Below are 231952 nucleotides of genomic sequence, written 5' to 3' on the forward strand. Positions count from 1 at the left end.
GGATTCAACCCCCCCTATAAAAAGCCTGCCTCTCAGGTCTGAGTACGCAGAAATGTGAGAAGGGGATGGACTACAAATTGCTGGTTTGCAAGAGTCTGCCTCCTGTGCGGCTTGCAGCAATCCTGCACTGAGAGCAGCACCTTCTCCATCAGCACATCTGAGCAATACAGGCCAGCTGCAGTGAAGCAGGACTTGCGCAGGCATTCTTGAACAGTCCTCGTACCTTAGTGGACACCCAGTGGGTACCACAGTCTCAGGAGGAGCCTCTCAGGAGACAGTGAATCCCAAGTAGGAACAAAAGCAAGTGAAGAAAAGAAAAAAAACAATGCCACAAATTCAAGCTTGTAATCCACTACAAGTCATCAGCAAAGTGTATTTAACACGTCAGGCAAGCTCTGCTTCGAACCACACACTATGAGGCTTCGACTGAAAGAGCGAGCATCCTAGTCCTCTGGGGAGCCCCCGGCCAAGCAGAACCAAATGCAGGCTATGCCTTGTCAAGTAGAGCAACAAATGAGACCTCACTGAAGGTTAAGCAGAAACATGCCTTATTCTGAGGAACTTGGCTTAGCTCCAATCTATTGCCTTTGTTAAATGATTTATAGGAACACGAGAGAGATACCGTCTTCTCAGTTTTCTCGCCAGGACAGGATAGTTCCCTGCAGCAAACTTGAGATTACAGAGGTAAAATAATGCAAGCCAGGACTGAATGCTTGTTCTAACACTATTCCAGGGAGGATCTCACGCAAATGTGTGTACCTTATCCTACGCTTAAATAAAGTGTAACAAGGTGTTTTTTTTTCCTTTCCCTCGGAACAAATAAATAAAGAAATAAAAAGGAATGTGGAATCATACAGCAGGCTGTGATTGGGCCAAAGGGAGAACACGGCAGCTTGGAGAGACTTTGAGAAGATAAACTAACCTTTGACAAGGCATTCAGCTAAACGGCAAAATTCACTCCCAAAAGTCCTCCCATCCCAGCAGAGTTGTGGGCCATGCTTTGCACTGTGGATACAACCCAAAAGCCAGCATGGCAAAGGAGAGGAAACTGGCTGATGAGAGGAAAGCACGGTGCGACACGTGCTGCAATCCATAGGCACGGGTGAGAAGGGAAATGCTGTGGTTTACACTATTGTGCGGGAGACTGTGAACCACCATGGGGTGGATAAAGCAACAAGATCCCCGTTCCAGAGTTCTTGTCCCACGTTGAAGCAGATGCATGGAGAAGGGCAGAATGCTATCTGGAAAGTAAAGGGGATCTCTCTTGAGTTTAGGATGGATTTCAGTGCACAAGACAGTGTGCCACCAGTAACTGTAATGTTTGTGTAAACAAAAAAGAATGGATTTGGAAGGCGGGCTGAGGTTTCAGAGAGGCGTTTGTCCCCATTGCAGAAACAGGCAATCCGGCGGGTTGAACAGTCAGACTAGAAAAGGTCACCTTTGTAACAAAAGGAGGGGCAGATGTTGCAAGGTGCACTTACAACTGATTCTGTCTGAACTCATAAGGTGTAGCAAAGTCAGCTTGTCGCTGTTTGGAGGGGATATGGGAGCGTTCACTTGAAACTAGAACAGAGCTGGAAGCGCCCAGCTGCCTGCAGCAAACACTGCTCGAGGTGGTTCCTTTGTGAGCAGAGGCTGTCTAAGGCTGTACCTCCAAACGTCTCAGAGTGGGTTTAGAAACAAGCAAAATAAATAAGCAAATAAATAAATAAATAAATAAGCAGGCGGAGCAACTGGAGAATAGTAGATAAAACCCTTAATTTACACACAGATGCTCCTAAAAGCCAAACACGACGCGTTTTTCTGTGCTGTGTGCACCTAAAGCATTTTGCAAGTACTGTTAGCAAAGCAAAGGATGGGGCTAAGAAGGTCCGTTCTCCTTAAGCTGTTGCTGGGGCTGTGTCCAGTACGCAAGAACTGCAAATCAATCCAGATATGAAATCATTGCATTATTTAATGCTGTGTGCAATCTGCTACTTAAGCCAGTCTTGGTCATCGAGAAACGAAAACCAGCAAATTAAGTGCCAGCCTCTGAATAGAGATGGGGGAAAATAGGGAAAGAGTACCATAGCCTTCAACCTGTCAAGGATTCCAGAACGCATATGGAAAACTGTCCGTTTTTGTACACGGTGAGCTGACCTTAACTGGTAGTGATCATAAAATGCTTGTTTCCATCACCAAAGATGAGGGAGGTCTCTCAGCTGGAAGTCTCCTTATTTTGTTTAGGCTACCAGAGGAATATGCTCACTGAAATGCATCGAACACTGAGTACATACTGCTGAGCACCCGATTAGGACAGTGGAGTGAAAAACAGTTGGAGGACTCAGGGCAGTTGTCAGTGGAGAAAGCACAATCATAATGGGAGACATGAATTACCCCGATAGACTGGGTGGGTGCCATGTCAAAGAATGATGCAAAGACTGTATTTTTAGCCTTGAATGGTTCTTAGAACGACCTCTCAGAGGCACCAAGTAGAGAATGAACTCTTGAGTTAGTCATGGGCAGTGCATGGGAGGCAGTTAGAAATGTAAGAGCGAACAGTAACTCTGTCATAGCAAATACAATGTGCTCAAATTCATCACTGCCGGGAGGAAAAGCGAGAACAAAAGTACTACGCAGTGCGATGCAACTGGAATAAAGGAGATGGGTGCATTCTCCCTCAGAAGGCAGCAAGTAGAAAATTTGGGAAATAATTACAGAAGGATTTTAAAGTAGCTGATGAAAGGACAAAATGCTTGTGAGTGACACCGAGACCCTGTGTTTAAAGCTTCAAATATGCCATCAGTCAAAATATGCTAACGAAGAATTATCTCCAAATATGGCACAGATGCACAGCTGATGAAGAAGGCATTCTGAAGTAAAAAAGACATCCTTCCACAAGTGTAAGTTGTGGCCAAAGATTAAGCAGAGAAAATCCCAAATTCTGGCAAGTTAAATAAAAAACCCGCCACACATTTAGGCCAGCCAAAATCGTTTTCGAACTGCAGCTTGCTAAAAACAAGATGATTGCTAATAGAAACATGTTTTATGCAGCAGGAGGAAGGCTACAGGGAACAGGGGGCCCAACAGCAAATTCTGAGGGACGGACAGCCAAGAGAGGCAACTCCTCCAGAGCCTACAATTAGGAATTAGCTGCTAGCCAAAGCAGTACAAGAGAGAGTGAGCAAAGACAAAACCGAGCCCTGCTTCAGCAACCTTGCTCCTGCACGGAGATGTTTAGAGATGTTGATAGAGATGGGGATTAAGGGAGCAGCTGTCCATAGCAGCAAGAGATGCTGGCTGCTGTTACCCCTTCCCCCAGTTGCTACTGGCTCTCCAGAGATCCTGTCCCGCTCTGACCTACTCCTTTGATCCAGGCCATTAATAGCACTGCCTTCTTTAGAGTCTGACTCCAGCAGCACCTGAAGGACACTGACTTATTCATTGTCCCCTGGTGGCAGCTACAGTTCACAGCCAGACCCATCCTGCAGGTCCCTTTAGTCACATGAGATAGTCGGCAGCACCGTGCTCACTTGTGAAAATGGACCAAAGTGGTCTGGCTGCCCCATAGCCAGGCTTCAAAGCCTAAGGAGCTCAAGCACAGCCTGAGCTAGTTCCTCATGCATTTACTGTGCATTGTCCCAATGGTTATGATCCTATCTATCATACACTTAACTCGTATTTTTAACCAGCCAAGGGCGTTCACCCTACTAAACTCAACCAGAGGCATTAGAAATGCACACTCCATGTCCCAGTGCAGGGCTGTGTCCTGAGGTTCCACAGGCAGACCTCATCTGGTCCACGCATCTTCAGTGCACAGCACCACGTGTGCTGCATGCACCTCAGGAGACCTGAGATGGGCTGCAGGCGTCACGCTTGTCAGGGTGTCTGACTCACACTGCCAAGCACACACCCTCTCAAGCTGCATGGCCTGAGCTGCTACCCTTGCTTTTTTAAGCCTGTGCAACCTTGTCATAGCAAACAAGTGCCATGTAGGAATCCCTTTGCCCCCAGGTGCTTGGCAGGGCTCCTTTCTTCAGGACAAGCCCCAGCTGTCTCCAGGTAACAGCACGAGTGCATTTTTCGCCGCTTCTCCACATGCTTCCCGTCTCTAAAAATAAGCTGTTTAAAGATGCAGTTCCCAGTGCTCACCTGGGAACGCAGCCTGTCCCCAAGTACCGATAAGATCACGATTTCACAACCTCTCAGCTCACCTCCTGAGCGAGCCTTCCAGCCACACTCAGTTCACCCACGTGGCATTTTCCCATGGGCTCGTGGCTTCCCCAGCATTACGCCGGGAGGTGCTAAGCCCGTTTGGCCCAGCAGCCTATGGCTCCGTTGTCACCTAAGCAGCATCTTCTCAGGTTAAACTAGAGACACCATAGCATGGTTGTGTCCTGAGAAAGGGCAGCAGAAGGGCCCTGGCTGGCTGTTCTGGGGCCGGCTGCACACCAGGCACGGCCACGAGCATACGCTGTGCTGTCTCTAAGGCTACAAGAATACAGAGCAGAAATTGTGCAATTATAGGAGCCTTTAATTTCCCAGTGAATGCCAGGCAATAAACAGCAGCAGAATGGCAGGGCTCAGGTATCCAACAAAAGAGAAGGCGAATTTCCTTATCGATTTACCACAAAGTGAAACATAACGTTATTTCAGCTGTGGTTTTAGCAAGCAGTAATGTTGCCCTGGGAGCCCTGCAGAGAGGAGTGGGCATCCAGCAACACACAGAGCGTGCTGGGGAGGGGAACCAGCCATGGTCAGAGCCCAGCAATGGGTTTTACCATCACTCAGTGGGGACACAGGGAGCAAAACTCAGCAAAATATCAATGAGGGAGGACATTTGCTGGAAACTGAAGAAATGGAAACACTGCAGGATGAATGCAAAACAGCAGCGTGGTTCTCCTGTGAAAAAGGAATGGCGTGATGCTCAGATGCATCAGACAAGTTATTTTTAGCAGAGACAGAAACATCACCGTCACTGCGTGAGGCTTTAGGAGACTTCTTCCAGAATATCCTTGCAGCTCTGCATCCAGAAAGGATGAGCTCCACTGCACACAAAGGCTGTGAGCTGCATGGATACTGAGACAGACCAGCCCCAGCTGACTGGCACACAGACCGTGCTGCAGCTCCTGGCTGGCCAGGTGTCCTGAAGGAGGTGCTGCTTCAGCCCCAGGCCTCCAGGCTTCTGCTGGTCTAGGTGAAGATAAAGAAATAATCATTTCCTTCTTAACTAGCTTCTAAGAGTGCTGAGGTATTCCTTCCTTCTTCTGAAGCACTAGAGACCAGTGCTGGACCTCATGCCTCAGTGCTCCCAGCATTACCCTCCCAAAGGTCTGCTCACGTAAGGCTTAGCACAAAAAAAACCAAACCAAACCAAACCAAAACAAAAACACAGCAGTTACATTTTCTGTGAGTTTTCCTTTTTTCTTCTTTTTTTTTTATACTTCTCCAAATTTGGGACTATTTCCTACATCCTATGCCATTTTTCTCACAAATTCCTTGCTGCCACCAGACAGTAGATCTGATGGCCACTTGCTTCCTGGGACATTACAGCTGCAGACTTTTCTATAGGAGGACTCAGGAAGCATTAGCAATACCTGGTTACTGGCTGGAGCAGACATTCAATTTAGAGGCACCTACAACACATCCATTGCATCCTTACACACAATTGCTTATGGGATGGCCCTGGAAGAATATCCCAATGTGAGCAAAAGGACACGAGGTGTCTGCAAAGCAGCTGTAGGAGGGAGCATGGAAATGAACCTCTCAGCTGCACAGATTTAAAGCACACACAACTCCTGGCTGTCCACCAGGGCCAGGGGGAGATTTGGGGCGAGTGGTGTAGGACAGCAGAGATGCTGGAGCCTTAGAACAGGATGAGCATCCCTCCCAGTTCTCGAGGGGACCTCTGAGCTTGGAGGAGTGGAGTCGGCCTGAACCCCAAGGGCTGGGATCCTAGAGGAGGAAACCATTGCAGACCATGAGGGGCTCTGCACAGTGTGGTTGGTGTCTGTTTTCAGGCTGAGCATCACAAGTCAGGTCCTATCAAGCTTGCCCACCCCCATGGTGATGTGGGTACTTGGTCCTGGGCAACACCCCTCTCCCCCCCCCAGGGCCCCAGATAACCTTGTCTGAGGAGCCTTTGCCACCAGCTGGGCGACAGGGAAAACACCTTTCTGCAGCTCTCACAGCCTCCACAACAGACTTTAAATCAATAACCCCAGAACACAAGGCCAGGTTACTGCGAACGGAAACCATTAAACTGCAACACAGGAGGATAAGGCCAGCCTCCAGCACTTGAAAGATTTATAGGGCGCAACAGCAGGGTGTTAATTCTTTTGGCAACACAAACGCTTTCACACCCACTGCTTTCCCTCAGCCACAGGAGCAAGGAGAGGGGACCACATGCAGCCCAGAGATGTTCATGCACGGTGATGCTGTGCTCATGGGGCTTCCTGAATGCCTGGCAACCATGGGGGCCAATTCCCCCTTGGCCACTAGCACATAAGGCTCTGCTACACACATCTAGTTGTGTCCACAGAGCACCTCACTCAGCAGGGTGCAAAGGCCCAACCAAGGGCTCTGTAGAGCTGCATTCCCGTTGACACCCCATTGCATGCAGCCACCTCCTCAATTTCTTCCCTGGACAAAGTCCGGGGCCAGGCAGGGTGGGAGACCACGTCAGAGCCTCACCTCACATACCTGGGGTACCAGGAGGACGCCTGCCCAGAGCTCAGGCAGGGCTCATGCCACCCAGGATGCAGACAGAAGCAAGGCTTTGCCTCTCCAAAATCACTGCACTTCCCAGAGGCCCATGCACACAGTGGTGGATCTTGTGATCTTGTGCTCTGCCCATCAGCCCCATCCCCTGTAGGGTGCAGGTGGCTGCAGCCTCTCTTCAGTCGCAGCCTCTACTTCAAGGGACAAGGTGTCAAACCCCTCTTCTGGTGAACAGGAGCACAACCAAGCAGCAGTCTAGAAGGGGACACACTACCACCCTTGCACACGTGGTCCCCTGTGCTGCTGCCACAGTGGAGGGCTGCAGCCCCCATATCCCATTGGAGCAGCTGTGGATGGGGATCTTGTGCTGCCCCTGCGTGGCCACCACGGGAGGTGCACGTGGCCCCAAAACCTACAGATAGCCAGAGACCGAGACAGAACTTGTTCACCCCATTAGGCCATTTAGGGGCTAACACAGGGACTGGAGTGCCTCGGCCCCCATCCTGCCCCACTTCCCAGACATCCCAAACCCAAGGAGTGCACGGTGTTAAAAGGTATCTGTACCCTTCCCTGTCCCAGGGCCAGACCCAAGGAGCCTCCTGCCCACCTTGAGCACTCAACGGGACACACCAAGGAGGAGACAAGGCAGAGCTGGGTTTGGGCATCCACATTTATTACATGGCTCGGCAAGCCCGAGGCTGCCACTCACCTAGGCCCTTCCAATTGATGGGAAACTGCCCGTCCTCCTTAAATACTGGTTATAAAACAAATTTTTTTCCTTTTTCTTTTTCTTAAAAACCTCATCTTTCTCTCCACACTTTTTTTGTCTTTTGTATTTGAGTATAAAAGCAGGGGCGGGCGCTCCGCCGTGCTTGCTGCTACCTCCGCAGGCTGCGCTGTGCCTGCCGCAGCAGCGTGTCGAAGTCCAGCGAGTCGAACTTGCTCTTCACAGGGGCTGGATCAAAATCCTCTCGGTTGGAGTCTGAAAGATATGGGGAGAGCCTGCCCTGAGCCACATCTAAAATCGGTGCTGGGCTGGGAGAGAATGAAGGGGGGGGGGGAAGGGGCTGGCGGGGGATCCAACCACCCACCGAATGCACGTGGGAAGGAAGGGATCCAGGGTGCAACTCACCCAGGTCAGCATAGTTCCTCCTGCAGAACTGCCGGCGGCCACCAAAGCACAGATCAAAGGGCTGCTCATCCGGACGTCGCAGCTTGTGCCCACTCTCAATGGCAGCAAAGGCCTCCTCAGCATAGCGATAGGTGACAAAGCCGTAGTTGTCCCTGGAAGCAAGAAGGAGATGAGCATGGGCACAGTCACACCATCCTCTTGAGGAGCTGGGAAAGACCAAGGAGAGCTCTTACCCCTCGGAGCGGAAGTGCAGGGTGCACTCCTCGATGTCCCCAAACACTGAGAAGCGGTGCCGCAGCTCCGACCGTGTCATCCTGCTGGGGATCTTGCCAATGAACACAACTCGCCGCTCCTCCTGCGGGCAGGGGCACCCTTCTGTGAGACGATGACCTAAGGAGCCCCAAATCCAGCTTCCCAGCCCCACAACACATCCAGCGTTCATAGAATCATCAATGCTGGAAAAGACCTCTAAGACCATCTAGTACAATCGTTGACCCACCACCACCGTAGCCACTAAACTACATCCCTAAGTCCACTCACTATTGCACGTTCCTTCTGGAGGATCCTCTGCCTTTGGTAGTGGTCCTGTGCATCGTAACTGTATCTGTAGAGCAGAAAACAAACTTGTGAGCTGTAGGGTCGAGGAAGGTGTTGGAAGAGAGTTATCTCAGGAGCAAGACACGAGGGAGACACCTAAGGAGTAGGTGTTCTGTGAAAGGGACCATACTCACCTTCTCCTTCTGTTACTCCTCCTGCAGGGAGAGGGCGAACGGGAGCGGGACTGCCTGCGGGACGGGGACCGGGAGGAGTAGGAGGATGAGGAGGAGGAAGAGGAGGACCTGTCTCGGGACCTGCCACATGACCCGCAGCTGGAGCGGGAAGACGAGCTGTGAGAACATCTCGAGCGGTACCTGGAGGGAAAAAGAGAAAACTCAGCACCTGTGTCCAGCACCACGAGGCTCTGGGGATGCAAAAGAGCTCCATTCTGCCAAAACACCCAGCACGGCACATGGACAGGACATATCAGTATCCTCAGGGTGAGCCTGGCTATGGAAACATCTGCCCATGTTTGCCATGGGGAACAAAGGCACTATAAAGGTGCTGCTCCAAACCCCACAGCCTAAATGGAGTAGGATCTCATCACACAACCTCTGAAGAGCAAGACATGGGTATATGGGAACCATTCAGCATGGCTGCAGCCAGGTAAGGATCCAGAGAATGTGGAGCTGCTGCACTGAACTCTACATGGCACACAATGCTAACGGAGCCACTGCACCTGCATAGCACCCAGCAGCCGCCCTGGTCAAGAGCTGAGTGCCTCCAACCATACACACCATGGGCCATGGCATTCACCCCATATGGGCTTCACTGCCCACAGCCCCTGGCCTCCAAGCAAAGGTGCAGCACCCCAAACCCTCCAGGGCCAAGCTGCGCAGCCTCCAGTCAGCAGCAAGGCGCACACACTGCCCACAGCTGGCCCCTGGCATTGACAAACCCAAGACCCAAGCCCAGGGACTGGCACATAGCTTTTGGGGGACAGCAGGTCAGGCTGACATCACCCATGGGGACACTGCACAGTACAGTGTTCAGGAAAAGGGGACAGAGGGAGTCCCAGCCCAGCTGGGTTGAGTGGCAGAGACACATTCTTGCAACACGCAGATGCACAAAGGCTCCAAAGAAAGTTACCCCGCAGATGCCTTGATAAGGAGCGGGGGGAAGCAGCAGAACAACAAACCCAGATGGGTTGCTCCCCTGCTCACCCCCAGCAGCTCCCCGCTGTGCCTGCAGCTTTTCTCAATCCTACATTTAGGGCTGTACCAGTACAAACACCTGCATTCATCCCAGAGAAAGCACCCAAAAGCCAAGGCATAACCAAGGGCTCACATGTGTGCTAGCACATGGTGGGGCTCCAGGAGGGGCAAGGAGGCCTTGTCCAGAGGGGGACTCAGCCAGACCTCTAACTGCTTAGCTGCTCACCCCTTCAGAGGGACCACAGGGAAACACCTTTGCAAAATATCAGCCACCAGGCAACACCCAAAGAGCAAGCCGACCCCACTCTGCCACTTACCCTCGCCACCGCTTGGGCGGTGGGGACAGTGACCGCGACCGGGACCGGGAGGATGAGGATGATGACGAAGACTCGCTGGCTCCATCCGAGCTGGAACTGAAGGAGCGGCTGGCCCGGCTGCGGCCGGCCCTCCAGCTGCCCGCAGAGGGGCTGGGCGAGTCCTGCGGTCTCCGGTAGCAGCGCAGGGACTTCTTGGCAGCGACACGGCCAGGCTGGGTGCTAGGGGTCCACACCTCCTGGTCCCGGCAGGGAGACGCAGCCGGGGAGAGGAGCACTGAGGTGGCGGGGCTGTCACCCCCGGTGACGGCCTTGCTGGGGACGCTAGTCCGATAATCCAGGGGGGTTGGGCAGGCAGCCCCTGGGGACTCCTGGCTGGGACCCACTGAAGTGGCGGGGGCCGGCTTGGGCTGGTCCAGCGTCCGTTTGGTTAAGGAGGAGATGGGCTTGATGGTGATGTCCCGGTGGTGTTTGACATTCCAGCGGGAGCCGCTCTCAGTGGCGGGGTGCTGTGTGCCAGCAATGCTGCTGTTCTCCAGGCGTGTTGTGCGTGGGATGCAGTAGTCATGGTCGCCTGAGCAGACGTGGCTGGGGGCTGCGCTGCCAGGTGCTGGGCTCCTCCCCTGGAGCTTGCTCTGGGGCAGGGGTTTAGCTTTTGTGAGCTTGGTGGTCCTCTGACTCCCTTCCTGAGGTGCCGACGCAGGTGACTTGGTCTTGGCCAGCAGTGAGACAGTGGGCAGCGGCTTCCAGAGCTGGTGGGGAGGGGTCGCCGGGGGGGTGAGCCCTGCAAGAGTAGCACAGAGATGTTAGGACGGGGATCCTGATGAAGAAAAGAGGGGAACACCCTCATTGCAATCCACCTGGCTGGAGACCTCACCCAAGCTCCCAGCTCCCCTCAAGCCCTGGGTTCCCCTCCAGGCAGCTCCCAGCCCCACAAAAGCCCTTGATAAGGCTCCAGGTGCTCCCCTCCCTGCTCCTGGGCGTCACCTGCCACGTTGGCCAGCTCCGAGGCCTGTAGGCTGTCCGGGGGCTTCCTCTCTGGCTGGGGCTCCGACCTGAGAAGGGGAAAGGAGCTCTGTAAGAAGCAGCTGCCTCCAAATTCTGCTCTCAGGGACACTTGCACCCACCCAAGCTGCCTTAATAGGGGGCACGCGATATCCAAGAGCTGCAAAGACAGACCTTGCAGATCCCAGTCCTACATCGGTCTGTCAGGATTGAACAGCCCAGGGCTGCCCCAGGGCTCCATGCTGAGGCACACGGAGAACCCTGTACTCACCCAGCACTCCTCACTGGCCGCCTTTCCTCAGGGGGCTGCACAGGAGCCTCCTCCTTCTTGGCTGAAAAGAGAATGGGTGGGTGAGAGCAGAGCTGGAAGGCAGCAGACAGACTGTGAACATGAGGAAGAGGTTTCAAGGCATCCCCGCCCTCCGTAGAGATTTTGCCTTTTCTTCCCCCACTTTTTCTTCCCACCATCATCTCCTCAGCTGCCCCAGAGATGTCAAAACAACTGACTCAAGACAGAAAGGAAACAAAGGCAGAGAAGCCCCTAGGCAAGGCAACCACACAAGGTACTATCATTTTAGGAGCGCATGCAGCACAAGGACATGGAAGACCCCACAGGGGACAACGTGCTGCATCCTCACCTTCAGATTTCTCAAACTGCTCCAGCAGGCTGGACAAGTCAGCAGCTTCGATCCCTGGACCAGGAGAGAGCACAGGTCAGTTTTGCCTCCACCCTCCTCCCCTGGGGACACTTCAAGCTACAGCAGCTTCAGTGCCTCCCACAGCAGGGCCGGGAGCGCCCAGTTCTGCAGTCCAGTTTAGGCACCAGTAAGCCCAGGGTGTAGGCAATGAGGATTTACAAGACTGCCAAACACACTGGCCAAGCCCACAGACACAGCTTTGCCACCCACCCCACTGCAGATTAGCAGCTGGAAGCAGCCCCTGCAGCCCCCCACTCACCAATCTCACTGATGAAGGCCTGCACAATGTCCTGGTTGCTGTCACTGGGCTGTGCAGGGCTGATGAGTGGTTGGTGCCTCCAGGGCCGTGCAGCAGGCGGCTTGCTGCTCTCCCGGCATGGTTTTGGTGGTGGTGCTAGAGCCTGGGTGATGGGCTTGTGGCTGGGTGGCTCCAGTGGGGTCTTGGCTGGCCCCACAGGCTCCTCTGTAAGGCAGGTGCCAGGGGACCCCCCAGCAGGGACAGCAGCAGCTGACACCTCTGCAGGAATGACAGCCGGGGCAGCCTTTGAGAGCTGGATGGGTGCTGCAGGTGGGGGCTCCTCCAAGGGTTGGGTGGGAGCAGCCTCAGTTGGAGCTGGGGCTGCAGGAGGGACCACGCTGGGCTGGGCAGCAGCACCTGATGGAGTTGCTAGTGGCTGGGTGGGGGGCAGAGCCGAGGGTCCCTTGGGGATGGAATTCTCCCCCACCAAACGTGCCTGCCTCCTAACATTTGATACCCTGCTGACCCCTGGTCTGGCCTGGCTGCCTGCAGTCCCCATCTCACTGCCTGGAGATGGCTGCACAGGGATAGCTGGCGGCTCTGAGGCGGGGGGAGACTGCCCATGCAAGAGGGCCATGCTGGGGCAGCCACTAGCTGGGACTGAAGAGACTGCTGCACCCTGCAGTGCAGGATCACCGTATGCCATAGGAGGCACTGGAGGTGGTGGAATGGGGATGCCTGGCCAGTAGGATGGGGGGGCCCAGCCCACGGGGCCATAGGGGCCACCGGGGATGAAAGGTGGTGGGGGGGGCAGGGTCGGTGGGGGCCAAGCCATGGGTGGGGGTGGGAGGCTGGGCACCATGTGGAAAGCGCTGGGGGGCCCAGCGCCAGGTGGTGGGGGCAGAGCATGGCAGCCCAGGGGCTGCGGACCAAAGCAGGGCCAGGAAGGCACAGGTGGATACACGGCATAAGCACCAGTAGTGGCTGGTGGTGGCATCCCAGGGGGAGCTGTCCCAGCAGCTGGGGGCACAGTAGGTGCAACAAAAGGTACTGGTGTCACTGGAGGTGGTGGGGCTGAGGCAGGTGCTGGAGCTGGCACTGGAACCGGAGCTGCAGGTGCTTTGCTGGCAGGAGGCGGCCCAGCAGGGGAACTGACTGATTTCTCCAGGCTCTTCTGAGCCCTAGCTGCTTCGCTGGGTGGGCGTGCAGGTGCCACCAGGCAGGGAATGTCTGCCAGCTCAGTGGGAGGCTCAGGGACGCTGGGCCACTTGCTGACTGCTTGCTTCTTGCCCTCCTTCCCACTGCCCATGCTGGACTGGCGGTGCTGCATGCGCATGCGATACTCCCTCAGGCTCAGGGCCTTGGGTTTGGCCTCCTTGGGCAGGGTCTCACTTGGCTCTGCTGTGGGCACACTCTGGGTGGGCTCCATGCCTACATCCTGCTTCGGCATCCCAACAACTGGCTGTTCAGCCCCTTTGTCCTCCTGCTCCACCGGGCTGGGTTGCTTCCCTGCTAGTGGCTCCTCCGTGGTTTTCTCCACAGGCACTGCAGTCTCACCCTTCTCCAGCACTGTGTCTGTCATTTCTGGCTCCAACTCTTTTGGCAGCTCTGGGGGCTCCTTCGTGGGCAGGGAGGCCCCTGCTGTGCCCCGGGGGCGGCCACGTGGCTGTGGTGCCCGATCAGCATGCAGCTCCATCTGCCCCTCCTTCCGTGCTTGCTCCAGTTGCCGAGCCAGGAAGTCAGAGACCTGCAGCGAGGGCCGTGCTGCCCGCCGTGACCTGCCTGAGCGCAGCCGGTGTGCCATGCAGTCTCTGCCAGGTCGGCCCTCCTCACTTGGACCTTCCTCCACTTTCTTTTTCCGACTCTTCCTTGCTCTCTCACGGCCACGTCCCTTCTCACAGATCTCACGCTTGCTGCTCACTGCAGTCTCCACAGGGGTCTTGCTGTCCAGTGCTGCACATGAGGGTTCCTGCCCAGGTGGTTTCTCCTCCTCCTCCATTCCAGTTTCAGGTGCTGGATCTCCTGGCAACTCCTCTCCGTGCACTGGGATTGACTCTGCATTGCTCTCTGTGCCCAGTAGCTGGGGCTCCAAGTCAGGGAAGCCAGGGGCCAGGGGCTGCAGCACCACGGGGATCTCCATGTTCTCACCTTCCCTGGGTACGATCTCCAGCACAACAGGACCGCTCAGTAACTCCTTGGCCATGGGCTCACTCTCGGGGTCCACGCACACAGTGAAGGTGGGCAGGCAGTAGGGATGCATGGACTTTACCAGCTCGCTCAGCGACACATCGCCTGTGTTGATGACACAGGGGTCTTCATGCTCCTCTGCCACCACCTCGGGCACATTCGTGGAGAACTCTGCAGCCTCCATGCTGCTGTCCAGCTCTGGGCTGGAGGCAGCCTCCTCATCTTCCTCCTCCCCGTCACTACGCTGCAGGGGGAGCTGCTCATGGGCACGGGGCCGCCCCTGCTTCCTCTCCACCCGCGGGGTGCTGCAGGTTTGCTTCTTTGGTGGTGGTGGGTCCTCCAGGCCGTGAGCAATGCGGTCCCAGGCCAAGTCCATGTCGGTCTGGAAAGGGGAAACCAGAGCTCACGTCAGCTCCCACCACTTAGTGACGCTCTCTCCCAGCTGCACTGGGGGCATCGCCACCCCAGAACCACTCCTCCAGCTCTCCCTGCTCACCTTCCCAGCTTCAGTTACGCTGCCACCGCTGCTGAGGGACCAGAGACCCTTGGGCTGCTCCAAGGCAGGGCTCTTGCACTCAAGAACTGGCCGGGATAGGCTGAGAAACTTCTGGAACTGGTGGAAAGATGGATAGAGGATGATGCATGGAAGGTACAGAGCTCCCAACAATGTTGTCACCTCACCCCAGGCTGGTTGTGCAGATTGGCACGGAGCTCCTGAGCCTCCTGTGAATCCCCCACCCTGCCAAACATCACACCTGAAGGCTCAGAAAGGCATTTGATGTTGAAGAAGAGGCCCCACCACTCACCGAGGGGTTCTCCCGCTCCCGAAGCGAGGTCAGCAGCTCTGTGTCCACAATGGTGTCGAAGGGGGACAGGGTCTCATCATCTGTGCTGTCCAGCATCTCCGTGATGGCAGTGAGCAGGGACAGCTCATTCTGTGCATCCAGGCAGGCCTTGCCCTGCAGGAAGAGCAGGTGGTAGCTCAGAGGGCACTAAGGCACAGCTATGGGGCAGCAGGGCCCCTGAGTGGCCCAAGGCCACCACCATGCACAAGGACCCACCTCGCTTAGGGAGAGGTCCTCAATGATGGAGATGACAGAGGAGTCAAGGTAGTTCTGCATTGTCCCCAGGATCTCCTCAGCCTCCGGAATGGTTTCTGCATCCAGCGACAAGTTCAGGTCATCATCCTCAAAGGAGAAACACTACAGGAAGTGGGGTAAAATTGATCAGCACTCCACAAACCATCATCACACACCTTCAAATGAGCAAGAAGGTCAGAGGGCACCACAGAGACTGTAATCCCTCACTTTCTGGGAAAGTTCACCCCACCCCAATGCACAAAGCCCCGCAAGGTGCTGTGCCACCAATCCTGGACCCCTTTCTGCCATCACAAGCACTGGACTGGAAGCTCTCACCCAGCAGTTTTGGGACTGGTGAAGAACAGTAAATGAAGCCCAACACATTCCATATTTGTCTGATAGCACTCTGCTTGTGCTCAGTGGGCAGGGGAGATGCACACTTCCCTCCTGCGCCCACAGACCATCACATGCTCCTTTGGTTTTGGCTGTCGGCGCTTCAGATAAGCCCAAAACATTACAAAATGTGCAGGGCTCAGCAACAGGGATGCATCCAGCTGTCACTGCCAGGGCTGGAACCATCACTGCTCTGAGCACACAGTGCTCATGATCCAGCATCAAAAATGCTCCTCACTGCTCATCCCCAGCCCCCTGGGTCCTCTGTTCTTCCCAGACCCCTGGCACATTGCAGTAAGGCTGCACCACGGCCCTCAGCAGCAGCAGAGGCACAGCATTGGTGTGTTGCCGGCACGAGACAGTGTTTGGGTTCCTGCTTGCAGATGGGCTTTGGCAGAGATAATGCAGCTGGGGACAATAAATGCCCCAAGGACAGAGACCTGGGAGAGCTGGCAGCAGCCTTCCTCCCCCAAAACACAGCCAAACCCCAGCCACACACGTACAGGTCAGCATTACGCAGCCCACTGGTGACATTCCTAGGGTCCTTTCTACTGCATGAAGAGAAATCAAACCCTCCCACTCCCAGGGCCCTTTCCAGCCCATGAGAAGGCCATGTCCCAGCGCTCCCCAACTCCTTTGACTCAGTGCCTCGCCAGGAGTCCCACAGCCCTGAGTCACCCGTGTTCCCCGGGGACTCTCTTTGATCCACCTGGGGCCGGGCACCTCCTCCTACCCTCGCGTCGGGGCGGGGGCACAAACCCGCCCGGCCTGCTCCCAGCAGAGCCCCTGCTGTGTCCCATGGTTGGTTTTAAAGTCACGGGGACGCTAAAAGCATGGGTACGGGCCCTGAGCACACTGCGCCTGGGCACGCATCGGGTACCATCAGTGGGGAAAGCATAGGACGCCCGCAGCCCCAAACGGAGGGCCAAGTGCACAGTAGGGCTCTCCCACGTACCAAAGTCACAGGCACCACGGGCACGTGCCCACGAGCTGCTCGCCCCGCAGAGCTGTGCAGGGACACGCGTGCCCCGGCTGCGCCTCGGGCAGGGCGGGGAGCTCCGGCGGAGGGCACGGCCCCTTCCAGCGACTGTCAGGGAGCGCCGCGCACAGAGGCAGCGCCGTCCCAAACGGGCATTACGGTGCGAAGGGCGGGGGTACGAGAGCGCGACGAGGGATCTCGATAAGAGTCCGCATCGCAGGCACAGCCGAGGGACAGGAGACAGTGACGCGAGGGGCGGTCTGCGGCACCGCACCGAGCTGGGAAGGGCAGGGACGCGCAGCCCCCCAATGCCCGACCCCCCCGGGTGATCCCCACACACCCGCCGGCCCCGTCCTCCCGTCCCCTCGCTGTTTCCCCAGGCCGCTGACACCGCGCAGAGCCCGCGCCGACGGCAGCACCCGCCCGCTGCCCGCACGCCGCCGGCACCGGGAGCCGCGGGGACCCTCCGGACGACCCTCCCTACAGCCCCCGCCCCGGAGCAGCCCCTGCGGGACGGCCACAGCCCCGCGCCGCGGGCCCGCAACCGGCACACGTGGTGCTGCAGCCGCGGGAGCCGCCCCGGCCTCCACGTGTCACGGCGCGGCCGCTGCCGCCGCCGCCCGCCGCCTACCTGCAGGGGGCTGCCGGCGCGCAGGGGTGGCTGGCGAGAGGCGCCGCCGCCTGCCGGTCCCCGCGAGGCGGCTCCGGTCGAAGCGCCGCAGACCCCGGCCCCGACCCCGGCGGCGGGGAGCACCGCTCCGCCCCGCAGCGCCGCCATCTTGGCGCCTCCGCTCCCAACGCGGCCACTGCCGGGCGCGACACGTGACCGCCGGCAGCCCCGCACTACAGCTTCCGGCAGCCACCGCGCCGAGCCGTCCCGCCCCGCGCAGGGCACGCCGGGAGCGCACCCCTTCGCCGCCGGCACTGCGCCGCGCCGAGGGGAACGACTGGCGGGTGGCGGCTGTAGCGACGCGAGGCGGCCATCTTGAGTACTGAGGAGCGCCGCGACTTCGCCGCCATCTTTGTAGAGGGCGAGGGCTGAGGGAGCGGCCCCACCCGTGGCGCGCGGGGGGCGGGGCGGCACGGGCGTCACTGGCGGGAAGCGCCCAATAGAGGCGGGGCGGCAGCGCGTTTTCCCGCGGTGCCGGCTCTGCTGCCCACGTGGGCGCGGGGAACCGGGCCGGGGCTGGGCGGGAGTCGCTCCTTCTCGGAGCGGGGCCTGGCCTCACCGTGTCCGAGTGTCCCACGTTATACCCCCGCTATCATACTGCTCGACACCGGCTTGTGCCGGGCGCTGCTACGGAAGGCGCCTCCCGTGGCCCCTCTCTGCCCTACGGTGCAAAGATGTTCACGGAAGAGTGCCGTGCCCCGCTGAGAGTGGGGTCCGTGAAGTGCCTCCGGTGTCACATCCACCCCAAAGACCTGCGGGAGCTCTGCTCTGTGCCCTGTCCCCAGCTGTAAGCCTGCCCGGCGCAGGGGAGGTGGCTGCAGAACAACGCACGATGTTATGTGGCTGCGGACGGCATGCAGCTGGTATAGGGAATGCACACAGGTGTCAGACTGGGGCGTTCGGCTCTGTCCTGGTGCCTCAAGTTAAATAAGGCCAAAGTCCCTCTGAATGCTGTCACTTCCTGAGGCTCTCCTTCAACTCCAGGGGTGGAGTGGTGGACTGAGTAATGGGAGCCAACGCACAGCACGGATGTGCTCCGGGGAGCTGTGCCGCGGGATCCCCAGTGGCTGTCGTGAAGGATAACATCCTGGACTCTCCATCTGCCCCATGGGGGGAGAGACCTGTCCGGGCTGCATTTCATCGTGGGATCACAGGACCGAGATGCTTTACTCATCCCCGTGCGCCTGGCCCCTCGGTGGGGCCTGGTCTGACACAGAGCCTCCTTCCTTCCCCCTGCCACAAGGACCTTTGTCTGCGGCTACTCTCCCCGCGTCACCCCCGCCCGGTGCTGGAGTTTGACGCTCCCCCAGCACCGAGCAGGCCGGTGGCGAGGGAGCAGCTCCCCTCCTCCAACTCCTCCTGCAGGCCTACAGCACCTCCCAAGCCTCTCACGTCCTACAGAAATGCAGGCACAGCCAGTCAGGTTGCTCAGCTCTGCTCTGAGGCCGCGGCCCTGCGTGGGAGCCCTCCTCTCCCACAGTGACCTCAGCCCCCATCCTGGCACGCGCCAGGGCCCCGCAGGGCCGATCCCGCACAGCACACGTGTCGGACCGCAGCTCCACACACGCGGTCCCCCCGCACCACGGCCTCCCTCCCCCGCTACGGCCCAGCGTGTGGGAGCTTTCCCGGGGCTTAACGGGAGCAGCCCGCAAAGGGGGATCAGAGCCACGTGACGCCGAAACTCAGCGGAGAGGAACGTGGATCCCAGCAGGTGGGCGGGCACCGGCTCTTCCAGCAGGGACGGGGGCTCAGATCCCGCGGGCAGCGCGGTGCCGGGCAGCATCAGGAAAGACGGCAGGGCAGGGAGGGGCCTTTCGTCTCCGCCGCGCCCCGCGGATGGTGTCGTGCAGGGCCGGGCGCCGCGGGCGGGAGCAGCCCCTGCGGTTACGCACGGGGCGCCGCGACCCCGACATGGCGACACCCTCTGGGGCCGACTGAGGGAGGAAAGGGGCGCGCGATCCCGTGCGTGCGCGAGCACGGTGGCGGGAAGGGGCGCGCACGCACGCACGCACGCGCGCCTCCGCGGAGGAGGAGGAGGAGGAGGAGGTGGGGGAGATCCCCGCGCATGCGCCACCGCGCGCCCTCCCGCCCGCTCGCCGCCGCCGGCGCAGCCGCCCCCGCTCCCGCTCCGCCGCCGCGGCCCCCGCCCCGTCCGCACCCCCTCCGGTCCCTGGCGCGCCCGCCCCCGGCCGCGGCCCTGCCCGGGGCTGCGCGGGGCCGCACACCTCTCACCGCGCCGGAGCCCGCGGCGCGCCGTCCATGCGAGACTCCCGCGGCCCGGGCAGCGCGCAGCGACCCCCGGCCGGGCCAGGCATGTGAAGATGTCAGTGGGCTGTGCATGCCCTGGTGAGTGCGGGCGGGGCCGGGGGCTGCGCGGGGCTGGGCGGCTGCGGTGGGTTCGGCCGTGGGGGCTGCGAGGTGTGGGGCCTGGGGTCGCGGCCCCGTGGAACGACGCCGGCGCGGAGTCCGTGTGCCGTGGGCTCTGTGGTCGCGGCCCCGTGGAACGGCGCCGGGTCTGGGAACTCTGTGATGCGGGGCGGGTGTGGGGCTGAGCTCTGCTTTGGGGTGAGACCTCACGGCGCGGGGACAGGCTGTGGGGCCGGGTTCCGCGGCACGGACGCTGAGGTCTGTTTACGGGGTCGGCTTCCCGCAGCGGCGGTGCCGGGACCCCCTGGGTTAGGGGCCGGCCGCGGGGCTGGGGGCCCTACGGCTCGCATGCTGCGGTCTGCCGGAAGGTTTGAGACCTCGCATCTGGCCGCGGGGCCGGGATCCCTGTGGTGCGGATGCTGAGGACTGCGTACGGGGCTGGGACCCCGCAGCTTTGGGGTCGGGATCCCGCAGCACGAGGGCCGGCCGCGGGACCCCCGAGACGCGGAGCTGGCGCCCTGCGGGCGGGGCGCTGCGGAGTGCGGGCCGGGCACGCGGGTGGCACGGCGAGGGCTGACCCCGCGGTGGGTAGCGGGCCAGATCCGTGGGGCGCCCCCCGTGGGCGAGGGGAATTCCCGCTCCGTGCGCCCCGAGCGAGGGGTGGGACCTGGGGGCCTGAGAAGGGGGTGTGCCGAGGCGGTGAGGTCTGAGCGTGCTGCGGGGACGCTCGGCGGGCAGCGGGCCGGGGGGGGCTGCGGGCCGGGGGACGCCTGTGCGGGAACCGAGCGTGGTGACGGCCCCGGAGCCTGGCGCCGGGTCCCCGGGAGGACGTTGACGGGGAACGGAGAGTGTTGGCAGTGCGGGGAGGAACACGCGCGACGGAGACGCTCATTCTTTGGCTGATGGCCCTGCTGTGAGCACGGTGCCGCCCGGGTTGGCAGAGCCCCGTCCCCTCGGCCGGACCCTGCGTCCCGCGGAGCGCCTCTCTGTTTCGGAGGCCGCCGGGCGGAAGATGTGAGCGCGGCCCTCGCGCGTCCCCCCCGGTGCGTCCCCGCATCCCCCCCGCGCCGGGGGAGGACAGAAGGGGCGCCCCGCTCCCCCTCCCCGCCGCTGCCTTCCCTCCCCGCCGTGCTTCCATGCAGGCGGGCGGCCCCTTCCCCCACCGCCTCCTCCATCTCCCACTGGAAGCTGCCAGAGCGCTGCTTCCTCAAGCAGAAAGTCACGTGAACCTCCTCCCAGCCAGGCCAAACAGTTAAAGCACCGACCGGCCCCGCAGGCACCGCGCACCCGGGGGGCTCGGCCCGCCTCCCCCGGGTCCCCTCGCTCCCACCGGGGCCGGGCCGCGGGGTAAACGCCGGGCCCCTCGGCGTGGGGCCACGGCGCTGGCGCGTCCCCTGGGAGCTGGCCCCGTGCCACCGGGAATGTCACCGCCATGTTGGTGGGCGACGGGGGGCCTGCAGCATCCCCGGGGGTGGCCTGGTTGTCACCGTGCCCTCTGCGTTTGCGTGGTGTGGATGCCGTGTGTGCGTGCACGCGTGTCCCCATCCCCTCCCTGCCCGCCCGAGGCTGGTGGCACATCCAGAGAGCTCCCTGCCGCCCCCTCCCCCCTCCCCTCCCTGGACTGTTTATCGGAATATAGAAAAAAAAACAAGCTCTGCCGCTGGCCTGCTGCCAACCAGAAACATTTAATGAGCCGCTCTGCCCAGGCTGCTCTTCGGGGCTGCGTTAACTTGGAGGAGTTTCCTGCCTAGGAGATGCTCATGGCAGGGGTTTTGCTCCCGAAGCATCCCTCGGCTGTGCCCCTTCAAACTGCAGGGCTGGGGGCTGCCCGTGTCTGCGGGGCATCGTGCTCCCGTGCTTCGACCCAGACCTGAAGATGGAGGCTGGGGCCTCTGAAGGTGCCCTGAGGATGGTGCCGGGCCGAGGTGTGCCTCAGAGCCGCGGCCTTGCAGGCGGTGCCAGGCTGTAAACACACTGCATTTTGGGCTGGCAGAGTGCAGTGCCTGAGCCTGGCACCGTGCTGCCATGCTGGGCCCACGCTCAGCCCACCGTGCCCTCTTGGCACCTGGAGCTCAGTGCAGTGGGCTTTTGAAAAACAAGCAACAGCAACAAATAATGAGAAGAAATGATGGTGATGTTGTCTGCCATAGTAACGGTGCTGGTGCCGTGGGGCCCCCGGGGAAGGGAGCGAGGAGTGAGGCCTGCTCCCTCCTCCCACACGGCCCTGCTGTGCCCCATGCAGGGCTCCCAGCTCCGTTCCCTGCAGGCCTGGCTGCAGCCTCTCGCAGTGGGGAAGCAGCTTGCCCAAGGTCAGCGGGCAGCGGGTTTGCCGAGCTGGGAACAGAGCCCTGGGCTGGCAGTAGAGCCCTGAGCCATGCTGCCCATTGCTGTGCCGGCTTGCACGGAGCCCTGCGGGGGTTTCCCTCCTGACCCACGTTTCTTTGAGCCCTGGGCTGCGAGGCTTGGCAGGCCTGGAGGGGTGTGTCTGGTGCAGCATGTCCTGGGGTGGATTATGGGGATGGGGAGGACAGCAGTGTCCCTGTCTGATGGTTCCTCCCTCCTACCAAGCTGAGCCATGCTGCGAGCCTCCTGTGACAGATGCTTGGGGAAGGGATGGCAGAGTGCAGGCTGAGCGCTGACAGCCAGAGCCCATGTGCTGCAGCTCCAGTGTGGGAACCACAGCACCCCCAGGGCACCCAAGGTGATGGGAGTCCTGCTGCCCCTGGCCCCTCACCCTAATTCCTGCATAATTCCTCAGGTCTCATCCTGCACGAGGCTGAGCCCTTCTGCCCTGCAGCAAAGGCTCCAGATGCTTTGAAATCTGGACCGCAAATGCGACCTGTCCCTCCTGCTGTCCTTTGAAAGCCCCCAGGGCTCTGCTCCCAGCTCCATGAGCCATGTCACTGCCTGCAAATACTGCTGAGCAAGGGAAGAAACTACCCTTGGTGGGACCCCATAGCCAAGGCCATCAGTGCAGCCCCTGTGTTCTGGCGCTGCGTGCCAAGTGGTAATAACTGCAAGGGAGAGGCGTGCCGCCGCTGCGCTCCCTGCCCTGCCACAAGCTGATAGAGCTGTGGGGCAGTGTCTGTGTGTGTTTTGTTTTCACCTTGCTGGTGGTACTGTGATGGGAGATGCCAACTACCCCATCCACCTGATGGATGCTGTGTGCGCCGTGCCACCCTCTTGGTGCTGGAGAGAGCAGGGGGAGTTAGCAGCTGCCCCATGCTCACCTCAGGATCTGCTTATTAGGATGGTAAATTGGGGCCTAGGGCTCTCTGCAGACATGTGGCACGGCTCCTCTGCACCCGTGTGAGCTCACCCTGCTGCCAGCTCTGGTTTGTTGGGGAAAGCTGTGATGGGTTAACCAGCCGGCCTGGTGCTGGGTGCCTGTCGGCTGCGCTCCGAGTTTATTCCAGAAATGGTATTGTCTGCACCTCCTGTGCCAGCACAGAGCTGCTCTGAAAGCCGATATGTTGGGGGCTGCCCTAGGGGGGTGAGGGGGTGCTGACAGCAGGATGGGCCCCCGGGGCAGTGCCTGGCTCCCGAGCATGTGAGGTGCTGCAGTGCTGGGCCTGAGTGCCCCGCACAGGGCAGGAGCACTGAGCTGTGGCAGAATGGCAGTGGAACCAGCATCCCCTGCCTGTCCCCTGCACCTCCAGCTCACTTTCCTGTCTCAACTTCATGCCACCTTCTTGCCTTTGCTGTGGGATTCCCTTAGCCACATCCGTGTTGCTTGCACATGAGGATGCATGCATGTGCACAGTGCTGGGGGCCTCCTTTGCACGTGGTTTGGGCACATCCTTTTGCTCTCTCTCTCTGAAACTGCAATATCTTGCTGCTGGAGTGAGGAGCAGGGAGTAGTGGTGGGTATTGGGAGCTGTGCTGGGTGCCCCCTGGCCGGCCCCTGGGGAGGCAGGCTGGGGCCAGGCGGCTGTTATCAGGCAGCTTGCAGGGCTGAGCTGTGGTTTCCTGCTGTTGCTGGAGGGGGAGGGTGTTGTGGAACTGGTGGGGTGGTGAGCCTGCTGCTGACCCCACCTGGAGCAGGGAGGGTGGCTGGTACCCCCCAGACCTGGGATGGGGCTCTGGAATGGTTAAAGGTACTGCTGATGGTTTTTTAGGGGAGGGAACAGCGTGCTCACTGTGATGTGGGAATATGATTGTGCACATGGGCTATGCACACCTAACCATGCAGGCATGGACACCACTGTGTGCCAGGACACCTGCTGTGGGCACAAGTACCTACAGGAGCACTGTGCCCCATCCCACCATGCCAGCAGGCACCAGAGACAACATCCCACAGGAGCCCTCGCATCTGGTTTTCTGCTGCCATTTGTCCCCATCCCTCCTAAGCAGGTTGCTTCCAGGACAAACACAAACGTTAGACCAGTGCGTAATCTCCCATGCCACAGATGCCAGCCCCTGCTCTGCTCTAGCCCCACCCTGCTTGTGGGGTAGAGATAATACTTTGCTCCACTGTGGGTCCCGGGGGTCTCTGGTGCAGGAGCCCCATGTGCAGTGGGTGAGCAGGGGCCTCTGCTTTCTGCAGCAGCCGCCAGCCCTGGGCCCCTCCTCGGCGCCGCGGGGCTTGCGCTGGGAGCAGAGCCAGGTTTCTGCAGTGAAGTCCAGGTGGAGCCGTGCGGAGATGCCGGCTGCTTGGGGGACAGCAGGGTGTAAGCCCCCTTCCCGGAGCCCAGTGCTCAATCCCCCAGCTCAGGACCCCATGGCACACATCCTCCTCTGGGGAGATGCCCGCTAGCATTGCGCGCAGCCCAGGGGCTCCTGCAGAGTGCTGCTGGAGCCTGCCCCAGCTCCTGCCTCCCCGCCGGCGGGAGCAGCTCACAGCACGCCGCTCCGCCAGGCATGGGGCAAGCCTGGGCGCACAGGCTGGCATGCACTGACTGGTCCGTGGCACAGCCCTGGGGCAGCCGTGTGCAGGAGCATAGTAGCTTGAGTACCCAGGGAATGGTAGCATGGACACCGTGGGGCTGAGCCACTGCCGGAGCCGTCTGTTGGGTATTTGGGGTGAAACGGTGCCAAGGAGAGCTGTGCCTGCACAAAGGCACGGCAGGAGGAGGGGGATGTGTCCTCCTGCTTCTGTGCCAAGTGCCCTGGAGAGCACAGTGTGCAGCAGCACCGTGTGTGCGGCAGCGCTGTGCATGCCGTTGGTTTGCACGCTGCAGGAGGCTTGGAGCGGCAGCAAGCTGCCCTGTGCCGTGCCTGGAATGGGGCTGGCTGGTGCCTGACCCAGAGCTGCAGGGAGTGGGAGCTGCCATCCCCATCCAGCGGTGGCCGTGTCCCTGTTTGGCCTAGCTGGCAGAGCAGAGGCAGCTGTTAACAGGAAGGACACACATGTTAGCAACAAAAACACAGCAGCGAGAGGAAGCAGAAGCGATGCATTATTGATAGAGCTATTTGATGCTGCTATATTCGGAGAGCTGCTTTGGAGAGCTCAGCAGTGCTGCACAGGGGGTGAGGGGAAGGGGTGGGCTTTGCTGGTAGAGTTACCTGCTGGTAACACACCACGTGCATCTATGGTACTGTGAGATACCCATCAATCCTGGGGGGTTTTCAGCATCCTCCCCACTGATGACCCCCATCCGTATGGATGGGGGTGTGGAGGGACCCAGCCCCCTTGCTTATCTTTGAAGAATGTGGGTTTGGAAGGTGGCTGATTTCATCTTTTCAGCAGTTCATATGGATGAGGAGCGGCTCCTTTGGCAAGGATTTCCACTGCCCCTTGGCACTGCTGTGTGCCCCCATCTCAGCTTATCCACTCCATCACCGTTCTGCACAAGATCCAACCCGGCCAGGCTGTGGGGACCAGCCCCAGGCCAGGAAACTGGCTGTAAAACGAACCATTCTTGTAACATGAGAGAATCCACCTGGAGCGTCTGGAGTCATAAACCCTGTGGAGCTGGCAGGCTCTCCCCGGGCTGCTGCCAGAGGGGCCAGGGCTGGCTGCTGTGGGTGGCCACAAAAGCCCACGAGGGTGCAAGCCCAGCATTAGGGCAAGGCTGAGCTCCTGGCCATGTCCTTTGCTGTGGGCAAGGTGTGCTGCAGGGATGGAGATGGCTTTCCATCACCTGGGTTGTTTTGCAGGATGTGATCACGTATCCAGGTCTTTCCCTCCGCTCCTTCCATGATGCTCAGAGTCTGAGCCTGTAGCTCCCTGCCTTGCCCTGCTCACCAGCTCCGCCTGTGCGTCTCGCTATCTGGGCTTTCCTCGTGCGTCTTGGTGTCTGGAAATGGTTTTGTTTTGGAAGGGTTAATCCTGGGAGCCCCCAGGATCTGCCGCCTGCCCAGCATGACTCATTGCTGAGCTCCCAGCCTCCCCCAGGCTCTCCAGGGGAGCGGTGATGGAGCCAAGCTTTCTCCAGAGAAGAAGAGGGGCCCACCTACCCCAGGCACCCCCATGATCCAGCCGAGAGAATTCCCCCCTGGAGAGGCAGGGACAAGAGCAGATTTCCACATGAAGGGGGTAAGATTTATGGTGGGGAGCACCCCTGTGTGTCCTCACTGTGCTATTCCCATCAACCGCTTGCTCTGCGGGTGGGAGCACATTGCAGGGAAGGGGCTCCCCCGCCATCGCCGCCACACGCACTGCGCTCCCCAGCTGCATCCCAGCCCTTCTGCTCTCCATCCAGCATCTCTTTAATTATTAACTCGGCTATAACCATAAACAGCTGGGGCTGCTGCAGCCACGTGGACCGGGCCAGCGCTGTCGTCAGAGCCGAGCAGGGACACGTGAACGGTCCCGGTGGGCTGCTCTGTCCCAGTACTGCTTGGGGGGTGTTGGCTGTGGGGCCGTGCACCCATGGGTGCTGCTCTCTGATCCTTACAGACACAGCTGCAGTGGGGGCAGAGTGCCCTTCATGTGGGGTTTTGCTCTGGTAGCTGTGCATGCATCGTGCATCCCTGAGGCCTGGGCCTACGTCACCCTGCAGCTTCAGGGCAGGGAAGGGCTGTAGGAGGGCGTGCTTGCCCAAGGTGTGTGTGCAGACGTGTCCAGGCTGTGCCAGCGTGTGTGCATGTGTGTGCTGGTCCGTGAGCACGTGTGCAAGTGTGCATGGGGCGAGCTGCATGGATGTGTGTGCCTGCTGCGGGCCTGGTGCTGAGCTGGCTGCATGGGGGCCTGAAACTGAGGGAAAAGGGAAAGTAGTTCAAGCAAGAGAAATCCAGAAAAACTTCAAAGAAAAAAAACAATCAAAGCAAACTAGAGAAAAGTATACTTTTATTGCAGCTTTCCCAGGGAAAGAAATACTTTCCAGCTGGTGTCAAGCTCAACGCTGGGCTGTGCTCAGAGCCCCAGGAACTGTGCTGGGATTGGGACTGACAGGTCCCTGTGCTGTGGGATGCCTGCCCTGCTCTGCGTTGCTCTGCTGGGGGGGACTGGAGCAGCAAACAGCAAAATGCGTGTTTGATGCCAGCGGTTGCTCCTCCTGGCACGGAGGTGATGAGATGGCAGTCAAAGGCGTTGTTGCATGGTGGCCTTCAAGCAGAAAGCAAGCCCATGCCTTGCTCTGTGTAGGCAGTGCTCTCAGGTGCAGGGTTTGGGCATTTGTGAAGAGCCAGGGGTTGGACTCGGAGGTCCTGGTGTGCCTTCCGACGTGAGGTGTTCTGTGATTCTGTGCTATGCGAGTTGTAAAGCATTTTGATGTGTGTTGAATGGATGCTCCTCCCTGTGCAGGAGTATGGGTGGCTGTATATAGGTGTACATGTAGAGATATGGGGATGTACAGCTGTGTGTACGTGCAGGATGCACAGACAAGTGTGTGTAGGTGTGTATATGGATATGGGCGTACAGATGATTGCATAGATAAGCATCTGTGCAGTGTATATTGGTGCATACAGATGTGTCTATATAGGTGTGTGCAGCATTGTGTGGAAGTGTAGGTGTATATTTGGCTGTTAAGGTGTGCTATGTGCACAGGGGGGTGGCTGGAGGCAGGTGTAGGAGTACAGAGGGGTGCATGCAGGTGTGTATATAGGGACACGTGTAGGTGTACAGGGGTGTATAGATCGGTGTAGCTACACAAAGGAGCACGGAGAGGTGTATACGTAGGAACGGCTGTGGGGGCCCATAGGGCTGCGTGGAGGTTTGTAGGTGTAGGTGCACACAGATACGCGTGCACAGAGGGCTGTATAGAGAGGTGTGTGTGTCGCTACGTAGATAGGTGCAGCTGCACGGAGGGCCGTACGGAGGCACTCGGGAGGTTCCGGCAGCCCGGCGCGGGGCTGCACGGCACCGAACTTTTCCCCTCGGTGCCGGCGGGCCCGTCCCGTCCCGTCCAGCCCCGCGGCCCTTTTGTGCGGGCGGCGCGGTGCCCCGGGCGGGCGGACAGACGGACGGACGGACGGACGGCCGGCAGCGGGCGCGCCGCCGCCGCAGCCATTGTGGGTCGGCGCGGCGCAGACAAAGGAAGCGCCCCGCGCCCCGCCCCGCCCCGCCCCGCCGCCGCCCCCATGGCGGCCCGCCGCCCCGCCGCCCGCCCCAGCGCCGTCGCCAACGCCGCGCTCCGACCCCCGCCCCAGCGCCGCCGCCGCCCGCCGTGAGTCGCTCGGTTCGGCCCGGCTCGGTTCGGCCCGGCCTGCCGCCACCGGGAAGTTTCCCGTCCCCCTTTCACCCCCCTTCCCTTCCTCCCCCTTCTCTGTCTCTCTCTCTCTCTCGGTTCGGCCCCGGTGGCGGAAGGGAGGGCCGGGTCCCGCCCGCAAAGTTGTGAGCGGAGGCGCCGGCCCCGCTCGGCCCGGCCCGGCCCCCTTACCGCCGGTCTGCCCGGCTCTGCCTTCCCCCTACAGCTCCCTTTCCTATCGCCCCTATCTCCTCCTCTTCGCTCCCCCTCTCACCCCCCAGCCCCCCGCCGTGCCCCGCAGCTCCCTTTGTTCTCCCCCCGGCTCCAGCCCTCGGCCGTGCCCCCCGACGGCTGCCCCGCGCCCTCCCGGTGTCCCCGCACCCGCTGTCACCTCCTGCTGCAACTTCATCCCCTCCTGTGGCTCCGGGGGTCTGACAGAAGGGAGCGAAGCACGGGAGGGGTGCAAAGCATTGGGGCCGTGCATCTCCCTGCAAGAGCTCGGGGGTGCGGGGGGTGCAGGCGTGTGAGTGGCTGATAGACAAAGCCCTTGGGGCTGGGGGATGCTTTTGGGGAGTGGGCAACAGCGCTCCCTGCCTGGCTGCTCATTGTGGGCTTGTGTCTGGGGGGTTCCTCTATGGCCCCAACCACCCTGTGACAGGCTGCCCTGACCTCAGCCACGCGCTGACCTCCAGCGGTCCTGGAGATGATGAGATAAGCACTCCTAGTACTGCACTGGGCTGCACACCCTGAGCTCCCAGCCCCACATTGACTTATCAGAGCCTGGGTACAAACTGCAGGGCGGTGAGTCCAGCAGAGACAAACCCTTGGTGCTGCCTCAGGGCTGGGCTGCACGGCCAGGATGTGGCACTGATGGTTGTTCCCGTTCTTGGGGTTTCAGAATGGGCATCTGGCAGTACTGGCAGGGCACCTGCTGCAAGTGCAGAATCCTCTGGTGCTGATTGCCAGGGTGACTTGCTGTGTTCCCCAGGGCTTTGTCCCAGTGGTTTTGTAGCAGCTCCTCCAAAGCTGCCGGGGTGTCAGCTCCCACTGTTTGCTGTGAATCGTGGTGAATTCGGGCAGGTCTTCGTTCCCTAAAGGCTCGGGCTTTGGAGCGTTGTCCTTGTGGTTGTTGCTAATAGAGGAAGGAGTTTGGTCTTTGCCCTCATGATGCCGTACAAATCCCCAAATCCTAGCACCCTGGCTGCAGCTCTCCCCTGGTGCTCTGTCCCAGCTTTTCTTGCAGACCCTTCTGCCCAGCACTGCCTGCTCCGTGCCAGGCAGACACCCTGGCGGGGCTCTGAGCACCCTGGCACAAGCTCCAAGGGGTCCGGCCACGGAGCAGCAGCAGCACTCATTAGGAAAGCTGCTGTCCTCCAGTGACCCAGAGCACAGGGGCTGTGCGTGCTGATGGCACTGCAAGCTCACACACGTGGGTTGTGACACCGGTGGCAGCAAGGTGTGCTGTTGTTTGAGGCAGACCGGTATTGCAGCTGGGGATGCCAGGGTGAGAAGGCTTGCCTTGGGCTGCGCAGCACAGGTAGAGGTGGTTCTACAGTGCTTCATTTCTGGTTTGGGAGCTCTGCAGCACCAGGCAGATGTGTGTGGCCAAACCCACTGCTCCTTGGCTTTGGCCCTTCGTGCTGGAGCTCAGACTGTGCTGGGTATGTTGGCTCTTAGGGGACTTGGGCTCCTCTGTCCCCACCGTGCTTTGCACTGATGCAGTTGGCAGATCCAAGAGCAGGCAGCAGCCCCGGGAGGCATCACCTGGCCCTGGGTGCTGGGCACACCTGGGCGCTGCTGCCCATAACAAACTGCCCCACACTGCCCCTGGCCCCGAAGCTGTGTGCTGAGGACGGTGAGCCGCCCAGCATCAGGCCAGAGAGATCCCGAGCGCTGCAGTTATCCCGAGCCCTGACCCTGGTGACAGCACATGCGAAGCTGTGCAAGTGCAGCAACCAAAAGCTTTTTCTCTGAGGTCATGGTGTGGGCTGTTTCTGTTTGCTTTAACCTGAGACCTGGGCTGGTGGCACTGTGCAAACTGCTGTGATGCGGGTAAGCCCCTATGGACTGGGGGGGGAGAGGGGGGGTGAGGGCACGTGGTCCAACCCTGTTTTGCAGCCCATTCCCTGGAGACTACGCGTCCCAGCGTGCAGCGCTCGTTGCTCCTCACCATGGCCAGCAGCGAGCGGAGCAGAGCGGTGCATCCCGGGATGCCGGATCTCCATGCGCCACGTGGGGCTGACAGCCATCCTTGGCTGCGGGGCTGCACCAGCTTTTCCCTGCCCTCCCTTCCCAGGGCTGGCAGGCAGCAGGGATGTTGGTGGGCCGTCACTTCTGCTCCCTTCCCTACCCATCTCCTGTAGTGCCGTTCCATCAGGCTGCAGCTCACATCACTTCTGTGGCCAGGTGCCATCCTCGTGAGTTGCAGTCCCGCAGATGCAAAGCAGTGCTGTGTGTGACAGTGGGCACTGGGCTGCCAGTGGTGCTGGGATGCGTGTCCCTCCACTGGGGCCAAGGAGCGTGGTGACATCCATGCGGAGATGTCGCTGTGCATCACGTGGGGAGGCTGTCCAGGGTGTTGTGCCTGCAGCTGGTTGCGCTCCATCCTGTCCGGATGAGAGAAAGGAGGATGAAGGCAGCCTCACTGGGGCACGCTGATGCCTGGCTCCCAGGACGCATCAATATGACATCTGACTGGGGAGCCCCAGGTGGGAACTGTGGCTGTCCCCGTGTCCTACCCCAAGCAGAGGGGGGGGAGGGTCCCACCACCCTGTGAGATCATTCTGTGCACACAGAGGGAATTCATTGTCAGCTCAAATCCATGCAGGGCTGAGGGACACAGAGCCTTCAGGGGTGTAAAAACAAAGCATTGGAAGATGAGCGGTGCCGTTCAGGTTTGATTTTCCTTTCTCCTGAGGATGTGGTGACCGATGCACTCTCTGTGGGGTGAATTGATGCATCTCAAACACCTTGGGAAAGTTTCTTGTGCATCAACTATGCTTCGACTCTGTGTTATTTAATGGCAGTGAGGAAAGCGCTGCATTTCCAGCTCAGCCTCAGCTGAATTCTGATTTCCATAGAGCACAACTTGACCAGGATGAAAGCAAGAATTCCCCAGCACCGGTGCTGACCTTGGTGGCAAAACTTGTGTCTGTGCCATAGAGGCGGGCAGCCCTGCCCTGCTCCCCCTGCTGCAGTGGGAGGGGGTGAGGAGCAGTGCGCTCCTGCGTGATGAGGTGCACTGTCTCCTCCAGACGTGCCGTGTGACGGGTGTCCCCTTGTGGGGCGTCCCATACCGGTCCAAAGCTGGCTGTCTCAACTCCCAGCGCTGGGGGCAATGCTTTCTTTCATCCTTATGTTGTTCTCCTTTCTTGTGCCCGCTCCATCCCATGGCAGTGGATCTCCCCACAGGCAGCAGTGCACCCCGCGCCCACTTTGCTGCAGCACCGCTGGGGATCCCCCATAGCGGTGAGGCCAGCTGAGCCGGTAGAGCCAGTGCTGCCTGGCAGCCCGCCCGGCTGCGGGGAGCGGCTGCTCCCACCGCGTGTCTCGGCATCGCCTGGCCCTGCGTGCCGCGTCCTGTCAGCTGTGGGTGTGCCGGGCTGCTGCGGGGAGCCTGGGGGATGGCAGCGTGGGAGCCCCCTGCCGCCCCCGGGTTACTTTATGGGGCGAGAGGGGCGGCAGGGAGCGGTGGGACCGGTTTGCAGCATCGCCTTCCATCTCGAACCTGGTGACCGCTGGCCTGCCTGAGTGGCAGATGGTGGCTGCCTGGGGACCCGCCGGCCGGGTGATTATTCACCCGTCTCCATGGCGATAGAAAGGTCAGCGAAAAGATCCTGTGTGATTCTCGGGTCAGGTCGGTGGGATTAGGAGCTGCGCGGAAGGGCTGGGGGTGGGGGGGTAGGGCACAACCGCTCCCTGGCACGCCAGCTGCACTGCCCCCAGGGCACCGAGATCTGTCTGAGAACTGACAAACTGTGTGCACCAGTGGGTCTGACCGGCATCGGGGATGGGACTGTGCTGTTGGGGGCTTGGCTGCTCCAGTACAGGTCAGGGCACCCCAGCAGTGCTGGTCCCTCATCCCTCCATCTCCTCTTCTTCCTGGCAGCAGGGATGAGGTGCCTCTGTACTGCTGCTGTTGGTGCCTGTGACTGACCTGTGTTCTCCCTCTCTCTGCAGGCTGTTCCTCTAAGTCATTCAAGCTGTACTCGCCAAAGGAGCCCCCGAACGGCAACGCCTTCCCCCCATTCCATCCGGGCACCATGCTGGATCGAGATGTGGGGTGAGCTGGGGGCTGGGGAGGGATCGGTGAGGCTTGGGGTTTTCTGGTCTCTTGGATCCCTAGAGCTGTATTGAGACTGCAGCACATCTTGTGCTAACTCAATTAGCACAAGGCAAGAGATGGGATGGTATTGATGGGTGGAGAAAGGGTTACATTTGGGATCAAGGGAGCCCCAGTTCTCCAGCATTGTGGGACCAAGCCCATTGCCAGATCAATCTTCTGGGTACAGTTCCAGCCCCTGCCACATTCCCTGTTCCTGGCACCAGCCCTGGGGGGAGCAGGATGGGCCCCTGGGGCTGGGAAGCAGCTCAGTTCTGGGGTGCAGGTTACCCTGTGGGGCTGTCAGACACCAGCATCCTGACTGCTTGCTGCTGGTAGAAGGGAAGGGGGGATGGAGACTGTGGAGCCCAGGGATAAGGATCTTGGCCATTGCTGACCCCGCTGTGTTGCTTCTCTCCCACAGACCTACTCCCATGTACCCACCTACGTACCTGGAGCCTGGCATTGGGTAAGTGTGAGGGGCTGGCAGGGAAGGAGCAGAGAGCCTGCCCCAGTCTGGTTTGGGGTCAGTGCCTGGGGAGGATGAGTATGGCACATTGGTGGCCTGCGGAGGCCGTATGTCCCCATACCTTCGTCCCCATCCCTATGCCCCACGCTGCAGCTGCTCCCTGTTCTGACCACGTGTTCTCTGCTCCCTGGCAGGAGGCACACGCCGTATGGCAATCAGACTGACTACAGGATATTTGAGCTCAACAAGCGGCTGCAGAACTGGACAGAGGTGGGGAGCTGGGGGCCAAGCTGGGAAGCGAGTGGGAGGGGTGGCTGATGACAGGGGGGGAACCTCTTCTCCGGGTGCTTGTCTGAATGCAGTCCTCCAAGGGCTGAGCGTAGGGCTGCCTGTCTTTTGTCCCCTAACCCAGCATCTCTGCTGTCCCCAGGAATGTGACAATCTGTGGTGGGATGCCTTCACCACAGAGTTCTTTGAGGACGATGCCATGCTAACAATCACTTTCTGCTTGGAGGATGGACCAAAGAGATACAGTAAGTGGCAGCAGAGTGGTGGGGCTAGGGCTAGCCCCTGGGGTTCCCAGAGCTTGTGCTCGAGTACTCCTTCCCAGAGGCATTGCTTTACGATGGGGCTGCATGGGTAGGCATGAGCGAGGGATTGGAGCCCAGTTGCCTGCAGCCATGGGGACCTTATTCACATGCACACCTGGATCAGTCGTTTTTACTGATGTTATTTTCTTCCTTTTCCCACTCCAGCAATTGGCCGGACTCTGATACCCCGTTACTTCCGCAGCATCTTTGAAGGAGGGGCCACAGAGCTCTACTACGTGCTCAAGCACCCCAAGGAGTCCTTCCACAACAACTTTGTCTCTCTGGACTGCGACCAGTGCACCATGGTCACCCAGCATGGCAAGCCCATGTTCACCCAGGTACCTCCAGCCCCCACGTGTCTCAGTCTGACAGATGCTCACAGTAGCAGTGGTGACATGAAGTGAGGGATGGGCACTGATTTTCGTGGCTGTGTGCTGAGCAGATGGAGCTGTGCTGATGGAGCACTGTAAAGATAGCCTGCCTTTGCAGCATCCCTTGGGCACAGGTTCCCTGTCTGTGAAGGCTCCTGGGTTTGCTTTGTGCTGAGACCCATGCCAGGCAGTCCCAAGCTAAGGGATGGGTGTCCTGGTGTGCAGGAGCAATGGGTTCTCAGGGTTCTGGGCTGGGGGAGCAGGGTGGCAGTGCGTGCCTGACTCTGTGTCCTGCCCAGGTGTGCGTGGAGGGGCGGCTCTACCTGGAGTTCATGTTTGATGACATGATGAGGATAAAGACGTGGCATTTCAGCATCCGCCAGCATCGAGAGCTCATCCCCCGCAGCATCCTTGCCATGCATGTGAGTACCGCTCCTCAAAGTGTGGGGCAGGGCTGCTGATCTCCTCCCCCTGCCGCACAGATGGGGCTCCCCCACGCCCCGTTAATTACAGGATGGGGCACAGGGGACAATCCCCAGCTGAGCGCTGTCCCTCTCGCCCGTAGGCACAGGACCCCCAGATGCTGGACCAGTTATCCAAGAACATCACCCGCTGTGGGCTCTCAAACTCCACACTCAACTACCTCCGAGTACGTGTGCCAGGAGCAGAGCGGGCTGTGCGTCGGGGGTCTGGAAGAGGGGGGAGGATAATGCACAACAGTGGGGCAGCAAGTGTGTGGAGCCCTTGGGCTCTGCACGAGGCTTGGGTCACCGCGACACGGCAGAGGGGCTCTTGGCTTTGACAACGTCTAACCTCGTGCCCGTCTGCTCCCCCAGCTCTGTGTAATCCTAGAACCAATGCAGGAGCTCATGTCACGGCACAAGACCTACAGCCTCAGTCCCCGGGACTGCCTCAAGACCTGCCTGTTCCAGAAGTGGCAGCGGATGGTCGCGCCGCCCGGTGAGTGCCGCTGCCTGCTGGGCTGCGTGGTGCGGGTGGGAGGAGGTGGTGCTGGCAGAAGGGTTGGGGGGCACTCAGCTGTGGCTGACTGACTGCTTCTTCCTCCCGGCCCAGCGGAGCCGGCACGGCAGCAGCCCAGCAAGCGCCGGAAAAGGAAGATGTCAGGGGGCAGCACGATGAGCTCCGGCGGTGGAAACACCAACAACAGCAACAGCAAGAAGAAGAGCCCCGCCAGCACCTTCGCTCTGTCCAGTCAGGTACCTGTAAGCATCCCGTTTCCATTCTCTTTTCCTTCCCCGGGATGGAGGGGTGGGCTCCCAGCTCCAGGAAGTGGCTAAGGGACATCCCCAGGGCTGCTTGTCCGAGGCCCCGGCCCTCTCCTGGTGACGGGGAAAAGCAGGGGGCAGCCCCAGGTCTCCCTTCCCTCCCCCTGTTCTGTCTCAGCCCTTGCAGAGTGTGAGTAGCAGCCCAGGGACAGAGGCGAGGAGGCAACCCTGAAGCTGAGGAAGGGGCTGCGGTGCCGGGAGGGGGGGGTTTGGCGGCCGGGGCTCCCCCCACCTCGATTATGTTTCGGGACCGTCTCCCCTTTCAGGATGTGATGGTGGTAGGCGAGCCCACGCTGATGGGGGGGGAGTTCGGGGATGAGGACGAGCGGCTCATCACTCGGCTGGAGAACACGCAGTTTGACGCCGCCAACGGCATCGACGACGAGGACAGCTTCAACAACTCGCCCGCGCTGGGGGCCAACAGCCCCTGGAACAGCAAACCGCCCTCCAGCCAGGAGAGCAAGTCAGAGAACCCCACGTCGCAGGCGTCGCAGTAACGGCCCCGCGCCCCCCCCCGCGGACTCAGTCCCAACCGATCTACCTGTACATTTGCAACGGAGAGTGACTGGGAAGCGGCGAGGTACTGGGGCGGATCGGCGCCGCGCCACGGCGGGACCCACGGCCGGGGGCAGCGCCTGCCGCCGCCTCCCCGCTCCCCCCGCGCCCGCTGCCCCCAGACCCAGGGCAGGGGCGGATGTCGGGGCCGTAGCTTCGTTATTCCCCCTTCTCCCTCTTCCTCCTCCCTGCTTCTTCATCCCTGGAGAGCCTCTCGTGTCCCCTCCCGCCGTGCCCAGCCCCTGCCTGCTGAACGGGGCGCAGCGGGGCTGCAGAGCCCTGCGGTGAGGTCCAGCCTTCCTCCTCCTCTCCCCTCCTGGGTCTGACGGCGGTGTTTGCTGTGTGCGTGCGCCTCCAGCCCAGCCTGGGGCTGGTGGGGCTGGCTGAGGACAAAGCCCCGGCTGCTGTGGTGTTGGGGGTCGGTCACCGGGCGTTCCCCACTCTCCTGCCCCCTCCTTGGCCCCCATCCCCTCTCTCCCCCCCACCCCCCCAGCAGGGCCCTGCTGGGGACTGTGTACATAGAAAGCGCCCAGCAGGGAGGGAGCTGAGGGGGGTGGGGGGTCCAAGGCCAGCAGCCCCCACGTCTCCACCCGGAGTCCCTCGGTGACCTCCGGCTCCCAGTACCTCCTACTTTTGTCTGTTTTGTTTTTTTTTTTTGTTTTGTTTTTTTAATAATATTATTAAAATTGTAAGTTTAAAAAAAAAATATGGGACAAACCCCCTCTTGCCCCTCTCCCCCCCCCTTCCCTGGCCAGTGCCCCCCTCCCTGCCCTGAGCGCTCTCACCCTGTCCTGACTTTTGTACAGGCTTCTTCTCTTGGGAGTCTCGTTTTATATCCAGTTCGGAGAGCTTCAAACCAAGGAGAGACTTTGCAGACTTCCTTTCTAATCCCTCCAGGGGGTGGGGGGCAGCCCCCCACCTCCCTCCTCCATGTAAATCTTGTGTGCTGTTGTCCCTGCTCCTTCCCTCCCCCCCCCCGGTTCGTGTACCTCGTGCTTGTACATTTCCGCGCTGTAGACAGTGTGTACGATACTGTTCTTTCAATGTGTTATCACTAGAGCAGGTGCCTCCATTGATGTTAGGGGAAACAATGAGAATAATAATAATTTTTTTGGGATTTTTTTTCTTTTTTGGTTTAAAAAAAAAAAAAAAAGGAAAAAAAATATTTTCCTTCCAAGGCTTCTTCCAAGGTGAAGATTGAAGGCGAGGGGGAGGGTGTGTGTGTGTGTTTACTGCCCCCCCCCCGCATCCTCAGTAGGGTACTGTGGGGTGAGCTGGGGGTCTGGCTGCATGTGTGCCCCCCTGGTATGTCCCCAGCTTGGGGGTGCAGCAGGTGCTGCCCTACAGGGTGGATGGGGCTATGCTGGGTGCAAGAGTGTGTGTGTGTGTGAGTGGGGAGAGTGAGTGTGCAAGGGAATGTTTTGGGGGGGTCTGCACTCTGCTCTCTCTGCCAGCACCCTCCCAGCACCGTGCTGGGGGGAGCAACAGCCTGTGAGCCCCACAGGGCTGGGTGGGAGCCGTCAGGGGTTGCCCCGTGAGCACAGAGGTTCTGGGTGCAGCCCACGTCTCACCCAGGTTGGGGGTGGCTGTGATGGGGGGGGACCCCGTGTCCCCCCAGCCCTCCTGAGGGACTGGGAGACGGTGCCTGAGACCCTTGGCTCAGCCCTGACCTGATTCCAAGTCCCAGCACCCAGTGGGGTGTCCCATGCTGACCTCCACTTCCTGGGGGCTGAGGTCTCAGTCCTGCAGATCTCTGCCCCCAAGCATGGGACCCCAGAGGAGGCTCCCACGGCACCGGGGGGTTTTCTGCTTTGCAGTAAGGTACGATGGGTGCTGGGGTTCCCACAGAGTGGTGATGTGCCCCCTCGCTGCCCACCCTCTCCCCGGGCACACTGAAATGCCTTTTTCTTTTTTTTTCTTTTGCCCCCCCCCTTCCTCCCCCGTCCTCCATAGTTTGTGCCATTTATGAGTCATGTATGGTACCAATAAAATGACTTTTCGGTTTGAGGCTGTCCTGAGCGCTTATTTCTGAGCCCAGGGCCTGGGGGTGCCGGTGCTGGTGCTAAGGTGCATCCCCAAACCCTCCAGGTTTCGGCTCCTGGGCAGCTGCAGTGGGGGGTGCTTCAGCCATTCCCCCCCCCAGCCAGGAGCACCAGAAAGCAGCTTAGGGCTGTTCCTGCACAGGGTGTCCGCAGCAGGAAGAGGCTGAGCTGCGAGTGCCTCCACACCCTGGGGTAAAGGTAAAGCAGCCGGAAAAAAATCCGCCTCAAAACCTCGGAGGAGTCCCGTGACAGCCCTACGCTGCACGAGCCAAGTTTATGCAGTTTTTCCCTGTTTTTCTTTCCCTTGGTGTATTGCATCCTTTCCTGTCCCAGGGCCCATGCTGTGCTACTGGGGGCAGGGGTTGGGGGGGCAGGAGGGGAGCCACCAAGCTGCTTCTCACCCAGGGCACCAAGAGCTGCCGTGGGGCAGGGGGAAAAGGGCATAGGGTACAGATCCGGTACAGCTCCCGGCTCCTGTCCCAGAGCAAGGCAACTGCGACAGCTCGTGCGGGATGTGGGGCCGGGAAGGTGATGAGGGTTCTGGGAGGGGCAGATATGGGGCGTCGGGATGGGATGGGCAGCGGGAGGGGGGAGCTCCGGGAGTCCCGTGGGATCGTGCTCGGGACGCACTGCTGCTGCTGGTGGCCCTGACCCGGACGCGGGATGGCCGGGAGCCAGGCGGTGGCCGGGACAGGGTGGGGCGGTGCATTTGCCAGCGCAGAGCTTTTCAGTCCCTGGGCTGAAACTGAAAGGAGCCGCAGAGCCGGGCGTTAGCTGTGCGGCGGGGCACCGCAGGACGCGGTAAGTGCTTTGTCCCCGTCTGTCTCCCTGAGATCCTTCGCTTCCCCCTGGGCACAGCCTGCTGCCCCCACCCCTCCTGTATCCCAACCCCAGGCTGTGGGGTATGGGATTTTTCCCCCACGTTTCCCGCTCGGGGATGGGTGGCAGGGTGTGACGTGTAGCTGTGCCACCTCCTTGTCCCCTCTCTGCTCAGGTGCCACCATGGAGCTGGGGAACATCTCGCAGCCCGTGTACGGCCCTGGCCTCGAGGAGCCGAGCAGCAGCATGCCGGGGCTGCTCCGCATGGCGCACGGCTTCCTGCACCTGGTGCAGCCCCACGATCTCCCCTTGGGTGCGTGCTGGGGGTTCCAGGACCGCCCGAGTCTTCTGTGGTGGGGTCAGGAGGGTCTCACAATGTGTCACACAGCACAGAGGCAGCCCATAATAGGTCCATAGGAGAAGGTAGGGCAGGACCTGGAAGTGAAGCAAGCATCGCGGAGGGGGACTTTGCCCCCGTCCATGCAGAATGCTTTATCCCCATCCCAGGTGTCACGTGCATGCTGCCAGGGTGATGTTAGAGCGTCTCCCTGGAGCCTCCAAAACAGAGAGTTTGGGACTGGCGATGATTTCCCTGGGTGCCAAACGACTGGGGGGAGACGGCCGGAAGGGAAAAGGTGCCAGGCACGTGCTGCCCAGAGCCGCAGCACTGGGTGGTGCTAGGAGTCCCAGAGCCAGGTTAGGGTGGAATTAGGGCCGGGGTTGAAGTCAGGGCTGGGGTTAGGGAGGGTGCCCGCTCACGACCACTTCTGCTCCCCGTCCCCCAGAGCTGATAGCGGATCTGGCACAGACGCAGGGCAGGGTGGTGACCGACGAGCAGAAGGAGGAGGTGAGCGTGAAGCCGGGGTGCAGAGCCAGATCCCACCCCGCGATTTGCGCAGACCCGGGCCGCCAGCCTCGTGCCTCCTTTCTCCCTCTCACAGCTGCTGCGTTACGAGCTGGGCTTCCTGGTGTGCATCGCCATCGGGCTGCTCTTCGCCGTCGCGGTGCCGCTGGCGGGATGCTGCTTCTGCTGCTGCCGCTGCTGCGGGCGCTGCGGGGGCCGCATGTCCCAGAAGCAGAGCGGGCGGATGCGCAGCCGACGCCGGGTGCTGTACAGCGCTGTGCTGCTGGTGTCGGCGCTCCTGCTGTGAGTGCCGCGGCGGCCGGGAAGGCCTCGCCTGGAAGCTGCCTTCTCTGCGGGAGCGGCTCCGGCGCGGAGGGACAAAGGAGAGGAAGCGGTGGCGGTGGGGAGCGGGACCGTGGGCCAGAGCCCTTCCCGGCAGCCTCGCAGCGGGGCTCCGCGTGCCTCGGTCTCCCCGTAGCCGGAGGGGCGGGGTTGGGCGCGGGGCGCGTCCGCTGCACGTCCTGCCGGGTCCCTCATCGGGGTGCTCAGCAGTGCGTCCTGCACCTGCGTTTGGAGGGTCCGGGAGAGAACGTCGGTGTTCCTCCCGCTGATCCCGCTGCCTTCTTCCTACAGGGCCGGCGATGTGTGCGCCTTCATCAGCAACATCCGCTTCTCGCAATCTGTGAGCAGCGCCTTCCCCAACATCAACAGCACCGTGCACGACCTCTGCTCCTACCTGCTCTCCATCCCCCAGGCACGCCTGCATCCCGAGTGGGGCACGAGGGGAGGGCAGCCCCGGGGCTGGGGATGGGAGGGATCCCCAAGGAGTCCCCACCCCACGCTGTACAAGAAAGACAGAGCTGTTGGAGAGGGTCCAGAGGAGAGCCACGAAGATGATCAGGGGGCTGGAGCACCTCCCCTATGAAGACAGGCTGAGGGAGCTGGGCTTGTTCAGCCTGAAGAAAAGAAGGCTGTGGGGTGACCTTATTGCAGCCTTTCAGTACCTAAAGGGAGCCTACAAACAGGAGGGGAATCAACTCTTTGAAAGGGTTGATAACTGCAGGACAAGGGGAAATGGTTTTAAGTTGAGGGAGGGAAGATTTAGGTTGGATGTCAGGGGGAAGTTCTTCACAGAGAGAGTGGTGAGGTGCTGGAAAATGGCTGCCCAGAGAGGTTGTGGATGCCCCGTCCCTGGAGGTGTTCAAGGCTAGATTGAATAGGGCCCTGGGCAGCCTGGTCTGGTACTAAATGGGGAGGTTGGTGGCAGGGGGGTTGGAGATTCATGATCCTTGAGGTCCCTTCCAACCCAGGCCATTCTGTGATTCTCTGCCCCTGCAGCAAGTCAGCTTCATCATCGACAGCAGCAGCATCCCGTTGGGCAGCGCCAATGACAGCCTGCAGAGTGAGCATGCACGGTGACGGGGGCACCTTCCTGCTGTTGTGGGGGGGATTTGGGGATTGGGGTGGCTAGGGATGCTCGGCTGGCATGGCCCTATTGCCCAGACTCCAGCACATTGCTGTGGGATGAGGTTTGGTGTGAGAGCAGTTCTTTCAGCAGCTCCCCTGCAAGGCATGGGCTGCTCAGTGCAGTCCAAGGGGGGTCCTGCATTGACCCCCCCCCCCCATCTCCACAGACATTGGGCCCCTCCTCGGCGGCAGGATCGCCTCCAGCATCAGGAACTGCACAGACGAGGCGCTGGGATCCCTACAGAGCCTTTTGGGAGGTGATGTCCCAGTGATTCTGAGGATGTGTGGGGGACACCGGGGGGATACAAGGGCTGAGGGCTGGGCTGGGGGCACATGTGGTGTTTTGGGAAAGGCCTCTGGGGAGGGGTGTGCCTGCCCATCCCTGGTCTGGCTGGAACGCTGGCACTTTGGGGTGTATTCCTGGATGTCCCTTGCTGCCTCTCCAGCAATGGAAACACTGGCGTCCACCTTTGGCACCATCAACAGCACCCGCTGGCGCCTGGAGGAACTGCAGGGCACCTACGACGGGCAGCTGGGCACGCTGCGGGCACGCATTGACAGCACCTTGCAGCGCTGCGGGCAGCCCTGCAGCACCACCTCATCCAGTGGTGTGGCCTTCGTGGCCAACTATAGCACGGTGAGTTCTGGGGGGCCATGGGTGTCCCCCACCTCCCTGCCCAGCCCGTGGCCCCCTCACCCCGAGCTGTGCCTGCAGGTGCCCGGTGTGGAGCGGCAGCTGGAGGCGCTGTGGGATGTGCTGGACAGTGGCATAGAGGGGGATTTGGAGGTGAGGGGGTGCGTTGGGGGAGTGTGAAGGGCTGCATGGAGGGAAGAGCGGGGTGGGTGCCTGAGGCTGGTGGAGTACATAAGTCCTGTGCTGTCTATGGATGGCTGGGAGGGGGTTGGGAGCTGGATGCTGTCCCTGTGCAGGTGATCAGCATGCTGGAGCAGGCCCCCAGAAAGGTGCAAGAGCAGTCCCAGAACGTGGTGACACGTAAGTAGGGCCGCCATGTTGATGCTTGACCATGGGGACCAAGCATCCCATCCTCTCCCTGGGTCCCCCCGGAAGAGCAGGGTGTGGGTGGTAGCTCCATCAGCGACCCATCTCTGTCCCCATGCCCTGTAGGGACCCAGGAGCAGCTGGGCTACATCAGGCAGGAGATTCACAGCATGCAGGACGAGCTGCCGCTGCAGAATGTGGAAGAGACAGCTGGGAACCTGGTGAACCAAACCAACGCCGTGCTGGGGGACAACCAGAAGACTATCACCGACCTGGATAGCATCAGGTAGGGGGGCTGCTCCACCTACCTCAGGCATTCCCCCCTTCTTGGACTCTCAGCCAAAACTGTCCCCATCATCCTGCCCCAGGTGGAGCGTGTGTGCCCTGCTGTGCTGCATGGTGCTGCTGGTAGTCCTGTGCAACACCTGCGGGCTGCTGCTGGGGCCGCTGGGGCACAAGGAGAGCACGCTGCCCACCCAGCGTGGCTGCCTCTCCAACACCGGAGGGAACTTCTTCATGGCGTGAGTGAGGCTCTCAGGCAGGGCTGTGCGTGGGGTGTGCAGGCTGCGCACTCCCCGTGCTGATGGAGCTCTGCTCTGCAGAGGGGTGGGCTTCAGCTTCATCTTCTCTTGGCTGCTGATGCTGCTGGTGCTGCTCACTTTCTTCCTGGGGGGGAACATCTACATGCTGGTCTGTGAGTCCTGGAGCAGCCAGCAGCTCTTCCAGGTGGGCTCCCCCCTCCTCTGCCTTCACCCAGGGCTGGGACAGCTCTGGGGGCTCTTCCTGGTGTCCCACCCTGCACCATGACTGGTTGCTCCATTATTTCCCTGGAACCCAGCTCATGGATACCCCTGGTCTCATCCCCGGCTTCAACCTTTCGGAGGTGTTGGGTGACGAGAGTGGCACCATCACCTTCTCACAGATCTACAGGTGGGCACAGCTATGGGCAGCGTCCCCAGGGTGGGTCCCCCAGGGTGGGAGCTTGTCCTGGGGTTGTGTGCAGGGAAGGAGCGAGGTGTTCCCTGGGTAAGGACATGCCCTGGGGGAGCACCCGGCTCGATCCCAGCCCTGTGCCCACCCTCCAGAGAATGCCAGCAGGATGCTGCCCTATGGCAGACGCTGCGCCTGGACCAGAGGGTGTCCCTGGATGAGCTCCTGGACATCAGCCAGGTGAGCGCCAAGGAGGGACACAACACAGGTGGGGACATGGGGCTGGCACTGTGTCCCGCCCCTCCTCACGGCTCCCCTCACCCCGCAGTACACAGAGAAGATCTCAGCGGCTTTCCAGAAGCTGAACATCACCCTGACCCCCATCTCTGTGCTGAACGAGAGCCAGCGGGAGCTGCTGCTGAATGCCTGCCATGATGCACAGCCCCCCAGCTTCACCCACACCCTGCAGCAGGTGTGGGGCTGCGGTCGGGATGGGGGGGTCTGGGTGCTGTCCCGGCTCCGTCCTGCCCCATGGGGATGGGGTGCAGCCCTGCTGTTGTCCTCACCCCCTCCCCACCTCAGCACTGTGTCTTTCCCAGCTGGATCAGGGCGTCACGGTGGGCAGCCTGCAGGAGCTGGCCACAGAGCTGGAGCAGTTGGTGGGCAATGCGGTGAGATCCTGTCCCCAGGGCTGAGGGGTGTCCCCTGGCCTAGGAGCCCCTTATGCCCCAGAGCAGGCAAGGGCTGGCAGTGGGGTCCCTCTGTTATCTGGTGGGCACTGCTGAGAGCCTCTCCTGCAGAGTGCAGATGTGCAGAGGGACCTGAAGGCAGATGCTGCTGAGCTGCGGGAGCTGGACAGGGAGCTGAACAGCAGCTTCTCAGGGCCGCTGGTGAGCGATACTGGGAAGGGGAAGGGGCCCTGCTGGGGCATCGAGTGAGCCATGGGTACATCCCTGTTTCTCTCTCCACCACCCCCAGAAAACCCTGAAGGAGAACATCCAGCTGGTGCAGAGCCAGGCTGCCCAGCTCGAGGTGAGGCACACATGGGGCAACCCTGCTCCTACACTCCCTGTTATGGGGCTAACCCACAGCTTGGGGCACACTGGGGCTGTTAATGGGGCTGTTAATTGGGTAACTGGGGCTGCCCCATTCTCTGGCTCAGAGATGCTGCGTCTCAGGGACCGCTGCTGCATGGGGTTGGGGAGATGCAGAGACCCTGCTCTCCCCATCGTGCTGCTGACAGCTCCTTTTGTCTCAGGCACAGACAAACTCCACGTTGGACAAAGCCAGTGCAGCAGAGGAGTTCCTGAGAAGGGAGATGGAGAACATAATCAAGAATGTGAGCTCACTTTGCCCTGCTGAGGGGCACATGGGGGGATATGACTGGGTTGGCCTCACTGAGACCCCACCTCACAGGGATACCACACAGTCCCCAGGGCTCCCCTGTGCCTCCACGTGCCCCCATTTCCGGCAAGGGACTTGGGGGCATCATGCAGGCCCTTTGCTGCTGGATCAAGGTGGCATTTTGACTCTGATCCTGGCATGGAGGGGATGTGGGGCACGGTGTGGGCTGCGGGGTACAGCATCCCCATTCTCTGCCTGCCCCCCCACAGGAGACATGGGCCTTTCTAGAGGAGCTGCTGGACTTCTTTGAGACCTACATTGCCTGGGCCAAGAGCAGTGTGAGTGAGCCTGACCCAGCCAGGCACGGGGATGGGTAGCAGGGTTGGGGGAACCCCAGCATGACCTGTCCCAGCTGTATCCCCAGCTGAGGATGGATGTGGCACGCTGCAAGCCCATAGCCCAGAGCCTGGATAACGTGGAGGCCATCGCCTGTGACCACATCTTGGACTCTATGGTGAGAGGGGTGACACGAATATGGGGTGGAAAATGATGCTGATGGGGTGGCTGATGACTGTTCCTTGCTCCCAGAACACCTTCTGGTTCAGCCTGGGCTGGTGCACTGTGTTCCTGCTGCCCAGCATCATCCTGGCCGTGCGTCTCGCCAAGTTCTACCGCCGCATGGACATCAACGACGACTACAGGTGAGGATCTGCCCTGCCACAGTGCTGGTCTGGGGTCTGCTCTGCAAACCACCCCTTGGTGGAACTGCAGTGCAGCCGAAGGAGCTATGTGCTGCTGGAGAAGTGATGCTCAGGAATGTCAAAACTCCATGGGCTGCAGGAGCCCCCACGCTGTGCCCAGATGAGGAGGCTGGAATGGAGGGACTGTCACAGCCTGCAGCACCCACACCTTCCTTGTGTGCCCCGGAAGAGCCCCATCCTGCAGCGTGATGCTGGGCCTCAAGAGGCCCTTCTGACCCACTGACATGATCCCTTCTTTTTCCTTCCCCCTAGGAAAGAAGCTGTGGAGATGTAAGTAGCAGTGCTGGGTCCCTACTTGGGGTAAATCCTGGGGCACGGGGACAAGGAGAGGAACCTGGAAAGCACAAGCTGAGGGGGTGCAGGCAGCAGGGTGGGACCCTGTGCAGTACTACTGTTTCAGAGTCCCTTTACCACATTCTCCCCTCCTCCTTTTGGGGTGCTGGGCCACAGAGGGACAGCATTCTGCCTTCCCATGGCATTCTTGGCTGTCCCCTGCTGTCCTCTGTGGTTGGGCGTGACGCAAACACCCTTGATTTTGCAGAGGGCCTGCATTCAACCTGTACAAAATCCCCCAGCCAGCTACAAGTCATTAGCCTCCATCACAACACGGCACAGGCACTAAGGACACTGAACATGACAGCTTCGTCTGCTGCATCTTCTCCCTTAGCACAGGGAACAGGCTGGGAGCCCCCTCCCCACTTCCCAATAAGTGGTGAGGTGCTACAGCTGGGAGACAGCCTGCAGGAGAAGGGTGTGTGCTCTTTGCACTGCCCCAGGTGGGGCTTTGCTACCCCTCATCACCTGGGGGAGGTGGCAGGGAAGGGGAGGAGTAGCAGAGCATCTCCCCACGGTTCATTGCAGCCATGCTGTGGTGTGGGGCTGGGCCAGGACCCCTCCTCCCCCTTGTGTGCACAGGCAGATGCTGCTGGCTGAGGGGAACTTGCTTACCTGCTCCATAACCAATGTGAGTATTTATTTGTGCAGGGAGCCTGACTCTCCAGTGCTGTGATTTTGGGTGTAAAACAATAAATGAGGTGATTTCACGTTGTAGATACGGGGTAGTTCTATACACTTTTCTCCCCAACCCTTCCATTGTGGTCAGGTGTGCAAAGAGTGGCTCTGGGGCACTTGTTTCCCTGCTGCTGGTGCAAGTTGGGGCTGTGCTTAGAGGGCTCTTGATTGAAAGTGAGCCCTGCCCTGCCAACTGCAGGAATCACAGAATTGTAGGGGTTGGGAGGGACCTCCAGAGATCATCGAGTCCAATCCCCCTGCCAAAGCAGGTTCCCTACACCAGGCAGGAGCTCAGCCTGGAGCCTGAGCCAGTCATGGGACCAAACAGGGGCTGCCTCCTGAGGGCCACTGTCAGCAGGGCTAGGTGTTGTCCCAGCATGGTTCAGGACCATCCCTGAGCGCTGCAGATCAGGAGCTGCTCGGTGTAAGAGGCTGCAGGTCAGTGCCCTGATCCTTGGTGATTCTGGTGCTCCCCAGGCTGAAGGTTTCCTCCTGGAAGGGGACTGGGTGGAGGCCCCCATGTGCTGGTGCCCACCCCTGCCTATCCCCTGGAGCTCCTCAGGAGCTGCATGTTGTTACGGGCTGAGCCTGTGCTGGCTGCTGTGCTGCTCCTTGGCTGAAGCTCTGGGACCATTCCAAAGGCTGGGCTGGGAGACGGACACACACAGCCTGACTCATTTCCTTCAATGCAAAGTCCAAGCCTTATCGGAGGGAGCGATGAAGTGGAGAGGGCCAGCTTACACTCTGCTACGTACATCTGCTTTACCCTTTTGCTTCTGACCTTAGAGAGGCTCCCTTTTCCTTCAGGAGCTACCTGAACCTGTGCCAGCCTTACCTCCTGCTATCTCTCCCAGCATGTGTCCTGACCATAAGTGGAGCCCCGTACCTACCTGTTGCCCTGCGCAACCTTTGCCAACACACGGCAGCATCCCATTCCCTGGGGCTGCAGCTCTGTGAGCAGCCGTGGTCTGTTCCCTCCCTCCTCCTCCCTTCTGCCCAGCCTGGGAGCCCAGGGCAGCATCAGATGGTGTGGCAGCTGCTTGGGGAAGAGGCTAGGGCTGCTCACAGTGGTGCCACCGGGGCCTCGTATGCTATGTTTTCACCTTGTATGCTATGTTTTCACTGGGCTCGTGTGAGCGGCAGCTGGGAGAAGGCAGCACCCCATGGCTGCAGCGCAAGGCCCAGCCCGAGGCAGGGCTGCGTGGTAACCAGCCCGCCTCCAGGGAACCGTTGCAGAGGTTCCTCTTCCCCATTGCCAGGGTTGTGTTCTTTCTTTTTTTCCACCGCAGGGACTTTCCACAGCTCAGCCCCCATCTGAGGGAGGAACTGGCACATTGCAGTGTTTGGATGCAGCAGGGTCCCTCCAAGGGTGGCTCTCCCACTGCAGGAGGAAGCCACCCTGCTACTGATTTTCCAGCTGGGAACAAAGGGACGAGCCACAGTTTTAGAAAAAATCCCTCCTTTTCCTAACCCCAGCGTGGTGGCCAGCCACAGCTCCCCTGACACCCACCCAGGGGCCTCCAGGGGTGCTCACGGCACCACAAGCCACAGACTGTGCAGCACAGATGGCCCTCCTTGCTCCCAGCAACGCGTGGCCTTCAGGCTGCGGTCCCACGGGGAGCCAAGCTTGGCTAGCCTACCCACTCGGCAGGAGTGAAGGCAAACCGCCCTCCTCCCTTGCTTGTACCCTCACAGCATTCACCACTGCCCCAGCACTGCTTTAGGAATCTTTATTTTTAAAATGAGACTGCCTTCTCCACTTGACCCCGCTCTCAGGTGGAGTAACACGGCGGACTTTCCCCACCCGCTCCCAGCCTGGCACAGCACCAGGTGGCTCCACAGCCGGGGGTCCCTTTGCACCACGGCCGGGGGCTCTCTGAGCACTGAGGACAGGTTGGAACCTGCATCTTCCCGCACGGCTGCTCTCACGTTACACTGACTTTGCAAACAGAGGCACAATGTGAGCCAGACAACCCTGACAAAGCCCCTTTGTGTGCAAAGGGCAAAGGTAGGAGAGATGGGGATGGAGGGCCCTGGCGTCCTGCGGCATAATCTAAGCTTCCACAAAGGAAAGGGAGAGGCAGGGCCAGCCCCAAGCTTGCCCGGGCTGCTGCCAGCTTCTCAGCTCGAAAGAGAATTTGGGTAGCGGCTGGGATGGAGAGATAAGGGAATTAGGCTGCTCTCCTCAGCTAAGTAGCTGCAATTGGACACAGATGCAGGGCTGCTCCCAGAGGAATTGCAGCGAGACAGAGTGCTGCAGCTGCCAGTGCATGCTGGGGCTCCCAGTGTCACAGAGCTGCACCGTTCTGGCATCTTGCCGAGCTCAGGGCAGCGACTCAATGACTGCAACAAACAGGCAGAGCCTGGAGGCATCACCCCACTTGCTGAGCACAGAACGGGGAGAAGGCTGTGTTTGCTCCAGAGCACTGCTCCCAGAGGACTGGAAAACTAGAAGTGAAGTTGCGAAGAGTCAAGCAAACCAAAATCAAAGTGTTTTGGGCAGAGAGCAGCTCTGCAGTCCTGTGATGCAGCCAGTGCTTTCATCTACAGATGCACCTGGCATTTGCTCCTCTACAGGGGCACAAACAATTGCACTTGCAAGAAACAACCAGAAAGCCTGCCCTGGCTTCAGGTGAGACACCCAACTCCAGCCCCCACGGACTAGAGGCTTCAAAATGGAGCAGGCTTCCCTGCTGCCAAGCAGGGCATGGCTTCCTGGAGTGGATGTGGTTTTCCCCTTCCCTCACACCCAAGGACTGGGATCCCATTGTGCTTTCCCCTTCACACAGTGTCACCCCGCACCAGTGCTGAGGCAGAAGTCCTTGCCCCGGCTGGCTGAGGAGCATCGCTGCCTGCTGCTTTTGGAGGGTTCTTGTGTTCTCGGGGTGGGGTGGGAGGGGGGAAGGTGGGGCTCTGCAAGGCATCTGAGTACATCTCATCCTGGACGCAGGGACGCTGCATGACCCGCTGCAGCAGCGGCTTGAGCAGGCCCACAGTCAGCTGGTTCCCCTCACTTGAGAAGGGCACCGGGTCCTGCTGGGAGCAAGGGAGGTGCTGCAGGACCACGGTGAGGATGTCTGAAGTGCTGAGCTCAGCAGGGCATAGCAGCCACAGTGTGTCCAGGTAAGGGTCCAGCTCCCGGTGCTGGGCGAACTCTGCTAGCAGCGTGGTGAATATCTCCTTATTAAGCAAAGGACTGAGCTTAGAGAACTTCTCTGCCACCTCCACCACCCGCTGCCACTGCTTCAGGCGGATGAGAAGGTGCAGAGCTTGCAGCACAGCCTTGGGTCTCTTGCTGCAGAGCAGCAGTTCGAGCTCCAACTCATCATCCACCTCACTGTGCTTGCTCTTCCTGGCCAGCACTCCCAGGGCTCTCTTGTACAGTGGCATGCGGCCTTCTGGGCCCTCCTTGCTGCTGTATGGCCAGGAGATGCTCACGTACTGCTGGGTCAGCTCCACAAAGTTGGGCAGCCACTTGGGTTTGAACCTCAGGAAGGAAGCACAGATGAGCTCAAAGAGCGGGACCACCCCATTCTGCCCCACCTCCTCCTGCTGTGGTCCTCCTAGGACCTTCTTCCAAACCTCTGGGGTGGCCCGGGCCACCAAGAGGCCATCCCCGTTCTGCTGTAGCTGCAGGCAGCTCCTGGTGGCCTTCCAGGCAGCCCTGGGGAAGGAGGTAAAGACTGAGTTCAGGTAGGCCAAGTTGTCCTTGTCCATGTCAGAGTGCAGAACACGGCTGACCTCCTGCTCCACCAGTTCCTCGCAGTAACTTTCCATCTTGCTCTCTGAGGCACTCACCACACAGGTTTTGAGGAGCTCTAGGCTGAGGTAGCTCTGCAGCTCCAGGCTGATTGTGCTCAGCAGCTTGGCATAAGTGTCTTGGAGGCCTCGGGCTGGCTTCTGCTTTTGGTGAAGGCTGTGCTGCAGGATGGCAGTGAGGGCCACGGGTGCCTGGAAGACTCCACCTTTCTTCAACTTCTCCACCGTCAGCTTGGAGCTGCTGAGACTCCTTCTCTGGTAGTACCTGCAGGCCTCCTCGAATACCATCTCCACCAGGCACGGCTCAGGCCTGCCACTGTCCTCAAGGTTGGAGAAACTAAAGCTGTAGATGCCAGTTGGAGCGAGAAATTGAATGCTATCTTCCTCTTCCGGGGACTCCAGGAAATGCACCTCTTTCATGCTCAGGATTTTCTTTTCTATGACCCTCCCACTGTTCTGGTTGACAAGGTACAGAACTCCAGCCAGCACGCAGGCCAAGATGCTACCATAGGTCTTCAGCTCAACGGCATCACCTCGGGCCAGAGGCTCTGCTTCCAGGTCAAAGACATGCCTCTGCGTCCCATCTGCCTCTAGCATGTTCACAGCACCCTTTCTGCTCACCAGCAACAGAGCCCCACAGCTGGACACAGCACAGGTGTGAATGTCCAGAGGTGCCAAAGCTGAGAGGAGACCCACGGAGCCAAGCAGGAGCTTCCTGAAGTCCGACTCGCTGCTGGAGTGCAGCACCTTGCTGTGGACAAAGCCTGCGGAGGGGGCTGCGATGGTGAGCTTTGCCTGCTCGGGATGCCAGATGAGGAGGAACTTGGAGGCGGTGGCAAAGCTGCCAGAAGCGGGCACCAGGAAGACGTGCCAAGGAGAGGCCAGGACCTGGTACTCGGGGCAGTTGTGCAGGACTATCCTCACAGGGCCCAGCCGCACACCTTGCTCCCCCAGCTCCAGGGTGCGGGCACAGACGCAGAACCTGAAGGCACATTTGCTGATGTCCGAGCGAGTGTCCAGGGGCGGCCTCTCCTCGCACCACACCAGGCTGGCCGCCTGGCTGCACACGGACACGACACGCGCCCGGGCACCCTGGCACAGCTCCACCGTCTGCAGCAGCTGCCAACCCGCCACCGAGACGAAGCGCCAGAGCTCGGCACGGCCGTGCTCCCACACGATGCCCAGCGCCCAGCGGCCCGGCGCCGCGGGGCTCTGCGGGAAGACCAGTCCCGCCAGGGCAGGCTGCGGGGGCCGCCAGCTCCTCTCCAGCTCGGCCTCGCCGCCGCCCCGCAGCTGGAAGGCCACCACCTGGGGCAGGGGGGGCGGCCGGTTCTCCTGCAGCACCACGAGGTGCCTCCCGTCGGGGCTGGGCCGGACGCGTCGGGGCTCCTCGCCGTGGCACAGCAGCTCCTGCAGCCTCCGGCCCCGGCTCAGGTCGCTGAAGTCGGAGAGCTGCCGCAGCGTCCCGGACGGCTTCATCTCGGGGGCGCGCCCTGCGCAGCGACAGCGGGCTGAGGTTCAGCCGGCACGGCTCCCGGCCCTCCCGTCACCTTCCGCTCAGCCCCGGGCCCCTGCCTCTCCCCTCGGGGCCCCGCGCGCGGGCCCTACCTGCCGGGCCGGCCGCTCGGCTGGGCTCTGCGCAATCACGAGGCGGCGGCTTCCGGGCGGAGCCGCTCCCCGTCGGGGCTCCGAGCCGGGCCGGGCCGCCCCTCTCCGACTTCCGTCGCCGCTTCAGCGGAGGCTGCGCGACCGCGACCTCCGGGCTCCGCGGGAGGAGCGCGGTGGGACCGCCGGCCCCTCGGCCCGACGCCGGCCCCGCCCGGCCGCCCCCATCGCCGCCGCGGAGAGCGGGGCCGGGAGCGCGGCAGAACGGCGCTGACAGCGGCCGTGCGGGCGGCGCCAGGACCGCGCGGCGCCGGGCCCCTCGGGGCGCATGCGCAGCACTGTGAGCGGCGCACGCGCGCTGCAGAGCGGAGCGGCGGGACCGCAGGTAAGCGGCGGGCGGGGGGGGGTCGCGGTGTCTGTAGCCCGCGGGTGGGACGGGACGGGACGGGACGGGACGCGTCACACTGCCACGGCCATCCCGACGGCCGTCCCGACGTCCGCTGAGCGGCGGGGACACCTCGGGCCGCCGGGACTGAGGGCGGAGGGGCCCGGCCCTCTTCGGGCCTCTCTGGGGAGTCCCCGGGTGCAGCCCGGCGAGAGGCGGCGGCCGCGGTGGCTCGGTCCCGCGCTCCGGCACGGCGCCGGCCGGGGCCGTTTGTCGTGGGCCGCCCTAACAGCGCGTCCTGCTCCGGGCGGCGCTGGCGCGGGCGCGGCAGGCACGGCGGGCGGCGTGCTGCTCGGCCGCGTCGGCTCCTGTAGGAGGGGCGGCGCTTTGAAGGGGAGTGTCGGGAGGTGAGGAAAAGGGAGGTCGGTCGTCCTGTGGTTGTAGCGTGTCTGTCTCGAGCGCTTGTGCTGCTCGCGGTCTGCGTCTCCAAGTCGTGCCTTTCTGCAGTTCTGCGTTCCTTACCTTGCGTGCTTCTGCTCTGCGGCGTCTTGGAACGTAGCAGCTTCCTCAGCAGCGGGAGCCAAGGCTGTGCTGCTGTGCTGTTCAGCCTGGGCCTTGGAACTGCGCTGACGGCTGAAACTCTGGGGAAAGGGTGGGGGAGCGCTGGGGCACGGTGTTTTCTTTCAGAAGGAAGGCATCTGGAAATGTCTTCAGGTGGAGCGAGCTTTTAGCTGTGGGTGTGGAGGCGGCACTGAGTATTTCATGGTGAATTGGGTGGAATGGATCCTGAGAGGCTTGAAAAGAACTGAAAGAGGCTTTTTCACAGCACAGAGCTAAGCCAGAAATATGGAGAGAAAGTGTGATGAAATGATAAAGTTAATTTGGAAAAATGGTCTGAACAGATGGAGGTGTGAGCATGTGGGCTTGTCTGGATGGGCTTGACAGGAAGAAGCTCAGCTATGTGATGGCGTGAAGTTGGTGTTATTTCAACTGGACAGATAGAAATGAAAGGCCATTATGAGTGTAACGTCAAAAATGTAACTTGCCTGCAATTCCTTTATATCATTGCTAAGGCAGGCGCAGTGCGAGCTTGTAGCTGTATCTGTGTTAGAAATCACTTTTTCTGTTTTTCAGGGCAAGGAAGATAAGTCACTAGTGGTGTAGCTGTATGGGTTGTGCTATGTAGAAGCACACACTGCTACTGCTCTGAGCGGGGTGGAGAGGCTGGCTAGTAGAAGCACATGCACTGAGGCTGTGCTGCTTGGTACTGCCAAAATAAAGAAGTAGAAAATGTGTGGGTTTTAGTTGCCGTAACCTCAGAATATATTTCTTGTTCTGTATTACATGAAGGTAGTTGGGAATCATGCCAGATTGATCCAAGGCTTCTGTGCTGTGAATGATAGCAGTTCCCTGGTGGGTGTGCTGGGTGCTGTGCTGTTGTAACAAGAGATATGGCCTGAGCTGTTTTCATTCCAATGGACGATATGCAGATACAGCTGTAAGGAATGACGAAGGTCTAAGGTAGCATGGACCTGTTAGCATCGGTTGTAATTGTCAGCGTGAGAGTTGGCAGACTGTAAGCTGCTAAAGGGCTCATAACACAAATTTGATTGTGGTGGTTGCTTAAGCCTCAACAAAATGCAGCCCACCACGTCCCTCCCCTCTCTGTTTTCATTGGTGTTCTGCCCAGACTGCTGTTCCGTGGTTCCTGGTGGGGGGTTAGTGCTGGGGCTTGAACTGGGTCAGGGCACTGCCCTGCATTTGGATTTGTAAGCTCGTGTGCAGATTGCAGCTTCATCTGACAGACGAGTGCTGGGACCTGTGATCTTAACTGCCCTGTTGCCTGGGTCCAGTATTGGCCCTGCAGGTTCATCGTGTGTGTTCAGTGCTGGAATTTCACTGGCGAGTACAAGGACTGGACTACAGTCTGTTCTCTTTACAAGCTGTAGGTCACTTTTAGGCAGAGGTTTATCTGTGGTCTATGCCATTTTTGAAAAACTCTCCTTTAGATTGAAGTGGTGTGCTTGCTAAGTGCCTCAGAAGGCACAGCATGATCCTGCTGGTCCCAGGTGTGTGCAGCTGGGGTCGGGCTGATTACCCAGCTGGAGATCTTCTAAACGAGGGAGACTAATCTTAGTAGCAGCAGCAGTAGCAGTGAGCCAAGGGATTGGATTCAGAAAGGGGCAGTGTCTCGGGTCCTACTCAGAGCTTTCATTAGTATTGATTAACATTGGTTTGAGATTAGCAAATTGATGTGATCGCATCATTTGTACTACCTTTTTCAGGTACAGAATAAATGGTTTGACAATTAAAGGCATACATGAAAATCCCACTTGGTGTCATCCGTTTGTTTTTTATTTAGCCAGATAGTGTAACAGCGTATTTTTGGTACTTCTAGACTGAAGAAAGCATTCGTCTTTAGTTGTATGTGTATTATGTAACCTTGAAAACATTCAAGTCTGACTAAAGCTCAGGCTCAAAATGTCAGGTTTTTCTTTTTGAATTTTTCCTGTGGATGGTCAGACTGAATGCTGACGAGGACGCCTTCATCTGAATGCCACGTGTTTGATGTGGATCTCTGGTATGAGTTGTGGAATGGGGTGGCTGGGAGGCGGATGGCTGGATGTGCTCATGCCTTTGTTCCTGGCTGGATCAGCTGATCCTGGGGCTGATGAGAGATAAGGCAGATCTGCCTCAACTTCTGTCTGCCTGCCTTTCATCTTTGAGCTACCAGGATTCCTGCTCTGCTAAGCTTTCTGTTAGCTCCTGCTGAACATCTTGGATGCTCTGCAGCACAGCAGCATAGCAGGCTGTAGGAATCTGTGGCGGGTGCTTCTCTCTGCCCTGGGGACGGCTCTGTGCTGTCAGTGACCACGGCAGGATTCACTTAGCAGTGCATGTTAATGGCACTGACCTATTGACAGACTGAATGAGCCACGTGAACCTGAGATGGGGAGTTGGCACCCGTGCTTTTGAAATGTGGAGTGTTTTAAAGGATAATTATTAATTATATTTGGTGTTTTGAAAAGCTGTCACAATATCCTGTTAATTTGGCACCTCTGCAACTTAGGAGCGTTTTGTGCGTCTGACTGCTGCTTTCTGCAGTTGCCCAGAAGGTCCCCATTAGCAAAATGCAGTTTCCTGTTTCTGTCCTTGACATCTAGAAAACATAATTGCATGAAGCGAAAAGAAAAAACCATTTGTACGGCCTGATCATCATAGGTCATGAAACAAGCAAAGCCTAATGGAGCACTGGCATGAAAGGCGGCTTTTGCTTTTTCCCCTTTGTTCCTCCATGTGCTCATTTGCAGAGCAGCAAATCATAAGCAAGAGCATTATTTAATCCTTACCTCCAGCAGTCATCTTTGTCTGTACTGTGTGCAGCCCTGCTTGAGAGAATGTGAGCCCAAGTCTCATTTTGACAGAGATGAGAATGTTCACTTGCTCACGCCGTCCCTCTGGTGCTTGCTGAGCATCGAGCAATTTGTGCCTTGCGGGATTTTGGCTTCTCCATCTTTCTGGAGAGTGCAGGAAAAGTGCTAAAATGTAGTGCTGGACATTCAGGGGCTGGGCAGTGCGTTGATCCCCTCCGTGCACAGATGTGTTTGGTGTGAGAGTGTTGGCCTGGAAGCGCCGTGAGTTAGTTTATTAGTTTTGACATTGGGATTTGTTAGCTGTGATTCAATTAGAAGCACACTGATGGATGTGTTGGTGTGCTGGGCATGGCGGCTGCTTGAGATTCAGAACCTTAGGATTCCAGTCGGGAAATTGTTTTGTTCAGTCTTGGGTATGGTTTATATTGCTGGGCTAAAAGTGCCTTTGCTCTTGATTTGGTTTTTAATAGGTTTCTCTCTGTTTCCAGTTATGGTTCTAATTAGGGTAATGTCTCATTTCCCATGACAGTTCAAAAATAGTGCAGACTGTAGAAGAGAAGCTATCAAGATGATTGAGTAATGTTTTCTTTCTCGTTTGTTGGTTTGCAACCTTTTCTCCACCTTAATTGGCCATGTAGGCCTAGTAGACAACAGCAGTGGTGTCTGTTTGCATAAGTTACAGAGCACCAGGTCCTACGTGTTCTTCTATCAGTGTTTCCAGGGCTGTTTCCGTTCTCACCTGCCGTGTACAAACAAACTGGCTCTCAACCAGCCAGCTGTCCATATTCCCATCCTAGCTGGAAGAAGCAGCACCTTGCCCCACCTCTACCTGAATCTCAGCTTTTCAGGTGTGAGATCTACCCTTCTCTGTCCTGCCCGCTGCTTTCCCGTTGTGACAGACCTCCTGCCCTCACACCTGGAGAAGGGCAGCAGCATTTTCTCCAGCCCCAAAGATTTCCTGCCATTTGGAACTGAGGTTTATGGCACAAGGGATGGATATCTGAGTAACCTGTAGCAGACTTTGGGAGCCCTAGTTGGAGCTGTAGTCAGAGATGATCCAAAGCTGTCTGCAATGGCAAAAATGCAGAACAGATCTGGAACGGGTGTTGGGTAGTTGCTAGAAGTTGCTCTTTGAGAAAAGGATGGATCTGAGTGTGCCACAGTTGTGGAAGGTGTTCAGGCAGTCTGGGGTGGAGACTGAATCCAAACCCGTCTCTATGGCTGCCGACTCAGAAAGCCGTGGGGTCCCAGAGGCAGGCTGCAGTGCTCTGACCTCGCTGCGCATAATTCAGCGTGGCTGAGTGCAGCTGCCACCACGGCCTGCCTGCGGTTTGGTTTTTCTTTTGGAGCATGAGTCCAGTTGTGCTTTTGCCTGAGGTGTGCTGCTTCCATGTGTGTAGTTATCTCTGGAGGTATTGGTTAGGAGGGTTTGGAGCTTGGAGATATGAGAGGGCACAGCGTTCCCTTTCTGCTGATCTGTGATGTGCTGCAGTGATAGAGAAGGTTAGAATGCTGCTCAGTCTGCAGTGCTTGCCAGAAAATTCTGAGCTTGCAGAGGAATTGTGAGGCCAGGGTGGTGATGTGCTTTGGTTGCATCAGATGTGGGGCTGAGGGGACGTGGCAAGCCATGCATTCTGACTGTCAGCCCCTGAAGTAGCTTGACAGTTGCAAAAGGCTCAGGGCTACAGCTGTGGCTACTGCTTTATTGAGTAGCTTGTTTTATAGGAATGATACTTTTTTTCTTTTTTCCACTGGTACAACAGGAAGCATTGGACACTACTTAATTGTAGGAAACCTTGTTTGCGTTACTAGAAAACCTTTTGCTGTGAAAGTGACCAAGGAATGTTTTCTGGATGTGATTCAGGGCAATGTGCTTTAGGGGACACTGCTTGAAGCAGAATGGTTGGACTTGATGATCCCAAGTGTTCCTTCCAACATCTGCCATTCTGTGGTTCTGTGATGAGCTGCTTATTCTGTATCTGCCTGCGGATGAACTTCAGCACCTTTCTTTGAAATAGGTTTTAGGACTGGATGGGACTTTTGGTCTGATTTCTTATCAAGGATATTTATTAAAGCTTCTGCTTGCAGCTTGTGAGAGTTTATTAGTGTAGTGAAGATGCCTTTCATGGCAGAAGCAGGCTCGGTATCCCTTGAAGAAAGTTCAAGGTTCTTTAACTTTTTTCTTTTTTTTTTTTTTCCCCTTGGTCTCCTGATCTCTTCAGGGAGTCCAACATGGCCCAAACAGAGAAGAAAGGTGGGCTGCTCCGGAAATCTTCAGCTTCCAAGAAGCCACTGAAAGAGAAGGTTGTGCTGATGTATGATGAGATTTTCACGGTAAGGACCAGGGCACTTCTGGTAAGTTTTATGTAGTTTGTGCTGAGGGTTCTGCCGGCTGGATTCTTTTCCCATGGTAAGAATTGTACAGCATAGGCATGCACTTCAATTTCTCCTGCTGTCATGCAGAACTCTGTAATCTGCTCTCTTCCTTAATGTCAATTTATCCTGATGTCTGCCACGACCACTTGTTACCTGTGTGACATCATGGCTTCTCAAGTGTTTCTCAAAAATAATCCAGAAAATACACAGAAACATCTCAAATGAGAGCTGCTTCTGTTTGCTATTCTGCTTCTGAGAATCTCTGTGACAGTACACAGTACTGTTAGACCATTTGGTCATCCAATGGCTCTGACCTACTTGTGGTAGTGATTTTGTTCAAATTCTGCCTGAATGATTTGTTATTGTTTGCTCTCATTGGCTGTTCCTTTCTCTTTCAGACAGAGGACCCCAGTAAAAGCAACCCTAGGTTTTGGGAGGAGCTGTTTCTCATGAAGGTAACAGGAACTGAACATCCTCTGATTTGCTGCTACTGTTCTGCCTATGAGCTAGCAGACTGTCAATGCAAAGACTTGCTTTCCTAAGGTGTCAGCAGTTGTGTAACGTGCATGATCTGCTCCTTAACCTGACAGGTCAACCTGGAATATCTGGAAGGCAAGCTGGAGGCTCTGGATGGGGAAGAGTTGATGAAGATAAAAGATAACATCAATTGCTTGTTTCAGCACTGCATCCAGGCACTGGGTGAGGAGCACCCAATCAGAGTGGTCAATGCACTACAGGTACCACAGCTGAGAGATGGGAAGTACTCTCTTCTGCTTCTGATGAGGCAATATGTTTGCCTCTGGTATCAAGCATCTTGTTCACACTACTTCAGTTGTGAGGAGAAATGGTGTCTACAAAGCAGTTGCTACGTCTGGTTTGTGGAGGTTACACATGCTCATAGTCTTTGGTGTTTGAGGACCAAGAGCTTGTTTCAGAATTCAAGAGGATCTGGTGTTGCAGAATAAATAGGTGGCAATGGACGGGGCAGGAGGGGCTTGTTCTCTCTACCAGCTATCATCTGGGGGCTCAGGAATACTTTGTGTAGCTTTGTCTGTCTTCTCCTTTTTCCTTCATTTTGCCCTCCTTTTTACTTTCCTTATGGGTCAAAATTAAAATAAAACAATGGAGAATTTGATGTCAAATTTAGAGGGGAAACTGGCCGTGCTGGGCACTTCTAATTGGAAGCTGTGGAGAATCATCACCCAGAACAAGAAGCTGCTGTTCTTTACCAGCACTTGCCCTGCATGGGAGACTATCCTCCTCAGTCTCGACATTTACTGTTATTAGTTCCCAAGCTGATTCTTGACAGTTTAGTGAACGCATTCATCCCAGCTGCTCTCAACTGTAGAAGTGCAGAATATAAATTTCAGATTTGGGAAGTCTGTAACGGGCATCGGGCAGGAAAGATGTGGACAAATACATTTTTCTCTCATTGTTTTCTTTCCTGAGTTCTCAGAATCCAACGTATATTCCTTAGAAACAGCAGAGGTGGAGGATATATAGCAAATACAGCTGTTTCTAGGCTGATCTGTTTGTATAAATATTGCTGTTTTGCTAGTGCTCTGAGAGGGCTGTAGGGCAAGTTATGTTATGGAGTTGTAGGTGTTGCCTTACATCTTATCCTCTGAATATTTTGTTTGCAGACTTTGTGTGCATTGATTCGGGGCGTCCATCAGAAGAACAAATCTACTTCTGGGTTTGACATCATCAACATGCTTGTGGGATTTGATAAGGCAGAGCTTTGTATGAAGGTGAGGCCTTGCCTATGCAGAGAAACGCTTTGCACAGGAGCCGTGTTGCAGGGGCAGTGTTTTGTAGACGGGTGTGTATTCAAAAGCCCCTTGTGCATCTAGGCAGGACTTGGAGAATGATCATGATGTTATGCTTGTGGGCATAAAAAGGTAGTTAACATAAAGCAGAAATGAGAGGCAGTGGTGTTAATATAGTCTGTGGTGTACAGCTGTGTGTGCATACAGTAGTTACGTCCCAGCTTAAACCAGGACGTTTCAGTTAAACCAGGAGGTTCAGTTGCTGATTTTTGGAATAACACAGCTTTGTGTTGCTATTCTTGAATCTCAGATTTATAAGAAATATTTTAAATAGTTTTAAATATTAATTCAAATTTGCACGACTGTTCTTTTTTTTAGAATCTGATGGAGAGCTTGGACTCACTGCTCTGTGCAGAAGGTTCTGAAAGCCTGAAAAGCTTGTGTCTGAAGCTACTCCTCTGCTTGGTGACGGTAAATAAAGGCTCTGCTTTTTCACCCTCTGCCTCCAGCACAGCAGACTTTTTCAGTTGCTGATAGTGCTATCATGCAGCTGTCTTGCATCAATCTGCAGAGGAAATGGGGTGCTCAGTCCGTGGGTCATGTTTTTTGCCAGAAATGACAGCAGTAGAAGACAGGGCAGATTTCCCCTCGTGTCTGGCTGTAGTGCTCAGCACACCCTTGACTTGCTGACTAAGTGAGAGATTCTGAATAAATGTGTCAGTCTGGCAGTATAATGCTGCTGTCCCTGCTGTCTGCCAGAGGCAGCTGGAGCATCATGGGAGGCTTTGAGATTTTAACTCGTGTTTGTACTTAGGTGACAGATAACATAAGCCAGAACACCATCCTGGAGTACGTGATGATTAACAGCATATTTGAAGCTATATTACAGGTAAGGGTTTTTTTCCATCTCTTGCAGGAGCTCTCCTTCCATGTATTTTTTTTTTTTTTCCAGTCTTATTGCTTTTCAGCCCTTTCAGTGCAGCATAAGTAACTTGGCAGTGCGTGCTGCTTCTGTTCATAGCGTGGTGAATAGGTAAAAAATAAATAATTAGAATCTATGGCTCCTTACTTCAGTCTGCTGTTCTTAGTCACTGCTGAGCATTTAAGGCATTTTCACTTGAGTCATTTATCCTTGGAAGCTGAATGGATTTATGGGCTAATTTTGCAGAAGCTTCCTTTACTTGGGAAACGATTCAGAAGGCAGTCTGGATGTATGGAGTTTTTTTCTGCTCTTTGATAAATTATACTTTTTACAACTGAAGCTGGATTTGGGAAAACACAGGATGTCATAGTTGCACTGAAATGTCCAATGGTGTTGAGAAATGTATTTGCTTTTTGCCCAGAAAGCCTGCATACATTCTGCCTGTGACAAGTAAGCTTCCCTCTGTGCAATGTTTCTCAGAAGCACTGACACTCCCTAAGTCATAAATATCCTCTTTAGGATATAATTTGCTCTTGTACGTATTTTACAGCTATGTGTGTTCTCAGAGTTGCTGCAAGCTTCCTAAAGCAGGCCTGAAAAGAATAATGGAAGTCTTTATTTCAGATTCTGTCCAGCCCACTTAGTCGCAGGGAGCACGGCTATGATGCTGTTGTCCTGCTTGCTTTGCTGGTCAACTACAGAAAGTATGAGGTAAGTGTTGTACTGGGTAACAGAAATCTCTCTTCTCTCAGTTATTTTGTCCTGGCCTCTGGGTTATTAAGAAGGCCTAGAGTACATCTTTTAGCAATAGAGATGGTAGCTTTTATCGAAGTTGTAGAAGCTTTGTGAGACAGTCCTATTATGCTAATTGTATCTGCCTCTGATGTGTGTGTGTATGATCAAGTGTATTTAAGATACAGTTTGTTTTGTGCATGCATGAGAAACTACGTAGGAGATGCTCATTTCCTTTTTGAAAGTATTCTAGGGAAGGTTGTAAGAGTTTGTGTTGTGCAGAACTTGCGTGCTTGCCTCTTCATGTGTGACACTGCTTCTATATTATCTCCAAAGTAAAATTGGTTGTCAGTCACCTTAGGCTTCAGACTGAATTTATGATTCAGAACCTGACTAGCAGACTGAGGGAATGTAGATCCCCAGAAGACATGCTGAAGATGTGACCAAAGAATGAACTGAAACATCAGAGCAGTAGCATTTCCAGGAGAAATCTGACTCTTCTCCTTTGCCTGATTCTTCTCTGAGAAGCTTTACTCATCTTTACTTTAGCAACTGGTTGTGCTACTTTGTGACATATTCCACCTTTTTTTGCTCTGCTTATCACCTTGGAAAGAAACACTTCAAATGTCAAAAAACACCTAGTTGGCTTTTGCTTTTGTTTGCAGGAGTGATGCTTGAATGATTGGTCTCTATTTCTTCCTTACCACACCCCCTGCACTCCTGCAATTAGCAATATTTTACTCTGAGTAGGTTGATGGGTAGAAAATGTGGAAAAGTTCTGGAATATCCTCTCCTTGGTTGAAAAATTGAGGAGGGGGAACCTGTGTGATTTTGTAATGGAGCTCACTTTGAATTATGGTTAGACTTAGAGAAAAGGTGGGAGCACAGAGTACTCTCAGTGACAAGGCAGTTCCTATTAATCTCCCATTCCTGTGGGTGTTGTCTGAATCCAGAACTACAAACTGTTCAACCTGTGCCATGGTAACATGGAGCAGGAGCATGCAGTTTGGTTTCAGAACAGGGCCTTGAGAACAATCTGATGTAACGATACTGATGAGGACAGAGTGGGAAGAGCAGGGCTCTCACTGCAGTTTTTGCACCTGCAGCTGAAAAACTGAATTGAAATTGGGACTGCTGCATCTGTCCAAGATCTTACCTACTTAACTTGTCCTCTGAGCAAAGTATAGAATCACAGAATCATGGAATTGCTCAGGTTGGAAAAGACCTTCAAGATCATCAAGTCCAACTGCAACCTACCCATACTAAGTAACTTCTTTCCTCATTAACTACGGCGTATTCATTTACACATTCAGGTCAAAAGAGGTAGACTTGTCCCATCCCATCCCTGAGAAGTTCCCTGTGTGCTGTAGTTTATTTCCTGAGTAAGGCAGAGTTCTGTGAGTACATAGGAGCTGTCCTCTGCTCTTTGCAGTAACTTTCTGAGGCATGTAATATTGGGGTCCGTTGCTGCTAAATTGTTCTAGATGACTTCAAACTGTACAACCAAAGCAAATGGTTTGTGCTGATGTTTACAAAAGGAACCAAAAAGACAACAAACCAGTCCAAGCTAAGGCAGATGTGGGCTGAGGGAAAAATCAGCTTCACTATTTTCTCTGGTAAGGTGGAAACCAACTCAGCTAAGGGTTTTATCTGGCAGTTGCCTGACACTGCCCCTTAGAAGTGTCGCACACTGTAAGCGATGCCTGTAGTAACATGGTCATAATTTTCTAGTTTCCCTTCCAATTGCCTGGGGAATATCTGTCCACGTCTTCATTACCAGCATAGCTGTGATCTTGGTAACTTCTCAGTAACTTCTGTTCTAGGAGTAAAAATTGTGTGTTTTTACACGGGACTTTTAAAGAGATGTCACTGATCTGAAACCTAATCATTCTCAAAACTTGTGACAACTGTGTACTCTTCAGCTGTATTTTTGGTTTAATAACCCTATTCCCTATCTCAGAGAAAATTTTTTTCCTTGATGCTATGTGAGAGAAGCATGAAAGGAGCATTAAATAGTTGACTACATTGGGAAATGGCGAAGCTAGCTGCTGAAAAGGATGCCAAGCAGAGGAAACACTGCATCGAGGAGTAATTCACTGTGTCCTTCTCTCAGTGTTGTAAGAGATGTCTGCTAGAATAGCAACGTAAAACATAACTCAAACAGTGACTTTTCAATAGATTGATTCCTAGATTACATCTAGGTGCTAATTTTTTTCCTGTAGAATTGTGTATTGTGTCCATTCAAAGACAGAACTGAAAAGAAAGGAGTGAAAACATTTTGTTTCTTTCTGTATTGTCTGTCTGCTATAGTGTATCAGACAGCCCTTCATGTTTAGTTGCCTTGATGTAGTCGTCTGCTGTAGGGGGCCTGCTTTGCTGGACTCAGTGATCTCTAGAGGTCCTTTCCAGCCCCTGCAATTCTGTGATTCCAGCAGTTGCTGAAGAGACTTAAAAATACTAGAATCATGAAATCATTAAAATAAAAGCCCTTTCAGAACTTGAATGATTTTTGAATGTATCTCTTTAACAAAAAGAGTCATTTTTCAAGCTCCAGTTCCCTGCAAGATGCCTTGCCTGCAGAGGAGATGGCCTCATCAGCGCTGGAGGCAAAGCTGCTGAATCATCCCTAATGAATGTTCAGGGGGAAAATCCTGCAGGGGATAATCAAGTGGACTCTGGCCTCATTTGTGTTACAGACATGAAAAAAAGTTAAGCATCTAACTAGAGATTGTATGTGGGTAGCTTGAATATTTATTTTAAATTTAATTTATTTTTCTGCTTTATTTTCTTACCAAAGATTTGCTTCCCATAGGTTTGTGCCAGAGATTGAGATGCATTAGAGTTACAGGGAAGATCTAGCTCCCTCTGCCACATCTGTGTGCTTCTTCACATAGCTCTCAATTTGTATGACATGCCTTGCTTGGGGATTATGGTTCTGATCTGGTTTTAACTGGCTTATCTTTTAGAAGTTACTTGGTAATCATCTCCTCCAGCTTCCACCTTCTTTGCTTTGAGCTTATTGGCGCCTAGTGGTGGTGAGCTCATAGAGGACATCTTGAGTACTCCTGCATTCCAGGAGTTTGTACCTTATCACTGAAGAGAAGACCTTAGTATTACAATATTTACGCTTTGGTGGCAGTGTGTTCTCTGAAGAGATGAGGATCATGTTATCATTTTCTTTCTGGAGGCAGCTGGAGGCAGAGTTTTTAAGTTCGTGTCACCACTTCATTGACACACTCTAGAGTTTTCAAGGTGCTTATCAGCCCCTCTTCAAGGCTGTTGTGTGTTTGCACGCATTGCTGAGTGGCAGGTGTAATTTAGGCTTCCAAATATTTTGCAGTAATTCCCGGTGAGAAGAAAGCTAAGGAAACTGAGATAACAGGATTGGAAGCAGGCAGGGAATATGGGGGGAAGGGCTTAGGGGTGCTTGAAGCTCATCACAGATGAGCAGGAAGTAGCTGTTTGGAATGACTGGCTGTTAGGTAGATGACATGTAGCACACATCTTGGGGAGCTGAGGGCAGTGGGAGCATGAGGAGCTGTTCACAGGCTGGGGATGACAAGGATCCTGCTCACTGTCCGCTCTGTGATGGTACGGAATGTATGTGGAGGCCTCAGGGCAGCCTGTTTGTATTGGTCAGTGCAGTATCTTCCAGTTTGCTTATCTGGGAATCTGGAAAACCCCACTGCCCCTAACTCACCATAGCCCTGCTGTCTGTTGTCTGGAAGAACTTTGTTGCTTTTATTGGTCATGAATCACAGGTTGACCGATCTTCTGACCGAGCTTCTGTGAGCTGTGGGATGGAGAGGCTTGGCCTGAGTTTCTCTTCATGATATAATGAGAACAACATAATGATCGAAATTAGCAAAACTAAGATGTATTTGAAAGAATGAGGCTGTATTTTAGCTACACATTTTTGAATTTTGCTTCTGGTTTATTGACATATTCTAAGTGGCAGAAGATCGTGGTTGCACAGAAAGAAGCGTATATTGTTACTCGATAGGAGCCTCTCCTCCAGCTTCTAGGAAACGTCTTTGTGTGCTTCATGCTCAAATGGGTTCTGTGTGATTTTTGTGTTATTTTTTGAGGTAGCAGGTAGTGCAGGCTGTGACAGACTGAGCTTTGAGGTCTTCTGATCAGTTTTTTCCCTGGACCGGAGAGAAAATCTGATTCTCCCAAAGCACAGAATAATTGTGACTGTGTTGTTTTCTGATCAGTCTGATTTTTAACCTTCTGTTAAGCCTTGAGCCTAATAGTTAGCTAACTGCTTAACTTGTAAGGCTCTATCTGGTGCATGTTTTGTGCTTTGCTCATCCCATTCATTTTGGACTTACTGCACAATCTTTTCTTCTCTGTCCTAGTTCCAAGTCAACCTTATTAACTTTGCACTGACACAAAGAAAAACAAATGTACATTGCTAATCTAAAATGCTCCCTAAATTATTACACCTTATCTTTATAGATGGAGGCTGTGTGCTTTGTTCAGCTTAGTTCAAGGAATTGATATTCTCCAGAGACTTCTGGCTCTCTGTGGTGTAAGCTGTTAAGTGTTGTGCTCTAACCCTGCAGCAGACGAGTCTGTAATGTTGTCATGCCTTCCTGAGTCCTCCTTCCTTTAAGCAATCTTTGTGAGGTGTTGCAGAAGAGAGATATCAGGACAGGGATGTTGTGTCCCAGCTTCACTGCTTGTGCCGGCTGCGTGTGTGTGTCACTGATAACAGGCTGTCAGGGCAGCTGTTCCACTTTCAGTGATGGCAGTCCAGCTAGCAAAGGAGCAGAGACTCCATCTCTTCTCAATGAAATCAGCAGCCTGTCTGGCTGAGCAGGTAAGGAGAAGGCATAGCAGCCGTACCGTGCAGTGTGACTTCTGGTGCTTTGTGTGCATTCTGCTTTGTGAGATGGGAGGGAAATTCTTCCCAGGTGGGTAGGTAACCTTTGAAAGATAATTGCAATGGTTTCTTTTCCTGTGAATGCTGCACTTAAAACCAGTTTGCTTTCTTTCTTCTCTCCTGCTGCTGAGTAGTCAGTGAATCCTTACATTGTGAAGCTCTCTATCGTAGATGATGAGGCCACGCTCAACGTGAGTATTTGACTTAATTATTTGGTGCTGCTGGGGATGCTTTTCCATCTGAGAGGTTAACAAATGCTGTCTTAATGTCTGGTGCAAAGAGGATCTGAGAGCAGTGCTGCTGCAAAGAGCAGCAGTATGATGGGTTTCTGCCCTAACTGCACTATTGTATGTCAGGTGACTCTGGATTTGGACAGTTTGTTCATCAGTTGAGTGATGAGGGTGGTTAAAAGACTAGGTAGCAAAGAACATCCTAAGGTTGGTCTATGAGACATTTGTTAAATGCCTGTATGTTCCTTTGCCAAAGAGCATCTGCTCTGCAGTGCTGTGTTACCCAATTTCTGCAAGTCCTCCACTCGTTTACTCTAGCTCCCAAATCAAGAGTTACCAGTCATGCTTTACGTTGTAGATGCTGCCTAAGTTTTGTACTTAAGCCTCGATACAAAATGTCAGTGCACTACCGGCTAGGAGAGGTGTGGACTTGCAAACTTTCCTTTAGGCATGAAGTAAAAGTGAACTCTGTGCTAACTGAAGGATGAGAGCAACTATTTTGAGTTGATTTAATTAGCTTGACAGAGAAGGAGGACCAGTAACTGTGGAGTGGTGGAGGCTGTTGACAAGAAATGACAAGGTCATTAGTGCTTATGGCCTTTGTTTTGAACCTTTGGGTATCTTTTCCCTAACACACGCTTCCTTCTGGAGTTGTTGCCACGCTGAGTTTTCTTGAGTAAGGTGTGCCTGGAGGCCCAAGGAGAATAAACTTTCTCCTCTGAACTTAGATAAATAGATATTCAACTTTAAATTTTGGTGCCTTTTTTTTTTTAGGCTGTGCCTTTGTTGTATAAGTGCATCTTATTAATTCAAGCAGCTGCAGGGGGAATTCTTAGCATCATACTCTGATATCTTTGGGGGCAGGGGTGCTAATGTGTGTTCAGTGTTTGTTTTCCTGCATTACAATTTGTAATATAAACTTTTTAAAACTCTTTTTGCAGGGAATGGGACTTGTAATTGCCCAGGCTTTATCAGAGTACAACAGGTAAAACATTAACATCTCTTGTTTTCAAATGCATGTGAATTGCATTCCATTTCAACATACTTTTATGAGTAAACTTATCAGTCCCTTACCAGTCCTGGTGTGGCTGCAGAGGCAGGGAATAGTTTCATGCTTTGAGGTACTTGTGGTTGTCATTGCAAGTATAAATACATCTGTACCAGCTGTGCTGATATGCTTCAGGACAGATTTTGCTGAAGGGGAAGATTTCTATTGTATATTTTTCCCGTCATGGATTTTACCTCTATGAACTTTGTGCAAAATCTTATGGCCCAGGACAAAAGATAAATCATTTGCTGGGGACTTGTCTTATTTAACTGAAAACTGCTCTACAAGCAGATCTATCCAGGGCTGTTCACGTGCCAGATCAGAGGTAATGTTTACTCTTGCAAGTGCTGGGCAGCAGGAACTCCTTCTGAGAAAAGAGCCAGGAAGGCAGCAGGAGGGATGGCACGTTCCCAAAGTCGCTTTAATAAGTAACAATACAAAGTATCCAATCCAAAGTTTTCCTAAGAAAAAATATCTTCAGAAAATTGCAACACGTAGCAGCTTTACCTGAATAACCCTAAGTTTTTTGGGGGGCAGAAGAATTCTAAAAGTATCCAGGAAGTTGTTTTAATTCCATTTGAATGTGCACTGTTACAAATATACCCGCAAGGTGATGCAAGTGAACAAATCACGTAAATACATTAAGCATATTAAACATATATTAAAAATATATTAAACATCTTTTGTTTTACATTCACTCACCTTCTTTTATTCTGACATGTTGTCTTGAGCTGTGGTTTGTTTGCTTATCTTTCTTTCCCCTTTGTGGAATTTTAGAATTGTTTTCTTTGCGTGATGCAGAATGTGTAATTGGATTCCTTTGTGAAAGACAGAACAAATGGCCATGTGAGCTCTGCTAGCCCATTTCAATGTCACCTGAAGCAAAGAGCTTAAATTTGAGATGTCCAACCTGTTTGTTGGCTTCTTGTTCCAAAGTCAGTCCTAGTCAAGGGCCTCCTGCCATGGGTGGTGGCTGCTGTCATGTTTCTGGACCACGTCTGTGTGCATGGTCTGATGCTTGCTTATGTTGTCATGTTTACTAGACTGTTCAGGAACATCCTTGTGCTTTCTAATATGCCCTGGAAGTAAGGCAGGTGGGAACAGACAGCTGTCAGCAGAGCGGTTCATTTGAACCACCTTTCAACCTGTTGTCTTTTGGGAGATGAATACAGGATCCGACAGGATTGGGCCGTGAACCAGTCTCATGGTCTTCATGGGTTCTCGTGGCCGTGGTGATAAAGTGTGGTTTACTCTGGCTGCTGATAATTGAAAGGAAAGTACCCTGTAGTTACAGGCTGTGGTTTACTGTGTGGTTAGTTCAGGACAGAATTTGTGAAGTCTCTTGATACACCCCTAGTGTTAGACCAGACTGGATATATCCTGTGTAGCAGTTCAGAGTCGTATCTTTCAGCACCCTCACTTTAAACAGTTTGCAGATATTTTCATATCCTCTCCTCCTCTTTTACTGGCTTCTTAAAAAGGAGCTTTGAATGTTGGAACTTTCTCCCACCTGCATCCTGATCAGATAAAGTTGTGATGTGGGGATTTAAAGAAGAAAACTGTAGTTACCTTTTTAAGCTTGAAGCTTCATCCTGATTTCTTTGTTCAGGCAATACAAAGATAAAGAAGAGGAGCACCAGAGTGGTTTCTTCTCAGCCCTAACTAATATGGTAAGCAAGGATGCAGTGTTGTTCTGTTCTTAAAATAAGGACTTCCTGGAAGTTCAGCAGGTGGGTGAGAGTTTCCAAAAACTCAGCTTGGAATGTTCTGCTGTAGGAAGGATGCACTGATATGATCTAAACCAAATACAGCTGAGGTAACTGTATCCTGAGGAGCATATTGCTGTCTGGATGAGAAAGTGCTTTCAAAAATAAGGGTAGTTCAGTGATGACAGCTATCTGTCAGGAGTGATGTGGGTAGAACTGCTATGCTTTGGGGCGCACTGGCAGGAAGTGATCTGTTGTCCTCTCATAGAACCACAGGCTAATCAAGGTTGGGATTTAAAATACACAGTTTTTACTGTGACTTGACAGATTAAGCATTGGGCAGCTACAGAAGAACAAAAAATGTATATGATCATCCTGTTCTGTCCTTTGTGGAACTTTCCCAATTTGTATTTCACTGGTTTTGGAATGTAAGCTGCATTTGTGCTGTGGATGAGAACATATCTCACAGGGCATTCCAGGCTTAGTTAAATCTGCGTCTTCCCTCGTGCTGTTCAGTAGCTTTCAAAAATTCCTCCTCTGCTATACTTTTTCTCTCCATAGGTGGGCAGCATGTTCATAGCAGATGCTGATGAGAAGATATCAGTGCAGTAAGTGTACAGATGTTATTTGCACAATGAGTGACAATTCACTGCTCTGATCAATGTGATCTTCCCCATCATGGAACTGTTTCAATGGAACAAAACAAATAAAAGGGGCAAGTGGTAAATACCAGGGTGTGTTGTGTCTGTGCAGACCTCCACCCTGAAAAGAAAGGGCTTTAAAGACGAAAACATTGCTTGAGAGTGAGTAACAAGGAAGCCGTTCTGCAGGAGAAGAGCAGTGACTGTAGCTGAAATCTAAAAATAGATGTATTTGTGCACTGCTCAGTACTGCTAATAATGAAAAACAGTGGATTGCAGGGGCAGAGTTTAAAATGATTGGGAAAAAAATATTCTTTCAGAAGCCTTGCTCTCAGGATTCTCATCTGGAGTTAGCCCTTAATTAACTGTGCTCTTGTCTGTGTCCTTTCCACAGAACTAATGAAGCAATCCTTCTGGCCCTCTATGAAGCCGTCCACTTAAACCGGAACTTCATTACAGTTCTGGCACAAGTGAGTTTCAGTACTGTGTTTGTCTTTTTCTTTCTATTAGATGTCTTTTGAAATTAAGAAGTCAGTAATTGAATTGGTGAAAAGAGAAGTTTCGGTTGTTTTTGTTTTTGTTTTCCCCCTCTGGGTTCTTCCACAGATGTAGATGGGCGCAAAAGATGAAAAACAAACCAGGGACTGGATTTATTTCTAGGAGATGCTTCCTGCCTTGCCAGAAAATGCTTCAAGTGTTGAGGGCACAGCTTGTGCTAGGAGCCATTTTTCCTACTGAATGGAAGGACTGTGTAGAGTTTGTGATACTGCCATCAGGAGGATGCAGTGAGTTGACTGTGGCAGTAAGAGTGCTGCTATTGGAGCAGTTCATACACATGATAAATTAGAGATGAGGGGAAGAAGCTGATCGGCTCCAAGCTGGATTAATTTTTCTGTCTGGATGTGCACATACCACATGTTGTTGTTTGTGTAGGTATCCTTCACTTAGGAAGTCATCAATGACTGCTGTCACAACAGAGCACTTCTCCTTGTGCTTTTCATGGTGAGGATGCAGAGCTATAGCAGTGTTCTGAGAAGCAGTGGGGGCTGCCCTGTGCCTCTGAACACAGACCTCTGGATGCTTTTTTTAATTGGTATATGAATTTGCAAAGACAGTCACCATGAGGGAGAAATACTGAGTCTGTCTGATCTGTTGATGGTGTTGTGGCTGGCTGTAGGAATGGCTTGATGAATCTGAGAAGGCATTACAGTTTAGTATAGTAATTTTGTTTTTTTTTCAAGTACTACTAGTAATTGGCTGGGGGGTGGGGGGGGAAGTTAAGGCCTTTCCCCAGCTACTTCAGCTCATCAGAGTGCAGCAATACATGGAGAGGGACTTTAAAGTAAGGCTGATGGAACACTGGAACAGACTGCCTGGAGAAGCTGTAGAGTCTCCTTCTGTGGAGATATTCAAGACCCATCTGGGCATCTGCCTGTGTGGCCAATTGTAGGGAACCTGCTGTAACAGGGGGCTTGGACTCAATTCTTCAAGTGTCTTCCACCCCCTGTGATTCTGTCACTCTGTGTAATATGCTACTAGCTAGACACATGGCACAAAGGAGGGAGTGGGCCTCTGGGGAGCTCCTGGCAGTGGTGTTGATGGCAGAAGACTGATAGGCAGAACTATGAACTCTTTAGAAAGCTTCTGTTGTGGGGCTGGTTAATTCGCTCAAGTTGTTTGCTTTTTGCAGGTTGTTCATTCCAGCTGCCTCCGAGAGACTTCTGCTTCTAGTTGTGTAATACCAATTCAGACCTGTATGTGGCCAGGATATCCCTGAGGGAGAAGAGGGATAAGAGGAGAATGGGAAAAGAGCAGCTGGCGTAAAAGCTCTTGCATTAATAGTGAAAAAATAAGCTAGTTATTTGTGAAAGTGGTAGCTGAAGCAGCCACTGTTTAGTGGACCTGATTGAAGTTTGGTTCTAATGTTGTTCTTGGGTGAATTGCCTGTAATCCCTCTTTTAAGAGAGGTCAAGGTAGGGCATACTGACTTTTGAGAAACTTCATGGAAGCTGATGAGTGATGAGCTCGTTTGCATCCACTGCTGAAAGAGGGACTGTGTGAATGACGGCCTGCTCCTGTAAGAGCTCATAGGAAGAACTGAGGTATAACTGTGGTGATGCCTGAAGTGTTAATTGCTCTTGTGTTTACCAGCTCGTTGGTCCTCAGTTTTTGCTGCTAGGTGGCACTATTATCTCTTAACTGACAGTTAATTTTTGGGAAAGGGAAGGTAAACACCATAGCAAAACATATGAAAGCAAGCATGTTTTATGTAAGATTTTCAATGATAAGCTGGATCTTAAATTTTCAGTTAGTACATGTAATTTACAATTGCCTTTAACTGGTGTAGTATATGTCTGTGCTTCCCATAAAATACGTGTATTTATGGTAGCTCATAAAATGAGATATTCAAGGGCAGTGTGGAGGCTGTCCACTTGTGAAGAAAGGACTAATGTCAAACCAGTAGTTCTATATCCCTTTCCTTTTTGAAATTGTGATGATGTATTAAGGCAGATGATACATTTATGTAAAACTTGCCCTATGAAATGGACGCTCTGCTTGGCAGGCAGACTTAAAATAGCGTGGCAGATTGCCATCTTTGGATGGAGCTGGGAGCTTACAAAGAGTAAAGTCAAAGCAGTAATTAGGCAGGCAACTATTAGCAAAGATGAAATGGACTGAGTAACTGACTGATGGAAGCAGAGGGGATCAATAATGGTAGTGTTCTTTATGTTACGCACTCTTTTCCTCTGGTGTCTGAGCTTTACAGGGAGAAACAAAGAAATAAATTGTCATCATCTTTGAATATGAGCAGGTGGAGGGCAAGGGGGTAGAAGAATTTGCTTTTAGGAAGAGAAATAAAAGGATTGTAGAGGAAGACTTCAAATGCACACCCTTGGGTTGGCTTTGGCGTGATGAGAAGCTGTGAACAGTGTGGGCTTCTGCTTGCCTTTTCCCCTTCTGTGCTGGAGAAAGGCATGTTGTCTGTCTGTTGGGGACAGCTACTGCTTTGTGATATATTTGTGTGTTTTGCTGAGTAAATTAATTGATTTACTGTTCAGTTGTAGATATCCAAGGTTGTAAAGTGCAGCTTTCCTCGTCTGAGGAGAGTTTGAAGTTTCCTGAGATTTCACTGAAGATGTGTCTGTTGTGTGAGAGTGTGGAACAGAACAAGCAGTGATCCATGTGGCTTAGCCACAGGGAAGCTATTAACCTGTGTATGTTTGGGATTTGTTTTCTGTTAGAGCCATCCTGAAATGGGGCTGATGACAACGCCAACAAGTCCAATTCCAACAACGCCTGTCACTCCACTTGGAACCACCCCACCTTCTTCGGATGGTAAGAAATGTAATGATATCCTGGGGATGGACAATTAACAATAGCTGGCAAAGCTCTTCCTCAAGATAGCAACTAATGAGGTCTGTCTGGTGCAGATGTAACCTGGTGTTCTCTTCCCGGGGAGATCTGCCCCAGGAACACAAGCAAGAAGTATTATTTGGCATGATTTAAATTGTTTGGAAGATGTTTAGCGTAGTTTCTATTTTGCCTTGTGTGTTTCTTAATGAGGTTGTGTTGGTGTTCCTTCTGAAAACAGTGTTGTCCCCGTATCTGCATGAAGGCATACCCAACCTGTTAGTTATCCTACATAGGCTTTTGCTTTTGAGTATTTCTAGTGTCAGGTTCTCTGCCTGGGGTTATTTGCCATTGGAGCAGATTTACAGACAGTCGCAGTTTGCCATTAATGCACTTGTCCCCAGCTTTGAATTAACTGGGATTTGAATCCAACCCAGGAGTTGAGATATTCCTCCCTCTCGTTGTCTTTCATCTCTCAGGGTTTGTAAATGACTGCTTGTGCTGAGATCTAAATGAGATGTTATGTGCCCAAATAAATGTACTTCAAAATAATTGAGAATAAAACCCTTCTTGTTTATTATGGATAGTTGCAGTCCAGTTTAAGAGAAGAAATCAAATGGCCACCTACTCTAATGGCATAGATCTGAAGAAAGAATTCAGAGGAAGAATAGAGTCACTTTGAATAGAGCATAATTTGGTAATGTTTAAGGGCCCAAGCAGCCCGGGTTACTTAGTTATATCAGCCATCCAGGTCATTTGATATCCTGGTTAAAGACGATCCTCCTTGTGGATGAGTTCTGTCTGGTTACCATGGATATCAAAAGCTTCAGTTAAAAAGCTCCCTGTGTCTCAGGTCTCCCTGTGTGCTACACGTTTTGTGCAACGTAAAATGTAGAGGGACGGGCATTTTGTGGGCTTGTGTTCGACATGTACGTTGCAAATGTATCCATGCCCACGCTGTATTATACAACTGAAGGAACTGATGCTGGTTACACATCTACAGCTTCCTCATATTCCTTTTTTTTTTTTTTTTTTTAATTTATTTACCAAAAAACAAAAGCAAAGCAAAAACTCCATCCTGCTTTCAGCAGAGGCAGTGATGTTAAGGAGCTTGAGGCTTCCTTCTGCATGCAAGGCTACTAAGTTTAAGGACTGGAGTTGATCCTAGCGTGCAGGAATTACACTGGGAAGTATGCTTTATTTGTATTAGCTGTCACCTTGATGATCTCTGCACTGTGATCCTTATTATTTTTGGTTTTTGTTGACCTCAGCTTAGTTATATTTCAGTGGTACTTCTTCAGTACTGCTGTTATTTTAAAGGCATGTCAGAATTTTCCTCATTTTCTCATGTCTTGCAACTCAGCTTTAAAACTTGCCTGTGGCTGAGAGTTAGTAAGAGGCATTTTTACTTCGGAATGAAAAGATTGCTTTCTTCTTTTTCATGCATTTGAAAGAATAAAAGCTTGGTTGAATTATTTCCAAGTTTCAGCAACGTGCAGAAATTCATCTGTGATTCTCAGGCATTTTTTAATGCTGACTGGAATTAAAAGTGGGTTCATATTCTGGTTTGAAATTTCTATAGTTGTTAGCCTTTAATGTGAATTAAAGCCTTTTAAAGTTTCGGAGCACTTGGGTAAAAAATGCAGTGTCTGTGCCATGAACCAGGGTAGGCAGTGATGTGATCTTCAGAGCAATTTCCTCTTTTCTTTAAATGAGACTTTTTCTTGTAAGTGTTAATCCATAATATGTAAATCAAGTGTGCCTGTCACCATACTTATCTAAATGTCACTTTGCTTACTGTTGTTAAATATTCATTCATTGTGTTCATTGTAACAGCTTTGGAAGGACATGCTGGAGATATAAATACGTTTTTTCCAGTATTTAGTTGATTCCTTGAGCTATTCATAGCACTGGGAGTTAAAGAGTTTTCAGTGTCATTGCTTGGACTTTGCCAACAAACTGGCCATGCTGGCAACCTGTTAGCTGTGCTGCAGTTTCAGGATTGAATGGACTAAAACAGCTTGGGGATGTGCAGCCCTCAGAAGCTAAAAGCCCCATTATCATTTCTTTGATGTGATTTGAACAGCTAGGTTACACTGATCTATTTGGCCTGTTGTTTCCAAGGGCTACGATTTTGTATTCAAGGATTACACGATCCTGAGCTTCATGAGAACCTTTATTTACTGTGCAGTGGGTCTCTCAGTGCTCAGTTCTAAGAATCCTGCATTTTACTCTTGGTTCATCCCCTGCATTTTCCTGTGCCTGCATATCCTTTGGTTCCAGGTCTAACTAACCTTATTTACGTCATTCCAGGGTTACGAGGTATAAATCTTGAATTGTAAAATACACTGTTAAATCAAACCTTTTTCTCATAGGTAGAATAACATATGGGACCTAAGTAGGTATTGGTGAGAATGTCTTGAGCTCCCTAGGTTAGGAAAATTGATGAGTGCTAAAATAGCAAGTTTGTCTCCCCTGAAGTGGATAGAGCCGGACAGAGAAGGATAGCACTGCACTTAGCACTTAGGGCAGGAGAAAAGATTTTTGGGGTGGTACCAATCTTCAAAACCAAATCTTTGCTGGGTGATCATATAGCAGGATGAAGAACTCAGGTGACCCTATGGATAAGTTGATTCTGTCCCAGACTTATGGGTCTGTGACTTTGTTCTCTGCATGCTTCTGTTTTGTGTTTGTGGAGGATAAGTGTGTCTTATCTGTTTTGTTCCAGTTATAAGCTCTGCAGAGCTACCTTTGGATGCTGATGTGCAAACTAGCAACTTGCTGATAACCTTCTTGAAGTACAGCTCCATTGTGATGCAGGACACAAAAGGTAAATAAATTCTGTTGATGTAGCAAGCAGTATTTCTTGAAATGGGGAGGGCATAGGAACACATCTCCAAAAATAGAAGCTAGATGCAGGCCTTTTGGATGACTGAAGGTTCCACCTTCTGAGAAAAAGAAACGATTTCTTATTGTGAGATAACAGTTATGTAAGAGTAGGAGAGAATGAATGCAAACAGAAGAGAAGTCAACTATGGGAAGAACGTAGTAATAATAACACTACGTAATAACCAAGCCTTTCCTTGTGCAGGAGTTGTCAGCATATCTGATTTCAAGCCCTTGCTCAGAGAGGGGAAATTGTGCACTGGATATCTATTTTAAAGAATGTTTAGTCTGACACATGAGGCAAAGCTCAGCATTGGAAGGAAATATTTCTTTGTCCTTTGGTACTTGCAGGTCAAACAGGCATCTTTAATTATAAATGTGTGTCATGGTTCTATGGTGCAGTGATCTTCACTGTACTGCCAATCATTTGCTTGTTGAGATACTTTCCCATGCTATGCCTTTTGTTTCTTCTGATCACTTTGGAATGGGGCTCATTTTGTGTTGCTGGAGTTGAAGCTTGGTCACGCTCAGGTACCTGAGGATCCTCTTGTGCTCAGCGATTGTAGGGCACCACAGCCTGAACATAAGCGATCTTTTTTGCTGTATTTCAGCCCATTGCCAACTTATACTGCTTTAAGTTAAACATAATAGCTGAAGAAAAGTAGGAAGACTTCTGTAGAGCTATGATGAGTTGATTATTGAACGTGATAAATGCTTGTAAAAGAACGCACTGTATAGGAGAGTTTTCTCGTGCACAAACTTGCAGGAAGTTGTTTCTGGCAGTCTTGTTCTTGTTCAGTATGCAAGCTAGTTGAGGAAAAGGTGAATAATCGAAATTTGGACTAAAAAGTACTTCATGGCAGTATCCAGCAGGTGCTTTAAAACCAAGGCAGAATCAAGTCTACCTCTGTTTTTTCTGAGAGTTGTTTCTAGCAGGTTGAATAAGATGCTGATAGAGGAGCATCGTTTTTAAACTATTTATTCAAGTGTTTAACTACCCTTATTGTGAAAAAGCTTCGTGTGCATCCTAAGTTCTTTAGTGTGATATAAATTAATTACTGCTTATCTTCCCCGAGACGGATATTGAGAATGGACAATTTCTTTCTTCTTTGTGACAGCCGTTAAATATTTGAAGTCTGCTTTCATGTTTCCTCTTGCTTTTGTCTTTAAACTAAACAACCTCAATCTTTGTTCAGTCATTTTCTATAGATTGTACACTTGAGGACATGTACCAGCTCTCTAATTATTCTCATTTGCTTATTTCAGGGCTCCTCTTGCTGATCCAAGTGTATGGAACAATTTTATGTTTTTAAATTTAACTGTTGCACTTACTAGTCACTGTAGTATGGGAAATACGCATTGGTCCTCAGGAACTGCCAAACTAGATTAGTTTCAGATGGAATGAGATCTGATAGAAGTTCTGTACTTAACAAGCCAACTAAGGATGAGTTTATTCTGTTATGTGACAGGGCACAATGCTTCTTTCTCTGCCCTGGTGCTAGTATGTAAAACATCTGAAGGTTGTGTGGCTGATAGACAATGTCCTTGCCTCTGTTTGGCAGTTTGTATCAGTAGTTCTACTGATCAATCATACGAAGTGTGCCTTCCACACTGCTGCCTATTAATTCCAGTAAGGATATATTGGGTTCTGCCTAACTTTTTTTTCTTGTGTAGAAGAAAGCATTTGACAAGAGTATAGTAGCAAGGGGGGAAAAGGAGAATTTTATTTTCTCTCTGTCTTGAGACAGGTGGGAACACAAAGAGGAGACTGGTTTGTTCTACTTCCAGGACTAGGCAGCTGTTCCAGTTCTATCCCAGAGAGCATAATTTAATAGACAGCATTCTGCTAGATCCTCCTCTCTGTTTCTCTCCTGTGCCAGTCAGAGGCAGCTGCACTGGGAGAAACAAAAGCTCTGTGTTATTTTTTTTCCCCCATCTGTAAAATAGGGTTCATACTGCTACATCTCCCTGTGGGAAGTGGTCTGCTTTGTTCCTTTAATGAAGAGGGCTGTGAAGGTACAGAGCTTCTGTGCGAGTAACTGCCTGCGTGGTTGCCCCATAACTGCTGAAAATGGCATGATCTTCACAACGTGTTGGCTGAAGGCAGAGTACTTAGTGTGGAACAGGAGCCTTTACAGCATGGTCCCCAGAGAGAATCTTAGCAGCACCTACAGAAATATACAGTGAGGCCTTACAATAGGAAAATAACAAGGCTCCAGTGCATCACAGTTCTTTGAAGCCATTTTTCCTGCTTTGCTGGGGTAGAAAACTTTTCACTTAAGCATTTAAGCTGAGATGAAGAGACATGGGAAAGATTTTTAACACTCTCATTTCAAAATTCCTCTCCTTTTACGCAGCGTAGCAAGATGAAATCAGCATAGTTCAATTGCTGGTTGCAGGATATGACCAAGGTGGGACTCCTGGCTTAAAAGTCTTAAAGTCTTCTTTGCAGACTTCATTTCATTCATGGCTTTACATAGGGCAAACGAGGTCATGTCTCTCAGCAGTGGGGTTAAAGCTCAGGGCATGAACTCTCGACATGCTTGTTCTGCTGTGCTGTGCCTCTACCAAAACTTGGCTTGTTTCATAACCTACTGCAAAACTGATGTTTCTCCATCTTACCTTAGAGAGTACATATACATAAAAAGTACACATCCACTGTGGCAGGCAGGGAGTGATTATATGGAATATCTGTGAAAGTAAAACTGAATGAGAAAGAAGCCTCATTGATATTTACAGCGGTGATGGAGATTCAAATCAGAAACTTGGCTGTTCACAGAAGCAGCGGGGAAGTCTTCATGGAGTTTAGTGTCCAGGCTGGAGGGTGAGTGCCCAGTGGGAATACCTACACTATTAGCTATTGTGGAGGAAGAAGTATTAAAACTCTCCTATTGCAAGAGCTTTCTCTCTTCAGTATTGCCAAGCTTGTATGGCTCATGCAGGAATTGTTTTTGCTTCTTTGCAGATGAGCACCGGCTACACAGTGGCAAGCTGTGCCTGATTATCCTGACATGCATAGCAGAGGTATGTTTCTTGTGAGACTCTTCAGCAGATGGTGTGTTTCAGGGCCCTATCTGCATGCACATCCCCTGCCTCCTGTTCATTGGGAGCTGAAGATCTGCAGTAGCTGTTAGTTATGAGACCCTCAGGCACATAATGTTTTGCTGATAAACCTGATGCAATACTGTTAAAATATTCTTAAAAATTGGATCATTTTATTTGATTTAGCCAACTCACAGGGACAAAGAGAGAAAACAGTGAACCTCAGCCTGTCTCACTTAGCTATTAAGTGCTTTTAGATGAGTAATATGTGAATGTCTTTCATCTGTGTGGTGCTTGTGATAATCATGGACAGTGCTGTATCTTATCTGCCAGAGGAGGGTTTTATAAGTCAGAAAGAGTATTGCAGTTACAGAATGGTAGGAAAGCTGGCAGTAGGATGAGAAGACCAGCAGTGTCAGCAGTCCTGGTGAAGGTGCTCCAGTCTTCTGGGAAACAGATAATAATGGCCTGGCTAATGGCTTGTCCTGAGTGGTGATGGAGCCTGCCGGGCATTTGCATTTTGCTTGCTTGCAAGTAAAGACCTTTCATTCTTAGCAAAGAATAAAAAGCAGCAATATTGATGGACAGCTTGAGAATTCTGAAGTAGTGTTTCTTCAGGGTGCAGCATATGCATTTCTGATATTTATAATTGATTTTGGCACTCAAGTGCCTTCTTCAGGTGGGCACATAGGTAATATAAGAAATGCTTAATTCTTATATTATTTCTACGTATCAGGGCATGCTTCAGCTTTGATATCAGAGAGTGTACTTAATAACCAGCCTGACTGTGCATTGCCTGGAGTAGTAGTTGGATTTGTAGCTGGACTTGAAACGAGTTTTGCCTGAGGGGTGGGACAGCTGATCAACCTACTTGCTAGCACATGTGTGCAGGAACTTCTGGCATGATGGCTCCATCAAAAAACTGATAGAAACCATGGTGGATAAAGGTACAGGGACTTGTGTGCATTATATAGCACTTGTTAAAATCTTGATGCTGCAGCATGTGCAGTCCACAGTTTTGATGAGCAAAGAAATAAAACAGAAAATCGACCTTGAAGAAAATAGCAAATAGTGCAGACTGTGACGTGGAATTCAGATCAGGAAGATTTTGCCTTTGTGGGACTGAAAACATGCCTGGGAATAAGAGGAGGTTTTGAGGGTGTTTTCAGCGTTACAGCTACTTACTGGGAGCTCTGCACCTGAAACGTGTGCTTTGAGAGGCAAGTGGAAGTTAGTGGGCAGGTAGTTTTTTATTCATCACTCTTTTTTTTTTTTTTTTTTTTTTTTTTTTCCTCCTTCTTTTCCATAGGATCAATATGCTAATGCTTTTCTCCATGATGACAACATGAATTTTCGAGTAAACCTGCACAGGATGGTGAGTTTTTCCTGTGGATGCTTTGCTTTCTCTCTTTGGGATGAGAACATGGGATTCAAGTCTCTGCATGCTGAAAAACTGTCACATATCTAACCTAGATTGCTAAGGCATGTGGAAGTGCTGTCAGAATTGCAGCAGTTGGAGCATGATTTTAAAATCACTCCCAGAATGTCTCACTCCTTCAAAGGATAAAGAGCTGGTTGTACTGGTGTGAATTCAGAGACCTATGTAGCTGGAGAAGAGCTGTGTACTATGAGATCTCTGAGGAAATCTGTGACAGGGAGAATGTTCTGCCTTAAGCTTCAGCAAGCATTAGTCCTCATGTGATATATTAATAGCCAGTTGGAGTTGCATTGAGTTCTCTGATTTGGCTTATGTTTTCTCCTGAGAGTGGAGGATTCAGCTTCAAAGAGGACAATACATTTTCGGTGTATGTTTTTCCTGTAGGTATCTGTGGAGGAAGTGTCCTTACCTAGCTCATGGAGCTTTGTAGTTAGGGGTAACTGAGTGTTTCTCCTGCCTTGATGTACTCTGTTTTTATGGTGCTGGTGATTGCCACCTCATCTGACACTGGAGCAGTGTTTGGGAGTGTTACTGATCCCAGATAGAAATAAGCATAGTGTGAGGGTGCTACTCTTCCCCACTTAACAGCAAATTTGCTGCCCAGTTAGCCTTTCTGGTTTACTGCAGTCAAAGCCATTTGATACTGCATGTGCTATTAAGAATGCAGATCAGACTTCTGAGTCAGGAGCAAATCGATAGGTTTCCAAGGGAAAGAAATTACTATGTGATGTTTTTTGTTCTGTGATACAACAGTGCCCTGTAGTTACACACCTAGAATAACAAAAACCTGGTGGTCAGCGTGCTGAAAAGCAAGCAAAATTATTTTAGTTCAGCTGTGGCCTTCAGAACTAATATAAATGAGATAGCAGTTGGAGAAAAAGACAGAGGGAATCTGTGCTGATGGTGGCATTTGCATGAGAAATGCAATAATACACAGAATGTCACTTCAGGCTTATTCTGACTTCTTTTCATCTTTGTGTGTTTCAAGCCGATGAGGCACAGGAAGAAAGCAGCAGACAAGAACTTGCCCTGTCGCCCGCTGGTGTGTGCAGTGCTTGGTGAGTACTGTAGAGCGCCCTGAAGAATCTTTTTGTTCTGCAGCAGAAATAGATGTGTAGATTCAGAGAAGGGATGGATGGACTTAAAAATAAGGTAATTAAGTAAGAAGATTTCCAGCAATGGACCGTCCATCTCTCTACTTGGCTGCCTCACAGAAAAGTTCAGTCCAAGATTGCTGCTCTGTAGCAAGAAATCCTGTGTACATTTGCAGTAAGTTTTGCAGAAGCCTTTTGGCCCTGAATATGTAACAGTAGGGAGGGCAGATGATTAATAAATTCAGAGTTTTAAGTGATGGTAGTGACAGCTGGTCACAAGTACCATCTAGATGATGAAATGAGAACAAACCTATGGAGAAGACAAATGCTTGTTGAGGAAGTCTTGCTGGCCATTTAGCCTTTTCTGAGGGGAAAAAAAAACCACCATGGGTTTGTCAGTATCAAGGATTGTTTTTGCTTGTGGATGGAGGCACAGCTGAAAGCTTTTCACACAGTGAATGATGAAATTATGAGACTCATTGCCACGGAGGCCAAAAGTATAAATGGATACAGAGATAGATGGAGGCTGGCTTTTAAGCCTGATGAAATGGAAGCAGTCTTGGAGTCCAGCATTTTCAAAAGCATTTCCATGTTTGTTGAAGGCACAGTGGAACAAATAGGGGATGAATCATTCTAGACTTCCCAGATACCATGTACTTCTGCCCTGGACTTATTTTTTATCACTATTCAGTCGTATTTCTGGGCTATTAGCACCCTTTGAGGTTATGTCTCCCAGTTGTCACCAGTGGCACAGCTTAAGCGTTTTGTGCTGAAGTGAGAACACACACATCTTTGAGCAGTGTTTTATTGGCTGAACTGTAGTAACTTCTCTTTTTCAATTGCATTTTTGAGTTCTTTACTCACAGAGGGATAACAAGAGACATTTTTTGTTTATTTGCTGAAGGAGTCTTGGGCAGAACTGCAGTCTGTGTTAAGAGCAGCCTAGATGTACTTCAGAATTTATTTGGTGATAAATAGGTATTCTCTGTAACATCTTCTCTGACGGTAAACCTCTTTGTTGTGTTATTTCTGATGAGAATAATTTTCTAAAATGTACTTCTCAAAGGACTTTTCCTCTAGTGACAGGGCTTGAAATATGGGAGCAATTCCAAGCATCAGGATTCATGATGTGTTATTCAATTGACTAGTACTGGTGGAAAACATGCCCTAAGTTTTCAGTATGCTTTTTAATTCCAGAGGATGTGTAGTTCTCCTTCATCAAAAGAAAAATTAAGATGTGTTTCTTCTAAGTAGGGCTATTGGCTGGTAGGAAAGGTGATAGGGATTAGTTTGATTTCCTCACTGTCTACTAGAATTTATCTGTGGCTAGCTCATTACTTACTTTCTCATTTTCTTTTCCATCAGATTTGATGGTGGAGTTCATCGTGACACACATGATGAAAGAATTTCCTATGGATCTCTACATGTAAGTGTCTATAGGATGTCTCCTGGTTTCATTTGAAGGTTGAATTTGGATGGAATTCTAGTCATGTAACAGTCTTCTGGCTGAAATAACATTTTGTGGGTGGTGGAGAGCAGGATGGCTTTTCATGAACTCTTCCAGCAATTTTTTCTACTTCTGAAATGCTCTGTGTGCCAGGAAAATTGAAAGCAAAATGAATTTCCACCTTTCAGGCTGATTTCCTAATCTACTTGATCAAATACAAGGAGCTTTTCAATCTGAAAGAGGCTTCATAATGCACATTCATTGCAAGAATCCCTGCTTCTCAGAAGCTGAGTTTTGGTCTAGAAACTGAAAAGACAGTTTTGGGAGGGGGAAAAAAAGAAAAAAAGAAGGATGATTGATGTGAAGCCTGGCAGGCAATGTGGGGAGTGGAAAAGAGGTTTAAGCCTGAAGTAGCTTGCTAGTTTGTCAGGGTAAAACTTAACAGTGGGGGAAAAGGAGAGGAGGACAGGGCACTTGCTGTGTCTCATTTGGCTCTTAGAATGCTTTGTTCTGATTTGGCCTGAAGGGCAGAAATAGGATTTAGGCAGATCATTGGCTTTGCTTAGAGTACTGAATTTCCCTTAGACTTGAGCAACACTGTATACTGTAGAAGAGATACAGGTAGTTGGGCTGTTATCCTTGAAAGTGGCTCCTCAGCATGTTCCAATTTTGTTCAGATAACCTCAGAACTGCATTGCCTTTGCAAGGGTTATACAGTTCAATTACGCTATAGTTCAGTTACACAAATACACAAGTTCTCAATTTGTGAGAAATGTATTCGTAATGACAATAACAGAGTTAATTGTAGATAGTGCATAGAGATTTCACAAGAAAGCTGTGAAATGTTTGGGCTCAAAGGTGAGGTCACATCTAGAAACCCTTTGAGAGTGAGTATAATGAGGTGTAGCAACCATCAGTAGACATCTGTATCCATTCCTTTTGGCACATTTGTGCAGTCCTTACACTCCATTTCTGTCTGAAACCATCCCATACCAGACACTGTTATTGCAGAGAAAGTGGGTGTTCTGAATGCACAAATAGTGTCATATTTGTCTGCGTTACACTTTAAAGGTGAATATGAAGCTGCTCAATGAAGAACATATTAATATTTAAAAGATAAATCCAGGTTCCTTTGACTAAAGGTGTTATTTTATCTGACACATATATTATGAATTCTTAGTGTAAAACTGAATAAACAAGGGCATCCTACCAGAATGGATGCAACTTCCACACTGAAGTATTGTGGTCTGGGAATCTGTAGAGCTTTAGCTGGTGCTCTGGCCCTTTAGGCAGGAATGCTAGGGCTGCTATGCCCTTCCTCATCTTTTTCTTTTTCCATGGCTTGCTTTCACCCAGAAATCTATGTGCCACTGTGTACAGCCAGTAGGTATCCGTGCTGAAATACATCTGCAGGGTATTTTGCAGTAACACTGTTGTAATCACAATTAAATGTTTCAGCGTTTGCCCAGTTCCTGCCAGTCTATTGCCTTAAATGGTTCTTTTGAAGAGGCCAGTTCTAGTCTTAAAGCCAGGCAGGTACATATGTGGAAAGCCAGTAACATCAGAAGTAGCTGTCTCTGTGGAGCTGTTGCTGTTCAAGATAGCTGTCTATGCTATCATAGTGTTTTTACTTTCTTCTCTTGGTTGAATTTACAAGAATCCAATTTCTAATACAGCATTTAATGTGATGCTCAGCTATCATGAATGATTTTACCTTTATTCCTCTGAAGTTAGCAGTTTTAGTCCTTTACCCATCATCATAATTTTGGGATCATCTAAGAGTCTGAAAAGATGAACAAATACCATTTGTATATTATTGAGGCTTTTTAAAGCTTTATTTTGAACTCTTCACCTCATTGTGAACAGCTACTATGCAAAAACTTTTGATTTGATTTCTCTGTCTGATGTTTAGTGTCTCTGCAGTGTCTTTTCAGAGAGGTGTTTGTGTTAGTGAGATGTTTTTGAGAAATAAGAATTTAAGGGAAAAAAGAGGAGATTTTCTCGTTTGAACTCCTCTTTTTCTAAATGTCAGTAACTAAAATAGGTTGGTCTAACAAACTCAAATTTGAATATATTTTCTGTCTTGTTCTTAATGGTGGCAAGTGCTAGCAATTTTAATTGCTATATTGTATATTCAATTCTCTTTTGGTTTTGGAGTATGATTGTGTACCTGTGAGCTTATATACTCTATTCTACGGAGCCTGTAGGATTTGGAGGCTTCACAAGTATGTAGCTTTATGTTGAAACATTTCAGACCTTGTAGGTGTGTTGCTTGCTCATTCCTAAGTTCATACTTAAGCCTGAAGTGAGCTGAAAGTCTTGCAGTTTTAGTTTCGCTGTGTAAGTTCCTTCAGCCTTGTCAGCTGGGCCAAAGAAGCTAAAAAAGCTCCATCATGAGCTGGATTTTCCAAAATCTGGTGGCAGTACCTCATACATAGGAAGCCTGCAAGTTGGATAACTCCTGGAAAGGTCCTCAGGTAAGGTCAACAAAGAAAGTATTATTTAAATACAAATGGCAATCTTGCATCTGTAGTCAGCCTAAGCATGTTGAGCTTGGACTGGTGTACAGGCCTCTTCCTCTGGTCTAATCTGCTTCATTCTTACGGATGTTGCTTTCCTTCTGGAGCCCAAACCCATGAGCCCCATCCTCCTTTGTTGGGGTTTTTGTTTGTCTACTTCCCTGCTGCTGCTGATTTCTGCGATGTTTCCAGGTTTGATGTGAAATTGCAGGGAAATACAATGCAGTTAATCCTTTGCCCTCTTCTTTTCCAGACGGTGTATTCAGATTGTGCACAAGCTGCTGTGTTACCAGAAGAAATGCAGAGTGAGGCTTCATTACACCTGGAGGGAGCTCTGGTCAGGTACTTTGCACCTGCATCTGCAGAGACAGTCAAATATAAAAAGCCTGTCTTTTTGGTGGCCATGGCTGCTTTGTCTATGGCTGTAAGGTTAGGCAGCAAGCATCGATTCTGTTAAATCATCTTTATTTTACTGCTTAGTTGCTACATGCAAATTACTTCTTCTAGACAGCCAGGTCATTATCATAATGGTAGCTAATTTACTTTCTTGTCTGGCCATGATCACCATGGTATCTGAGTGTCTTTATTTTTCATTACTTGAGTCCCTCTTCACCTGATTGGAGAAATGAAGTAATGTTTTATGCAGTAGTGTTTCTCTCCTTTCTTTGAGAGTAGAAAGGAGGCAAGCTCTTAGGTAAGATGGTGGTGGGCACTACTTTTCCTTTCCACTGTAGGAAGTGGATGCACGTGGAATTGTGTGTATGACTCCTGCTGATGAGAGCAACCTGGAAATGTCAGTAGGAAGGAAGAGAGGTGTTCAACTCTAACCTTTGCATCAATGACAGTGTGGTTTATGCCACTGGTGTCCCTTAAGAGAGTCTGAAGAGGTTTGACTTTATTCTTCTAATTTGGTGGGCACTGTGTTGTAGGACTGTTTTATGATGCAGTCATTGTGTGGGAAGTCTGTGGAAGACGATGGCAGAATGGATCCTTAGATGTAACAGACTCTTTAGTGGTTATGGTTTGTGCTCCTCTTCTAACCTTAAGAGCACTGAAGTAGCTCAGCAAGGAAAGTACAGTTAATCTCCAAGCTGCTGTGGCTTAAACAAGAGATTTATGAAAATTGAAGGGAACGTGAGCCTAATTGTGTTTTCCTGGAGCTGTGCTTGAGATTTAGGATCAGCGACTTGCTGGTGTAATGCAGCTCCTATCAGAAGTTTGAGCGAGGATGGCTTTTGAAAAGGTGGTGATGAGTGGCTTCTGAAGCTGCTCTTAATTAACACTAAGTACTTCCCTTCAGTAGCTTTGCGCAGCTGAGTGTAGGTACAGAGAAATAAACCAACAACCTGAATCAGGTTCAGTTATTAAATTTTTGCCTTACGTGACATGTGGCCTATTCAGGCTTCCTGAATTATTCCTGTAGAAGGTGAAGTGGGTGCTCCTAATTAAGGGATTAGTGATTTCTTTTCTGTAGCTTTCTTTAGAACAGAGCCCCTAGAGGCATGGCTGAAGCACAGTACTAGTTCAGGGGAAGAGCATGCACAATGTAGATGTATGCTGTGAATAGAAATTACATCTAGCAGCGTGCGCAGCATCTTCTGAGCTGTTACCAACAAACTGGATCCAGTCCTATTTGGCCAGAGTGAACTGGCTCTTTCATACACACTGGCATTGTAGGTATCCCAAAATAAGGCTTTCTCCTTGAAGGTACTGTTCCAGAGTTCAGAGAGTACGGTTTTTCGCATCTTTCAATCCTTGAATTTCCCTATTTTAGGGAGAAAAAGAAAAATCCTCGCAATACACTGAAATTCAGGGATGTTCTTGTTCTTGGTGTTTGCATAGTGCTTGGGAAATGTGAAGTGCCTCAGAAATGTTAGGTACTGCACATGCTTGGAAAGCAAAGCAGTCATATAGGAAGTTCTGGCTGGTCAAGTTTCTGTGAAAGACCAAGAATGTCTGCACAGCTGGTGTAGCTGAAGAGCTCCACACTTAGTGTAGGTTTCTGGTTGTTTTGAGAGATCCTCTCCTACAGAGTAACTTACAGTGTTTCAAATTCTTTTCTTATAAGGTGTTGAAGTGAACTGACATTCTTCAGCAGCTGCTAGGTGGTTCAGAGAGGCTGGAAAGACTCCCTGTGTTAAGTGGTATGTGCCCCTGTACAAGGGCGCATCCTGCCTGCCGCAGGTGTGTGTTTCTAGTGCTGCATGAGGCTGACTAAATGCTAATTGCCTGCTCTGTCTTGAGAGATATTTCATAATTAACTCTTATCCCTACTCAGATCTGTCAAGGCTGATCACTGACTGCCCAGGACATTGCTGCCTTTGATGTGGAAGAACGGATATTTTTCTAGTCTTGATCAATCTGTCAGACAGTGCCAAAACAGAGTACAGAGACTTATGCATTCATTTCTATGCAAGGTGAGCATACTCACCTTGAGGCTTTTGCTTTGGACTGACGGATGCGTTGTCACTGCTGGATGAACAGCTGAAAGGGAACATCTGTGCACTCACTGTAAGGCCTGATGGAGCACCTGAGATCTCAGACATGTTTTACAGGTCTTCAAGCCCACGTTCATCTTCTTGAATGGCAAGTTTGTGACAGGTGGGCATAGCCCTTGTTGTGTAGTGTGAGTGACTGCAGTATGGAAGTCCCCTGCATAACTGGATGGAACAGAGGAGGAGAAGGGAATGGGTGTATGGAAGTCTTGAAAAGAAGGCAAGGGATTTTACATGGGAATTTGGCATGTGAAGAGAGTTGTTTCAAGTAAAAACTGAGTGGGAGAAAAAGACAAAGGGAATACTTTGGGATGAGGTAGTAGTCTGGAGTGTGGAGGAACTGAGAGTTTGTAGGTGGAAGCAGTAGCAATGTATAGAGCCTTCTGCTCAACTGCTGGTTCTAATGTTAGCTATTCCCTGATTAAGGAAAGCCACTCGTGTCATGTGCTAGATAGATGCTCTTCCTTTATGGGTGCTCTATCTTCAGTATGGAATGCCAGCAGAACTTGGAGAAAGTTTCTGCCTTTCTTTTTTTGATTTCTGTGGCAAGGAGTGCAGAGAAAAGCAGTGGAGCCACATGCTTGGCATCACTCAAGACACATACCCAACTGCTCGTGCTGTCTGCAATACTCCTGATCTTAGCTCCTACTTGACATTTTAGCAGTTTATTATTTTCAGTTCAGTCATCCCTGTTTGGTACATGGCTCTTCCTTTTGAGCTTTTTCAGATTTTTCTGCTGTGACTGTATACTCATTCTGGTGACTAGCATGAAGTTTTGGCTAAGGTCAGAAAATGTACATGGATATGACTGTTTCCTTATTCCCGCGTGGGTATGGGGGGCAACATGCAGGGCTGGTATGCCAAATAACTGATACTGAAGGAACAACTAATTCACTGGATGTCATGTGTAAGATACTTAATAGTGCTTACGAGAAAACTTCACTTGGTAACAACCTGTTCCCTACTTCCAGAAATACCATGTTTTGTCCAGTGTTTTTCTTGAGCTCTGCTTAAGTCATGGGAGAGTTTGATTTTGCTGGTTATAGAGTTGAAGTTGAGTTTTAGTTGTTGAACTCTTTCCTAGCCAGTATGTACAGCACTTGGGTGATGGAAGGTGCTATATATGTTTTTGTTGTCAAGCACATATAAGCTATGCCAAAAGAATTTTCGTGAGTCATTTAAGCTTTTTATATAAAAATACCTCATTTCTTCAACTTCTCCCACCTCAAAATTAGTAACGCTTAAGCAATTTGCTCTGAGCTTAGAGGGTACAGGTAAATTCCTTGCAGTTGCTATGGTTTGCTTTAGGTAGAAGTCATTTTTAAAGAAACTGAAAACCAGTTCTAATATAGACTTAAAATGGCAAGAGTATGTCACATGAATATATGTATAATAGTGAATAATGCTGAAATAGCTAGTTATTAGGGCAATTAAACACAAAGTTGGATTATAAATGAGTTTTGACGTAATAGAAAGCACTGAAATTCAGTTCCCAAATCATTGTGATGTACAGGCTATGGTTTCTTATCTTATAGATTGGCTATTTTTGACAGATGCTGAATGTACTGTTAAAATGAAGATGCTTCAAATGCCTTCATCAAGCAGTTGGTATTTATCCACTTTTATTTGGGGATTATCAGAGTAAACTTTTGCAATGCTGCTGAACAAAATATGCTTTTATTCTTTGTCTGGACTGCTTGGACTTTCTGTCAGTTTCTCTATTTAGAAGGTGGAGATAATATTCTCAAATTCTTAGGGGGTGAATACTAAAGAAGTGAAATGTTCCTCTGTGGAATGTATTTCAGCAACAGAAATACTAAATAGTTATTACTACAGTGTTTGTTAACAATGGCATTTCTGGTTTTCCAGCTATTGATAAAGTCTGCCTCAGCACTCTGATTTGTGCTGCTGAACACACTGGAAATCAGATGAGATGAAGGGCAGATGCAACATCGAGTCCTGCTGTCATTCTGCAGCAGCTGCCTGGCAAGGAAAGCTTGTTGTCTTGCAACTTTTGTGGAGACAGGATTCATGTACTGATGTACCAGACAGTTTAGTTCACTGGTGAAAGGTCACTAATTGCTGTGAGAGTATGAAAGGGTACAGGGCTGTTTGGACGGTTAGAAAATGGTTTGAAGACTTTGGAAAAAATAAAGAAATAATTAAAACGTATTCAAAGGTAGCTGATAAAGGTAACTGTAGGGATAGGGCAAAAGGAACAGGAGTTTGTGTGTTGAGTGTAAGATGCGTTCATAACAGGAAATTACAGTGAGTGAAAGAAGGCCTATTTGTTAAATGGTTCTAAGTGAGCTGTACTGTTTTGGAATGAAAAATTATTATGTGAGACTTGACCTTTCGAATACCTTCCAGCAAAAACACGTTCAGACTTAACTCTACTGCTTGTAAACTCTGAAGAGAACTGTAGAACAAATGTTAGAGTTCTGTCACCTTAGTATATTAACATACACTACCTAGTGCATGCTTTACCAAGTCATTTCTCCATGCCTTTTGGCTGTGGGAAGCCAGTGCAACCTTTTGAAGCTGCACCTCCTCCATGTGACGGAGCTCCAGGCGCGTATTCTCTGCTGAAGGTTTGGGATCCCTCAACTCACTCAGGAGTATAAGATGATGCAGAGTTTCTAAGGAGAGTGCCACCCCATGGAGTGAGGCTCAAAGTGGGAGGAATGGGCTTCTTCCTGTAGATCCCAGAGATGGAGCTGCTGAAAACAGCAGTGGTTCAGTGGGAGCATCAGGAACGGAGAGGAAGAGGCAAGAAGAAAGTCCAGGCAGGGTAAGGGAGAACTGCTGAGCAGCTGCAAGAGGAATGAGAGCTGTGAACTGATCGGGTGGATGAGATGAGTGTTAGGTCTGGGAGGCTGGAGGTGATTGCGTGTGAGGAGGGCTGAGAGGCCCTGAGCATGGGAAGCTGGAGAGAATGGGTAGAACTGGGTCAGGGTGGGAAGCTGCTGTAGTAGGAGGAATGAAAGGTCTCTATTGTTTTCTCAGGAGGACTGGGGGGGCTAGGAGGTGTCACTGGATAGAAACTTCAGATGAGAAATCACCTAACCTGATGATCTAAAGAGAGAACTATTCATCATTTTTAACTTTAAATTTTCTTATTCTCCTATTTGGATGTCTTCTTGGGACCTTGCTTTGATGTGGGGGAACTTGAAGAATGAAAGCTACTGTCCTAGCTAAGGTGTGTATCCTGGGCAGCTTTTTTTTCCAGCGCTTCTTAGTTTGCATGCTTATTGCATGCTTAAAATAAGAGAGGACATTTCCTTAGCAGCATGGCTGCAACAGGCAAAACGTCATTTTGTGACTTCTGTCTTTGCCAAAAAGGACATGGGCAGGATTTCATAGCTCTTATGGTAATGTCCCAAGGGCTGAGATTCTTTGCTGTGGGACTGTAAAACCAGCAGTTGCTGGGTGCTGCTACATGCTGGATATGGCAGCAGTTTTATGCACCTGAGCTGATGAATTTGTGGTTTGTACAAATGAGCTTGTACAGTTATAGAAGTTGAATGTTATTTCCCTCTCTGCTATTAATTGATCTTTACTAGTATTTATGTGATTGGAAGTGTTACTGAGTGATGTCCTTTAGCATTTGGATGAATGGAGTGATTAAGTGGAGGTTTTTGGACTTAGCATGTGTCTAAATGACTCAGTAAATCAGTAATAGAATTGTGATTAACTTCCTTTATATACAGTGCCCTGTTCTTGCTTGTTGCAGCTCACTTCACTCTTACCTTAGAAAGGTAACTGGCATGCTTCTTTTTACGTTCTTATCTCTGAAATTAAAAGAAAATTTGTAATACCAACTATAGTAGGACAGGCTCACAAGCACTTGTGCTTGTTGATTCTAGGAAGGTTTCTGAAAAGATGATGCAGTAACACAGGAGCAATGGAAGAACAGAACTGCTCAGACTAAGGCAGTAACTGTTACGTGCTGTGGATTAGGTAGTGGAGTTGCCCTTTCTCACACTTGCTTGGACATGTAGTACGGTGTTGGCTCAACCCTGGTACAGGGGTGCAACTATTAGTCCTCTTTGCTGCTTCAGTGAAATTAGGAAAGGATGGAAATTGAAAGGTCGTTTTATAAAAGAAGTCTTGCCTTTGGCTACGTTGATGTTAATTGGCTTATTAAATGATTACTTTAATTTTTACTTCTGGTAGCTCTCTGCATTGCCCCAAAGGAAACACGAGTCCCACCCTTAAAAGCTTACAAGCAGCTGATGCATGAAGTTTGTAAGAAAGGCTATAAGTGCTGTCACTCTGCTGGTTGGCCACTTTCTTACTAACCTTTCCACATCACCTCTTTCAGCCCAAACTAAAACTCTTCTGTGGTAAGAGCATAGATGTGTTTGATGAAAAACAATAGTATAAATCCCCTAAAGCAGATAGTGTGAGAAATGCAAAAGTGGAGTGGCTTTCTTTTAAAGAGAATATTGAAAGTTTCCTGTGTTGGGTATTTCTAGGAAGCATCTCCTTTTGCTTGCTTATTTCTTAGTTTACTATTACTTGACTGTAATGGCCATTGCTTTGTTTTAATACACTTCAACATAATCAGTGATGAGTTTTGGTTTCAGTTGCTGATGGCCACAGATACGTAGCTGTCACTGATTGCTTGGGGGGATCAGGATGGGAATTCTTCATCTAACACCTTTAAGTCATACTTGACAGATCTCATCAGTGTGTGTTGTTCTGTGCTGTAGAATACTTTTTTAAAATTATTTTTATTTTTCACATGTTGCTAACACTGAAGAATTTGCTTGTGAATCCCTCAGAGCTTGCAGATCACGGTGACCTAGTAAGAGAGAGGATAGCTTCCCATGAGATTATCATGGTATTGATGATAGAACAGAGAAACAGCTGTTTGCAGCCATTTCTTCTGCTCTGAGGGGCTGCAGTGCTCAGAACGCACTATTCTGAGCCTATTTACCCTCCTAACTTCCTGTTTTCAAGAAGCAGCCCTCCTGGGCCGCCTATCTTGCTGTCTTTCCATGTCCATACTCACGTTTCTGCTTTTTCCTCATGTTTATCCTTTCTGAATTGGCTCTGGTTTTTGGTCCTTCAGGAAGGTGTACAATCTTCACTCTCAAGACTGCTTTTGAATGAAGGTGAACCTACGCTATCGGTCAGGATAGAGTTAAGCTCAGGCTTCCCTCTCCTTTAAAGAGGAATGAAAGTTGTGAGTGTATTTTTAATTATATCTTATTTTAAAAAAAAAGGACAAACTACCTTTTTAAGAAGAAGGCATATTGTTCACCTCAGTAACAATAGGTGAAGGTAAAGTTTAGATGAAGCTGGAAAACTTGTTTCTGGCATTTCCATTAATCTTGAGATTTTTACACCATTGGCTGCAGTTAGATGGGAACAGCAAGTACCAGGGATGGGAACTATATAAAGTAAAGGATTGGAAATGAATTGGCCTGCTCACCTGATCCTGGGAGCCATTGGGTTATGCCAGCATGTGCTTCAACCCTCTGGCATGCTGCTGTTTCTCGTTAAGGCTGCTCTTCTGCTGTACCTTGACAGTTAGAGGAAGAAGAGGAACAGCTGTAGAGGTGCTGGTGATGGGAGGATGGGGACATGCCAGTAGCAGGCTGCTGACTGCCACGGAGCTTTGGCAGCTGGGCACATGAATTTGGCAGTGCCTGTCGTGGCAGCAGGGAGAGGAGCCAGCCAGCCAGGCAAATTGTTTCAACCCAGAGCAGGTTGCTCCCTCGTTATCAGAGCAAAGGAGAGGAGCTGAAGCATGTTACATAGCGGTGCTGATGGAGCAGGTATCTCTTCCCCTGCTCCCCTGGGAGCAGCGTCAGGAAACGATCTTGTTCCTAGTGCTTTGCCTGATTGACAGGGAGCTGCAAGTGCTGTCCCTGAGTAATTGGTTAACTTGTCCAGGGATGCTGGGGTAGTTTGTGCCTGCAGGGATTCTGCTGCATTAGTTTGTAATAATGATGTCGCTGTTTCTTGGACACATTTCCTCTTCCTACTGCTCTATTTGGAAGCTACCTCTAGTTCTTTTCTGTCAAACCCTGTCTGTAGATATTCATCTCCTGCTGAGTTTGTTTTGATCACTGTTCACTGATTGTTTGCTCATGCTGAATGTGGCCAGATCTGCTCCCTTGTAATGCTCAGGTCATCTCTATATTTCAAATTTGAGCCTGTTGCTTCTGAATTTCTCATCAGATATGGCATTTATTACAGGTGATTACTCTGTTCCGTGGTCTCTCTTGTTCCTTGTAACAGCACAGAGAAAACAATTTGAATGTGTGATTATCCAGGCTTAGCTAGCTCTAATGATTTCCAGTCTAGAATAGGAGACTGGATCCATTCACGCTTGTGGTATTGTCATGCTGTGTGAGTCTGTTTCCATACTTTATGCTGTAGTTGCCCAAAGATGTGAATGAAGGGAGTCGAGCTGATTTTTGGAATCTGAAAAAATATGCTGAGAAAGCATTGATTGGCTTCCTTCTCTTCAGCAGGCGTTTGGTGTTGGCTACTGTTTGGGACAGAACACTAAGCCTTTGCTCTGCCCTGGTGCAGCTGGGGCTTGTGGTGGCTCAATGATTTCAAGCCACTTAGATGCAAAGGGACAGATCTGTAGCAGGGAACCTCTGGCCAGTTGTCATTATCAGCTCCCCTGCAGTGCCATGTGGATGTGGATCACCCTAAGGGGAACCTGAGTGGAAATGCTAAAAGCAGGACATCAGATATGCTGATAATGGCATACTTACCGATGGTAAGTTCCAGAGAGAATGGGAAAATCACTGCTCTTCCTACTGTGCCCCAAGATTTTGAAGGTAGGAAATTAGAGGATATTAGTGGAGTTACAGGATACCTATTAATTGATGTTGCACTGCAGCTTGTGGGGGGCTCTCACAGCTTCTTTTTCTTCCTTTGTTCCTTTGTTGAGGGCCGTTATGTGCACCATTAGAAGGTTTTTGACCTGGGAGCACAGCAATAGAGGCTTCCATACTGTGCTCAACCCATCTAAGATCTCATTGATGTGTTTCTCAGCGCTATTCTCTTCTGCTCTGTTGTGCAGTGGCACATCAGAGCCTTCTGCTGCTCCTGGCAGTCTGTGCTACATTCTGACTTTCTCAGGGGACGATGCTACTTCTTCCTCTTTTCTCTGCTTAACCTGTCCCCGTGGTCCTGTTGCATTACACATGATCCAAATGCTGAACACTGAGACACTGAAGAGAACAAAAACATTGTGATAATCCTATGGTATGCCAAAGCTGAATTTGTTTCTGTTTGAAATGAGGCTTACGGGGCAAAACAGGTTAGTCTGCTGTGGGAGGAGGAATAGAGGAAGGAGAGACTGAAGTGCACCTGTCCAGAACTAGAATTGCCTTCTTCCTAGTAGGGAAGAAGAGAAGCCATTTGCCTGGAGCCTCCTTGCAGAGGATTGGCTTGCAGAAGGGCAGCAAATGACTGAGCACTTGCTGCCCAGCAGACAGACTGGCCGCGAGAGCTGATAAGGAAAAATGTCAGTACTCAAACACAGCTGCCTGGCAGAGGAGCTAAGAACCTTTTACACTGCAGTCGTTTCAGTTTAAAAAGCTGGGAGGGTATCTGTAAAAGCTGGTGATCTCATTTTTCATCCTTTGGCTATAATAATCCTTGGGAGGGAAAATTGCTTAAAACACGATGTGGGTGAGTTACACCACTGTGATGTTCAGCCAGTCATATGGCTTCATGCCCAATTTAAGTGTCCACTCTGTGTGCTTAGCTACTTCCTTTTGAGGCTGTGTATGTAGGTGTTCAAGGTTCTGTTCTCTGCTGGCTGATCTGGAAAGCATAGCCAGTGTCCTCAGAAGAGGTCACAAGTTTGCATGCAAATACTAGCTGCTGCTAGGTTGGTGTAGCTACAGCCTGCTGCAGCTTTTGTTGCTGAAGAAGTTCGGTGACACTGTTACAATGTAAAATTAGGGATTTTGAGAATTAGTGTATTGTGTCCTGGCAGGGGATGCTAAAGGCAGGTTTCTTTAGATAAAGATACTTCAGAGCATTGCAAAATAAATAAATAAATCTGTTTTCCGGTTCATGTTGAAATAGATCTCTTGCTCAAATCCATCACTGTTAAATCCTAGAACACAAATTTGGATAATGTGGCTGAGCTGAGGCAAGGGCTGCAGTTCTGTCTGTCTGCACAGCTGAGAAACTGAACTGCTGCTCCATTGGGAACAAACATGGATAATTTCCTGGCTAGCGTGAGAGGGCAGCCTGCAGATTGGACACGCAGCTTATTGCAGTGGGGGAGAAGTGACACATCTGGTTTGGCTTCAGCTTGCTCAGGAGCAGCACTGCCGGTGCTCTGCTGGAGCTGAGGGATGGAGGGACGTTTGGCCAGTCAGACCTTTGCTCTAAGGGTTTATTTGGTGTGTGTAATTGTCTCTGAAGGGCTCTGGGCATCTGAAGCAGGATCTGAGGGTTGTTAATCCTGAAAACTCCAGGGTGCAGCTGTCCTCATTTTCAGTGCAGGGTCTGCCTTAACAAGCACATTACAGAGACTACAGAGGTAGTCATGGATTTAAGGACTCTTGTTCACAGTGTTCTTATTCCTTTCTTTTGAGCAGCTTGAACAGAGAGAGACTGGTGCAGAATGTGCAGACACAGAAGACTGGTTGTTCTTTGAGCACCGATGTCATTAAGAACCCTACAACTTCTCTAGGAATGTGAGGGTCCCAAACTGTTGGGTATTTACCTGTGCAGCGCCCACAGTGACTGTGGACCTAGAGGATCTGATCAGTGCTCAGCCTAGCATTGAGTTTTTCTCCACATGCAGAGTCCCTACCTTGTCCTTAGGGAAGGAGCAGTGAGTGGGCTACGATGCAGTGCAATTCAGGTGGAAGGATTGATTTCAAGCAGCAGCGATATCTCATCTTTCAAACTGAAGCAGGAAGAGAAAACGTGAACAAAGTTATTGCAGCAGATGCTTTCCCTGTTTCTCAGTGCATTCTGCTCCAGACAGTGATGGTTACACTTTCTTTTAGAAGTAGTGTCTCCTCATCATGAGCAGCTTTCACATTCACTGCATTCGATGTTCAGTGGTTTCCCTTCCTGCTGTGTGGCCACCTGCTGCCAGAGGCCTTTCTGCAGCATTCTGGAGAAAGCATGAGAGGCGTAGCACAAAAATCCAAAGCTTTGTGCTGCTTGTTATGGAAAATCCAGAGTTGTGCTGCTCTGCTTCCAGGCACCCCTCCTGTAAGCCCACAGGGCCAAGAGAGGTGGTTGCATGGAGTCATACGGCTGGGAAAGAGGTAAAATCGCACTTATAGGTACTAAGGAGAGAAATGGCCCGCGAGGTGCTGTGCCAGAGAGGCAGGGCAGCTGTCTGCAGCCCAAAGCACCGACTGCGGGAGGCTGCACTTTTTGCTGTGGAGGCTTTGGTTACCTTGGAAACCTGTTTTTAGCTGGATCTCCGCTCCAGCAGAGAGCCTGTCTTTACCTGCTTCTTCCGTGTTTTCAAATGGTTGTTTTGCAGCACAGTACCTGACAAGAGCAGCTCCAGCTCCGGGTTGCCGTGGGATCCAGGCTCTGCCTTTGGTCGCAGGTGTCCAATGGTGGGGTGATGATGGCATTGTGCAGTCTGTGCTGGGGCTCAAAAGTTACCAGCATTCTTGTTACCTATTCTTGTCACCAACTACTGTTCCATAGCCTTTACCTTTGGGCTGAGTTGAGGGCTCTGCTCTCTTATCTGCAGCAGGATTCTCTCAAGCTATGGTTGGTTTTCTTGCAGGCTAGTCACTAGTGTGTAGTAGTTGGGTGAACAATGATGGTGTAGTCACTACCATCTTCAAATCTATATTGACTAGAAATTGGAAGTGATGTTTAAACTTCATAAATCTGTGGTCAGTTTCTTTTGCCAGCTCAAATGGTGTATCTCAAATCTGCTCCTTGTTGTGCCTCATTGACCTGTCAGCTTTCTCTTTCAGCATCCAAACTTTGCAGAATGTGCTTTCTATCGCTCGTGTCTTTCTTGAGTCTCACAAACCATAGTGAATTTTGTGAGTCCTATTGATTCTGTTTGTTTGATGGCTGAAGATAGACTCTAGATATCTTAATATCCCAAGCTTCTCCTGGGGCTGCTGAACTTTTTGTATTTTGTATTTTGATGTTCTTTCCTGGCTGCTGCAAGCCGTGAGCAGCAGAATGTTTTGTAGAAGTGCTGCCACAAACTGGAAAAGGCAAAGGTTAACAAAATCATCTTTTAACTGTAGGAAATCAGTAGATGCTGCCCCAATTTGTAGGTAATCAAGATGAAGAAGTCTCCTTAGCATTCCAGCTTGACTTTGCAGGTCATCTAATTCAGGTACTTCAGGTCTTGAAACCTGTTGACTGCAGAGCAGAGAATACATTAACAATCATCTTTCAGTGCTGAGCAGATATCGTGGAGAAGAGAGTAGCTTTCCTTTTTGAAATTTTAAAGAACAGGAAGCAACAAGATGAAGAAATTTCCATTTCACTCCAGTGTATAGAGCACAGTTGCTCATTGTAAAGTCTGTGTGATTAAAGCTCTTTTAGCCAACCTTTTTGTTAATTCCCGCTATCACTAACTGATACTGGGTGGTTACAGCAGGAGCCTTTGTTTTCCTTCTCAAGACAAGTGCAAACCAGATCTGTAGGCTTCCCGGCACAGCCCTAGATAGCTGACACAATAAAGTACTGTAACTGTGCTTGTACTGCTGCAGCAGCTACAGAAAAGCAATGCTGTGGGTTCTTTTTGTTATTTCTTTGTCGTTTTAAAATCGCGTGTATCAACAGGAGTGACAGTTTGAGGCTGACTGCATACATCTTGTTGGTGATGTGTGAAGCAGAAAGGAGACGGTCGGATTCTCCAGCTCTAAGGCTCACTTGAAGATCTGGCAGGTAGAAAAAACAAAAAGTGGACTGAGCTAACAAGTGACTTACCTTGAGCCTGAGTGAATCTGATTAGGAAGTCAGTGAAGGAAAATAAATGTGGGGACACTAAAATAGCTGTCACTTACCTGCCCAGCCTGGAATTTTAGCAAGAAAATACCCAAGCAACTCCATGTGTAGGCTGTTAAATTTAGGAAAAGTGAGCAGCTTGCATTTAGGTGAGTTGGTACTGGATAATGAAAATGTATCTGTATTTGAGTGACTTGCTGAGAATGAATTTGCTTTTAATTTTATTCAAAAAATACATATTTCCTCCTAGCTTTGATCAACTTGTTGAAGTTCCTCATGTCTAATGAAACCGTGTTGCTGGCCAAACACAACATCTTCACCCTTGCTCTTATGGTGAGTGCAGACAAAGCAAATCCCCTTCTTTTAAATAACTTAATTTTGAATGGATGTTAGGAAAGAATTTGAGATTTCTAGCATGGGAAGGAGATACTAGAACAAGGCAACAAAGCTGGGGAGTACCACTGGTTGGTTTTGCCAGGTATCCAGAAAGGGCAGTGCTTGGAGTCACTGTGGGCTCTCGTCACTGAAATCGACAAACCTGTGTGAGGAAGGAGTGTAATTCTCCAGATCTGCTCATGTTTCTTTTTTTTCTTCCTGCCCTTTGTATACAAGACACCAGAGACCCCTTCTCCTGGCCATCAATATGACAGTGTTAAAGTTGCCTGTGTGTTTCTCCTGCACTGTAAGGAAGATAATAGAGCAACGGACTAATGTAATACTGGCTAATGGAACCAAGAGCTGTTTCTTTAAAGGTTTTGAAGATAGCCTGTATTGTTTATTCCTATAGCAGTGTAGCTTCTGTGGAAACATTCCTATTGTAACCTCTTTTCATTCCTTTGTATAGGTTGTGAACCTGTTCAACATGTTCATCACCTACGGGGACACCTTCCTCCCCACTCCCAGCAGCTATGATGAGCTGTATTATGAAATCATTCGGATGCATCAGAATTTTGACAACCTTTATTCTATGGGTGAGTACCTCCTGGATGGTTGGGAATATTACTGAGTTGAAGTGAGAGTGATTGAGGGGGTTGTTTGTCTGGTGTTTTCCGTCCACCTGCTGCTGACGCCTCTCTCCTTGAATGGGTATAATTTATCTATTGGTGTGTTTGGTAAATTCAGAAATGAGAGGATAAATTTGTTAGAGGGATAAATATTTTTAGCCAGAAAAAAAAAAAATAGAAGCAGCCCCATTACCTTTGTAGCATCTGCTTACTGTGATTCAAGAGTGCCAATTGAACCAACAAATTTATATATGGCATTAGGTGTTTCGTGCATTTTTGTGTGGTTGGATTGATTTATAGTATGCATCTGTCACATCTGTTAGCTTCAAGAAGGTCAGTACATGCTGCAGAAACAGCCAGCATAGACAAGTATTCAGTGCAAGCAAGAATTTGGAAAAGAATTTGAGGAACTTCTAACAGGATGCTTGCTGTGCTAGGCAAATCACATCTACTGCTGTCATTGCCAACATAAACCAAGAATACAGCCCTCACAAACCTGCTTGAAAGTAAATCGCTGGACTGAGGAATGTGCTTGCTAGCTTAACAGGGAGAGGCTGCCATCCTTCAGATGGAGAGAGACATGCTGGAATGCCACCAAGTGAAATCCAGCAGGGAAAGAGGAACAAAGGAGAGCAAGGAGTTCCTGGAGACAAAACCAGGCAGTGTGTGTACAGAGGAGCCTGTAACCAGAGGTGGCTGCAGCAAGGCTGATGTAGTGCCTGCATGCTTGAAGCTGTGAAGAAAAAGCTGTGTTCTTTTGCTTGCTTTGTTCTAGAAGGATTTTTCTTCCATGCTGTCTCTACTCCTTTCTCACTGTGATCACCCATCCAGCAACAAGAGTTACTATAAGCATGTAAGGGAAGTTGAAGGGCAGTGGGACAGAGGTAGTTAGCTGCAGCATTCTTCTGGCTTGGACAGTTGTCCACACCAAAATAAAAGGGGCCACGTACTCCCTGCAATTTCCAGCAAAATGAACTGCCTTTTTGTATAAACTTCCTACAATTTTCATCCTTTATAGAAGGGATCAGGTGGCCATTTTTGTTCTTTGAGCACAAAAGATTTTTTGCTAACTGATTTCCTGCTCACAAAATTGCAGCTACTAAGATGAGGTGATTTTACCAGCCAGTGGCATTTTCAAACCGGTCCCCTGTGGAAGCTGAAGGAAAGCGAAATGGAAGAATAATGCCCTCAAATACAGTCGGGCTGTAGAGGCATTTCACATATCATGTGACTACTTTCCATCCTGACACACAGAACAAATTCCTTTGAATTAACATCCGAGATGGATGCAGAGTTTCCATTCAGGCATTACTTCAGATACTGAAGTGCAGCACCTTCTGTTTGACAAAATCAGTATTTAGAGCTGACATCTTGTTGGTTTTTTTCTTTTTTCTGCACATGGCACAAAATTGTAGCAGAGGAAAGTGAGAAGGCAGCAATGTCTAAGCTGGTGAAAGCCACAGTTTAGCCAGGTGCCTAACAGCTTCCCTTAGCTTTGTTAACCCTCTTAGTGGGACTACAGCCAACCTTCTATCCCTTAGTCTTTGGACATTTGTTAGCACAGATAAGTTCTATCCTTCAGGGTGTTGTTTGTTGGTTTTGGTTTTGGTTTTGTTTTTTTTTTGTGAAAGTAGTTGAAATCTTGTACATTGGGAAATGCTTTTATTTATATGTAAGATTTATTTTTCTTTTTGTGAATCTGAACTGTATCCAGATGTGCAAAGACTGAGAGCTCCTCTTATGCAGTAATAAGCATGAGTGTGCAGCCACTGTGCTTTCAGATTCACTTCTTGCATTTGTGTTTCTAGATGATCCTATATTTGAATGAAGTGCTATTCTGTCACTTCTAACCCTAGAAAACTTTGTATATAAATTCATACTGAATTCATTTCTATTCAGGCAAACAGAAAAATGATCCACACTTGCTACTGTTTCACTGTTTCGGTGCTTAACAAAAGATGTGCAGGTAACTGCCACCATAGAAACACTACAGGCTCTGACCTAAGTAAATATTTTGGGTGTTCTGGCAGTAAAAAAAAATTGATTCCCTTGAAGTTCTTCCTCCTGCAGAATGTTTTCAGATCTGCTCCCAAGTCTGTCAGAGACCATCTGTACAACTGAGCAACACATTCATTCCTACAGGGAGAGTTTTTTTCCCTAGGCTAGTGTGTCATTTTTCTCTATGATTCAAGATAAACGTGGAAGTAAGGAACCCATTGCTCTTTGGTTAGGTTTAAATTAAAGCATGTAGCTCAAGTGGAACCTTGCATTAGTAGGAGCTGGAGAATAGCAGTGTGTGAAGTAAAAGGTATCACAGGTTTGGGATGCTGTCCTATTTCTGAGCGAGAGCAACTTTAATATGTGGTGATGAAATAAATCAGGAAGGTGGAGTCTCTGTTCCCTCTCCTTCCTGCCTCCCAGGTGTCCTGGTGTGCTGCACGCCTCTTCTGTGTTCCTTAATTTTCTTAAATAGGCTTTAAAGGAAACTTCTGCTTTGCTGTACAGATGGTCACAAGGATGACCTTTGTTCTGATACGATTTGTAGGTTGCCATCTCACCAAAGCAGATTTTAGGTGTTTTGGAGTAGAAAATGGCCAGTATTACTAACTGTCTTTTCCTTTCAGTTCTCAGGATTTCTACCAATGCTGGTCAGTGGAAAGAGCCTGCAAGCAAGGTGACCCATGCATTAGTCAATATTAGGTAAGCAGTAGAAGTTAATAACCATTTTAGAGATTTTGGGCTTGTGTGACTACGTTCTTATAATGACATTTGTTGTATTGAACCTGGTTTTGAATTTGTTTGCTTTGTTGGGCAGAATTGCTGCTCTGAGCAGGGCCCAGTGGGATAAAAGAGGGTCACCAGACTTTGGCTGTCCTTTTCCTAATGATTCTCTTCTGTAGACTGAATGCCTTCAGAGCATAACGCAAGCTATAATGAATTAATCCTCACAGCATCCCTGGGAGAAGTTATGCAGTAGGGAACAATGCTACGCTGTCAGGACAGTTGTGGTCCTAATGGATTTCTGTTGTGTGATTCTATTGCAATTCCATGAAGGTATGAAGAGGGGACTATGAGGCAGCTGTAATGAGCAGATTCTAAGCCTCTCTTAAAATTACAGGATTTTTGTGCATGTTTAAAGCTGATCACTCAGAGACATTTTCTATTTATTTAAAACTCCTTTTTGTTCAGAGGTGGAAGTTATGCTCTACTTGTAGGGCTAGGGAATATCTGAGGTGTTCTTGTGCTCTGTTTCCTCTGTGGCAACATTAATTTTGCATCTTCTGAAGCCACTTGTACTGATAAAGCTGGAGCGTGGGGTGCTGGGACAAATGGCTCATAGATCTCATTGATTGGAAAATGGAGGAAAGAGAAAAAATGTACTTTTTGTGTCTGGCTTGTAAACAAAGCAGAAAAGAAATGAGTGTTTATACCAAAAAGCATCTGCCCATCGCTGCCTTCTCATCTCCTAGATGATCTTTCCATGAGGTGTGCAGCCTTTCTGTGTAACACCAGGGAGCTTAGTACTGCTGTATTGTTAATGCTTGTCATTTTCCTCACTCCAAGAGAGGTTGTGTAGTGCAGGCTCTCTGAGGGCGTCTTTCAAGTCAGTCAGCATCTATAAACCACCTTAAAGGTTCCCCTAGTCTGTAAGCTTAATAACATCACATGTGTTTCCGGGTGATTTATTTTTTTCCAGTCTTTATTTTTATTTTTTTGTAAACAGACGTAAATGAACGCTTGTGGGCAGATAATGCACCCTGAATGAAGCAGCAGAACAGATAGCTGTTGGCAAAGTAATGTCATTTAATGTGACACAGTATCTGCCATGGGAATTCTCTGCGTACACGGGGAGAGAAGTCTGAACTGGGAAGAGATTTAAAAAATAAAACGATAAGAACAACAAAAAACAGCCCAGCAAGTGATCATGGAAGGTTTGCACTCACCTCTGCTTTGTGCAGCTAAGATTTTATGATTGCTCATTTACTGTCAGCTTCACAGCTGGTTTGGTAAGGATCATCATGTAACTGAGGAGGGTTACAGCCCAGGAAACTGGCGTTGTGGCAGCCCTCCCTGACCACCTGGCCTCAGACATGCTCAGTGCATGGTGCTGCCTGGAACCAGGGGAGCCTCTAACATCTTTCTCTTGTAGACTCCTTTGCTCTGCCTCACTACTTACGGATATTAAAATTTCATCTGGTCTCTCACTTGCCTTTGATGCTTTCATAAGTGACTAATTTTGTCAGGGAGATTAGGCAAGGTCTTCATTAGAGATAACTCGAGACCTGGAGAGGAATTAGGCTTTAGAGAAGTTAGCCTGTTTGACTTATCTCCTTTCCTACCTCTCTACCCTTTAAGGAAAAAAAAATAAAATAAAATAAAGTACTGCTTGATTTTTCACTTCTCATGTTAAATAATTAAAAATATAAAGGGTTCTTTAAATGAGTGTATTTTAGAGCAGCCAGTTCTTGGAAGATGAAGGAATTCAAAGGTGCTCTACTTGTGTGGGGACAAAAAAAAGGAAAATATGTATGAAATCAGGGGCTTGTGATGATGCAATGTTTCTTTTTCGCTTGAAGACTGAATTCAGGTGTTTGAAAGTTGCAGATCATGCAGCAGAAAAAGAGAAGACAATTCCTCCAGGAATGCCTAAAGCCTTTCAAGGTCTGAAGCTTTCTGCACCCTGCTGGGAAAAACATTTTGTCCTGGCCTGTTGGCTGCAGCAGTGTCCTTAGGCAGACTTTGTACCCAGGCTGTGTGCTTCTGCTGCAGCTGGGCCAGGAGCACACACTGGAGTCCTGTGCACACACACACACACATTTAGGGCTCCGTGTTGCACACCAAGATGCTGCAAGCCCAAATCAGCCAAGAGAAACAGGGAGTGAGGATGCTTGAGAAGAATGAACCCTACAAGGCTGTCAGGCTGATGGATTTATTGGAGAAACAGAGCATGTTAATGCATGACAATATTATCACAGATTTATTTATGCATCGTTAAGGGCATGCAGGTTTGAACCTGATGTAGCTTCTCACTGAATGGCCTCTTGGTTATGCCCCTTTGGTTTCCTCTTAGGGTGGGATTAGCATACAGTTTTTCACCACAAAGGCTGACTTTAGATGAATCCTTCTCACATTGGATTTCTCCTCGGCACGTTCCGTTGCTCTGGAAGGTTTTTATAAGCAATGATTACCTGTTGTTTGCTGCACCAGCGCAGTGCAAAGTCACGCTTTGGTTCACTTACCTGATTTTTGTAGTCCTCACTCCAGTAAGAAGAGCAATCATCAATGTTCTGCTTATTGAGAGAGGCAGGCGGTATTCCTGTGTCATCTCCATGCGTCCTTCTGGGTGTGCTTCATGATTGCTGTGCAACTTGAAGAAAATGGAAATGTGAAGAAGACAAAGTAATAACCTCGTTTGGCTGAAATCTTGCATACCACACTGGAATTAGTTATCTGTGTTGCTCTCTTATACCATAATTGTGCTTAATCTTCTATCTGTTTCTGCTTTACATAAATAATTGAGATATGATGGACTGCAAGATATGGCTGCAGCACAGAGGGAGCTGAAATGAGAAGCTCTGGCAATTAGGGCTCTGAAAACTCACCTTCTCACCCCTGAGGAAGTAAGCAACTTTTGATATGAGTAATTTTTTTGAAGCTAATGAGCCTCTTTAAGATAATATTGTGCAGGTTTGCATTTAATGAGAATGTTATTAATGCAAAGTTCAAAGGGGCACCTTCTGACTGCTTACTCAGTGAGGAAGGTGGTGGCTGAAGCCTCGTATACTTTTAATAGACTTTCTCCTGATCCATAATTTTTTCAAAGTGAATAAATAGATTGACTTAGTGGTTAATAGACTGAATTCCCCATTGTTTGAAATTGGGTCCTGTTGTCATTTTCAAAGCAGCTGTATTTTTCTCGCTCAAAAACTTTTAACAACCAGAGATTACCTTTTCAGTATGGAGCAGGTAATAGATTTCTTTTTTTTCCTCAAGCATTTTTTATATGTGCTGTTGTAGCATCCCCTGCAATCCTCGCTTGGCTGCTTTCATTCACTTTCCCATCTTGCAGCTTCTTCTGTTCCACATGAGCCACCCGGTGTGATGTTTCCTTTGCACAGGAGGGGCTCTTTTCCCATGACTGCTTTCAGGGTCATAAAGGAGAGGCTGGGGATTTTGAGGAGCACTTAAAGCATTGCATGAATGTATATGAAATGGTTATGCTTGCTGCAGAAGAACTCTGAAAGAGCATTTACAATTATAGTTAGGTGAAAGAAGGCCAAATTGGGCTGTGCTCATTTGTTGTAAGTTACCTGGAATCCCTGCTGCAGTGCTGTACCTCGTGTTAAATTACCTGCACTCTGTAGATCTGCGCTTACTGAAAACCTGATAGAGGAGGCAGCTCCATTCAGAGATCCATTAAAGACTGAGCAGCAGCAGGCAGCTATCATCCCTACAGCATTGGCCTGCTTTGCAGCAAGGGATTTATGGGGAGACAGAGAGCTAAGTGCTGCTGACCCAGCCACAGAATGGGTGGCCGTAGCGCTCATGAGGCTGTGTGAACAGGAGTGTGCTTCTGTACACAGTGGAGGCCTATGGATTACAGTCTGCTGAGGGTATGTTTTAAGATGTACCCCCTTCTCTCTGCCCTTCTTTCTCTCTCACAACCGTGCATTTCTCTGAGGTACAGCACCAGCTTTGCTCGAGGTGCTCAGTTCTTCCCTTCAGCAGCATTGGCTGGTGGCACCGTGCTGCTGCCTGAGCACCTGGAAGGCGGACGGCAGGACTGCTGGGCTTGGAGCCTGCGGTGCTGACAGCAGAGGGTGCTCCGGCCTCCAGGTTAGCTCAGCCTCATCTGGAGCTTTGCTTAAACGCCACTGTGAGAGCTGCCACTGGTGGAATAACAGCTCCATTAAATTGTTCACTGAGGTGTGCTTAATGGTAATGACCTCTGACATGCTGTCACTGCTAATCAGTCGGGCTGAGCTCAGATCAGGGGCTGGTACAAGACAGTTAACAAATGAGGAAAGTGAGGAAAAAAAGGCAATGAAAGCCAAAGAGAAGCTCATAAACATATTTTATTGGTACTTTAAATCCAAATATAATCTTGCTGAGGTTAAGGATCAAATTCTTACTAAAAATTCTGTAAGAGAAATTTCAAGATACTTGCACTTAATTGAAGAATTAATTTGTCACGTTTTTCAAGTGATGATCTGAAGAAATGATCCTAAATAAGGATTCTGGATTGATTTTAGATGTTTTTGTTTTTTGCTTTTTTTTAGTGATCTGTAATCACTCCTAACTGAAGGAGCAATGTTCCTTCTTGTTGTTTCCCAGGTTTGCTTTGCATGCTTTTTTTTTTTTTTTTTTTTTTTTTTTTTTTTGCAGCACAGGGATGCTGGCACAGCAGAGTGGTTCCTGGGATAGTACGGCAGCTGTGGAGGAGTGTTGGTTGCTCAGAATTCAGCTGCTGCTTGTTTTTCACCTGACCTTGCAGTCTCTGGAAGTTTAATCTGGGAGCAACAGATTTTGATGTGGACAGGTTATGGCATTAGCTGGCATCTTGACAAAGAACAGGAGTTGTTTCAAAGGCAAAGACCTCATTGGAAGACCAGTGTGACCAGCAGTGCACTAATGGGAGAACAAAAAAAGAAGCCTTGCTGTCCCAGGCTGCATTGTTTCATCTTTGCTTAGCATTCTACCCATGCTGCCAGTATTTTCATTAACTTTAAGGGTTTTTCTCCAATTGTGTAACTTGAATGTTTCATTGGCTTTGCAATAACTGATTTCTTGTCAAGGCAGTGGTGTTAGCTTTAAGCTATTGCTCTTTATTTATTCGCTGATTCATCTCGGTGTGCTTTGCTGATAGACCTCTAGCCAATTTCATTCTGCTATAATTTTCCTTCATTCTTTTCCATTCATGCAGTGGCTTAATTAAATGTTGTCTCTGCCACTGGCCCAAATCCAGCGAGCAAATCTGTGCACGGAGTGACATTGTATGGACCAATTCCACAGCATGGCTCTGTGAGTCAGGTGCATCCCAGGTCACCTTCCCCCTTTTTGCCAATAACTTCCATTGCAGTTTGAGAGGTGACTCTTAGTGTCAGGTCTGTTTTCTCTTGGCTTAATACACGTTTTTCTCCAGTGGATTTTCAGGAGGATTAACTCTTCTCTTTGTGGTACCTGAAGGTTTCTAGAGCTGATGCACATTTGAGCAGATCTGTTTGTGTTGCCTTTACCTGAGCTGCCACAGCTTGGTTTCTTCAACACACTTGAAAGCTATGCTGCAGCATGGGGTAAACACCAAGTGGAGATGGTTCCCAGGGTGCAGCCTTGCTTTCCTGGCTTTCTCAGTCTTACATGTTGGCTGCTTTCATCACCATTCTTCAGGGTTAGTCAATAGGTTACCCTTCTGAGAGGGAACACGCAAAGGGTCTGCTTCTGTACTTCAGCTACTGTGCAAGGACTGCCTGTAGCTGTGTCTGTGCAATGGAGGGCTGTTTCTTGGGCAGAAAGGAAACCCTCCTGTACGCAGCTGCTGCATGGCAGACACTTCTGAAGTTCAGCAAATATCTTAGTTGGTACTGTTCTCCTAAGGTGAGCATCTCTCTGCAAAGTTTACTCACCTGTAAGCCTTCATCTTTCTGTAGGCTCCTTAGCTGAGTTTACTGGGAAATGTTATCTCTGTTACTGAGGTATTGCTTCCAAGATTTCATCTGCTTTGTATCAAATGCAACTGCCCTGTGAATAGGGGAAATTTGTGTGCAGATCCTCCTTGCTGGATTCATGTGTGTGGAGTGCAAAGTTGTAAGATGGGGTTCATTAAACTACTAGCAGATTTTTCTTGATGGCTTAGTATTAAGAATATTCAGCTTTGGAAATACGTTTGGCACACTGTTTTCAGCTTTTGTGCTAGTGAATTCAGGGTCTGGAGCTTGGTGAGAGCAGTCACGAGAGGGAAGATGTGAAAGGCACTTACCAGTGCAGTTGTGATCTCCTGTTTGATTAAGGTGAGTTTATTTGCACTGTGGTGTGAAGCAGTGTGGCACCTCACAAGAGTTCTGTTGTCTTTTGTTTACCAAATACGTTTCGCTGAAGAAACATAAAAATACTGGGAAGCACACATTAGCACTGGCAGTGCTGCTGATTTATCTTGGACGTGGACATAATGTTGGTCAGAAGTTATTTCTTGCCTCATTTGTTTGCAGATACCTTGGTCTTGAATTCCCTTGCTGAGTACAGGCACATTTTGTGCGAGCTCAATAATACATTAAAGCATATGCTGTGAAGTTGGGATGCATTTTTGTAAGCATATATATATATATACATATATATATATACATATATTTTTATATATATATACATTTATTTATTTATTTGTGCATATTTATTTATATATATATATTTTTTTTTAATTTTTTTTTTTGCTGCAGTACAAAATCTGAAAAGATCTGCAGGTTTCTCTCTTTAAATGGTTGTATTGTTTCATCCTGCTTATAAAAACAGCCTTTATTATTTCTCTGGTATTGTAGCTGGCCTGAGTTCAAATCCAACTGACAGATTTCAGCTTGACATCTTTGTTGGTAGCCCTCTTGCAGCCAAGAAGCAAGAAAAGAAAAGCTTTAGCAACCACCTTCTCTTGGCCCCCAAAATTGGCCCTACTGGAACATGACTGAAGCACGGTTTGAAACAGCTGCTTGTAGTTTGTCAGAATTTCACCCATGCTGTTCTTATTCTTTGGGTAAATGTAAGGGACGCTGATCTCCACTGGTCTCAAGTCTAGCTTTCTAGATTTGCTTTAATGGAAAGAGAATATTAAGCAGCTTTCTTCATAACCCAAACAATGTAAAATCATTGTGAGCTTAAATAACACCTCTATCCCTCGGAAAATGGTGTAGAATAATGCTACTTTACTCTTTCTGTTTAAAAGAAATCTGTTGCTCACAGCAGCAGCCAGAATTATTATTCCCTTTGCAAATCTGGGCTGTGGGATGTGTATTTAGAAGAAAAGCTTTTAAAAATCCAGTAACATGTATTTCTTGTTATCTTCTACTAGTGGGGGGCCTCAAATTTGTTGGTTTTTTTCCTCTAGAAATGTAAACGTCCTATTCTCTTAATTCTTCCTTTAGGACTAAATTGACAAAGTACCTGCTTATGCAGTACACCTGTTTGTTAGGTAAAGGCAGTGCCTACCTTCAGCTAAATGCAAGGATAATACGCTGTTGGCATGACTGCAGAGCTGCAGTCTGTTTGAGGACTGCACCAGAATCTGGAGCTCCATTCCCAGGGAACTGTGAGAGGAGGGCACCTTATTTAGAAGTCTTTGTTCATTAAGAGAAACACACATCCTAGCATTCAAAGTTAAAATGCTGATTTAGGAGCTCTACCTACTGAAGGCAGGGAGCACTGTGTCACCTTAGCAGCACAGGAGCTTTGCAGCCATCAGTAAATACCAGTTGGTGTTGTTGAGGCTATGCCTATAGCAAGGTAAAAGTGCAATGCCAGCTGGAGTGGAAAAAAGGGAAAGCTTGACTGAGTTGTGATTTCTTTCCTCCAAAATGTAAAAATATTTTGGGCTCAGATTCGTGTACATCCAGTCAGAGACTGTAAGAAACATCCAGGGTTCAGGTTGTCTAAATTCCACTGGCTGGAGTCAGGATAACTGGGAGAAAGCTCCTGTTGGGGAGTGCAAGCTATTGCTATTTCTATTTTTTATTACTTTTTTTCCCCTAACTCTTGTAGCTGGAAATGTAATTCAGAAAATGATGGGGCAGTGCTTCTGAGGGAGCCCTGTCTTCCTCAGCTTTGAGGCAGGACTTGAGGGAAGCTCTTCCCATTGCCTGTCTCAGGGGCAACTAGCTGGGAAGGTTTGGCAGTCACAGTGCCCACGTGCCTGACAGTTCATCAGCTGTCGAAGCCAAGCAGATGAAGATAATGATGGTCCAGTGAGAATCACCTGTGATGGGCATCAGGATTTTGATATCTCAGACTAATGAGGCTTTAGTTGAAGGATGTTACTCTGGGGGCAAAAACTGCCATGGTGTGCTTTGTCCGACTGTGTTCTGTGATCTGTGGAATGCTGGTATGTACTGATCACGTGGCTGAACAGGAGGGCTCACCTGCCATTCATTGCTGCTAGCAATTATTGCAAGCTGTGTTTTGCTACTAAGAGTAGGCTCTGCCTGGAGTTTCAGTTGAAGTGCTGGGCTTGAGACTTGGCAGTGTGTCTCAAGCAGAAGGCCGCTGATGTGTTGTAGGGGACCTTGTCACGTTGGATTTCAGTTTGATAAGGCATAAAAACAATTTGTTTTGTATGTGCCTTATTTTGAGGACGGTCAAATATGGAGCGACCTGAAAAACTCCCTGGCAGTTCTTTTGTCTGACTTTGCTGGAAGACTTTGAGAGCCCAAAAGCTTTGTCGTCTTGCTGCGTTAATGATTAATTAGGTCATCATTTTGTATTAATTACAGTGACATTTTTCTTCTCATCTTATGGATTATAGAGTGGAAGGCAATGCAACCTTTTGTGCCCAAGTGAGAGATAATTTCAAACTTTAGAACACTGAATTTCAAGTGTCTTTGGGCACTGTGAAAAAAACACTTCTATAGAAGATGTAGTTGGGATGTGCTCTGAGGGCAGGAGAAATGCCTTTTATTCTAAAGAAACTCGTGATGTTGCCAAGACTTTGGATGAGAAACTTTAAACTGGATCCTTTTTCCCAAAGGTTGTGTTGTGCTAATTAACATAGAACTCTTGCTGCTGGCAGAGGAGGTGTGAATACATGCAACTTCCACAGTGCCCTTCGTGGGGTGTTTTGAGCAGGTTGTATAAATACTCAAAGCCTAATTGCCTTTGCTTTTTAAAAGAAAATATTTAATGCTTTCCTTATAATTTTTCAATGCTCCTTGCTTTGGAATTTGGAGCCACAAAGCCAGACAGCGCCAAGATCTTAAGTTTGACCATAAAATAAAGTGTGGTCCTGGAGGTGCTTCCCCAACTTTTCACAAAATAGGTGATCCGTAAGTGGAAGAGTTTGAGCAAATCAATCACCATCTTTGGAGTTATTCATATCTTGTGTGGACAAAGCTTTGAGCAGCCTGGTGTTGGACCAGAGAACATCCAGAGATCCCTTCCAACCTGTCCATTCTGTGGTTCTGCAGAGAGCAGCCTCTTTCCTGCCTGGACAGATGTGAGAGAAGGAAGAAAGCTAATTTTGTTTGGCTTCTCAGTGCTATGTATTTACTCTGGATCCAGCAGTTAAAAATGCTGAATAGAGCAGTTCTTTAAATCAAGAGGAGCTTGTGGTGCTCAGCATCTACTTTCTTTCTCTGTAAGGGGTAAAAGCCAGGGGACTCGCAGTGTGTGTTGCTGCAGATGCCCAGTGTTGTCTGCTGGCTGTGAGCTTGTCAGCCAACTGGGCCCTGCTGGTGAGGTCTGACTATGCAACTCAGTCATTTGTGAGAAGAAACTATTCCAGTATGATTAATGCTGTGGTTGATGAGGAGGACAGAAAGCACTTCTTTGAATAATGCCTATAATGGCATATTCCCCTGTGTGTGTGCTTAAAGGAAAAGCCTATGGTTATATGAAATTGAGGGCATTTTGAGAGGCAGTTAATGACAAGTGAAAATGATAGCTAGGGTAGATTAATTGTTAAATGAATTGTGCCTGTGCTTGCTGTCATTTTAATGTGGTATCAGTCTAATTATAAGTATGATGTTATATAGCAGGAAGGCATCAGGAAACAATTCTATGCATTTGTCTTCAGGCCAGAAGAGTTTAAGGCTTAGCCATAAGGAAGTATTTTGGGGTTTTTTGTTCTTTTTTTTTTTTTGTAAGTGTAGCCATCTTTTGCTGTGTCCTTTTTTTAATAATCTAGAGTAACCAAATCTGTATTTTGAATAATTTTGTATTAATAAGTCCTTCCCCAAACCTTCCTGACAATGTGGTAAAGCAATCTTTACTCATAATCAGTTTAACATGAGTTTTGAGTTGTGTTTCAGGTCAAATGATCTAGTCTCAATCAGAAAACAACTCATGGGTTTCTTTTTTTATCTTTTTCTCCACTGTGCTTTATCTCCACTGCTCTTTATTTAGCTTTGATTTGGCATGGAGCTACTTTACATTCATGCCTGCAACCTGAGCTGGGCATGAAGGAAATTAGCAGGATGGAAGGGGTCTGAAGGCAGCCAGGCATAGGTCTCTTCTCATCATTAGTCTGTTGCTGGCAGCACACCTCCAGACAGAGGAAATCCGTCTTCTGAATGGACTCGGGGTGGCAGTGGGGCAGAAGCTGCATACCTCTAGCAGTCTTTTCCACGTACACCCTTTAGTTATGGCTGAGTTGAGTGAACGCTGTGAGGTTTTCAGATCGTGTGAAATGTTGCCATATGTCTCTTGGTAGAGTATAGCAGTCTGTAAGATGGCTTATCTTGAGTATCCAAACTGCTCGCTTGAGATCAGTAATGCTGCTACACAGGGAGACAGGAGAATGAGCAGAAGAGATCCTTTCCCAGGAAGAGAAGAGATCTTCAAAATCATGTTCTGAGTTGAACTTGGATGAGTACAGGCACAGACACGAGCAAGAGGAGCCATCATCATTCCCTTCGAAAGGGCACTTAAGGTGTGCTTTGCACAGACCAGCAAAATGAAAATGAATGCTTACTAATGTAGTGGGAAACAAGCAAGTGGAGCAGCTTCTGAAGCTAGAATGAAGTTTGTCACATGGACAAACAGGCATGGAGTGTCATGAATAAATAAAAGTTGAAAGTCAAAGGATTTCTAACAGTGAGAGCACTGAGTATCTGGGGCAGTCTTGTGTTCAGTTAGAGTGATGCCATCTGAGCAGATCCAATTAGAATCAGTCAGGAAAGGATAATCTTGTACTGAGGATAGGAGAGGTCAGAGAGGCAGAGCATCCCAGCTGTGTGCCAGGGCACCCATGTAGGAGAAGCATGCTGAGGTTCTCAGTGGGCCGGGCTCCCAGCACCCGCCTTACTAACCATGTCAGCTCCAGGACATTACTGAATGGCTGGACAGTGAATGAAAACACGGTTCAAACAGCCAAGTAAACAGCATTGTAGATTTTTCTAAAGTATAATGGTTGTAGAAACTCGTCGCATCTTTCTGTAAGTTATTTTCTTCCTGCGTCGGTGATTCAGAGCCTATTAGTGCTAATAGGCCAGCTGCTTCGGAAAGACTGATGCCACTCCTTGCCGTCAGCCAGGGATCACTTCTCCACTGAAGGAAGACAGTGCATGTCTTCTGTAAAATTCAGGGGCCGGTTAACAAACTGCAGTTCAGAATACATTACAGATGATGAATGTGATCTCCTTAAAGGGAAATCTATTCGTTTGACTTAGTGCTCTTACGATTAATTGCTTGCCAGATTAAATTGCTCCATAAAACGCACACTACTTTACTCGATCTCTTCATGATGAGATTAGCTAGGCCATGCTGGTTCTTTGTATGTTAATTACAATGGTATTTTCTACTTCTATTTAACTATTAAATTGTTCGGCACAGCATGCTTTCACCTAGCCTCAGGAAAGTGGTGTTTTTCTTTTGCCCACTGTTTTAGAACCCTTCACCCCCTTGTTCAGAAACAGCCTCAGATTCCTTTGCAGAGGTATCACGCTGTAAGAAGATGCATGTTGGGATTTTTCTGTTTTCTTTCCTGTGCTTCATGGGAATGGTATTAACCTTGCACAGCTTCACTGTGCAGCAATCTAGGGCAAGAAATCACAGAAATGTAGGGGTTGGAAGGGATCTCTAGCGATCATCTGGTCCAACCCCCCTGCAAAGCAGGTTCCCTAGACCATGAAGAAATGAGGAATATCTGAATGAAGGTATCTGAAATACCTAAACGAAGAATATCTGAAACAAAGCTACGGAGGCAAACAGGAAATGATTTCAGGAAAACTTCAGAAAAAGCCATTTCGAACTCTCTGTGTAGACTTACCCAGGTCTCTGAGATATTAGTCTGTTCCTGGACTACACATGCAACTACCCCCATATGCGTGCACAAAGTAACTTCTGTACTTTTACAACACTAAGCTTTTGGCATTTGCATGTATCTAAGTGTTCCCACTGTGATGTTTTCTCTTTCTTGGTTTTTTTTTTTTCTGTTTTTAAAGTCATTCATGTCTCTCGATCTAAAGTGAGGGATTCTCTCTTACCAGCTACAATTTTTGGTTTTCTCTCAACTTCATATACCACATATACCACATAACTTCATATACCACTCCGTATGTGCTGCTGCTTCCCAACGCACGCTGTTCCCAAGAAAGCAGTGTGTGATCTTCAATGGGGATTGCTCCCCAGAGGCAAATTTTTGTATTAATTAATCTGTTTTTTTATTTGCTGTGTATTCAGAGCTGAGAAAATTCAAAAAAAAAAGGCGTAGGAGAACTAGGAAAGTTTCAGGAAGGGACGATGAAGAGTGGCTGAAGGAATGGAACCAAATGTGTTATGAAGAGTGTTTGTATACATGACAGTGCTTCAATCTGGAAGAGAGATGGCAGAGAATAAAAGACTTTATAAGGCAGTAAATATCATAGAGAAGAGCAACTGCAAGAGGAGGGTGCATCAGAAGATCAAGTGAGTTAAAAACCAAGCAGATCCTGTTTTATGTAAGACTTAGTTAAGCTGGGAAATAGCTAAGAGGTTGTGTGAATTTGAGGCAGTGATTATATAAGCTAATGGAAAAAAATTCCATCACTGGTTACTGATCATACAGATATCACCCTGCCTCAGGTATCACCTTGAGCTGCTTGGGACTGGAAGCCAGAGTTTGTTTTGAGGCAGCAGCACTTCATTCTTGTCTTGTTTTTACACTGTTCCTTCAGTTTCTTTCAGACTGAGGCAAGTGAGCTGGCCTTTGCTACCTGGCTCACTGTGGCAAATTTTAATGTTTATGTAAATTTTATCTGTCAGCAACTTCTCAGGCATCAGCTATTTACTTCACAGCCTTTACCAAGGGCATGGCAGTGTGCCAGCAGCCCTGTCCCACTCCTTTCAGGACGAACACTTCACTTGCAGTCACCTGTCAGAGGTATGCGTACGGTTTGTTAGGTTCTGCTGCTACCTTGGTGTTGAGGAGGCTGAAATCCCATGCTAGATGTCTGTGGGGTTCATTGTTATGGCAAGGAGTCATTTGCTGTCATTTTGACCCACATCAGCTTTGCATAGAGAAAAGAGGGTCTCCAAACCTTTCTGTGGCTTTCTGCTGCTGCTTGTATGTGGTTGTCCTTGGTAATTTATTTAGAGGAGGGATGCCTAGGATGACTGTGCTTCCCTTTGAGCTGGTCTCCAGTCCAGCAGCCATTGGCAGTGTTCTGGGAATGGCAGAGAAGTGTCAGTGTTGGAGCGCTGCTGGAGAGGCAAGTGGAATGGTGAACCTTGGAAGAGTTTTCTTCCCTTGTGGTTTTACTTCAGAATTTCAATAATTATCCTCATTTTTTCCTTTTTTTTTTTCCTCCTTCCAGAAAGAGCTCAGGAGGAGCTGTCAGGATCGTGAACTCATAAGTCTCATGGAAGTGAAAACCATGCCAGCTTAGCAAGGCATGATTTTAATTAAGACTAACAGGACTTTCTGCCTTTTTTCTTTCTTGCTAAACGTGATTCAAATACAGCTGCTGAGAAGAAAGGTCTTCACCAGTTCAGTATCCTGTAGTTTGTCAGCTAAAAAAGGATGAGTTGTTGAGACCTTTAGATTTTAAAAATAGGAAGATAAAGGCCCTTAGTGTTTTGTTTTGGTTAGGGGACAAATGTTTTCACTCGAGCCTTTGCAGAGTGATGAATTGAGCAGGGACATAATCTAGTTTTTCTGTTGCAGGTTGCTGTTTAAAGGAAGTACATGATGGATAATTTATCACTCATTCATTTTTCTTTTTGAATACTGCAGATCCTCCTGCACTGCTCTATAAATAGAAATCTCTGAAGACAAACCTCAATTTCACTAAATCCAAAATCATCAGTTCTCATTCAGTGCACAAGTTAGATGGGTTAGGAAAACAAATGGATCAGGGTGAGACCTCTGCTGTGAGTGCCTCAAATAATGATCTGTGCTTTGTGAAGAGCATTTATCTATGAAGACCAGCCACAGTGGATTAAAAGTGCATTATCTGGAAAGAGGCAGATGTGAGGCAGCTCATCATACTGTCATCTGCTAGCCCTTGTTGGCCCAGCTGTGGGCACTGGCTGCGTCTGCATGGAGGTGAGGACCTAAGGCTCTGTGGCTCCAGCTGATTTTCCTGCTCAATGTTGGGTCTCGCCAGGCTAGTTCTGCCCCTCTCTGCATTGCCTGCTGCAGGTATCACACAGCAGAGACTGCAAGTGCCTGCTTTGTGGTACGCTGCTGGACTAAGTGCCAGGCTGAATTTACCTCCCATCCATTTCCTCACTAATCCATGGTGCCTCTGACAGAGAAAGCCATCTGTGTTGCTGCCGCTTCATCGTGGCTTGGGGAGTGAAATAAAGCAGAGCTATAGGCTTGCTTGCAGTCTGATGTTTTTGAAGCAGTTTAGGTGACCTGTGGCATGGAAGCAGCCCTCACTGTTTAGCCTATAAAGGAGGCAAGTACAATGTTCGTTGCCGTGCTGGGTGCCAAGGGTGCCTCTGGTTCACATCTTTCTAAGCAAACCTTTGCTTCTGCACTGTCAGCTATTCAGTTGAAAGAGTTTGCTCAGGAGGGAGTGGTGCTGCTGTGGAACCCTACTAAGACCCCATCTGCTAAGAGCTTGTATTGATTTGTGTCTTAGTTTATAAAAGCCTTCAATTCTCCTTGTGTAAATGCCATAAATAATGCATGCGTACTAGATAGAATGTGCTGTAGGAACATCCCAGATATCATTTTGGTCTGGGTTGAACTAAGCTAATTTAATCATGGTTAGGAGTTTCTCATAGCTGCGAAGCAGAAAGTATATTGTCTTATTCTATTTTAATGTATTAGTCAACACACAGAGGTGGGAAGATAGGTATTTGAAAGTGGTAATCGACTTTATAAAACAGCATCTTTTAATGTTAAAATATTATAAAACTTGATCTGAAACTCATTGTAAATCACATATAAACACGCAGTGTAAGTATAGTGAAATCCAGCTCTGCGCCTGTGATTTGTCTGCATAATCCCCACATTTGTATGCCCCTTTGTCAGAAGGACTGCAGTTTGTCTGGGCCTGTACATATATATACTAAATAAATCATTTTGCTCACTCATAGCAAACTGCCATTTTGTTCTAGCAACATTGCAGAGTACATTTTAGTAGGGGGTGTTGATGAATAATTTGTTCCTTTGAGATTCCACGGGCTTAAGGGCACCAAAATGTATTTTGGGTTGGATGAGGTCCAAATTGAACTTCTTGGCAGTCTTCTGGAAAGTATATGGCAGTTTTAGAGATGACCTGTTTATGGAAATTTAATTGGATTTTTGCTCTATTTTGCTACTATGTGTAAAGAAAGCAAATAGGTAGAGGGATGGGGTATTTGTTAGAGTGAGGATTTTTTCCTTGCACTATTAGAAATACCCAGTGTGTTGTGGCTGTGGAAGGAGGATGATTTCACTTCAAAATGTCCTGTGGTCATGGGAACTTGGGTTCTCCTCTGTACTGATGGACAGTGGTTCCTGTAGAGGAGAGAGAATGTATTTGTGTGCATATAAATTCATTCTGATCAATGTTTCCCTGGCAGTTACTTGATATTAGTTACCACAGCTGCAAAATGAAGAACGTGTTTGTGTGGTACGGGCATTGTTAATTGAGGAAATGTGGATGCATCCTATTTTCAGAGCTGAGACTTGTCTTCCTGTCGCTGTTCTGGACTTGATAATGCCAAACCTGCTGATATGATCAAATGGCACACTGCAGGCTAGAGCTACAAGCCAATTTTGGAACTCTCTAGTTCTTCAAATTGTATTAGCATCAGGTGCTTTGTCTTGGCTACAGCAGATAAACTGTAAGAACCAGGCTGTCTTTTGGCAGGCACTTTTGGGGAGTTTGGAATCATAGGCTAACATTCACTTGAGAATAAGTGACAAAGCACTTATGGTGGAGCATCATCAGAAGGCAAAGGCATCTTGCATGGGCTTTCTTAGATGATGGGTGTGAGCGTAGTGCTATGAGGTGTATTTTCTGGTCATTAGGAGGGGCATACAAATTTGTGATAAATTTTACAGGTACTGGAAGGCTGGCAGAAGGTTAAATCAAGGGAGGGGATGAGGCAGAGTGGTCTGAATTGCTTTTTAATGTATCAGACAGCGCTGGCCTGTCAAAGATGGGCTGTGTCTTGCAAAGTAGTGATATAAGAAGCATTGACTGACAGCTTTACTCTCGGTTTCTCATGAAATGTTCAGCTAAAGAGATTAATTTGACTCCTGAAACATTAGCAGAATCAGGAAAGTGACTTTGAGAATCACTTAGTTTTTGCAGTTTTATCTGGTGACTTTCAGAAAGTGTATTTAAAACAAACAAACAGAAAAAGCACAGAGAAGACTCAGTTGTCAGAGAGGTTCATAGAAATGCTTCTGAGATTTCACCATCTTATGCTCCTTAGAACTAAAGCTGGGATATTGTGTTCAGAGTGCTCAAGCATCTTTGAGAGGACAAAATGCCCAAACAGAACTGGAGGCTAGACCCTGAAACCAAACGGCAGCTGTAAATTAGGTACTGATTTTTGACAGATAATTAACCGTTGTAGTAAGCTGTTGAATTGTTTGGTTCTTTCTTCATATCCAAATAGGGTGCCTTTATGAAAGATGCTCTAGCTGGCTGCTGCTTTGGGAGTGTGCAGTGCGAGGGTAGTGCTGTGAAACACAACAGCCTGCGATATGTGGGAGTTCAGATAAGCTGATGCAGTGACTTGTAGTTACACGGATCGGCTAAAGGCTGATCAAAGGTCTCATTTTGCATTTGAAACTCAACAAATTAATTCTTGATCTCTGTGCTTCAGGCTTGTTTTTTTGCATTGAGAGAATTACCTCTGTACATTCTACTGAAATTTATCAGTGCAGCAATTAAACAGGACTGCCCTGAGACCTATTCTGAGTTGATGCTGCTCTTGAGAGCAGGGGGCAGAGGAGAGATTCAAGGTGATGGTGATGGGCTGCAAGCTTTTCATCTTTCTGCGATCACAGTCATGACTGTGCTCCATGACTGTGGGCCAGAGCCGAGGAATTCTGCTGCAAGAGAGAGTGGGCAAATTGCTGCTGAGCTTGGACTGCTGCTCAGAGTGTTACATTTGTCATTCATATCTTCACCCATATGTGCCTCAGTTTCCACACAGAAGCAGGGATTTTCTCTGTTGTGTTTCAGAACTGCAATGGCTTTATTGTAAGTTGCAATGGCAAAGAAAAGCTTGAGTGCCTTCAAGAGAGGTGGAGTCTTTTTTCAGTCCTATTCCTTGCTTAAAAAATAGCTTTTTCCTGAATTTCTTTTGCTCAGCCTCCATGCTTAGCTGTGGAGCTGATGGACGGGAGCACAAAATCTGTGCTGGGAGATGGCCTCAAACTTAGAGAAAGATTAAATATGCTATTTATTTCAGCAGTCTCTCTATTTTGGTAACTAACATCAAATACATAACAGCTCAAGGAAGTAATATTGTGGTGCTGGTGTTCTTATATGCTGGCTTTGGGGATGCTGAGGTCTTTAGGTCAAGACATCAAGGCACACTTTGATGTTAGAGGTCTGCTTACCTGCTTCCAGGGTCTGGCACCTGCAATTTGAACATAGCAGCACTTTGCATGTGAAGGTGGGACGTGAACTGACTCTTAGGGTCACCTCGGGGGGGAACCCTTCAAAGGAGCAGGGCTGTGCCCTATGGAATGGCTGTGCTGAACCACAGCTCCTCCTTCAAGCTGGAAGAGAACATGACCTTGAACAGCTAACTTCCATTTCCATGAAATGACTGAAATCCATTACCATGCAATGGTATGATTGATGATGCATTGAAAGCCTTTTAATGAAACTAGGAAAGCTGTCAATACTTGATGTGGCTCTATTACTGGGTCAGGAAGAGCTGGTTTGGGGAAGGGTCTGAAAAAGCACAGCTGATTGTGGAGCTCATAGCAGCTGCCCCAACACATAAGAGCAGAGAATCTAGAGGAGCTTCAGTTTCAGTCTTTGCTCTTTTCACGCTGACTCTTAATTCTGCCTGTTGAATAATGGCAGAGGTGTTTTAGGTGCAGTAGGTCATTAATGTTTGTTGACACTCAGGTTTGCTGCTCAGGTCAGGTTAAGCACCGTGTTTACTCCTGCTCTCCTGGGCTGCTTTTGCTCAGGCAAGAGCTTCAATGGGTTTATAGTAAAGAAATCTGGGAAGAGCTTGGATAGGATCATTTTCCAGTGGCAGTCTGCAATCAAAATACTTGGCAATATTTGCCAGTTTTTATTTTGAAATATCTCATTTTTTTTACCAGAAGGAAGTATGAACATGTGATTTGTTACAGTTTTTCCTCCTGAATTCTTGTATGCATTTCAAGCTGGGCTTGAAATCTTGAGTTTTGTCCAGATGAAGTGTTTGATCGAATTAGAGAAATATGCAATTTTCATGGAGGTTTAAGATCGCAGAGCGTCACTTGGAATTTGAAATAAAGCCAGATTTTTGAATTTTGGAATCCTTCATAAGAAAACTTCAACTCTGCTCTAATTTTAATCATCTTGCTTGTTGAGTATTGCAGTGTGTCTTGTCTGCAAAGCCAAATATAGATCTGCCCTTTAGAAAGCATTCCAGTTTCCTTAGTGGTTGTTTTCTTTTTGTGGTTTGTTGTGTTTGTTGTTTCTTTTTTGGTCTTGTTTTGTTTTTTGGGAAATGCTGATACAGTAAGTATGGTGTCAGGCATTGGCTCTCTTAAACTGATCAGTGGCACTGCTCATTAGCATCGAATGCCACAGCCCGTATCACTTTTACTGCGTCCCTCAGCTAGCGCATGTCAGCTGTTAAAGCAGCAATTAATCCCTTTGATACCGAATGGGTTCTGTAACCATCTGACCTGGTATTTCAAATAATAATCAGAGTTCTCTAATGGCTTGCATGGCTTAATTCCAGAAGGAGTCTTGCTACAGACAGGGAAATTTTGCCATGCAAGCTAACTTACATAGAAAGCTGATGGTGAGGAATACTTTCTAAACACGGTCAGGAAAGTGGTGACTTAAGCAAGTGCAACAGGGTGAAGGGGAAGCACAGTCTGGTAGATGAATAATGGGCAGCGTGACTGTTTGATGCTGCAGCAGGCCTGTTAGCACAACTTCAGCTGGTACTGCTCTTTCCCCTGGCAGTGCTCATCGCTTAGAGCAGTGTCTGACCTGGGTTAGGGTGTCAGAAGTTTCACAGCATGAATCCCTCATTGCTAGTTTTGCATATACTCAGTGAATGCAGGCCCAGGCCTCATGACTGCTTGCAGATCCTCTGACACCTCTTTGATATCACATGTAACTGATGAAAAAACATGGCTTTTTTTCCAGCCTTGAACATGATAAAACTTTCAAAGCATAAAAAGACATCAGTAGTAGAGTGCTGTAGTTTGGGCTTTGTCTTATTTGATGGGAAAACATCAGCAATTAACTCTGAAACACGTGATGCTCCATTGCTTCTTAGATTGGAGAACCCATTTGTAAACACAAAATGCACTCCACTGGCCTCGCCTGCAGTAGCACCCATAAAAAGAACAGAGCTGAAAAAGTAAATGTAGGTGTAAGTTACAAACCCAAAGCTTTGAGGGAGCAGCAAGCATAGCTATCTATGTCAGGTATGAGTGTGGGTGAGGGTGGGAATTTGACAAGAAAAGAATTCTCTCATCCTTCATGTAGCACAGGAAAATGTGCTCCCAAAGCACAGTTTTGTCCTTTGGCTGCCAGTTCAGCTGAATGGTTGTTGTCAACATCTGACTGAAGCTTGGGGCAGAATAAAGATGTGCAAAAAACCCAAACCCACAACAAAAAAGAAACCTCCAAAATCAAAACAATCCTAGAGCACATTCCATGGCTCTGAAAACCCTTGCTGTAGGTTGGTGACTTAACAAGTTGTTGCTTACTGTCTAGGCTGTGATTAATTGAGCCCCGCTTCTGTTCTTGTCCTCACTGTTGCAAAATGAACTATGAACATAGGTGAGCTGGTTAGCTCAGAGTTTGGCATTACTCTCTGCAGTCACAACGGATTTAATACCCACAGCTGCCTGGTGTCAGTAGGTAATGATAACTGAACTGATAACTTGTTCAGTTGCAATCAGTCGTGCTTCTCATCATCACCTCTTAAATACTCAGATTTGTGAGATCTGCTGAGGTCTGGCTGGAGGGAGCTGGGGAAAGGAGGGCAGCAGGTCTAGCTAAGAGAACAAAATAGATGGGTGCACATGAGGTCCAGCACAGTAGTTACATACCTGCGATGAGATGAAACTCTCCACTGGTCCATAAACCAGATACCCTGCCTTAAGAAAACAGAATCCTAACCAACTACAGGTGTCCCAGGCTTTCAAAGAGGAAATAAATAGCATCACAAGAACATCGTGCATTCAGCTGCAGTGGTGTTTGGCTGTATAGCTTACCTTGGCACTGAAAGCCACCTTACCCAGCTGATGTATGTGGCATCTTACTGAGGACATGGCATCCACTCTGGGGCTGGCAGGGGTTGTCATCAGTCATCTTTTGGTCTTGGTCCTGGGTTTGGCACAGACAAGGAGAAAAACATTTCTGTGGTGGCTTCCATCGAGCGTTTCCCAGCAGAGGTGATTCTCATTTGCACCTGTCTGATGAGGAAATACTGTGAGCTTTACAGCATCTTGTATTTTCAGAGGATTGGACTGTAAATAACAGGTTTTGTTCTACGTGGTAGCAGGTAGTGTCTGAGCAGTTAAGGTTGTGAATTCTGTTTAGATGATTACATGGCTGTGCAGGTGCAGCTATAGCTGACACTTACTGTAATTAAGTTAATTAAATATCATTGTGGGACTCAACTTCATTTCCTTCCTGAAGTAGGTTTGACTGCAGTTGATTCTTGCTTAGGCAGTGTTCCTTCCTCTCTTTCTCTCAGTGTGATGTGATATCCGCACTGCTTCACGGCTCAATTATGTTGTTCTTCACTCAGTCACTTCAGACAAACAGTGCCTTCCTTTCCCACTGGGACTTCTGTCACAGGCACAGGATTTGTGGGGAGCCAGGAGAATAAGGCTATAGTTGGTTATCTAAAGAGATTTGCTGCCATAGCGCTCAATTAGGATGCTCGGGGCCACATGCAATACCTGCAGGCTCCCATCAGGTGAGATGAGGGGAGTAAGAGTCATTTCCACATTTGTAGATAACGTGGCACTGATGGCACGTGTTGATTATGTTAACCAGACTGGTAGCCATCCTTGTTGCCTTTCTCAGAGAACTTTGAAAGGTCCTGGTGGGGTGATTTATAAACTTAAATTTCACACTTAGATATGTTTGAAAGCTGGTGCCTGCACTGCACATGGTATTCTGCACTGAGCATGGCATCCCATAAGCCAGATCTTCTCCTTTCCTTAAAGTTAAGCATCCTGTGATAAAATACTAATTAAGTTACTAATGGGCATAAAACTAATTTGAAATATTGCAGTTTTTGATTGTGTTTGAGGTTTTGTAGTGCCTTGTGCCTCAGGAGGCTTGGATGGAAGTCTGTAATGTGAATGATAAAACAGTGGGAAGATGCTGACCCATTTAGAGGGGCTGCTGAGAATGTTTGCCAAAAGTTCTTTACTTCTGGTCCTCACAGAGGAGGTGGCTCTGTCTGATAAACCACTTTAAAACACTTTTTCTTGATTTCTCTTATAAACTATAGATTGAGACAAGAAATTTATTCCTTATCAAGTCATAGCTTCGTTGTAGAAGAGCAGTCCATCAGACCAGTAGATGAATGAGAAGAGATCCAGTTTGCACTCTGTGCTTCAACAGATACTTCTGTTCCCAATGCACAGGCAAAATTTTTTACTTTGTCATTCCTGTTAGTTAAACTAGCAGTGCTGTTGGTTATGTATAATTAGAATTTTGATGCCTACTAATTGTGATAAGGAAACAGAAATGCATCCAGGCTATGACTGAGCTAATGAATACACCTGGGAGAGTCTCACAAGAGTGATTCCAGTGTTGCTTTGGCTGTGTGAAAATGTGAATTGATGGGATGCCACAGCTCACCCATGAAGACTTCCTTAGAAAAGAAGCCAAAGTTGAAGTGGTTTAAGTGTGGGGATGGAGGTATTTGACTTGCTTGGCTTAAATGTATGGATGTGAGCTCTGAGAAGATCAGCATGTCCTGCTAGGAAGATATCAGCCTAGTACCCAGCAAGCAGTGGAAAGGTACACTGCAGAGCTGCGTGTGGGGTCACGAATCACATCCTCTGCTTCTTGCTGAATGGAGCTTGGTAAAACAGTGCAGGCAATTGCTGAAAGCTTTTGTCCCTCCTTATTAAATAAATAGACCACGTATCTCCCTCTGCCGTGCCGCCTGTCATCGCGATCAATAGATTTCGGTGTGGCAGAACTGAGCAGGTGTAGCAGGCTCATTTCTTCGGTGAAATTACAGGAGTGCTGACTCAGATGCTTTCTGTAAGCTGTAAAGCAAGTGCTTTGGGCTCAAATACCCTTTTGTCTTGCGTTCTTCCCTGCAGTTTTTTTATTGTGTCTGGAAGGTGCCTCCTCCTGTGAGTTGTGGTCTTTCAGCCTAATGTCAGTACTCATTAAAGCGTAGGAACAGGAGAAATTTAACAGACTAAGGTTAAACCGCAGCAGAAGGAAGAATTTAGTGAAACATTGCAGGGAGTTTGCTTGGGTTTAATTGGCACTCATAGCTTAGGTATGGCAGGTAGGTATGCTTTACAGCAATGCCTCATGGACATGTGATAAAATAATCCAAACCCTCTCACCTCCTGCCAGGTGGAGCTGTACATACAGAGTAACTCAATCTAATTGTTGCAGGCACTGAACAGATGGGGTTTTACAGCCTCGAGTGCTGGGTGTGCATGAAAGAGCAATGCCAGCAGGATTCTTGCCCCAAACAAAACCTTGCTGAGACACAGCTTCCTGCAGGAAGGCAGGCTGCTGGCTGGGAGCTTTTGCACAGGTCTCAGCAACCAGGAGTGTGACAGGGAAGAAGATAGGCGGTTTGTTCATTTTGGTCCCTGGGTGTAATTTACTTGCTGCCTTATGCTTGAGTGGTTTGCAACATACTGCACAGTACAACACTGAGCCTGCTTCATTTTGTTGCTTGAAAACACTGTAGAGGCAATTGTTCTGACTCCCATTTTGTAAAGAGAGAAGCTAAGGTGTGAAGAGGTGGATATCGGCCAGGTATTATCTTCTGTGTTCCACCCTAGCAGGATGTAGGAAGAAATGAGCTTTTGTGCTGTCCTGGTTGTACAGGAAGTGTTTGGGTACACATGCTTTATATCAGGCTCTTCATGCTGGGCCAGCAGAGCAGGTGCAAAGACCAGCTTCTTGCAGTGAGTGATAGCTCAGCATTCCGTTCTCCTTAATGAGGTTTGCAACTCTTCCGTTCTTCCCTTAGCCTACTTTCAGTACTACTTCTGAGTGCTTAATTTCACTTCTCAGGACAAGAGGATGGTGTGGTCTTCTAGGACACTGGAAATGTAGCTGCCATCGAGCAGGAGTGGGTATTAGACAGCGCATCTGCAACAGCGTGATGGGGAGACTTTGGAGGTCAGAGAGAACATGCAGGAGTGCTGGCTGTCTGAGCAGGGTGACTTTGCTTTCCCTGCACGTTGGACCCAGAGCACGAGGTTAGGGCAGGCAGGGTGCATAGCTTACTGCTGTGGGTGCACGTGGGCTGGGAGATGTTCTTACAACTAGTGGCAAATCAAACTGAAGCCCATCCATTTTTGAGACAAAAGGCCAGCAGCAGTCAGCTGAAGGCTGCCCAGCTGTAGTCACCTCAGGCAGCCAACACGGAAACCTTTGGCTGTCAGAGCGTCGCAGTTTGCAGAAGACAGGCTGCCCTGTGATCAGCTGATAGTGCTCTGATCATCTGTGTGCTGCACTCTTCACCTCTGGTTTTCTTTGATCCTGCCTCTGTCTCCTTTTCCTTGACTCTCTGCTTCATTCAGTGCTTTGTTTTGATTTTTCTTTTTTAATCCTTGATTTATTTCTAGCTAAGATCTTTAATGACCAGAGTAAATACAGCACCATTATGTTTTCTTTGCCACTGCCATTTTTTTTTTTCCCAGTTTCTGAGCTTTCCCTGTTCTCTTGTATTTGAGACCATCAGTTCTCCTGGGGCAGAGGCTTCCTACCACTGTTTGTACAGCACCAGTCTCAGTGGGACCCGCTTTCACTGTCTAATAACATGATTAATACAGCTAATACAAATATATGCTTCTTTGGCGCCCAGGTTCCTAAATCAGGATGGAACGCTTCAGGTTTTTTCCTGCAGTGATTCCCTTCTTCCCAAAGAAATATATGCAGAGAGTAAGCATGCAATATATGCATAAATAAATGCAAGTGTCCTGAAAAAAATATAGGTTCATATGCCTCTTTTCATGCCTTCTGGCTCCATGGCATTCAGGTAGCTTGCTCCCTGAGAGCTGCATGGAGTGAGGGCAGCATGTGTTTTGCTCAGAGCACAGGCAGGGCTGTTGTGCCACTTTTCCCCTCTTCTGCCTGTTAAACTTGCTTCCTCATCCAGTGATGGTCTCTTCTCCTGCTGGTAACTGAGGTGTGACTGTCAGAGGAGGCAGTGCTGTTGGAGTGACATCCCTCTGGAGCTGCTGAGCTTTCTGCCCCCTGTGGATCTGTGTCCCAAAAGCATTCTGCAGTTTATCTGACAAATGGCAGGCAGACCCACTGGGAGCTGGGCTGTGCAAATAAGTGTGTTCACCAGCAGAGCCTGTGGGGCACTGCAGTGTTCTGTCTCCCAAATGACATTTGACCATTTCCTTGCTGTGTTGAAGATGGTAGTGTTTTCTGAATACCAAAGGTTTCCTTTCTTTTTCCCCCATCACTGATAGAAAAGTCTGAGAGCACAACCTATCAGAAGTCCTTTATAAGAGCTTTAACCACTCCTTTTCCCTCCCTGAAGGTACTGGCTGATAGCCCAACAATCAAGGCAATCACAGTGTAAAAATAAAACACTGCTAAAGCTCAGCTATTTGGCTCTGGTGTGCAAACTAATGATGGCTAAGCTGCTGTTCTATTGTCCATAAGGGGGAGACTGTGCCTGAAAGCTGTGCTCCCCTGTTGTCTCCATGAGCACGTGCCTGGAGTGGCAGCTGTGCAAAGTGAAATTCCAGCTGTTTGCAGCAGCCCAGGAGGCCAGTTACCTAGAAGCACACTGCAGGGACAGCACAGCTTTCAGGAGATGGAGGAGTAGCAGGGGTGTATCTGGAGCAGTTGATGCAGAAGGGCTCCGTTACTGCTGGGTGCAGGTGGAATTTCTCATTACAGGTGTGAGAAGGAGCTGTGCCACATACAGAGCCTGGCCTCCACGGTGTGTGCTCAGCTGTGAGAACCTGGCTGCACAGAGCTGGTGCTCAAAACAAACCCTTTGTGCTGCTCCTTCCCAGGCAGCCTGCGGGCTTAGGGAAACAGCTCAGGTCGGGAAGGAATTCTTGGTACTGAGAGAGTTCTTTGAACCAAATTAAATGGCTCAACTGCTTCTAGTTGCTGAAGAGTTGTCCATATGCCTCTAGGGAAAGGAGGAGGGAGGCTTGAATTCTTTCTCCTCTTTAATAGCTGTTGTTCCTCACTGCAGCAGCAGCTGGTTGCTGGGCTGGCTCTCCCTGGGTGAATCCCAGCTGTGCTTGCAGGTGCCGCTCCACTAGCTCAGATCCAAGCAGGGATGTGTGAGCAGGCGGCCCATGCTGAAGTGCTTCACAGCACTTGGATACAAATGAATGCTAAATCTGTTCCCTGGTAAATGTTGGAACGGTATGAGTGCACTGAACCCTGCTGAGCTGCCAAACCTTCTGTCAAGCCAGAAGTTAAGTTGTTGCAAGTGTGCGTTCCCATTTTTTTTTTCAATAGCTTGTAGTGTGTCCTGTAGGAGTGTAAATACGACTCCAGCCAGGCATGAAACATGCAGCTTGAAAGCCCTGGTGTTCAGGAGGCTGGGTAATGGAGAGTGCCATCATGACTCACAGGAGCTGTTCTCTTCTTGGGTTGCAATGGGAAGAGGCTGGGCACATCTCTGCCTGTGTATTCCCTCTGTTCTGAAGGAGACGGTGTGCAGCAGCCTGGCAGGGGCCTCCTGAGTTTGCTTTGCTGATGTAGCTGCAGGGTTGTGCGAGACTGCAGAGCCCCCTGTGCTGAGTATGTACTGATGGGTAGGAGTAGCCAAGGGAGATGTCTGCCCCTTGCACAGGCTAGGAACAGTGCAATGAATCTGCAGGTTCTGTTTTTGTTTTTGTTTTCCTCTCTCTTCTCATCCCCTTAAAGAGGTAAGGATGCTTCCAAGCTGGTTTTCTTTCCACCAGTTCTGATTATCCATAGAACATCACTTATTCCTGAACTCAGTCACCAGCTCTTAGCAGTGATGAAGTCTTGAGAGAGTGGCTGAAAGCCTTTCTGGCAGGGGGAGGAGTGGGGAGGAGGAACACGTTAGAGTGCAACAAAGGGAGCTGCAGTGAGTTTTTATGCTGATGAACATGAGAGCAAAAGCCCTGACGGCTGCTGTGGTGGTAATTTGGGCTGGCAAGTGTTTTCCAGGCACTGTCAGCACACATCTGTGCCAGCACTGGTGTGGGCTGCTCCCATCCTGAGCCCAGACCTCGGCAGTGGATCTCACCAGTGGGAGCCAGGCCAGTTGCATACAGCAGCATGGGGAGCCCTTACTGTCTGGCCATTTGTCTGCTCAGTTGCACCTGGAAAGCACAATAGAGGAAATATTCCAGCTGCAGCTTTTTGGGTTTTTTTTTCCCCAATTTTTCACCTGTCTGTAGATCCACCTGGAAGGGAGGGAGATATGTTGTTGCGGTCAGAGACACAAAGCAGAGGAGTGCTGTTCCTGTTGCTGTGTTTGGAGCGTTGGCATATGTTATTGCTAGTGATGTAAATTGAGACTGAGAACTGAAGTCATTGCAGTTGTCAAAGGAGTGGCTGCAGTGATGGATGACCACAGGGAAGAGCTGACTGCCGTTTTTCAGACCAGGATGGACATCTACTGCAAAAAGCCACTAACTTCAACTTACCAGGCAGTGAAGTTGCACAAAGCAAAATGTCAGGCAGCGCTGGTTTTGGACAGGATCAGGTGGTACAGTTCCTGAGCGGGATGGGGCAGCACTCTCCAGTGTTGCTGTTCGTGCTGGAACGGAGCAGTTTGCAGCCTGTTCCCAGCAGGGCAGTGACTCCTCTGCCATTGCCACACGCGCAATCCTGAACCTTGTGGAATAAATGGACCCACGTGTGCCTGTGATTGCATTTTCCAGTGAGTGTGACTCGATCAGCATAGGGCTCTCAGCCTGCAGCAAAGCAAGTGGTATAGTGCATTGAGGGAGAAGCTCTTCTTGGAAGAGCTGTGGCTCCTTGTGCACTGACTCAGGCTGGCAGGGAGTTTATGCTGCATCTCTGAGCTGCTCCAGAGACCTGTGACAATTTCCCTTCTTTGTTTCAGAGCCATCATCAATCACTTCAACCCGAAGATAGAGTCTTACGCTGCGGTGAATCACATATCTCAGCTCTCTGAGGATCAGGTAAGCCAGGCGTGTGAGCGTCTCTTCATTCTGCTCTCTGGAATACAGGTATTGTGGAGTGCCCTGTGCTCACTGCAGCTGATGATGTGCAGCAGTATGAGGGCAAAGGGGGGGCTTTCTTGTTCCTTATTCAGATGTGGATGAGAGGAGGACAAACGAGGCCTTAGCCTAATTTACTATTGCATGCAGACATCTTGGTCCTGTCAATACAGAAGAAAGGGTAAGAATGATAAAAATGAGCTGCACTGTCAGCAAGTGTGGTTAGGGACTGAGAATCCTGGTGTTTAGAAAAGGGACAGGGAAGCTTTTGGCAGTGAATTTGCATGTTAGAGAGCTGTTGGGTATCTTCTGTGATATCAGGCATTTATAACTAAGGCAACAGTTGGTGGAAATTTTCTAGGGTAATTGAATTCTGTGTCATGAACAGTTCTTTTAGATGGATTTTTGGAAGGAAAAAAAACAGGTTTAAATAATAGTAAAAAGTGATACAGTTAGGTTTCCCTTCCTTAATTTGTCCTGCTCTCTACTCTTCATGTCCTGCTTGTATTGCATAAATGTGTAAATGTGGCTTCTTGAAAACAGACTGCTGTGCAGGGTCTCACAAAGGGAAGAGATGGCCTATTTCCCAAAATAAAGTATTTGGATTATATGTTAATCACTCTTGAAGAAGTGAATGACTGCAGGAGCTTGTGGTAGACAAAATAAAAAGGGCTGCCATCAAACTGGGGGGAACCATCCAGTGACAGCTGTGTTGGGGGCTCAGGACCTCCTGGAGCAGAAGCAGTCCAGAACAGACCTCATTTGAGTCACCTTGGATTGCTGCTTCCACCGAAGTGTGTGTAGGGTCCTGTGCTTGTGTTTGTTAAAGGTCCTGACCGCATCTTGCTCTACAACTCGTTTTTTCCCTCTCTCATTCCTCGCTCCCTGTCCGGAATACTTCTCATCCTTACTTGATGGTGTCCTCCCATGCTTCCTGCTAGCCTTTCCATTTATTGTCCCACTTGATCTGTAATACGTAATTCTCCAAAGTCTCGCATTGAATGCTGTGCTAATGCAGTGGGGAAAAAAAGAATGGACCCTACTGCTTTTTATTCTCTTCTTAATATAGCTGGCTAGAAGAACATTGGTTTTAATTTACTCCAATTTTCTGTATTGTTCTGCCCTTTTTAGTCACTGTACCCCCAGCTATGCTTTATGAGGGCTTGTGTTAGAAATGCTCATTCATTGATGATCTACTGATTGGATCAGCCCAGGCCTCCAAAAAAAGAAAAGCCTTTGATAGCCCAATTTAAAAGGAGGCTTGGATAGAAGGGAATTTTGCATAGTGTTTAGGTTAGACTGAGAAAGAAAACGAGCTTTTCACTGTCAGCTCTGCATAGTTTTCATCCTCCAGCAGTTCAGAGAGGTCAAGTTAAATCCTTTCTTCCCTGTGTTAGTCTTTAAATAAAATCTGTAGCAGCAGGCAGATAATGAAATCAGCGCTGATGCATGGAGCATTTTGAGGAAGATGATTAGGAAATTGAAAGGCATATTTCTCCTTTTCTCTCCCTTGTAGTTTCTCTCGGCGTCAGGAGAACATCAAACAAATCAGAACTGTAAGAGGCCCCTGTGAACTGCAGAGGAGTAACGGAGGTGTCACTGTAGCAGGGCTGTGCGGTCTGAGCAAGGGTGTTTAGTCAGCTCTCCACTGTTTGCTGCAGAAGGAGAGGACTCACCTCTACTTTTTATGAGCCAGTGAGCTCAGCTCTGTGCTTTGGCATGTGGGTTCCCCTCCATCAGCAGCCATCCCGTATGCTGAGAACGTGGAAGGTGGTGGTAGATGCTTGAGGTCAAGGCCGGAGTCTGGCTTGCTGTGGGACAACTGAATTTGTTGTTTTCAGGAAGTGTTAGTGGTTCAGCATGGGGTGGGGACATCAAGTTCGCCTTTTGGCCACTGCAGTCCCTTTTTTTCCTTCCAGCTGTACCTCTATATTCACTTAATTCTCCTTCCCTCTTCTCTGCATAAATATTTTCTACACGGAATTGATCCTCCTCCCCAGTCCTGTTTTCTGAAGCATACAGCACAGGAACATCTAGTGGTGACATTTAAAATGTAATTGGTAACTTGTGTATCCACACACAGGTACCCTATTTGGGAATGCTGGCTTTCTCTGTTGTTTGTGTAGTTTCAGGAGATTGATACCTCTTTCTCTGAAGACACTTGTTTTTACGCTTACAAGGACCAAACTCTTATTTTAATGACGTTTTCCCTCCCAGAAGCTAACCTTTGGCAGATTTTCATATGGCTGCTCCTATTCCTTTGTGGAATCTGAGAATCTCCTATTAATCAGGCAGGCATGTCATCTGTCTGAGAGGGATTTTCTGAGTTGCTTCCAGTTTACTGGACCCTTCACAACTTGCAGATCTGTGCTTGAACCTGTACGAAGCTCGCTGTGCTGTTCTGTGTGCAGTGCCTGGCACGCTGTTCATGTGTTAGATTAACTTCTTAATTTTATTTTATTTTTGATGTCCTTAAGAGTAGCTAAGTAATCAGCTGAAAGAGGTTTTGTTCTATCTTGTTCTTTTCCTAATCCTATTGAAGCTTTTATTACCTTATTAATCACTAATGTCCATTTATTACTGTTCTCAGTCTGTCATTTAAGTGCTTTCTCCTTTTTTATTTGTAAGCATTAGTGTTAACGTTATTACATGCTGTGGGGATTCATAGACCCTTGAAAAAGATGGGCATGAGGCTGTTCTAAGGACAGATTGCTTATGAGCCCCTACTGCTGTACGTTTTCAGTCCTGTAGATCTCCAGGAATCATGATTTGAACACACTGGTCTGTGCTGTAGACAAGTAGACTGACAAGATCTTATAGCACTGCTTTACTGACTGGTTTGTGCTTTATTCAGCAGTTGCATTGGAAGTACTGGTAAGAGATTCCAAAGAGTGAGCCCATGGCAGGCTTTTGGTGATGAGCCACCTCAAGCTATAAACAATACGTCGGCCTTGCTAGTGGTGCCACTGTGCAGAGTCTGATCACCAAGGCAAAGTCATCATCCTCTTCTTTTTGCTTGCTGATTTGTTAAACCTGACTCCAGTGTTAATTTCTTGTTCATGAGGCATTCTCCCTCAGCACTTCTGGTTTTTGCCTGCTTCTCCTTTAAGGAGATGAAGGATGCTAGGATGCTGCGCAGTCAGAAAGGCTGGCAGTTATGTATCCTTTGTTATCCTATGTAGTTTTAGCTCTTCCATGTAAGTGATTATTCCTAGGTCTTCAAAGACATTTAGGCCCCTTCTCAAGTCAAAGGGCAGAGTAAGCCTCTGTGCAGTGAACTCATGGGCTTATCTGTGCACTCCAGATGACTGGGCTGCCTTGTACTTAGCATGCGAAAGGTGGTAGAGTTTTCTCCACGCTGCATCTGATTTGAAAAGGTCCTAACGTTTTCCAGCAGGAGTAGTTGAAGAGAAGCAGGATAGTGTGGAGAGAAAACAGCAACATAATAAAGAATTGTTCAGTAAGAACAAGTGCAGACAAGCAGGCTGAGGACACGTGAAGGAACATGAAGAGCCTGAATTTGGGTCTCACATCTGCCTTTTCTGGATGTCTAACAGTTATTCTAGAGAGACTGAAGTGAAAGAGACCCAGTGCTATTTTATCTTTTGGTCAATTCTTCTCAGAGCAGGAATGTTTTGTGGTGCCTTGCATGCCGAGCAAGTCTTGTGCCAATGAACTGGAGAATGAGGTAGTGAAATTGCTCACAGAGGTCTCATTTTCTCCTTGGCGCTTGTTCTCACTGTGATTTCCACTATAAGGGTCCTACGTTTGAGAGGGCAGGTATATGGGACTGCTGATACTTGCTAGTTAGAAGCCTGTCTGTGCTTTTTCTGTCTGAAGATCCTCTCTCTTTACAGCTGCAGCAGGGGCATGAGGTACCTCAGAGTTGGAGGTGGCATCTAGTTCAGTGAAAGGCTGTTGTGAACACCTGTACTGTGTATATTCGTGTAGTAACTGCAGATGGAAAGTGCTGGGAGCCAGAACAGATTGCAGTGGAAGAACAGAACGACTGCATTGGTTTTGAAATTGTGACAAATGAGTGTAACAGTTGGGTCATTCCGTGCTGTAATACATTTATAACTCAGGTAGCTGCAGTCTGCTTTGATTAGACAACCTCCAAGAAAGATGCGCTTTGTTTTTGAGGTCACGCTCCAGTGTTGGATGGTCTCTCTGCCTTCTTCCCACTCCACATGGCTTTTAGTTCCCAGGTGGGGCTGCAAGGCACTGATCCAAAGCACAGCTCAGGCAGCCTCGGCCGCGTCAGTGCCTTGCACAGAAAGCCACAGAGCAGCACAATTGGTTTTAGGTGCCCCAAGGTATTCTCACTCAGAGCCATTGACGTCACGGTTTGTTCAACTCGCTCTGTTTTCCGTAACTAGCAGTAAAAGCACTACCTGATACAAAATGCTTTGTTCTTTCTTAGCGCTGCTGGCAGTGGGGTTAAGAGTTAAAATCTTTGGGCATGTGTGTGCTTGATATTTTTAAAATGCTGAGTACCGTCAGCGCAAAGTACTACTACAGTAATTCCTCCTAATCTCTTACGTTAACACAGCATGTTGTGAGGGCTCCATAAATACTTCAGAATGATTTGGACATAATGCTGCTTTAGTTCTGAAACGCAGTGAGCTTTGGTGTCCAAAGTATGCAGCTTGCTAGTGCTGTGTTGTGCTCAGCAGTAGGCATGTGAATTCCAGCAGAAGGGTCACCGAGACAAAGCCTTCATTTAAGGTCTTCACATCTTTGCCAGTCAGGCAGGGGTGCTGGCCTTCATGGTCTTTTGCAGACACCTACTTAAGATTAGTGGCTCGAAGCAGGTTTTATTGTTTAAATAGAAAGATCTGAGCTGTACCAGGTGAAATTTGAATCCCAGCTATTTTTGAAGGGTTCTGTATAGGATCTCTTCTGGAGTTGGCAAATCACCAGCTTGCCTGGCTGATGAGGGCTATTTGCTTTAGGTATTTTTCTCCTTGGATTACCAGGGAAATAACTACACAATTTGCTAATGCCTCAGATTGTGTTGTGCAGTGTGTGGCTCTGAGGGGGCTTCAAGGACTGATAGCTTTGCTACAAGATTTGAAGCTGGAGGTGAGCCTTGGAGCAGTGACTTTGTGCTGTGCAGTGCCTTCTATTAACATGCAGAATGCAGTGAAATGTGTGTCACCCGAGTGGGGGGTGTGCGTGGTAGGTTGTAAGAGGGACTAAAGAAGGGCTTCATTTTTTAAGAAAACAGCTGCTGTTGAAGTATTCCTAACTCAGGCTCGTGAATCTGAACTAAGAAATGGGACAAGCCCTCCAGTTTTCTTCTGCAGGCTCACATAGACTGCTCCAGCATCCTGGCTGCACGTGCCAGCATGCATGACCCTGCCTTACCTCGGCTGCTCCCAGAGCTGTCTTTCTGTCCTCCGTGCACTGCCAACACTACAGCTTGTCTTGCTTCCTTGATTTTTGAGCTGTCCTCTTGGGCAGATTAGGGACTGCATCAGAGTACAGACTGGTAAAATAAATAAATAACCTCATTGAACTTTGAAGCAAGGCTCTCCTTCAATTCTCATGGCTGTTTTCACATCCTTGCCTGCCTTTCATTAGAACCACCTGCACTGATCAGGGCCTGGAAGCTGCTGTAGCCAGGTGACTGCTACATGCTGGGGGCTTGTTCTTCTTCCTGAGCAGCTCTTCAAGCAGTCCTGCGTGTCTGCTAGGTTGGTCTTACAGGTACTTACCCACAGCCCCTTTTCCTGACTTAGTTAGAGGATGGGGCTGCAGGCTATAGCCTGAATTGCTTCTTGGCTGCTTATGCTGCCTAGAGCAAACCTTGAGTCCATCTCTTCCTGCATGGAAGGGCAGCCTAGGGGGAGCCAGGCAGCATTCATGTTATGCTGTGCTAAGTGCAAGGTGACGTTAGGGATTGCTGTCACTGCTGAGCGCCTGTGTGGGGCAGGGAGAGCTCCACAGAGGATTGCAAACGAATGATCAAAACAGTCTGCATTTATAAAGATTAAATTACAACTTTCCACATTGCGATTAAAGGAGGAGCTGTCAGCGGCTGGCTTGCGAGAATGTGCAATTCAATTTGCATTTTGTAAAACTTCAGATTGAGGAGAGTTTTTAATCCCTTGTGAAATCGGGAACAATAGGCACTGGCTGTTGCCAGGTGCATAATGCATAAGTTACCATGCAAACTTCTCTTTCATTGCTCTCGGCAAAGCTGGATTTGTAGCACTGTACTTTGTTACTCCAGTCCCAGGCTCCACCCTAAGCTTCCTTACACTCAATCACCTCTGCTTGAGAGCCCTAACGGAGGCAGGCTGCAGCCTGCTGTGCCAATTACAGCCTCAGCACCCTCTGCCCTTTGCTGGAGTCAAATTGCCCTCTTCCAAAAGCAGACAAGCTTTGCAGTGACTGCGCGCCACACTCGGGGGCTTCTTTAGGATAAAGCCCTGCCTTCTGAGATTGCCAGCATCCCTTCTCTCTGGTAGTATCCTGCTGTAACAGATGATGTTTTTCTGCCTTCTTCCTCTGGATCATCTAGCTGGAGCTGCAGCTGTTTCCCTAAAGTGACAAATTGGGTCATTGCTATGATTTCTAAGTGGGAAGCAAATAGAGCTTTGCAGTCTCTGTGCCTCCTAGAGCAGGAGAGTAAACGCTGCTGAGCCAAATGGTGCTGCACCTGAGCAGAGCTCGCTCAGCTGGAAGATTTGTTCCCTTGGCTCTCTAACACTTGGCATTTGAATGCTAAGATGGCAAGTTCAGACTCCTTGTCCACAGTAGGATGCTGAGAGGCAGATCTTTTAATAGAGGAGGAAGAGGCATCTCTGATGTGTGTCACTGTTTCAGCCTTCGTGGGAGATGTGAGGCAAGCTGTGGGATTGCTCAAGGAGCTGAGATACGTCATTCAAAGACAACAAGAGAGTAAGGATGGATGTCCTAGAGATGGAGATGGGAAAGATGGTTCTGCATCTGCCAGAGGCTATAAATCAATTCCGCTGCCTTAGTCACAGGGCGCTTGGATTCCCCCATGGCTCAGTTAAGGCACAAATAAGCTCCTGGGGAGCTAAGTATTGCTAGCAGCACATGCTGTTTCAGCAGCAGCATCTGCCTCTCTGCTGGCATGAGAGCAGGCCTGTGGGAAGATATTAATTCTTAGCCTCGTGTTTGCATTCACTGGGGCAGTTTTTCATAGGAATTCTTCTTTCACTTTTTCAACCCGTGGGTCTAAGGTCTCCATCCATTGCTTGACAGCAGAATTGCCAAAAGGAGAGTATTTTGCAGCCTCTCAGGCAAGAAGCTGATAAAGCAGATATGGACCATTGTCTGAAAATAACAAGGATTTCTGGAATAAGCTGATGCAACTCAGCAGCAATCAGCACTTACACTGTTAACTGTTGTCACAGTTGCATCAGTGTTAGTTGTAATGTAGGAAGCTTTTGTCTTGTGTGAAAGCAGGGCTTAGTTAGAATGACTTCTGGCAGTAGGAGAAGCATGGAAATTCTGCTGTTACATCCTTAATATTTGGAGTACAGGATAGTTTCTTGCAGAATGACATCCAAGAACGTTGTTTCCTGTAGCCCCTGCCACGCTCTAGCCTGCTGCTTAGAAACTTTGCTGCTAAGCCTAGCTGTGTGCAGAACCCACTAAGGAAAATCTGAGCTTAAGGCACTGAGATGATGACTGCTCCATGCAGTGACATCTGATGTCAGCAAAGGACATGACATATTTCTTGCAGTGTGATTTAGCAGTGGGAGCAGGTCAAGCTGCTGGCGTGGTATGGTTAGCCGGCTGTTCTGGGGGGAGCTTTAGCCTTGGGAACATCTCCACAATCTTTTGCAGACCAAAACGAGCCTTTCTGCCCACATTCTGAGCTGTCTTGGAGCCCTGTGAGTGTGTTTGACACAGTGAAGGGCCAGAAGTGATACCATTGTGATGCTACTGGAAGAGTCTGTCCCTTTGGACAGTGCTATCAGCTCCCCACTGGTTGTATTTCTTTAGCAGCATCTGGGAAGTGAAAGTACTCAAGGTAACCAAACCATTCTTCTGGCTACAACCAAGACACCGATCTTTCTCTTTTTTAGATTTTTATTTCCAGACTTTCTTTTCTGGAAATTCTTGCACCAATAGCTGGTGCTCCTGAAAGCCAAGGATTTGATGGGAACATCTCACTACAGACTCTCAATTCTTTCCTCTTTACAAGGATGTGCTTTTCTATTTTAAGTGATGGACCTATTTAATTACAGTACCACCTACAAGCTGCTTTGTAGGCATGGAAAGAAAACAGGGCTGTCGCTGGGCTAAAACTCCCCTTTTTGGAATAAAAAGAAAGCTGCCGTGATGCTTCATCTCAGCCTTCTTTGCAGACACCTGAGCTTATGACACACTTTTTGCAGGAGAGAATATTAACATGATGTGAACTTAATTCCTTCAGCTGATGACAGCTTCACATCATCCAGTTCTTGCTGAGCTTTCCACTCTCAGTAGTGCCCAGAGGGATAATATTGCAGGACTGCTTGAGGTGTGTCTGTCACTATTTAGTAAGTTGATGTTTTAGAAATAGGACTCGGTGATGCTGGGGCTGGGCAGCTTCATGTCGTAGCAAACGTAAAGAAGTCAGTCGTTATAACAGGGGCTGCTGACCCTGCCCCAGTTGCTCATCAGGAGCTCCATGAAGTCAAGCTAGCAGCCTGTGATCTTGATTCAGCTGCTTTGGCCAGAGGCATCGCCTGGTCCTTCATCCTCACCCAGAAGCCTTTCACCTGAGTGCAGTATAGTTTGAAGGTGTAGGTAATGGTTCTCTTGGGAGACTTGGATTGAAGTACCGTGCTCTTTGTACATAAACTCATAACTCAGCGTGGCCTCAGCTTACAAATGTCAGGGAGAGCTTTTTTGGAAAAGGTCAAGTTGAGATGCTTGAAGGAAAACGACTGGTTGTTTCATTCCTGCTCTTTGTTTAACAAGTGAACGATGCAAGAATTTCGCAAGTCAAATCTGTTTGGGGAGTAGGAAGATTTTTATTTTGATGGCATTCCTCTTTAAAAATGGGAGGAAAACCACATGCCTGTACTCTCACAGAAAGCCTTACATTCCAGCTCTCAGGAGGGCTGCGGCTTACAAAACAAACCCAGGCTGGGGTGTGCTCACCTCATTTCCAGTGTTCTTACACAGGTGTGCCCAGCTGCTCGTGGCCTGCTGCAACTTCTTCTGCCCCCTCTCTGGTTATAGATGGCAACAGATGCTGCAGAAATGGTCTACAACATGTTTGAGATCACACCCATCCTCTGTTGCTGGCTCATGGAAGAGGTGATCAGACTGTTCTGATGCTGAGTGCCACTCTGGCAGAGGCTTTAGTGCCTCCTGGGGCAGTGGTGAGTGGTGTTTCACCTTGCAGTCTTCTCATACTCTGCACAGCTTTGTTTTCTTCTCTCTGGGCATGGAATTACTGTTCTGCTACTGTTCTGCTACAACTCTTTGGCCTGGATTTTCCTCTCCCCTTGTTTCTTCCGTGTGGGACTGTGTCCCGTCATGGTGCTGACAGCACACACATTTGTCAGGATTCCTTTACATGTGCCTCTTCCAGCATTTTACAGTCCTCACTTCTTGAACATGAGATGGTAGAATATAAAGTAGGTTGCTTTCTTTCTGTTTTTCTCAGTTCTGCAGCTCTTGTGATCTTTGAATTCTTTCTGAGTGTCAGACAGTTCTGGAGACTTACGTGACAGGGAGAGCTCAGTGGTCCCCTGAAGTCTCAGTAGTTGTCTTCGGATTGGGCCTTAGCAGACCACTAGACCCTCTTTCTTCTTATCCTCACCATACCTCTCGACTACCCTGCTAATTAGTGCCCTTGACGTGTTTCTGAGAGATGAGAAGGAAGAGCAGTGACAGCTTTCCCAACACACAGCCGTCGCTGGCTGCTGTGATGCATGCTGTGGCTGCTGCCAGGCCTGCCCTCCTGTTCAGACTGAGCTGATTGTAGCTGGCAGTTGTCGTCTCGAAGCAGTAAACCAAGTGAACGGCTCCGCTTATTACCATTTATAAACATACACCAAACAGAAGCTCTAGGCACAGCCACCAGTCAGTCCTTAAAAGGCATATGGAAGGAACTGGGTATTGCCAGAGTCGGACCACTGTACGTTTACAACAAAATCCAGCACTCTCTAGCACCTGAATTTTTCAGCTGGACAGCTTGCTTGCGTGTTTTCTTTCTTCTGTTTGTTTGTTTTTCCCATACAGCTCAAGGGGACAGAAGCATTGGAGTTAAATTATAGCACATTTCAATGAAACTTGCTGTTGCGAGTGGTGCTCAGAACTGTGAGGTCAGGAGCCCATTAAATGCAGAGGTGTGCACCCCTTTGGCTTCTGTCCCTTGGTTCTCAGCAGGATAAACATGGCACCACTGTCTTCTTTGTTAACCCAAGGTGATAATAGACCCACGTGCTTTGTCTCGCCTTAGAGATGCAGGCTCAGCTCTTGCAGAACTTTGCTGACATGCAAGATGGAGATGCAAAGGGATCTGCTCCAAAGCTTCCATACAAGCTGCCCTGGTGATGCTGAGCTCCTCAGTGGGCTGCTCATCAGACGTGCCTGGTTATGCAGGAAAACTCACACTTGTATTAGCATAAGGTACAATTTCTTAAGAAATTTGCAAAGCAAGCATGAAATCCTTTCTAAATAGAGTCAAAACTTCATATGCAAGAATAATATCAAGAGGGCAATGCGGCAGCAATTTGGGAGGAGCAGGATTTAAGATTCCCATTAAAACAAAAATAGTTGTGCAAATAAAACCACGAGCTGATGCAGTACAAATTAGCAGTTTTAAAACCTGGAGAAAAAGCAGCTGAGTTATTAATCCTTGAACTGAAGCCCCTAAGTCCTTTCAGCGAGTGACTTCTGCTTGTCATCTAATCCTTTTGGAACGTGGAAAGCAGTCCCAGGGTTGTTCTCTGCCATGTAGTAAGAGGAAATTAACCAGTGAGCAAAAGAAATTGATTAATTGGCAACGGAAAGGAGCTGTGTATGCACTGTATCTAATTGCTTTTTATTTTTTGTGTCATCTTCCAACTTGTTGGAAGACACAGGTTTGTGGGTTGCCTATGCAAAAATGTGCTTAAAAATAATTCACTGAGGCTTTGAACCTTCAGTTTCAAAGATCATTGTGAGCGTTGCCGTGTATTGCTTTGGACAGCCTCTAATGGGGACATTGCTCAGCCAAGCTGAATTTTATGCAGTAGATATTCAAGCTGAAATTGAACACACCTTCAGAATCACGGAGTAAATCAAATCTCATTTCCTTGCTTGCAGAGAATGTGGGCTGTGTGGGCTTTCTTCCTCCTCCTCCTCAGCAATTTTTATCCTGCCAGGTCAGAGCTGCCTTTTCCTTATGAGAAATACTGAGTGAGTGGCTTCCCTGAGCCTTATTCAAAAACCCATCAGAGCTAATAGCTTTGAAAATGTTTGATGTCCAAGAGGCGCTTGGGAGCGCTGAATCCTCACAAAGGGATTTTTAGGCCATAGAACAGTGATGTCCTCTGAGTGCTGCAGGAATTAATGTGGAGCTGATATTTCCATTACTGATCCTGGAGATACATATCCAGATACATGGCGAAGGAGAAACTGAGAGAGAAGCCTTGGTGATCAACCCCTTGTCCCCAGGTGAGAGTAGCATCACTCCTAGCTAAGCCTTCAGTAGTGCTGTACAAATACATCCCGTCTTCGTGCTTTTTGATTCAGAGAACAGGCAGTTCTGCAGGTTGCCACTCTGTGCTGAACAGCTCACCTTGAGGATTCTACAGCCAGAGATGCTTTGCAGGAGAAGCACATGCTTTGTCCTCCTCATCCTTGGGAGAGAACGGCTTCAGCGCCAGAACAAGTCACCTTTGCCTTCAGCATCAAAGGTGGGCATTGAGCCAGCACAGTCATCTTATCTGGCTTATTAGCAATTAACGTTCCCTTTGTCATGTGTTCTTTCTGTCCACCCAGCAGCCAAACCCCTGCAGAGGTAGCATGGTCACTCATGGAGGTGAGATGCCTCGTTTCAGCCTCTGCTCAGCCGCACCTTCTGAAGGCATTTGTCCTGTTTGATGTCTTGGGGTGGCTGCTGGGAGCACCTGAATTGTGACAGAGCTGGTGCTGGAGCACTGATGGGTTGGATGATTGTAAGAACAAACATTGCAGGGATAAATGCGATGTTCCCTGGCACGAGAGCCCTTCTGGTCCTCCAAGTATCTTTGGATTGCAAGATGCCACTTTACCGTGGCAGGAATCCTTCTAGAGTCATAGCTATTGCCCTTGGTCGCTTCTGTTAGGTATAAGGAGAAATGACTAGAAATAACAGGGAGTCAGCAACTTTAAGTGCCTTTGTGTTGTTTCAAAGAACGCACGCAGGTTTCTTTCCCTGCGAAGGACAGTCACAGGCAGCAGATGTTTCTGTTTTGAAAACTCTGACCTGCTTTCTGTGTATGGTCCATGCCCAAATCTCTGCTCCCCCTCAAATTCAATTTGCTGATAGCTGTCCTCCACATCTCCATTTCAGTCAAGTGTCTCAGCCCACTAAGTTCAGCATCTCACAAGGCCTGCCCTTGCAAGTGATCCTCTTGAATAGCGGCCTCTGTGTTTCCAGCTGTCTCACTAGCCTTTCAAATGCTCTTTCCAAATTAACTTAGTAATCAACTTTAAGCAGCTCTGTGATTTTTTTTTAATTATATTTTTTCTTCAGACGAAAGACCTTTTTTCTGGTGGCCGTGAGTGCATAAACAATCTCATTCCCTTTCAACTCTGGTCATTGTCCAGATGGAGTTTGAGATGGATTACACATTCCAACAGCACAAAAAGGGATAACTTAGCAAATTAAAACGTCAACAAGCTTTTCTCTTTCAGCGTGTCGTATCGGAAATGATTTGGTTCTCTTATTTCTGTTGTCATCAGAGATGTTCGTTCTTTTTTTCCTAGCTGCACAGTGGAGATTAGAGTAGGATCCAGGGACGAGGAGTCAGCTGGGACTGATTTGATCCTGTCTCCTTTGTGGGAATCTCACTGCTCTCATAATTCTTAAAAGCTTGCACAGTTGCAATCTCAGTTCCTAGGGAGCAGCCACGTGGTCTGTTCTTCCTCAGCCCTTCTCAGCTACTCCTGGTATCATCAGTGCACCCCGTTGTTCAGCTCCTTCAGTGCTTGGGTCCCAAATCCACTTTTAAGTTGTGTATTAGGATGCCTTAATTTGGAAATGAGTTTGAAGGAAGAATTATGGGCTCTATATTGCAGCTTAGGTAGCCTGCACTTAGATCAACTTAAACCAGTTTTGGAACTGCAGCCTTAGAGCACGTTTGGCAACGACAGGATTTTCTGTTTATGTGGATCATCCTGCAGTTTTACAGCTGTCTGTTCCAATTCCAGATCTGCAAAGACATCCATAGCTAAAACTTTCCTATGGATTGAGTCACACCAACTTCAGAGCACTGCCACCTTTCCCTGTTAGCTAGCTTCCCCAGCGTCCTGCTACAGCAGTTTTTGTCCCTAGGGGCAAAGCTGCTATTTGTAGCTAACAACTGACTACAGTTCTGTTTCTTTTGGGCCATATCTTTAGTGGGAATTTTTTCAGATTGAGGTTATAAGGCTCTTAGGCTCTTGAAGCTGTAGGAAAGTCTGCTGGATGCTGCCATGCAGGGAAGGACTCTGGGAATCATTGCTCTAAGTCTGACAGCATTGGCTGAAAGCTCCACAGTCATCAGGAAGGCAAGCAGGGGATTAGAAACTATTAGAGAAAAATAATCAAAATAAAGCAGTACTGTGTTGCCACTTTGTAAGGCTTTGATAACCCATGTTCTAAACGTTGAACATTGATTCAAGCTCCCTTATTTCAGAAAAGATGGTGTAGAACTGCAAGGTAGTCCAAATACCATAATGCTACAACCCAGCACAGCACCACACAGCTGTTTGCTCACTGCCCCCTGCATGGGATGAGGGAGAGAACTGGAAACAGAATAGAACTTGTGGGTTGAGGTAAATATGTGCTCATCTGCTGTCTTGGTTGTCCACATTTCTTACTTGCTTTTAAAAGTTGTGGTTTTCTCCATCTCAAAATGAACTTGTCCATTTACCATTTGTGGTCAGCCTTCAACCCAAGTCCTCTTGCTTCTGTCTTTCAGGTTAAATTGAATGGTAAGGGTGGTTTTTTTGCACAGCTTTTCCCAGAAGATGGTTGACTTAGGGGACATCTTAATTTCTTCACTAGAAACAAACTTCCTTATCTTCCTCTTTTCTCCTGGTGCACACCAGGCGTGCTGTTATCACCTCATCAAGACAATCTGAACCCAGAGTTGTGTATTTCCATTTCAGAATTTGCCAGGATGCTTTCTGCCTGCCATGCCTAGAAAGGTTTTATTTCTGACCTTTTCTTAAAATCTTCAGCTGCTGTTTTGTAGGTTCCTGTAGCTGTCTTTGATTTCTGTAACAGCTGTTTGTGTCCTGGCTTCTCAGGTCAGTTGCAGCAGGAGCCCACAGCTTACATCTTTAGGAAGAGTTTTAAACTTGTATCTTGTTTTGGGCAGCAGGGTTACTGACCTTAATTGGTCAGTTAACTGGTATGTTGGAAAGCTGCTGCTGTTTTCTCTATGTTCAGGGAAACAAAATCTTCCTCTAAAAGGAGAAGATAGCACGAGTGAACGTACACAAATCGCAGCATTCATTTGCAGAATGCTGGCTGGCCCGGTAGGTTGAACTGTGAGCAGGTAGTGTGCACAGAGAGCATAAGGATGCTCTTCTTGTTTTGGTGACAGCAGTTGATTTACTGCTGTGCTAGAATGCAGCTGGTGGATAAAAGCTTCTCTTGGAACAGCCCATCACTTTTCAGCACTTAAGTTAATTGTGAGCTCAATGGGGAAATAAAAAAATTAACAGTCCAGTCCATAGCTATCTGCAGTGCATTTGGAACCTTGGCAGAATTGCGAGTGCTCTCACATATGTAGCAGTGAGGAGTGTTTTCATAAATGCCACCAGCTGGAGAGAAGGGTTCACAACTTCAGAATGGGCTGTAACTCCAGAATAGCAGATCGATCTATCTTGGGGTTTTATGCTCCTGCCATCATCCCGTCTGCTGCCTGCCTTCCTCACTAAGTTCTAACAGCAGGGAAGTTCGTGGGCTCCCCTTACTCCATTTCCAGGCAGATCTCCCCATCTAGGTATGAAGGTCTACTTTGGAGGGGGTTTATTAACAGATGATTTTAAAGATAGTTGGTGTGGTGATATTTTGCTCTTTTCCTCTGCCTGGAATTTGGAAATGCCAGCGTTGTGCAGTGCGTGGATGGTCGTTCTCATGGCACAAATGCACCATACCCATTTTCTTCCCTTGAATGACACAATTGCCTCCTGGGTTTCGTCTTGATCTGTCCCACAGGAGCTTGGCGTGGAGACTTCCTGGTGGTGCTGGATGATGGTTCGGATTTGGTTATTTGTGAAGTCAGATCCTCCATAGATTTTATCTGACACTATTTAGTAGTGGGAAAAGACCCACTGACCCAACCAGTCTGGAAATGATGCAGCTTTCAAAAATATCCCCGTAAAGTTGAATGCCTTCTGGCTTCTGGTAGATGGTGATTTGGAAACCTTTGTGGAGCAGATAACTCTTGTCCAAAAGCAGGATGCAATTTCTGCTAGCAGCACTGGGAGAACAGCAGTTGTTTCTGAGTCAGTGCATCAATTATTTATCCTTCAAAGAAGCACTTGGTGGGCAGAGGAGGAAAGAATGCCACCGAACACTCCTGCTTCATGGATGGAAACTGTCAACTTTTTAGGTTTGTGCCTTTAAAGATCACAGATCTTTGTATGATCATCGAACAAACGTCTGAGCTGCTGAAAGTCTGAGCCCAACATGAATGGCTGAGTGCTGAGATATGAGCAAAAGGGGATGTGAAGTGTCCTTCCTTGATGTTGCTGGGTAAAATAAAAATAATCTCTTACCTACTATCAAAACCTTTTGTCTTGTGTAGGGAAGTGGCAAGGCCTGGATTTCAGTACTGCAAGTTCAGATGGATGAAAGCAGCTCTCAGGAAGGATCTGGGCTGTGGGGAGTTGTGTTTGGCTGGGCCCAGTGTGGTGCAGCACACAGCACAACTACCAGCAATGGCCAGGAGTGATCATCAGCAATGAAGGATCAAATCTGACACACAGAGGTGTAACTCCAGGCTCCTCGACACCGAGTGTCCTTTTGGGCAGCTGAGTACACTCTGTAGACCTTTCCCTCTCCAGCAATCTGAGCAGACCTCTTGTGTCTTAGTCCTGCATTGGTGCAGCCCTTTCTCATGCTTCAGAGGAGACGTTTGCCTGTAATTGCTGTCACTTAATCATTTGGGTTAGTGATTTTTTTTTTTTTTTTTACTCTTTCCAGGGATTTTTCCTGCCCTCGGGTTAGACAAGGCTGTTGCTCTCTCCTCTGAGAGTGAGGGCTGTGTGCACTGCTGGGGGCTGTGTAGCAGCCCCAGGCTCGCTCTCAGCCAGCAGCAGGAGAGGGCTGGAGGACCTTTGTGTGCATGCAGGGCAGGCAGCAGGTGCTTGGTGCAAGGGATGTGGGGCACGGGAATAGGAATGGCAAGGTGCTGTGTATTTTGTACATGCGTGGTGTGACAGCTTGCATCTCACGCCCAGATCTTCCTTTCCTGCTGTGTTCATCAGGCCTACTCCACATCTGTGGATGTGTGCTGTACACAGGAATCTGAATTGTGACTGTCATAGCAACATCCTCCTCCTCTTCCTCTTAGCATTCAGGAACATGGGATTAAGACTTATGGCTTGATTAGTTTGGGGGTGAAGGGTGATGTTGGAGCACCAGCACTGCGTTTAGCTCCAGAAGAGCTGCAAAGGTAAGGTAGTGCTGGGGCAGAGAAGGCTTCACGCTGCTGCCTGTCCCAGGGTGGGTGAATGGGAGCTGCTTCCTGCACAGCTGGGTAGTGCTGACAGCCTGAGTGGATCCTCTCTGAGCTTGGCTCAGGCAGAAGGGGAGAAGGAGCTGAGTGCAGCAGGGGTCTGGGCAGAGTCTGTTTGGAAATGTGGCAGCTGTGTGCTTGTTTTTATTTAACTTCTAATTATTTTGTTATCTGCTTTATCTTTGGCACTTCTGGGGATTAATTCTAGCAGAGACTCCATCCTGCGTCAGCAAGTTTTAAGTTGCTCTGTGAGAAGGGCGATGCCATTTGGAAAAAAAAATCATTTTCCATATTAATTAGAAGATACTATTGTAAAATTTGTGTCAATTATCGAGCACTTTGTATGGAGAGGCAATGGCCTCTTTGTAGCCCAGGTGACAGCAGCCTTTTCATTACAGTGAGGAATGTTGCTATTCAGTTGGGTTCACTATAGAGAAATGCTTGGGGACAGCGAGTTGTGCGTGCAGCTTAGCGTGGGGGAAAGGTCTGTACTAAATCTGGAGGAAAGAAACCAATTGAAGGACTCCAGTATAAAATGCACATCAGGCTTTTAATGGAATAGGAAACCTTAACGTCTCTTTTAGCCTCCTTCCTGTGGATGTGGTTATGGGCATGGTGAGGATGGGTTGGCTGGAGGATCTTAGGGGTCTTTTCCAACCTTGATGATTCTATGACTGTGACCTCAGTTCTGATGTTTTCTGCTCTTCCATGGAGACTTCTAGGGGCAGGATCTTGAAAGAGAAATGCGTCACTCTTGAAGTTAAATTCTCCTAGGTCTTTTGTACTGGAGAAAGGCACAGATAATGGTGTTGTGCATTTAACTCGCAAGGACACCCTTGCAGTCGTTTTCCTGAGCAGAAGTCAAAGCAAGTGTAAAAAAGGCAAAGGATACCAGCTCAGGATGTTGTCACATGGAGGATGTGAGTGTTTGTCATCTGTACAGAATGCTGATGCCTTTCAAACCTTCATGTTAGAAGTTCTTAATACCTTCTGCTGCAATCTTTAACCTCTCTTCTGTCTAGCAGCTGCATCTTAAAGAGCAGATGGAATTGTCTCGAGGATGGCAGGTCCTAATCTCAGTAACAGCTCCTATCCATTACAGAGTATAAGTGAAATGATCTGTGAGTGGGTTTATCTCAGATCCCACATAGCATTTTTTCTCCGCGGCAGCAAGGAGGGGAAATTATCAGGCAGTGAAGAAAAGCTGTTTATTTTTAACTTACCCTTTCTTTTTAAGTTCTATTTCATAATTAAAAAAAGATAAGACATGGAAACCAATGACTGTTCACAGCTAAAGGAATAAGCTGATCTCAAGTTCACTGCGGAGATCGTGATAAGGAATGAGTAACACGGCAGGGCCTGGGGTCTCTCACTCCTTCCCTGTCCTGCTGGAGCAGCACAGAGTGGTGAGCTGCCTTTCAGAGGTGGCACAGGATGGCTGATTTACAGGGTGCTGTTTACAAGGCTCACTGCTGCCTCTGGTGAACTACTCCTCACCTGTCAGACAGGGCTGCTGCCCCGTGTCTTACTAATCTTGGTCAGTTTGGCTTCCTCCGAGTGACAGGAGGACAGCCCTCTGATTCATGCCAGCTGCTGGATGCTCTGTTGCTCAGCAGGTGCATTACACTTCTGATCTCTGTTCCTAGTGGATAGTTGTACCCTAAACTAAATCATTCCTGTACTTAGCATTCTGTCTTCCATCATTGCTCTTGGCTCCGTATTTTTTCTCCCAACTTCTGCACACAGCAGTAAGAGGGCCAGAGTGAATTTGGAGTTGGCTGTTACTGCAAAGAGTTCTTCCTTTGCCAGTGGAGCTGACAAACAGAATTAGGAAATGAGTCTTCCTGGAGAGGTGACTGCATGCTCCTGCAGCAGCAGGACACTGACAGGCTGTTCTGAAATAACCTCACAAAACACTGATTCCCTCCTCTGACTTGTCTCTGCAGCGCTGGAGGGCAGTTGAGCTGTGAAAAGAGTGCCATGGGACCATCTCACCAAGCAGCCACTTCTGAGTCCCTTTTTTATGGCCAGCCCTCATTTGGGTGATGTCCTTTGAGTTCTGCCATAGTGGGAACTTGCACTTAGCCTGCGTAGGGCAGGGTACTCTTCTTTTCCACTTTGCACCCTATGTCATGCTCATGGCTGCACGTAAGCTTCTGTAATGCAAACTTCAGATGCTGATATTGTTGATATCTGTGTTTCTGTTAAGCTCTGAGACCAAGTGGTAACAGCCTAGGAAGGAAATTCCTGTTTAAGAGAACTGTTTCAAGCATACGTTTTACCCAGGAGTACTGAGCTATATGGTTCCTGGTAGGAAGATTATTGCCACTTGCCGTCTCACAAATGCTTTAGGAATGGATTTGTCCAAGCAGTGCTTTGAAGCTAAAAAGTATTGTGGGCCTCTTGCTGTCCCCGAGACAGGAGAGCAGATAGTTCATTAGGGCAGAGATGTATAGCTACGAATGTGCAGTGCTGGGAGCAGAGCAAGGCAGCAGCATAAGCAGAGTGATTTGGCTGCAGCGACTATAGGCAACAAAAAGGTATCTCCTGGGCAGGAAAACCTGGATGTGCAGCTCCACTTGTTTCTAATGCCAGAATTCATTACAGACTTGGTTTTACCTTGGTGTCTATCAAGTTTGTTCCCATCGGCAGAGAAGTGCAGTGCTCAGTACGGAGGCTGAACTGAGCCACTGTAGAAGCCAACATTTAAGCAGATTGTGAATTGTAATTAGCAAGCAAGTGGTGTGCTGACAAACTAGCATCGTGAGGAGCTGGGGGTCAGGCAAGCCTGTGTTTGCATAGTGCCTACTGTGTTACGTTTGGGTGTGTGCATGTGGTGATTAGCTGCTTCACTTAATGAGATCACATTTACATCTCCTGTGATGTAATTGCATTTGGGAACTGCTGCTGCCATAGTTAGAGGCTCATCCACTATTCTTGTGAAAGCAGAAACTGTAGATTTGAGGACTGTTCCTTACTGGCATTAAGAATATTTTCGTGCCCACCTCCATTTTATTAGTCATGTACCAAATATTGACTGTTAAAGCCATTTATGTTGCAAAAACAGGTGCCAGAGATGTGATCTACCCCAGCCTTGTTGTAAGGCTGTGCAAAGGCACCTGCACTGATTCTTCTGCTGCATTTGACTGTCTTTGGCAGGTTTTGGAAGTGGTACGCTCCAACTATGACACGCTGACCCTGAAGCTGCAGGATGGACTGGATCAGTACGAGCGTTACTCTGAGCAGCATAAGGAGGCTGCCTTCTTCAAAGAGCTGGTAAGCTGCAGGATCAACGGCTCTGTTCTGAAGCTTTTGCTTAGGATCTGAGTGGAGGCATTTGGGGTATAGTTGAGCAGCCCAATTTGTTGGGGGCTGCACCCAAAGGTGGGGCAAGGAGTTGAATCCAAACAAATGCTGTGTGTTGGCTGATCTGAAACCCTGTAGCTCCCTGCCCTGCAGCATATGGCTAAGGAGGAACCACCAGGCTGTGAGGCCATCAGATAGTCTCTGTTCCTTCTCTGTGTGGGGATCTAACATGCTTTGTGGTGATGAGTGTGCATGTTGGAAGAGCTGACTTCTCCTTGGTTTTTTTGCATAGAGCACATGAGTCTTTTTGCTGTTGTTAGTGAGGCTGCACACTGTGGGGCTGAGCAGTGTGTGGTGCTGGTCACACACCTGCCTGCACAGGCTTTCCTCCATCGCTCCCAAAATCAGGTTCCCAGGGAAAGAAAGCAACAGCATTCTCTAGCAACGTCCCTTCCTTAGAGAGCAAATGGTAGGAAGCATAACAAAAAGCAATTCACTGAAGACAAAGCAGCGTCCATATAATCTGGGCCGGTGTTCTTCAGCAGGCCAATTTGCTCGCCCTGCTGCAGGGAGCTGCGTTTCGGTTGTTGGATCAGGGCATTTCCCATCCAACAGAGCCGGTGTTTTTGTAGTGGCTGGTAGCCCTGAAGGAAAGCCTGTTTTTTCCTCGCTTTAAAATCGTTTCGACTTGAGCGAGAGGAGCATTCTCTGACTGGCAGCTCTTTCCACCAGTTTGAGCAGTGATTGTCTCTTGCAGCTCTGTCCGCTGATTGATGAGTAACAGAGGCCAGCCCACTCCATCACGAGCCTGCATGAGTCTGGGACTGTTACGCCTCCTTCTGTCTAATGTGCTCCAGAGCAGGCGTGCCTGAGTTGCTTTTGATCCCTTATGCAGCATGCTGTTTAACCTTTTAATGTTTTTAGGTCATTTCAGTACTAACCACCGAGTTAGGATGTGGGCAAAAGCCACTTCTGACCACTTTTATGTTTTTCTTTGCTGCTTTGTGCCTGTTCTTTTTCCTGCCTTGCTGTTTGATACCATATCCAGAATGCACGCGAGGTAGCCTCCTTGTAACAGGCTTCTGTAGCCTGGCAATAGAACACATCCATGTTCCTGCTGTCATCTGCTCTGTCCCAGGGGTTCCTGCCCTCCTCAGCCAGCTTCTCCTTCCCCAGCCTCTCGGCCACGTGCTTCCTGTGTGCCCTGCTTTCCATTTGGCCTGGCAGGAGCTCTGGCTGATTGATTAAAATGGCATTCTCAGCTCTAAGATCATCACAGCTACAGAACAGTTTGGCTTATTTTTTTTTCCTTGTAGCCCCTTTTTTGTGTATGTGTGATTCCTCCAAATTCTGCATCATTTAAGAATCTGTTTAACGTAATCCAGGCCCCCCTCTGAAAATTACCACTCCAGCCACCCCTGGGACCTTCTCCTCAAGAGCAAGTGATGCCTGAATAATTACTGTCTAAACAGGCTGATTGACCCAGTTGTGAAACAGTTTAATCCACACTTCTCTCGATGCCCTGAGAATTGGGACCCTATTAAAGGTTTTTTACTCACAGCTACAGAAAATCCCCTGCTTTCCATTAAGCTGTTCCCTCAGCACAGCAGGAAATCAACGTGATAGGTTATGATTTGTCTTCGGCAAACCTGGCTCTCCTGTCATCCACGCTGTTTTTCCTCCAGGTGCACAGAAACGGATGGCTTTATTAATTGTTCTCACAGCTCATCGAAAAGGCCCTGCCCTGTTCTCCCCAAATCCTCTTCAGACTGGAGAGCTGCCTTCATTTTACTTCAGCTGTGGTTGTTGCTGGTGTGGTGCTGGGTAACCTCCCCATATCTGGTGTGCTGTGCTCAGCTGTTGAGATTGCAGGATTTCGTGGAGGGGGAAAGGTGAAGTGGATTTGTTTTGTGGGCCCTCCTAGTGAAAGAGCAGGGCTGCTGGGGAGCTGCTGGTTTTCAGTACAATTTCCAAGCTCACCCTGGTATCATCCTGTCTTCCTAAACAAGGTTTGTTTTGCAATTAACTCTTTCCAGGTTCTGCCTGGCTTTCTTGTCCCTATCTCTAACTGTGGGATAAAGCAAACCCTGCTCGGTGGGGAATGACGTGCAGGAGCCATTTTCCTCTCCAGCCTTCTTTTCATCTCTCTTTGCTCCCATTAAGTGGGTGAGCAGAAACTTCCCCAGGCCATTCTCTTGGCTCCTTTATGCTTAGAAATCTTGTTCTCACTCCTTTGACATGCTTTGGTAATGCACTGCTTCAGTGCTCTGGCTTTGCCTCTGTGCTGCTCTTTCTTGCTAATCCCAAAGAAAAATCTGCTTTCTTCTCCCATTCCCTGTTCAAAGAAGTTTTCAAAGGCTTTGTGACATTGTGGTGGAAGGTGATGTGCAGAGTGTTTGTATCAGCTGGGTTTTCTGGCCTGTTGTGCCACCTTTGGGGACCCAGAAAAAGGAAGTTAGGAGGTTTTCTAACTTTTTTTTCTTCTTTTTCTTTGAAACACTGGGGATGACATTTGAGGTCCGTGCTGCTTTGATACAGTGAGCAGTGTGGATGTGGGCTTCTGGACCCTCACGTTGCAGCTGCAGCAATACACAGACACCCAGCATCTTTCCAAACGGCTCACTGTCTGCAGCTGGATGGGTTTCAGTGGAGTCTCAAAATAGTCTGGTTAGGGATTGATTTCTGCAGGGGAAATTACACTAATTTGACTTTTAATTAGATATAGCAGTCAGCGTAAACCTTCCTCCCATTGTACAAATCTCTTAAGAGCTGCTTGTTGATTGGAAACAGGTTTAATTGATGGAACTTGCTACAAGATAGGAGTAACAGTACGGTGTTGCACAAATCCAGCTATAATGACCCAAACTAGAACTGAATAATGTTTTCCTCTCACGGTCAATGCCTCCCATTCTTTCATCCTTTCCTCTGCTCTTTGTTCTCCAAGTGATGCATTTCATGCATTTCCCATTTCTCCAAAGTCTGTGAGCTAAATGAGATCCAAGCTACTAATAGAGAGCAAACAATTCTAAAAGCTCTTCAGCGTGCTCTGTACAGAAGCAGGAGAGGACACACACTGCTTTATTTCCTTGCAGAACGAATGTTACAGCTCTGAGCTTACTTTCTGGGGCTTGTATCTGCCTTCCTGAAGAGGTCTGGCAGCTCCCACGCCAGCAGCCTGCTGCTGCTCCAGAAGTGCTCCTGGGAGTATCCTTGTGGCTGGAGCAGCTCGGCCAGCCTGCAGGAAGCTCCTCAAGTTCCTCCTTGCTGCAGGCGGACACCTGGCTGCTGGCTGCTCGTCCAACCCCAAAAGAGGAATAAGCTCCAGCTCCCTGTGCTGAGCCTTGGTGCTGGAGATGATTCAATTTAGCTTTGATTTGAGCTATTCTTACCTTTAGAGCCGGTCGACTCAGAACTGCTTGTTATGTTGGAGCAGAAGAAATGCTGGGCAGAGATCTGCAGAGATGTCAGGGTCCTTTTGTGTGCCATTATCCCGCCTGCTTCTCTCCCAGATTTGTGCTAGGGCAGATCCAGGTCTGTCTCGACTACTTTTGGCCTACGTTGGAGTAAGCTGTTCTTGAAACCTGGATCTATCTTGAAGTGAAAACCTCAGCTATCCATTCCCTTGCTTCACAACCTGCAGGGTTAAAAGTATTTCCTCTTTTCCAATGTAAATCTTTTGTCTTAAATTAAGCTAAATATTTCTTGCCCCATCCCTGGGGAGCCAGGGAGGTATTATTACTCATTGTTCTCTTCCTGACCTCATTTTACATATTGGAGAGTGTTTGCTCTGTTCCTCCTAAACCTTCTCTTTGCAGACTAAATAGGCTTAATTTCTTCTGCTCTGCCCCACAGCTACAATTTCTGCTAAGCCTTGTGCTCTCAGCATTTGTCAGTTCAGCTTCTCTGCTGCCTCACCGTCCTTACAAACCTGTATATGTGTATGAATTCAGTGCCTCCTACAGCTGATGCCTGGCCCCAGCAGCAGTTCCTGAAGCCAGGGGCTCGTTTCTGCTTGTTCCTTCTGTTGTTGGGACCCACAGAAATGCTCCTGGACAGAACAGGGATGCTGGCTTACACTACTTGCAGCATCTTTCTGCCCTGCCTCTTCCCCCATCCCATCCCCCAGGGCTGCAGGAGGGGCCTCACCAGTATAAACTCCTCCTTCAGCCCCCGGTATCAGATCCCTTATTTTGCTTCTATTTATTTCATCCCTCAGTGCTTTTAAAAAGCACAAAGCACTAACCAGGTCAGCAACAGCCTTATTATCACAGGCTCCGAGTCTCTGGGAACTGTAATCCCGTTGTTTGGATGAGCTCGTGTCACTTTTGCTTTCTGTCGCTGCTGCACAGGCGCTGACACAGATGATGTTTGACTCTGTTTTCTCGTTGCCGAGTGCAGCTGAGATGGAGCCCAGTGTGGGGCAGGCACTCAGGGATGGGAGCTGCTGTGCCACGTGGCTGCCCACCTCTTCCTGCAGGCTGCGGGGGTGGCCACAAGTCAGGCATCATTAAGGGGGGAAGATGCTCCTCGGAGACAGCTGGCCATGCAGCATCAAGTTCAGGGCACTCAGCACAGAATATGCAGCAAACTGGCTGCATCAAGTCCTCTAGAGCTATCACAGTTTCATGCTGAGCTGTGTCAAAGCCGCTGTGCTTCCCGAGAACCAAAAAGCATCCCTTGGCTAAAACATCTTGCTTTCTCTCCATCAGGTTCGGTCCATCAGCATCAACGTGAGGAAGAATCTTGCTTTCAACACGCTGAGCCAGGAGCTCCTGCTGAAGGAATTCTCCACCATCTCTTGAAGCAGAGACGCTGCCGCTGCACAGGGCTGACTAGAGATGGGCCTGGCTGGACAGGGACACCCATCTGCAGCCTTCCACCTGCAGAATGGACTGCACTTCTTCCAGGGGAGAGCCTTGCTGCTGTGTGTTTGATCCCAAAGGCGTGTGTTTCTATGGGACTGTGGCTGAGGAGAGGTGGTCGGCCTATGGAGGAGGAGGAAGCGATTCTGTACGGTGCCAGGGGGGTGGGCAGCTGTTTCTGTGAAGCAGCAATGGGAGATTCCCTCTGCAGCCTCAGGGAGGATGAACTGGAAGCCTTCGTAGCAGAGGTGAGGAGAGCTCACAACCAAAAGAATAAACTCACTCCGGCTGTGTGAGGCAGTGCTGGGTGGAGGTCGCTCGTCTGTTCTGTGGGAAAGTTCTCCAAGCCCTAAAAGCTCTCTGGATCAACCGTCCCTCCTGCACCATAGGTCAAATCCACTGCCGTCCTGCTGGGAAATCGGGGGGATGTAAGATCAGTTCCCAGGAGAGTAGGCTCCAATCACTGCTGGTTTCACGTCAGACAGTGTTGCTTGAACCAAACCATCAAATTACTGAAGAAGGAGAAATTTTGCTTCCAAGGTCTGGTTGAGCCAGCGTGAGGGATACTGGCCACCAAAGTGAGTGCTGTGTAACTGGAGGCCAGCTCCGGTTGGGGTCACTGCTGCTTCCAGCAGCCCAGCACATCTCTGCTGTTTATAGGTTGGAGGGAAATTTTTAGATATTCCACTTCCATGGGGCAGAGGAGGGCCGTGTCCCTCCCCACTCCCCTTGCTGCCCATCAGAGACTGCATTGTGACAATCCTCTTCCTCACAGGAACGTCTGTCTTGCCTGTGTTTGCAAGTGCATGGTGAGCTTCCTGAGCTGACGAGTCCCCAGTTTTTCCTTGTGTGTAGCTTGCAGCTACTGCAGTTAAAACACAGATGCAGAAGTAGTTAATTCACTTTCTAGCTTGTCCTTCTGTTTTCCCTAAGCAGCCTGCAGCAAACTTCCAAGCGAAGAGCTCCAGGACGGTGCTTAGGGGCACAGGGAGACCTTTCTGCTCAGTGTGTGGAGGAGCCCAGGGAGGGCAGAACCTGTGCTGAGTGCCGTGTCGGGCTGCCAACTCAGGGATATGCAGCATAAACACCTTCTCCCTGCTGTGCATTTTCAGCTCCCAGCAGTGATGTTAGGACCTGGCTCCGTAGGTTGAACTAAAGAAGTTGTTTGCATCCCAGATCTCCCTTTTTTTTTTTTTTCTACAAAATGAGAAGGAAAAAACAAGTGCCTCTTCCTGCCCTTAGCCTCACAGGTTGGAGTGCTTATTCTCTGCCAGTTTTAGGCAATGTTTATTCATGTCAACACGTACCAATTACTTTCATGTTTCATCTTTACCTGCCGTGAGGATGGGAAACCTAAAGCTGCGTCCTTGGCTGCAGAGCCTGCTAGGTGCTGTGTCCTCCTTGGGAGCATCAGCTTCTCCCCACAGAGGCTGCTTGCTGCAGCATGGAGCTGGCTGGCTTCTGTCAGCTGAGCCAGATCCCTACCTGCTGCTGTGCCATGTGGGTGCGTGTCAGCAGGATGCTGCTGGGCCAGCAAACGGGCTGCAGGAAGCCACTCAGCTCAAGAGCAGGCTGGGGCATGTGGAAGGTGCTCATTTCTCCACTGGCAAAGGGGTAGGAATGATCGCTGTCTCTCTTGTGCTGTCCCCTTGCTGTGATGAACCTGGGCTGTGGGTGGGAGCAGCTCCTGAGGTTGTCCCCACCAGAGGCTGAGCTGGGGAAGACTGCCATGCACGTCCCCTTGTCATAGTGTCACCACCCCAAGCACTGTAAATGGATGTACATACGTACCTAGAGCTCAATAAATAGCAGAGCCCTGCCTGTGTGGTGTGTGCAATGTTTGTCACCACGGGGAGAGCTGGGGGTGGCCCTGTGCCCAGCAGGTGCTGTGTTGGCAACCAGAGCTGAGCAGAAAGCCATGGAGCTCCAACGTCCTGCCCAAGGCTGGTTGTGACCCCAGGCTTTCCTGTGTCCCATCCGCACCCTTGAGTGTATTTTCTTACACCTAATTCATAACCCAGTCTATTATTGGAAGAGCTGTTTCCGAGGCTTGGCGAGTGTGGGGAGAAATCAGATTCCTGCCTTTAAATTAGGCTGCCGCTGCAGGGAAACAAATAATTTACAAAATAATGACCAAATTCTGTAGGAGAAAAATGGAGTTTGAGCTAAACTTTGGAGAGAGTTATTAAAAATTGATTTGCAAGTGCTGCTGTGATTTTTGCTATCAGCCTCATGGCTCGTACAGGTCCCATTTTTCAAGCCAAGCTGAGGAAGAGGTGGCTCTCGGGAGGGGGGGGACCCTCCTCATCCTGCTTGGTGGCCTTTCAGGAAGCTGCAAGGGAAGCAGTAACGTTGGGGAGCTTCAGGCAGCCGGCTGGGGCAGCGTGCAGCAGGCCTTTGCCTGGACCATGCGGTGAGTAGGAATCATAGGTCAGGCTTACATCGCCTGCTGCCCACCTGTGCTGCAGGACTTTGCCCGGCTCTGCGGCTGATGAAGTTCATGCTGGGCTCTGCTCGGCGGCCTCTGCCCTCCTGTGCCGTCCCTCCAGGGCTAATTGAATCACGGGGCTGGAATTGAATCCAATTGAATAGATCAAATGAGCTGGGTTTGCCACTTGCTCGCTGTGTCCCACCAGCCTGCTGCTGGATCTGGGAGCTCTTGGAGTCCCACGATGGGACGGGGAGGCTGTTGGCAGCCCTGGGCTGTGCTCTGCCTGGTGCTGCTGAGGCAGGAGAGCCTTCAGCCCTTGCTGTGACCTGCAGCCCCACTGCGTTCTGGAGCCAGCAGTGCTGGGCACCGTCTCCAAACTGGGATTAATGGCACGTGCTGAGAGGGGCTATTGATGACCGTGGCTTTAAAATACTGCTAACAGTGGATAAAGCCTCGTGATTTAGAGCACTCGGCAATTACATCTCTGAATTTTCCTAAAGATAGGATCAGACTCTACGCCCTCCTCTCTGCTTTTCCGATAGAATTAATGGGGATGGAGATATGCAATTAGACAAGGCAAAGGCTGGGAGGGCAGATCGATGCCTCGTGGTTACCTAATGAAGTGTTAAACTACGCCTTCTTCCCTCCCCGTGCCCCACAGCGGTGTGATGGGCTGATCCCAGCGGGCTACCGGGGTGAGAGCTCCCGTGGCCTTCCGCCTGGGTTTGCTGTCCTGCTGTGCCGGGCTCTTTGCGCCGTGCACGTGGGAGCGGCTCAGGATGAGGGCTTGGTGATGAGCCTGGGATTTTTGGTGGGGTCTGCAGGAGCGGTTGCTGCCAGCAGCTGCTCCCAGCCCTGTCTCATCCCCTCTCCTCCACACCAGAGAAAGCTGTGCTGGCCGCACGCTGTACTGTCACAGCCGTCCCCATGGAGCGGCAGTGCTGCTCTCCTTTATCTAAGCGGTGCTGACAGGTGACTGATGGGCCACCTGGGAAATGCACCTCGTGCCGGGCTCGATGCCATCGGCTGATGTTCAGCCCTGTGAGTGCACACGGGTGGCACCGGGGGTACAACACCCCTAGTGCCCTGCAGAACTGAGCAGGGATGGATGGGGCAGGCAAGGTACAGCTGGCTCCCGGGGCCGGTCGCGGGAGACGTGCCCAGCGAGGGGGCTGTCCCCATTTCTATGCCGCGGGGCAGCGGGCCGTCCATGGGGCTGCCCCACGGCACCCCCTGCCCCCCAACAAGCCCCCCGCCTTTCTCAGCCTGGCACGGCATCTCTGGCTGTGCTGCAGGAGCGCTGAGCGGGGATAAAAATAGCCGCGTTCACCTCCCGAAGGACCGGGGCTGAGCAGAAGTCGATCCGCTTCCCCGCGCAGCGCCGCTGGGCTGGCCGTGCCCGCGGCGCTGATCCCGGGCAGCTGGAGCCCGTGGGGCGCAGCTGGCAGCGCTCCCTTCGTGGCACCCCGAGTGTGCAGCCGCTCCCGGGGCCTGCCGGTGCGCGGGGTGGGGACGCGATGCGGTGGCCGAGCGCAGCGGTGCAGGACCCGCAGGTGGGGGGGCTGGAGGCGTCCCGGGGGTTCCTCTCCGGCTCTGCGGCCGCAGGGAGGGAGCGTGTTTCCCCAGCAGCTCTCCGAGCGTTTCTCCGCCGCGTTTTCTTCGCTAAATGGCTCTTATTTTTAGATGCAGGCAGTTGCTAAGCATCGCTGCCTCGCTAAGGCGGCTGCTTTCGTGGCTTGACACCAAAGCACGCTGACAACACGCTGCCGCGTGAGCGCGGCCCTCCATCCGCGCTGCTCCGTTTTCCCTCTCTGCCGAGCGGTCCCCACGGGCTGCGATGGGTGCGGGGATCGGGGCGGGATGCTCTGCCCTCCATCTTCCTGCAGGGAGCGGGACCCGAGGGGTGGCACACGCTGGATGCACCCAGGCCGCGTTGGAGGCACGGGGCACCGCTGTGCCGTGGAATCTTTGCAGCTCTCTCAGCTCCCTAGAACTGGTTCGGACACGGATGGCAGCGGATAACCGGGGCCGACAGCAGAACCGAGTGCGGCCGTGTGGCTGTGGGACGCTCTTCCCTGTGCCCCTGAGGGCCGCCTGTCCCCGTGCTGCTGCTTTTCTCTATCTGTGGGGCTGCGGTGGGGGGGGGGAGGGGAAGCGATCTTGAGACAGATCGTGTCGGGGATGGGGACGACGGAGATCCCGATGGGCTCGGGCCGCCCTCACCGTGCCCTTGCAGAGCGTTGGCCGCTGCCCAGTTGCAGTCCGGCTTCTCCACCACACAGTGCATCCCCCAGTGCTCCACCTTCCCTGCCGGAGGTCCCAAGGAGGGGTCCGGGAGTGCCCACAGCGGCGTGCAGGGCTCTGCGCTCCCCCCGCCGCTCCATCCCCATCCCCGTGCAGACCCCAACCCCGGGGTCTCCCGAATACCCTCAGCGCAGCGGCTCCTCCCGCAGCCCTCCCTTCCCCTGCCTCAGTTTCCCCGCGACGGCGGGGCCGGGCCGGCGGCTCCGGGGAGAGGAGGCGGGGAAGGACGGGAGGGAGGGGGCGGCCGTGCCCAGCCCCGGCGGCGGCGGCGGTAGCAGCGGCGGCGCGCTCCTGCGAGAAGAGCCGAGCCGAGCTCCGGCACCGCTGCCCCCTTCCCGCAGCCGCGCGGGGCGGGGGGAGGCGGCGGCCGCGGGCCCCCCCTGCCCGGCGGCGGAGCCCGTGCGCCCCGTCGCGGTTCCCCCCCCCCCCCGCCGCGGAGAAGATGCGGAGCAAAGGCAGGAAGGAGAGCCTGTCCGACTCCCGCGACCTGGACGGCTCCTACGACCAGCTGACGGGTGAGTGCCGCCCCCGCGGAAGGTGCAGCAGCCGCTCGGGATCGCCGCCCCCCCGGCCCCGGCCCCCGCCGCCCCGCTTCGCCCGCGGAGCGCCGGAGCGTAGCGGCAGCTCCGGCCCCAGGGGGGCACCGCTCCCCGGGGAGGTTGGCAGCCCAGTGGGAAACAGCCCTCATACTCCCCGCGGGTGCTGGGGCGTTTAAGTCCCTGCCGGCCGCCCCTCAGCCCGCCTCCCGCATCGCCGCTCAGGACAGCGGGGTTTCGCGGCAGCCCCCCGGCAGAGGGGTCCCCCGGGAGCCGGGCCACCCAGAGGCACCCGAAGCTCCGGATCTCCTCCCCTCTTGAGTGCCCCCTGGGGCGCAGCAGCCCTACCCCAGCATTGGGACGGCTATAGTGCAGAGAAGCCACATATATCCCATCTGCAACCCGGTGCCATCTCGCTCCATCCTCACCCCCAGCAGGGAATTGCCGGTCTTCCCAATCCCAACCCATTTTCCCCCCATCACACCTCGTGCCCTGCTCCTTCCTCACTTGCTCTCCGTGGATCTGGCCAGATCCTATCCCCTCGCAGGATGTCAGCAGCTGGGCAGTGGGGCTCCCACCTTCTAGGGCTGTGATGAAGCTGAGCCACTCTGGATTCCATGCAATGGGACACCAGGCAGCCCCCAACCCCGTGATGCTCCTACAGACGTGTTCCAGAAGGGATTTCAGGAGCTCCAAGGGGGTGTCTGGGCAGGACAGGACCCTCACCCCATAAGCAGCCCCACACAGGGATGCCCTGCCGGCTGCCTGCACCACCATGCTGCAGGGAGATATTTTTGAGCTGTGTAGGAACTTGGAACCCACACACAACTTTTGGTTTCTCCGGTAACTTTAACACGTCCATATGGATTTAAATCAAAGCGAGGTTAAAAATAAATGCCAGGTTCTCCCAGGCTGAGACCTTTCAGGGTCGGGCTTTGAATCCAAGCACAGCACGCGGCACAGACCCAGGGACGGGGTCTCTGGGAGCCCCTGCAGCAGCCAGCCCACATCCCAGCATGGCCACCGCCTGCTGGATCCCCCAGGAATGCAGGGCTGTAGCAAAGCCTGCTGGCAGAGTGGCCTTCATGTCCCCTGACCCATCGAGGGGACCCTCACCCCACGTTCCGTAGCTCATTTGGGGATAAGCATCCTGCTGCAGCATGGCCTGGGGACATCCACAGTGTGAGATGTGACCTGAGGTTGTCTGATGTCAGGCGATGGCACGTCCCCAGTGATCGTCCCTTGGTTGGTCTCCATCATCCCTCCCCTGCCAAAAACAGGAGGAGGGAGGCCAGGACGCGATCTGTGAGCACAGGAAGGCTGTGAGCAGCCCCTGAGAGAAGGGGCTGCACGTGGCTGCGGGTGTGACGTGGGCAGCAGTGGGCAGAGGGGAGAAATGCCACCAGGAAATTAAAAGGGTCCATTTTGGGGACAGGGAGATGACGCTAGTGAGAAATAAAAGCCGTCCATAAATTACATGATTCCTCTGGCCCGCTAATGACACGGGTGATTAGTGTGAGTGCAGCCCATGTCCAGGGACATGGCCCTCAGCGTGGGAGAAGCAGGACCCGAGTGCCGCTCTGCCCTCAGGAATGGAGGTACGGGGCCCCACAGCACAGGGGTTCCTGGGGAAGCAGGGACATTGGCCCCACGTCACCAATGGGACCAGCAGGTGCAGGCATGGGACCAACATAGGGCTGCCTGCAGTGGGTCAGACTCTCCGGCTGCTGTTTGTAGGGTGAGGGATTTGCCTTTAGGGGTGAGGATTTGCTTTTAGGGCAGTCGTTTTCCCCCTGCTTTCTCCCTCCCGTCTCATTGCAGGGCCCCGAGTGAATTCTTTGCTCCACCCCAAAGGCAGCCGCAGTGTTAGCAGGGGGTGAACAACTGCTATAGAGATCATCAGCAGAGCTTTGGGGTCCTTCTGCTTCCCCCAGTGGGGTGTTGGGGACCCCACAGCTCTTCTTGCAGCACCCCACGAGATGAGATCCCCAATAGCAGTGAGTGTATAGGGCCACGCAGCTGCAGGACAGAGCTGCATGCTGTGCTCTGGGGTGCGTCACAGGGATGGGGACAGTGACAGCCCTGCTGTGCACAGCTCCCTGCCTGCCACATGCCAGCACGCAGACACCCTGAAGCTCACAGCCCTCTCCCCAGCGCCCTGTCCAGAGGTCCCAGCCCGCTGCCCACCCTCTGCTTCCCCCACCGCTGCTGCCACCCCTTATGCCCACCCTGCTCCTCTCGCCCTGCCCGGCCGTGAGGCGGGGCTGGAAGCCGGGCTGTCCCAGCTCCCCCGTGGGAAATCGCCCCTTGGGGTAGGGAGTGGTGTGGAAATGCTCTCACTGGGGCAGGGGATCCCGGGGGGCCCCACTGTGCCAACGCGCCCACCCTCGGCGGATGCTGCACCTTCGCGGGGCGATGGATGGGAGTGTTGCCTGACTGCCTCGTCTGTCTGCTGCCTCCCTCCTTCTGTTTGCTCCTCGCCTCGGCCCTTTGCTGTCCTGGCTTGTTTGCGGCTCTGTAGGACCAAGCGATGGGGGTGGGGGAGGGGGTGCGCTGCGGGCTGGGATTTGCAGGTCGGGGCCGTGGGAATGGCGGCGTGGGATGGCTGGGCATGGAGTCGGTTTGCTCCGTCGGATTTCTGCAGGCACCAGTGCATAATTGATGGCTCGGCACAACTTTGGCCAAGGTGCACAGATCCCGCTGCACGTGGCTGGGGATGCACGTGTGGGGAGTTCGCTCCTGGGGCATCGCATCTCTGGTTTGGGATGATGAGACTGCGCCGGGTCCGTGTGGGGTACAGCCTTTGCCCTTCGGGTCGAGCACCAGGAGCCCAGGAGCCCCAAGGCCCCACTAACGGAGCTGCCCCTCCCTTGCTGGCTCGGCTCATTAGTGGTGTTTTCATTAGGAGAAGTGGTTTGGTTTCATTTAAGCCAAATTGCTGTGCTCGGGAGATGACAAATCCATCTGCCGGCAAATCGCTCTCCCGTCGCCGGCGTGGATCCCGGCCCCGGGCAATAATCGCTTTGCAGATGAATGAGCCCCCAGCGGGGCGGATCTCCGCTGTGCGGGGCGCCGTGGGTGAGCTGCTGCCCCAGCACCCCGCTGTGGGGCTCCGCCGTGGGGCGGGGTGAGAATCCCTCCCCTCTCTAGCGGGATCGGGAGGATGAGCGAGGGGAGGGACCGCAATCCCGGCCCGTCTGGATAATTGCTTCTTCCTAGATTGGGTTTTAAAAAACGGCATTGTTTACAGACAGCCCCCAGATGGGTTTAGAGGCGGTAATCCCCCAGCCCTGCCTTCCTCCTGCTGGTGCCGACGTATCCCTCAAGGTCTCCTTTCCCCCCCAGCCTCCATCTCCCTCCTGGCTCAGCAGCACAGGTGCTGACCTGAGCACCTCCCCGGCCCTGATTCACTCCCGGCTCCGGGAATCCTTCCTGTCACTTCCCCCTTTGCCGCAAAGTCATTAATGTGCGAGGATTCATTTGTTGTGTAACTCGGAGGACGAAGGTGAGCGCTGCTCTTGGGGTGACGCCGGCATTCTGGGGTCTGCAGGGGCTCCAGCAGCGACGCCCTCCATCCCCAACAGGTTCTCCCCATCTCTTGGAGCCCGGCAGGGTGTGATGGAAGGGACTCTCACAACCTCAGGTCTGCTGCTCCAGAAAGGGCTGTGTGGGGTTGCGGGCCTACAACATCCCTGTGTGGGCTGAGGCACGGCTATGGGGTCCAGCCCTCACTGCTCCCACAGCCACTGCCCGGCACCACCATCCTCCTGTCCCAACACTTGACCGGGCGGTGGTGTAAAGATGCTGCAATCAGACAGGGGGAACCTGCATTGGGCAGGATTTAGCAATGGGAAGGGACACGGCCGAGGCTGGGGGCTGCACAGAACACGGCAACATCCCATGGCTTCCCAGCAAGTGCCATCAGTGGAAGTGGTGGTACCCGATGCTGAGCCCTACAGGGATGGAACAGGGAGGTGATGGTGCTTCAAACCGAGAGCAGCCCATGGAGACCCCGAGGGGAGCTGCCCAGGGGGCGTGGGGACCTTGAGCTGCAGCTCCTTTCCCTCGGTGCTGCTTGCTTTCCCAGCCCACCCTGCCGTAATTACAGCCCGCTGCCGTGCTCTGGTAATAGCACTTCTCTTTTATCACTGCTTAATTAAATAACTGTGGGGAAGTGAGGGGCTATTAGTGAGGGGCTGGGTAGTGCTGGGAGGCACATCAAAGCCTGGGGGCATCTCGTTCGGGCTCATCGGTGCTCCCCCATTGGCACAGCACAGGGTCTGTGGGTGAACCTGGTTAATTATGGCCCACCTCTCACTCCATGGGAACCCTGATGAGCCATCCCTGGAGCCCAGACAGTGGTGGTACAAGTCTGCTGCTAATTAGATCCGAAAGTCCTCCCGTGAGCTCAGGTGCAGGGGTGATATTTGATTATTCTCGATTATTTCTGATTATTTTGTATTTATTTTGAGTAACTGCAGGTGCATTCTTTTCCTATTGGGGTCTGCTCTGTGGGTTGGTGAGCTCCTGACTCCCCTCCCAGGTCAGAAATGGGTCTCCAAGGGGCCCCTGGAGAGCAGCCTCCTTCTCCAGTGGAACAGATAAATGAAGACATGGTAGCACGGCTCCTGAAACAGTCCAAAATAGCTTTCGTGTCCCCAAAATGTCACTTTACGAAGGGAGGTGCTGGGGGCCTCCATGGGGCTTGAGACAACAGCCAAGCATGTGGCCTTGCTGGTGGCCCTCCTGGTGGCCTTGCTGGTAGTGCTGGTGGCTTTCCCAGTGGCCCTTCCTCATGGCATGCAGCTTGTGGGCATCTGAGGAGCAAAAGGCTGCTGACCCCACTGCTGTAATCTAGGGAGAGGAGATGGCCCCCTGTGAGCCGTGCTCACACACAGCTGTGCTTCTCGGAGGGTCTCAGGGTGCATCCCCCCGGAGTGTGCCCACCCCATCCCTTCCTCTCCAGTGCCATGCATTATTCACACCCGCGTGGTGCCAACGGGGCTGACGTGCCGCCGAGCACAGAGAGCTTTTCTGTGTAAATCCCTGAAATATTTAGCAGAACTGACTTAAAAACACAGCCTGGGAGGAGTTGGTGCCTTGGTGTAACCTGGAGGCTGGAAGGCCAGGGCGGAGGCAGCTCAGCTGCCAGGGACTTGGGGATGTGGCACGTTGCACCCGTGTCCTGTGGGCACTGGGGTGCCTGCCCCACTGTGAGCCTTCCTCCCGGCCCACAGCACCCCCAGCCCAAGGCGGGCAGGTGGCACTGGGTGCTATTGGTGCCCCACGCAGTGGTTGGGCTGTGCTCTTTTCTCTCTGAGAACCCACAGAGCCCTCAGGGCTTCACTGTGACAGTGCATCCCATGTCAGATCCGCAGCAAATCCTGCCTGCTAATAGCTATGCAAATTACCTCATTAGCTGCCTTATTTATTTTCTCCAGCATCATCTTATTGGCATTTCTCTGGGCCCTGGAGGCTGTGGGTGCCCAGGCTGGCAGCAAAGCTGGGCACACTGATGGCAGTGTGATGCTGTTGGGGATCAGGGGCTCGCAGGGCCCAGATCATCACCTCCTTGTCCCTCGTCCCCATTTTGGAGTGAACCTTGCTGTCCCCTCACCTCCAGTGCTGCCCCCGACCCTTCAGGCAGAGGAGCGTGATGGCCACGAGAGGCTTTCACCACCCCCACGCATCCTTGCACCTACTGCCTTGCCCACATTCATGCTCCGACAGACCTCTACGTGTCCCCCGCAGTCCCCTGTGCCACCAGCCCTCTCAGTGAGCCATGTCCCCAGCTCACCTCCCCGTGGCTGTGCCACTGCTGAGCTGCACGGGGGCTCCTCTTAGCGTCAGGCAGCAGCAGTGGCACGGTGACACGGCTCGGCACTTGGCACTGTGCAGGGCTCGGCAATGTGCAGGTGTCCCCGGTGTCAGGACCCCGGTGATAAATGTCCAGCAGAAAAACCTGTCAGGAGGGGATAAGTGTCCCCATATTGTGGCTGTGTTTCTCTTTCTGCGGGACCCTGCTTGCCTGGCCAGGGCCGCAGCGGTGTGGTGCTGGCACCTCTGGCCGGCCCTGCGGTGGGGCGGCTTTGGGGCCAGGTGGGGACTTAGTCCCAGCAGTGGGGTGCTGCTGTGGGGTTGGCTCTGCCAACCTCGCTGCTGTCGTGTAGGCTCTGGCACCCTCCTGTGGCTGTTTGTCGCCTCTCTGCCGTCCCACAGGCTCCGTGGCTGTGCTTTGTGCGTGTCGGGAGTGCGGCTCCCAGGTACCCCCCGATCTGTCCCTGTGCAGTGGTGGTGGGAGGGGAGCTGGCAGCTCTCAGGTCCATAGGGATAGGTTCTATCGGTGTGTTGCATTCAGTCCTTGCAGCTGTCTCCTCGCTGCACGGTGTGACGTTCCCTGGAGCCCCCCTGGGCGTTGTGGTGCCGGGTGGTTTCTGAGTGCTGCTTTCCGGCCGGTGCTGATGGCTGTGCTGGCCACGGTATCACAGGGATGAGATACCCAGGAGAACTGAGCAGTGCGGATGGATGATGTGGAAGGGGCTCCGCTGGGGCTGCCCCCCTGTCAGGGGCATCACTGGCATTAACAGACAGGAGGGCTTGGTTCAAAGGGTGTAGCCCTAATTTTGGGGAGCAGGGGTGATGTTACCCAGTATCAGTACCTGGGGAGCTCAACTCCCTCTCCTGGGGCTCCCAGTGTGGACATTTGAGGGCACTGGGCGGTCTGACTGTGCCTGGCTGGAGCACACCCACACATCCTTTCCCATCCCCAGGGGAGCCAGAGCCATCATTTCCATCAGGTCCCTTTTTCTTCACTTCCTCCCCCATTAATAAGAGATGAAGCTTAAGAGATAATAGAGCCTGGATGGATGTAGAGCAGAGATCCTGCCGGTGTGTGAGGTAGATGTGATGTGAAGAAGGAACTGCATCTGGGAAAATGGGACTCAGAAAGGGAGGTGATTGCCAGTCTGCATCTCTGGCTCTGGGAGCTGGGAAATCCCACTGCCGCCACACGCCTGACTTTTCCTGGCTCTGACACATCAGCGGCGCACTGCCAGGATGAGCTGAGCGAGCAGCTCTGAGTCCGGGCGGTCTGGGAGCACAGCTCCTCTTCTTCCCATCCTTACACCCAGCCTCATCTCCTCCCCTGTATGGAGGCGGTACCCAGGGATGAAGGATGCTCACAGCACTGGACGTATGGTACCCAGGGATGAAGGATGCTCATGGTATCGGACTGCTGGTACCGGGGATGCAGAATGCTCACAGCACTGGACAGCTGGTACCTGGGATGCAGGATGCTCATGGTGCTGGGTAATGGATGCTGGGAGATGCAGGATGCTCGTGGTGTCAGACAGCTGGTACCTGGGGATACAGGACGCTCATAGCTCCGGCTGGTTGACGCTGGGAGATGCAGGATGCTCCCAGCACTGGATAGCAGGACTGGAGGATGCACAGTGCTTTTCGTGTCAGCTCCCTTCAGAAAGGAGCATCCTTCCCTGCTCCTGGAGAGAGGCAGCTCTGGGATGCAGCAGTGCCTCATTGGTCAGTGGGACCTGTGGAGTCTGCGGGTTGCCATACCAACCTGCCTCTGGTTCCCAGCCAGCCGGGGCGTGAAGTGCCGGGTCGAGCTGGTGCCAAGGGGCGGACCGGCAGCCAGGGGCAACCCAGGGCTCTGCATCCACCCAGCTGTCCTGGCGAGCTGGCTGGCACCGCTGGGCTCCCTGACCCCCGGCACCCCTCGGCAGCACTCTGTGCTTCGCTGCACGGAGCGGGCAGCGGGTTGGCACGGCACGGGGGGCTCACCCGGGCATCTCACTGAGTGACCTGCAGCGAGTGGTGAGCTTCGGTCCCCCTGAGCCTGGAGAGAGGTGGCAGCTCGGCTCACAGCCGCTCCTCCCGGGATCATCCTAGCGCCAAACTTCCCGCCTGTCTGCCTGCCTGCCTGCCTGCAAGCCGGGCCCGGAGGCTGCCGCGCTGCACTGCCTTCCCCATAGGGCTTTTCCTGCCGCCGATGCCCGCAGGCTCGCTGCAGGAGACGAAGGCTCTGTCCTGCCCTGGGCAACGCACAGGGGAGCTGGGGGCTTTGTGCCGGCTTTGTGCCTGGGTCCCTCCCCGGTGCTGTGAGCCAGAGCCATGAGCCACTGCCAGCAGCGCTGCAAGAGGCAGCTGGGCCGGGTGATCCGCTTCTTCTACCAGTTTGTCACTGGGACCCTCTCGCAAGGTAGGTGCTGCCCTGGGGTTGTGGGGCTGTGCTGGGTGGGGGGGTCTCTGTGAAGTGGTCAGCGGAGTTATTTGGGGCAGGGATGTTGAGTAGTGCTTAGAGATTCAGCCCCGGGAAGAAGGGTTGTGTATGAAGGGCTGAAGATGCTCATAGGGCAGAGACCCACTTCCCACCCCACATCTGGATGGGGGCCAGCGGCCACCTCCTGACTCCTGCAAGTGCATCACAGGGATGTCGCCATGTGCTGGGGCCGTGGGGTGGTGGCAAATCCCCAGCATGGCACTGAGACCCATGCTGGGGAGCCAGGAAGCGTGGGGAGGAACGTGCCACGCTGGGACTGTGGGGAAGCCTTGCTGGGCCAGCACAGCCACGTCACTGCTTGCAGTGGGGCTGGCACTCACCGCGAGCTGGCAAAGCGCCGCCTTCATCGGGACCCAGCCTGCCTGGAAAACCATATTGGCTCTGTTGCCTCCTCATGTGGGGCATAGGGACTGTGGGGATACCTTCTGTGCAGCCTTGGGGCCAGTGGCATGGCTGTGGGGACACGGAAGAAATGTGTTCCCTGCAGCTGTGCCACCCCTTGTCCACGTGGCCCCATGCCTCACGATGAGGGAAGCGTTCCCAAACGCTTCCCAGCCCCACGGGCCACCATGGCAAAAGGGCATGGGCCCTCTGTCGCCCTTGGGACTCTTGGGCACCACTGGGCATGTCCATATCTCCATCAGCTCCACAGGGTGGAGGATGAGTAGGGGTGAGTCAGCTGATTGGGGTGTAAGGGCAGAGCTGCAGGTGGTGGGGCAGGATAGGGAGCAGATCTCATAGTCCCACAGCCTGCAAGGATGTCCTCCAGGTCCTCATTCTGCTGCCCTGCTGGGCCGGTCTATAGTGGGTGTCCCACCCACATGATGCCAAGCAGCCCCAGGGTTTGTTTGGCCATGCAGAGTGGCTGTGATATTTGGAATCCTGTGCTGGGAAACAGACAAAGTGATGGGAAACACAGAGCTGGGCATGTCTCTGCCTCCTGAAGACTTGGGGCTGGGATACGGAGTTGGCACAGCCTTCTGCCCCTTGTGTCATTCTCTCCTCCCCAGCTACCACTTTGGTCCATGTGGCATATGGATGCTGTGTCCTGCAGCTTCTGTGCCCCCATCGGCCCCTTTTTGTGGAATGAGCCCCTCAGCACAGTGTAAGGAATGTGGGGAGCATCATGTGCCCGGGCACAGAGACCCCTGAGTGGGCACCCTCTGGGGTGGGTGCCCTGGGGAGCTCACCAAGGACAGGTCACCAATGGAAGGAAAAGAGAAATGACTCAATCAATTAACCAGATTAAAACTGTGACTTCACCTCCCCAAAAATAGCATTTCGCCAATATTTTAATGTGCTTATTAATAATCTGCTCGCGCTCTGATTAGCAGCGAGGTAATAAGGGATCGGCTGTAACCTAAATTTAACACTCCCTAATGGATGATGGCCCCGAGAACCAAAAAAAAAATAAAAAATAAAAAGAAAGAGAGGCTCCTATCCATCAGGCTGGGCCCCCAGGGCACTCAGCAGCACCCTGGGCAGATGTCATCAGCTGTGCTCCCAACTGGTCCCATGGTGTATCCTAGGGGACAGCCAGAGCCTGCTGCACCCCCGCACCCTGTGCTTCTTGCTCTGCTCTGGATGGCCACGTCCCCTTGCCCAGGACCTGAGCCCTGCCTTGGCCTATGGTGCTGGGCTCATTGGGAGCTGTCAGACTCAGAGCAGCCTGAAGGTGATGCCACAGGCGTAGCAAGCCATACCCATGCTCAGCCCCCTGCTTTGTGTTCTGCCTGATGGTGCCAGGATCCCCCCGGGGCCAGCAGGGTTATTTTTAACTGTTTGCCATGTGCTGCCTGAGCACAATTAAGGTAATTGGTTTGGGAGCCTGGCTCTCACACGCTGCTCCCAATTACCTGCCCGCCCGCCCGGCTCCCACCTCCCTGCCCGCTGTGGCCAGCTCTGTGGTGGGGCTGCTGGAGCAGGGCTGCCCCAGATAGCGGTGGGGTTGGTTTGGGGATGGAGCCATGGAGAGGACATCCCTGCACAACGACAGCCTGCTCTATGCCTCCCTGATTGCCATCCTCCTCCTCATCTCCTATTGGTTCACCACCCGTTGCTTCAAAATCATCAGCGGCATCGAAGGTATGGGGCTGGGGATGTGGGGGGAAGGAGCGATGCCACCCTCTCTGCAGGCCATTTGGTGGGGTGACCTAGGCACTGGGTGCCTGAGGGCATCTCTCTGGGCACCTCGTTCACCCCAGGTCTCCCTTCTGTCCCCCCTGGTGCTGCTGTGCCGGGAAAGTGCTGACAGCCGCAGCAGTGCCCGCTTCAGAAGCAAGAACATTCCCAGCATTTCCTATTCTGTCTCTGGAGTAACTGGTGGGGTGCCCCAGTGGAGACAGCGTTTTGGGGCTCTCGGTCCCTCCCGAGCTGTTTTGCTCCCTCCAGCACCTTGGAGCAGCTCCGATGATCATTGTGTCCAGGGCCATGCAGACCCCAGGGCATGTGTTTCTCCATCCACCCGTGCAACCTCTGCCTGTACAGGGCCTGTGGGCTCTTCCTCTGATGCAGTCATATGCTGGCAGTGATGCTTCTCAGTGGGCTCTGCCCCACTTCTGGTGATGTGTGTGGGATCTGGACCTCCCTCTTGCAGGCTGCAGGTCTAACTCTGGGTCATCCCATGCATCCCTTCCATTCTCAGGGCAACTGCAGCTGAAGGAGCATTGCAGAGAGCCGGCCCTTCTTGCTGGGACACATTTTAGCTGGAGGGACCCCTCTGGGGGTGCTTGGGCTGTTTTTGGACAGAATTAGGTTGCTGAAATAGTCTGGTAGCACATGGGACAGCCCTCAGCTGTGGGAGCATTCAGGCTGAGGAGAGGATAGGCTCAGCAAGAGCAGTTGGCTTTGGGGGAAACTTACTTTCAGCGTGTAACAGGCTGGTGTCACCTTGTCCCCAAAGGAGTCACTCAGGGCAGGAGCAAGATTGAGGGCCAGCCCCATTGCTTCCAGTCTCAGTGCCTAGAAACTCGCTGCTTTCCAAGAAAAGGAAACAGCCCTGCAAACTTCCAGCCCAATGGATGTTTCCCCAGGGAGGGCTTCCATCACTCTCCCGGAGCCTCTCCTGATGCCTTGCTAGCATCTTTTGGCTGGAGAAGATGCTGAGCACAGGGCCGCCTGGTGACCCTGCCGTGCTGCCAGCAGGCACTAGGCCACCTGCCGGGGAGTAACCTGCAGCTGGGAATGGGGCCTGCGGGTTTGGTGTGGGGTGGCCCCACTGGGAGCCATCAGCACCTTCACCAGCCCTTTCCTCCAGCAGGTCCCACACAGTGTGATGTGCCTTCCTTCAGTGATGTGTTTCCCCCATGGGCTTTGTGCCCTGGACCATCAGCAGGGACCCAACAGTTAGGCAGGGGCTGCTTTGTAGCCTGAGCATTGCCACCCCACCTGGCCCTGCAGCATGGGGGCAGCCCCATTCCCTGCACTGATGCTGGTAGTGCTCTCTCTCAGTCCCCCCCCACGTGGGACCGGGACACCCTTGGAGCAAGGGCTGGGATGCTGTAAAAAATGCATGGAGCCAAATATAGCCCTGGCGGCTGCGCAGGCTGCGTGCTGGAGGTGCCCGCATGCCTGCTGCTGCCTGACCTTGGCTGGGTCCCCCGGGCTCCCTGTTTGGGGTACACCCCCACCACCCCGTGCTTTAAGGATGCTGGTCCCACAGTTCAGCAGCTGGACCTGCTCCATGGCCCTGGTGACACCCAGTCGTGACCCCAGACTGTACCCACTGGGCTATGGGGACCTTTAGGCACCCCTTGGTGTTCTGAGCCAGGTGGGTCCCTGTGGGGTGGGTATGTATATGGGGTGCAGAGGACAAGTCTGAGTCATCCAAGTCCAGGATGTGTTGCCAGTGCCCAGTGTCCTGTCCCTGTCATGTCCCCCCCTGGGAGCCAAGTGCCTTTCAATAATCTGCGGCCTGTTTCCTTAGCAACTACATTAAGCAAATCGATGGCAGTGGTGTCATTGGAATGGGAGTGCATGCCTCCTGCCTCCCCCATGCCCTGCCACCCCCCCCCCCCCCCGTGTGGCCTTGCTCTGCTCTTACTCACAGGCACAGCCCTTCTTTGCCGGGGCTGTTGGCTACTGGCTCCTGTGACAGCCCCACGCTCACCCCTCACTCTCACGTGGCCCCAAATAGCAGAGGGACAGCTGACATCCTTGGGGACATCAGGGGTCCTTGGGGCTGCATAGCCCAGCAGCTGTGGCGTTGGGGTGAGAAGGCTCAAGGTGAGTAGGGGGCCATGAGACACCCCCATCATGAACCTGGAAGGCCTGGAGATGGTTGCGGTGCTGGTGGTCTTGGTTCTCTTCGTCAAGGTACTGGAGCAGTTCGGCCTCTTCGAGCCCGTGTCCTTGGAAGGTAACTGGAGTGGGAGGGGGCCATCTGGTGGGTTCCCACCTCACCAGGGTCACGGCTGTGTAGGGAGCCCCAGAGCTGCCCCCACGGATGCTTTTAGGGTTCTGGGACGTGGTGTCTGTCTGCAGCTGGTAGGGGTGAACATGGGGATAGGGTGTCCTGCCTGCTCCATGTAGAGTTCTGGTGGCCAGGGATGTGGGGAGGGGGTGGGACCCCAGTGTGGCACAGGGATAATGGGGTGTCTGTGTGAGATTGGGGTGTGCTGGGGGCTCTGGGGTGCTCTGGGGGCAGGGAATGGCAGCATGCAGCCCACCCACCCGAAGGATGCTGTGGGTACACCATCAGGACGCGATGGGCACTTTGCCTGGACCACAGTTCCAGTGCGTCCTAGGGCTGATGCAGACTCTGGATACCCCCATCCCCCTGCTTTTATTGCCCTAAGCCCTGTACCGAAGTCAGTGGCACTGCAGTGTGCTGGCTCCAAGCTGCAGTGGGGAGGGGGAAGCAGAGGGGAGCCTGTCGGTGCCAACCCTACTGAGAGGCACAGCGCACGGCAAGAACCAGCCCTTGGCTGAGCCCTGTCCCCAGGGGTACAGTTCTTGTCCCCAGCAAGAAAGTCTGTAGCAGTGGGGATGGAGGTCCTGTGCCCACACATTCAGAAGGACAACAGTAGTAGTCCATGTAGTCCTTAATCTCATGGTATCACCACCATGAAGTTTGGATGGGCTACCCCTCTCTATCCATGTCACCACTCTGGGACCTGCATGTCCCCTTGGCTAGGGACACTGAGAAGCATAGGGATTTGCCCCAGCTCTAGAAACAGGAGTGGGACCAGGTGCCCTGCATCAGCTCCCATCCCCACAGGGGTGAGTGGAGAAGGAAACACCTGGCTGGAGAGGCTGGGTCCTGGTACCATGCCCTGAGTGCTGCCTCTGTCTCTCAGAGGCTTTGTCACCCCCTGGGCTCTGGAGGTGGCAGATAGGATGCTTTGCCTACTGAGAACGGCCCCAGGTGGTGTTGAGGATGGGGAAGTGTCTAGTGCCCTGCCTGCCTGTTGTTTACCAGCTGCACGCAATGACAGCCCATGGACTGCAAAGAGCCTGAAACCATACACTAATGGTTTGGGTCTGCTAATGGACGGCACTCCAGAGCCACCAAGGCGGCTGCACTTCCCCCACACACGGTGCTGAAGCCACAGCCAGTCCCCCCTGTCCCATCCGTGTGGCCATGCTGGTGTCATCTCAGGGGTGACTCTATACCTGGTGTCATTTTCCAGCCAGTTAATCACTGCCAAGTGCTGTCACCCCGCTGTGCCCTGTACCACCGCCTGACCTGTGCCCATCACCAACCCCCGCCAAGAGCCTGCCGTGGCCAAGTCCTCGGGAGGGGACAGGAGAAGAAAAAAACTGTTGTTTTTGGCTGCTGAAGTGCAGTATCAATAATTAATTGAGGAGAAATTGGCTCCGGCTGGGAGCAGGGCTGGGCAGGCAGATAGAGAGCCAGGAGAGCCGCCCATGTAACCGAGTGGATGAATATGAGATGGAGCTGCAGACTGTGAGTGATGGGATAGTGAGTGCCATGTCCCATCTGTGGGGTGGGTGGAAGGGATCATCTTGGTGAGCTCCTAGGGTGTGGTGGGTGGGTGCTGCCTGGGATGTGGGGCTGGGAGGCACCTCCCAGTGGGGTGAGCATCCCTGCGGGGTGAGGAGGAGGCAGAGGGCAGGCCTGGCCTTGCATCCTGACCCCATTGCCTCTAACTCCCAGCACTGAGCAGCCCCGAGGACCGTGGTGTGCACCCCTATGACTTGGCATAGCGTCACATCCCGCTCAGCCCAGCCAGACATAATTAGCTTGTTGAATCTCTTCTCCCTCTGGCTTCACATTAATCACTTCTCACACTGCTCCCCTCCCAACTCCCTCTGGCTGGGCTCTTGCCTCCTGTCACTGATGTGCCCAATGAGGGGACCCCAAACTGTTGCATCCCACACTCTCCTCTCTCCTGCCTTGCTGGGTCAGGCGCTGCAGCTGAGGGATGTCATTCCCTGCTGCACTCTGGGATCTGCAGGAGCTGAAAACAGTAGGCATTATCCTGCTGCTCTGCTTCAGCTTCAAGCTGCTCCATGTCTTGGGCATTATCCACCTGACTGGGGGAGGTGGAACCAAAACTGTGATGGGGTTGCAGTGGGGTGGGGATGCGATGGAGTGGGTTTACAACGGGGTAGGGGTGCAGTGTAAAAGTTGGTCCCCGCCTCCTGTGTCAGGGCAGTGTGTGCAGTATGCAGGAGCTGCAGGGTGCTCTCAGGGTGCTGAGGAGAATGTGTTTTGGGGCATGGGGAGGGTATGTGGGTGTCTGAGGGCACCAGGATGTAAGGAGCTCAGGAAGTGAGGGATTTGGGTGCTGGCGTGTGAGTTATTGGGGATTGTTACAATACTAGAGGGGGGAGAGGCATTGGGATGTAGGGGTATCAGGGATGCTGGAATGGGGGATACCTGAGTCATTGGGATGTGGGGTGTTGTGGTGCCGCATTACTGAAAGTTGGGATGGCTGGGAGCATTAGGGTGGGGAGAATAGCTGGGTCTGGACCCAAAATAAGGTGGGGCAGGGGATGCAGGACCTGTTGCTTGTGCCTGGAGTTGTTGGAGTGCAGAGAGGCACAGTGTTGCTGCTTGTTCCTTTTGGCTGCCATCTTGATCCGTGCTACCAGCATTTCCGCCTGGGGTGAAGGTTGTTGGCAGACTCTATGCAGTGTGCTTTGAGTTTGTGAATTTCCCTCTGTACCCATCATAGCCATCATTGAGGATGCTGTGAGATGAAGGGGTTGCAGGTCTCATTCCACTGGGCAGGATGAGGAGTGTGATGGAGGGCATGCAGATAACAGTGAGGCAATCGGTGGCAGAGGGCAGGGAACTGTGCCCAGGGGCTGCTTGTGCGTGAGGATGCCCTTGAGCTGTTTTTTGACCCTATCACATCCAGGGTGGATGCTGGAGACAAGGGGACACTGTGCCATCCCCAGCAGAGCCCTTGGGTGTGCCAAAGCCAGGACAGCAAAGCGCCAGCCCCAGTCTCCCTCTCCTGTTGTTAAACTGCATGTGCTGAACCCTCTCCCTCCCACCCTGGGTCCCACAGAATTGTGCCCTATTTGGTTTCCTCCTTAAGAAAACGCCTGTGTTATTTTTTTTTTTCTTTTTCCTTCTTTATAACAAACTAAAGTGTAACTTGCACCCGACCTGACCTACTGCACGTGCCTATACCTGCTGCCCCTGTGAGTCCAACCACGGTTTTTTCTCTGTTGCATCTCTCTGGCTTGGTGGTTCCCCCTGCCCCATCCCTCCCGTGGTCCCACCGCCAGTGCTGTGTCACTGCCTGCCCTGTCCCCAGGACTGCTCCTGCTCCTAGGGCTGGTCCCACAGTGTGGTGCTGTTGGGGATGGGGCTGGATGCAGAGCATCCTGGGCAGGCTGGAAGGTGCCATGTCCCGATGCAAATAGCAGCCCCGTAAAATAGCTGGGTAAAACCATGCTTGCAGCATCCCTGCTGAGGATGCGTCTCCCTAGGCACACACTTGCCTTCTCTGAGTGGCTTTGTGTGACATCCCATTGGGGGCCACCGACCTCTTAGAACTATTCTCCACTACCTGAAAGCAATAGGGCCACCCACTGGTGTGTATTCAAAGGGACTTTGCACCTTTTGTCCTATTGCCTGCCTGCCTTTGGGGGCTGGAGCCCAGCATGGCATTCCTCTCCTCCTCATCCTCCTCCCCACCTATGCTGCTCACCCTGTGCTGCTTGCCAGCTTGGGGCAGTCTGTGAGGCCCTGGGAAAGGGGGGAGCAGGTATGTGGCCAAGGAGCAGCACTAGGTTAGGAGAGATGGGTCATGGCCAACAGTGGGATAAAGTCTAAGGATTGGGGAAGGGGGTGAAGAGCAGGGGGACCTGGAAGCAATGGCAGTGACCAGGTTGAAGCAGGGGATGACTCCTGGAAGAGGCAAAGGCCCTGCACTCCATTCCTTCCTGGCTGTCCCCACCCAGGGCCCTGGGCTTGGCTGCACTGGGGTGGGATGCATGCAGCAGAGGGGCTGCATGGCTGAGCTGGGGGCATGCTTCGTGTTCAGCCCTATGGGCCAGCAGGATTAAACCCGGCCCCGTGCCCCTGGGTAGGACGTAGTGCCCTGGGGGATGCAGTCCCATCCTGGACTTCATCCTGTACAGCCCCACTTGGAGGGAGTTCCCCATGGAGCAGGCATTTGGCTTTGGGGCGAAAGGGCAGAGGCCAGCCCTGCCATCTCCTTGGCTGCCGGGCTCCACCGCACACTGCTGTGCTCTGATGGGTGTCCAGACATGCTGGCCATGGGTCAGGGCCACCTTTCTATCACTCCCTTTCAATGAGGGAAGCAACTGGGCCGGGTTTGTCCTGGGATGGAGCAGAAAGGCTGAAAGATTTGGGCTGGGCATTGCCTCCCTGCTCCATCCCCATCTGCATGCACTGGTCCCACTCACCCCATGCCGGACACCCTGCATCCGGGGCCCGCTGCTCTGTTAACTCTTCTTCTGCTTGGTGACTCCTTCTTTCTTCCAGGCAACCCGCCGGGCCAAACTAAAAAAGCGCTGAAGCAGCGATTCCTCAAACTGCTGCCCTGCTGCCGGCCCAAATCCATCCCCTCGCTCAGCGAAAGCAAGTGCTTCTTCTTGCCTTTGTGTGTGTGTGTCCACAGCAGTGCTGCTGGCTGCCGTCCCCCCTGCCCTGCAGCATGGGGGGGGTCAGGATCAGTCCTGCCCCTGAGGGTCCGATCCGATGGGCTCTGCACCCACCTCCCTCCTCGCCTGCTCCCGGTCTGTTTTACCCCCTCCAGCACATTGGAGAGGCTCTGATGGGATGCACGGTGGTGGCTGGACCTGGCTGGGGGCAGTAAAACCACACCCTGGCTGGAGGATGCTGCTGGAAGCTTTGTGTCAGAGATGTGAAGGGGAGGGAGGGGGATGAGTAGAGACAGAGCCCCCCAACCTGCCCTGGGTCATGCTTGGCCCTTTGGCAGACCCTGAATAGGAATGTTCCCTGTTCCATGGCATAAGCTGAGTCACCCCAAGAGAAGAGGTGAGTATGAGGGGGCAGAGTCTGGGGATCCAGGGCCTCTCAGGGTTGTAGTGGGGGCTCTGGTCACTGTAGGAATGGGGAGAAACCATAGCTGAAGATGGGGCACAGCAGACAGGATGGGAGCTAGACAAGGCAGGAGGGGATGTTTGGAGTTGGGGGCAGAGAGGGGGGGGAGATCTCCTGCTAGAGACAAGCCTCAGCGCAGCACAGACCTTCAGGCATCCAGGGTCTCGGCTCTATGGGGCAGATGATCATGCTAGGGCAGAGCAGGCAGGCCTGCGTTCCCTCCTGGCATACACCTGGCTGCAGCTGAGCGGGACACCCCAGAAGCCTGCTGTCCTGAGTGGAAGTGTGCAGTGTGAAGTACACCTCCTGCCCCCAGCACTGCAGGGCTGGGCAGGACAGCACGGCTTCAACTGCCCTCTCCTTCCCCAACTTCCTTGCAGACAGTGTCGAGGATGAGTTTGAGCTCTCCACCGTCTGCCACCGCCCCGAGGGGCTGGAGCAGCTCCAGGAGCAGACCAAGTTCACCCGCAAAGAGCTGCAGGTCCTGTACCGGGGCTTCAAGAACGTGAGTAGCCCTCAACTCCTTCTCTGCAGCCATGCACCCCTTGGGGATACTTTTGCGTCCTGTTGTCACACTCTGAATGGCTACAGATGGCAGCAGTGGGGATGCTGTTTCCCCTGAAGCCTTGGGGGGTGCCCCAATCCTGGGATTTAGGGGCAGAGAGCCCTGGGCATCACACCATTCCCCACGCTGATGGTGTGACGCTTCCATTTGCCCTGGCAGGAGTGCCCAAGTGGCATCGTTAATGAAGAAAACTTCAAGCAGATCTACTCGCAGTTCTTCCCACAAGGAGGTGAGTGTGGGTCCCCATCCCTGGTGTCCCGTGTGGGGCTGTCTTCTCTCTCACTGTTTGCCTCCTCCAGACTCCAGCACGTATGCCACCTTCCTTTTCAATGCCTTCGACACTGACCACGATGGCTCTGTCAGCTTTGAGGTGAGCCAAGGAGGGGGCCAGGCTTTGCCAGGGGCTCTCTGTTTGTGTGCCGTGGGCTGGGACTGCCATGGGCAGCTACTGAAGGACTTTGTTAGTGGGAAAAACAGTACAAAGCAACAACAGAAAGAGTTCTGTAGTTTCTGGTGGAGGGAAAAGACTCGTGGCATCTCTGTGGGGCTGTCATTCCAAAGGGTGACCACCTGCTTTGCAGGACTTTGTGTCTGGGCTGTCCATCATCCTGCGAGGTACCATCGATGACCGCCTGAACTGGGCCTTCAATCTCTATGACCTGAACAAAGACGGCTGCATCACCAAAGAGGTGAGAGAGGGGTCCAGGCTGAAGCAGCTCTGCACCCAGTGGGGATGAGGGCAGGGCTCAGGGCATTTCCTTGAGAATTTAATGGGTCCTTTGGGGGCATAATGAACATTTGCAATGAGAACCAGATGGAGGCAGAGCTTCTTCACATTGCAACACTGCCTTCCCTCCAGGAAATGCTGGACATCATGAAATCCATCTACGACATGATGGGCAAGTACACCTACCCGGCCATGCGGGAGGAAGCACCCCGGGAGCATGTGGAGAATTTCTTCCAGGTGAGCTGGGCACATCTGTAGGGACCCTGCACGCAGAAAACACCCTATGCTGGGGACAAAGCAGGGTTCCAGTGAGCAGTTTGCCTGGGACAGGGAGGTTTTCAAGCCCGAAGTGCTCTCTGTAAAGGTTTTGGCAATGGGTGCTCTGCTTTGCATCCAGCCGCCATGGAACCTGGGCTGGGGGTGCTGGACTGTCCCCATCCCTGCAATGCCCTCCATGCTGTGCTTGTTTCTAGAAAATGGACCGAAACAAAGATGGTGTGGTGACAATCGAGGAGTTCCTGGAGTCCTGCCAGAAGGTAAGGCCACAGGGCTCAGTGCAGCATTGCTGGGGCTCCGCACTAGGAGCCATGTTCATGCCATCATCCCTGTGTGGGTGGGGAACAGTGCATCCCAGCACGGCCCGTGTAAGCCCCAGAGCTCCTGTCCTGTGTGTCAAAGCAGCTGGACAAGATCCATGGGGTGACACCCACTTTGGGGGAGCAGCCCAGAGAGCTGCTCTGTGCCCAAACCCTCCTCCTCCCTGCAGGATGAGAACATCATGAGGTCCATGCAGCTCTTCGACAACGTCATTTAGCTGTCTCCAGTTGAGCTCTTCTGACATCGGGCTCAGACCCCACTCCTCTCTCAACTTCTCCTTCCAGCCCTTCCTGCTGCCAGCTGCCACACAGAGACATGGTCAGCACCTGGATGTATCCTTCCCCCGAGGCCAGCCCCGCTTTCCTTGGGGGCCCCACACAAAAGTGCCACCAAAGCGTGGGCACAGCTGGCATGGGGCATCTGGCCTGGGTGGGCTTCTTGCACCCGATCCTAGAGGGAAAGCTGCAGCCTTGGGCTGCCATAGGGCCTTCCCTGTGCCCCTACATCATGACCCCCTCAGCAGCCGCAGCACCGGCTCCAGCCCAGACCCTCCAGCAACACTTCTAGGAACTAAGAGTCTCTCAGCAGGCATCAGCGCCTCAGCTTCCTCCTGTGCCCTGATGTTAGGGACACGTCCCCTACATGGGACATGAACCACTTGTCCCCCTCCTCGCTCACTCAGGGTGCCGGGCTCCCTGTTTGTCGCCAACAGCTGCCTGGAGCTGGGTGTGCACTCCTGTCCCACCCACATATCCCTCCGAGTACTGTTTGGGGGGCTAATGTCTCCACATCAAACTCCTGCTCAGCCCCACCAGCTTCAGGTCCTAGTCCACAGCCTGGCCCAGCTTTTCCCAACACTGTGCCCAGAGGGGCAGCGGCGGCTGGGGTTGATGGGGAACGGGTGAGCAAGGCTGTGCACCACACCAGGCTGAGCCCTGGTATCAGAGCCGTTCGGACCCCCTCACAGGGCCCTGAGCCTCAGCTGTGGAGCAGCCACCACTGCTCCAGGCTTGGCTTGTGCAGACGCGATGTTTTTTAGCTCCGTCCACCACACTGTTCATCTCACAGCCCTGTTCCTGGTCGGGAGGGCAGGTAACCCCAACCCCAGCACCTCCTGTCCCGCTGGGTGCAGAGGCCCTCCATCTCTCCATTCCCCCATCCCTCCCTCCTTCCCTCCCTCCCTCCCTCACGCTACAGTCGCATGGCGTGACCCCGCCCCAGGGCATGGTAACCCACAACCCGCTTGGCATCTCCAGTCTGTATATTTTGTATTATAACGATAAGATGGGTTAAAAAAAGAAAAAATGGGGGGAGGGGTGGGGAGGAAAAAAGAAAAAGACAATAAAATCTAACCACGATCGCTATGCACACTGCTGGTACTCCCCTCTGCCTTTGTCGGACGTTTGGAGGGGGGAGCTGGGGAAACAGGGAGCACGGACACGAAGGCCGGCCCACGGCTTTCTCTGCAGTCCCCGAACCCCAAACCTCTGAGCCTCCCCGCCGGGCCGCCTCAGCGCGCCGCAGCAAATCAGGTCAGCGCCCAGGGGAACTCGCGCGACAGCGGCACCGCCGGCACCGCAGCGAACGCGCACGCGCACAACCAAGGGGCGTCCGCGGCGCGCACGCGCAGCGCAGAAGTAAACACTTAATTCCCACCCCTTCCCCATCCGCACCGCTTCCCTACACAAAGCCAACTGCGCAAGCGCCTTCTGTCGCCGCGCGCCTGCGCGCTGCCGCGCTGCCGCCTCTCCCCTTCCCCGGGGCCTCTCGCGCACGCGCATTAAGCACGATCCGGCCGCCTGCGCAGGCGCCGTGAGCCGCCGCGGCCTCGCCCCTCCCCCCGCCCGCCCTTCGCGCACGCGCGCCGCGCTCTTTTCCGCCTTTTGCGCACGCGCCGTAGGCGGGCTCTCCCCTCCGCCCGCCAGTTCCCCGCGGCGGCTCCCTCTCGTCAGCCCGCCGTTCCCGCTCGAGCCGCGCGCTCCCGGCGGCGCGACGGGGAGAGGCGTTCGGCCGCGATCTCCCGCCCGGTTCCCGGCTTCCCTCGGCCCCGCGGCGGCGTTTCCGCGCCTCTCCGAGCCGCGGGCGGAGCGGTGAGGACCGGTCGGGGCCGGTTCGGCGCGCAGGCGCAGGACCCCGTAAACAGGAAGCGGCGGCGGCGTCCCGGGGCGGCGGAGACAAAGGGGAGAAGGGGGGTGGGGAGCGGGGGCTCGGCCCGGAGAGCGGGGGTCCTGGCGGCGGGCGGCAGGATGGTGCAGAAGGAGGGGCAGGCGGCCTTGGAGGAGCCCCAGGGCAGCCCCAACCCGGCCGGAGCGTCCGGAGCTCCTCTGGAACCGCCGGGCGCCGCCGCAGGAGCCGTCCCGGGGGGCGAGGAAACCGACACGGAGACGGAGACGGCGCTGGGTTCCCGCCGCTTCCTCTGCGGCGTGGTGGAAGGTGAGAGCTGGCGGGGAGGGGAGGCCGAGATCCCGGCGCTGTGTGCCGGGGGGAGGTCGCGGGGCTCGGGCGGTGCGGGCTGGGGGCGGGGCAGCCGCGGGTGCCGGGCGGGGCGGCTCGTGCCGGGAGCCGCTGGCTGGCGGGCCTTGGCTAACGCGGCGGGCCGAGGATTCCTGTGGGAGGCCGGGCGGCTCGAGTGCTGTACGTGTGGGAAGGGGGAGGAGGGAGGGGAGCGCTCCGCTGCGATTAGCCCAGCTGTACGCGCGGCTCGGGTTGGGTTTCTAGGGTAAGGAGTAGGTGATCGCAGAGACATCTGTTCTGCGATTAATGTCAGATGCTCCCTCTGCCCTGCGGTGTTATGGCTTAACGTTTTAACAGCGCTATAGGATGTTTCTTTCACCCAGTTTGTTATAGAGGCTCTATTCAAAGGTTTAAGTTGTTCCAGAAGCTTCAGAAGAGAAGGGCTCGTTTTCCATTTGTCAGTAACTACAGTATTGACGTGCGTTTTTGCCGTCTTGGTTAAGGTAGATGGTTGAAAGCCAGCGAGAAAGATGTTTTCTTCCCTACTTAATTAGCTGGCTTGGAATACCTCTGAATTCCTGTGGACTGCTGTTATTTTGGTATCTATAATGACTCTCCAGGAGGAGAACAAAAGCGTTAACAGATGAGAAGTGGAATGGGCAGTTTATCAAAGTCAGTATCTGCACTGCTTGCAGAACGTCTTTTGTTCATATCTTAAATAGAGCATTTGGCTCCAGCGTACATCGCTGTGTGATGTGCACTAGGCCTGGTTCGTGCCTTTCCTTTGTGGCATTGCTGGGGCTTAAATATAGCCAGTGTGGAGAGAGATGGGCTGGTTATTAAACCAGTGGTTATTAAACCATTCTCTGTGGAGAAATATCCTTTGGAGGCAGGTAGTAGTGGGCAGAAATAAAGATTGTAACTGCGTGATTTCTCACACTCCTGAACAGTGCACCTTGAGCACAGCATCACAGAGTGTGTCAAACCACTGTGTGTGCACCGTGGCTGTTTTTGGGGTGTTTTAATTACCTTGTAGATCTATTTGCATGTATTTAGCAGCAGCTGTGATAAATATAGGTGTTCATGACTACGTAGTAAAATGAAGCAAGAAAATGGCTCCTGCCCAGTGAAGCAGTCTAATGTTAGCTGGGAGTTATCTGTTTAGCCCTGTGTGTGTACAGAAGACTAGGAATGAGGGAGTGTAAAAACAAAGCAGCACTTGTGTTGGCTGAGGCAAGTGGGAGCAGAAGGAAATGCAGGTCTCTGTAGTAACGTGAGGCTTATCGGGTTAAGAGAAGAACAGATTAACTGCAGAAGCAAAGGTAAACACATAGTGCAGCAGCTAACACAGCCTAGAGATACCATGTAATTAAAGTGGTGAACGGCAGAGTCCAGATGTTTTGCAGGAAGAGGAGGTAAAAGTTAGTAAAATAGCAGGCAAGTATACTGGGAATGCACTCAAAGAATGTGAGGAACTTACAGTCCACTGAGTGCACCGTTTTGAGAGTAATAAAATGTAAGCTCTGGAATGCACAGAGATGGTGCTCATCCTCCAGGACAGCCAGCCTGGCTTTTTAGTGGTGGTGAGTGTGGCAGCTGGGATATGAATACTTGGCATGATCTCGTGACTTTGTGTGAACCTGACATGCAGTCTTGAGGGAGTAATAGAAAACCGGGTCAGTTTTAGTTAGATAGAGATCCAAGGATAGCCATCAGCTGATGACATCAGTAATATAAGAAATGTGCTGACAGATGGAAGAGTACCATATCAGTTCTGACTAGCATGTTCTCTTCAGTGTTCTGTTCAATCTGCTCGTCTTGTTCTTCATGTTGTGTTTGGCTTTTTGTTTTTTTTGCAGTAGCCCCCTGCTCTGCTCCAGGCTGCTCGGTCTGAAGCAGCAACATTGTTGGTGAAGTAGAAATGTTCTGAACAAGTTAGGAGATGTGGGTGGTATTGACTGGGCGCTACAGTTACTTGTTCTGTTTGTGAGTTGTTGAGCTTCCTCGGACTGGCATTAGTCAGCGTGAAGTCACTAGTGAAAATGAGGAGTTTTTTCTGGGTGAAGCAGTCTCAGATGCATTGCAGCTGTTCTCTCATTTGTTCCTCTGTTACACCATCCTCAATTCGTCACCTCGCGGTTCAGTGAGAAGCAGTAGTTACTCAGCTTTTCCACGTTGTGGTGCCAGTTAGTCTGAGGTCACTCTCTGGGAGACTAATTCTGAAAACTTGAGCCTGCTTTAAACTTCTTAAGATGATCTTTGATCTCTTAATGGGCGAATGAAATGGTTGTGAACGTGTAGAAATTGTTAGCTTTGACAGGCTGTAGGAGCGCATTCTCTGGCTTCTTTAAGAACAGATTACAACGGTGAATAGCTCTGAAAATGGAGATGCTGCTCACATTTTGAACTGATGTCTTGCACAGACTGCCAGGTGAAGCTTTGTTTCAAAGTGCCCGTGTCTGGTTGAGCTGTTTGCACAGAGGTCTAAGTGAATTCACTTCAAAAAGCACTCTATTTTTATTTAAGCATTATGCTTTTGAAATGGGAGGAGTAGAATTGAACCCAGAATGTGTTAGAATTCATGCAAAGTAAGTGACCTCGAAGATACACCATTGTAAAATCTCTAAGTGTTTTTAAATGATTATTCAGAGACTATCTTGGCTTTTGGAGAGGTAGGCACTTGTCTGTTAGAGATCAACTGAGTTAATTGTGACAAAAAACCCGTTAATTGGGGTGATTAATTCAACAAAATGCTCAAGATTTCATACTTACCTGTCGTTCTCCTCAGTGTGTATTTGTATACTATGTGTATGTATTTAGGTTTCTAATCTGTATCTGGAATTAAGCGTTCTAATGCTGCTAAATAGAATCAGGCATTTCCAGTGTTTGTGTTACAGCTGAAGGTGTTTTCCAGGTGTCTGAAGCAATAGTCCAGTTAGGTTACGACTCTTCAGTCTGCCCTTACCATAGTGCTGACTTGACTTGTGAAGGGCATGTGCTCAGGAATTCAGTTTGGGTTCTGAAAATTAATTGCTTTAATGGCCAAATTTATCAGGCTTTGGGTCATCAAAAATTAAAGAAGCTATAATTGCATTTTAAATTTAGATCTGATTGGTTTATCACACTTTTGTAATGCTGTCTAGCTAGGTTTTTTTTTCCATTCTGCTTTGGGAAACTTCATGATGAATGTAGTAGAATCAGTTTATTGGTAGAGGAAGAAAATGAGAGAAGGGTTGGTTGTAGTATTTCGTTTCATGGAACGGGCACTATTTAACATCTAACTGGATAACTTTGGTCTTGTTTCCTGTAGGCTTTTATGGAAGACCTTGGGTTATGGAGCAGAGGAAAGAACTTTTTAGAAGGCAAGTCATGCTTCCTCTCTCTGCAGCACATTCCAGTGTAATGTAATCATGATCTTCCACTTAGAACAGAAATTCTTTTCAGGCTTAACCTAGAGCAACCTTTTGCATACTGTCTGTATTCTGGAGATGCATATTCACAGTCCTGTCTCTCTTAAACCAGATTTGTCCCATATCAAGTGTGTACTTGATAGTATAACACAATCTTCAATGAAGGGGTGTAGAGAAAAAACACGAGCCAAATAAAACATAGAATTTCTGGATCTGTAGCTTGCTCTTGCAATTAAGGCTTTCATGCTGTGCTCATAGGCTTCAGAAGTGGGGACTGAATACATACCTGTATGCTCCAAAGGACGACTACAAGCACAGGATGTTCTGGCGGGAAATGTACTCTGTGGAAGAAGCAGGTAATCACTTCTATTTCTGCTCTGCTTCCGAGGAGTAGATTTAGGAGATCTTAGGAAGAAGTTTTTCACACAGAGGGTGCTGAGGCACTGGAACAGGTTGCCCAAGGAGGCTGTGGATGCCCCATCCCTGCAGGCATTCAAGGCCAGGCTGATGTGGCTCTGGGCAGCCTGGTCTGGTGGTTGGTGACCCTGCACATGGCAGGGGGTTGAAACTGTACATTGTGGTCCTTTTCAACAAGGCCACTCTGATTTGTTTCAGTGAATCAGTCATTGCTCTGTACACTTGTAATGTAATCACAGCAGCCAGTTTCAGATATGCGTTGAGACCTGTTCTTAATACCCTGCAGCCGTGTTTAAGGGAGCTTTGGTACAAGCATGGATTTGCTTCTTTTAACTATAATTCTGTGGATAATTTCTAAAATTGCTTTTAAGGCTTTGTCTTATGAAAATTACTTCTGCCCCCTCCCGTCTCTGGGAAAGGTTGTTTAGAAGTGCTCCTTCCTCTGGCTCTTGATCCCCTGAGCCATATGGTGGAACAGAATGATTTGCTTCATTAAAAAAAAAAAATAAATAAAAGGAGGAGAAAAAAATGCATGGCTTTTTATGTGAGCACAGGTTAGAAAAGCAGCTTATGGCTAGTCAGGGCACGAAAGGTCTGTGTAAAAGGTGATGCAAGGCTTTTTATCCACCTCTGACTTCTGCAGATTCTGCAGTGTCTTACTGGCTTCTGGGATTATTGTTTTCCTTGAGTGAGGGGAAAAGTGATACTTACTTGAAATTAAATAATCCTTGTTGGATGTCACTGAATCACGGCAGAAGAATAATTTAGAAGGTACTGCAAGGGAACTTCAAATAACAACAAATACCATTAGATGTTCTAGAACTAATTTTCTTCATTGTATATAAGATTAAATTTGAAGTTTGTTTCTTAAAGCAACTACTTCTGTCCTGTGATATTTAAAAAGAACCCTTTTTTTTTTTTTCCAGAATTTGAGCAAATCCCTTGATTTATTATTTTTATTGTTATGGTAGCACAGGCACCTAGAGTTCGTTATTTACATATAGTTTGGAAGCTGTTTCTTGTTGAATCCTTCTGAAATATTTGAATTTGATTTCCAGAGCAGCTAATGACTCTGATATCAGCTGCACGTGAACATGAAATAGAGTTCATCTATGCAATCTCACCTGGGCTTGACATCACTTTCTCAAATCCCAAAGAAGTATCCACACTGAAGCGCAAGCTGGACCAGGTAAATGTGATCTGAGCTTCCTGCAGCTGTAGTCCTACTTCACTTGAAAAACTTCAGTACCATGTTATTTTACTGGGCTGCCTCAGTGGACAGTTTGAATGGATGTGTTCAGGTTGCCTCACAGAAGTGACCACTGATCATCTAGATTTAAAAATAAAAATAAAATCTGCTGTCAGATTTTGAAGGCTGTTCTTGGAATGTTGTCCTGAGGATATTTTAGAACCTTGAAGTTAAGATGCATTTCCAACACAAGAGCCCTTATCCACAATAAGTCTTTTGGTGGTAGGTCTGACGTGTATCCCTCTTTTTTGTTCCCGTAATTAACTGCTCTCCTTTGTCCAAATGCTGCTGCATGTTAGGTAACTCTTTCCCAGCTGTCTGTCCAGTGAAATCAACCTTGTTGTAGGAACTGGAACAGATTGAAGGTCTTCAGAAGCAGCTTTGAGGAAGGCAGGGCGGTGGATCAGAGACGAATGCTCATTGTTTTACAGTGATAGATAACAGGCCTGTCTTGTCTTACCGACTTTCTCCCTTCTGTTCTCATAGCTTTTCCTTCTTACAGGTTTATAAGCTGAAGAGTAATTCCTGAAGTACTTTTTCCTAATTCTTTTAAATGTTTTATCCTGTTGTAAAGGTATTTTAAATCTTGAAAATTACACACACAAAAAAAATCCACTCTTGTTTCTTGTTTCAGGTTTCCCAGTTTGGCTGCAGATCTTTTGCCCTGCTGTTTGATGATATTGACCACAACATGTGTGCAGCAGACAAAGAAGTGTTTAGTTCCTTTGCTCATGCTCAAGTATCCATAACAAATGAGATTTACCAATATCTAGGAGAACCAGACACATTCCTTTTCTGTCCTACAGGTAAAACAAGATGAATCCTTTAGTTCAGCCTTAAACAATAGGACCCATTATGCTATTGTTTGAGAAGTTGGTTTAATATCTCACTGTCACTGTAGGCAGTATTTTGGGAGTCATTTGAAGAATAAAGAAAGCTTCCAGGAATTTGTGTGTAGAGGTTTTGCCAAACCTACGCATCTCTGAAAAGTTTATTGCTGAGCAAAGCAGCAACTTGATGGAATGGTTCAAGAACTAAAAGTTAGATTAAATGAGGACTTCTGTTTGACTTGTACCAAAGTCTGGGCTAGCTATTTGTTTCCCAGAGGTTTCTTAAAATAGAGACACTGCACTTCCCATGCTTACTTCTTCCAGTGGTGGCTGGTTTTAGTAAGATCACTCATTTCTATTAGTTGTTGAGTTGCCTTTTTTTTTTTTCAGTCTGAAATATCAGATGACTCTCAAGGTCCATCATTGCTTTGTGTTTTGGTTTTTTTAATTCTAAGCATCATCTATCACTTGTAAGAATATTTCATTGTAATGGAGACAGTATCACTATGTTTGGTGAGGGTTGCTAGATTGAAAACTTCATTTGGTAGCAATGTTACCATTGTGAATTACTGTGTTTATCTCCTTGGCTGCTATAGTTCTGGTTCTGTTGCAGACTTCTTTTAACAAATCATATGCTGTGTTTTTTAAGATTTTTGGTCATTTTATAATTAGTCTAATGCTTTCTAGTTCTCTTCAATATTGTGTACAGTAACCTGGACTTCTGTTTTCTTCCAAATTTTTGACATTTGAACAATTTAAAATAAATGCTGTAGTCTTGCTGTCTGATGTTTTGCTAAGCAGCATATGTAATGCCCTTCTAATTTAGACTATTGGGGATTTTGAGGTTAACTTTCAGGATTCTCTTCTCCAGTGAAAGTATGTTGTCATATTTCTACATCTTTCTAGTAAGCAACATTCTTTTTTCCTTTGCAGAATACTGTGGAACTTTCTGTTACCCAAATGTTGCTCAGTCTCCTTATTTACGAACTGTAGGAGAAAAACTGCTTCCTGGCATCGATGTGTTATGGACAGGTGAAGTAGCTTTTTTTTTTTTAATTCAGTGCTGGTGTTCCAAGTGATTTATCAGAAGTATTTCATAAGAAATCAAAACAAAACAAAAACACACACGTGCAACTGTTTGATGTGAGGAGTGTGAATCCTCGTGTGTATGCAGAGCACTCTCATGGTCTCCTTTCACTCTTAGGTCCGAAAGTTGTATCCAAAGACATTCCAGTAGAGTCCATTGAAGAAGTTTCTAAGATCATCAGGAGAGCACCAGTTATTTGGGACAACATTCATGCTAATGATTATGATCAAAAGAGGCTTTTTCTTGGACCTTACAAAGGTCGGTCAACTGAGCTCATCCCTCGACTAAAGGGAGTTCTGACCAATCCAAACTGTGAATTTGAAGCCAATTATGTTGCTATTCACACACTTGCAACCTGGTACAAGTCTAACATGAATGGAGTGAGAAAAGATGTGGTGATGAGTAAGTATGAGTACCTGTTTGCTGGGGCATGTGTTGAACTGTGTAATTTACACTGTTTTGTTTTAATTATTCTAGACTTTCCTTGCAGTTTATTTTTAAGATAGCCTAGCATTTTCTGTCCTGGAAGTAAAGGACACCTGAAAAATAACAAGCATCCAGATTATTTACTGAAAGTACTTTTTATGCAATCACAGATGCATCTCAAGTCTAATGGCACGTGCTGCAGATACATCTCAGGAAATCAATAAAACCAGTTGTGTGGTTTGTATCTGACACAGGTGTCCGTGGGTTTGATTACACTGGGGTAGAAGCAGATCAGATCAGCTCTGAATGTCGTTACACGTAACTTCTGCGTACCGTTTGTGTGCTGATAGTTGATAGTGACCATAGCTTTCTGCTTTGTCCAGTTAAGTTTCAGTTCTTTGTCCTTTGTGAAGTAAGACTGAGAGTTCTTGAGCACCTTGTCTAATGTCATCTCTTTCTATTTTAGATGAAACTTATGTGAGTTTTTTTTTATAAACTTCTCTCTGTAGCTGATACTGAAGACAGTACCGTTTCTATCCAGATTAAACTGGAAAATGAGGGCAGCGATGAAGACATTGAAACAGATGTTCTCTACAGCCCACAAATGGCCCTGAAGTTGGCCTTAACTGAATGGCTTCAGGAGTTCGGAGTACCTCAACAATACAGCAGTGAGCTTGGTTTGGTATCACTTTGGGGTTGGTAGGAAAATGTGATTACATGTTCAGCACTTGCACTTAAATTCAAACTATTTTACGGATCTCTGCAGTCTGTGGAAGTACTTGCTGCCTTACTTCTTGGGGAAACCCTAATAAAGAAAAAAGAGTGCTTGATATTCTGCAGTGTGCCTTTAGTGACCCAGCTGATAGCAGGAGCACCCTTGAAGCAGGATGATCCTCTGGCATTTCTGATCTAAGACAGGAAAGCGTCTGAATCTTGTCAGTCCCAGCAGTTATTCCTAGATTTCTGTGGGACCTGAGAGAGTAGGAAGAATTTTTTTTGAGGGGGTGTTAGATTACTGCGAAAAATGATACTGCCCCTAAAGAGTCCATGTTTTTCCAGTTGTTTTCAGCTGGTTTTGTTTTTCTGAGTTTCTGTCTACAGAAACCAGTTGGGTTCCTTCCAGCATTGTACACCTTTCCTCTTGTAGCACTGGGAGCTTGAGATTCGAGGTAAAATGTGCTTCTCTCAAACACGGGTTTTGGGTAGTCAGAGTGGCCGTATAGCTGTTGGTGGAGTCAAAGAATCTCTTCTCCTGACTCCTAGCTCTGCTCTTTGCAGTTCTCCTTTTGAACTACTGTAACATTTCAGATCTCTCTAAAACTCAGCTGTGGCAGAAACATTGGATGAGGAGTGGTAGTGTCACTTTCCTCTGCTTTCACAGAATTGTTTGGGTTGGAAGGGACCTTGTAAGATCACCTCAGCCAAGTCCTCTGTCAAGCAGGGCTGGCTAGAACAAATTGCCTAAAACCTTTTCCATTTGGATCTTGAATATCTCTGTTTTCCCCAATCATGTTTTTGCGGTTGAAGTATTTGAGCATCTGTTCTTTTATTTTAATCTACACTGAATAGGAATAAAAGTCAGTTGATGGAAAGGGAAAACGTTAACTTGAAAAGATTTTTGTACTGATATTATAATCAGAAATATCGCTGGCAGTGCATGTTAACTCATCTTATGAACTCCCTATCTTTGCTTGGTGGTTATCTGAAGGGGAAACTTGCCAAACTACGAATTCTGTAGTTAGAATTACAGTGATAGACGTGAGCAGGCAAAGTGCCAGAAGGAAGCTGCATAATTGGCTGCCATGACAACAGAATCGTCCATGATTTGTACAAGTTGCTGCTTTTGAATGTTTGTTGGCGGATACTGACAACTTTAAACTTGTTTCTTCTTATGCTCAGGTAGGCAAGTGGCCCACAGCGGAGCTAAAACTGCTGTAGGGGACGTAGGGCCTCTGGTGGCACCGTCGTCTTTAAATGCAGCAACTGTGGTCACCACAGTCTACCAGGAACCCATCATGAGTCAAGGCGCAGCACTGAGCAGCGAGCCACCAGCCTTGGTAAAGGAAGAAGAGAAGAAGCAGTCTGATGAGGAGCCGATGGACATGGTGGTAGAAAAACAAGATGATGCGGACAAGAATGCTAACCAGATATTGACAGATATCGCTGAGGCGAAGATGACAGAGGAGTTGAAGCCAATGGATACCGATAAGGAGAGCATAGCTGAATCTAAGTCCCCGGAGATGTCTATGCAGGAGGACTCTGGTAGTGATATTGCCCCTATGCAGACTGATGAACAAATTAACAAAGAACAGTTTGTGCCTGGGCCAAATGAAAAACCACTCTACGCAGTAGAACCAGTGACGTTAGAGGACTTGCAGCTTCTTGCTGACTTGTTTTATCTCCCATATGAACACGGGCCCAAAGGCGCACAGATGCTGAGAGAATTCCAGTGGCTTAGAGCAAATAGCAGTGTTGTCAGTGTTAACTGCAAAGGAAAGGATGCTGAAAAAGTGAGTGTAACTTAAGCTCGTTTCTCTCCTTTTAAATCAAAATCCTGTGCAACGTTGACTGTTTTCTGAAGTAGAGATAGGTGTTGCATTTTCTACAAGCTGAAGGGTAGGTAGCATGAAACATAACCACAGATGACAATAACTTTTGTTCATCCAGTGGAATTTACTGTTTTAAGCTCTGTAGTGTCTGCATATTTGAACAGTGCTTCCTGTACTGGCTTTGCTTCTAAGAACAGTAAAGGCTTGTGAGTCACGTGTGATGTAGTGGTTCAAAGCATGGAATTGCGTGGTCATCCTTCCTATTTAGAGTGCTTGTCCTCCCTAGAAGGCAGTATTTGATCTTGTGGATCTTTTCCCTCCATCCATAGATAGAAGAGTGGCGTAACCGAGCAGCTAAGTTTGAAGAGATGTGCAGCTTGGTGATGGGAATGTTCACTCGCCTCTCCAATTGTGCCAACAGAACAATCCTTTATGATATGTACTCCTACGTCTGGGATATCAAGAGTATTATGTCAATGGTGAAATCTTTTGTGCAATGGTTAGGTAGGTGCATTGGGAGCCATTATAATCCCAGAGAGAGTATCTTCTTTTGTGTTTTGAATTAGCCCACGGGGAAAACAAAACATTATGCAAGTATGTTTTCTTGGACACAGGGTCTGGTTTGACCCCGTTTTAAAGGTTTTCTTATCTCACTATTGAATCAATGCCTGCTGTGAATTTGCTTTGGGATTAAAGTGAAGTCTGCTGGATGTTTAAGATTGGAGACCTTGATTTTTTTTTCTTCTTGGGCTAATGAAACTTGAATCTCATCTGACACGTAAGTGTTGACTTTAACTTATTCTTGACTGAATGCACACTGGACTGCGCCCCATAACTCCTTGGGTACCCCTGGTACATGATTGGAAATGACACTACGAAATGTGACCACATCAGCCACCTGCTGCTTGCTGTGTTTTGATAACACTGTTGCTGTCTTCAACAGAACAATTCCAGCAGTGACCTTTAAATGGGCCTGGCCAAGAGGAAGCTGATCCTCCCAGCCCTGTGCGCATGCGAGCTTTAGCATAAGGCTATTCTGGTGCAAAATTATTTTCTTGAAACACCTTCCAAATTGCTTTTTTGTTGTTGTTTTTTGATTATTTTCTGACAGTGGGTGGAAATTGTGGAGCTTTCTAGACTGATCTAGTCTGAGATGTAAGCTGGTCTGGAAATGCTTGTAGTTGTGGTTTTGTTTTTTGTTTTTTTTTTTTTCCTGGAAGATTTTTGAGGGATCCAAAGTTGGCAGATAGCACCAGCATGGCCTGGGTAATTCCAGTGACCTCATTTCACTTTCAGGTTTCAATGCAGCTGTAAGGAATATGCTGTGGACTTGCTTGACGTACACAGCAGGCAGCAAAGCCGATGGTCTCTTGTCACACGTTTTGTAGCTGTCACAATCCTACAGTCCTCACAGTGGTTAACCGTTGCACAACCTTGGTCAAATGCAAGTGTTTGGATTGTTAAATTGTAGTTTTAAATACTGACAGTTTTAAGTTGAGACGCAGACTTGTGAACACATCAAGTCAGGCCTTACTGAAAAGCTTCCTGTGGATGTGCTTGTTAAATAAGTGATCCTTATGTGTATGTGAATAACAAAGATGAGCTTTCAGGACTGCCTTATGTCAAGTACAGAGGAGAGCTTGGCAGAATCGTACTGTATGAACATCTCTGCCTAATGCTGCAGAAAAGCTTTAGTGCGTGTGGTTTTAAGACAAGTGTTACACCACTCCCCCAGCTTTACTATCCTTGCTGTACATTGACGTTTAACTAGAAAGAATTCTCTTTTTGATAACTTGGTCTGTTTAAAACTCTAGACCCATTCTCTAAAGAGAACACGGTTTCTTGTGACCTCAAAACATCGAGGGCCCAGCTTGCGTTACAACTTTATTAGCTACCTGTTGCATTCCCTTACTTCAGATGAAATTGTTTCTAGTTTTCCTAGGTCCCTCTAAGTTTGGTTTCAAGTCTTTACATGCATCAGATACTTCAGAATTGCTTTCAGAAATGAAATGTTTATAGATGACTCTGTGACTTCAGCTTTGTTTTTTCCGGTATCATGACTGGCATTAGAGAGTTGAAAAATTCACTGTAGGAGTTGGGTGTTTACAGCTGAGTAGTCTTAAACTAATAATGCTTCCGTGAGAAGAGAGATTTTTGTCCTTAGCTTATGTTTTATCCCAAGTATAAACATATGTAAAGCCAGGTATGGCCAAATCCAAACACATCAGTTCTCAGATGGTGTGCTCAATGGTCCGCTGAATGTTCATTTTCACCTCTCCTCCCAAGTCCAGCTAGCATTCAGTCCCTTAAATTACTGTGGCTGTACAGTACTATGGATTACTAATGACTTTTATTGTCTTCTTCCCCATTGTGTACAGATGGGAGAATCTTCAGCACAAGTTTCTACTGCTATTGGATGGACAGCGCCAGATGTTCACAGCGCGTCGTCATTAATTAATTAAAATGGACAGGTTTTGTCTGTGAGGCAGCTCAGATAGATTAGATGTGTGATAGGCATGAACTGAAGTCACATTTGCGCAGCGATGCAGGCATTAACTATGTTTTTTGTTCATACAGCTCTTCGTTCACACAGCTCTGTACTGTAATAATTGGAAGTGCTAGTTAAGTTGTAGTCTCAAAGGAGAGACAACCCGTCTTCCAAGTTATTGACTAAATTTCCATGTGAAGAGTATATTTTTGTGAGAATGCTGAAGTGTGGGAGCTGGCCACATCCAAATTCTGATGCTTGGATCATTTCTGATACTGACGGTGCTTAGGGTAGTTTACACTGAACACGTGTTCCTAAATTCCAATCAATGTCAAACTTGGCACACTTTGGGACTCTCTGACTAGCACAACACACTTGTCTGTACTGATCTGGGACTGTTACTTGAACAGGAGTTAGACTGCTGTCTACAAAAGGAAAAGAATATTTGCGCTGCTCATCTTGTCAGAAAACTAGGCAGGTGATCTCCATTCCAGATCCGGCACTTTTATTTTCCTCCTGCCAGCTGTTATGTTGGTTATTGAAGGCCGTGGCGTCTTGCTAGTGGAACAATGTAAGAAGTCAAATGGAAGCTTTTTTTTTTTTTAACCCTAAAGCTAAGAACATTGATGGGTCTCCTGTGACTGATCAGTAGGAACCCTGTTGCCTCTGATATGCTTGAAGAGGAAAAACTGAGATGCTGCAGAAGCAGAGCTAGTATTACCTGTGACAGACAGGGTGTACTAGTTAGTGTGAGCTAGAATTAACTCACGTACCAGTGGCACTGTGAAGGTATGGCCTGGATTATATAAATCTGTTTAGTCTCTTGCAAGAATGCTGTTTCATACAGCTCTCCTGGCTATCTTAACTGTTCCAAACTGTTTGCACATACTGCCAGTCCTAGTTTTCTGACAAGAGTAGAAATGTTAACTAATAAAATGTGACTTCAGAAAGGTCCAGTTTTTTTCAAGAGGCTGTGATAATGGAATTTTCGTTCTTCAACTGCTTGTGTTTGCAGTAGTAGCTATTGAGTCCAGCAGCATCCAAGATGTTCTCCTTTTGTAGATGAACCAGATGCTTCTGCCACAAGTGGACAAACAGAAGAATGTGCAGAAAGCCTGGCAGGCTTCTGTAATTGTATGTGGCAGCATTCTTGTGTCTGTTCTGGAATGAGGTGTGCTGTCTCAGTCACCTCACGTGTTCTTAAACTGACCTGTTACTTGTTACCTGTTGCTGGCTGTGAACTTGAAATACCACAGTTGGTGCATGAGCACAAAGTCTTTATAAGTCATACAAAATCTTTATAAATCATATATTATTGCAGCCTCTACCGAAGCCCTGGATTATAGCTCAGTTAGAGAGCTTTTTCCACAAGTGTGTGTTAGCTTTTTGGACATGTAAGACACCCAGGAAATCCCCCTTCTCGTAACGTTCTCCGCTTGGATCTGATCTCAACAGGGTGTCGTAGTCAATCTTCAGCACAGTTCTTAAGTGGAGACCAAGAACCCTGGGCCTTTAGAGGTGGTCTAGCAGGAGAGTTCCAGGTATCAATATGACTTCACAACTGAATGACGTTTTCTTTGTTTTATGAGAAACCTTTTGTTGCACATCAGAGGTCTGGAAGGATTGGTCTGCCGAAGGCTTTCTGGTCCAAAGCCCATTAGCCTTACAGCTTGGTTTAAAATAATTTTCCTCCCATTTCTACAGTAGTTTCTCAAGGAGATGCTGCCTGTCCCACGCGCCCGCGAAGCGCAGCGGCTTTAGTTGTACATTTCACGTTGTTTCTTTGCAGGTCGCACAGCATTTTTATCTGCGCCCGCAGTCGCGCCACGCGCGCATGCTTGTCCACCAATGGGAATTCCATGAGCAAAGAGAGGGAGCGACCCCAATGTGTGTCGCTAAATAAAGCAGCAGCGTGTTTTCTTGGATAGATTCAATTGGCCAATGCTCTCAAATCTGTTCTCGAGTCTGCTTACACCAACTCGAATTTGTTCATGGATTTTTCAGGTGCTGTACTTTTCCCCCCTCACAGGTGCTCTGCGCGCAGCAAATAGAGTCAGCGCTTTGCTTTTGGGATAAAGCGTCTCCTCTGGCCAGTTAACCCTCTTCAGACCAAACCTTTCCTCCTGACATTCTGTGTTCTTATAGAGACAGTGTAGATACGATTGGTAAAAGCATTTTAAAGTAGATAGGATAAGCAGGCTTTTAATGTGCTTTTTCAATTGCATATTCCAAAACACCAATTGGATATTTTCTATTCGAGTAAGGTCTTTGCATTTGTAAAGCCTACCAACCCCACCTTCTTCTGGGGTGCCTGCAAGTAGCAAATGTTAATTTGGCAGTCTGCAGTGCACGCCCGAGAGTCTTGGGATCTTGTACATGCACTCACATCAAGTATTTTGTTTTCACAGCGTTTGCTGCCTATTGATGGGGCAAATGACCTCTTTTTTCAACCGCCTCCATTAACGCCCACCTCCAAGGTGTACACCATAAGGCCCTACTTCCCCAAGGATGAGGTAACTGCTTCTGCCTTTTGTTGTCCTTGTTGATGTTTTGCCTTTTGTGGCAACACTGGTTCCTTCGGAGTCCCTCCATCCTCTGATGAAACAGATGTTCCAGTATCTTGCAAAAAACAAATGCAGGAGAATGGAGGATAAGTGATTTGCCTATGATTTAACAGCCCGCTGTGCTGCAGTACAGTTACACCCACAGCATGACTGCAGTCTTCCATCCCCCTTTTTTTTTGTGTGTGTGATGCCTTCCATGTTTCTCAGCAGTGGGTTAAAATGATTCCCTGCTGATAGTGGCATTCTTGCAGTGGGAGCACATGTAGTGCTGTGACTGTAGAGGTGGGTGGGTGTGCCTGTTCACCCAGTAATTATTCTGGTAATTCCTAGTATGGAAAAGGAGCCCCTTTCAATGCTGTAATGCAGGTCTAAAGCTGGCTTCTTAGAAATAGTCTGTGTGGCTTTCTTTCCAGTGAAAGTTTAGTAATTAGCCTTCAGGATTAATCCCCAGTTGTAGAAACGTGCAGAAAGTTGACCTTTCATTTTTCTTTTCCTTCCATTGAACATAACCAGTATTTTGGACAGGTGACTGTGAGATAGTAGTAGTTGGGGAGGGGGGAGAACTGATCCTTTCTTAGAGATGTGTGCTCCTGTTTGGTGTAAGTGAAGTCCTGTCAGTACTAGCTTACGGTGGAGCAGTGGAGCTGGTAATGAAATCTCTCTAAAACAAAGGAGTTCACTTCTGAGTTTCATGACTTGAGATCTCTCCTCTCTTCCTAGGCGTCTGTATATAAGATCTGCAGAGAAATGTACGCTGATGGAGCTGATCAACCTTTCCACAGTCTGCCAGACTTAATTGGAGACAAGTATGTCTTAGAAATGAGTGAACTGACAGAAGTGGTTATGAAGGATGATGTTGTGACACTGTATTTAATTTGAGGGGTTTTTTAAGTGTGTGTGTGCAGGATGCACGACTTCTGACTTAAATAAGCAAAAAAGCCATCTGTGATCATTAAGAAATTGAAACTGACTTCTAAAAGATACTGTTAACACTTGTGTCTCAGTTAATGCTCTGGTCACGTGTGGTGAGCTGTTAGAAAAAAAGATTGAGCTGAAATGTCTATATTGAGAAACTCATGCATCATAGTACCACTTCAGTTGTGAAAGTACATCATGGGTATCTGTGGTGACATTCTGGTGGGGTTTTTTTAAACCTAGTATGGTTCTTCAGGTAATTGAAAGACTTTCTGAGGACTAGCATGCCAGGCAACTGCATTGATTTTTATTTATTAGTTGTGAAATGCATATTGTAGTCTACCTGCATCAACATTTTAAAGCAATGACAAGAAGTAAAAGTATTAAATCTTGAGCTGTAGAGTGAGCAACTATTTTGTTGTGTCTTGGGTGTGTATTTTAGGTAGAACTTTGTAAAGAAGCTTCTCTGTGAGAGGCAGGAAGGTAGTTAAGAAAGGATGTGTAACTGCTGTCAAAAAAATGAACAGGAAGGTAATAGCAGCAGGAATATTGAGAGCAGCAGGTGAAGAAGGTTTGTGTGCTGAATCAGACCCGAGGCTGTATAGAATTAAACTGTGAGGATCCTGAACTTTTGGTGCTCATCACTGAGTTTTGACAGCTGATCAGTCTGTTAATTGATGCATTGTAAGAATTTATTTGCACTGCTGGAGAGCTCTGTCACTTCTTTGGGTGACCTCAGCTTCATCCAGAACACACAGAGCGTGCCTGTTCAATAGGACCTGCTTTTGGCTGAATGTGGTTGCTTTCTGCAGGTTAGTAGGAGGTCTGCTCACCCTCAGCCTGGATTACTGCTTTGTCTTGGAAGATGAGGATGGCATATGTGGCTACGCTTTGGGAACAGTTGATGTGACTCCTTTCATTAAGAAATGCAAAATGTCTTGGATCCCTTTCATGCAAGAGAAATATACGAAACCAAATAGCGACAAGGAGCTGTCTGAGGCAGAGGTTGGTATAACTGTGAGGCTGGGACTTAACACTGAGCTGCATTCTTCTTTCTCTCAAAGGCAGTCCTTTGTATTTCTTTGGATTTAAAGCTTTTGTAGTTTATTTTTCATACCTTTCTGTTGTCTTTGAACATAGTATCTGACATCTTAGTGCTGATACTGAAAGTGCTCACTGTGTCAGATGCAGCCGTGTTATGAGGCACCTTCCAGGTGTACTTAGTAGTAATTGATGCAGTAAGTACACAGGTTTTTGGAACTGCTAAGTGGCAGGAGCTTTGAAACCAAGAGCAAGCATTAATTTAAAGAGAACTACATTTTGATGAAAGTGAAGCACTGTTTCTGTTCTGCAAAATGAGACGTTGGTGTCCTCGTGCACGAGAGGTTCAGGTCTGACAGATGCACCAGTTGAAGTATGGAAAACCACATCAAGAACTGGGTTGCTTTTCCACTTAAAATCTTTGAACCATTTGTGTGGTGTGATGGGTGTAAGTGGTGCAGAATGGTGTCCTGCTCACCAGTTCCTGGTGGTAATTCAGTCTGTGGCCTCTGGCCAGTTGTGTTGTGTGCATAGAAGGGGTTTAAAAAAACAGCCTTGCAGCAAACGTTGTTCTTTCCAAATGTGTGTGTTCTGCATTGGGTGCAGCTAGGGAATGTGACCTTACAGCTCACTTCTGTTATTGAAGTGGAGCTCAAGTTAAGTCTGCAGTCTGTAGGTCTTTTGACTTTGTTTTTCTAGATTTGTGCAGTTTTTGCTCTTAACTGCATAGGAAAGCTCCCATGTGTATGAAGACTCTGGTAACAAAGCAGAGCAAAGCTCTAGTAGGTCCAAAAAGGAGAAGCTTTGATTTCCAGATGTTTAAAGCCAAACTTCAGGGGAAGAGAAAGCAGGAGGTACATTATGCTAGTAAACTGGCTTTGTCATTCAGAGGTCTATGAATGTTTTTAACCCAGGATTCCTGCTTCTAGTACAATACTTCAGAAAAAGTCTGCTTCTGAAGCCTATGGGTATTGAAGGATGTTCCCTGGAGAGCAGAGAAGGTTTTTTGTACTTGCTATTGAGATGGATGCTGTGGGTTTTTCTCAGTTTAGCCTTTTGACACCATAAAGGAGAGAACATCAGTAAGTTGTTTAGAAGCTGTTGCCATTAAACATCAGTAGGGAAAAGTTCTGATTTTTTTTTTTTTTTTCCCCAAAGAATAAAGAGTTCCTTTACTGACCTCTTATCTCTTACTAATCTGTCTCCACTTTAGTCTGAAAAGCTCCTGTTCCAAACTTCTTAGAGCATTTGATTCAAATTGCTGACATCTCTTATGATTCAGTTGTTTCTTACTTTACTTAACTGCTTCTTGAGACCCAAACCCAATGGGATGTTTTGTTTCACAGAGGAAAGATCCAGCCTTTTGAGTGCTGTGTTGTAACGTTTCCTTGGTACTCACTACCACACGGCTGGCTCTGAATGCATGCTGTGGGACTGTGCATGCTATAGCTGTGTTGAAGTCCAGAGGGCCTGGCCTGGTTCTGTATCTGAAGTGGTTCAACCAGTCTGAAGTAGCAGACTGAGACTTGGTCTGTCACTGCAGGAGTGTGGGAGATAGCAGATTGTGGATTTGACAGTAAGGTGTCTAAGCTTGACCTGAAGAAACCCTGATATGCTAAGGTTCCTTGTGTGAGGAAGCCCCAGTTCTGGTTGTTACAGTGGCAGCCTTCAGTTACACAAAGTTAGGCAGCTTGTTTACGTGAGCTGGTGCTCTGTAATGGCTTCAAAGTTCTGCAGCCAGCAGCTGTATGATGAGGGTACTTCAGATTTGGCTTTGGGGCAAATGGTTTGGATAACTGCATAAGCAATACGGGTTTCTCAGGCTGCTGTGAGCTGAAGGATAGGGAGGATAGGAAGCTTACAGCTACAGCCACCCATGGCAGTCAGGTGCAGTTGAAAAGTTTTGAGAGGTGTATTCTGTGAGCAAAGCAACTTCCCTTGGGAATGAATGAAAATAAAAAGCTAACAGTGACTGAATATCTGGTTCTCATATTCTTTTCAGAAAATAATGCTAAGCTTCCATGAAGAACAAGAAGTATTGCCAGAATCATTCCTTGCCAACTTCCCATCATTGATAAAGATTGATATCCACAAAAAAGTGACGGATCCAAGCGTGGCCAAAAGCATGATGGCCTGCCTGCTCTCTTCTCTAAAGGCTAATGGTAAGCTTACTGCACTCAGAATGCTTGGTGTCCTAATTACGTCTTGGGTCTGCCATAGTTGGTGTTTAGATTGGGGTAAACAGCCATCCGGAAGTCTTTTATAATTAACTTGTGGTGCTGTCTTCATTAAAGGTAGCTGTTAGCTTTAGCTGTTACCCTGCAAGTTAGAAAACAGGAGGAGCTGAGGGAGCAGTTGACAAGAAATGTGTGCTTTCATGTCCGTCTTGAACAGCGTGTCCATGCTCCTATGTTCCCTGCTGGCAGTGACAGTGCTGCTTTTTGCTACATGTGCAAGTGTGCACTGGTGAACAATTACCAAACCCTCAGTATGGGAAGTGCTTGGCCATCTGCCTTACTGCACGTCTGAGGTTCACAGGTCTTTGCACAGTTTGGTACCTTCCTGTAGTGCCTTTTTTTTCTGAGCCAACATTCAGGGTTTCAGGATGCTTTCATGTGAAATAAGAGGTCTTCAGAGGGACGTGGTTTGTTCATGCTGACGAGATCTCTGCAACGTGTGGCTCCTTTAGGGAATGGTTGGCTGTGCTGCCATAAATCCGGTCTCTTGGGTACCGTGCTGCTTGTAGAATTGAATCAGTGATTTGATTGGGTTGAGATGCTGAAATAGATGGGGACTCTAGTACTCGACTGCCCTCTTACAGTATTTCTCTCACTGTTTTTGTCCCTCTTTTTCCTCTCCAGGCTCCCGTGGGGCCTTTTGTGAAGTGAGGCCAGATGATAAAAGAATTCTGGAATTCTACAGCAAGCTGGGCTGTTTCGAAATTGCTAAAATGGAAGGATTTCCAAAGGATGTTGTTATCCTTGGAAGAAGCCTTTGAAGTGCTCAACAGCAAACTGTTCCAGTGCTGCAGTCCCTTAACATCTGGGCGGGGAGTGGTGGGGATCTTCATATGGTCTAGCTGAACACAGCCAGCAATAAGCCAGCTTGGAGAGGGGACTGTGCGAAAATCGCCCATCACACATTCAGACTGATTTGCTGGAGGAGGATAACGCTGCTGAACACACCGTTTTAGCAAGAGAATCTCTGTCCTCTCCTGGTCTCGTGTGAAGTGCCAAGGAATCTTGCATGGACAATGTAGCTGCCTGGAGGAATTGTCCTCAGTCAGCGTTGTGACAGCAGTTGTGTGTTTGAGCATCAGCAGAAAAGCAGCTGCTGTAAGGAAGAATCTGTAAGGACGCAGTTTTGTTTCGGTGTCGTAGAGCAGGATGTGCAACTGGGAGTTGCAGGAGTGGGAGGGATTACTTATGTCAATCAGCAGATGTAAAGATAAGTAGTTATAGTTCTATTTTTGACTATCTTTATGCTTGTTGATTAAGCGATGACCCATTGTCACTTCTAACGACCATTGGTTCGAGCTTTGTGCTGTTAGGGACAAATGTGCAGTGGTCTGTGGCAGAAGTCACGTAATGACAAACCTGTAAATTTCGGTGTATATAAACTTAGCTGTATGCTGACTAACTTTTTGTTTACCAGTTTTTGTAACTTTTTCTTTTAAAAACTGAAAGGATATAGGTCCAAGATGGCACTTTTGAATAACATAAAACCACGATGGAGAGCAAATCTGTCCACAGCACTGACTTTTTTTCTTTTTTTTTTAAACTGTGCCTCATGTCCAGGGCTATAGAAACTGAGCACATTGGGTAAGGAGTGCTGATCCCAAGGATCCTTCCTTCAGATGCCTGTTGGTTTCCTGCCGAGCTCCCACAGCTCAAGGCTGTGCCATCATTCTCCTGGGACAGAAGCAGCAATTCACAGGGTGGGCTGCTGAACCTGTGCCTGTTGGTGGTGTTAATACAGAAGTGGGTGGAAGATAGAGGGAAAGAGCTGGCCCACAGCTGGGATTTATCCTTGGAACAGTCACCATGTTTCAAAGCCCTTTCATTCTAGTTCGATTCAATCAGGGTCTTCAAGTCCTGCACATTTGTATCAAATAACTTTTCTATAAGAGATGCCACAGTAAGCACATTTTTACTCTTCATTTCAATGGTTACCTATTTTTAAATGTTCCAAGAGCTCAGCATTCGTGCCCAGGTGTGACGCCTTGGCTACGAGATGGAACCAGCACGCTGTGGGATGTAGAGGCGAGCCAGTCGCATCATTTGTGACACTGGTACGTCACAGAAGTCCTGGTGTCACACAGGAGGGGTTGGCCAACGTTGCAGTACCATGTTTCTGTCACCTGCAGTCTTAATCTTCTTCAATTCCCTGGGTTATTTCAGCGGTGCACAAAGGAAGTTTGGTTCCTTGCACGAGCTTCCGGCTGCACTGAAGTTCCACAGCCTATAATGAACGGCATTAAGGCTGCAGTGAAGTTGCCTGCAGCCTGTAAGGAGATGCTGTGCTCAGCCTTCTGCTGCAGTCACGTGCAGGATTATTTTTTTTCCTTTGCAGAATGTGAACCATTGTTTCAATGCGTTAGCGAAAATATTTAAGTCGAAATAAGTTCATTTCAGTTTTAGAGAGAGGTACGGGGTGGCTCTGTGGGATTTCATGTAAGTCAGAGCTGAATGCCACTAGTTTTTATACAGCTTTGAATGCATGTTGAGTAGCTGATGCCTTGGTTTGTCAGGTGGGAGAGGTTTTTTTGTTTTGTTTCTTCATGGATACCGGAGTCAACTTATTTTATCTGGATTCATAGCATTACAGCATAGGATGCTTGTGGCCTTATTTCTGGCTTTTAAGGAGCTGCCACATTTTCTCTTCCTATGACTTTGTTATTATTATAAAAGTTAATTGTATAAGCCTATGGGAATGTCAGGCCGATGCCATCATTCTAGGATTGTAAAGTGATATGTTCACATATCTTTCATGGTTAAGAGTTTTCATTAAGGTTGGAATGCCACTTTCGTTAATCTGTTTTTAGATCAACAGTATCTGTAGCAGGAAAGGGGAAAAAAAAAAGACCTGTAAAACTGTATTTGAAGACCATGCAAGAAATAGAATAAAAATTGAGAAGTGAATGTAAATAAGAAATGTGTGTTTTGTGTATGAGGCTTGTGAACCAGAAGTGGGTCAGCAGTGAGTATTGTGCCATGCCACGTGTGCTGGAAGCCCTCAGGATCAGCTGTCAAAGAAAACAGGATGCACTGGATTGCTCTCTTGTGCCTGCCTGCAGCCCTGCAGTCCGGAGCAGGTCAGGCTTTTGCTGCCAGGGCCTGGGGCTCGCAGGTGTTCAGTTGGCACTGCGGGAAATGCACGGGGATCGGATCCCACTTGTGCATCTTGTTTGCATGTGGGAGGTGCTGTCCCCAAAGCTGCTCTGCCTGCCGGACCTCAGCCTGCAGGGATTTGTCTGGCTGCGCTCCTACTGGCTGAGGCTATCGCGTGGTTGTGTAACGCAGCTTAAGGGGGGCTGAGTCCTTAAGGCTTCAGTCCTAGGACTTTTTATTCTGGGGGGTTATGTTCCTTTGTGTATATTTCAGCGTGTAGGATTCTGACTGGAAGAATGATGCGTCTCTCATAGGGAATCGTGCTTGCCTTGCTCCTCGATGCGTTCTGGGCACAGCGGGTGAGCTGAGGGAAAGGAAAACCGCATCCCCTGCACGTCTCCTCGGCCTGGGCGATGGTTCAGATCGTGCTGTTGCGCTGGGAATTGTTCCCGTAGGGAAACGCAGCGCAGGAACGTCCTTGCCTTCCCTGCCCTCGGGTGGTGCTGCAGGCAGTGCCTGTCCCTGCGCTGTGCAGGCAGCCGCGTGGCTCAGGGAGCAGCTGCTGCAGGAGCGCGTGAGTCCACAGGCAGCCTGGGTGTGTGTGCTTGTGCAACGGCAGCGGGTGAGCGCTTGTTTTCTGGGACCTGGGGCAGCTCCCCAGCCCTCTTCGGTGTGTTTTCGTTGAATCGAGCAGCACACGTGGCAGGCGGGCTGGTGGCTTCTCTGCAGTGGGAGCAGAGCCAGTTCAGGCCAGGGCTGCGGAGTGAGCTCACTGCTGAAGTGAGCTATTTCAACGCAGCTTCTTCCCCGAGAGGTGCACCGCATCACTTCCTCTCCTGCTCGGAGATCTACTCGAGCCCTGTGCTGCATGCTGGAGCAGCGTATTGCCTTCCCATCTGCTGTGTTCAAAGGTGTATGGCCAGAGATCGAGCTGCTCTCGTGCCTGCACCCAAAGGAGTAGAGATGAGTTGGTCCCTCCCGCTGCACCTCAGTCTCTGTTACCCCTCCATCTGCGTTTCCGTTCCCAAGGTGCCTTTTGGGGCTGCTCACCACCCTCGCAACTTCGGATTTTCTGCCCACCCCCCAGAAAAACCTTCAGCCGGAAGCCGCGAGTTGCCAGGAAAATCCATTAGGCTCCCACCGGGGTTAACATCCCTTCGCCTGTTATTGCGTGGGAATAAAACGCCATAAATATGCCATTTCACCAAGTCTTCCCCTCTCTGCACAGCTGCTCCGCGGGCCGAGCCCTTCCACCAGAGCCCCATAACCTTCGGGCCGCGGCTTCGCTCCCCCATCCTCCCCCCCGCCGTGCAGCAGACCTGGCCCGGGCCCGTCCTCAGCGCCCGGCGGCCGCTGGGTGGTGCAGCCCCGCTGGGGCGGGCGGAGCCGGGGGCGGTGCGGGGCGGCCCGGCACGGCTCTGCGCGGCTCCTCTCGGCACGGAACCGCCCGCCCCGCGCTACGGACTCATGGAGCCGCACGGCCCCGGCAGCGTCCTGTTCGGTGAGCGGCAGCGGGGGGCCTTAAAATGGGGCCGGAGGAGGGAGAACGTATGGGAAATGTGTTGGGGGCAGGAGGTGCGGGTAAAACGTGGGGAGCGCGTGGGGAAAGGTTCCAGATGGGCTGGGGTTGGGGAGGCTTGGGGGGACGGAGGGGCCGGCACAGGGTGCGGTAGGGGCGCGTAAGGGGGCCTGGGGGCAGCAGACGGACGGGAGGGACGGGGGACGGGGGGGGCGGACACACGAGTGACACGATGGCACCGGCGGGGTGGCTGGAGGGACGCTGGTGTGAACCGCGTGCGCGGCCGGGGCACGGAAACACGTGTACGGCAGCCGAGGGGCTCGGGGGAAGATGTGCCGGCATTCCCACGTGCGCTGCCGGCTCATCCCGGCTGCTCTTCCCGTGCCGGGGCCGGGCGGGCGGCCCTAACCTGCCTCCTCCCATTCCCCCCCCTCCCCGAGAGCCGGCCGAGTCCCACACGTGGCCGGGCCGCTCTCCCGGCGCACACGTGCTCGGGGCCGTCCCCAGCCTAAAGCCGCCAATCGCGGCGTGGTCCTGCAAAGCGGAGCAGCCCCGCGGCTTTCCAGGCACCTGGCTTTCATTCCTTGTCCTGCTGAGCCGAATGCGGACCGGGCTTTGGGCCGGGGCCTTGCCCCGAGCTGTGTTCGCTGAGGCTGATTCCTCCACCTCCACTGAGAAACCCGTGTGTGGCGTGCGGGGCTCAGCTCCATGCTTTTCCCGTCTGCTTCACATGGGTGAATCATCCCGCAGTAAGCAAACACGCCCTGGGCGCTTTGCCTTGCCTTTTTGCCACGGTCCATTGAATAATTTTGCTCTCATAACAGCTCAGAGACACGCATGGCAAAACATCTCAGGACTGTTTGGAGGACTGCTGCCAGCCCCCAACGCCCAGCCCTGCCTCCTCCATCCTCCCCACTCCTGTTCTCAGGGCCTCCAGCCCTGTGGCGCTGTTTTGTGGCAGCACGGTTTGGGGGCACTGAGGTCTGTCCCCATAGAGCGTTGAGCTGGGCCTGCAGCTCTTGGGGATGCAGTCTTGGAGTCAGCAGGAAAGCTGTGTGTCTCAGGGATGCTGCGGGCTTGTCTGCCCTGAGGACCCTGTGGCATTTCAGGGCTGTGTAACTCCAGCTTTTTTTTGCTTTTGCTTGCAGGCTGCGAGCTGACTGCCAGCACCAAGTCCTACACGTTTCAGGTGGATGAAGATGATGACTCTGACCATGTTTTGGCCCTGTCTGTGGTAAGATAGAGGAAAACAAACTATGCTTGCCCTCTCCCATGGTGACCTACAGCCTCAACCCTCCCCTTGCAAGCTCGCTGTTTCCCCCTGGCTCAGCTGCACCATGGGGTGCCCTGGGCTGAGCTGTCAGCCCTGGCTGCTCAGATGGGGCCTGCTGCTGTCAGTCATTGTATGGGGCTGCTAGAGCAAGTGGTATTGGGAGGCAGCCTCTAGAACACCCCAGCTGTAGGGCAGAGGAGAATATTTTTCCTTGTACTTGACCTTGTTGGGATCCCCCATCAGCTGGATCCCCAGCCAATTGCTCTCCGAGCTCAGGTATTTGGCTCTCACTGGGGATTGCCTTCTGTCACAGGAGCTGCCAGCAAGGGTCTGGTCAGCAGAAAATGCAGCCCAGGTGCCATCTCTTGAAGCAGCTGCAGGAACAGCTGTCCCAGCTGGGAGGGCACTATGCTAAGGAGGGTCTCTGTGCTCTCCCCCAGGAGCTGACAGCCAGCTTGTGCTCATCAGAAATTCCTGTCCTCCCCAGGTGTGCCTCATGGATGGCGCCAAGGATGAGTGCAACGTGGTGGAGGTTGTTGGGCGAAACCACAAGAACCAGGAGATCACTGTGCCGGTGGCAAACCTGAAGTTGTCGTGTCAGCCCTTGGTGAGAGCTTCAGCTGGCATTTGGTGGTGGGGACACAGCTCTGTACTTGTGCAAAAGAACGTGTGTGGCACAGAGCTGTGTGATTTCTGTGAATAATTATCATATGGTGGAGGCTGATCCAGGGGGCTGGAAAAACAAGGTACAGTGGGTGGAGGTGAGGTGGGAGGGATGTGTTCAGCTGGGCCAAATGCCAGTCTGGGTGTGTGGGGAGCCCTGTGTCCTGCTTCTACCGCTAACTCGGCTCCATGTCTTTGCAGCTGAGCCTGGACAACTTCAAGCTGCAGCCTCCAGTGACGTTCCGCCTGGCAGCAGGCTCTGGGCCCGTGCATCTCACCGGCTGGCACCAGATCTGTAAGGGTTCACGTCTTTGGAACGGCTTGGGAGGAGGAAGAGGCATGCTCCAGTGTGTGTGCCAGCCAGGGAGCCCATGGGAGCCACACCTGGTGCTTCCAGCACCTGTGCTCAGTGCTGGTACCCCAGAGCCCTCTCCTGGTCAGTGACCCGCCTGTCTGTGTGTCTCAGTGCACAGGGATGATGCTTCCTTCGAGGGGGAGGATGAGGATGATGACATGTCTGAGGAGGACATAGCGCCCATCATGCCTGCCAAGAAGGAGAGAAGGAAGCAGTGACTTGTATCCCAGCAAGGTGAGGTGCTGGGCAGCTCTGCGATGGTGGGTGTTGCCCTGCTATTGGGTGCTGGTGCTGAGTGGGGTGCTGTGGGGTGCTGGTCTCAGTCTGCTTCTTCCTGCAGGTGCTCGCTGGAACTTCTTACAGACAGCTGTTACCTCAGACACCTCTCACCAGGACCTCAACTTTTGCTGCATTTTTTTAATTTACTGTCGTACCTTTTAGGGGTGGTGGGCAGGGGCTGCTCCCAGCACTGGGGGGGGGGGGTCTCCTTTCCCACATCCATGGGAGGTGATCATGTCCCCCAGTCCCTTTCTGGGTGTCTGGGATGGCGGTCCTCACCCTGTGCCTTTTTGCTGCCCTGGATCTCTGCAGTGTGTGCAGCCCTGCTGGCTCTGCGGTGCCCAGTGTGTCCCTTCCCCAGTAGCAGCTGGATGTAGAGGCAGCAGCAGGAGGCAGCATCCTCCCTTCCAGGATGGTGTGCTGGGAGCTGATGTCTGCTGTGATTTGGAGGAGGTTCTGGGTCACTCTGCTTTGTAGGACGGTTTTTACACACTGAAATAAAGGTGCGGGTTTGGTGTGGTGGCTGGCACGTTCCTCCCGTGCTCGGGGATGTTGCCGATCCCTGCAGCGAAATCGAGGCACGGGGAAGGTGGGGAGGGAGGGGGGGGGGGGGTCTGCGTCGGTGAGCGGGGCCCAGGAGGCGGGGAAGGGCTCCGGGTCGCTTCTTAGGGGCCGCTAGGTGGCAGGCGGGCAGCGCGGCGGCCGTGCCCTGCAGCGGGGATGGGATCCGGGCAGCTCTGTGCCGGCGGTGCGGGAGGGCGGAACGGGGTGAATGGAGCTGTGGCTGCTTCGTGCGGGATGGAGCCCCGCGAAACGCGGCCGGAGTGTGCGGGACCTCGTAGGTGTCCTCGGGTGCGCGGGCTCTGCGGACCCTTCCAGGCAGGAAACCGTGTCTGCTTCCAGAGAGGCGAGCAGCACTCCCTGCTCCATTTCTCCATCTCGCCTGCCGTCCTACACCGGGTCCTGGGGCTGAGCTCCTTTCTTCTGCCCAAACCTCCCAGCTACTTGTGCAGCGGCAGCAGCTGGGTGCTTGGACTGCATCGGATCTGATTTATCTGCCGGGCCTTGGTCCTGCTTGCTCCCTGGGACAGATAAGAGCCCGTAGATCATTTTTAACAAGCTCTCCTGCCGGGCTGGGCTGGGGGAGCGGCTGGTGTGCAGTGAGGAGAGTGGTACCAGGAGGGAGAGGCTGTGCAGGCTGATGTCAGATGGCATTTGGGATCTTGTAGAACAGGAGAGGATGCCAAGGTGCTGGTTGCCTTGGGGATGCTGGGATAAGGGGCTGTGGCAGGAGGGACGGTTCTGTAAGAAGGAATGACTCAGAGGGGGTGGGGCAGCGGGCACTGCCAGGAGCTCTCAGTGCCTTGGAGAGGTTTGGTCCCCCTGCCCAGCAGCATCACAGCCTGGATGAGTTTGGGAGAGAGAGAGATGAATGCTGAGATGGCGGGGGGCTGGGAGGGGGGCTGTTAATGGGAAAGGATGGAATTACAGGGGTCACGCTAGGTGAGCAGCTTCCTTTGCCGAGCTGATGGTATCGAAGCAGGTGCCACCGGCCACAAATACCTTGGGCAAACAAATGGGGCTGGAGGAGAGCGGGTGAGCTCAGGTACAGCTGTGCTGGGGTGTGTGGGAATCCGGAGGGTGGGTGGCTCTGAGCATTCCTCCTCCCTGGGTCTGTGCTGTCTTCTGGGGTGCTGCATGCTGACGTATCCCAGGGGATGGATCCCTCTCTGCTATAGCATCCCCAGGGTACCCTGATCCTGGGCAGCCTACACGAGGCACGGCTGTGGCCGTGCTGTAGGTGGGGCTGGTTCCCTGCTCCATCAGTGCTCTGCTTCTCTTCTCACGTTTCTTTCCTCCTCGGGCTGAATGGATGCTCAGCACAGCCAGGGCTGTGGGGCACAGTGCCTGGTGATGCTGGAGCACGGCTTGTGCCATGAGACGGGCCCAAAGCCATAAGCACCCAGGGGAGGTGTTAAAAGTGAACACAGTCAGGTGGTGTCAGACAGCTGCAGTCTGTGCCCACTGCTGCACAGTGGGAATTTCCATCTGCACAGCACAGTTCTGCCACGCTGTCCCCTCCTGTGTCCCCAGGCAGTGATGGCACTTTGCACCCAACAGCCACAGCTGAGATACCCTGGGGTCACAGGTGTCCTGCCCTCCAACCCCTCTCATCACTGCAGGCTGGCATGGCCCTGGTGCTGGCAGAGATGTCACCACAGGACACAACTCCCTGCCAGGGCTGGTGGCAGCAGGGCTGTGCCCAGTGGGATTTGGGGTCTGCTGGCTGGACCTGCTGTTCTGTTTTTAGGGGAGATGGGCAAGATTTGGTTTCTGTGGTGGGAACTGGAGGTATGAGCTTGGGTAAGTCCATGGGGCTGGACCGAAGAGCAGCAGGTGCGATGGGGAACGTGCCCACCTGGCCCCTCCTCTGGGGTTGGCTCTCGCTGGCTCTCTCCCCTTGTCCCCATGCAGGGTGCCAGGGGCTGGTTACCCAGGATGAGGTTGAGATGAGGAACGTCTCCACTGGGCTGGGATGTCCGAGGGGCCATAACCCTGGTGTTTTGCAAACTCCTGAGGTCAGCAGTTCAGCTGCCACTGACACAGGGGCCCGGAGACACACACACGGGCATTTTGGGTGGATGCTATAAGCAAACAAAAGGAGGTAGAATTACAGGCAGCCGACAGCCCCCTGGCCACCAATGTTGGTTTTAGGCTTAGCCCCCCCGCAGGGCTGGGTGCAGGCATCCTCTTCCCAGGAAGACCCAATCTGAAGTCAGATGTGCTGCAGGCCAAGAGGAAGGTGCTGGGTGGGCTGTGCCAGCCAGCAGCGCACTGAAAGCAGGTCCTGGAGGTGCTGTTTGGTCCATGCTGGGCAGTAGGGATGGGGTGGAGCTGCTCAAGCACCACATGTGCTTGTCCTCATCTGCGTATGTCACCATTTTTCCATGCCCAAGGCCCATAGTCCCCCTGTTCTGGCTGCTGTGTCCAGAGAAGATGGATGCCAGAATGCCTCATGTTTAAATTACTCAGGGCTGGGGCTATCACCTTCTTCATTAATTGACCCAACACAAAGTGCCCTTATTGGCAGCTTCCATCTAACTCAGGCCCAGTGGTGGGACTTGATGGGACCTTTACCAGTTCTCCCCCTTTGGAAGTGTGTGTGGCCTGGGGGTCTCTCCCCATTGCTGCCCCACCCCCCCACTACTCCTGGTCTTTTCCCATGTCCCTGGCTCACCTCCAAGCCCTCCCTTGTATCTACCCAAAGGGGCCACACTACTGTGGTCAGTCCTGTGCAGGGTGGGCGCAGCCCCGTGTTTCTGTTCTCCTATGCCGACATTCCCACCACGCTCAGCCCTGGTGCCACCAACTGAACAGAGAGGAGAATCAATGAGGAGCAGCTGTACCCCCCTCCCTGTTCCTGGAGCTGTGGGTAGTGCAGACGAGGTCATTCCCACGTAACACATTGTGGTGGGGTCTGGCCCTTGGGGGGGATGCTGAGTTAATGGTGAGCAGTGGGATCGCCCCGGGCTGCTCAGCACCACTCAGCCATGGAGAAGAGCTGCTGCCTCCACAACGCCCCATTAATGCTGCAGGCAGGGCTGGAGAGGGTGCAAGCAGGGGGAGTGGTGTCCCGTTGGCACCACGGGGGGGTCTCCATGTGCCCATTTGGGGATGTGTGGCCAAGCATCCAGGCCTGCAGACAGGAGCTCCTCTCACCCTCAGATGGGTGTTGGGGTGCGCCTTGCGGGTGCTGCTCTCCTCCATCAGCTGGGATTGGTGTTGTGGTCTGTGTCTCAGCAGTGCTAGGGGCTCGTGGTGAACTGCAGCCACACTCTCTGGCAGAAGGGCCCCCCTGGGTTGTGGGTAGGGATGGGGGTAGAGCAGGGACCCTGCTGAACTGTGGAGGCTGTCAGGGATTTTGCACGATGGAGCGAACAGAGGAATATAATGGCCCTGATACTGTCTGCTCCATGGCTCAGCCCAGCTGGAGCAGCCCTGGAATCTCCTCCAGCCATCAGCGGCCCGACCACGGGCTGCCTTCCTGGGCATTCCCCATTAGCCATGGCAAGGAAAGAAGATGATGTGGGTGATAAAATCCTGACCTGGATATCCCCAGCTCTATGGAAAAGGATGAAGGGAGCAGAGCTCACATCTCTGGGTGTTTGATGCTTTGCCCACAGCATTCAGTATTGGGACCCGATGGGTCCATGCTGGCTGCCTCCCCCAGGAGCGACAGCAGTGGCAGCAGGAACACCCCATGTCCACAGCCTTTTGCTGGGATGGGATTTCTTCCCCCTCCCCACGGCAGCTCAGCCCCGTGCCTCAGGCTGAGCTTTCTCTGCCCAGCAGGAGGGCCAGCCATGAGCCAAGCGCCCAGTTCCCCATCCCATGACACTGCTCACCTGCACAGAGGTGGGGAAGGACGGGGCAGCAGCAGGAGCACTGTTTGTCATTGTGTCAGCAACGTGTGGCCTCCCGTGGGTGATCCCCGTGTCACAGCCGTGCTGGCAATCTATCCTGTTTGCTTAGGGCAGGGGGCACGTGGAGCCATCAGCCCCCAGCTCTCTCTGACCCCCCAGCACATGGTGCAGTTGTGCACGCTCTGTGTGCTGCACGGTGCTGCACAGCCTGACCCCGCACCCACAGAGGGGTGACCATCAGTAGCATCTGGGAGAGAGGTGCTGCATCCAGACCTTTCCTTTCAATGGATAAGAAAAGCAGGAGTGTTCCACTGTAGGGCAGTGGGAGCACCTTGTGCTGCCCACTCTGGTGCTCCACTTGTGGGCACGGCGCTGCCTCGCACACGGGGTTGGTGCAGATGGCTTTTCTCTGAGTGGAACCCGAGGACTGATCACCCCCAGCAGCTGCCCTGCAGCCTCCCAGGTGAATGCGGTCTCAGTCCGGGGCTTCTCCAGGCGTTTAGGAAAGCCCTTCAGAAACATCCCCCGGTCTTTTGCATCGAGAAGAAGGGGACGGCAGTGCGCGGTGCCTGCTCCCAGCGCCCGGCGGTGGGTGAGCCTCAGGGGGTGGTGGTGGGCAGCGTTTTGGGGAGAAGCGTTGGAGGGTGCCTGAGCAAGTGGGGAATAAGCGAGCCGGGCGGCAGTGTGCGTGCGGGGCAGGGAGGGCTGTGCGGGGCTGGGGGGTGCGTGTGTGTGTGTGTGTGTGTGTGTGTGTGTGTGTGTGTGCGCTGGTGCGGGAGGGCCGCGCAGGAGCGCTGTGCGCGCTGTCACTCAGAGGCCGGCTGACAGGAGCTGCCTTTCCAGCGGCGGCAGATAGCGCTGATTGCTGATTCGAGGAAACAAAATAGCAATTGTAATTATGGGCTCTGATAAGATAAAGGAGGGCGCGGGGAGCGCGGGGACCGGCAGCGGGGCACGGCCGGCAAATTAGCGGCTGTCACTCAGCGCGGAGCAGGCGGCCCCGGCCAGGTACCGGCCCCGGGGTCCCGCCCGCCCGTCCGCCGCAGCCCCGCCGCAGCCCCCGCCCCGGTGCGCAACAGGTGGCGGGGCCGGGAGCAGCGGGGCTCGCCGAACAATGCAGCCCTCGGCGGCCCTACCTGGGCTGCGGGGCTGAGCCCCGTCCCGCCGCGGCCCCATGGCCCCGCGCAGCCGGTGCTGACGGACGGCCGCCCCTCCAGGTAAGCGCCCGGCGGGGACGTCCGGGGGAGGGGGGTCCCGCCGCCCAGTACCCCCGGCTGCGCTGTTTGCTCAGCCTCTCGAAACTCCTGCCCACCCGTCCGCCCCGGTAATCCTTTTAATGTCTGACACGTCCAGCGACGGGGCTCGGCCCCAATCCACAACGCGGACCCTTAAGCCTCGTTTTACAGATGGGGAAACTGAGGCACGGCGCGGGGACGGCATCCCTCTGCCGGCCGAGCCCGTAGCGCCGCCGCCCCCGAGCGGCAGCCGCCGAAGGTTTCCCCCGCTCTGCCGCCCCGCCGGGGCCGCCCCCCCGGCTCTCCGCCCCCGCCGCCTCCCGGGCCGGCAGCGGAGCGGAGCGGGGCGGGGGGCTCCCCGCGGCGGGGGGCTGCCGGCCGCGCTCCCCCGGGGGCTGGGCGGGCGGGCGGGCCGGCGGGGGCCTTTCCCCTTCTGTAGCCGCTTGTGCCCTCCTTTCCTCGGGGCGAGGCAGGGCGAGAGGAGTCGAGGAGCCGAGCAGCGCCGCGCCCCCCCCCCCCCCCAACCCCGCCGCCGGGCTCCGGGCTGCCGGCCCCGCAGCGCTCCGCGATGGACCCCTGCTCCTCACTCTTCAGCTACGTGTGAGTACCGCAGACCTCCCTCCGCCTGCCCCCAGCCCTCCCTCCTTTCCTCCCCGCAGCCCCCCGGCTCACACACCTCTCTCCCGCTTTCTGTCCACCCCCTCTTCCAGGTTCATGCACTTGTTCGTCCTCTGCCTGCAAGCCCAGGTAAGCGCCCGCTCCGCCGCCGGCTTTGTTCGCCCCTCGGGGCCGGGGGTCGCGGAGGGGGGGGGGTCGGATTAAAGCCCCGCAGACGACGCGAGCCCCGCTGGAAAGAGCCGGGAGCGGGTGGCTGCACGCCGGGTGCGGGATGGGGTGCGGGGAACGGAGGGCCCCCCCGCCCACCCGCGAACCGGGGGTTCGGTCCTCCCGTTCTTCTTTAAATCGCACTGTGGATCGCCCCTTCCTCTTGTCTGGAGTTGTTTTTTCATCCGAAAAACGAAGTAGAATTAAGAAAAAGGGGTCGGGATGGAGGAAGAAAAGGGGGAAAAAGAAAAAAATAAAAGAGGAGGAAAAGAAAAAAGGGAAGGAGGGAAAGAAAGAACGGAGGGGGGAAAAAAAATCAATTTCCTTACTAAAAAGCGCAGATTTCGCTCCAGCTGAACATTGCTGCTGCTGGTTGGCATCGCCGGGGCCAGGAGTGTCAGCGGGAGATGGGGCTGTGGCTGTGTGCAAAATGGGGAGAAACCCCCTCCCCCGGGGCCACAGGTGCAGAAGCGTTTTGAAAACGCTCCTTAAGCCGCTTTTTATTATTATTATTATTTCATTGGAAGCTCAGGAGAAAAAAAAAAAAATGGAGTTTCCATCCCCAAAGCAGAGGAGTGTGCGGTTGTATAAAACATAGCTGTAATATTTTGGAGGACGAGACGGAGCGGCACGGCTAATGACCTCTCCTCCACATGGTACCCTCATCAGGGCCGGGAGAGTCCGTGCATTATCCACAGCCGGCTGCAGGAAAGGCGCGGAGGCAGAGGGGTGGCACTGCCGAGGGGAGATGTCGATGTATGGGCGGCTGCGGGAGAGAGGCGGCTCCGGCTTTTATTGGGGTCTGCTGGTGGTGGGGAATCTTCCCGTTTGACGTGGGGGTGGCGGGGGGGTCCCGGCCTGCTGGTGTTGAAAGGAGCGACCCGCTAACATTTGCTCGGAATACGTCTTTATAAATGTCAGTGAGCAGTGAAATTTTCCGGACTTAAAAGAGGGGTTGGAGACGAAGGGGGAAAGGAGTCCTGTGCTGGGGATGGGGGAGCGGGTCGGGCTGATCCTAGAATTGCTTATGGTGAGGGAGCAGCGGGTCTGGAGGGGTTGGGTCGGCTGCTGCTATGGGGGCCAGGGGTTGGAGCTGGGATGGGGACGGCACCAGGAACGGGGTGATGGTGAGGGCTGGGTACGGAGCTCTTTGGGGTTTGTGCTATAGGTGAAGGGAGTGGTGTCCTGACGGCTCATAGCTCTGCCTCGTCTTCGGGTTTGGGGCATGAAGAGTGGGGTTTTTAGGGGCAAAGGGGGTCCTGGCAGCTGCCTACCCCATCTTGGGTACCTCTGTGCCAGCTGGGACCCACCGAGTCCTGGCAGACCTCAGGGGTCACCGAGCCCCGTCATATCCCCACGACTCACACACCCGTTTGGGGGATCCTGGTCCCAAAGGGCTCAGCTCCCCCCATCCCACTGACTCTGCTCCTCCTCTGCAGGCGCCGGCGATCCTTGCTCAGCCCGTTCGCCCCCCTGAGGAGTAGAGATTATAATGGTGTGTCGTATATTTTTTAATTTCCTAAAGGTAACTGTTCAGTCCCCACCTAATTTTACACAGCATGTGAGGGAGCAGAGCCTGGTGACAGATCAGCTCAGCCGGCGGCTCGTGCGCACCTACCAGCTGTACAGCCGGACCAGTGGGAAGCACGTGCAGATCTTGGACAACAAGAAAATCAATGCGATGGCTGAGGACGGGGACGTGCACGGTAAGGAAGGACGTGGTTGAGGGGGTGGGCTGGGAAGTGTCCACAGCGCTGTGTGCCGATTGATGATTTCCGTCCTGTTGGTTGGCCAGAAATCATTAGGATCGCTTGGCGTGTGCGGGGGTTTGTGAAGGGAGAACAGCAGGGTGAGCGCTCAGTGGGTTTGGGTGCTTGGGGGGTGGGCGCTGCTCGCTGCTGCTGCGCACCTGACTTGCAAGGCTTGGTTTGGCACAGGCAGCGCTGACAGTCTCTGATTCTTCCTTTGGAGGAGAAACAGAGGGTAAAGTTGGAAAAGACGCGAGGGGGTTGAAACTGTAGGTGAAGTGCTGCTCTGGAGTCCTGCCCTGAGTTAGAGCCATCCAAAGCGGTGCTTCCCCCACATACTCCCCTTCCTGGTGCTTCCCCTTCCCCAGCTAGGAGTGTGGACTCAGCGAGGTGTTGGCTGCGGGCGAGGAGGACACAAAGCTGGGGGGGGCTGTGCAGCTGTGCACAGCTCTCCTGCTGCTGTGCCACACTTGGCGCCCCATGTCCCCCCAGCCCGTGGTTCCGTGGGGAGGAGAGCGGTGCCACGCTGCAGCCACCCGAAGCCAGGACACCTCGGCCACGCGTGCTGGTGTCACATGGGGACAGTGGCGTCAGCCCCATCCATGCTCAGTGGGGCACCGTGCCCCATTCCCTTGTGGACAGGAGGTGCCCGTGCTGGCGTGTGCCGTACGGAGCCATCCCAACTGTCGTTCTTTGACGTTAGCCGCAATTTCCCTTTCTTGTTGAGGGAGATTAGTAGGAGCACTTTGCTTCCTTCCCCGGTTGGTTTGGTGTTTGGTTTTTATTCCCATTTTTGCTTTGGCTGCCGATGTCGCACCAAACTTCAGCTGTGTGTGGAATCCCGTACGCAGTGTTAGTCGGGAGCCGCTCCTGGATGCAAGGAGCGTCAGCCAGCTTCCCAAGCAAAAGGGCCAAGCAAACCCCAAAGCCTCCTCTGGCTTTAGCCCTGTAACGCCTCCGTTTTCAAGGCAGCTCCGCACCTCCAGGAGCGGCCAGGTTTAAATAAGGCCAAAAGGAGGGGACGCGCGGCGGCGGCTCGAAAAACTCTATTAAAACGTAATAAAAGAGGTGAAGCATCTGAGGAGCGGGGCAGGAAAACGAGGGCTGATCTAAAGCAGAAAGAGAACAAGCAGTTTTTCAGATGTAAAGTTTTAGGAGTTGCAAGTCTGTAAATGTTAAAATAGAGGTTCGGGATTGTTCTATATGAATCTCCAGGGAGGCCCCCATGTCTGGAAGAGCTATTAAATCGCTTCTTACTTTCACCTTTTTTAACATTTCCTGAATACTTTCTCCTCTTCGCAGTCCAGTTGGGGGATCAAGTGTGTCTCGCTGCATTTTTTCAGCGTTTACGTAGCCGCTTTCCCTTCAAAGTTTGAGCACGAAACATAACTTTTCTGGGATAAATCTGTCACTTCAGCGAAAGAACAGAGTTGAAAATGTTAAGCTCCCCCCGTCCCTTAAATAGGGAGAAAAAAATGACTCCCCAAAACCTTTGTCAGAAGAAAATACCCTTCGTTAGAAAGGGCCCTTCCTTCTGCAGTGTGTGGTTGTTTTTTTTTTTTTTTCCCCCATCTGATTTTTGGGGCAGGCATGCAGAAGGAACTGATTTATTTTTGTGGGTGACCCCTTTTCCCATGCTGACGTTTTTACAGCTGACTTCACATGGAGCCCGGCGCTGTCGGTTATCTGTCTTAATTGTCAATATCTGATGGACTCCTTCTCGGCCCTGGCAGCACTGCTGGCTTCTCCCTTCCTCTCCTGCGGTGCTGTTGATCTGCTCACCCCCCTGCGGTCCCTTTGCTCGGGGTTGTCCCCATCCTGCAGGCTGATGGCTGTGACTCCAGGGCTGGAGGGGAGCGCCGCGCATCCGTGCCTGCCTTCCTCCTCCCTCCCTCCCTGCTCTTCCTATCTCTGGGAGAGAGCAGGGAAAAATCAATTCTCCTTAAAGCTTTGACTGCCTCCTGGATCAATCCTTCCCCATATGGGTGATTGGGGGTCCCTGGCTTGGCGGTCTAGGGACGCTGAGCCCCTACAAAGGGCTGGTGTGAGGTGAGGGCAGCCAAGTTTCCTGGCTCTGAGCTGGGCTGAGGGTGTGGGATGGTGCATGGGGTGCTGGAGGTGAAGAGCTGTGGGGGGGCAGTGGGAGAAGTCCCCACGCTTGGTGCAGGATCAAGACTTTGTGGAGACAGGCGGTGATTTACCTGTGATCCTGAAGTACTGCTCAGGCTGGGTTTAGTGAGCGCATGGCCTGGGTCTGCCATCCAGCAGCATCACTGCAAAGCCACTGCAGGGCTGGGGGCTACTGGTGAAAATGAACTGCATCGTGGTCCTGAGGAACTGAGCATCCCATCTGCAGAGCTGGGAGAACGGTGCACCCTGTGGGGCAGAGGCTGTGTTCTCTGAGTGCCCCTGAAGTTGGGGGGGGCAGCAGTGAGGGCTGGTTTGTGGCAGGACGTGGTGGTGAGGTGGGACAGCCCTGGGGGGCTTTTTGTGGGGAAGCCTTTGGCACGTGGCACAGCATGGCTCTGCTGCTGCAGTTGGGTTTGGGGTTTGCCCCAGGAGGAGAGCTGCTGGGGGGCTGCAGGGCGGGGAGGAGGATGCTCTGTTCCCAGGGTGGCCGCGCAGGAGGGAAGGTGACAGGTCTATTTATAGGCGGCCCATCGACCTGTGATTTGCATAGCTCCTTAGGAAGTCAATCGATGCCTCCATTTAAAAAACTGAGACCAAATCAATATGCCCTCTCGACTTGTGCAAAGGTGAAAGGCATTAAAAGGATGGCCGTACCCTTCACGCCTCCCCTGCCAGCTGCAAAGTCACTGCTCCTCCTGCAGCCCCAGCTCGGTGCAGTGTCCCCACGGGCTGAGGACAGCTGGCAGAGCACTGTGCAGGGCAGCTGCCCTGTCCCCTGAGATCCCTTTTTCCTCCTGGGATGCCCCCGTGGCACCTGAGCCACGTGGATCTGGGCAAGGCAGAGCTGCTCCAAGTGACAAAGTGAGGTGACCAAGGCCTGCCATGCAGGGATGCAGTGACAGGGAGGAGGCTGGCATTGCCAGGTTCTCCACCCCCGTGACCTCCCCGTCTCTCCTCCTGCTGCTCTCTCCAGCCAAGCTCATCGTCGAGACCGACACCTTTGGGAGCCGCGTGCGCATCAAGGGGGCGGCCACGGGGTTCTACATCTGCATGAACAAGAAGGGGAAGCTGATCGGCAAGGTAGGGCGGGGGCTGGCACCCATCCCTGGGTTAGGAGGTGGGGTGGGGAGCACAGGGCTCTGTAGACAAGGAACCCGCAGCCCGGCAGCAAGGGAAGGGGAGGGTGGGTGCGGTGTCCTTGTATCTCCCCGAACAAATAGGCGGATTGCCGGGCTATTCTCCCCGATTACATGGTACAAGGGCTGGGAATGTTAAGATGCTCCGTGGGGCAGGCCCTGAGCACACTGGTTAGTCACGCTCCCTCTGAGCCTCCGTGCTCCTACCCCAGGGTGGATGAGCAAAATCCTGGCAGGGCAATGAATTTTCAGGAGGGTTTATCCATTTCTTGGGGCTGGCTGATGTAAACCTGCTCGGGAACCATGACAGATTGGGTCCTCTCCCTGGTCCCTGTGCCTTGTCTGAGGTGCAGGAGCTCAGCCTCCAGCTATTCCATTGATCCCTGCAGCTGGTATCTGTGAGTGTTACAGAATGGTTGGGTTGGAAGGGACCCTGAAGACAGTAGGATCACAGAATGTTTGAGTTGGAAGGGACCTTTAAACCCACTCAGTTCCACCCACTGCTGTGGGCTGGATGCCCCTACCAGATCAGGGCCTCATCCAACCTGACCTTGAGCATCTCCAGGGATGGGGCACCGGCCAAAATCTGGGCAGCAACCGAACCCTCATCCTTCACATCATTCCACCGTCCTCACGGACCACGTCTTGTCCCTTCCTGTGCTCACTGCCCAAAGGGTGGGTGGGTGGCTCACTCCCTGCTAGAAGTCAAGCGGTGAGAAGCGCTCCCGTCGCTCATCCCCATCCCTCTATCCCCGTCTGCAGAGTAACGGCAAAGGCAAGGACTGCGTCTTCACCGAGATCGTGCTGGAGAACAACTACACGGCGCTGCAGAACGCCAAGTACGAGGGCTGGTACATGGCCTTCACCCGCAAGGGCCGCCCGCGCAAGGGCTCCAAGACCCGGCAGCACCAACGCGAGGTGCACTTCATGAAGCGGCTCCCCAAGGGCCACCAGACCACCGAGCCCCACCGGCGCTTCGAGTTCCTCAACTACCCCTTCAACCGCAGGAGCAAAAGGACTCGAAACTCCAGCGCCAGGGTGCGCCCGTGACGCGTGCCCTCGTGGACTGGCATAGGGACTGTGATAGGGTTCTTAAAGGAAAAGAAAGAAAGCAACAGCGGGGGATGGGGGGAGGATAAAAGAACTACGCTACTAGTTGTTGATGATTTGGGGGTGGCTCTGTTTTTACAAAAAAAAAAAAGATAAAAAAAAAGAAGAAAGAGGCTCTATTTTTGTACTCCAACTTTACAAGAGATGAGATGTTCAAAGACTGCTGAAGGGGGGAAGAGCCCTTCGCTTAGAAATGTTTTAGTGTTTGGGGTCGTGTTTTGGTTTGTACTTTTTTATTTTTTTCTTTTTGGTAGCTCTAGGGGGGAAAATCCTCACTTAAAACAAACAAGAAAAAAAAAGAAGAGATGGGAATCCAACCCAACCGAACTGAACGGATGCTCACCTGAATGGATGCTCAGCGGAGAGGTTGGATAAGGATGGAGGGAAAGGATGTGCCTCGAGGTGACGGAGGATTCACGTCGTCGACTAGGGCCAACTGCCCTTGAGTGCCTCGCAGGGAGTCCTGGACCAGTTTGGCACCGCTCACCCATCAGAGCATCTGTGGATAATTTTTTATTTTTCATTTTTTTTAACTACTACGGTGAGGCAGCGGGTGATGGCTGATAGCTGTTTTTGTGGTGGTTTTTTTTTTTCCTCCATCTTCAAAATGTGAGCTTTTCACCAAAAATTGACTTTTTTAAAAAAAATCAGGTGGATTTTTTCATTTGTCAAATTAAAGAAGCTGACAAATCACTGCAGAGCCCCTTTGGGCTGTTTTGTGGTAGTATTCGGTTTGGTGCTTGACTCTTCCATCCTCAGCTGTCTCTTCCAGGTTTGCTCTCTCATCTTTGCCCGAGGAAAAGAGAGGGTTTCCGTAACAGCTTCTGTTGATGGAGGCCCAGATTTTTATTTAGGCCAAAAAAGGATCCAGGGGAAGATGAAATCCTTTGAGTGAGCAAACCCAGCCCCACTCCGCTCATGCTGCCCTGGGACTGCCTCTCTCCAAAGGGTTAAAGCAATTATTCTTAATGGGGAGGGCAAACAAAGACACTGGATAGAAGCCAGGACCAGGGGTGAATTTTCATCCAATTTTTTTTATTTTTATTTTTTTCCTGTTTCCTTGAGGATTTTTTTTTTTTCAGTTGTGTACAAAATTTAATGTGAAATGATTTGAAATATTTATTTAATATGTGCATTAAAAATTTGTATTAGCCTACCTGAGCCTGCCTGCTTTCCTGGGAGGGCCTGGAGAAGCAGGATGGAAGGGGGGTGGGGAGGATGGAGAGATGCAGGACAGGCTGAGGCTGCCGCATGGTGCCAGCCCTTCCCAAAGGAGCAGAGATGGGAGAGTGCCTGAACTTCTGGATCCAGGTGTGTTTTATGGAAATCATTTTCCTTGAGGAATTCCCAGGTTTAATGGGGAGATGGCACCTCTCTGCCCTATGGAGGTGCGTACGTTTGTTCCTCGGGGGTGCAGTAAAATGGAATCTTGGCACGGGATGAGGCTTTCATGGAGTCATATCAGAATCGCACAATGGTTGTGTTGGAATGGACCTTAAAGCCCACCCAGTTCCCCCCTCCTGCTGTGGGCTGGGTGCCACAGGTCAGGGCCCAGGGCCCCAGCCAACCTGACCTTGGGTACCCACAGCTCTCTGAGAATGCCCTGAGCTTCTTCTCAAGTGGCCCCAGTTGTCTCCAGTTGGCCACTCAGCGGTGTAAGGAGGGGTCTCAATCAGGGCTGGAGCTCACAGTGCTGGGACAAACCCGTGTTGTTGTCCCCAGATTGCAGGGAATACAGGTGAATGGCTCCTGGCCCTTCCCTAGGTGGAGATGGTGTTTGATAGGTCTTAATGGGTGCTTTTCTTTCATTAATTTGTCTAATTGCTTCTCTTAATGGTTTTGCGAGCCTGGATGAATCGGTACTTGGTGGCTGCTCCAGGTAAGGGCAGCAGAAGGGCAGGACTGGCTTCGGGCAGGTCACCAGGTGTCCCCTTGTTTCTTCCCCTGGGATAATGGCATGGGGGAGGGCATGGCCTGGGCACTCCATGCCCGAGGCCACCCAGCACCCTGGGACAAGGGGACAGGGTTTGGGGAAGAAGTGTGTCCCAGCACAGCCTACGAGCTTGTGCTATTGGCTGTGCTGCTGAGAAAGGCACCCAGGCCTGGCTCCTGCCGAGGGATGCTGGCTCTCCCAGGGTGGTTGGTCTGAGGTTAATTAGTTCCTTTTCATTTAAGAGCTTTTGGGTTACCATACAACCTAGGAGCATTACAATTTGGGGCTTTGTTTATTGCATGAAGGTGTCTAGATTCAGCTTCCAGCCAGCAAATGCCATTTTGCCTTTGCTTGGAAGATTAAAGTGCCTGCTGCTACTTAGTTAATGAGTAAGTGAATTAATTAATGGCTTCTCATACCCTTTTCCTGCACTGATATCACTTGATCCTGGCTGGAGCAGCATGCCCAATTCCCAGCAACGTGGCGCTGAGGGATGTGGTGGTGATGGGTTGATGGTTGGTCTAGACAATCTTAGTGATCTCTTCCAGCCTTCATGATTCCATAGCAGGGAATCAGTAGGTGGAGGTGGCAAGAGCGGCAAGCTGTGCTGCTGGAGCAGGGCTGTATCCCCCCACTGCACCAGAGCTTGGTCCACTACTGGAGCTTGTTGTCTGTGCTCTGTCCTGTCACCATGAGCAGCCCCGTCATCAACACAGAGTGAACGCACAGCAACTTGTCCATGAGGTGCCCATGGAGCAGGGTGAGCCTTGTAGTGCATGGCAAGAACGGGGCACGCTCCAGTTGGGAAGGAGGGCTGGGCTGTTTGTTTATTGCATCAGGCTCAGCTTTCAAACATCTCCCTGCCATCCCCATCCCCCTCCTTTAATTAATTCTGGGTAAGGAGTCCTGGCTTTATTGTGCCACCGAGCCAGGGCTCCCTGTGGGAAAAGTCACACCTTCTGAACAGCTTCTGATACCATGCAAATGAAGGACAAGTCCAGGAAACGCTTTCATCTCGGACCTGTCCAGCCCCCTGCCCATTAATTACACACATTTCATTTGTGTGAGAGCAATTCCTCTCGAGGAGGGGGCGGGGAATGGCCACAGAGTGTGGATCATCTCAGCCCTGCTCTCTAAAGACCCCTCCTTGGAAGGGGAGTTATAGCCAGAATCAGGGACTGTTAAGGACTCAGTAGGGGATCCCATATTTCTGCTCATGCACAGCCACTCCAGATGGAATCATAGAATGGTTGGGTTGGAAGGGACCTTAAAGATCATCTAGTTCCCACCCCCCTAGCTGTGGTTACAAGCGTTGCAGGAGCATCCTTGAAGGGAGGTATAGGACTGAGCAGAAATAAGCTCAGTGTTCTCCCAGGAGAGCAAGTCTCCAGGGCAGGAAGGCTCGCTGCCCATGCATGGACCAGCCCCAATGCTCCTGCTGAGCATTTCTCTCTCTGGGCCCCTCTCCTTTTTTCACAGCCCCTCTGAATCTGGTAGTCCTGGCACAGCTGATGGCACCTCCACTCTGGCTCCCATTTGCCTGGGGCTGATGGGGAAAGTTGGCCCCAGATCCTGGAGAAGACACAGAGACAGGGATTGTGGAATCGGTGGGTTTTTGCAGCTTGTTTCCTGCCCATAATAATAACACTTAGCACTTCCATAGCACTTGGGATGCTCCAAGCACCTACACATCTGCTCCTCATTACCACCCCACTTTCCAATTGCAGCACCTCTGCCCCCTGCCCACACACAACCTCAAGCAGCCACAGTTCTCCCCAGAAATGAGGCTACTCCTGCTTTCCCCCAGGAATCTCCTTTGGGGTAGGGTCCCGGGGAGCTGCGACTGTGTTCTGCTTTGGGGTTGGGGCAAGATACTGCTCTGACAAAGCCATGCTGTGTTCGCCAAAGGGAGAGCTGGGGCTTGTGAGTAGCAGCCCATGCTGCTCCACCGTGAAACCCACTGCAGATGTGCTGCTCTGGAGAAGAGGCGTTCATTCAATGTACAGCATCTCTCCTGCATTCGTAAGGGCTGGAGCACCAGAAGGTCCCTTGTGGCTGTCAGACGCAGTGGCCAAGATGCAGTCTGTGATTGTGAAGTCCTGAACCAGACTGGTAAGAAGCACTATGGCTGTGCCCAGGTATTTTTGCTGACCTTGTGCTATTGTGGGCTGGAAATGGGATGCTGAGGGCTGTTGGAGCGTGGGTGCCTGATGTGTATCCCTGCTCCCATCTGGGTCCCCTGTTCAGTTTGGAGGACCCCTATCAGACGCAGTCATGGCACTGTGAAGGTCCCTGCTTCCTAGGATGACCTCTCCTTCCCATATGGCCAACAGTCTTTTTTCTTCTCTTTTCCATCTTTCAGAACTTTTATAATGTAAGGAGATGGAAAAACTCAGCTTCAGTGATCCTTTTGCCAACTCTACATTGCAGTAACACACCCTGGTGGATGGAGTCTCTCATTTTATGAGTTGCTCCCAGAGCGGATGGCAGCCCTTGCCCAAAGACGTGCTATCATGTAAGGTCAGTTACACCAGGCGGCACCAGCAGGCGTGGCAGATCTTGGTGTGCTCCCTGGTTTCGTTGCTGCCATAGCAAAGCAGACTTTGCGAGGGACTTGGAGGAGGGCTGGAAGGTGGATGCTCACAGCAAATATGAGAAAAACCCCAGTTGCAACATCCAAAAGAAAGACCAATCGACCCAAAAAACCCCAAACTCAACTACAACGGAAAATGCTGCTGAGATGCAAGGTGACAAGACGCAGGCTGTACATTGGTAGGAGAAATTTGGCTTGGAGATGTGAAATGAGATGCTGAGTGCTGGCTTGATTTGCATGCTCAGCCCAGCGCCCGTGAGAAGCAGCTGCCCAGCTGGGAGCCGGCCCTTTGGTAACGGCCTGCGAATTTCCCCAGGCTCCGTTAATTGCGGGCCGGCTGCTAGTTACAGCTCCCGGTCAATTGCTGGGAGTGTTGGGCCCTGCTGAACAACCCCTTGAAATCAGTTGTTAGCCCAATTAACAACCAGTTTGGCTACAGTTCGGGCTGTTAACCATCAAACAGATAACTGCTGGTCATGATTGATTTCTCAGCAGTTGGGGTTGCCGTAGAGGAGCCAACCTGTTCCATGAAATGCCACAAAAGCCAAGACTTGGCGCAGGCAGCTGGCTCAGACTAATGTCAGGGACATCCCACAGCAAGGTGGGCAAGGTGGCAGCTAGGATTTCTGCTTGTTTGGTTGAAATGAGGCCATCAGAGTGTGTTAGGGTGAGCCACATTCACCACCATGTGATGCTCCAGCCCTGTTTGTAGGGCAACCACTGGTACTTGTGGTCATTGCAGCCCTCATGGATGGAGAATGTTTGGTGCCCAGCTCTCTTGCCAGTCTGTTTCTGTTCTATCCATGCAAAGATGATCTTGTCCAGTTGGAATATTCAAGTGCTTCCACATTTCTATCTGTGTGGCCAGCCAGGATCTTGGATAGGGAATGGGAACACTTCTAGAGCAGACCAGGATGTTGGCCCAACTCAGCAGGTAGGGTAGGCAGCACAGACCCATCTGTAGATATGAGTACATCTATTAAAGTCATACAATACTCTTGGAGTCATAGGTAAGGTTGGCAGGCCAGGTTTGCTTAAGGCTGTTGGTCATCTCTTTCTCCACTTCTCTCTGCTGCTTCAGAGGAACCTCAAGGTTCCTCCAGGAGCAGATCTGGCGTTCCCTGGTGTGATGCTTTGCCTGCCTACCTCATGGGAGGTATTGTTGTCCCGGGTGCCTGTCAGATGTAACCTTGCATTCTGTATGCGATTTCCTGGTTCTCCCAAAGGGGAAAAATGAGAAATTTGGGTAAGCAGGAGAATTAAGAGCTCAGCTTTCCCACTCCTTGGATCTGTAAGCAGAATCACAGAATCACAGAACTGTAGGGGTTGGAAGGGACCTCGTTGGAAGGGACAAGAAATTATATTTGCAGCTTGTGTATTTAAATGTTTGGGCTGAACTGCAGTCCTGGCTGGTGCATCTCCTGCCTGCCTTTTTCTCCCAGCAGCTGTTGGTAAATGCATCCCTCCAGGATGAAGCTGCTGCTTGGGCTTTGACTTTCTCTGTTTTACAGAAAGCTATAAACGGAAGCAGTTGGTTTTGTTGGGGGGCTTTTTTTAGATGCTGAGAAGTCTCCATCGCCCCCAGGCTGGCTCTGCTTTCAGCAGACAGCATGCCTGAGCCAAGCACTCAGCAGAGGATCCAGTATAGGAGAAGCAGTGCAGGATTTACAAGGGCTCCTCTGCTCAAGTCCTGCATCCTAACTCCTCCTCTACAAGAGGCCAAGGAGGTGGTCCAGTGGGGAACTGATGCTTATATGCTATAATCTGAGCTATAAATGAAGTACAAAGCCACAAAAGTGATCCTTTGCTAAACCTCACGTCCAATTCTATAACTTGGACTGCATGCTGGACCTTGTCCCACATCCCAGCTGGAAGGAACCTGCTCTGTGCAAGTTTTAAATTCGCAGGGATTGCTCTGACTGTCCGGTCCAAACCTCCAGCAACACCTGGACAAGGGGATCCTGCTCAGTGCCTTCTGAGCGAAAGCCAAGGGCAACGAAAGAAAGATTTCCTGTAGAGTTGCCATATTTCAGTATTATTTGGTATTTCTCACTTGAAACTGTGTCACTTCACCTCCTGGCGCCTGGTCTTGCACTCACCCTTTCAGTTCATAGTGCCATCCCACTTCACCAAGGCAGGTTTTCCAGGTATCTCTGCACACTGCAGCTGTTTCTTTCAGCTTTCCCATCTGTCAGCATCTCCTGTGGAGCCTGAGCATACTGGCTATAGCACCCAGTGATGGAGCCCACCCCTGGCTGTGCTGGGGATGCTGTGAGGGCAGTGATGCAGTGACACCCATGGGACAATCTCCCTCATTGAATCCTTGGCGTGGAAGTGCAGTAAGGGCATGGTTGCAGGCTTCTGTCCTCCATACAAAGGCTGCAGTGCAACTCCAAAGCAGAAGTGGCTTTGTTTGTGGAATGAGTTCTGAAGAGCTGAGCCTTGCTATTGCTCAGGAGGGCTCCATCTCTGACATTCGAATGTCCAGCTGGCCTGAAGTCAGAGTTATTTTTGCTCTCTGTTGTGATAGGGTAAACTTGCAGTCATTCTTCTGGCTTCAGTAGACTTGCTCTGGGTTAGTTCAGACAAGAGAAGAGGTTTGTTGCACCTCATTATCCCCAGTGGCCATGCATGCAGTTCTCTTACACCAAATGGAGACAGCAGTGAGCACAGAGGCATTCATGCAGGGTTAGGGTAGAGACTGCCTGGGGAGCTGCTTGCTGTCCCACAGCACTGCCCTGGCAGTGACTGAAGGACAGGGAGGGCACAACTGGGCAGTTGCAATACATGCAGCACCCAGTGCTGACCTGCATCCCTCTGCAATCCCCACCCAGCTAGCTGTAAGAAAACCTCCTTCCTGATCATTACTGCTAGATGGCAAAAGAGCATCCCTAATAGTGGTGGTGGCTGATAGGTGCTGAGCCCTTGCAGCCCCCATGGCAGGATCCAGGCACTTTGCTCCCACTTGTTCACCTCAAGGAGCGGAGTGTTTCACCACCTCCCTGCACAGAGCCGTGCCTTTGCCATGCACTTGACATCAGCACAGGGGATTACTTGTGCCTGATGGCTGTCTCCACCACCTCGTGTCACCAAGCAGAGATGTGCAGTGCCTGGTGCAAGGCTGAGCTCCAGAGCTTTGCTGTCAGCATGGAGGGATGTGGCATCCTGTGGAGCAGTGGGATGCTGAAACCTGCAGGAGGGAATCACAGCGGGGCTTTCCCTCCAGCTGTGATGGTCCGTGAGCTGGGATTTTGGATGAAAGGCAGGCTCTCAGCACTGTGACACACGATCACCTTATGCATGGTGAGGATGTGGCATTTCTTCTGCCCACCGCCTGTACTGTGTGGGAGAATTCTGGAGATGGGAGCTCAGGGACGTGTGGCAGCAGGTGGGGCACCGACGGCCAAGGTCAGAATCTGCTCTGCAGTCTGGCAGAGCCCTGAGTGCTGCTTGTACCAGGTGTACTCCCTTGCTGGCCTTTTTGCATGGGATGCTACTGCCGTCACTGGATGCTGGCAGGGGACCCTGATGCAAACAGCCCCAGGAAGTCCAAAGAGCACTCACTCACCCATGCAGACGAGAGCAAGAGGAGAGTCTGCAACCTGCTACGGAGAGCTCATCTGCAGAATCCTCCTCATACTGCTGCTTGCTCTATAACATCCTGATGGAAGCAGAAACCCTGAAGCCATTAGCTGCTGCTATTTCAAAGGGTGCACTGTGGCAATGCTCTAAAATTCTTCAAAATCCTATTTAAGACTGGAGGCAGCAGGAAGAACGCCAGGATGCTGCAGAACAGCACAGTGCACCGAGCTGCAACCCGAGTGCCCCAATTACTGCAGCAAGCTGTCATGGACAGCAACAGGTCTGCTTGAGTTATTCAGCCTGTACTGAGCTGCTGAGGAAATCTGTGACCTTCCTTGAAACCAGAGCATCAGCTCAGCCTGTGTAACCTCGGCAGCGAGCTCGGGGCAGGAAGCACAGCAGTGAGCGATGGGGGCAGTAGCTTTGCTGAGGAAATGCATTTAATTTGAGCTACGCTGCAGTTTTTTGTTTGGAAAAAAATGTTGATGCAGTAACATTCTCTGCAGTAACCAGGGGTGGATTAAAGGTCACAGAGATAATGTAGCATGTTGAATTCACAGGCAGTAGATGAGGTGAGTCCCAGACCCACTGGGAATGTCTCCCTGAAGGTCTTCTCTGCAGCTTTGCCTGCTCTGCTCAAGAACTGGGTTTGCACCTCTTTCCTATCAGGTTTCACTCTTTCCTGGACCTTCTTTTCCTTGAGATTCACCTCCAGATCCCTTTGCTCGATTTATGCCCGCAGTTAACGCAGTTCTTTGCGATGCTGACTGTGCACACAGCTGGGTCTCACTGCACAGCATGTTCCTAGGCAGCAGGAGGAGATGGTTTCCCCACTTTGCTGGAACTGTTGTGGGCGTCTGAGCTTTGTGCGAAAAGTTATAACAGAGCTGATGTCAAGTTTGCAGGTCCCTGGAAGCTTAGTGCAGATTTCCCAGAGGTTTTGGAGCATGCATGAAGGATGTTGCAGTGCAAACTTTATTTCATCCTTATCACCCAGAGGAGACAAATGCAGCCTTCCTCTCAACGACTATTGAACCAGCTGGATAAAAATCCAGCAAGGAAGCAACCTGTGCCTGCAGACCCCCCCAGTATTGTGTGCTCTGTCCCAGCAGAGGGAGCCCGAGTTTATTAACAAATCCAGGCCTGAGATAGGCGCTATCAAGGTGGTACCGAGCCTGGGTAGGACGTGTACTGCAGGAGGAGGGATGCTGAGACCAAGCCAAGGGATGGATGGCCTGCAAGAATTGTTGGACTTGTTTGTTGCACGGGGAAACGTTCTGCACGGAAAGATACATCAGAACCATGCTTCATGGATGTACTGTTCCTGATCCATGTTTTTTTTTTGAGCCAAATGGGAGCATTTGAACTGATTTCCCTGGGATTTTGAGGCTCTGTGTTTGTGCACAGAGGGCTCCGGTGGAGGAACAGGAGCACCTTCAGCTTTGATGCCATGGGTGCTCCCATGGGCACAAAGGTATCTAGGAGAGGAAAGAGGATGCCGCTGGAATATGGGAGAGTCACCGATCGTTTTAGCTCATATCCAAACATCATTTAAATCGGCACAAAGCTTCCTGTTAGCATGAGCTGGCCTGGCCAAGCCAAGGCACTTCTTTTAGAATCATAGAATCATTAAGACTGGAAAAAGCCTCTAAGATCATCTGATCCACCTGCAAGCAATACTGCCCACTAATCACATCCCTCAGTGCCACATTTACCCTTTTCTTGGGCACGTCCAGGGACAGTGACCCCACCACCTCCCTGGGCAGCCTGAGCAGTGCCTCATCATGCTTTCTGAGGAATTCTTCCTAACATCCAAGTTGAGAAGCTGGATAACAAACTAGGATAATTCTGGGCATGGGGATGGGAAGGCAGACGGTTCAGGCTGTGCTCTAAGCAGCAGCCGGACATCTTCCAAGGCAACTTTTGAAAGGAAGGTTAAATTTCTCCAAGATAAGGAGAGCTTCAGTGAGCTGGAATGCATCGCAGCCTCTCTCCCCCCCTCCTCCCCCCCCAGCTCACCCTACGATAACAGCTGTTGTGTTGGAAACCTAATGCTGATGAAAGAGTTAAGGGCTGGTTGATGGGCAATATCGGTGACACACCTCTGAATTGAGCATAC

The 231952-nt window shown here is 50.9% G+C and overlaps 9 protein-coding genes across 26 annotated transcripts; 7 read left to right on the forward strand and 2 right to left on the reverse strand.

Moving 5' to 3' along the window:
* Nucleotides 1-7331: 7331 nt before the first annotated feature.
* Nucleotides 7332-17495, reverse strand: PPRC1 (PPARG related coactivator 1). Its single transcript, XM_048946504.1, is given in 15 exon segments — nt 7332-7681; nt 7832-7983; nt 8065-8186; nt 8372-8435; nt 8563-8742; nt 9900-10680; nt 10884-10951; nt 11173-11233; nt 11540-11593; nt 11859-14406; nt 14521-14637; nt 14831-14983; nt 15086-15226; nt 17107-17418; nt 17421-17495. Coding segments are annotated over 15 exon segments (4932 nt in total). The 3' UTR covers nt 7332-7577.
* Nucleotides 17496-18650: 1155 nt separating this feature from the next.
* Nucleotides 18651-36780, forward strand: LDB1 (LIM domain binding 1). 4 transcript variants are annotated; one of them, XM_048946025.1, is made up of 11 exons: nt 18651-18856; nt 32262-32364; nt 32828-32872; nt 33067-33142; nt 33303-33405; nt 33628-33800; nt 34133-34255; nt 34399-34482; nt 34670-34793; nt 34908-35056; nt 35386-36780. In XM_048946025.1, exons 2-11 carry the CDS (start codon nt 32345-32347, stop codon nt 35614-35616), a joined length of 1128 nt encoding a protein of 375 aa, XP_048801982.1. In that variant the 5' UTR covers nt 18651-18856; nt 32262-32344; the 3' UTR covers nt 35617-36780. The 4 variants fall into 4 exon arrangements, with proteins under 4 accessions (XP_048801982.1, XP_048801979.1, XP_048801980.1 ...); XM_048946022.1 differs by lacking the exon at nt 18651-18856 and adding an exon at nt 19337-19491; XM_048946023.1 differs by lacking the exon at nt 18651-18856 and adding an exon at nt 19337-19491 and having other exon boundaries at nt 34908-35050.
* A 1566-nt stretch (nt 36781-38346) lies between these two features.
* Nucleotides 38347-45918, forward strand: LOC125693203 (prominin-1-A-like). Of its 8 annotated transcripts, XM_048944794.1 has the most exons (25): nt 38347-38517; nt 38711-38848; nt 39321-39382; nt 39477-39682; nt 40013-40133; nt 40718-40781; nt 41014-41103; nt 41293-41483; nt 41562-41633; nt 41777-41840; nt 41973-42132; nt 42215-42367; nt 42449-42572; nt 42685-42776; nt 42932-43016; nt 43105-43248; nt 43376-43447; nt 43577-43666; nt 43755-43808; nt 44035-44115; nt 44390-44458; nt 44545-44634; nt 44709-44821; nt 45134-45151; nt 45423-45918. In XM_048944794.1, exons 2-25 carry the CDS (start codon nt 38719-38721, stop codon nt 45472-45474), a joined length of 2397 nt encoding a protein of 798 aa, XP_048800751.1. In that variant the 5' UTR covers nt 38347-38517; nt 38711-38718; the 3' UTR covers nt 45475-45918. The 8 variants fall into 8 exon arrangements, 6 of the variants coding, with proteins under 6 accessions (XP_048800751.1, XP_048800747.1, XP_048800746.1 ...); XR_007377011.1 differs by having other exon boundaries at nt 41014-41483; nt 44892-45632; nt 45743-45918; XR_007377012.1 differs by having other exon boundaries at nt 41014-41483; nt 44892-45151.
* Nucleotides 45919-47316: 1398 nt separating this feature from the next.
* On the reverse strand, nt 47317-51473 carry HPS6 (HPS6 biogenesis of lysosomal organelles complex 2 subunit 3). Its single transcript, XM_048944796.1, has 2 exons — nt 51260-51473; nt 47317-51144 (listed from the first exon to the last, which is right to left on the reverse strand). Exon 2 carries the CDS (start codon nt 51128-51130, stop codon nt 48674-48676), a length of 2457 nt encoding a protein of 818 aa, XP_048800753.1. The 5' UTR covers nt 51131-51144; nt 51260-51473; the 3' UTR covers nt 47317-48673.
* Nucleotides 51474-51540: 67 nt separating this feature from the next.
* On the forward strand, nt 51541-156495 carry ARMH3 (armadillo like helical domain containing 3). 2 transcript variants are annotated; one of them, XM_048944797.1, is made up of 26 exons: nt 51541-51641; nt 57238-57349; nt 57790-57846; nt 57982-58128; nt 59035-59142; nt 59539-59631; nt 59975-60049; nt 60707-60793; nt 65837-65893; nt 66874-66917; nt 68590-68650; nt 69248-69294; nt 69722-69797; nt 72570-72663; nt 75407-75508; nt 78530-78588; nt 79916-79981; nt 81033-81102; nt 82504-82564; nt 85358-85446; nt 98791-98873; nt 99385-99511; nt 102169-102244; nt 130109-130187; nt 150290-150406; nt 155146-156495. In XM_048944797.1, exons 2-26 carry the CDS (start codon nt 57248-57250, stop codon nt 155236-155238), a joined length of 2070 nt encoding a protein of 689 aa, XP_048800754.1. In that variant the 5' UTR covers nt 51541-51641; nt 57238-57247; the 3' UTR covers nt 155239-156495. The 2 variants fall into 2 exon arrangements, with proteins under 2 accessions (XP_048800754.1, XP_048800755.1); XM_048944798.1 differs by lacking the exon at nt 51541-51641 and adding an exon at nt 51980-52048.
* A 3963-nt stretch (nt 156496-160458) lies between these two features.
* KCNIP2 (potassium voltage-gated channel interacting protein 2) lies at nt 160459-182002 on the forward strand. Of its 4 annotated transcripts, XM_048944828.1 has the most exons (9): nt 160459-160548; nt 177798-177897; nt 178764-178884; nt 179104-179173; nt 179244-179314; nt 179526-179633; nt 179804-179908; nt 180145-180207; nt 180438-182002. In XM_048944828.1, the coding sequence occupies exons 1-9, from the start codon at nt 160476-160478 to the stop codon at nt 180483-180485; spliced, it is 759 nt and encodes a 252-aa protein (XP_048800785.1). In that variant the 5' UTR covers nt 160459-160475; the 3' UTR covers nt 180486-182002. The 4 variants fall into 4 exon arrangements, with proteins under 4 accessions (XP_048800785.1, XP_048800786.1, XP_048800788.1 ...); XM_048944829.1 differs by lacking the exon at nt 177798-177897 and having other exon boundaries at nt 178760-178884; XM_048944831.1 differs by lacking the exons at nt 160459-160548; nt 177798-177897 and adding an exon at nt 168059-168787 and having other exon boundaries at nt 178760-178884.
* Nucleotides 182003-182154: 152 nt separating this feature from the next.
* OGA (O-GlcNAcase) lies at nt 182155-204851 on the forward strand. The gene is made up of 16 exons (XM_048944786.1): nt 182155-182701; nt 186033-186084; nt 186391-186488; nt 187608-187738; nt 188433-188604; nt 189562-189660; nt 189833-190117; nt 190651-190809; nt 192041-192651; nt 193020-193194; nt 196634-196719; nt 197587-197691; nt 198463-198548; nt 199470-199662; nt 201701-201860; nt 202560-204851. Exons 1-16 carry the CDS (start codon nt 182515-182517, stop codon nt 202694-202696), a joined length of 2736 nt encoding a protein of 911 aa, XP_048800743.1. The 5' UTR covers nt 182155-182514; the 3' UTR covers nt 202697-204851.
* Nucleotides 204852-206397: 1546 nt separating this feature from the next.
* On the forward strand, nt 206398-209629 carry NPM3 (nucleophosmin/nucleoplasmin 3). Of its 2 annotated transcripts, none has more exons than XM_048944839.1 (6): nt 206398-206529; nt 207696-207781; nt 208308-208427; nt 208685-208778; nt 208950-209098; nt 209179-209629. In XM_048944839.1, the coding sequence occupies exons 1-5, from the start codon at nt 206496-206498 to the stop codon at nt 209054-209056; spliced, it is 441 nt and encodes a 146-aa protein (XP_048800796.1). In that variant the 5' UTR covers nt 206398-206495; the 3' UTR covers nt 209057-209098; nt 209179-209629. The 2 variants fall into 2 exon arrangements, with proteins under 2 accessions (XP_048800796.1, XP_048800795.1); XM_048944838.1 differs by having other exon boundaries at nt 208950-209072.
* A 5668-nt stretch (nt 209630-215297) lies between these two features.
* FGF8 (fibroblast growth factor 8) lies at nt 215298-222031 on the forward strand. Of its 3 annotated transcripts, XM_048944834.1 has the most exons (6): nt 215298-215376; nt 215487-215523; nt 217127-217307; nt 220453-220559; nt 221378-221653; nt 221980-222031. In XM_048944834.1, exons 1-6 carry the CDS (start codon nt 215345-215347, stop codon nt 221983-221985), a joined length of 639 nt encoding a protein of 212 aa, XP_048800791.1. In that variant the 5' UTR covers nt 215298-215344; the 3' UTR covers nt 221986-222031. The 3 variants fall into 3 exon arrangements, with proteins under 3 accessions (XP_048800791.1, XP_048800789.1, XP_048800792.1); XM_048944832.1 differs by having other exon boundaries at nt 221378-222031; XM_048944835.1 differs by having other exon boundaries at nt 217160-217307; nt 221378-222031.
* Nucleotides 222032-231952: the final 9921 nt, after the last annotated feature.

The sequence above is a fragment of the Lagopus muta genome, chromosome 5 (assembly GCF_023343835.1).
Source record: "Lagopus muta isolate bLagMut1 chromosome 5, bLagMut1 primary, whole genome shotgun sequence".
Classification (NCBI taxonomy): domain Eukaryota; kingdom Metazoa; phylum Chordata; class Aves; order Galliformes; family Phasianidae; genus Lagopus; species Lagopus muta.

Bases quoted from the DNA above. Each gene is read 5' to 3' on its own strand.
- LDB1 (XM_048946022.1), top strand. From the start codon at position 19,467: ATGTCAGTGGGCTGTGCATGCCCTG. The intron at 33,143-33,302 runs GTGGGGAGCTGG...TGCTGTCCCCAG, and splicing joins GGCTGCAGAACTGGACAGAG to GAATGTGACAATCTGTGGTG. The intron at 33,801-34,132 runs GTACCTCCAGCC...TGTCCTGCCCAG, and splicing joins GCAAGCCCATGTTCACCCAG to GTGTGCGTGGAGGGGCGGCT.
- LOC125693203 (XM_048944789.1), top strand. From the start codon at position 38,719: ATGGAGCTGGGGAACATCTCGCAGCCCGTGTACGGCCCTGGCCTCGAG. The intron at 41,484-41,561 runs GTGAGTTCTGGG...CTGTGCCTGCAG, and splicing joins TCGTGGCCAACTATAGCACG to GTGCCCGGTGTGGAGCGGCA. The intron at 44,635-44,708 runs GTGAGAGGGGTG...CCTTGCTCCCAG, and splicing joins ACCACATCTTGGACTCTATG to AACACCTTCTGGTTCAGCCT.
- HPS6 (XM_048944796.1), bottom strand. From the start codon at position 51,130: ATGAAGCCGTCCGGGACGCTGCGGCAGCTCTCCGACTTCAGCGACCTG.
- ARMH3 (XM_048944797.1), top strand. From the start codon at position 57,248: ATGGCCCAAACAGAGAAGAAAGGTGGGCTGCTCCGGAAATCTTCAGCT. The intron at 60,794-65,836 runs GTAAGTGTTGTA...GCTGCTGAGTAG, and splicing joins TCAACTACAGAAAGTATGAG to TCAGTGAATCCTTACATTGT. The intron at 82,565-85,357 runs GTAAGTGTCTAT...CTTCTTTTCCAG, and splicing joins TTTCCTATGGATCTCTACAT to ACGGTGTATTCAGATTGTGC.
- KCNIP2 (XM_048944828.1), top strand. From the start codon at position 160,476: ATGCGGAGCAAAGGCAGGAAGGAGAGCCTGTCCGACTCCCGCGACCTG. The intron at 179,634-179,803 runs GTGAGAGAGGGG...CCTTCCCTCCAG, and splicing joins ACGGCTGCATCACCAAAGAG to GAAATGCTGGACATCATGAA. The intron at 179,909-180,144 runs GTGAGCTGGGCA...GCTTGTTTCTAG, and splicing joins ATGTGGAGAATTTCTTCCAG to AAAATGGACCGAAACAAAGA.
- OGA (XM_048944786.1), top strand. From the start codon at position 182,515: ATGGTGCAGAAGGAGGGGCAGGCGGCCTTGGAGGAGCCCCAGGGCAGC. The intron at 190,118-190,650 runs GTAAGTATGAGT...TTCTCTCTGTAG, and splicing joins GAGAAAAGATGTGGTGATGA to CTGATACTGAAGACAGTACC. The intron at 190,810-192,040 runs GTGAGCTTGGTT...TCTTATGCTCAG, and splicing joins AGTACCTCAACAATACAGCA to GTAGGCAAGTGGCCCACAGC.
- NPM3 (XM_048944839.1), top strand. From the start codon at position 206,496: ATGGAGCCGCACGGCCCCGGCAGCGTCCTGTTCG. The intron at 207,782-208,307 runs GTAAGATAGAGG...TGTCCTCCCCAG, and splicing joins ATGTTTTGGCCCTGTCTGTG to GTGTGCCTCATGGATGGCGC. The intron at 208,428-208,684 runs GTGAGAGCTTCA...ATGTCTTTGCAG, and splicing joins AGTTGTCGTGTCAGCCCTTG to CTGAGCCTGGACAACTTCAA.
- FGF8 (XM_048944832.1), top strand. From the start codon at position 215,345: ATGGACCCCTGCTCCTCACTCTTCAGCTACGT. The intron at 215,377-215,486 runs GTGAGTACCGCA...CCCCTCTTCCAG, and splicing joins TCCTCACTCTTCAGCTACGT to GTTCATGCACTTGTTCGTCC. The intron at 215,524-217,126 runs GTAAGCGCCCGC...AATTTCCTAAAG, and splicing joins TCCTCTGCCTGCAAGCCCAG to GTAACTGTTCAGTCCCCACC.